Source organism: Sinohyriopsis cumingii, chromosome 3 (assembly GCF_028554795.1).
Source record: "Sinohyriopsis cumingii isolate HCF-2022 chromosome 3, ASM2855479v2, whole genome shotgun sequence".
In the NCBI taxonomy this organism is placed as follows: Eukaryota; Metazoa; Mollusca; class Bivalvia; order Unionida; family Unionidae; genus Sinohyriopsis; species Sinohyriopsis cumingii.
Window position 1 is genome coordinate 129,631,632 of NC_142963.1, and position 288,358 is coordinate 129,919,989.

At 36.3% G+C, this 288,358-nt stretch overlaps 6 protein-coding genes across 9 annotated transcripts; 3 read left to right on the plus strand and 3 right to left on the minus strand.

Moving 5' to 3' along the window:
- Positions 1-11,132: 11,132 nt before the first annotated feature.
- LOC149803835 (telomere length regulation protein TEL2 homolog) lies at positions 11,133-100,248 on the minus strand. 2 transcript variants are annotated; one of them, XM_089953652.1, is made up of 20 exons: positions 99,789-100,248; positions 94,592-94,819; positions 93,858-94,012; positions 85,149-85,296; positions 83,822-83,924; positions 78,778-78,846; positions 76,988-77,129; positions 71,622-71,758; positions 70,768-70,847; positions 48,029-48,145; positions 46,444-46,532; positions 41,394-41,485; positions 39,428-39,544; positions 36,277-36,348; positions 34,448-34,713; positions 32,416-32,515; positions 27,053-27,117; positions 23,410-23,525; positions 20,310-20,392; positions 11,133-15,855 (listed from the first exon to the last, which is right to left on the minus strand). In XM_089953652.1, exons 1-20 carry the CDS (start codon positions 100,169-100,171, stop codon positions 15,826-15,828), a joined length of 2,592 nt encoding a protein of 863 aa, XP_089809778.1. In that variant the 5' UTR covers positions 100,172-100,248; the 3' UTR covers positions 11,133-15,825. The 2 variants fall into 2 exon arrangements, with proteins under 2 accessions (XP_089809778.1, XP_089809779.1); XM_089953653.1 differs by having other exon boundaries at positions 100,073-100,192.
- Positions 100,249-100,372: 124 nt separating this feature from the next.
- On the plus strand, positions 100,373-111,606 carry LOC149803836 (dynein axonemal light chain 4-like). Its single transcript, XM_089953654.1, has 3 exons — positions 100,373-100,549; positions 104,715-104,798; positions 108,521-111,606. The coding sequence occupies exons 1-3, from the start codon at positions 100,466-100,468 to the stop codon at positions 108,683-108,685; spliced, it is 333 nt and encodes a 110-aa protein (XP_089809780.1). The 5' UTR covers positions 100,373-100,465; the 3' UTR covers positions 108,686-111,606.
- Positions 111,607-129,736: 18,130 nt separating this feature from the next.
- On the minus strand, positions 129,737-145,383 carry LOC149803837 (NADH dehydrogenase [ubiquinone] 1 beta subcomplex subunit 10-like). The gene is made up of 4 exons (XM_089953655.1): positions 145,206-145,383; positions 141,019-141,154; positions 133,772-133,911; positions 129,737-130,220 (listed from the first exon to the last, which is right to left on the minus strand). Exons 1-4 carry the CDS (start codon positions 145,300-145,302, stop codon positions 130,102-130,104), a joined length of 492 nt encoding a protein of 163 aa, XP_089809781.1. The 5' UTR covers positions 145,303-145,383; the 3' UTR covers positions 129,737-130,101.
- A 301-nt stretch (positions 145,384-145,684) lies between these two features.
- LOC149803838 (large ribosomal subunit protein uL3-like) lies at positions 145,685-162,252 on the plus strand. Its single transcript, XM_089953656.1, has 8 exons — positions 145,685-145,751; positions 146,095-146,287; positions 151,100-151,268; positions 154,927-155,062; positions 158,034-158,220; positions 159,991-160,349; positions 161,058-161,177; positions 162,161-162,252. Exons 1-8 carry the CDS (start codon positions 145,749-145,751, stop codon positions 162,197-162,199), a joined length of 1,206 nt encoding a protein of 401 aa, XP_089809782.1. The 5' UTR covers positions 145,685-145,748; the 3' UTR covers positions 162,200-162,252.
- Positions 162,253-213,468: 51,216 nt separating this feature from the next.
- Positions 213,469-225,242, plus strand: LOC149803839 (QRFP-like peptide receptor). Its single transcript, XM_089951446.1, has 4 exons — positions 213,469-214,587; positions 217,220-217,659; positions 220,342-220,446; positions 223,802-225,242. Exons 1-4 carry the CDS (start codon positions 214,251-214,253, stop codon positions 224,108-224,110), a joined length of 1,191 nt encoding a protein of 396 aa, XP_089807572.1. The 5' UTR covers positions 213,469-214,250; the 3' UTR covers positions 224,111-225,242.
- Positions 225,243-225,724: 482 nt separating this feature from the next.
- LOC149803840 (MAM and LDL-receptor class A domain-containing protein 1-like) lies at positions 225,725-274,502 on the minus strand. Of its 3 annotated transcripts, none has more exons than XM_089953659.1 (20): positions 274,398-274,502; positions 264,544-264,642; positions 260,859-260,922; positions 259,881-259,924; positions 258,720-258,795; positions 257,435-257,558; positions 256,904-257,079; positions 254,069-254,290; positions 247,932-248,117; positions 245,815-245,967; positions 244,564-244,663; positions 241,713-241,875; positions 240,040-240,202; positions 237,081-237,221; positions 236,180-236,256; positions 232,948-233,127; positions 230,983-231,070; positions 229,314-229,451; positions 226,812-227,074; positions 225,725-225,929 (listed from the first exon to the last, which is right to left on the minus strand). In XM_089953659.1, the coding sequence occupies exons 2-20, from the start codon at positions 264,619-264,621 to the stop codon at positions 225,846-225,848; spliced, it is 2,520 nt and encodes an 839-aa protein (XP_089809785.1). In that variant the 5' UTR covers positions 264,622-264,642; positions 274,398-274,502; the 3' UTR covers positions 225,725-225,845. The 3 variants fall into 3 exon arrangements, with proteins under 3 accessions (XP_089809785.1, XP_089809784.1, XP_089809786.1); XM_089953658.1 differs by lacking the exon at positions 274,398-274,502 and adding an exon at positions 266,949-267,089; XM_089953660.1 differs by lacking the exon at positions 274,398-274,502 and adding an exon at positions 266,953-267,062.
- Positions 274,503-288,358: the final 13,856 nt, after the last annotated feature.

Below are 288,358 nucleotides of genomic sequence, written 5' to 3' on the forward strand. Positions count from 1 at the left end.
AGAGTTTGGTCTGGTTACAGATGCAATATTTTGTGAAAAACACAGACTAATAGATTCCACCATAAAATATAGTAACCAGTCACTAAGAAAAAAATAAACCCTTACAGCTCTTCATAAAGTACATACATTCAAATGTTACAATTGTTTAAAAATTCAGCAAAGTGACAAAGTACATTTATTGATTACAAATTGACTTTTGTAAAGTTAGATAAATTATGAAAATGCCTTCTGTGCCATATTTCCATAAATCATGCATTAAAACTCAATCATGCAGGAATAAGTTACAGCACTGTTGGAACACCGAACTTAAAAATAATTTTTTGGTATAAAAACTGGAATATTGAACCAAAATACTGGAATAAATAGTTATAATTTCAAACACTCTGTAAAATGGGAATAAAATTAACGAATACAACAGATAGTAAATGAATTAATGCAACGTGTGTGTGACTTGGATTTTTAACGTAGCTTTAACAATTTTTATCGTATCGCTACGATGTCTGCAGTGTGGCAGTTTATAGCGATGTTTAGCACAGGGGCATCATGCCGCAGACATGTAGCATGATGTCCCACCCAGTCACATTATCCTGACACCAGGCCGACCAGTCCTAAAACTAACCCCTTAATGCTGAGCGCCATGCGAGGTAGCTGTTAGTAACATTTTTGTAAGTCTTTGGTATGACTCGGCCGGGGATTGAACCCACGACCTCCCGCATCCGAGGCGGACGCTCCAACCACTAGGCCACTGGAGCGGTTAAATTAATACAAAATTACAATTGAAATAACTTACTGTACACCCAGACGCGTGCTGTTAATTGAATGAATGTACATAGAGTAAAATAACATGGTGTGCATAATGAATACTTACATTTTGCATTTCAGCTTAATATCAGCTAACGGGCTTGCATCATTGTTTGGATACGTGCACGAAGAACTAATAAACAAATTATATTTTACTAAATCCAGTCTCTAAAATGGTGTGTCAGACATAATGAAAAGTACAAAATTGAAAATTTCTTTTTGAATGCCAATACTAACATGATTCATTCATTTCAAAGTGTTGCAACTCAAAGTACGGGTAAAATGTGTGCTATTGCAGCAACTTCTGTAATGGAAAATAATGCATAAAAGGTACCTTCTTTGTGCTCCTAGTTTGTGTAATATTAGCTATCCTGTCGTATGGAAAAACAACAACAGCAACAGAGAGGGTGAACAGACCTTTTGCTGAAAAGTCATTTTGAAAACTAAGACCTCATACAAAAAAAAAATAAAAAATATAAGCGTAATAACGCTAAACCAAAGCATGTCATTTTTACCGAGAGTTTCTCTAATTGGGTTAGATTCTTTTGTTACTTTATCTTTGTCGTTTGTGTTTTTCTACATTTGAATGTGTGTTTTTGTTTACCCACCGGACGTTTAACTGAGGTTGCACCCTCTCTGCTGCTATAACTAGATCATTATTATATCAACCAAATATATTTATCAAGACTACACCATATCTTGTTCTGGGATCGTGGAAATTTATTGTTATAAATCCATGAGGAGCAGATTGTGCTTTTGAAAAGAAGTTTTTGAACTTAATCATGTCCATATCCCCACTACACCAAGTCTGATGAATATCAACTAAATGAAGCACAACTAAAATATTACAGTTATCTCTGATCACTTTAGGTATTTGTGCATATCTCTGAGTAACATAAATCAAATCAGTATTTTTATGCCTACCTCGAGAAAATATCCGAGCTGGATTTGTTGGTTTGTTCAGCATTACGTCGTCTTATACTACGAGATTATTAATAAATCCATCAAGGTCGTCTACGGATGGTGCTTCATCAATATCAGTTATAAAGGTAATAATATTATCGCCATCTTCCTTTAACAATTTTGCATTTTCATTAAAATCTTTAAGTACATCGTAACATCTCTGATCATCAACTGACGGAGCTACTAAATATAACTTGTCCCACTTGAGCCATCTCATTATCAAATTAAGCAATAATTGCGTTTTACCGGACACAGATGGGTCTATCATTATCATTCTGATGGAATTCCGTAATGCTGTTTTAATGGCTCTTGTTTTCGAGAAATCAATGACATCAATGTTGTAGAAATATAATAAATGATATTGATCTATATTGATGCAGAGCATCCACCCCCGCAAGTGGATTGACAAAAATAATAATAAAAAAAAATAAAATAAAAAGCGTGCACTTACAGGTAAATGTGTAAGATTTTGTGCAAGTAAATATAAATTTATTTCTACCAGTAATAAAATTACTGGCGGTGGTGATATCGCTACTTCATTCGGAAAATTGTCAGGAACTCCATGGGCTAAATACCCTGGAGAAAAACACCTTCCTGGATATAATTATTGTGGTCCTGGTACCCGACATGATATTCGACTTGACTAGGGAGATCCACCAAGACCTGGTGAATATCCAATAAACGCGATTGATAAAGCATGTCATATTCATGATGTAGCTTATAAATGTAAAGATTTACAACAACGACATATTGCAGATGTGAAGTTGATTCATGCATTAAATTCTATTTTAAAAAATATCTTTCAGAGAATCATTAGCTAATTCGTTGGTAAGATCTGCGATGAAATGTAAATTATTATTCGGAGCCGGTAATTAATCAACCAATTATAAAATAATGGAATCGATTTATTATAGTCCAAGGGGATATTAGAAAGGTAGAGCAGCGATTAGTAAACTCGCTGATGCAGCAAATGTTACAGGTTCTGCTGCTAAAAAATGGTTAGCAAGACAGGCAATATGGAAAATTTAACTACCACCACCTTAAAAAAATCAGCAGGCATGCACATTTTGATGTTACCGCTCCTAATGAAGTTCATCAAGCAGATATTTTATTTTTACCACATGATACTTTTAAAATTGGAAGACGTCAGTTAACATATAAATACGCGTTAACTGTCGTTGACGTGGCGAGTAGGTATAAAGAGGCATAATCAATATCATCTAAAACAGCAACTTAAGTTTCTTCTGGTTTTGAACGAATTTATCAACGAGGACCCTTACGATGGCCACAGCTATTCCAGGTTGATCATGGCAAAGAATTTGTGATGAAAAAACATAACGTCAAAATCAGACGAGGACATACCGCAATTCTTCGTGATCAGGCAATTGTTGAACGATTTCATCGAACACTTGCTGAGCGGTTATTATCAATATGCAAAGGAAATAATTCAGAAGGATACGAGGTCTCGCGAATGGGTTCCAAGATTACCAGGTGTGATAAATGCATTAAATAATGAAATTACTCGAACAACAGCCACGAAACCTGTTAGTGCAATTAAAAAAAAAAAACACATACCAATATAAGGACATGACTTTTCAAAACAACCAGTATTAGGTAATGTTACTGTCAGATATTTATATGAACCCGGTGAACTTGAAGGTGGTAAAAAAGAGCAACTGATCCTATTTGGAGTATTACGACACATACAATATCTAGTGTGGTAAAATCCACGGGTAGATCTGCAATCTACAGATTAGATTCAACTGCTCCTCAACGTGGATTCGTACGCGAGTAATTACAAGTAATTCCTGAAGACACACAATTACCACCGCATTCACTTTTGTAAACTAGCCCCTCGACGCCGATTACATGCAAGACAGGACAGCATTCCATTTTCGCGTGTATGACGAAAATTACTATTATTTCTGTATACAGTAATTTGTCGTGGATTATTATTTGAATACTGCCACAACATTATTGTATTACAGCTCGCACAATGATTATTTTGCTACTGTTTCAATGTCATGATAAATTCAGCATCGAAATCAAAGTCGCGCTTATTTTTTTGTTGTTGTCATACTGTTTATAACTATTTTTTTCTTACTATATCATTGTCAATACAATCGTTTTTACGAGTAGTTCATGTGAAGTCCATGACAATTCTCTGCAGCTGAGATATTCTTCTGACTCGAGACACTGCGAGATAAACTAAATTTGACCATTCGATACGATCATCGACGATCCAATCATTTGTATCAGAGATAGTTAATCCTTGTGATGAATGAATTCTCACTGGGTATCCTGGCAGCCATGGAGATTTGTCCATAATTAACGCGCTCTCAACAACACTGACAGGACTTAAGACAATATCATTTAAGACAAGATTTTGTTTCTCTGATATCAACGTCGATATTCTGCCGTCGCGTATCAACCGGTCGATAACACAATGGTACAGGTAGATTTTGAAAACTTTTCTTTATGTAACATAAATAATTGTTGTTGAAGTGTATCACGAACTATCTTTCTACTTGCAACTATCAAATCATTTTGTCTCCATAAATTCTAAAAATTATTAATAGGAGTTTCTGAAATTATTTCACGCATTATTTCACATTGACTTTTATTCCGTTGTAGTCTGATTAATTTCTTAACTTCTCTTAATTCTGGATAAAGTGCTTTATGATCAATTTGTTGTTGAGGAGATTGTGGTTGTAGTGTAGAAGGTGGTGACAGTGAAGGAGATTGTGGTTGCAGTGTAGAAGGTGGTGACAGTGAAGGAAATTGTGGTTGTAGTGTAGAAGGTAGTGACAGTGAAGGAGATTGTGGTTGAAGAAGTTGAGGAAGTTGTCGACGAGGAGATTGTGGTCGTTCCTCTGTTACAATTTGTTGTGATTGTTTCATTTTTTCTAATTCTCTTTTAAATATTTGAAAATAAAGATCATTATCCTTGAGAGAACTTTGATTAGTAGAGCTGAGATACACATCTTTAACCCAATCATCTTTTGTCAAAGAATCAATATATTTCATTCTCATATATCTACTCCTATTTTCATATTTTAAAGCAATATTATAAACCTCTTCTGGGTTTTTATTTGCGATACTTTTAAAACCTGTTTTCGTAAATTTATCTTGAAGATCAACTACAGGTTTAGGTTGTTTTAAAAATAGTTCTCCAAGAGACAATAATTTTCCTACTTCATTTTTATATGCAACAGAATCAAAATCACCCGCCCTAGCTTGCTTACTTCCCTTGTGTAATCGAAATATCCAACTTACCCAAGTATCCCTTGAAACCGGCTTATCAGCATGTTCAGGTTTTAACATCTATCTCTATTACTAAAACTTGTAACAGCAAATTCAGCTAAATCTCTTGCTGTTTTCAATTTTTTGTAGTATACCAACAACGTCTTCAGTAAATGTATCAGGTAGTTTATCTTTTTTCTTTTCTTTTCTGGTTGTCCACCAACAGCACCCTCACGTTCTTCTTCAAGTGGAGGAGGTCTAGCCTGACCACAAGTTACTTCAGCTAGAAGATCTCGTAAAATCTTTGTTGTTTGTTTAGTTCTTTTTGCTATATTTTCAGTTTGCTCAGCAGTTCTTTCAGAAACCTTCGTAATTGGTTTAAATAACCTTTCCGAATCTTCTGCAAATTCAACTTGCGCTTCCTGACGTTCTTGAAATTTTTTTTTCTAAGGGAATCACGAACAGGCAAAAACTTTTTGATTGCTTCTAATCTTTCTGTAGCTAATCTAGCTGTATAGGATTCCATAGCTGGCGCCATTATTGATATACTAATTATCTAATTATAGCAGCAAAGAGGGTGCGACCTCAATGAAACGGGCAAACAAAAACACAAATACAAATTTAGTAAAACACGAACAACAAAGATAAAGTAACAAAAAAAAAACTAACTCAATTAGAGAAACTCACGGTAAAGTTATAGGCTTTGGTTTAGCGTTATTACGATTATATGTTTCATTTTTTTTCGTATGAGGTCTTAGTTTTCAAAATGACGTTTCAGCAAAGGTATGTTCACCCTCTCTGCTGCTACAACAAACACAGACAACATAAAAACAACAAAAAGCAAGAGGCCCAAGTGGGTCTAACCTCACTTATCCATCTAAAAGCTACCCAATGACACATGCAAGAGTCATTGGCCTAAATATTGGGATTAGAAGGGTGCTTTCCATAAAATTTCTTCCATTTATATTAATTGCATGTGAAAACTGCACGTTATTCAACAAATGTTTAAAGAATTTCTCCCTTTCTAATTCTTCATCCATAAATTTTGGCTGCTAAGTATCTTTTGAACGAAACTGAAAGCCCTTGATACTATGGTGCTTTCTCTTCAATTCGGTCAAATTCTGTTCAGTGGAATTTATCAGCATTCCTTGTTAGTTTTTTCTTCTTCTATTGTTAGTAATGAACACCGCATTCCATGCCGGCTATGCATCATTTGTATAAATTTGAAAAGCGTTTATAATTAAGAATATTTCTTTACAATTTGGCCAGTTTTTCAGAAAAGATTTTACACAATTTTTCAAGTAATATCAGACGTTTTTGATGCTGAATTAGAATTGCTTGTACAAACCTGAAAGTTTCTTGCCAGAATGCTTTCTGATAAATTTGGCAAAATTATTATGGTAGTTTGTTTAGTCTTTTTTATTTTTCGTAATAGTGGCTATATCTGAGAATGGTTTTACATGGCACACATTTGAAAAACCTTCATTATACCAGGCTGATTTCTGTAAAATTGGTAAAATATTTGGAATAAATTTTAGAAGTCATTACAAGTTTATTCTTTGAGTGGTAGTAATGGCAGCTATAATTTATTGCAATTGGCATCATTTTGCAAAAAATATGAAAACCCTTTAATGATGTGGTGATTCCTGTCAAATTAGGTCTTGACTTGTTAAGCACTATTTTGAGATGTTTCTTCAGTGGCTTTTATATGGTACTGTGTGTGTGTGTGTGTGTGTAATGGCAAACATATCTGATAGCAGACTGGCAACTTTTGTACAAATTTGAACGATCTTCATGCAAGACTGCTTTCTGCCAATTTGTGTTGAAATTAATCCAGTGATCTTTCAGAAGAATTGTAAAATATCAAATATTAATAAATAAATAAATCATGCCAGACACCGGGCTATAAGGGTTATACCTTCTGTTATGGAGCTAAAGATAATACTAGTACCTATCAAAACGTTCATCATTACAGTGCAACCATTTTAGTTAGACAAATACAATTCAGAACGAAGTCCATCTTTTCATACTAAGTGCTCCAATGACACATAATACTTGTAGGGAAATTGATAGTAGGAAACAAACTTGGCTGGATATTAGAGGCAGCTGATTGGTGGTGTCTTTAAAGATGAAAATGTCTAAAATTAAAACACCCCCCCACCTCGAAAAACAATTAAAATGACCTTCTTTGGTTCAATGCAGTATAGCACGATAAGCATCTGTCTGATATATGGTTTTACAATGATACAAGGAAAATATTTAGCTACCGTAATCTGGTTCTTATGCCAATTGATCAACACTCAAAGTAAGAATCAAATAATTTGTCCACATTATGTCTGCCAAAACCGCTGCTATTTAAGTGGTCAGTTGTTGTATAGACAGTGAGTGTTTCTCAAGGTTCTATTTATAGTGTAACCATAGGAATATAATTATAATTTAGTCTCTGTTTTATCACTAAAATCTCTATACTAAAATATATGATATTTCTAGATGTGTACATATTATAACAGGGGTTTAAATAAAGTATTTTATGTCCAAATGCACACCAAATCATCTAAAAGTAAAGAAGCTGTTACTGAAATTTTGAATTGTTAAATGTCACGTGGTTTTATGACTGTTAATAAATGAAATAAAAAGTAAAATTGGGTCTGCGTTCCATCTCTAGTCCTTTGTCCACATCATCTGGAAATCACAGAAACTTTAAGGAGTTTAAAGTCCTAGCTTGATCGCTGTATGCCATATCCAGGTGTCCCAATTATCTGTTTGTATGCTATATCCAGGTGTCCCAATTATTTGTTTGGATGCTATATCCAGGTATCCCAAATATGTTTGTATGATATATCCGGGAGTCCCAATTATTTGATGTATGTTACATCCTAGATTCTCCATTATATTTCTATGCTATATACAAGTGTCCCCATTATCTGTTTGTATGCTATATCCAGTGTCTCCATTATCCATTTGTATGCTATATCCAGTGTCTCCATTATCTGTTTGTACACATATATACACACATTTATACAGTCATATTTAACTATAATACTTCTTAATAGTTAAGAAAAAATATATTTCTTTACTTGTGTTAAAATAATTTACCTTGAAATAAATTAATTGCTTGTAATAGTGTTACAATTAGAGCTTATCTCCTGTTCAGCTTCACATTTTTAAGAGGAATTTGAGGAGTTAATCATCTTTTGTAGTAATTTCAACCAAATTACTTTCACTGTATGCAACAGAAGCTCTAACCAGAGAGAACCCTTTTTGAAGGACAAATGTTGCAAGTTTCATTGCTTTCTCATTCTTAAACAACAAATGATAAATTAAGACCAATCTTGAAATGAAATTTATAAACATCCTTCAAAACTGAACTCATTTTGGCGAGATTAAGTTTTCTGCTGATGTACTGATAGAAACAGAGAACAAACATGATTTAAAAAATGCTAATCAAGAGGTGTGGTCTGGTGCAGTGAGGGCAACATTATGTCCAACTGTAAAATGTATAGTGTACTCTGCAGTCTTAATGACCCTAGTCCAGTTTCAGAAAATGCAGTTCCATACCGCATGGAGATGCATAACATCTGTGTCTGACCTCAAAATTAAATGTAATCCATTTTTTGACGTCATTTCGTGGTTATTTGTCCCATTGTAAATAGTATTCAATCTGAAACTCAATTGTGTCTAAATGAATGTAATTGTAACCATTCCTACTTTTTTCCAAGTGAGGCCAAATATCAAATACTGTCTTCATACCTCTACGTTAAGTGTTTGGACTTTTCAAGAGGCTGATTGTCCCCTTCACCTTAATTGTATTTTGATCTGCTGGATGACATTTCTAAATGAGTCCATAACAACATGGACAGATTAACAGAATCACATACATGTACCAGTGCAGCTGCAGAAAATTCCACCCAGGGTCAAAATTTTTGTCTGACACAAGGTTTTGATGTGTCCGACACAGAATATTAATCCCGAGGGTTGAATTGTCCCATGCAACACTTTTGTATAATGAAGGATTTTTTTTCTCACATTCCTGAATGAAAAAAATTAGGGTTCAAGTAAATATGGCATCTTGTGAATCCTGGTGAAAACTTTCAAACTAAAAAAACACGTTAAAAATGTCCTCACCGTACAAATGAAAATTAAAAGTTAAATGACATTCAGACACATCCAAGAACAGCGGTTGAGTCCATTAAGGTAACAGCAATACACGGTGTCTGAATTGTGTACAACATAGTGTGCACAATAATACTGATGAGAACAAGTTTTAAAAACATGAAGCCCACTCTTATCCATAAAATTGTTTAAGGCACAGAATTTATTAATCCTTCATTAATAATGACGAGAATATGAATTTTCCAAAAATAACAATACAACAGTGGTTCATTTGACTCAAGTTTGGAATAGGGAAACTACATAAAACTCAGTCACTTTGATCCCAGTAGATCACGATGAATAAATATAACTAATACAAGTCAACTTGAAACTCTTTTTCAAGTTTTCTTACAAACAATAGGACTTATTCAATTAACAAAAAAATTTCCTATTTAAAATACTTTATTAGCCTGATATAACATGCAGTGTCGCCTTTCAAGGGGCTTCTGAGTTCCCTTGTTCACCAAATCTACTGGTATTTATTCCATTGTTTCTGGAAATAAAAGATCTTTTTAAATTTTGTCCTTTGTTTCATAACAATGTACACACACACACAACAAATCTTCATCAATGTTCTTTCTCCTAAAGCTTGAAAATAAATGCCAGTGTTCATTAGCTTGTCTCAAAATACCTCTAGGCCGACAAATCCAGTAATAACAACAAACAAATCTTTTAAAAAGTATATTTATCATCACATATAATAGCAAACCAGATGTAATATTTGTTGTTACTACACAATTGTTTGTTTAAATGAGCAAAGCACAGTGACAAAGCTTCACAACTCAAAAACACCCCATGTCATAACTCTGATTGTTTATCCTATGATGCAACTGTAGAAAACTAAATTGGTGTACACTCACTGTTCACAGAAACAGCCTGTCACTGCTATAATAAGGTTCAAACTAATCAATTGTTGTTGTTGTTGCTTTGGGCTTAATGCCATTTCGCAGTGCTACAATGACTATACATGGCAGCCAGTATAACTGGTGGAGTAAGAACCCAGGAAAGGCTTTGTAAGAATTACTAACTAATGGCAGCTTTTTAACATACTTACACTGGCTGATTCCCGAGACTAGAACCCATATGGACAGGTGAAATGGCAGTTATCAGTAAAGGCAAATGCTATAGAACACCAGGCCATCCATGGCCTCTCTAGCCATTTAATCTTGTTTTTATTTGATAATTTTATATCCTATATATGAATATGGTGTGTGTGTGTGTGTGTGTGTGACGATGTGTTTCAAATGTTGTCATCATGTTGATTTGTTTTCTGTTTTTAAAAAATAATACTTTGTCATTTGTGATCTCTGTGTATCTTGACAAATCTGTGATCAGTGGTATGCATTGCAGTAAATGATATTGGATTCAAATTCGGCTCAAGCTGAAACAAAATTTAAAAAATTAATGCCATATACAGAAGAATTTTGTTTACATTTATATCATGAATGATAATGTATTATGTATCTTGTTTTCTCTCTATCTCTCTCTCACTCATGATTGCAAAGGCACACATACACATAGATCCACTTACAAATTATGTTACAATATTCAAAGCCACATCTAACAAATGTGTTCATTGTTCATGATACTAACACTGTGTGCATATAATGAATCCTTTTATGTTTTGTAAGTGATTCACATAGATTTCAAAGGAATACTCTGCCTAATTGGTGATTCATTTATATTTCAAAGGAATACTCTGCCTAATTGGTGATTCATTTATATTTCAAATGAATACTCTGCCTAATTGGTGATTCATATAGATTTCAAAGGAATACTAATTGGCCTAATTGGAGATATTTAATAACACATCAAAACATTACATAACACTTTAAAATCTATGTTTTGTATGGTAAGGCAGATTTCCTCGTGGACTACTGTTTTAAATTCAGCTTCAGAAAACATTAAATGAATTGGCATCTTCATTCTTCCTCAAAGACTGTCAATGAAGGTGATAGAAGAAAAAAGATACCTTGACTCAAAACCTTTAATGAAATTGTGGAGAATGTAATGGGTTTCAATATTAATAAAACTGGACAAATGAAAGTTCAAACACAGTAGCCTCAGCTCCAAACAATGTAACCCAATATACATGTTGAAACTATGAATATATGTACCAGCAGTTGAAAGGTCAAACAATATAGCAACAACCAAACATGCTGAAAGGTCAAAGAGTACAGCATCTGCCAAACATGCAGCATCTACCAGACATGCTGAAAGGTCAAATAATAGAGTATCTACAGACATGCTTAGGGTCAACAGTAGAGCATCTGCCAAACATGCAGCATCTACCAGACATGCAAAAGGTCAAATAGTAAAGCATCTACCAGACATGATTAAAGTTCAAAGAAGTACAGCATCTACCAGACATGCCAAAAGGTCAGACATTAGAGCATTTGCCAGACATGCTGAAAGGTCAAACATTAGAGCATCTACCAGACATGCTGAAAGGTCAGACAGTAGAACATCTGCCAAACATGCTGAAAGGTCAAACAATAGAGCAACAACCAAACATGCCAAAAGGTCAAACAGCAGAACATCTGCCAAACATGCTGAAAGGTCAAATAATAGACTATCTACCAGACATGCTTAAGGTCAACAGTAGAGCATCTGCCAAACTTGCCGACAGGTCAAATAATAGTATTAATAATAATAATAATAATAATAATAACAATTACTGATCATTGTTAAGTTTGTCTATATATATTTATATTTTTACAATATTGCAAAAGGAAGCATACACATTTCCTATGCAGCAGATAATGTGTAGATTTTATAGTCCATTTTGAAGATGATCCTTTTTCTATATTCCTCAATACTACAATACAGTCACTGTGAGTTTTCTTTGTTACAAATGGTAGACAGATCAAAAATATTCTTAAATGTGCTTTGTATTTGGTCTCATCATATGGATACTAGCTAGTTTTATTTTTGGATGTGTGTCAAGAAATGCACTACAAGTAGTGTCTGGATGGTTGTGTGCATATGTGTAAAGAAATGCACTATTAGTAGTGTATGGATGGTTGTGTGGAAGGTTGTGCATGTGTTAAGAAATGCACTAAAATAGTGTCTGGATGGTTTTGTCTGCATGTGTGAAGAAATGCACTGCAAACAGTGTCTGGATGGTTGTGTGTGCATGTGTGTGAAGAAATGAACTAAAAGCAGTGTCTACCATACGTTAATAGTTTGAATCATAAAAGAAACTTTAAATCTTCATGTAATACTTTATTTGTAAGCAATAACAAATCTACTTATATTCCAATTAGTTATGGCATCCTTTCTATGATAAAAAGGCAATGTTCAGGCACACTAAAAAACAAAATGCAACCCAATATTGATGTCTCTCAGACCCTGCTTAAGTTTTTCCCAAATCATGCTGGTGCCACTTAAAAAAATTAAATAAAGGACAAAATGTAAGTTAAAATTTAGAAAGAATAACTCAAAAAAAAGAAATCAATGCAAGTAATTGTTTGAAACCTCTTTATATGTTGTTTCTTATGAATTACTAAGAGTACAGTTTAGGTAGGAATAGATGAAGACACAGTAGAAAAAGCAGATCTATTTCCAAATATGAAGTGGAGACTGAAGAGTAAACAATAACATGACAAAATGGCACTGATATGTAGACATTAAAATCTGTGTATTTTTTAGATGTTAGGTACCAGTGGAACCTTGCTTCATTATATTTTCAACACAAATAAATGTCTGTTCATAAGAAATTCATGGTCTACTGAAATTTCTTCATGCAGCAATATTGCACTCATCTCTGATTTGGAGTTTGAAGATGCTAAATGTAGCATTCATTCAGCAATTTCTAACAACAGCCAATTTTCAATTCTTGCATTTGCTATGAAACAGAAATCTGTAAACATAATGAATGTAGTACAAGCTGATCTGTATTTTAAATAACACTTAAGAGTCATGAAATTTGTCATTATTTATTTTTAAATAAAAAGGGCAGAAAATGATCTATTTTCTATACAGTCTTTCAAAGGCCCTTTAAGTCAGAATGCTTTTGTCAAATTTTAGTCAAATTCTGTTGAGAAGTCATTTATAGGTCTTTCAAGTTAAGAAACAGTTGCCATATTTGATGAGAAGTAATTTAAAGTTCTTTCAAGTTTAGAAACAGTTGCCATATTTGATGGCGGATCAACATCATTTTAACAAATTTAAAAGACCATGCCAGGATGCCTTTTGCTAAAATTAGCAAATTCTGTTGAGCAGCTTTTGAGAAGAAAGTGTTTTAATGTATTTTCTGTACAACTGTCATAAACCCCACATAGGAAAATGACCTCACTGTAGGTCTTTCAACTTGACCTAGTCTTTATGTTTGTTTTAATTCGGAAGGCAGTAGATCATTATTTTCACCAAGAAGTTGTGCCTGTGCCTTCAGTGTGCTTTTGTCTGCTGGATGACATTTCCAGGAAAGAAGCTTGATCAGTCAGGTGGTTTACATGCTGGTAAGTAGATTTAAGTATCTGAGGTACCCCCAGTAAAATCAGCCTGGTTCCCTAACTACACTGAGTCTAAAACCCAGATCTGGATTAAATCTGAATAACCCAATATCTATATTTGACTGCAATGATAAGATTTTCACATATTTTACTATTTTGATGGACGGCCATAATTTAAAGGTTGTTTCAGCAAGCTGTATAGTAAAATAGTGCGTTTATACATGTGATTTGGATTTTTAACATAGCTTTAACAATTTTCCAGTCATATCGCTACGATGTCTCCAGTGTGTCAGTTTATAGTGATGTCTAGTACTGAGGAATCATGTAGCATGATGTCCCACCCAGTCACATTATCCTGACACCAGGCCAACCAGTCCTAACACTAACCTCTTAAAGCTGAGTGCCTAGCAAGGCAGCTGCTATGTTAATATAATTTTTATAAGTCTTTGGTATGACTTGGCCAGGTTTCAAACCTGTGACCTTAAACATCCGAGGTGGATGCTCTAACAACTTAGGCCATCAGAATGGTCAATAAAATAAATAGTAAAGTTTGGCAGGTCTGCAAGTAGTTTTTGAGAAGCTGTAAATAACAGGTATGAATGAATGATGCTTGATGAATAAAGGATTATACCATAAGGTCACTTGACCTTATTGCCTGGTGAGCTAATGATGGAAATCCAATTCATTCAAGGTCTCATCAGTATAAAAGTGCATCATAACTTTGGCTGAAATTTAATATTCCATAACTATGCTATGCTATGGAAAGCAAACTTTAGGAGGTATTCACATTCAGGTGCCCTAACTCTTCTAAATCAAACTTGAAATTAACTCATTCAAAGTTTTATCAGTATAAAGCAATATGCCAAATTTGGCTGAAATCCAACAAAGCTGAGCAAAGTTAGGAGGAAGAAAGCGAAGTCAGGTGGATGGGCAATCAAGAAGCTTTGGTAAATGAAGAGTGGAAGTTAAACCCAAGTTCTTATTGAGCTGAAGGCACATGACAAATCTTGTTGAAATCAACCAATTCTGGAAATTACCTTGTAGAAACTAAGGTCAGGAGGAGGAACAATCACGGGGGCCATAGCTTTCCTAAATGAGACAAGCACATACAAGTCTATTAGACAAATTTTATTTCAAATAACATCTGAATACAATGAATGTTTCTTGAGTTCTGCCCGTATAAAAAAAGCATTCTATGTGCATATGAAGTTAATTACCAAGGGCTATAACTCTGTTCAAAATGGCACTGATGAGACATAACCCATGAAAAATACATCTAGCTCTTGAGACAAGGTATAGATGAAATTACATCAGAGTATGCTGAATGGTCACCTGGACCTGCTGAAGTTGATATGTAATACTGATGGAAAAAAGTCAATAACTTCAAAATCTGATGTAAGGTTACACACAACAATTTCCACAAAATTTCACTTTCTGACACATACGCTGTCTGCTTTTAGATAAATCTTTGCAAACAAAACAGTTACTGGGCAACGTTTTATAAAATCTTGTATGATTCAAAATAAAGTTCACTATCAGTGTAGCTGGTGATTTTATTGCATTTCTAAGTTAGACTTATTCTGCACCCATTTAAATTCAGCTTGTGAAACAGAATAAAATACTAAAAGATCTGACAAAATTTGACAAATTTCCTACACAAGGAGATTTTGGTACCTCAATGTTTTTTCTTCAGATGAAATGTTAAGAAAATCTTACCAGCTGAACTGTTTGTAATTTGAAATAAAATATTTGGTACAGTCTTGCTTTCTAAAATTGGGAATTTATTCAAGTCCTGTGGTAATCATACCGAGCTAGATACCTGCAGCATCTAGTATAATACTAAATCAATGCTTAAATAAAACTGATAAACGCCAACAAAAGCATTCATGGTTTCTCCTTCAAATAACATAACTGCATAAATAAGATCTCAGGACTTATGATTCTCTATAAATTTAATGCTGTGTGAAACATGTAACAGACTATTAACCTACCAAATGACTAGATGGATAGGTGGGCAGACAAACTGATGGACAGACAGGAAAAGTGATTACTATAGCGCTTCCACATCTTGCTGTGGGATCCTAATAACCAGACAAGCTTAACTCCAATTGAGATGCTGACTTTAGCACATGGAACAAAGCCTGATTGCTGCCAAAGGTTCAATTTATACACGATCATGCCTTCCACTTGGTTAGAGAGCAATATATACTGTTCATGTAAATTCTGGACCTCTCTCCAGCTCCTGCAATAGAATAAACAAATAATACTTTATTCTGTCATTCAAATGATAATAATTTCTTTTCACTTTTTCAAAACTTTGCAAAAAAAGCTTAAATTGGTATGTATTTAAAACCAAGATGTTTGCAACACAGTGTCTCACCTGCAAAGTACTCTTGTCTCTTAACAATGGATCTGATTTGCTACAACTTTATACAGAATTTTAATATAGAAACAAATGTTTGCTACAACTTTATACAGAATTTTAATATAGAAAAAATGTTTGCTACAACTTTATACACAATTTTAATACAGAAACAAATGTTTGCTACAACTTTAAACAAAATTTTAATATAGAAACAACTGTTGGTAAAGTTTGCACACATTTAATTACAATTCAGTAAAAACTGTAAGTCCTAAATATCATACCCTTCTAATTCATAAACATTAAATAAGGCTATAATATGTTGATAGACACTATTTCACCTTTTCAGTTTGCCATGACATCTGTGAATATTTTATGCATGTGATATATTGTAAATAACAGTAGGAAAACCTCAAAATGTCTCTGAAAAGACACGGATTTGCATACAGATTTGGGGTTTCTCATCCAAAACTAATGCAAACAACAACTGTTTATCTTTCACATCTTATGGGCAATAAAATAGGATCACTGATACCAATGTAGCTTCCAAAATAGCTTAGAAGTATATGTATTATTAGAAAGAGTAATAACATTTTTTTTAAAGAAGAGTAATCATGAGATGCCATATTCCACAGGTTCCCTACTTATGTAAAGACTCTTAAAGTACACCATAGTCCAGCACTCCCAACCCATGTACTACTTCGGAGAGTTCACTATGAGGGCTATTCCATTTATTATACATGGTACACAGGGAAGGCAGTGTTTAAAAAGCTATATGCCAGGCACTCTGGTTATTCACAGGGTTAACAACAAAATTATATAAATTCTAAATTGTATCTACTGGTGACTACTCCAATTTAAAAGTGTCCCAAGTAGGTTTAAAGAGAAAAGCCCTGATGCTGTTCTCTCAATTTTGTTTCCATGGTAACATTAAAAATATTGAATGTGGAAAATTCTAAGTATCAAAAAGATGTGTATGCAACTTGCTTGACATGTGTACCGAGTTTGGTTGAAATATCTTAAACTGTTTGAGAGTTATGCTCTGGAAACAGACTGACTGACAGACACTGATATTGTTATATCCCCCCATTTTTAATACTGGGGTATAAAAAAGATAAAGCTAAAAGATACACCATTGACATTCCCTGCCTTGAAAGAATGTCTCTTAGCAGACAGAATGATTTTTTGAAGATTTAATATATAGGGAGTTCATAAGTATAAAGTATACAGGGAGTTCAAATGTACAAAGCATACAGGGAGTTCCTATGCACAAAGTAGACATGGAGTTCATATGCACCAAGTGCACAGGGAAGCAATAAACATGAGATTTCCTGAAGAACTGAAAGTGTGATTGGTTGATGTCTGATGAACAAAAAGACAAAAATATCAGAATATTAAAACGGAAGAACTGTTAGTAGCAAAAAACCCACCAACATCACTTATCTAATAGGTGTATCAAATTTCAAAGAGATCTCTCAGATGGTCTTGGAGTTTAGCCATGGAAACAAAAGTGTGGATAATGGATAGATGAACAAATGTAACATCAGAAATACTGAAAATGAAGAATTCTGAATAGCCAAAGGTACTTCTAATTTTGGAGTTATTTACCATAAATAAGTGAATGATAATTGGATGAACAAGCAAATGGAAAAAAAAAATTAAAATATTGAAACAGAAGAGTTGTGGAGAGCAAATAGCACATATAAATCAATAGTCCAATAAGTATACTGAATTTTATAGACATATCTACATCAATAGTCCAATAAGTGTACTCAATTTCATTGACACATCTACATCAATAGTCCAATGAGTGTACTGAATTTCATAAACCCATCTACATCAATAGTCCAATAAGCGTACTGAATTTCATAGACACATCTACATCAATAGTCCAATAAGTGTACTGAATTTCATAGACCCATCTACATGAATAGTCCAAAAAGTGTACTGAATTTCACAGACACATCTACATCAATAGTCCAAAAAGTGTACTGAATTTCATAGACACATCTACATCAATAGTCTAATAAGTGTACTGAATTTCATAGACACATCTACATCAAGTCCAATAAGTGTACTGAATTTCATAGACCCATCTACATCAATAGTCTAATAAGTGTACTGAATTTCATAGACCCATCTACATCAATAGTCTAATAAGTGTACTGAATGTCATAGACACATCTACATCAATAGTCTAATAAGTGTACTGAATTTCATAGACACATCTACATCAATAGTCTAATAAGTGTACTGAACGTCATAGACACATCTACATCAATAGTCTAATAGGTGTACTGAATTTCATAGACCCATCTACATCAATAGTCTAATAAGTGTACTGAATGTCATAGACACATCTACATCAATAGTCTAATAAGTGTACTGAATTTCATAGACACATCTACATCAATAGTCTAATAAGTGTACTGAATTTCATAGACACATCTACATCAATAGTCTAATAAGTGTACTGAATTTCATAGACCCATCTACATCAATAGTCTAATAAGTGTACTGAATGTCATAGACCCATCTACATCAATAGTCCAATAAGTGAACTGAATTTCATAGACCCATCTACATCAATAGTCCAATAAGTGTACTGAATTTCATAGACACATCTACATCAATAGTCTAATAAGTGTACTGAATGTCACAGACACATCTACATCAATAGTCTAATAAGTGTACTGAATGTCATAGACACATCTACAATAATAGTCTAATAAGTGTACTGAATTTCATAGACACATCTACAATAATAGTCCAATAAGTGTACTGAATTTCATAGACCCATCTACATCAATAGTCTAATAAGTGTACTCAATTTCATAGACACATCTACATCAATAGTCTAATAAGTGTACTGAATTTCACAGACACATCTACATCAATAGTCTAATAAGTGTACTCAATTTCATAGACACATCTACATCAATAGTCTAATAAGTGTACTCAATTTCACAGACACATCTACATCAATAGTCCAATAAGCGTACTGAATTTCATAGACACATCTACATCAATAGTCCAAAAAGTGTACTGAATTTCACAGTCACATCTACATTAATAGTCCAATAAGTGTACTGAATTTCACAGACACATCTACATCAATAATCCAGTAAGTGTACTCAATTTCATAGGCACATTTACATCACAAGTCCAATAAGTGTACTCAACTTCATTGACACATGTACATCAATAATCCAATAAGTGTACTGAATTTCAAAGACACATCTACATCACAAGTCCAATAAGTGTACCAAATTTCACTAATACATCTTAAATAGGTTTGGTTTGGAACTTTGCCATTGAAACTAAAGTGTGAATAATGGATATATGGATAAACAAATGCTTCATGTCTTATTCAAATTCTTACCCTAAGGTGGAACTTTCCTATCCTACACTGATGCATATGAAGGATTCTATTAATTCAACATGACTGCTGTGGTGGCCAAAGTGATTAGAGTGTCCATCTCAGATAGGGAAGGTCATGGGTTTGGCCCCTGGCTGAGTCATATCCAACACTTATAAAAATGGTACTAATAGCTGCCTCACTAGGTGCTCAGTATTAAGAGATAAGTGTTAGGAATTGCTGGCCTGGTGTCAGGATAATGTGACTGGGTGGGACATCATGCTACATGTCTGCAGCATGATGCCCCAGTACTAGACATCACTATAAACCACCACACTGCACACATCATAGCAATATGACTGAAAAATTGTTAAAACTACATCAAAAATCCAAATCACACACACACACACATCAATTCAACATGACCTTAAGTGACACAGATAAATGCGGATGCTAAAAAATGGAGAACTGCCTTCCCTGTTTGATTAAGTTTTCAAGTACCTTTCAATGGAAAAATGCTTTACCTGTCTGAGTTTTCTAGTACCACCCAATGGGGAACTGCCTTACCCGTTTGAGTTTTCTAGTACCATCCAATTGGAAGCTGCCATCCCTGTTTGAGTTGTATAGTACATGTACCACCCAATGGGGAACTGCCTTATCTATAGTTTTCTAGCACCACTTAATGGGGAAATGCCTTATCTATAGTTTTCTAGCACCACTTAATGGGAATTGCCTTATCTATAGTTTTCAAGCACACTTAATGGGGAACTGCCTTATCTATAGTTTTCTAGCACCACTTAATGGGGAACTGCCTTATCTATAGTTTTCTAGCACCACTTAATGGGGAACTGCCTTATCTATAGTTTTCTAGCACCACTTAATGGGGAACTGCTTTATCTACATTTTTCTAGCACCACTTAATGGGGAACTGCCTTATCTATAGTTTTCTAGCACCACTTAATGGGAATTGCCTTACCTGTTTGATTGAGTTTTCTAGTACCACCAATGACTGCATGGCTGATGTCTTACAGTGAGTGTTGGGGTCCTTATCGATTATATCTAAAATAGATTAAATTATGAAACTTTCATGAGAGCATAATGTTAATACCTTGGTAAAAATATTTTTAAAAAATCTGAAGACTATGTAAAAGAACTGCTTTATGATACTGAGATTTCACAACATACCTTGTTTGAAAATACCTAATTGTGGTAACAACCAATACACCAATAAACTACAATCTCTACATGCTTTTAAGATGAGTCCAAATGCAAACCATACAGCACCAGATCTGATTAGTGGATGGCAATGTGGGGGTCTAAGTAGTAATCAGAAACAACGCAGACTCTGATATGTTGGCACATTAAGCAATGGAAGATCAGTGTCTATGTTGCTTGCAGTTGAACAGAACTTATCAGCAAATACATATGGTAGCTTATACAAATTTGATCATTCAGATGTTTTGTTATCAGTCCTATGTAAAACATTACATGTATATTGATTTAAATTTTCTTGTACTTGCACATATCTATGCAAGACACAAATGGGTGGCAATTATTTTTGTGTGGATGTTGGACAATTCTTCAACAAACACAGAAAAGTTAAACAGATTAAAGGAGACTTGAGTTTGCAATATGCCTTAACTTGTGAAAGTAAATTGAAAATCTGTATTTTGTAAAACTTATACATATTAACTGATTATAGAAACTAACAGATCCCCACTTAAATATAAAAGAACCGTTATAAAATTCTGTATACTAGTATTCTTGAATGGGACAGCAGTTGGATATAAATATATCAAATGATAATTTTCAGTCTGACATATATATGAATCACTATTTGAAATGACAGTAGGAATTAATTAAAGGAAAAGATATCTGCACTGACTTCCCTTCCTCTATGCTCCAACCACTAAAATACCTGCCTAGCAATACTGAAATAGTGAAAGGCAAGTGTGTTGTTAAATTACAAACATACAGCAATCAATGTGTATTGCAAAAAAGTCCAGTCACAAGTCCAGAGCTTGATCTAGTCTAATACAACTTGAAATGGTGGAGGGAAAAATAGGATTTTGTGATTTCCCAATGGAGGGTAACAAGTTTACTACTAACTGAAGGGATTTACTTATAATTCATTTACTACTAAGTGATTTACTTATAAGTCATATTTACTACTACTTAAAGGGATTTACTTATAAGTCAATTACTAATACTTGGAGGGATTTACTAATAAGTCATTTACTTATAAATGGATTTACTTATAAGTGATTTACTAATACTTGAAGTGATTTACTTAAAAATCATTTAATACTAAAGGGATTTACTTATAAGTCATTTACTAATACCTGAAGGGATTTACTTATAAGTGATTTACTAATACTTGAAGGGATTTACTTATAAGTCATTTACTACTAAAGGGATTTACTTATAAGTCATTTAATAATACCTGAAGTGATTTACTTACTACTAAGTCATTTACTACTAATTGATGGGATTTATTTATAAGTCATGTACTAGTACTTGAAGGGATTTATTTATAAGTCATGTACTAGTACCTGAAGGGATTTATTTATTGATCATTTACTACTACTTGAAGGGATTTACTTGTAAGTAATTTACTAATACTTGAAGGGATTTAGTTATAAGTCATTTACTAATACTTGAAGGGATTTACTTATAAGTCATTTACTACTATTTAAAGGGATTTACTTGTAAGTCATTTACTAATACTTGAAGGGATTTAAGTCATTTACTACTATTTAAAGGGATTTTCTTGTAAGTCATTTACTAATACCGGAAGGGATTTACTTATAAGTCATTTACTAATACTTGAAGGGATTTACTTATAAGTCATTTAATAATACCTGAAGGGACTTACTTACTACTAAATCATTTACTACTAATTGAAAGGATTTATTTGCCATTTACTTAAAAGTCATTTACTAATACCTGAAGGGACTTACTTATAAGTCATGTACTAATACTTGAAGGGATTTATTTATAAGTCATTTATTACTACTTGAAGGGATTTACTTAAAAGCCATTTACTACTAAGCCATTTACTACTAAGTCATTTACTACTATTTGAAGGGATTTACTTGTAAGTCATTTACTACTATTTAAAGGGATATACTTGTAAGTTGTTTACTACTATTTAAAGGGATATACTTGTAAGTTGTTTACTACTAAGTCATTTACTAACACTTGAAGGGATTTAGTTATAAGTCATTTACTACTATTTAAAGGGATTTAGTTATAAGTTATTTACTACTATCTGAAGGGATTTAGTTATAGGTCATTTACTACTAGTTGAAGGGATTTAGTTATAAGTCATTTGTTACAAGTCATTTACTAATACTTGAAGGGATTTAGTTATAAGTCATTTACTACTATATAAAGGGATTTAGTTATAAGTCATTTACTACTATATAAAGTGATTTAGTTATAAGTCATTTACTACTATTCAAAGGGATTTAGTTATAAGTCATTTACTACTATTTAAAGGGATTTAGTTATAAGTCATTTACTACTACTTGAAGGGATTTACTTGTAAGTCAGTTACTACTATTTAAAGGGATATACTTGTAAGTTGTTTACTACTAAGTCATTTACTAATACTTGAAGGGATTTAGTTATAAGTCATTTACTACTATTTAAAAGGATTTAGTTATAAGTTATTTACTACTATCTGAAGGGATTTAGTTATAGGTCATTTACTACTAGTTGAAGGGATTTAGTTATAAGTCATTTACTACTATATAAAGGGATTTAGTTATAAGTCATTTACTACTATATAAAGTGATTTAGTTATAAGTCATTTACTACTATTCAAAGGGATTTAGTTATAAGTCATTTACTACTACTTGAAGGGATTTACTTGTAAGTCAGTTACTACTATTTAAAGGGATATACTTGTAAGTTGTTTACTACTAAGTCATTTACTAATACTTGAAGGGATTTAGTTATAAGTTATTTACTACTATTCAAAGGGATTCAGTTATAAGTCATTTACTACTAGTTGAAGGGATTTACTTATATGTCTTTTTTTTTTACTTCTCTAGAGGATAAAATAAACAGACCTTCCAGCCATATCTTGGTCTCACCAACCTCCTCTTGTAGGTCTGTGATCAGATAGTGTGCAGGAACTGCCAGAAAAACCATGGCAACAGCAAACAGTAAGGCCTGACGAACACTCCTGTGCCAAATAAGAAAGGCTATAGACATATGAAATGAAAGGCTATAGACAAACGAAAAAGAAAGGTTATACACAGATAAGAAGAGGCTATATAGATATGAGAAAAAAGACTATACATAAAGAATGCTCTATATGCAATACAGCAGTAGCTAAAATACATACTAAACTCAAGTAAATACTAATCCTGACTTAAAACAAATCACACGCAAATACTCAAGTGAAACTGCATTACATGACCAGCAAAGCAAGCAGCACTATGCTTTGCCTCCAGATTATTTTTCAGTGTTCATGTGTATAGATGCATCTATAAAGCATGGCCAGGAACATCAATCATTTAACTCTGCTGACTTCTACCATCCATGAGAAAAAGAGTTCCTACAGCATTGGACACATTTAGATGAAAATTGGTGTAAGATTTGAATATTTCATGGAAAATCCTGTCATTACAAAGACAACTATTTAGCCAATAAAAAACCAACATTCATTGTATTTCAGCCTTCCACTGGCTGGTTTGTTTTAATGGTATTTTGAGCACATTATTCACAAGAAATGGTTGATGAATTAATGTCCCAAGCCCATGCCAAGCCAGCCTACTGAAGTCAGTCTGGATGAACACTGAATCCTTCAACCCTGGATTTTACAAATCCGACACACTCCCAACATAGTTACCACAGCTCCCCTCAACTTTCACTGACACTGTGTGCCTCCATGGTTGACACTATGACTATTTCCATGGGAGCAATAATGATGCATCACTGCATTACACCCACATAGTAACTCTAGTATACATAATCCAGAGTAAGATGGAACAATTGCCGCAGCATATGAACTTTATTTGTTCACATGCAAAACTTTTTAAGTAACATCATTTGAACAAAGGTGACCCTGGCTTTAATACTGATATGATACTGCCTTTGGGTTCTTAATTAGGTAGTGTATTTATATTTAAAAGGTTTTAAAATACACATTTCTTGGAAGTATCAAAATGGAAATTAATTTATGAACATTCACTACAGTAAAACCTGTCATGAGCGACCTCTGCTATGAGCAACCAACTGTCATTTCCGACCACAATCGTAATGCACGGATCGATTTTACTATATAAATGCTCTGTTATGAACGACCACCTGCTGAACACGACCAGCGACCGCGATTTCTTGGCAAAATATGCATTTTGACACTGCTATGAACGACTGCATCGCCAAAAAAACAAAACAGACTGACACCACTGACCTTAACTTAATCCTTTGTAAACACTAGAGCTCGGGATAAATGTAGTATGCAAACAAAGTGCACATTAAATAACACTATAGTTGAACAACCATATATCAAGATAAACACCTCTAACCATCATTTAATCCTTTGTAACAAAGACTGCATAAATAGTAAAGATTGCTCTAATAAAGTATTTAAAAAGAATTTGTCTTGCTACAGTACCAGTTTTGTGAAATTTACAACTCCAGCGTACGGTGTCATTTGTAAACTGCAGTAAACCAGACTAAAGTACATGTCACTAACCGCCATTGTAGTGCCAAAGTCATGTGAATAGCCAGTAAGAGTAACATCAATGGGAGTAATGATGGATATACACAGTCAATTTAGAGGTTTGTATTTTTTCTTTATCTTTATGAAAACTCACAAAACGCCAGTAGTCCTTATGTCCCAGTGAGAAATTGTTTGAAAGGGCTTCAGTGTAGGTTTGAGTACATCGTTTGTCTTTCCAGTTAATCCATAATGCCTGGAGGGTGAATGAGCTCACTGTCTTTAATACTAGTAAGTGAGAATCATTTCCGGATATTTTTAAAATTATTTTTTATTTCTTTTGTTAGTGTTTCACCAAGCCACCATCTGTTTACCTGGGTGCAGATGGTCGCAACCTTTGTTTATCGAGCTATAACGCTGTTGATTTAAACTTCGTCTCAGAATAAATGTATTGTTTCTTGAGTTAATTATGTCTTTTGGTTTCATTCATTGGTACATAATATATATTTATTCCACATTTCCCCAAAACCTGATCAAAACCGATAGTCTTTATAACGTCAACACTAATAACAATGGCAGAACCTCTGCTGAAAAAAAGAAAAATTTTAACACTGGAAGAAAGGATTAATGTCACTGAAAGAAATGAAAAAGGGGAGACTGCTCGCAAAATAGCAGTCAGCTTAAGCGTCGGTAAAACGCAAGTTCAAAATGTAATCAAAGACAAGAGTCCATTAGAAACGAATGGCAGAAAGGTGCACAAGCACAGAGGAAATATGCCACAGGACAACGGACAGTTTACGGAGACCAAACAGCTGAGTAAAATATGTCAACAAAGAAGTATAATGGATTTCTTAAAAAACAAGTGAATAAGTGTATAGAATAAGATATATTCATCATATCTAACTGTTCATTTAATGTACATATTAATGTGATGTTGAAATATAAATTTTATTCTCGTTGTTTGATAGATGTATATCTTTATTATATAAAGATATTTTGAGAGGAATGCATGCAATATTTAACAAGATTTATGAATAAAGGATATGATACATGTACAGTGAGTATGGGTATTATTTATTTTTCAACAATGCTAACTATTGACCTGGAAAACCAGTCCATCTTCACACACCTCTTATGAGAGACCACCTGTCTTGAGAGACCACTTTTAGTTGGCAGAAGGGGCAGTCTCTCAGGTTTTACTGTATTACAGAAAATTCTCTGAAAATGTTTTTTTGACAAAAAGGTAAGTTTCCACATTCCAACACTTTTAATGACATATATTATTTCTGAGCAGGAATTTAACTCATTCAAAGGTCCATACAGTTTTTTTTAATTGTTCAATTTCAAAACAAATGTTGAAAAAATTAATTAATGAACAAAGATGAAAAATAGGATAAATCCTAGCTTAAGATCCTTATGGTTGAAGTGTGACTTTCATCAATCCAAAATAACATGACATAAAATAAAAATTACTAAGAAAATTGTTCATCCTGACAATTTTCAACCAGCTGGATTTTTGAGAGTATTCAAGAATTTGTTTCTCTTTGCTTTATTGTTGTTTAGTCAGACAAACAAAGACATGAACCTTATCTTCTTCAAGTTCTGCAGTGCATAAAATCATAAAGGTGTCAGTCTTGCCAAGTCTTTCAATAAGCCCAAACTTATCCTAGTTTCCATATGAATCAACTTGGTGTACAGGACTCCCTTTGGATGAAGTACCAGGCTATCAAAAGTCAAGACACAAAACTTATCCTAGTTTCCATATGAATCAACTTGGTGTACAGGACTCCCCTTGGATGAAGTACCTGGCTATCAAAAGTCAAGACCCCCAAAACTAATGTCAATACCAATATACACATTAGATCATGGCTGAACTTGTACCCATGACCTTGAAAGTCTGCATCAGTGGTACAAATCCCTTTAGAAGTTAGATAGTCTAACAACACAATATTCATATGTTTCACTATCTCCTTATCATTGATGATTTACATTGTCAATCATTATAATAATAATAATACAGACTTTTGGACTGGAAATACACTTACGAGTCTTTGTGAAAGCGCAAGACCCAGATAAACTCAAGCAAGGCAGATCCCATGTGACGCACATTCTGAAACAGAAAAAGATGTTTTGCCTTTTGATCATCATTGCTGAAATCTGACTCCAACAGTAATTGATATGTGAATCATGTCCCCTGATATGCATTATAGCTATACACTGTTTTTTTTGAAATTACATGTAACCTGATGGGGTGGTGGGGTGGTGAGACAATTATGTTCTGATTGTAACAACAGAGGAGTGACTATATGTTACGATATGATGATATCATACTGACTGCAATCCTTTTGATATTTCATTTAAAATTCTTAACAAGGATAGTAAAGTGTAAGAGTACTGTGTACAGCCTACATCATGTTAGGGTTGGCAGGTCTGGGATAGGAAAAGACAAGAGTACTGTGTACAGCCTACATCATGTTAGGGTTGGCAGGTCTGGGATAGGAAAGGGCAAGAGTACTGTGTACAGCCTACATCATGATAGGGTTGGCAGGTCTGGCATAGGAAAGGGTAAGACTACTGTGTAAAGATAGCATCCTGTTAGGGTTGGCAGGTCTGGGATAGGAAAGGGCAAGAGTACTATGTACAGCCTACATCATGTTAGGGTTGGCAGGTCTGGGATAGGAAAGGGCAAGTGTACTGTGTACAACCTACATCATGTTAGCGTTGGCAGGTCTGGGATAGGAAAGGGCAAGAGTGCTGTGTACAGCCTGCATCATGTTTGATATTCATCTGTGTAGGCCCTGGTTATTTATGATTGACTTAGGACATTATTGATCAAGATGTCTCAATAACCTCAACCTTTGGTCCAGGTAGGCAGGCTTGAAATAAATTAATGTGCAGAAACCATTATTTTCTTATTAGACTTACCATGACCATAACCATTACACCCCATAATCTATAAGCGTTCTTTTACCTTTAGTGGAAGCCATCCACAAAGTTTCATCAACAAACTTAATCAAGAACAAGTTACAAACTTAATCTAGAACAAATGTTATTTTGCAAAACCCAATTTTTCCTTGAGTCACAATGAATTCTGACCACTGACCTTTTGCCCCCAATGTCAATACACATCTTCCATATCATTCGCAGGGAAAGGTGGGAGTAAGTATTTTCAGAGCAACAGAATTTACTAAAAGATTTCCTTTTTTCCCCATCAAATACAATACATGATCACATTAAAATCATAGGTAAGAAGAGGAGGAAATGTGTGTTTGATTTGGATATTTAACAGCTTTAACAATTTTCACATCACATCGCTACAAAGTCTGCAGTGTGGCAGTTTATAGTGATGTCTAGCACTGGGGCATCATGCTGTAGACATGTGGCATCATGTCCCATCCAGTCACATTATCCTGACCAGGCTGACCAGTCCTAACACTAAGCGCTTAATGCTAAGTGCCAAGAGAGGCAGCTGCTAGTTCCATTTTTATACCCACAACCTCCTGCATCCAAGGTGGACACTCTAACCATTAGGCCACCGGAATGGTCAGAGGAAATACATCCAATCCCTTTCCATATCACTCTGTCACAGCATGATGACAGTTCTAAAGAAGAATTAATTTCCTAACCCGAATGCAGCATTACCAAAGATTATTCTTAAACTTATCCATAGGTGATTCCTGTGGGATCCCATGCCTGGTTGCTGCTTTATATGCAAACATTTCCTGGGCAAATAAGGTGATAGTTGCAAGGTCATGTGTGGGCTGAGGTTGTGCTCTCATGAACAGAGCTTAGTAACTGTCTGTTCAGCTACCAGTGCGATTCAACTCTTCTTTACAAGGCTATGTCATGTTAATAGATGCTAGAGAAAGCAGACTAAGCCAAATGACTTCAATCTGTCTTGAACTGAAACATTATGTTTGAAGGCCATGCACATGGAAATCAATTATATTTCATGGCCAAAATCTTGTCAGGTCATACCTGATAATGTGGGAGTTCAGGGTATGTTGATCTAATAACCCCCTTTAGCCAAGTGGACAGTGCTTGTGGGGTTATGTCTTGCTTTCCTGCCTCAAATGGTAGGAGGAGCCTTTGATGGCAGGTGTGGAAATTCTGCATGCACTGCAGATATCATCTAAGAGTGCATACAAAGTGCTGCAGTTTCACTCTCCTGATGGGACAATTTAGGAGAAAGGGCAAATATTTGTTTACTGCCTATCCACAATCACCTGTTCTTAGAAATGAAACCAGGTTGTTATGAATGAATTTTCAGAAAGAACTGCACATAGTTTGGATCCACAGAAAGTGCATGCAGCTCACACACAATGAATACTGACGCTAACACTGTCTGAAAGCAAGTCATGTTTGAAAACTGCTTCACTGAAGTAAGACACATGCCTGAACTTAAAAAAGTTGAGTCATGTCAAGATACTGAGGAAAGGAGGTTCCTGCTGCTACACTCTCTGTTTTTCCACTAACACAGGAAGTGCTTAATTCCAGTCAAGATTATAATATGGTGATCTAAACAACCCAAAATAAGGCATCTTTGTGATGTAAGGGCGATCTGCTGAGGGCACATGTAAAGGTGGCTAAGGTATATGAGATATACAACTGCAATGATCAAGCCAAGTAGCTGAAGAAACCTGAGGTTGTGGTCAAATGGAAGAGTACACTACTCAAAACACAGGTAGTTCCATAATGCTGTGTATCAGACAGGACAAGACTGATTGCATATTCATCAAGTTGAACAGACAGAAGGACAGACCTTGCCAACTCCATCTTGAATTTTGGAGCAGCAATAAACTGTTTGCATCTGCTCAAGTTTATGACAGGCTTAATCTTCCTGATGGCTTTTGAAATCAGAAAAAGTCTTGAATAAATACCTAGATATTTTACTTCTGTCACTGCTCACTTTACAAGCAAATGCTTATGTTGCAATGTCCACCTTTACTGGATCACTAGGTATCTCCATCATTAAGGGGGATGATGAAAGTGGAGGGGGCTCAAAAAATGAGATCCAGAGTCCTTCTGAAATGATTTGAATCACCCAATCATTTGTTAGAAAGGGGATGACTCAAGTCTGGCAGAAAAGAATGCATCTGGCACTCACTGGAAAGTTGCCAGCAGACAGGAATGAAATTCTGCGAAAGTTAGGGACACATGGCGTCCTATAACTCATCTAGCCATGAAAATGTTATTGCTGTTGCTGAGAATTACCCATGCAGTCTTTCTATCAGTGATCATCCTTTCTCTGGTACAACCCCTGACAGGTACATGCAGAGAAAGAACTTGCTAGACAACTCCTGTGCTGCCATCTTTCTCACCTCCCGAATTCATCCCTAGAAGATAAGAGGAAAACTGAAGGAGATGAAGTGCTGGTTTGCTGCATTAGGATTAAAGAGCAAAATATGGAATACTGATTCATAAGTGTGGTCACTTCTGTTCTTCTGAGCTAGGTTAAAGATTGCAAGAGATGCCAGGTCAAGTAGGTAGGAAGACAACATGAAATGTTCCAGACCAACTAAGATACAACATTAAACACTTGTGTGTCCACTTTATAACATAGTATGGCACCATGTTGATGGCAGTAATGTCTTTGTCTAGGCCAGATACATACGAATGACAGACATTGATATGTATTTTGTATCAGTGTTCTGAGTTGCAGGCAACTGACTGAATGGAAACAAGGCCATTCTATTACTGGGTTTGTTTAATCTGCAAGATACCCAGTAATTGTTGCAATATTTGTTGATTGTGGTTGATGTTTGTAATCTTCATTAATGTCCAGTAAAGCCTTGACATTATACAAAGTATTGACTGCTGGGCTTTCTGATGGAGGCAAAATTCTGTAGATTTCTTTAATCACCATCATAAAACTTAACTCCTTTCCATGGCTGGATTTGGAATGTTCAGGTAAGGCTGTGTCATCTGCCTCACTGACTGGGAGTTGTCCTCCTCCTGTATGCTCCGAGTGCATAGGTATAGCATTCTGTACACCAGTGATGGCATTGTGTTGTCACCTTGCATAAAAAGGACTCTGCATGTCAGGTACACTAGTAGTGCTAAGAAATGTTTATCTGGGTCAGTCAGTTTTGCCAGGCTGGATGGCAGGACAGAAGGCCCCAAATGTGATGCCAGTACACAGTGGACTGGTTTCATAGATATGGTTGGTCCAACTGATCAGACAGTTGTCTTGTCAGCCAGGATTGTCTACTGGGCTCATGCTGCAACTGCTGTAGGAACTGTCGAGTGATGCTGCTTCACCAGTCTGAGATGACAGATTCATGCCCACCAAAACTGTACACGATTGACCAGATGGCTGAACCAGTTGGTTAGCAGCCAGGATGACATACCTTGAATGATCTATAACCAGGGGCCCCTGCCAGCTGGCAAAGCTGAAAGGTAATACAACACTGCCAACTTCAACTGGACTTCCATGCATGGGCAGGGATGGGGATTTGTGCACAGTGGGCTGCCAAATGGGATTTAAAATGGCCCTAGTTTCCTCCAATTCACCCATCAACAACCACAAAGACTGAGCTTTTTGCTGCATGTGTAGCATATGAGTTTCCAATATAGGAAAACCCAATGTCCATATGACTTTCCATTCATGGGGAGTAGCAATAACAAGATTTTCAAGATGGCCACTGAGGTCCTAGCACCACCATTGTCATTTAGAACTAATTGGACCATGTGATGGTGGCCATTTTTCTGAAAGACAGGATGAGCAAGAATGTAAGGGCTTTTTCCACAGCAAGCAATTTCTCCTAACCTTTCACAGACTAACTGTTTTTATTTGACGAAATGTGACAATGGCATACAATATTAATGTAAAAAATTCAGAACATATATTAGACTTATCATATTTACTCTCTTATAAGCTCTGTCCAACTGCAAACTAAACAGACCCTGATCTGCCATCACATAATGCACCATCAGATCAGGGTCTATGTTTTTTGTTCTACTGATTACTCCTAAAATGTTCATAGACCTAAATCTACTGGTGAATTATGTGACTGCAGTTATGGGTCTATGCAACTTGCAGATGGAGCCAACTTATGAGTATATATGGTAAGTGCTGCTTATTTTGCCACTAGCCTTTGAAATCAAATGTGAAATTAGATGCCTTTTGAGATTGTGTACAAAGATATTAATGTATTTATTTATTAAACAAATGTAAACGCTTTTTCTGTAAAAGACTTTAAAATATGATGGACAGTAAAGTGTGATTTTTCTCACTTCTATTTCAATTTGATCTGAGACATGATTATTTGTCTCACATCTATTTTAATCTGATCTCATATGTGAAACATTTTATGGATTATTAGCTATTATCCCAAAGTGAGGTTCACCAATCAATTTGAATGGATATACTAATAGGGTGACATAACTTGACTGTATAACAACTTACAGGAATGTTAGTGGCAGCATACATCACCATGCCCAGAGTGTACACCAGTCGTCCTAACAGCAATACATCCTCTCCAAGCAGGTCAAGTGTATTTTCCTTCCTGTAAATACATTTTTTTGTTTAACTGTTAACATCAATAAAATGTTTCATTGATCTAACTTGCATGTATCAAGCTACTGCTCTGCTATACAATACTGACCGGTTGATTGATTTATTGATGTTTTACATCATAAGTCTTAGGACACATAAATTATATTCAAAAGTAATTTGTTATGACCTATAAATGTTGGGACAGAACATTATGGTAATTTTTTATATAGCATAAGTCTTGGGACATTTTTGATATCTTTGTTTTACTAATAAATTGATTGACATATTTTACTGATTGTAATGACACCTAAAAAAATTACTTTGTAGTTGTTAAGGAACTATCATCATGTATTGTTACATGGAAATGTTATAAGTTAATATAATTTGTTTGAAAAGTCAATAAATTTATTTAATTTTCCTCTTTTCTTATTATTTCTACCTAATTTAGATCTGTATATAATTTGACCAGATGATGACAAGAATTGAGCATTCGCAGATTGCTGTAACAGTAAACTCTCCGTTTGACTCTAGTTAATTATTCTTAGTTTATGATTTAGTGCATTACAGTTCTGTAACAATGCACCTGTAATTACATTATTATTTTACCTTGAAAGCGTAAATACTTAATTCATTAAAATGTGATCCCAGTATGACAATAACGAACAAAAATAGGGTTTTGTTCAGCACTTGCATTTAGTGGGCTTATTTACATAATGGCATCACTGCATATGCCTTGAAGATCTGAACTTGCATTGAATGAAGTACATCTTTTGGATTTGAATCATATGCACCACTGCATTGAACTCAAATAATTTCTCCAAAATATAATAAAGAAGTTTTAGAAATAATGCTTAGAAAAAAATTGTAATACCATAAAAACTAAGCTGTAGTTTGCTCTGATGAAAGCAGCCTTTAAACCTGTTAAGACTGTTCAGTAACCATATTAATATTACGGACTCAAAAGACAATTACACATCAATGTACTGGTAGATCCACCTGACAAATTTCATCTTAACCCAAGCCAGTTTCAGGGTTTAACAATTAACAGGTCTTGATTGCTGTTGCAAAACAAAAGACAAAATCTACCAATTACAAATGTAGGAGACAACCAGCTTTCCAAATTCCAATATGTGGAAAATTATGATTTTGTTTCCAAAACACAAAACTAAAAAAGACTGATGCTGATCTCAGTTATTTAGAATTTTAGCCCTTATGATGATCATTCTTTCATGTACATGTAACATTTACTGGTTATGTGAATCATACGATTAAATGTGTGTACCGTGTCATAATGATTACCTCAATCTGTAAGATTGCTTATACCATCAAAAAACAGTAACTGATGAGCATGTGGATCAAAGTAAATGAAACAGCTATGTATATCTAGACAAAATGTAAACTGGACGAATGTGACTTGGTAAAAACAGAAAATAAAGCAAAATCAGCATCTATTACTTTTGGGAATAGCCAAGGATTAAAGTGATGCTAAGTGTGATTTGCAATTTATAAGTACTGTACAGTTTGTAAAGCATGGTCTCCCAGGTAAACTCAAACCAGCTCATGAATTATGAAGTTTTTATTTACCTTTATCTAATTGCTGTTTGGAGAAATCGAAAAATATGCACATCCAAAATAATGACAAAAACAATGATAGTAGTTTACATGTGGTTATTGAAATAGCTGGTCACTGTTGTGTGACATGTGTTGATCTTATCAATTTGTCTTGCCATTGTTTTTGTACAAGTGCTGGGACACTGAAAATGCTATATTTTTTACATGTCTATAAATCTTTGGACATGGAATAAATTAAGATTTGCAGCCATTATGGTAACTTTAAGGTGAATATGGAATTACCTGTACTATGTTTGCATATAATGTTGAATGATGCCAGTGAGAGAGAGAGAGAGAGAGAGAGAGAAAGAGAGAGTATGAACAAACAAACCTGTCAAAGTTCTTCATCAAAGGATAGAAGAAATAGCCAGCCACTGGTGCAAAGTGATTTGGCACAGGTGTTGGTTCTGGTTTTGTGCGACCTTTTCCAAATCTACGCGTTTTGCTATCTATCCTTTTTTGTACTAACTGCTGCCATGTTTCAGAGCCATCTTGGTCTCCTTTCAGCTCCTGAATCTTACTTTTAGGTGCAACATCAGTAGATACCTTTCGTGGATCTACTGGCTGACTTAACTCCTGAGCTGATGTTGCTAATACCTACAGAAATATAATGTTCACCTATTAGTTACATGCATTCTTGTCTGCAACAAAAGATTTACCTAGTCAATAAAAATCAAGAAACTTTACAGACCCATACCTGCTGCATGCAAATAAAAGCTGCAATCCCTAGATTTATCTATCACAGTCAAGATGATTGCTCAGATAAGTAAATGGGAGGACAGTGGAGATCTACTCTCTGATAAGGTCTCAAATAAATGAATGGGAGGACAGACGAGTTCTACTCTCTGATAAGGTCTAAAATATATGGGAGGACAGTGGAGGTCTACACTCTGATAAGGTCTCAAAAAAGTAAATGGGAGTTCATTGGAGATCCACTCTCTGATAAGGTCTCAAATAAATGAATGGGAGGACAGACGAGTTCTACTCTCTGATAAGGTCTAAAATATACGGAAGGACAGTGGAGGTCTACACTCTGATAAAGTCTCAAAAAAGTAAATGGGAGTTCATTGGAGATCCACTCTGATAAGGTTTAAAATAAGACTCTCTGATAAAGTCTCAAATGAATGAATGGGAGGACAGTGGAGGTCTACACTCTAGTAAGGTCTAAAATAAATGAATGGGAGGACAGTATAGGTCCATTCTCTGATAAGGTCTCAAATAAATGGGAGAACAGTTGAGGTCAACTCTGACAATGTCTCAAATGAATGGGAGGACAGAGGAGGTCTACTTTCTGATAAGGTCTCAAAAAAATGATTGGGAAATTAAAACTGCACCTTACTTTTAAACTGTCTTTATTCTTGTTAGTCTTGGTATTCTGCCTTTCCTACATTTAATCTTTAAATACCACTAAAAGAGGTAACATCCATTCATGACAAGCGAAAGAACCCAGATGTGTAAACAGTCACCAACTCAAAAAGAGACAGATGTCATGACAGGCACTATACCTCTACCAGTGGCGTGACTTATGTCACGACAAACACTTTATAAGTATTAACAGTTAAAAACTATATACTGTGCTGAGTACATTTATTTATGTGTGACTTCAAACTAATTTGCAAGAGTTCTCACTCATCATTTCTTTCCAAGTGCATGCATTTGTAAACATTCTGCATGATTCCCAAATCAGCCCATCCTAGCAGTATCTTTGTGTTAGCCTAAGTGTACCTAAACTTAAACATATGGTATGTAGCATTCTAGAAGCCCCTGGGCTACCTAACTTCAATATGTGATATCCAGATGTAGTATTCTATAAGCCACTGGGCTATATGACTTCAATATACAGTAGTTAGATGTAGCATTCTAGAAGCCCCTGGGCTACCTAAATTCAATATACAGTAGTCAGATGTAGCATTCTCGAAGCCCCAGGACTACCTGACATCAATTTCAGGTAGCCAATGGGCTCTGTGTACAAGAATGATCAGACCACAGTATTTATTTTTAATTCAGATTTTTCAAACATGGCTCCATTTTTATAAAACATGTAAACAAAGAATGGAGTATGTATTGGGCTAAAAAATTCAGGACTCATTACATAGAAAATAATAAGGAAAAGTGCAAATCACCATGTCTGATTCTGTACAGTCCTCTTGTAGTTCTTACCTCTAGCATATCCAATCTCTGTCTGATGTTGTAGTTCCTGTCATAAAACTCACTGGTTAAATAGTCTGCCACCTAGTGTCAAAAGAAACAAAAAATCAAGGATAGATAACTTCTGACTAAATAATATCATTGCACAGAAGGTTAAACAATGCATGGTACCTTCCATACATCATGGAACTACTTTATTTATATCCTTAAAACCAAATCAACCCTATTCCTATCACATCCAGATCTTCATTCGTTTGCTGCTGTTGTTCAGTGATACAAAAATAAATGAAAGTGCAATATTAATGGATTTAATCAGGACTCAATTTGACCAACATTTGTCTATGTGTAGACTTAAGACATTTGGTTCAACAATTTTAAGTCAGATTCAAATTTTCAGCCAATCAGATCACTGGATTTTTGACTTAAATTTAAGTCTAAAGTTTTATTGATAAAATTCAGGCCTGAAGTCCTTGGATGTGATATAAAAATGTTCCTGACCATCAAGAACCCTACTTTTGGAATTTCCTGGATACAAATACATTTAAAGCTCAGTTTGATTGATTGATTGACTGGCTGATTAGCTGGTTGGGTGGCATTTAATAGCACATCAGCACATGAAAGTTATATGATGATGAGGCAATTTAAGCAAAATGTCTTGCCCAGAGACACATGCCACAGTGGTCATCCCAACCTGGTCTTCCCAGTTTTCAAAAACCACACACTCCTGTTCCCAAGTCCAGCTTGCTAACATCTGAGCCACCATGAAAAACTTCAGACATGAGAGAAAACAATTTTGAATACTACATTATCCAATATACATTATCACTTTAAAACAAAGTTTCTTATAACCAAAGACTTTTTTTGGCCTCAACCATTTACATGGATAGTGTCTACAAACATGGAGCAATTTCTGCTATTTGGGAGTTCTTAAAATGAAACTGATGCCTTAGCATACCTATGTATAATCATAAATGAAAAATTAACATGCTCTTCTTGAATAAATAAATGAGCTCACTTCAGACAGGGTACAGTGTTACTAACTGAGACTTAAATATACATTCATAGTCTAACCACATAATGTAAACTTTGGAAGGTAAACTGAAAATTTTAATTCATTACTTTGCAATTCTGACTAGAAACGTTTACAATAGATATGATCCCCCTCCCACATTAAGGGAGATAATTTGCAAAGGGGAAATATTTCTGGCAAGAAATTGATACAGCATATGCATATACATGTATGTACAGATATCAGCATGAACATTCTAAGTTGATTAAAAACTAAAAGAGGAATGTTTCATAGGTCACTACTAAAAATGGTATTATCAACTGGACAGTGAAGTTATCTAAGTAATGAACAGTATAAGTAGATGATGCCATGGAATGCAAAGCCCTATGGTATCAAGGTCAGATGAAAAAATATAACATGAATTTCTAAGGTCACAAGACACAATATTCATTACTAAGTCATTTTTCAAGAAATGTACATGCCAGAATTTACAGTGCATAAGAAAAAGATACATTTCTACTACAAACCTAGTTCTGCAGCTGGTCAATATTCTTGTCACAAATGGAAAAATCCATATGGATTAAAACCAGAACACAAACACAAAATATACTGAAAAATTATTTATATTCATCAATCACTTTAGTCTACATCTGTAACTTTCACTGAATGATCACAATTTGGGATTCTGCAATGATCATAGTCAGGTGCTCAGAGTCTTGTATTACATTATTCTCATATTTTTCTTTTAAAATTTGTAAAGCGGGGCTGATTTATCCTTTTTTCTGATCTGAAGTTTGAAAAGATCCATCTGCTGTAACATTTTCCATCATATAACATTCACAATTCATACTGTAAAGGTGGAACTCTACAGTTTTGTATTTTGCATAGGGTTAGATTTTTAAAGAAAAAAGTTTCCCCCCTTCTTCACTGGTTATACTGGCTATTTAAAAATGACCTTGTTATCTTGGTATTGTTCAAAGAACTTTTCTCTTTATTTGGGTGATAATTGATGTGTGTAAAATGAGTTAAAGAGTATACAGCTTGGCCTTACTTCTGATGTGCACCTTTCAAAAAACTGCTAGCTCCACTTGGTCTGTTTCACTTCTTGGACTTCAGAGGTAAATTGTAAAAACAAGAGAGCTGATAACTTTTTTTTACATTCTATATATTTGGTAATTTTTTCATTGTACTTTCAGAAGCTGGTATTGTCTAGTCATGGCAAAATTCCTTTTTTTAGTTTAATAACTGCTATAGATAGTGTACTTTAGACCAATTCAGGCTGATATTTTGAGCGCAAGGGAGCAGTCATTTTAGTTAGCTGTATGCTAGATCATTTACAGTTTCCACAAGTATAATATCCAAAGAAATTTCAGCCACATTACCGAAAAGTAACATACAGGTATACCAACATTCTCTCCATTGTGTATGTTGCAAATGTAAACAACTACACCCACCACTCTCTCAGAAGTTCATAATATCTGTAGAGCACATCCAATGCATTTAACTTAACATCTTGTGTCTTCTTCTGTAAAAGGAAAGACTGATCCACTATATAAACAGCTTACCAATATAATGAATGTGTGAGGCAAAGTTCATTTTGAAGAAACCCATGTTTTCTTGGAAATGGGTCATATACAGTTGCTATAAATAGCAAATAAGGAATGTACAATTATGCTATTCTGTCGCAGTAGGCATCTTTGTGAAGATAATCTCAAATTTACATGAGTGAAATTAAAGATATGATAATAAAAATGACAAAGCAACTTTTTATTGCTTTTTATTGCTTTATTTTAATTTTATTATTTGATCCATATCATATACAGGTAAGTAAAAAACATAATTTGGTGGAAAAAAGCATAATGGTTGGCATGTATGCAGCCTGCAAAGTTAAAACAGTGTTTGTGTTTTGTGGGTTTAACATCATTTTTCAGCACATGATAGGTTGCACATAGCAGCCACTGACCTACGGGAAGCTACTGAAAAACTTTCTCACATACCCATATCAGCAGAGCCAAGACTAGAATCCAACAGAAAGAAGGAAAGCAATATTATGGAGGACAGAAGAAATGATTAAAAGATTTCCCCAAGTCAAGGTGCAGTATTTCTATAACTTCTACATCGACTCTAGTAAATGTATGTTATTTCTTATCTCACCTGAGTTGGATGCAAAACACACAGTGCCACCATTGCTTTGAATCTTGCTGCAGCAAACCCTGGTAAAGACAAACTGTCAGACAGGTGGAGCAAAATTTTGGTAAACTCAACAGAAATCTGTGAAAAAAAAAAAATGTTTATATTAGGGCTATTACAAAAACAACAATAGGAAGGAAGTTGGTAGGTCCATTAATATAGATGCCTTTTCTTTGAAAATTATTTGGTACTCTCAAATAAAATTTGATGGGTGGTGGAACATAAAAGAGCCAGTATTCACCTGGACCCTTTATTCCTAAAAAAGCCTTAACATGACTCTCTTGTTTAAAATACTCTGTTCACAATTATTTTACTAATGATCCCTTTGCTACTTGTACCTTCTTCTACTTCCTTTTTAATCAAGCCCAACTACAAACTGCATACAACTAGATCTACCATCATATAATGTGCTGCCAGATCTGGGTCAATGCAGATCATTAGAAGTAATCAGCAGAACAAACAACATATGCCTTGGTCAGCAGATCTTGGTCTGTGCAGTTTTCAGACTGACTTGATTTAAAAGAAAGTATATACAGTACTTTTCTCATGTCAATGCATGTTTTGAAAATGATGCGACATTATTTTCAGTTATATTAGTTTTTATGGATTTGCAGAAAATGACTTTCTTTCAATACTTGAATCCATGGATTAGAGAGTAGCTTTTTTTTTATTTTCACAGAATGATGATTGTGTAATGGATCTTTATATTCATTGTTTGTAACTGAAATCTGTGAAAACTGGTCGCTATGAAAATAAACAACATGACAGTGTAACAAGAAATTGGGTTTGCAATTGAAACAATGGGTAATGAATGTACACAAATATTTGATAAGTAAAGGAAAACTTGATGGCTCATGGAAATAATCAACAGATGCCCCTTTCCCTCCATCTAAAACAAAAGACAGAGCTTATATGGTGAAAAGACTGAATGTGTATATTTAAAATATTTTATGTTACAGTGTAAGTGTAAGAATAATGTGTGAAATTGGTGTAAAGTAATTTTATTACATATGTATAGCTGATTTAATAGTGGTAAATTACTCACCATTATTTTAGATAATTTCTCTCTGTAAATAACACAGTCACTAGTAAATTATCTGTCATATGAAAGATGTCTTAGTTACAGAGGTTTTGTCAAGAATTACAAGAAATGCATTGGAAAGAGGGCAAGGTGACTATAGCTTGTGCAACTTCGAATCTGCACCCTTACTATTTCAGTGCTCAAATTTCTTTTATCCTGTCAGCATGTTCAGTCACTGATTACATATATCAGCCTTAATGGAGACATTCCAAACTTGTTCCCATGTATGATTCAAGTACTTTACAGATAATTTAATAGCCACTTTTGCATGAAGTTTCTCTGTAGCTTTGTATATATATCTATTGAGTTTGGATTCTACATTTCTTGTGTGTCACGCAGTAAACAAGCACCAGTTAGTTCTGATTGGTGGTTAATGTTTTACTCTGGACTTGAACAAACAATAACCAACAATCAGAACTGAATATAATATATTTCACTGCATGACACACCACTGGGGGGGGGGGGGTTGTCTTTTTTAAGATTACTGAAAATTGTGTTTTCTTCAAACACAACTGTGTCATGGTGTTTGGGAGTCTAAAATCATAATTTTAGCAAAATCAGATCTCAATTTCACGTAAGACAGTGGCAATCTGACTTAGATCATGGCATGTATGTCAACATCTTGAAAGTACATCTATTCATTTCATCAGCGTGATCAAGTTTTCCTCAGGCAAACTTGTTTTCTTTTTCGACAAGCCTGACGGGCACTTCACTTTGAATACAGGACAGGTCCAAACTAAAATTATAGGTGCCCCGGGTGTCAGGCTATCAGATTGTTTTAGCACTGTAAATAATGGAATTCACTTTTTTGACTAATAATGTATTATTCATCAATCAAGCAATAATTACCTCCTGCAGTCCATCTGGATTGGATCTTATCAGTGTTTCAGCCACAGCCAGACACACCTCTACTCTCTCTGGGTCATCAGATGTGATAAGTCCTGAAAAATATTAGTGATTTTAAATTTTCAGTGAAACCTATCTTTATTAATATAATCTGAAATCCAAATTTTAATGGATATCAATTTCAAATGTTTTTTTGTAAATTATGTTTCTCCAAGAAAACTTTCACAATCACATAAACATTATGAAACAAATCTCTACTATCTCATGAATCCAGGTCTCCTGAAACGGTTAAAGAATGCATCTATATCTCATAATGATGAAGGGAAACAACTCTCACGAAACACTTATGGACACTCATATATCAGATGCTTTCTAGTTCAAGCTTTTAAAAAAAACCAACAAAAAAGATGCTGGATGCTTCTGCAGGGATGGATGAGTGGGCTCAACAGTCCTTTGATCAGGTAAGTATTACTGGCAAAACCAATTTTACTACAATATTTCCTTGTTCCACTGAATACATAACCCAATGACATTAATATTAGATAATAGGCAAAATAGGAGGAAACATAAGAGTATCTAACTTCTACCACAGTCACCCTTCATGGGGTAATATGACTCCATCCTCAAAAGAAGGATGATCTTTCCTCCTAATCTGAAGGCAGCAGAACCAGAAGAGTAAGAAATCAATTATCATGAAAGCACATCATGAAGTGCTGGTTGTGCTTAGCCACCTGCGGCTCAGCAAGATTCATCTCTCTACCTGAGGCCCAACAAGATTCATCTCTCATATCTTTGTGAAGCCATATCATATTGCAAGAAACTGGAGAAAGTCAACTGTGTATGCCTATCACTTGTCCCCACTGTGTCTTTTGTCTGAATGCAAAATGCAATGAAATCACCTGAATTTCATAAACTGAGTTCTTCATGAGGCCTGCCTGAACATGAGAGAGCTCTGTATCACAACTGAATGACCCACTTGAGCCATGAGCCAGTGCTTGAAAGGTTATGTCTTGCTTTCCTGCCTAAAAATAATGGATAGTTGTTGTTGAGTGCTGTGGACTCTTTCGGTGTGCCTTAGAGAGCACGGAGTTCCAGTATACAAGATCGGTCATGCAGCTTCCCCTCTCTTGACAGATCCATTGAGGGCATAAGGCAAATGATTATTTTCTGATTACCTGCAGATGGCAACCTGTTCTTAGAGATGTAGGATGATGAAACCATTCAATCTGAACTGGAGGTAGTTCAGGTACTTGGACAGGACACGCTTTTACATGTACCCTGCATGCTATAAGGAAACAGGTCTTGTAAGAAAGCATTCTCAGCAAGGGCAAAAACAGTATAAAAAAAACAGTAGCTCAAACCAAGGTGAGCTGGTTTATGTTAAAAATCTCGTGAGGATTCATTTGGGGAGCAAGGTCAGTGAGTGGTGTCAGCATAAAATCGAAAAACAGGCTGGACAAACCCTTTCCCATATGTCTGAGCATGTCAGAAATCATGGAGCAATCATTTTTTTTTATAGTGATGGGTGCTAACTTCAACTATTCTAATAGGAAAAGAAAGACGTTAGCTAACCAAGAATTGTATGCCAGAAGGAGTTACAACAATGGCCTGACACCAGTTAACAAAAAAGGTACCTCTTTTCCCTCTTATACATTCAAAATGAAGGGACTATTAGTTGTTGAGATCCTTTCCACAATAAAGTGCTGAACTCTTCACACATGGCAACACTGACAAGAGCCAAGCATGAAGGAGCTTGTCTGGACAGATATGGAAAAATGGTGATCTCAACTGCATGAACAATGTGGAAGTTGCCATAATGTTCCTTGGGATGTCTATTAGAACAACTCTGCAAATCTGGACCCTTGACTTCTGAACTGCATTCTGGAATCAGGACCAATGAAGAGGAGGCATTAACTGACATAATTCCCCGAACCTCACAAAGCATTAATGGCCAGAACATAAAGGCTGACAATTTGTGATTCCACATCACTGCAAAGGGGTTTAACATCAGGCAATCCCACAATGTGCATACTTGATAAAGGACAGATGGATGTAATAAAAATAACCTTTGTCTTTGATGTCCTGTTGATAAGTTCAAGGAATGAGTTTAATGCTAGCTGCCAGTTGCGTATATTCACCATATGGGGCTTCTATGTAGTTATAATCGATACAAATGGGCATTGATGTCTGTGGCAAAATAGTAAACACAGCAATAACTTGCTTTAATTCTATTCTTGTAACCTGTGCTAGCAAAAAGATTGTCACTTGCAATCATGTGAATGTGTTTACAAATGCCTTTTATTTGTGCTATATAATTCAATCTTGGTTATTTTGCACCTAACACTGTGTCAAGCATGAATGGCAGTTGTCTTCAAGATATCAGTTGATTATTTCTCACGCATTTGCAATTTTGTTGGATCCAGTTTTCAATCATACAACATATTCAAACCTTTGAGCACAATCAAACATGATTTGTTTCTCATTGTTCGTGTCGCTGAACAACATGTGGTGTGTTATCGGACATAAGCAATACATGCTACATATAGAGTTCGTTGATATATTTTATTATTTAATGCTCATGATGAAATAAAAAGGAATAAATGATAACAATACAAGGTTAGTTCTTTCTTTTTATTATCAAATGAGCATTCTGTTTATCTGTTTTATTGCAACATGCCATGCAGTGGGGGGGGGGGGCCAAATTTAATACAAATTTATTTGGTTTCTTAAGTCTTGGAATGATGACCAAAGTGAAAAAAGTGTGAACATAAGTTTTGGAACAGGAAAGAAAATAATAATGTTATCAAGTCCTAATATATACGATAAATATGATACATCATATAAACAAACAGGAAACATGGTAGACTTCCATGCTCTGAAGCTGCATATTGAACATTTAATTCATATTTTGCTGAAATGACACAAGAAGCATAAACTAAAGTAGAAACTAGTAATGTGTTGAAATTACTAGGTCGCTAAGAACACTGTTGTAACTAACAGATCAGTGAAGTGTCATGTCAGAAACATATGGCCCTGTTTTATACTTATGATATATGCATAGTTAATAATTAAACCATAATTCTATCAAAACAGTGTTAAATATGATTAAGCTAAGCATAATTATCAAGCAGCACTACAGAATTTCACTATAAAGAGCTCTGTAATGGACAGTGTAAGCAAATCAAGTCAAATGTATGCTAGCTCATAATGACCTTGTGTAAGGTCAACAATAGTGTGGTGGGACGGTGGTCCTGAAAGACAAAGTCCTGACAAGTGACAAATCTCTCAAAATATTGGCAGAAATTGTAAAATAAAGCATACAACCTGCAGTAGATCGATAAATCTACACTATAAATGCAAACGGAACGTTGGATGGGTCCATAGGAACACAAAAAAGGGCTGGATTGTCAGAGGCTATTGCACTGAATATATGTCTCAGCACACAGCAAAGCTAAAAACTGGCGACACCTGGTGGTATCAAAGGGAGGAATGGGTAAGAGCTAATGCCCTTTCCCTTTGTCTATCTAAAAATAGACAGGATAAGATATTTTTTCATCTTTAGTAGGGCTGGATTCATGAAGTAGCAGGTTAATATTTCTAATGTAATGTGATTAGGAAATGTATTTGAAGAAGAAATGACAGTGTGAGAGATTCACTAATTCCCTGTGCATATTTCGCTGCAAAATAGTCTTCACAATTCTTTTTCCATGAAGAAATTCTGCTCATTAGAGTACCAAACACACCACGCATTGATGACTTTATCATCATAAATGGAAGTATTTTCTTTGAATTATAAAACACTGACTGTGGCATTAATATAGCTTTAGACAGATAGAAAATTAAACTGTTTGTAGTTTCTCAAGAAACTGTTATTGTCTGTATTATTGATATACATTTCTTTTGATCTGGTAACATACTTCCAACCAACCTTTATGATTCTTAAGCATACTGTCTTGCTAGTTCCATAGCAGTTTAAGTCAATATCTAGTATTCACAGCCTTATGTTTATCTGAGATGATTTAAAATTAGGGATGAGTAATTATTGGTAGTTATGTAAACAGTTTGTAAAATCTGCAAAATTTGAAGCAGTTATAGAGGGTAGTGTCATTATTAGAAAATGGAAGATATAAGGTACCTGAATATTATAAGCAAAATTCCAAGTGAATCCCACAATTAAACTCAGGGAACATATTAGAGATGCTTTTCACTTTATTCTTCTCCTTTTGTGTGCATGTACTACATACAATTCCCACATTCAATAAATAAGGATTGGAGAGGCAGTATCAGGGGGAACAATTCAAGTAGCGTACATAAAGTAAAGTACCATTTTACAATAACTCTAATCAGTTATTAAATCCCAACCAATATGTTACAAGATGGCTAATTCTATGCTTCATTCCCAAAAGTAACAGAATTAAATCTTTAAAAACAGTTTTTCTATCTCTCTGTTTTGTAAAAATCACTGCAATTTAAAACGTTTCCAAGCGTAAATATCAAAATGGGTTATCCAATACACAGTAATGTACAAATAAGAGATAACTGATTATTTGGTGGTGAGTGGCAAACTATGGTCAATATAGTTATGGCTTACATAACAAAAATTTGAGGGGCCCCGAGTGGCCGAGTGGTCTAAAGCACTCACCGTTACGGATCACTGCCATCTCACCTCTGTCTGTGTGGGTTCGAGTCCAAGGCTCGGCTAGCGTGGGTACGTGGGAAAGCCTGCCAGTAGCTTCTCGTGGGTCGGTGGTTCTTTCCTGGGTATTCCAGTGTTCTTCCTCCACCAGTTATACTGGCCGCCATGTATAGCCTATCTTGTGCTGAAAAATGGCGTTAAACCCTAGAACAACAACAACAACAAAAATTTGTGGCCGTTCTCCTGTACATCTAGGACTGTCATTTCATCTTTCTTAGTTCTAATCCCTTGGTTAAACCTATTTCATGAAACTTTTGCACTTAATCAGAAAATTTTAAACAACTCCAAGCTGTGAAATTAGTCTGTAATGATATCCTGAGGATACATGATTAAAAACAGTAAGTCATCAGTACACACCTTCCATACAGTCTCTTATATACTTTGGCTGCTTCACCTTTGTAACCTTGACATCATCTGACATGTCGTATGGAACCAAATCATCATCGCTGTAAACATACAGTAAAAAATATTGTAAATGTGTTGATATATTAAATCATCTCTGTGTTTCTTCAATATTGCTTATCTAAACAGATCACAAACTGCATTTAGTTATAAGACCTAATCATTTATAGTGTTTACAAATTTTACAATAAAAATCATTTCTTTATTAAAGTGAGTTGAGTACATAAAGGTAATTATTTGTTACATTTTTGTCACAATAAATATTGTAAAAAAAAATCAGCAGTAGTCTGCTAGCTCAAAGCAAGTACATTTCCTGTACTAGTAGTTCTCATAATTTCAGCAGTCCCTTGGCTAGTAAAGATTCATCAGCCGCCAATCAGCATTTGTGGGAAGGACTGTTGAAGATTCAGCAGGACTAGAACATTTTTCAGTCTACTATTTCATCTGGCTACAAAGAAATTAATTTATGTTAAATTCTAGCCTTGTAAAAGATAGTAAATATGTAACCAGTCATTAAATGAATATGTAACACAAATGCATTAAAACATTATTATTAGGCTAGACACAGTCTCAAAGAAGCACAAGGATACAGTCAATCCCTCCATCTATCCATACATGTGTGTGTCATGACCTTTGTCTTGTGTGTCTGAGAAAATGTGATCAATAACCAAGGAATCAAAATATCATGTCTGAGAATATGTGATCAATAATAAATACATGTCAAAGATGGACCCCTTCATCATGTTTGGAGTCTTTTCCTAAAGTCAGGGACTTAGCCACTGAGTCATAACAAAGAAACTTCTTACTCAGAGATTCCCACCCTCAAATTATATACATATACTGGGCAAGAAAATACAAATTTACACATGTTACCAACAATAAATGTGGGAGCCATCCCAAACAATCTGTGAATTTGCCCCATGTATCAAAACCTGGAAATAAATAAGACCCAACCACCCACCCCAAAACAAGATATAAATATACTGGGAATGAAAAGACAACTTTGAAAATACAACTGATGCTGTCGATAGGGTCCATTCTTACCCTCCAGGGACTGAGCTCTGGGATTATAGCTTAGAAACTATTGAGATGTCCACCCTATACCTTTTCAAATAATTACTGGCATAAATAGACAAATGTATAAAATCCACTTACATTTACCATTGGGGCAGCACTTACTTTAGGGACCTACCTAGAAGGATCACAAGTCAGGAGAAGTTTGAACAAACACAGAATTCTAGAGCTTTTAAAGCACACCTGACTGCATTTTTAGAGTGGAAAATATTATAGTGTTAATCAATGTAGAATTTATGGAGACCAACTATGCTAATGATTTACTGAACATTCATTTAATATTACAAGACTGGGATAATAAACTATTAAACTGGGACCCAGCTGCATCTCAGGCATATCCAGTAAAAACAATTTCTTCATGTTTTTGCTTCCATGAATTTAACTTTAGTGCCCTATCGATTTGCTGACAACTTTAATTCTAGAAAAAAACAACAACAAGCATAGTATGATTGCATTTATATTTCACCTGTCTAGGTCTAGATCTGGCTGGACTTGGGAAGTACCCTGCTGTACATGTGATGCTTCTGAATCACCAGACGTCCTGATAAGTGGTTCAGACTCCAGTTTTAGAATGTCAAGGTCACTGAAATTGTGGATAAATAGCATTGCACTACATGGTGTATATGTGTAAAAGAAATATAAAATTCCAAAAATTGATAACTCTGGTCATAAAATGATTATAACAAAAGATTGTTTCTTAATAGAGGTTCATGCTAAGGCAGGTTTCTCTGTATTTTCAATTAATTTTTTATATTTAAATGTTACGAGATGAAGTTTTTGGAATCTTGAACAACAAATTATTACAAGTACGAAAAAAACATGTCACTGTTCTTGCATTTTACCAATGTAGATATTAAATTTGTATGATGCATATACAAGGGTTGGGCAGAACAATAAGTACATAATTCATATGAGAGAGGTTTTTTCACTGGATAACTTGATGTCATGTGATCTGAGATAATCCATCATACTGTACCTTTCTGACATCACTGCATCCTACATGAAATCATAATGTTAAATTTGTGGTGTCATGTTGCTAGATGATATTTCACTAATAAAGGTTAACAAAAATGATCATGCCACAAAGAGCACATTTCTAGTTCCCAAAAACAGACATACTCCTGCACAGCAATGATGCCATGGCAATGTGATTTGCCAACAATAGACAAACTGCAACAAAGCAATGATGCCATGGCAATGTGGCTTACCAACAATAGACAGACTACTGTGAAGCACTGATGAAAGGGTAATGTGACTAATCAACAACAGACAAACTGCTATAAAGCCCTGATGCGTGGGTGATGTGAGTTACCAGCAAGAGAAATGCTGCAACAAAGCACTGATGCCAGGGCAATATGAATTACCAAGGACAGACTGCAACAAAAAATTAATGCTAGGGCAAGGTCAGTTACCAAGAACAAACTGCTACAATGCACTAATGCCAGGGTAATGTAAGTTACCAACAATACACAGACTGCCACTGTGCACTGGCGCCAAGGCAATGTAAGTTACCAACAACAGACAGCAGCAGGGGGGGTGAATCGGACATTTTGTCCAATCGTCATTTGTCTTAATTAATACTTTCTGCACTCAGCGGATCCGGTGTCGTCAGCGCCCGGTAAAAAAAAAAACGACGTCGTCGTCGGGGGGTCGTCCAATTGTTCTATTGGTTTAATTAATACTTTCTGCGCGCCGATCCCAGCGTCGTCAGCGTCCGGTAAAAAAGCGCGACGACCGCGTCGATGTCATTGCCCCCCCTGCTGCTAAGGGGTTATTTACAATGAAAATTAGTTACAATTTAACCGAATATTTGGTCAAGTCCAATACGATATCGTGTCCGAGGATCATGTAAATTTATCGTTACAAATCCATGTGGGGTCGACTGAGCATGACTAAAAAAGTTTCGAAAACCATTAAAGTCCATGTCACCGCCGCACCATGTCTGCCAAATATTTCGTAGCGTGTGTGTATCAACGCCGTTGAATACAGCAAGAATATTACAGTTTTCTCTGATTACTTTTGGAATCTGAGTGTATCGTTGAGTGACATATATCACGTCGGTGTTTTTATGCCTGCCTCTGGAAAATATCCTAGCTGGGTTTTTTTGATTGTCTAACATAACATCATCGTACATGACTAGATTGTTAACGTCGCCATCAATATCATCAATACCTGGTGCATCACTGATATCTGTAATAAACTCAATAACATTTTTTTCAGCGATCGCTGATGCATTCTCGTTAAAATCTTTCAACACCTCGTAGCATCGTTGATCATCCACGCTAGGGGCGATTAAATACAACTTATCCCACTTCATCCATCTCATTATTAAATTAAGTAATAATTGCGTCTTGCCGGATCCAGATGGTCCGATGATAATCATCCGGATCGAGTTTGGTAACGCTGCAACATGCTTAACTGGTTCTCTCGTTTTAGTTGCCGAAAAATCAATTATATTCATATCTCTATACATAAATTATGGATTTATATTGTGTGAAGTGTAGAGTGCGTACTGGCACAAATGATATGACAACCGTTACAACGAGAAATAACAGATCGGCACTTACTGGTAAGTGTGCACGATGCAGTACAAAGAAATTTAGATTTATTTCTATTAGACCCGGGGATGTTTTAAAAAAAAGCGAGGAGGTGATATTGCAGCCAAGTTATCAAAACTCCCCGGAACACCGTGGGCAAAGTATCCAGGAGAAAAGCACCTCCCAGGATATAGCTACTGTGGCCCCGGAACACGATTAGATATCAGACTCGATGATCAAAATCAGCCCAAACCCGGTGAGTATCCAATAAACGCTATCGATAAGGCGTGTCATGCTCATGATGTTGCTTACTACAAAAGTAGCGATCTGCAACAGCGTCATATCGCGGATGTAAAATTAATTCACGCGTTAAATGCTATTCCTGATAAATCATTCAAAGTAAAATTGGCTTCATGGTTGGTAAAATCGGCTATGAAAGGTAAATTAATGATTGGAAGCGGAGCTTCTCGCGCTGGTAATTGAAAACGCTAGCGTTTATAATAACAACATGGAATCCATCTATTATTCTCCGAGAGGATACTGGAGGGGGAAGGCCGCAATTGGTAAACTCGCAAGCGCTGCAAAAGTAACAAAGGCCACTGCGGCTAATTGGTTATCCAAACAGGCTATATGGCAAATCTATCTACCGCCACCTAAACAAATCAACTTCTCGCGCTTTGATGTCAGCGTACCTAATGAAGTTCATCAGGCTGATATACTATTTCTGCCGCATGACAACGGTTACAAATACGCGCTAACCGTAGTTGATGTTGCGAGTCGATACAAACAAGCGGAGCCGTTAAAAACAAAGTCAGCAACTGAAGTAGCCGATGCGTTTGAGCGGATTTACCGAAGGGGTCCTCTGCGCTGGCCAAATCTATTACAAGTTGATCCTGGTAGTGAATTTCGTGGCGCTGTTTTATCAACGCTGAAACATCATAGCGTCGCGATACGACGAGGTCATACTGCGCTACATCGTGATCAGGCAATTGCTGAACGATTCAATCGGACTCTTGCTGAACGGTTATTTGGGTATCAATACGCGAAGGAATTCATCCAAGAAAAAAGATCTCGTGAATGGGTCAAAAGGTTGCCAGGCGTAATTGCAGCGTTAAATAACGAGATTACCCGAGCAATTAACATGAAGCCCAGCGACGCGATTAAAAAAAAGTATATACCCGGAAGATCAAAAATAGATAGCGTTTCCAAGCCGATTCTCGGCGATGTCACTGTTAGATATCTGTATGAACCAGGAGAACTTGAAGGCAGTAAAAAAAGAGCTACTGATCCTATTTGGAGTGTTACCACACATAACATATCAACGATAACACGATCAACTGGTAGACCACCGATCTATAGACTGGATTCAACTGCCCCACAGCGGGGGTTTACACGCGAGCAACTACAAGTGATACCTGACGATACTCAATTGCCCCCGCGTGGTCTTAACTAGCGCCGTTGCGTCTATTGCACTCAAGACAGGTCAACCTCACATTGTTTTTGACATGACCGAGACTGTTATCGATCCTGTCCACGGTAAATTGGCGAGCGTCTTTATCCGAATAACGCCAGCGCATTACACAATTGCAACTCGCGCAGTGATTATTCTGTTGTTGTCGTAACGCAATTATTAATTCGGCATCAATATCCAAAGGCCACTGTTTTTTTTTATCCTGTTGGCGGTAACCCGAGAGTTTTCTATCAATGACGCTTGCATCGATGATGTCGTTGTCGGTGACTTTGTCGGTGACTTCGTCAATAACAATTCTTCGAAGCTGATTTATCCTCCGTACTCGGGACACTGCAAGATAGACTAGATTTGACCATTCGATGCGATTATCAACCATCCAAACAATTGTGTCCGTGATGGTTAATCCCTGCGAGGAATGTATTGTCGTTGCGTATCCTAGCGTCCACGGGAATTTATCAGCACGTAGCGCGTCCTCGACGACGCTGATATCAACGAGCACAATATCATTCAGCACAAGAATTTGTTTTTTTGTCCCTGACGCTGTCGGGCCCGGGATTTCAACTTCAATGTTCTGCCGCCGTGTGTCAGCGGGTCTATAACACAACGGCACTGGACGCGTTGGAAACTTTTCCTTATGCAACGCAAACAACTTCCACTGAAGTGTGTCTCTGACTATCTTTCTACTCGCTACAATCAAATCGTTTGGTCTCCATGTTTCCCAGAATTCATTTAACGGCGTTTCCGGAATCACCTCGCGGATTATTTCACATTGAACTCTATCCGGCTGTAATCTGATTAATTTTTTAACCTCGCGCAGTTGTTCATCAAGTGCTCGGTAATCAGTATCGGTTTCTTCATAATAGTCCACAAAACCCTTTAACCAATCATGTGGACCCTCGCCGACAAATGGTGGTGGTTGGCCATGATCTCCGCACATTATCACCGCTGTATTCGCGCGCAGCAACCACTCAAGAAACATTTGTAAAACATCTAACGAAACAGTACATATCTCATCCCAGATGATAACCTCAGGAATAAATTTTTCCCCCATTCGATCAGGAGTCCACTCACTGCCGCTGTATCGAAAAAAGCTGTGATAAGTAACGGTGTCAACATTTCGTTGTTTTATCTCTAGCGCTAGTCTATGGGTCGGTGTAAGCACGATTATACTTGCCCGCGTTCGAAATAATTCAATTGCCCGAGTCGTCTTTCCTGACCCGCCACAGCCGCTTAAATAAACTGTTTTATATCTACAAATTGGATCAGAACACGGTGGTGCATTAGACCATTCTGATAGATTATCACCGCGTAAGTAATTATTTTCAACGGTGACATTTGCTGACGGGGAATAATCGCGTCGTATTTCATTTTTAATTCTCCATATACCCCAACTCTCGTCCGGACTAGTAAACTCGGCTATGTTTCCCTTATACTTTACGTCTATGTAAAATGAATCAATCGCAACTCTAACCGCGGTGTCGGGAAATCTATTTATCATCGAGAATAAATTGGTAGCGGCGTAACCCAGCATAGACGCCCTCAAATGTGGATATGCCGGGCTGTCTCCATCGCTGTAGGTAACAACTGTACCCAACTTTGTTCCATTGGACAGCAGAGCTGTTTTGCAGTTCACGTATCTATTTTTTGCCACTGCATCCTTGATTACGAAATCATATTCTGCGTCATCTATAATCAGCCGTGAGCAATATCGTTTGTAGTCGCAGTTTTTTCCACCTTGTGTGAACTTACCAATTATTCTTCTACCGAGATCTTTTGCCTCGCGGTTTCGTTGGTTGAATATCTTTTTGGACCATTCGATGATATATTCCTTGTCGGCATCAATGTGTTTTCTGGATTCATCAATTATGCTATCTAGACGCTCTGGTTCTGGTAACCAGACTTCAGTCTGCGCCCGATATGATATTATTGCGTCGCTGACAATCAACGATACAAGCATGCTACAATCAATCATAAACCGTAGCAGCGCTATTGGAAGCCATCTCTTTTCAGCCATGTGTCTACCGATCCAAATATAACAACAGCGATGAAGTCCTGCTGCGAATTCAAATGATACTATGCGAGCGAATCCGGTTAAATCAAAATCAGGCAGTGGTCCATTAATAGCAACACGAGTCATTTCATGTCTGGGGTGTCCAAATCGTTTAAAGTACTTAGCGGCGGATCCATACCCGAGAAAACTCGCTGGATAACAGGCAACCATATCAACGGAAATCATAGCGTCGCGGTTGTATTCAGTGTTCCATAGTCCACCGTGATAGTATTCCAAACAACTGGATTGTACATCCGGTAGAAATTCCTTGCGCGTTGGTCTCCACGCATTTTTCCTTGCTGCAACATGAGCCGCAACCGATGGAATCGTAAAACAATTTGTTAGCAGTTGTTCATCATGCTCTTCAAATTCCATGGCGGTTTTTTTCATCTTGTTGTGAAACGCTTCAGTGCGATATAATTCACTGTTTGGTCTTACAAACTGATCAAAGGTATCCACATCGTTTTCAGCGCTGCGAAGTAACCACACTGATACAGGGTCGTTTTTACACAAGCAGGCAATAGCATCAAATAGTTTCCTCTCCACGAGAAAACCATCCTCTCCCAGGAATTCCCCCGGGATATACTTTACTGTTCTATCCCGTGGAAATATTGTGACCGCGGGCGTCCACGCGTGTTCGTTATGATCAATAATTTTGATTGGGGCTCCCTTTGATTTATACTTTGATTCGTATAATACTTCACCGGTTATTGTTGTAACGGTTATTGGAAATCTCAACGACGTTTCTAATCTTGCTATGTCGCTGATGGTTGCTCCTCGCTCGCGCACTGTCTCCTCCCATTGGTTTATTTTGCTACGTCGTAAATCAGTTAGTTTATTTCCTCGACACGCATTTGTAAAATGCTCTATTACTCATTCTGCTACACAATTTATCCCCGTTGACTGTTTCATCGGCGCTAGTTTTCCGATATCAGGTTTCTTATTTAACGGGTATATTCCATAGACAACTGCTGTTTCAGGATATGCTCGTTCATAGTATGGTCTGTCAATTCCGGTTAACAGCCCCGGCTTGGAGTCGTGGCTAACAATGACTGATTTCTTGTCGCTGAGAACTGGTTCAAATTTATCACGTATGATCCAATTACCTGATTCCACCCGGACAATGAATTTTACTCTGAAGAAATACTTTTTACCGTCAAGTTGTGATATTATCGTTGCTGCGCGGTTGTCGTTCATGGTAGCATCAACAACGCCATCAATTCGAAATGTTGACCAACTATGAGATGCACCATCACGCTTGAATTCATTGATACAATCGCGTATTTTATTCAACAGGGTTCTATCGTTTATTAACGCTTTTGGTGCGTCCTTGAGGACTCTATCGAGATTAAACCTAATATTTTTCCAGGGCTTAATTGCTGCTAATCTCTCGAACTCCTCCATATAATTAAAACAAGTATTTAAATAAAAGAATATAGTATAATGAATCACTGCAAATGGTTGATGATTGGGTCGACAACCCCGTGCAATAAATCATGTAGAGGTGAATTCTGCGGGTATCATTTACAAAGCGTTCGTAATGGTTCAAATGGCCCCCTCCCGTGCTTGGTTTGCCACGTTGGGGTGCGTGGTAAATCACAATTATGTATCAATTGTGGCGGCAAACGATACAGGGAACTAAAACGCTATTATGACAAGCGAATAAAAAACGCCGTCATTGACTCCGTCCTTGACTCCGTCAAGGACAAAATCATCAAAACTCCTCAGGACTACATTGCAAGGTTTATAATTAAACCAAATAATGAATTAGACAAGTAGTATTATTATACAAATGAACCAAGAATTTCAGCCGCATCCTGTGCTCGTTAATTACGAGGCATCTCGCGACGGCATTGTTCGAAACCGCAGACTGAAGAAGCCGGTTGGAACTGTAAATAATCAGGGGTATTTGATGTTTGGTGCCGGGAAAAAAAGCTATTACGTTCATAGAATAATCTATGAAGTGTTTAACGGATTGATCAACGACGGTCTTGTTATTGATCACATTGATGGATGTCCTCAAAATAACAGACTGTGTAATCTGCAAGCCATCTCTCTGAGTCAAAATAATAAAAAAGGCCAAACTGGTAAGTTCTCAAAGCAAGCAAGGGGGGTCAAATCGTTTGATACATCAACGCACGAGGAAAAAATATTTCAGTCGATGAATGAGGCAGGAAAATATTTCGATATTTGTAGAGCCTCAGTACGAAAAGTAGCAGAACAAGTATATCAAACAGCGATCTCAAAAAAGACGGGTCACAGAATTCGATTTTCATATATAACATCAAAGGGAGATAACTCGTTTTGTGATAGCGTCGCATGACAAGAGTTACGTCCCTTGAAGTCCAATTAATGTTACGATTAATTAATCATTTTACGATAAAAACTAATGAAATACACGCTGTTATCTAACAGCTGTATTCTTTTTTTTAATGTTTTGTTCAAATATTTGGTTTCATTTAAATGCTGTGAAACACCATTAATAAGTATTCAAGGATTATTAACACACACCTTGTGACTGACGCGGTTGTATTAGTCACCTTATATATAAGCCTGGGGCTTTCGAAAGCCCATTCGATCAATCAAAACTAACCCACGCACTTGACCCGGGCGTGTGGTTGTCTTTTGTTCACAATCATGCAACCGGGTTAATTTAATTGGGTTGCTTTTGATTGGTCGAATCGGCCGTATAGTTCCGCCCCGCCGTTTTATGTTTGTGCTGTCCCCATCACGTCCCCCCCAAGCATATCTTCTGGGCGGTCTACGATGACGTTTGTCACCCTAGGCCTCCCTCCCGGAGATGTATGTTTCGGGGTTCCCTTGGGCTCAGATGGATGCGAAGGCACCCAAGGGGTTCCAAGATGTGAATGTAACCGATGGGCCTCTCTGACGTCATAGGGCGCCAGCGGGGTTGCCAAACGGGTGTGATGTTCATTTTTTTTATATTAGAAATAAAGATGTTTATAAGAATATGAATATCGAAGACATCAATAACATTTTAACTGAAATTTCAAAATTAAAAAATCAAGGAATTGTATTATCTGATAAGCTTGATAACCAAAAAATATTGTCCGATTATGAAATTATTAACGAGCAATCAAAGAAAGGTCGATATACCTTGCCACGTGAGTATTCTTTTATAAAGCGATTACAATATACGATCAATGAAAACCTGTATGGCAATGACGTAAATGCATTTATTGGATTGTTTACTACCGTTGAAATAATACGAAAAAAACTCGGACGTGTTTATGAACGACGGCGGGAGATTTCTAGTAAGATCAAAAACATTAGAAGGATTATAGACGAAAACTCCGTGGAGCCTGGCATGTAGCGTACGGAAGTGAATTTTTACGTTGTATACATTTTTTTTTTCCCCGATAGGTCGTGGTAACGTGCGTCTGACGCTGCCACAGGGAAATTAGAAATTACGGAGCAATTTGCAATAATGGTAGGCGAATCACTTACTACTCGGCTAGCCAGAGAGCGGCTAGCAGCGCTTAAAAAGTTCATACCGTTACGAGACAGGGTCCGAAAACAACTTCAAACGCGGCAACAACTACAAACTGATTTTGCTGTTGGAAGTGAACAACTCTTTGCTCCGATAACGAGTGCAACTGTGCCCGTCCTCGGTGCGCTTGAAAAGATAGCGGCTCAGACCGAGCAAACAAAAGAGTCTCTGAAAACACTTCCTGCGAAAATAGCGGTTGCTACAACACGGCCGCCACCACTCGCTATAACGGACCCACAAGAACCTTATGTTACAATGGCCGATGAAGAAGAACTAGGCGCCACCGCAAGAGAACCAGAAGAAGAAATACCGGAAGAAATACCGGAAGAAATAGAGAAAGAGGGGAATATACCCCGTAATGTACTTACAAAGTCCGCAATAGATAAAATTAGAGCCTTCGACAGCTACGAAGGATTAGTTAATTTTACTGCCATAAATTTTGATAAGGATTCACGAGAGATGTATATCAATAGCGATTACGAGAAAAATATAAAGTCGTTAAAGGATTGGACAAGAATAGTGTATTTGGCAAGTAAACATAAAAATGTATTACCACCGCGTGATAATAATTATATAATATTCCACGAGAAAGTAAAAAGTAAAAGACCAAAGCACGGAAAAGGATACTCCGTTGGTAAAGACGTTACTTGTCCTGGTAATGTTCTCAGTGATATATCACGGCTGGAAGTACTAATCGGAGGAAAACGAGCCGGAAATAACTCTCCGGAAATAATCAATGAGGCCGCTGATATTTGCAGGCGGTTATTTGCCGGTGGTATCATGGACATTAATGTATATCGAACGCTCATAGACGAACTCGTGGACGGTTTTGATGACCACGGTCATTACAGCGATTGACCAATCACTAATTGGAAAACACTGGTGTTTTTATAATAAAGATGATTATACACTACAACCATGATAAACCAGTCAGCGTCTACGTGGTAAACTCACGATTGCCTGTATACCGCGCGTGGTACGGAGACGGTCTCGGTAGCACCATTGCGGGGTTATTTACAAGAATGGCTCCAAAAGTGGCGCCGTTAGCCAAACAATTAGGAATGAAGGCTATTGATGTTATTCGTGATAGGGGTATTAGTGCTATTGGAGATGTTGCCGGAAGGGCGTTTTCTGCCGCACGAGATAAACTAGCATCGTTGGTGAGAAAAAGAAAACAGAAACCACCGGTGATGCCATCAACGACAGTGATGCCTGCAAATGTCAGTAAAGTAATAAATAACGCCGTGGAAGAAAAACTAGAGTCGTTGGCGGCAAAGCCATCCACCGATGCAACAACCAACGCGCTCATGAACGCGATAGCGGCAAGTGGCCTTAAACAAAATTTAAAGAATTTACGACGAAAACGACGTTGATGAATTGCAATTGAAAACATCAACATGATAAATAATAAAATGTTTGCGCGAACCGCTGATCCCGCGTTTGATATGGACGCCCCAGTGCGCAGGGATGATTCTGTCCGTGATTATCAATTTTATTCCTATCAACCACCACAAGCCGACCTACGATCGCGAATTGAACTTCAAGTCCAAGATACCAGTAAATACTTTTTGCCGTGTGAAGCGTTTATCGAAATTGAGGGAGAACTCGTGACAAATGCTGCCGATAATGCACCATACGCAAATGACCCTCGTGTTCGAGTTGGCTTCGTCAACAACGGTATCATGGCGTTATTTGAGAGTGCCAGATATCTTATTGACGGGCGAGAAATTGAATCAATAGAACGCGAGGTTGATGTTGCAACGACGATAATTGGGCTAGCAAGATACTCAGATGATTATACAAGATCGGCGGGCCCATCTATGATGTTCGCAAAGGATACCACTAATAACGCTGATCATATTCAGTACATTAACGTGCTGACACCACAAGATACTTCAGTTGCTAATCAAGCTGAAGCAGCCAACCCAGACCGCAGGGCAAGACCAGGTGACAATTTTACTATTATAAAAAGTACTAACGATAATTTTAATCTAGGGTTTGCAACACGAGTAGCAACATTACAAGGACAACAACGACAGTTTTCATACGCGATTCCACTCCATCATATATTTGGATTTTGTAGAAATGTCAGAAAAGTTATCTATGGGGCTAAGCATACAATCGCTCTAACGCGAAGGGGCGATGATAACAATGCAATATGGCGTGCTGCTGGCGTCACTAACGGTAAAGTCGTTTTAACTAAAATAGCATTGTGGATGCCGGTGTTGACTCCATCAGTTACCACGGAAGCACGATTGTTATCATTTATGGAACAGGGGGGAAAATCGTTGTTGAGTTGGCTAGCGGTAACAACTGATGCTAAAGAGGATAATGTCGCTGATACATTTACATGGCACCTGGCATCAAAACAAGGCGTTTCAGCCCCGCGTCATATATTTATAGCGCTACAGAATAGGGAACGATTGGGTAATCAAGAACGCAGCCATATGATATTTGATCGATTAGGAGTCAGGGAGGTTTCGCTGAGAATAAACGGACAACAGGAACCATCCGAGGATATACAGCTTAATTACGACAACAACCATGTCGCACGTGTGTACCATCGATTGCTGTCATATATGGGTCGTGATCAAAACGTCGACACCGGTTTGCAAATATCACAACTTGATTTTAAAAACCTGTATCCGATTTATTACTTTTCGCTGGAACATCTTGATTTAACGAGACAGTCCGTCGTTGATATACACTTCCGAGCTCGTATAGCCCCGGGTGGTGTTGATTATAGAGCGGTTGCTGTCATTCTCAGCGATAAATCAATGCTGTTGGAAGGTGTTGGTGGACGAATGAGAATCGTTGATGCACCAGTGGAAAACATGTAATTGAAAACATAAACGCGTTTACAATAAAAATGTCGTATAGTGTTGTCGGTGTAGAGTTGACCGATGGTCAAGTCAAGAAATTACGATCAAAGTCCGCTAAACAATGTGGAACCACAATAACGCTGAAGCCGTCACAGATGGCAGGTGGTAATCATAAGATATCGTTAACGGCGCGTCAAATAAAACATTTCAATGATGCAATGAAGAATAAAAAGGGTGTTCAAATAGATTTTTCGGCCGCAGCGATTAAAAACATGGAAAAGACCGGTGGGATATTTCCGTTGTTAGCTGCGATTCCAGCGTTGATTGCCGCGGCGGCCCCAGCAGTGGTGAAGGCGGCGGCGTTAGGAGCCGTTGGTACCGCGGCGGGAATGGCATTGAAGAAGGCAACCGGGAAAGGCTATAAAAAAAAGAAACGAGGACGACCCGTAGCCGGAAAGGGTCTAAGACTACCGGGAACCCCGTATTCATGGTACTCGGGGAAGGGTCTAAGACTACCGGGAACCGTTTATTAACGCAAGAGTCAATGACTCCTATGTCTAATTTTGATTTAATAGATGCCGCAAACGCGTTAGCGATAAAAAAACTTCAGAGGTGTTTTTATGAGGGATCAATTACCAACGAAACCAAGGAATATTGAAACCGGTATAATTAACCTCGATAAATCCTCCGGAGCGGGAACTCATTGGGTTGCATACGCAATTGATCCGCGTGCGATCGTCTATTTTGATTCATACGGGTTAGCCCCGCCAAACGAGTTCATGTGGTATATCCGGGCGTGTTCAGCCCCGGTTTTTTATTCCACGCTGCCAACACAGCAATTAAGTGACCCACCGATATGCGGCCGTGGGGTATTGAACGTACTCGCGGCGATTTCATCATCGCGGAAACCACCTCATGTGGTTGTAAACGAATACACTAGTGGGGTCGTAGAGGCCCGGCGGGTTAATTAAAAACACTGTTTTTTTTACAATAATAATGATTGATATCTGGGGACGACCGGTTTCGGCGCTGAAAGAATCCACGGAAACGCTCGCCACCGATGACATAAAAAAACTAATCGAGGATGAAATCGCTGATACGTTAAATCTAACCAGTGTTGACCCGGGCGAAATAGTTGTATTTCAAGATCGTCAGGGTAAATTAAAATCCAGTAATGTGTCGCTGGATGACGTTTTAACACGACAGCGTAATGCCGCCGAGAACACTATCGCGCTATATACCGGCGACGGATGACTTAAATCAGGTGAATCCATCTTGACGATAAATGGAATAATAAATACACTGGGCGACAATTATATATCCATGTCGAATTCGTTAAAAAATTTCTATGATAAATTTAACGCGCAAGCAAATCAGTTCGAGGGGATACAAAAGTCTGTCACCGGTATACAACTCACTACTGCTAGTTTTTTTGGGACCCCGACGGTGACCGAACCGAATCTTGTAGGGATAAAAAATAGTATTTTGGAGTTTACAACGCTGTCGGGCCAATTTACCTCGTTACGAAAAAATGTTAACAGGGTTGATGACGCCGTTGATAAATTCTTTGGTAGAAAAAATGTCAAACCGGATGAAATTACAATAACTATAAATGATATCACTGCGTATGGACAGGAAATAAAAACAATCAAAACTGATGTTGCAACGAACAAAAGGAGTGTAGACGTGCATGAACGGGAAATAGAAATAATCGGCGCTAATGTTGCAACGATCATAAATAATGTAGACGCGCATGGACGAAGAATAGAAACAATCAAAACTGATGTTGCAACGATCATAAATAATGTAGACGCGCATACACAGGACATAGAAATAATCAAAACTGATATTGAAGCGAACAAAAAAAATGTAGACGCGTATTGGCGGGGAATAAGAATAATCAAAACTGATGTTGCAGCGAACAAAAAAGGTATAGACGTGCATACATATGAAATAGGAACAATCAAACTTGATGTTGCAGCGAACAAAAAAAGTATGACCGAGAATACACAGGAAATAGAAACAATCAAAACTAATGTTTCAGCGATTAAGGGGAATATAGACGCGCACACAGGAAATAGGAACAATCAGAGCTGATGTTACAGATATCAAAGACAGACTACCGGAAATGACAAAAATAAAAATCCCTCATGAGAACACCATCAACACAGTATACACGATTCGGCATGGATCATTTATCTGGACTCCTACACAGAATATAGTAAATATTACCGCAACTGTTAAGGGCATTTATCGATTGACACTGGTTTCAATGATGCAGTTTAATATATTATCGTCGAGTTCATTCGGGTTTAACAATACAATATCAACAATTATAGACAAGGACGCAACTGAACCGTTTACAATTAGAGCCGTTGATAGAAATTTAACCAGGGCAAACATTACATGGTATGTGGAATTTGTAGCGGATCTAAGTAATTAAAAACACTATCTCTTTTAAAATAAAAATGACCACCAAGGTAATTGAATCAGAGGTATCACCGACGTCACATCAATATCGATTCAATACCGTAAAAGAATTCTCCGCGAATTTGAAAACGCTTTCCGAACAATACCGTGTAAAAATAAAAAAATACCGTCGAAAAATAACCGCCATCGACGCGGTCGTGTACTCGGTGTCAGGTATAGTAGCCGGTACCGGTGTTATTTTATCCACGGTGACCATGATGGCCCCGATCGCTGTTCCAATCGCTATCTCCGCGGCGACAACAATTGCTGGAGTCGCCAACGCAATCACTAGAAAGATATCATCGTGTTCTCAGAAAAAACTCAACGAGTATACAGTAAAACATCAAATAGTATCCGACGCGTACTCGAAATTATCCGGGTTGATCTCGTTGGCGATAGATAATTCGTTTATATCCGATGTTGAATTCTCCACGATGGTCCAGTTGTATGACTCCGCGATGTCAAAAATCGAGGATTTTCAACTGGAAGCTGGAAACCACGTCGCTGAAACCACTTCAATGGGCTCAAAACATTCTCCTGAAAACAAGCAGGTTGTTAATATTCGGTGTTAAAATTAAACACTAGAAACAGCGAATAATAATAATGTCGCTGAACCCCGAAGGGTTTCAATTACTTCAACGGATCGCGGAGAACACCACTCCGGTACAAACAAGTATGATATCAATAACATCAACGAAACCCGAACTCAGTGTAAACTTCCCTTCTCCGATTCCAGTGAAGGAAATAGCGCTGGCAAAATTGCGAGTATATCACAGTTGGCCTAATATCCGAGCGGAAGCATTTAACGGACAACAACCTAATAACTCGCTGGTTTTTGCATGGACAAATAAACCCGATGGGACCCCAGACTGGAAGGAGGTTACAATACCAACTGGGTCATACCAAGTAGAACAAATCAATAAAGAATTTCAACGCAGGATAAAATCGATCACAGGAAAAGAATCAAAAATCGCTATTACGGTTCATGAACCGACGTTATCGTCGACGATTGAAATAAGCACACCGGGGTATATGGTTGATATTTATAACAGTTCAATAAGAACCATACTAGGTTGGCCCGAGAATCCACCTCATGAAATCCCCGCGGACTTGCACACGAATGCGCAATCGTATCATGAAATTAATACCAGTTATCAAGATGATTTGTCTATTATGAAAAACACGTTATTACCCAGCAGGTTTATATTTCAAGACAGGAATACCATGCAATGGTATTTTCCGTATAAGGAAACTCCTGAATCGTCCGCAGTGGTCACAGTTAATTTAAATGATATCGCTAGTGCTTTTATCGAGATTAATCATGATTACCAATTTCAACTAAAACAACTACGGAAAACAAAAGCACGAAAACACGTTGAGGTGTTAAATCAACTCATATCAGACATGGAATATATTAATGAGCGAATCGTTAAAACAATATCCGCTAACAGCGATGATAATAAACAAAAATTCCTAACCGAGTATAATATCACAGAAGCCGATTTACCTGATTTTAAGTTTCCAGGATACAACGCGCCAGAACTAAGAAAGTCTCTTAATGATTTTCTCGGTCCATCAACTATCCTCAAACACGATAACGGAGATGGTGGTAGGCATATTCCTCCATACAACGTAAATATCGCATCGGTGATAGCAATCAATCTAGTGTGCGATGTTATCGAAGGGAGTTACCAGGTAGATACCAAGCAATCAAATCAAGCTCAACAGGGGTATATCCTTTATTCATTTTCACCAACAGCCCCTCCCGGATTCTTAATCGTTGAGAGCCCGATTAATCCGGTCTATATGCGATGCCATAATCGGTTTTTAACGAGAATTAATTTTAGACTTACCGATCAGTCAAATAACCTAATTGATCTACAAGAGGAGGAGTTAGTGATCACTCTGTTTGTAAGATCATTGTAAATAACTTCTTAGCAGCAAGGGGGGCAATGACATCGACGCGGTCGTCGCGCTTTTTTACCGGACGCTGACGACGCTGGGATCGGCGCGCAGAAAGTATTAATTAAACCAAATGACGATTGGACGACCCCCGACGACGACGTCGTTTTTTTTTTACCGGGCGCTGACGACACCGGATCCGCTGAGTGCAGAAAGTATTAATTAAGACAAATGACGATTGGACAAAATGTCCGATTCGCCCCCCCTGCTGCTCAGACAGACTGCTAAAAATGCAGATGCCAGGGCAATGTAAGTTACCAACAGTAAAGAGACTGCTACAAAGCACTAATGCCAGGGTAATGTGAGTTACCAACAATACTGATTGCCACTGTCCACTGATGTCAGGGCAATGTAAGTTACCAACAGTAAAGAGACTGCTACAAAGCACTGATGCCAGAGCAATATGAGTTACCAAGAATAGACAGACTGCTAAAAAAGCTCTGATGCCAGGGCAATGTAACTTGTCAATAACAGACAGCTGCTACAAAGCACTGGTGGCAAGGCAATGTGAGTTACCAATGACAGACATTTTACTACACAGCATTGATGCCAGGGCAATGTGAGTTTAGAACTTTAGAAAGAAACAAACATGCAAGGGGATCTCACTAACCATAAAACATATCAAGCATACAATATATTCAGACCAGAGTGATTTTGAAGTACAAAATATTGGCCCCTGTTACATGGCTTAATGGATGACACAATAATTTATTATATAAAACAAGAAGTATGATAATTAATACACAATACTGTTCATAAAATCTGTTTCAGGCTCCATCTCTATAAGAACTGACTGGCTATGGTGGATCATTATGGAACAGGTTTAAAAATTAAACCTTATTTATAGAGCTTTATAACCCCTAAAATAATAAAGGTACATTTAGCAATTTTAAACTGAGTGAATAGTTCATGGTAAAGCAGTATGTATTAGAAGTAAATGGAAAAGATGACTATGTTTCATGTATTTTTTATAGTGTTTTGACACCCAGTAACCATGGCAACAGACAAGTGTACACAAAACTGATGTCAGAAATAAATGTTAACCATCTCATACATGCAGCATACCTCAAATAAAGACATTTGGAGAAGGGGCAGAAACTGGTCCTTGTTCAATATAGTCCTTATTTGCCACAGTAGAGATCTACAGTTTTATATTTTGACTTTCATAAACTATAACACAAAATATTTACATGATGAAAATGCCACCAATACTGATGTGTTTGCCCCCTCCCCCAAGGTAACTGCTGCCATTGTCTAGAAAGATGTGAGTGCTGTTATTGTCCAAGTTATTGTCCAAATTAAAGTGACTGCTACCATTGTCCAAAAAGTAACTGCTGCCTTTGCCCTAAAAGAAGTGACTGCTACCATTGTTTAATATGAAGAGACTGTACCATTGTCCAAATTGAAGTGACTGCCACCATTGTCCAAACTGTAGAGACTGCTACCCTTGTCCAAACAGATGTGACTGCTGCCACTGTCCAAAATGAAGTGACTGTTGCCATTGTTCAAAATAAGTGATTGCTGCCATTGTTCAAAATAAGTGATTGCTGCCATTGTTCAAAATAAGTGACTGTTGCCATTGTTCAAACAGAAGTGACTGATATTCCCTAATATAAGTGACTGCTGATTAATTAGTGATATTCATTTTTCTCATTCATATATGTCAAAGTCTGCCCATGATGTGGGATATACCGATCATACTTGTGTACTCACTGGCACTATAAATGACATCATTATGCTTATGACATCATGATTACCTGCAATTTGTCTAGTGGCTGAAAAGACAGGTTTTGATAACCCATAATCATTGTTTACCAGACTTCTTCATGGTAATGTAAACTTTTTGTGCCTTTTCTAATGTTGTACAAATTTTAACAAATTCTCTGTATTTCTAAGGCTATCTCCATGCTGACAATAAGCCATTCTTTTTATTCCAACACAATGTCCTGGTGAGAAATGAGAGAGAAATAGTCCATTACATGCTTTAGTGCGTAATAGGGAAATCCCACTCTCCAAATCAGTGGTTTCAATTATATGCATCAAAACTAACAATCTTTAGCATATTAAGTGACATACCTGTCAAGTTTCTCTATTCCATGATCCTCTGGTTTAATTTTAACTTTTGAAACTAACAATTATTAGCATATTAAGCAAATGTACCAATCTAGTTTCTCTATTCCATGATCTTCTGGTTTAATTTTAATCTTTGAAACTAACAATTATTAGCATATTAAGCAAATGTACCAATCTAGATTCTCTATTCCATGATCCTCTGGTTTAATTTTAACCTTTGAAACTAACAATTATTAGTGTGTTAAGCAAATGTATCAATCTAGTTTCTCTATTCCATGATCCTCAGGTTTAATTTTAATCTTTGAAACTAACAATTATTAGCATATTAAGCAAATGTACCAATCTAGATTCTCTATTCCATGATCCTCTGGTTTAATTTTAATCTTTGAAACTAACAATTATTAGCATATTAACCCTTTACCTCATGCAAGCATCTTTGGACGCCCCTACTCCATTCGCATGGAAGCGCCTTTTGACGCCTCTACAAGATTTGCATGGAAGTGCCTTTTGAAGCCTGCAGTAAACATCTGCCATTTTGAGCTAGTTTTCGTAGCACCACCTTTGGGGAAAACCCCCCTATTAGATACTACATTCATTTCTGCGAATGACAATTACGTCAGATCATGTGGTCACTATTCATGCACTGGTCGATATCTGCTATTTAAAGTAACTGGGTCATAATCTCCACTCTCCAAAATGGCAGCCGCGGATTTCAATCAGTATGTACGAAGTTTTCACGATTAGAATAACAACCACGAAAGATTCAATAAATTAGGTAAATTCTCTGATATTGATGTAGGCAGCAATTAGTTTTTATAAATTATCAAATTCAGATGACTTAGTGATGTAGACGCACATGAAAACCTTGTAAATTTCGAGTATGGGAAATGGCAGCTACGGTTGGTCACGCAGCCTCACTGACATGACGGTGAACAAGTTCTCTCTCGATTTTGAAGCACATAAAAAAATCTTCCATGAAAAATAATTACACAGCTATAACAATCGGACTTTACTCTTAAATTTTTCCACATAATATATGTGTACCAAAAATGTAAAATGGTTAAAATTGCTGTTAAACGTAACATACACTACATTGCTTAACAGTTCACAGGCAGGATTTCATTCAGTACTTACGAAGTTTTCACGATTAGAATCACAACCATGAAAGATTCAATAACTTAGGTAAAGGCTCTGATATTTATGTAGGCAGCAATTAGTTTTTATTGATTATTAAATTCAGATGACTTAGTGATGTAGACGCAGACGAAAAACATGTAAATTTCGAGTATGGGAAATGGCAGCTACGGTTGGTCACGTGGCCTCACTGACATGATGGTGAACGAGTTCTCTCTCGATTTTAAAGCACATAAAATATTCTTCCATGAAAAATAATTACACAGCTATAACAATCGGACTTTACTCTGAAAATTTTCCACATATAATAGATGTGAACCAAATACATAAAATGGTTAAAACTGCCGTTAAACATAACATACACTACATTGCTTAACAGTTCACAGGCAGGCTATGCATATGCGGTCGGCTAGGTAACATGTGTTCTATTTATAGCATGCTGCACTTTGTCACTATGCTCTATGAGGTAATGGGTTAAGCAAATGTACCAATCTAGATTCTCTATTCCACGACCCTCTGGTTTAATTTTAATCTTTGAAACTAACAATTATTAGCATATTAAGCAAATGCACCAATCTAGATTCTCTATTCCATGATCCTCTGGTTTAATTTTAACCTTTGAAACTAACAATTATTAGTGTGTTAAGCAAATGTACCAATCTAGTTTCTCTATTCCATGATCCTCTGGTTTAATTTTAATCTTTGAAACTAACAATTATTAGCATATTAAGCAAATGTACCAATCTAGATTCTCTATTCCATGATCCTCTGGTTTAATTTTAATCTTTGAAACTAACAATTATTAGCATATTAACCCTTTACCTCATGCAAGCATCTTTGGATGCCCCTACTCCATTCGCATGGAAGCGCCTTTTGACGCCTCTACAAGATTTGCATGGAAGTGCCTTTTGAAGCCTGCAGTAAACATCTGCCATTTTGAGCTAGTTTTCGTAGCACCACCTTTGGGGAAAACCCCCCTATTAGATACTACATTCATTTCTGCGAATGACAATTACGTCAGATCATGTGGTCACTATTCATGCACTGGTCGATATCTGCTATTTAAAGTAACTGGGTCATAATCTCCACTCTCCAAAATGGCAGCCGCGGATTTCAATCAGTATGTACGAAGTTTTCACGATTAGAATAACAACCATGAAAGATTCAATAAATTAGGTAAATTCTCTGATATTGATGTAGGCAGCAATTAGTTTTTATTGATTATCAAATTCAGATGACTTAGTGATGTAGATGCACATGAAAACCTTTTAAATTTCGAGTATGGGAAATGGCAGCTACGGTTGGTCACGCAGCCTCACTGACATGACGGTGAACAAGTTCTCTCTCGATTTTGAAGCCCACAAAAAAATCTTCAGCGAAAAATAATTACACAGCTATAATAATCGGACTTTACTCTTAAATTTTTCCACATAATATTATGTACCAAAAATGTAAAATGGTTAAAACTGCTGTTAAACGTAACATACACTACATTGCTTAACAGTTCACAGGCAGGATTTCATTCAGTACTTACGAAGTTTTCACGATTAGAATCACAACCACGAAAGATTCAATAACTTAGGTAAAGGCTCTGATATTTATGTAGGCAGCAATTAGTTTTTATTGATTATCAAATTCAGATGACTTAGTGATGTAGACGCAGGCGAAAAACATGTAAATTTCGAGTATGGGAAATGGCAGCTACGGTTGGTCACACGGCCTCACTGACATGACGGTGAACGAGTTCTCTCTCGATTTTAAAGCACATAAAATATTCTTCCATGAAAAATAATTACACAGCTGTAACAATCGGACTTTACTCTGAAAATTTTCCACATATAATAGATGTGTACCAAATACGTAAAATGGTTAAAACTGCCGTTAAATGTAACATACACTACATTGCTTAACAGTTCACAGGCAGGCTATGCATATGCAGTCGGCTAGGTAACATGTGTTCTATTTATAGCATGCTGCACTTTGTCACTATGCTCTATGAGGTAATGGGTTAAGCAAATGTACCAATCTAGATTCTCTATTCCACGATCCTCTGGTTTAATTTTAATCTTTGAAACTAACAATTATTAGCATATTAAGCAAATGCACCAATCTAGATTTTCTATTCCATGATCCTATGGTTTAATTTTAACCTTTGAAACTAACAATTATTAGCATGTTAAGCAAATGTACCAATCTAGTTTCTTTATTCCATGATCCTCTGGTTTAATTTTAACCTTTGAAACTAACAATTATTAGGATATTAAGCAGATGTACCAATCTAGATTCTCTATTCAATGATCCTATGGTTTAATTTTAACCTTTGAAACTAACAATTATTTGTGCGTTAAGCAAATGTACCAATCTAGTTTCTCTACTCCTTGATCCTCTGGTTTAATTTTAACCTTTGAAACTAACAATTATTTGTGTGTTAAGCAAATGTACCAATCTAGTTTCTCTACTCCTTGATCCTCTGGTTTAATTTTAACCTTTGAAACTAACAATTATTTGTGTGTTAAGCAAATGTACCAATCTAGTTTCTCTACTCCTTGATCCTCTGGTTTAATTTTAACCTTTGAAACTAACAATTATTTGTGTGTTAAGCAAATGTACCAATCTAGTTTCCCTACTCCTTGATCCTCTGGTTTAATTTTAACCTTTGAAACTAACAATTATTTGCATATTAAGCAAATGTACCAATTAGTTTCTCTATTCCTTGATCCTCTGGTTTAATTTTAACCTTTGAAACTAACAATTATTAGCGTATTAAGCAAATGTACCAACCAGTTTCTCTATTCCTTGATCCTCAGGTTTAATTTTAACCTTTAAAACTAACAATTATTAGCCTATTAAACAGTGTACCAATTAAGTTTCTGTATTCATGATCCTCTGGTTTCATTTTGACCCTCAAAAACATTGAGCACTGTACCAGTCTAGTTTCTGTATTCCATGATCCTCTAGTTTAATTTTAACCCTCAAAACTAACAATTATAAGTGTATTTAGCAATGTACCAATCTAGTTTCTGTATTCCATGATCCCCTAGTTTAATTGTAACATTCAAAACTAACAATTATTAGTGTATTAAAGCAACATACTAGTCTAGTTTCCATATTCCATGAACCTCTAGTTTAATTTTGACCCTTTCAGCAAACAGTCATTAGTGTATTAGGTGACATACCTGTCTAGTTCCTGTATTCCATGTTCTTCTGGTTTCTTGAGCAACTTCTCTAACATTGCTGTTTCCTCATCTTTCTCATACTAGAAATAATAATATCTGTTTACTATGCATTCTATCAAAATTATAATAATGCTAATTTGGTCCAACAATAATGGACATTATGGAATTATAGCAAAGTATGACTTAAGGGAATGGACTCTATCATGACTTTAATAATGCTATTTTAGCCCAACAATAATGGACATTATGGAATTATAGCAAAGTATGACTTAAGGGAATGGACTCTATCATGATTATAATAATGCTAATTTGGTCCAACAATAATGGATGTTATTGAATTATAGCAAAGTATGACTTAAGGGAATTGACTCTATCATGATTATAATAATGCTATTTTGGTCCAACAATAATGGACGTTATAGAATTATAGCAAAGTATGACTTAAGGGAATGGACTCGAGCATAATTATAATAATGCTAATTTGGTCAAACAATAATGGACGTTATAGAATTATAGCAAAGTATGACTTAAGGGAATGGACCCTATCATGATTATAACAATGCTATTTTGGCCCACCAATAATGGATGTTATATAGTAAAGGAGCCCTTTTGGGAATAATTTAATTTTTGATACACTATTTCACAAAGATATTTACATATTTATTAGTATGTTATATAAATGGATTTAACGTCAATTGAATTCTAACAAATTACTTACATTTATTGTGTCTTATTATGAATCTAATGAAACATCCATTTTTTCTCTGATATCACAAGGTCAGAAAATGATTAACATTTTGAAGAAACTGAGATAATTTTAAATGTCAGAAAAATTTGCTACGTAAGTGGCATACCTCGAACTTTAAAACAGGTCCATCTGGATCTAAGTGAGCAGTAAAGTTTTCGGCAACAATCATCCCCAGGCGCCTCATTTTATGATCTGTGTTGTCGATGTGACTCTGAACACCTTGCATAAGCTGATGTAGCAATTCTAGTTAAAAAAAGAACCCATATTTGTTTTATTTTAAGTTTATTAAGCCCCAACTTTCCACCAGCACCAAAACTTTCAAAGATTTCTTCAATATGAACAAATCTTGATACTGTAATTATCAATGAATTATGAGTTTGTGCTCTGGTGGCCTAGTGGTTAGACCGTCTGCCTTGGAAGCAGGAGGTTGTGGGTTCAAACACCTGCCAAGTCATACCAAAGATTTACGAAAATGGTACTAACAGCTGCCTCGCTAGGCACTCAGCATTAAGAGGTTAGTGTTAGGACTGGTCAGCCTGGTGTCAGGATAATGTTGCTGGGTGGGACATCATGCTACATGTCTGCGGCATGATGCCCCAGTGCTAGACATCACTATAAACTGCCACACTGCAGACATCATAGCAAAATAACTGAAAAATTGTTAAAGCTACATTTCTTAATAAAGAAACATGGATAAGATCGAATCACAGAAAGGAAAGATAATGTTAGTGGTTGAATACTACAGATATCGCAAAGACAAAGAAAATGCTGATGAAAGTACATCATGGAGATGCTGCATGAAAGATGGTTGCCGTGGAAGGATGAAAGTGTTAAACGACAATGTTCTGTTATCACTGGGACACAATCACGCTCCAGATCCAGCTAGAAACGAAGCAGCGAAGGTTGTGTCTGCTATACGTAGATGAGCAGTGGAAGGGGTGGAAAAACCGAGGCAGATTATACAACAAACTAGAGTAGGAGTTTCTATGGAAAGTTGCACCTCATTTACCATCATATACCGCATTGCAATGTACAATAGAAAGACAAAGGAAACGCAAACAGCTGCCATAACCTAATCCACAGAATGTTTTAATATTATATTATTTGTATAAACCTGTGCTATTGTGTCTGGCGCTATTTTGTTGGGTAATTTGGCATTCTTTTGTCGGCAATTAAAAGCGCTCTTTTGTCAGTGCTCTTATGTCGGAGCTCTATTGTCGGCACTCTTTTGTCGGGGTGCCCTCTTTTAATGTATAATAAGCATGTTTATAGACCTAGAGTGGAGTTTAAACAGTTTCCATACGTAAAAAATATTTACTCCTGTAAAATAGCCTTTTCCTCCACAGCAAGTGCAGTCTAAGAATTCATTAATATTTTTTGGGTACCAGTTTGTCGGGTCTTTTTGATGAGTACACTAGACCACAAATTTAAAGTCACATTGAAATATGAACTATGAACTAATCCTAAATTTAAAATTACAATGGTACATATAGCGTTGATAAATATATACACCACTCCCTTGATAACTAGCACCCCGATAACTAGTTAACCCACTTTTAATGCAGGGTCAGGCATGGACCCCATATATTTGTACTAAAAATACAACAAAAATCACAATCAAAATTGGTAAATGAAACACTGACGTGTTGTTTGTTTTATCATCAAAAATGGTTGATAGGACCTGGAAATTTTAATCAAAATTATGAAATTATCAACTTCTAATAAGAGGTCATATATTTTGTTACATGTTCTTTCCAAATGACCTTCTCATTACACCATAAATTGATCAACGAAAATGTCATGCCTGCTGGAGGCAGTACTTTAATAACTAAATATCAATTAAATTTTAAAAAATTATGAAGCAAAATTTGTTTTAGTTCCATCTTTTAGTTTGGTTTAAGTGAAATAATCATAAATGCAATGTGCCCTCTTGTAATCAAATGTAAAATGCATCAATTGATCATAACAGCTATGTTCATGAGCATTTTGTTGAGAACTTAATTAAGTGCCAACTGTGATATCTGACTTGAAAAAGTATTTGTTGCATAGCTGCACTGAATTAAAATGAAACCTCCTTTGTATTATCACGTTAATTCTATCTTTAGTTTCAAATAAAGGAAGTTGAATAAAAGAAAAGTCAAACAACATGCAAAACCGACAAGTGTAAGATCTAGAGACCCAAGTCATATATCATTTGAACTCATTCCAACAGACCAATCGAACACAGTTATAAATATTACTGAGAAAGTAAGATAATTAAACCACCTTAAATTAACCTCTACATTCATAAATGTGATCAAAGATAGCAAGGCAACCAAGCAAAATGAATAGTTCGCCAAATAAAGAGCTTTGTTTCACAAATAGGATCATTGTGGAGAAGTGAGTTTCAGAGAATTCCTGAATTGGCATTTTGAGATATCCTCAAGGATGAGCAGAAGTATCACTATTATATCTGCAATGAAATCATGGCATCACTGTTAACATTGCTTGATGTAATGGTGAGCAATGTTAGCAGATTGTCCCAGATATGCGGCAGATTGTAATGCCCCTGACCCAATTCAATGTCAGTTTGTGCGCATGGATGTAGATTGATTCTTTAACCCCCACTCACACCAGGCCACTGGTAGCCTAGTGGTTAGAGCTTCTGCCTCAGATGTGGGAGGTCATGGGTTTGATCCCCAGCAGAGTCATACCAAAGACTTACAAAAATGATACTAATAGCTACCTCGCTTGGCGCTCAGCATTACGAGGTTAGTGTCAGGACTGGTCGGCCTGGTATCAGGATAATGTGACTGGGTAGGACATCATGTTACATGTCTGCGACATGATGCCCCAGTGCTAAACATCACTATAAACTGCCACACTGCAGATATCATAGTGATACGACTGAAAAATTGTTAAAGCTATGTTAAAAATCAAAATCACACACACACACACACACACTCACAATAGGCTTGTTCTTGAACTAAGATTTTTAATGTGAGTGATATTAACAGTCAGTAGAGATTAAATCTGTCTGCTGATAAGTCCATAGTGTGAGAACGAAAGCTTCTGGTTAGCTTTCTCAATATTGTTTGTGTATGTGATTGAACAGTTAAAATACTGTCAAATATGGACAGTGTTATGTATTGTTAGATGTTCTTCCATGCTGAATACATGTATTACTGTGAAAGGATTTACTTACTGTGAAAGCATTTACTATCTCCATTTAAACATCAGTTCTTTAAAAAAAAATGTTCAAACTGCATTTTTTTATTCTGATTATCAAAACAACTATTTACTATTCCACTGAACAAACAGAACACAAAAGCACTTTGTTTTTACTAAACACATTTTGTAGATATAATGAACTGCTAATTAAGTATCTTCAGATTAGTTCCACTTTCTCAAAGTGCAATTTAATCATGTCTAATTGAAGTGATAATTTTTTATGTCTGGAAAAAATCTACTTTGCTTTAATTGGCCTACTGGTAATAGCATGTTTCCAGGTTTTAGACACTTAATATATGGTCCATTGTCCTCCTGTCCTTCTACATAAGCAATCACCTGGTCAGTGACAGATTCATCTAGAGACAGCAGCTTATATGTGCAAGCTGGCCCAACAGTAGAATGATACAATTTTCCTTCAAATTAGACAGTAAGCAGCTAACCCAAACAGTGAAATGATACAATTTTCTTTTAATTAGACAGCAGCCTCTGCCTATGATATACTTTGAAAACATTAAAGATTGTTATTGTCTTGTCTTCACAATGACTAAGGGGCAAAGAGTCAGAGATTTCACATGGTATCAGAATCAATTCATATTGCCTTGTCTTCACAATGACTAAGGGGCAAAGAGTCACAATGATTTCACATGGTATCAGAATCAATTCATATTGCCTTGTCTTCACAATGACTAGGGGGTAAAGAGCCACAGAGAGTTCACATGGTATCAGAATCAATTCATATTGCCCAATCTTCACAATAACTAAGGGGCAAAGAGTCACAAAGATTTCACATGGTATCGGAATCAATTCATATTGCCTTGTCTTCACAATGACTAGGGGGTAAAGAGTCACAGAGAGTTCACATGGTATCAGAATCAATTCATATTGCCTTCTCTTCACAATGACTAGGGGGCAAAGAGTCGCCAAGTGTTCACAAGGTATCAAAATAAACTCCTATCGCCTTGACTTCATAATGACTAAGGGGCAAAGGGTCACAGCAAGGTCACATGGTATCAGAATCAGTTCATATTGCCTTGTCTTCACAATGACTAAGGGGCAAAGAGTCACAATGATTTCACATGGTATCAGAATCAATTCATATTGCCTTGTGTTCACAATGACTAGGTGATAAAGAGTCACAGAGAGTTCACATGGTATCAGAATCAATTCATATTGCCTTGTCTTCACATTGACTAAGGGACAAAGAGTCAAAGAGATTTCACACGGCATTAGAATCAATTCATATTGCCTTGTCTTCACAATGACTAAGGGACAAAGAGTCACAGTGAGTTCACATGGTATCAGAATCAATTCATATTGCCTTCTCTTCACAATGACTAGGGGGCAAAGAGTCACCGAGTGTTCACAAGGTATCAGAATAAACTCCTATCGCCTTGACTTCATAATGACTAAGGGGCAAAGGGTCACAGCAAGGTCACATGGTATCAGAATCAACTCATATTGCCTTGTCTTCACAATGACTAAGTGGCAAAGAGTCACACAGTGAGTTCACATGGTATCAGAATCAATTCATATTGCCTTGTCTTCACAATGACTAGGGGGCAAAGAGTTACAGAGGGTTCACATGGTATCAGAATTAATTAAAGAAACTGAAGACTTCTTAGGATTAGGCACATTTGCAACGGTACAAACTTTTATTTCAAGCTTCATGCTCTTTGACCATACTGTCAGCGACATAATGACAGTTGAGAAATAAAACTCAATTTTGACAGGATTGTTTTATATGGAAAAGACAGAAGCTTTTTTTCAGAAATGCTTTATTTTGCTGACATTGTCTTTGCTGCAGTGCAACAGTTTTTAAGAATGCTTAAAAACCTAATAACAATTTTATCTACAGCACTGGAATTAAACTCATGTGCTTGCACATGTATGCAAATAAATGTTGGCAAACTCTTTAAATTCAGATCTCCACATTTGTTCTAAGTGTCAGCAATGATCAACTGAAATAATCAACCTAATTACTGCAGTAGGGGATTAAACATGCTTGAACCTAATAATTTTGCAGAGATATATACCTCATTACTCAATATGTATATTTTTCAAATGACAATTCCATGCCATATTAAGTTTCCCAAGAATATGTATTTTGAAACAAAACCATGAAATGTGATGCACATGAATTTAAAGTATATAATTTTAGAACTTTGGGGGGGGGGAGAGCAGACTGTATAAATATCTGCATGATTTAATGAAAGCAGGAGAACCATACCTATCCAGAGACCACAGTTACTGTGAATTAGTTACCTTGCCTGTTTTCCTCCTTCTGCTGCTCTGTGATAAAAGCAATGCTAATGATCAGAGCCTGTGTGATATAGAAGTGTTGTTCTCTAGACATGTGTCTCAGCGAGCTTTTGTCTCCCCATACTTGCACCAACTCATACAGGAGCTAAAAAAATTAGGTAACATCAAGGGAAAAACAGGTACACAAGAATAAATAGTTGGGATAACGAATATTAATCTTCATAAAATTAAAAAAGTTAAGAAAACTTCTAGTAGTAGTGTCACTGAATTGTAAAGTTTTGTTATTATTACCTGGTAAAGTACTTCTTTTAGGACATAAAGATATGGCCACTCATTCATAAAGGACTAACTAGACAACATAAGTTGGGGGTTTGTTTTGTTTGCTTCTAAACCCCAGGTCAATATGACCTTCCATTCAAGAGAAGGGAAGATGGGATTTTTAAGATGGATGTTGTGGTGACAATACTGGATGCCAGAAAAACACCATTCCATTTAGGACGAACTAGACATCATAAGAGGGCTTTTAGTGAAAAACCTCATCTTGATATGACCATCCATTCTGGACCAACTATACATCATTAGAGGACCTTTAGTGAAAAACCTCATCTTGATATGACCATCCATTCTGGACCAACTAGACATCATAAGAGGGCTTTTAGTGAGAAACTCATCTTGATATGACCATCCATTCTGGACCAACTACACATCATAAGAGGGCTTTTAGTGTAAAACTCCATCCTGATATGACCATCCATTCTGGACCAACTAGACATCATAAGAGGGCTTTTAGTGAAAAACCTCATTATGATATGACCATCCATTCTGGACCAACTAGACATCATTAGAGGGCTTTTAGTGAAAACCTTATTATGATATGACCATCCATTCTGGACCAACTAGACATCATAAGAGGGCTTTTAGTGTAAAACCTCATCTTGATATGACCATCCATTCTGGACCAACTAGACATCAAAAGAGGGCTTTTAGTGTAAAAACTCATCTTGATATGACCATCCATTCTGGACCAACTAGACATCATAAGAGGGCTTTTAGTGAGAAACTCATCTTGATATGACCATCCATTCTGGACCAACTAGACATCATAAGAGGGCTTTTAGTGAAAAACTCATCTTGATATGACCATCCATTCTGGACCAACTAGACATCATAAGAGGGCTTTTAGTGTAAAACTCCATCTTGATATGACCATCCATTCTGGACCAACTAGACATCATAAGAGGACTTTTAGTGTAAAACCTCATCTTGATATGACCATCCATTCTGGACCAACTAGACATCATAAGAGGGCTTTTAGTGAGAAACTCATTTTGATACGACCATCCATTCTGGACCAACTAGACATCATAAGAGGGCTTTTGGTGAAAACCTTATTATGATATGACCATCCATTCTGGACCAACTAGACATCATTACAAGGCTTTTAGTGAAAACCTCATTATGATATGACCATCCATTCTGGAAGAGTAGTAATAACACAATTTTCAAGATAAATGCCTGAGCATCACCATTTAAGAGGAATTGTAATAACAAATGTGTGCAAACAGACAGATGACAGACAACAGGCTATCCCATTAGCTTTTCTAGTCTACAAAAAGGAGAGCTATACAACAAAAAATGTCGCTATTATCTTTATCAATGTTCTACCTCAAGGATAACAATTTATAACCAAAGACAGCTTTAAAATAACCTCCCTATTACATTTATCAATGTTTTATCTTACAGATAAAAATTTATAACCAAAGATAGCTAAAAATATTTCATAATATACTAACCTTGATGAATAGATGCTGTCGAATTTGAGAAGAGCCCAAGTAACCAATTATATTCTGCAGAACAAGCACCTGAAATTTTTTACAAAGATTCAAAATTATACTCAACCAAATAAATATATTCTCATAGGGACCATTTTTTAAAATCAATTCAAGAGCCAAAGGGTTCACTTGTGATAAAATTAAAAACCCATTTTGGACCTCCCAAAAATGAACAACAAAACAATAGAAATCTGGTTCATATTTTATTTTCCATTCTTTAATATGAAATAATGCTTTCTGTAAAATGGGAAAATGCTGCTCTTGATATTCTAAGGAAATGTCAGTGGCATTACATGAACATCACTACCCTAAATATATTCTTGTAACAAAAAAGTTTCATTAATATTCAGATAATATTCCCTACTGCCTTGTATTCTGGCATGCCATATATTCTCTGATAATTAAGGTACAAAAATAAAGCCCAGAAGAAGGGTGGTCATTTTATGTACAAACCAAGGTCTAAACTTGAAAATTTTAAAGTTTTTTTTGTTGACTACCATAGTGGCTGTAAATCTTGGGACATGAAAAAATAATTATTATTTTCCGCATCCCAAGTTTTAAATGCATGTAAAAAGTATGACATTTTTGGTTTCCAATGCTTGTAGACACAAAAATTGTCAAGATCAACACTGGTCACACAGCAGTTACCAGCTCTTTTAGTAACATGACAATACTCTGTTATAAATTTTACAATGATTGTTTTTGTTATCATTTTGCTTGTGCATGTTTTCTTATTTCTTCAACATGAAATTAAATAAAGGTAAATATAGACTTCATAATTCAAGGGGATGGTTTGAGTTTACCCGGAGACCAGGCTGTACTATAATGTACAGTACTTACACAGTGCAAATCGTGCTTAGTGTCACTTATATCCTTGTTTATTCCCCAAAATATTAGATGCAAATTTCGCTTTATTTATTGTTTCAGCCAAATCACATTATTCCAGGTCACATTTCAGCTAGATGAGCTGTTTCATTTACAGTGATCCATGCACTCATGAGTTACTCTTTTTCAATGGTATAAACGATGCTACAAATTGCTGTAATCTTTATTAAAAGGTACACACGTTTAATTCTACAAGGCACATAACCAGCACATAGTCACAAAACTGATACATATTCATGAAAGCAAGATAATAATAAAGGTTAAAATTCTAAATACAGATCAACTAAGATCACCATCTATCTATTTTGTGTTTGTGTTTCTGCTGAACAAAATATTAATTGTCCATACACTGAAAGCTGTTTTTTTGTGTTATGTATATCTATATTTTTTGTAACTCCAGGTACTACATCATTTTATATAATTTTTGTAATTTTTATTCATGGTTGTAAGTTGTACAGATTATCTTAAGTTAGATTTTGACCTGGGTATCTTTTAGGAATATTAAGAATGTAAAATCACATAGGGTTTAATTCTAATTGCCTGATGGGGTTTGGATGGTTCTAAAAGAATTAAGTAATTTCCCATTGGTTGGGCAAGGTCACATGAATAGGCAATTTAAAAAACTAAAATGAGTAATAAGATCTGTCATGTAGAGTATGTTGTGAAATATAGTTCCAACAGAAGGTGTATATAGGGGAAATGGAGCAATCAGAGTCATTCCTATTATGGAGTCATTCTTATTTCCTGTATTCCTGTTGTAAGTCTGCAGACATATTTTATGTTGTACTTAGATATTATATGAGTGGAAAAACATTTGTTTGGACTGTTCAGTGGAAATATAAAGTCCTCATTATTTGGACTAAACGATTATTCTGGAACTATTGTGAATTACTCAAAGGAGTTCTGGATGCCGCTGTTTTGATGTCATGATTCTTGGGAGACCATACATTTATGGTTTTGAAATTTATATGGAACTTTTCATTCTTTTGAAGACATCTCTGGTGGTCTAGTGGTTAGAACATCCGCCTAGGATGCAGGAGGTTGCAGGTTCGAAACCCAGCAAAGTCATACTAAAGACTTATAAAAATGGTACTAACAGCTGCCTCACTAGGCACTCAGTATTTAAGAGGTCAGAATTAGGACTAGTCAGCCTGGTGTCACGATAATGTTCCTGGGTGGGACATCATGCTACATGTCTGCAGCAAAAGTCTCAGTGCTAGATATCACTATAAACTGCCATATTGCAGACATCATAGTAATATGACTGAAATTTTTTTAAAGCTATGTTAAAAATCTAATCACACACATGCTCATTGTTTTGAACTTTCACAGAACTTTATCAGGATTATTTTAGATTCACTTCATAATACTGTAAGTTCCTCACACATTTTCATTCATAACTTTGATAATTAAAATATTTGTTAAGTTTTTCAAAACTTGTTGGTTTTGCTTCTTTCTGTTACTTGGTTTGTGACCATAGAGTCGTAACATTTGGCATCTCCTTTGTTTATAACTGTCAGATTTGTCTTTTGTTTTCTGACAGCAATCCTGGCAAGTTAATCGTTAAAACTACGAAACTGGTTTGGGTTAAGAGGATTTTGTCTGGTGGCTAAACCAGTTCTTTGCAGTGTAATAACCTTTTACTCCATACCATTGGCATGATTGCTATAGCTGTGTAAATGGCGTTTAATGTCACTCACGGCAAAGCAAACTACTCAGTTTTCAAGGTATAACAATAATTTTTGAAGCATTATTTCTGAAACTTCTTTACTGAATTTGTGAGATATTATTTAAGTTTAGTGTAGCGGTGCCTATGATTAGAATCCAAGGGATGTACTTCATTCAGTGCAAGTTCAAACCTACAATGTACATGTAGTGGTGCCATAATGTAAATATGCCCACTAACCTAAATTCTAAGTGTTGAACTAAACACTTCATTCAGTGCAAGTTCAAACCTACAATGTACATATGGTGGTGCCATAATGTAAATATGCCCACTAACCAAAATTCTAAGTGTTGAACCAAACACTACTGTTGTTCACTGGTGTTAGACCGGGATCACATTTTAACAAGTTAGGTATTTACAATTTCATGGCAAATAAAAACATAATTACTGGTGCATTAATACAAAATTCTAATGCAATAATGCATAAACAAACAGCAATTAACTAAAGTCAAAAGGGAGAAGTAATTTTTACAGCAACCCGCGATTGCTAAATTTTTGTCATCTTCATCTTGTATCATAGATTTAAAAAGACCATCATCATGCATTATAGTTTTAACACTCAAGGCAACATATTAATATAGTTGTAATTTATCTACCCTCTAATTATTTGTACATAGTGCAAATGGGAAGATTAATGTTAATTTTGAATACTATCATTATTAAACAATTCTATTCTCCCATCATTTGTGGATATTAAATTCATTTTGGAATCTTAAACGATTAAATTATCTCTAGACCAGGACATTTTGGATTATATCCTTGTGATATAGCAAGACAGCTAACACATCAACACATCCCAGGCTATTGGTACATCAGCACATTCATTATCCGAATTCATTGTGATCACCACTGGAATTAAGTTATCTAGTCAAAGAGTGTCAGACCATCACCATTATAATACTAGAGTATCAGACCATCACCATGATAATACCAGAGTATCAGACCATCACCATGATAATACAAGAGTATCAGACCATCACCATGATAATACCTGAGTATCAGACCATCACCATGATAATACTTGAGTATCAGACCATCACCATGATAATACTTGAGTATCAGACCATCACCATGATAATACCAGAGTATCAGACCATCACCATGATAATACCAGAGTATCAGACCATCACCATGATAATAACTGAGTATCAGACCATCACCATGATAATACTTGAGTATCAGACCATCACCATGATAATACTTGAGTATCAGACCATCACCATGATAATACTTGAGTATCAGACCATCACCATGATAATACCAGAGTATCAGACCATCACCATGATGATACCAGAGTATCATACCATCACCATGATAATACCAGAGTATCAGACCATCACCATGATAATACTTGAGTATCGGACCATCACCATGATGATACCAGAGTATCAGACCATCATCATGATAATACTTGATCACCATGATAATACTTGAGTATTGGACCATCACCATGATAATACTTGAGTATCAGACCATCACCATGATAATACTAGAGTATCAGACTATCACCATTGTAATACCAGAGCATCAGACCATCACCATGATGATACCAGAGTATCAGACCATCACCATTATAATACTAGAGCATCGGACCATCACCATGATAATACTTGAGTATCAGACCATCACCATGATAATACCAGAGTATCAGACTATCACCATGATAATACTTGAGTATCGGACCATCACCATGATGATACCAGAGTATCAGACCATCATCATGATAATACTTGAATATCGGACCATCACTATGATAATACTTGAGTATTGGACCATCACCATGATAATACTTGAGTATTGGACCATCACCATGATAATACTTGAGTATCAGACCATCATCATGATAATACTTGAGTATCAGACCATCACCATGATAATAATTGAGCATCGGACCATCACCATTGTAATACCAGAGCATCAGACCATCAACATGATAATACTAGAGCATCAGACCATCACCATGATAATACTAGAGTATCAGACCATCACCATGATAATACCAGAGTGTCAGACCATCACCATGATAATAATACTAGAGTATCAGACCATCACCAATATAATACATGAAACAGTAATTATATCTCTGTGGTACCAAAAGTCTATCATCTTTTCATTATTATGCAATACAAGGCAGGAATGTCTTGCCACAGAACATTTAAAGAATACAAACCAGCACATTTTAAACTGCAGAAATTTACTACTTTTTTAAATGGTACACTATCAATAAACAAGTAGAATCATATTTTATGGTCACTTAACACAGGAGGTTTTATAAAAGAGGAGGTCTTTGGCAGATTTGACTTTTCATACAAGGCACATTTTATCACTAGGTCAAAGACTATAATACAATAAAGTAGCTTTCTGACATAAATAAAAATGTTAAGTAATACTTACATCCTTGTAATATCGGTGAAATACCAGCTTGGTACATAATAAATATTGCACTTTTTGTTTCTTTGTAACACTATCTCCTAGAAAGTGTGACACAACACCATACCTGTTAAAAGATAATAGACAAGATCTCATTCTAAATTTATGGGTGAGATATCTCATTCTAAAATTATGTGTGAGATACCTTAATACTGTGCACATATTCCATAAAACATTTTCAAACAAAAAACGTTATTCTTCTTAAAGTATACCAAAAAATAACTGTTCATGGGCAAATTTAACTGGAGTATCTATCAGAAGTACCCGATTGTGACAAAAGTAGTATTTTCTTTATCTATGTATTCTTTCGTTATCTCAAGTTAATGCTCTCTGCATACCTTAATCTGGAGTGTACTACATTCCCTCTCATAATTCAAAAACTATTAGACAGAAATTACAACTCTTTCTTTATTACTCCTACACTAGTACTTCAGCAACCAATCTGGGGAAAGATATTTTAATTTCTTCCATAAGGTTCCTAGCATACAAATGTTTTTTTTTTCTGTGATGAAAGATGCGATTTGACTGAAGGGAATAAAATTTACAATCTACCATAGAAAAAATTATATATCAACAGCCATAGATAATAATAGGAACAGTTTAGGAGTAAAAATGTGGTAAATACTGATCTTATCATGTATAATGTACATCATAACATTAAACAACTAAAACCTCTACAGCTGGTTAAGTAAGTACCATTTATTGTGGTGAGACCAACTTGATGTGAGGGTGTATTCAGTTATGCATCATACTAAATTCATATTTACAGGCACTTGTAACAACTTATTATTTGGTATTATAGCTAGCTAGCTAGCTATTGTATTTACAAGTGTCTATGGAGATGTTTATTCTTCCATTCTGTCACCTCTTCTCAACCTAAATCACAAAAATCAAAGGAAATTATTTCTTTTCCAACATGCTTAGTTATTTAACTGTCTTACAATAATGACATCACAAATGTTCACTGCCTTATAATAATGACATCACCAATGATCAATGTCTTAAAATAATGACATCACAAATGATGATTTCTTTACAATAATGACAATAACAGCAAATTACAAATGTTGTCAGTCTTTATGTCATTATATTTTTTCAATGAAGAATTAATGTGTATTACCAACCAAACTTTTATCCATAAAAAAGTAAATGTATACAATATTTTGTCATTGAAAATAACTTCATGACATCAATGAAAACAATTTAACATCATACTGTTTTTCTTCTATGGAAACAATGAAAGTCTGTGGTCAAATTTGTTCAGCCTTGTTTGAGATGTGATTGTCATTACCATGGTAGCATTGTGATGAGTGGCGTGATGACACTCTCTATGCATCTGTCAGAGATTCCCAGTATAAATGTCTCACACACAAGGCTCATTGCAGAGTCCTCTCTAACTTCCTCTGACAGCGGTCTAGCAAGATGACCCCACAATGCAGCTGAAAAAAATAAATGCAGTGCTCATTTAACAAACTTGTTATGAGACCTTGATCATATGAGCCTATCCTTGGACCTCATCCATTATCAAACTGGCTGTGAGATTTTGATCATATAAGCCTATCCTTGGACCTTACCCATTATCAAACTGGCTGTGAGATTTTGATAATATAAGCCTATCCTTGGACCTTACCCATTATCAAACTGGCTGTGAGATCTTGATCATATGAGCCTATCCTTGGACCTTACCCATTATCAAACTGGCTGTGAGATTTTGATAATATAAGCCTATCCTTGGACCTTACCCATTATCAAACTGGCTGTGAGATCTTGATCATATGAGCCTATCCTCGGACCTTACCCATTATCAAACCTGCTGTGAGATTTTGATAATATAAGCCTATCCTTGGACCTTACCCATTATGAAACTGGCTGTGAGATCTTGATCATATGAGCCTATCCTTGGACCTTACCCATTATCAAACTTGCTGTGAGATTTTGATAATATAAGCCTATCCTTGGACCTCACCCATTATTAAACTTGCTGTGAGATTTTGATAATATAAGCCTATCCTTGGACCTTACCCATTATCAAACTGGCTGTGAGATTTTGATAATACAGGCCTATCCTTGGACCTTACCCATTATCAAACTGGCTGTGAGATTTTGATAATACAGGCCTATCCTTGGACCTCACCCATTATTAAACTTGCTGTGAGATTTTGATAATATAAGCCTATCCTTGGACCTCACCCATTATTAAACTTGCTGTGAGATTTTGATAATATAAGCCTATCCTTGGACCTTACCCATTATCAAACTGGCTGTGAGATTTTGATAATACAGGCCTATCCTTGGACCTTACCCATTATCAAACTGGCTGTGAGATTTTGATAATATAGGCCTATCCTTGGACCTTACCCATTATCAAACTTGCTGTGAGATTTTGATAATATAAGCCTATCCTTGGACCTCACCCATTATCAAACTGGCTGAGAGATTTTGATCATATAAGCCTATCCTTGAACCTAATTCATTATCATAACAGTCACAGATTTTGATTATATAAATATTTCAAATCTGAACAAGTTGGACCAGAAATGCACCCCATTTTGATTGTAGTGAGGCTAATTTTTTCATTCAAAAGACAGAAGAAAGACAGCCAATTGTGAAATTGAGGCAATCAATGAAACCATGCTGTTGGCATTACACAAGTCCCTGAAAACTCACCACTTCCCTTCTTGTATCTTCAAAAAGGAGGGCCTTTTAGCTCACAAGATTCTCTCCATGACCAAAGGCTTAAGTTCCTTTCTTCACAAAGACTTGTCGCATCTAACTGGGGCTATCAAAATTACTTTGCAATTGTGACCTCCCACTTTTTAAATTATTTTCTGTACTGAGGGGAGAAGGGAGGCAGGCATAACCCACAAGAGTTCCAGTTTGTGTGTACTAGGTAACTTGTATCTTAAACATGCATTAATAAAACAGCGCTAATCAAATTTAATTTAATACCCAATTATGTTAAAGAACCCATGTGTAAACAGCTGCCATCCTGACAAAAGACTGATGTTGTGACAAGCAGTATGACACCTCTATCAGTGTCACAACTTCTGTTGCAATAAGAACTTTAATGGTTAAAAGTTACATAAAAATTGTACACTGTGCAGCTTTCAGTTTTATATTCATGACTTTAAACTAATTTGCAGTATTTCTTTTGCATCACTGCTCTCTAAGTGTGCAAATTAGAACAAATTTTGCGTGATTCTCTCACCCTGGTAGCAGCTATGGAATTAACCTGGACATTCAGCCTGCCAAGGATATATCTGATCTGGCCCATTATATTTACCTGTGTGCACCAATGCAGAAAATCCCAAACCAGAATGTTCAGATCAATCCCCACCCCCAACATCTGAAGAGGCAGGCGACCATGGTAAAGGTAGGAAACAGATGGACTCCCTAACTATACAACCTGGTGTCAATGCAGATTGTTAAGTTCCAGTTTTTCCACTGGAATTTCTGCAGTGAGCCATTGTCTTTTGTACCAATAATGCCGGAAAGACAACTTCATACAAGATCATGATTTGTTTCAAGTCAAACTGAAATAGAGTGCCATTGGACTAAATGGGCCATCTGCAAAGGGGGCATAAAAATGTGGCAGAGGAAAATGGATCAACTGCCACATTCCTCAGACTGACGAGTTGCTAAAATTCTTAAAGAAATTTCGACCATGAGCACAATACATCCTGTGGACAACTGACAGAAGCAAACAATTCCATGCATAGATGGAAAAAGTGCTGAGCATGCCCAGACAGACAAAATGCTGAGACAGAATCCAGTCTGTCATGTCTTAATTGACCATAAACTCTAACTGGCTCAAAAGGGAAAGAAGGCTGTTCTCTAGATATGCTGCTCCAATATTGACAAGGTCAACTGGAAGAGAGTGACAATACAGTTGATGATCCTGGTGAATGCCCATTGGCTGATACCAAATGGGATAGCGTGAAGTTGGTAAATAGTTTCTTTGAAAGCAAGCAAAAGGATTTTGAGTTACGATGTATGCATAGGGGACATGAAAATATGTGTTAGTTAATTCTAAACTGACTGCTGCAACTTCATCCCTTTGTAAGAAAAGTCTGGCTGCTCTTGCAGTCTCCATTTTGAACTTTAATGCAGCTATGTACTTGTTAAATCGACTATGCATTTGTGAGCTAGCGGAGGTCTATGACTGCTCTGAGATTCCAGTTGCCTTTGGATACTAGTAACAGCCTGGAGCAAAGCCCGAGATTTCAGCTTGAGAACTATCACCACTACCCAATAATGATTAGACCTTCTTCTATGAATTACCCACCTTCTCTAGATTAGAAGGGGAAAGCAAAAGGGGAGAGGGTTGGATAAACAAAATCCAAACCCGTCCAAAACAACTTGGATAGCCCATTCGTTTTTGGGAAGCAGGTCAATCAACACAATTCAAAAATGAAAGAGTATGGTGACAACCAAACAGTTGTCTGATGGCAGTAAGAACAGCAAGTCAGTGACGGCTGTTAGGAGGTTTGGAGGAGAAACCTTGTTTCTTTCCCCATTATTAAACTGCCTCCAGAATTGAGGGTTTTGATGCTTTCAGAAAAGAAAGCTGGACTGTGGTTAAAAATGTGTTGCCTTTAAATGGTACAGAGCCTATTATCCTGTCTCATGAGTTCCAGATTAGCCATGTGTGGAGCATGTTAATAACATTGGTAATCTGGACCATGTGTGGTGCATGTTAATAACATTGGTAATCTGGACCATGTGTGGTGCATGTTAATAACATTGGTAATCTGGACCATGTGTGGTGTATGTTAATAACATTGGTAATCTGGACCATGTGTGGTGCATGTTAATAACAATGGTAATCTGGACCATGTGTGGTGCATGTTAATAACATTGGTAATCTGGACCATGTGTGGTGCATGTTAATAACATTGGTAATCTGGACCATAGATTATATGCATGATTGCTTCCTGCTTTATTGGTCAGCAAAAATTCTGCTAGCAAAGTCAAACCTGGCATAGAGGAAGTAGCATACACCTTTCAGACTAACCTGGAGATGCCATTCATGACATTTGGACTGGTCCTACTGACTGCCACAATATTGTTTTCCAAGAATGGCAGCCCAGTGCATAACAGTAATGAATGTGTGTGGTACCAGCATGACAAGAACAATGCTGATACTTGACTTTCTGAGAAGAAAGCCCTGAAATTTCCTGGGTCCAGTATTTTGTCAGTCAGGTTGTCAAAGATTTCTTGTCCTATGCTGACTGTGGAAGAAGACAGAAAGATAGAAGTGTATTGTCATCTTGCAAATCCACTGAAGCCTTGACCTTATAAGTCTGGCTTGCAGCTGATGGGGCTGGGAACCCAGAATCTACTCTGCAGATTTACTCCATGACTGTTTCAAAACTTTATTCCGCCTCTTCTGTGGGACTGATGCATTACAAGTCATCAAGGATATCCCCACACTCACCATGGGGTTGTCCCCCTTAGGTATTATGTGTCCATCAGAGTAAAACATCCAGGGCAGCTCAGATTGAGCACTGCCATCATCCCTGTGTGTGGTTTGGTATATTCCCAACAGCAGTTCCATCAGCGGTCAGACAAGTGCCTCCATTTGTCTTGCTGGTATGAATTGCCAGTATGTGTGCTGACTGGTCAGCTCAACTATGAATCTGATGGATGTCAACCGGATGTTGGCTGAATGGTCAGCTGGATAGCCAGCTTTGTAGCCATCTCGTTGGCATGTCCAACAAAATCAACAGACTGGCTAACTGGATCACCACATAACTCCATCTACATGCAAGGCAGGTCCCATGTGTGTCCTCAGTTGTCTTAAACCTACTGCGTTTGATGCACTCTGTCATCGTCATCTATGATTTCTGAAAGACAAGACAAAAAATTGGAGCAAAAAAACAATCCAAAAGCATTTACCTATGCATATATCAAAACACATTACTTAATAGGTGAAGAAATGCCAGCAGTTTGTGAAAAAACAACCAACAACATGCACCAATGATACTGCATTGGAGTATAAGGTCAGAAGATAAAGACAAATTCCATGAGTGCTAAAAATGTACATAAATATAAAATTATTTTGCAAAATATTGATTGCAACATGTAGAAAAAACATTACACTTAATACTTTAATGATTTTATTGATGGATGGTCAATAATACTCAAGATATAACTTGGAATATGATGTACATTGTATCCAGAGAAAGCTAACCTAGTGGTAGTAAGGGGATTTAATATGAAGGTATATGAGGGTTTATTAGAGTAACTTCCCTTTAGCAACATGGTTTATAGACAGGAAGATGACACCCTTTTCAGCTTTCTGTGATTGCTGGATTTGAGAGTGAGGAGAGCTTCTGTCCTAATGTAAATGTAATCTGGGAAAGTATTCAAAGCAGCAACATAACTGCCTAAAATAATTAGGCACAAAAAATGTTTCCAGTTGGCCAACTGTCCGTTTTTTGTTGCCAACCCCAGCACACAAAATCGATTTGTGCATCTAATTGAGCTGGTTTAGCCCAGCACTTGGTACATTATATAGACTAGTCATGATAATATATATATTGTTTAAAAAATTAAAAACTACCTACCTACCATAATTTTATAACCAGTGCAATAGAAAAAAATGGATATTTCTTTCTTTGGCCTTAAATGTATGGCCCCTTTGTAATAACAGCCAATATTTGGACAGAATTCATACTGCAGGTCAAGTATGGCGATGAACTGAAATACTACGTGCTTTTAGCTCTGAAATGAATATCACAAGATGAAGTTTGAAAAATAATGTGTGAATTCTTCATCTATCAAACATGCAAAAACTCCCAGATGGGAGGGTTTTACTTTCAAGATGAGGAATGTCTCCTGTCCCTCCCATCATTCACTGAAATCTCCTGTTTGCAGTTTTTTTTATACTAACAAATTTTTTTGTTTTCCAGTTGATGGGAAATGTTGCTGCCAGTGTAGTATATTTATAGTAATCCTGCCTGTTACCATGTGACTGTAAGCCAGCTTGTGCATAGCAAGTCCATTCAGTTGCTGATTTCAAGCAGCATAAAACAATGAATCCTTTGATTCTGTTGGCATGATTGGTTGACTTCAGTGGGTTTTTTTTAAAAGTTTGTCAACATGGACTGTACTATGTGTCATCTGATGTAATTTGGAAAGGATTAGAGATTATCTGATTATGGTTGGATTACTAAAGAGCTCAAGCAGCCAAAAAAAAACACAGGGTCAGTTCATCTTTGGTGCTAAGTTTGTAAAGATGACTACAAGTGCATTATCTACCAACACTGAACAACCAAAAGCTACCTAACTGAAATATCACAAAATTTGATGATGGATGTTAATGGGAACTTCAGTGGTTGGACACAAGTTCAAAGGACATGAACACACATTGTGCATTTCCTATAAAGATGATTTTAATGTCTGCTAGTATGACATTACACACCATACAGCATATTAAAACAGTAAACACTACAACAAATATGCCATCACTGAAATCCACATCTGTGGATCCTGCATCAAATGTAAATAAATATATAGTGCCAACTCTTCCAAGACACTGTTTGCTAATTTTTTGCCAAACATAATCTCCCATTTATGGTAATTATTTTTCAGATCTATCAAGATAATGTTCCCTGACTTGAAAATTGCACAAAAGTCCTCACACAAATGGACAAAAACTACACACATAGTGACCCAAGCTTTGGATCCTTAGTGGGATAAGAAATTCAAAGACATGTGCCACAAAGAAAAAGTCACCATTCTCATTTGATAATCTCCCTCTTTTGAGTCAAAATGTCCAACAAAACTCCCAATTTATCCTAAGCTGACTTCTCAGTTCTGTCACATTTATCATAAAAGTATAGTTTTAAAAAAGAAATGAAACTGAAGCATACTTCTGTGTTGTGAGAAAACTTTAAAGAATTGTTTAAATAATGTAAATGCGGATTCTGCTTCTACAGTACTGACATGTAAAAACAATGATTCCTTCCTCTATCCATGAAACAAAGTACTGACATGTAAAAACGATTCCTTCCTCTATCCATGAAACAAAGTACTGACAGGTAAAAATGATGATTCCTTCCTCTATCTATGAAACAAAGTACTGACAGGTAAAAATGATGATTCCTTCCTCTATCCATGAAACAAAGTACTGACAGGTAAAAATGATGATTCCTTCTTCTATCCATGAAACAAAGTACTGACAGGTAAAAATGATGATTCCTTCTTCTATCCAAGAAACAAAGTACTGACAGGTAAAAATGACAATTCCTTCCTCTATCCATGAAACAAAGCACTGACATGTAAAAATGATGATTCCTTCTTCTATCCAAGAAACAAAGTACTGACAGGTAAAAATGACAATTCCTTCCTCTATCCATGAAATCAAGTACTGACATGTAGACACAATAGGGTTCCTTCCCCCATCTCCAAAATTAAGTACTGATGTGTAAAAACAAGGGGATTCCTTCCTCCAAGCACAAAATTAAGTAATGGTGTGTAATAACATGAGGACCCCTTCCTCCAAGCATGAATTTGAGTTATGATGTGTAAAAACAAGAGGACTCCTTTCTTCAAGCACTAAATTAAGTACTGATGTGTAAAAACAAGGGTATTCCTTCTTCCATCCGTAAAATTAAGTACAGACATGTTAATTTTTTGTAAAGAAGAAATGGACAGATGAAAGTTGGTGATTATTATAACCAAGACTCTCACAAAAAAATGCACACTGATCATTTTTTAATAATGATGGATTCTTTTGATTCCAGCTATATAAAAATGTCAATTTTTCAACAAATCACAAGTGACTGTCATTAAGAAAATGCATACTAATCACTTTCTTAGTATTGATGGATTGCACTGATACCTAGCTAAGTAAAAATATCAAATTTTAAACAATTCACAAGTGACCATTCTTAAGCTGTGCAAAGCAAATTCTACACATGGCAAGTTGTAAGAAATTTCAAAACAAGAAATGTAAAATGACTAAAGTATGAACATTTGTATTACAAAAAAGGGCTTCTGGGTTAAATAACTCTAATCAACATAAAGTTAGTGATCAATATAAGTCTTATCTTTTTGTCCAATTCCTTTATATTCTTTAGACAGTTTAATAGTGACATCATGAAAAGGAAACATTATTCATAATGTAGAAATTATTTAGTAAGAGGACATGGAGGTCATGCAACATTATTATTATGTCTTTTCTCCTCGCGTCATTTTTTCTACATCAGTGTTGCACCTAGAAATCCCAGGGCAGGGGACACAATTTCCTCCATTCTCCAAATCTGGGTGGTGATGGCACACAACATTTTAATGGGATAATGGAAAAGAGTAGCTAGTGTTTAATGCACTAGTGGTGCCAACAAAATTACTGTTTATCTGCTTCAACAGTTTTGCTGCTTTTACTTTGTTATCTGCACTTTGCTATCATCTTTACCTTGGACACTTACATTATTGTAATAAACATTTAATCAAATATTCAAGTACATATTAACATATGTGAATATCTGATTCATCTTAAATGAGTTGCATTATGGGAATTTTCCATTCCAGATGTGTGCTCTCATTCAGCTTTAGTATACACTCATTATATACCAGCATTTATTATAATAATTCCCATTTTTTTCCAAAGTTATTTTTCTTTCCAAATGAATAATTCTCTGATTCAATGACAAATTGTGTATTTGCGTAAATTAAGTCCCTTTTGTCCTTAATTCAACATTGAAATAAATTAAATCTCTGCCACTGAAAATCTGGAATGGAAAATCCCATAGTGCAGCTCATTTAAGATGTTTTTTTTACTTTGTATTCTAGGAAAATAAAATTATTTGTTGAGTTTTGCAAAGCTTAATGCTTCTCACTCTTTTCTATGACTTATTTTAAAACCATAGAATCATAATACCAGGCCCTAAATAATCAGACTTCAAAATACTGAATTTAGGGTGAGCTGTTTTAATAATCTTAAAGTTAATTTAATGTTGTCAATGAGTATGATTTATGTCACACTGTACCTTACCTGCATAACCTGACAGGCAGAGTTTTCCAAACAAACGACTTAAAAATTCCAGACTGCAGTCTCTGGACTGTTGAACATATGTCCTTGCCTCCCTCAGTGCCAGATAGATGTCTGATGCAACCAGACTGACATAATTCTTTGGAATGAAAATATCACTGAAAAAAGAGTGTTTTCACAAAATAATTCCTTGTATGGAGATGTGTAGTGTGCTAAGGAAACTTCTGTGATGAATAGAGCAAAATTAGGAATGCAGAAATTGTGGATTTGTAAATAAACTCTATTTTTCCAAGGGGTCATGACAGAAAGATCTGAAAACTAATTCTTATGCTTTATAGTTTGGCATGTCTGCTTTATTTGCTGTACTGACAAAATTTATCTCTCAAGCCAGGCTAATCCAACCCAGAATACCAAACTGGTAAGACACTGCTCTTTACATTTCTCTGGCTCTCAGGACTGACATGTTCCTGTGACATGTACAATAGCTTACATGGTTTAGTTAGCCTACTGTAATGAAAGAAATGGTGTTATATCTGTCTATAGTACAATGAAATTAATTTTTTTTTTAAAAATGGGACCAGTGGCATATTCTGATTCTGCTAGAGCTAAACAAAACAACATATAGATGACATACACACTGAGACAAGTCAAATACTCTAAATGAATTATTCTAAATTTTGCTTCAACCAAGTTTGATCTTTAACAATTTCACTGTATATACCATGTACTCAATTTACCTGGTCTGGTTCTTGAGCTTGTTTGCCATGACATGAGGCAGAGATGAAATTTTGCTTGCCAGTTCATCCCATAATGCTGACTGCTCGTGTTTTCCCAGTGTTTTATCTATATAATGTATATCTGGCTCTAAACAGAGACCACATTCCTGAACAATGATGCTATACAGCCTGTGCCTCTGTAGTAATTCTTCCAGTAGTGACGTACACTTGTTTAGATTAAAACCATATCTGAAGAAAACAATTTGACACTGATCAAATAAATAAATAAATAAATAAAGCACTATTAAATTACCAATGCAAAAATGAAATGTGCTAATGGGTCACAGATGCCCTCACAGGTGTGCAAACTGACCTAAATGCAAAACCAAAATTAAAAGTCAGACTAATGTATCTACCAAAGGACATACTGATGACACTGTGTGGCTGAAAAGCATACAACTACAAATTTACATTTGTAATATTCTGAAAAAATGAACTGCACTAAATAAAACAAAATTCATGAAGCTATTAATATTTTATAGCTCAAGCTAATATTTTCCACTTATCTTTCACAATTTTGTTATGTTGATCAGACAGAAATATATGCATCCACAAAAGTACCTAATATAGATTAGAACTTCGAAGGTTGCAAATTGTTATTTAAATTTAATTTGTAGTTGGTAGTTTTTTCACAATGATTATATATGTAATTGTATTTTGGACTTGACCTTGTCCAAAATCAAGATCACTGTCTACCTGAGAAGTAACTTTTATTTTGGTGAACAAAAATGTGCATAGCTAACATTTCTGTAAGAGTGTGGGTTGAATATTAGGATCATTATCAATAGAAGAAAACGTTTATTTGGGTCTAGTTCTAGAACACTGATATTCCCCATAAAAATCCTAGCCTACCTGATGTTTACCACATCCTTATTATAATGTTAGTAACAGATTTTATCTTGCAAACCAGCCTGGAATGTTCTAGAATGGAAAATGGCCCTGAGAGGTTGAAATATTGCAAGAAGCCTCTATCTTTAATCTTAACAGACAATATTATTTTACACACAATTAAAATTTCTGGGCATTTATTTTATCATCATTATAACTCCTTTTCGACAGAAGAAGGAGAAGTGAGAGCTGAACAGGGGGAAGTGGGAGCGAAGCAGGACACATATAGATATGCGTGTGTGTGTGTGTGTGTGTGTATATATGTGTGTTGGTTTCATTCTCTTATTTGAATTATGCTCTCTATTTCCCAATATGCACTTTTGCATTTAACATTGATTCTAAGAAATAATTTATTTTCAAGTAGAAAATTTTCTGAGTTCTCTTTATATTATAAACACATTTTGTACATGTTTAAAATTCATATTCATATGGATTGTATTTTGGCAATTTGACTTAAAAAGAAATCAATAGAAGCTACACATTGTAATGAAATTTAACTGAGTAACTAGATTGCAAGTTAGTACAAATGCTTAATCAATTACCCTTAATCAAGAATTTTTCTTTTTACTTTCTAAAAGTTAACTATAAAATGGCAGTTGAAAAGATTTATCAACTTGTTTGAAGCAACCCTTGTACCATGTACATGACACGTCTTTCAGATCATACTGCACTGCCAAATTTCTTTGGTGCTGATCAAACTTTACCATAACTATTCATAGACAACACACTGAAGAATTAAAGTCAGTACATGTATATGAATGAACAAAACCCTTTTTTTGAACCGAACTGACACAGCCAACATGCAAGTGCATCTGCTTTTAGAAAGAGGGGTTTTCTTAATGTAACCACTCAGTTTATAGCTTCATTGCAACAATCCATTGATGATAGGATTGCAAATATAAGGTTTTATTATTTGTCTACAAACTTGGTGTGATGTTTGGCATTGGTTAAATAGTATTTGCTTTGTATTTTTTTTCTTCTTCATATTTTCACAAAAATGAGTGAACTCAGAATACAACCTTGACCTTACAGGGTCTCGAATTTCACAACATTAGCATTGTCCCATATGTTTCTGACCTACATAATAGCATTTAAAGCTACTTCTTCAATAATGTAATATTTAGACTCTGCTTTCTATGAATTATATATTTTCCTGACTACAGTTGCCCAATGGTTTACAAAAATAGACAATCTAAGAAATCTCAAAGTGGTACTTCTCAGACAAAGCAATGTCTGCCATTATTTCCCTATGGTAAGTTCAATTACGGTTTTAAAACTGAATTTTATGAATAAAATAATTTACATGTAACTGTTAAAATATTTATATTAACAATTCTAATCTTAAAACACAAACTGCTATTTGCATACGTTTAAGTTTCAAAACACAGTTTGTATGTGTTTATCATCAAAGAATAACTTGCAGAAATCAGGCAGTAATAGTTGCTAACTTACTCATGAAAGGGTTAATCGTCAATCAAAACACATGCCTGTGAATGTGTAAGAGTTTTTTTGTCTGTGCGATTGATATAAACACCAAATGTTTGATGGCTTCAAGTGTACATTTTACAATGAGTTATAACACTGGAACCAACCTGGCCAAGGTAAGGGAGCATTTAAAAAAGGATGGTCATTCAATGTTCCTCTACAATATCAAAGTGTGAAGTCTTTTTCACTTTCCTAACAGAAGAAGGCAAAGTTTACATATTTTAGGCAACTTAGTCACCCACTTCACATGGTAGTGTGACCCATGATTTATCACGGTGAAATTCTTTTTACTACTAATTCTCTTTATTCTAATCAGGGTGATAAAAGACAATCATTAGTTGACTCACAGGAACAATATCATGAGATCTCCTTTTTCTTTCAGAGGGAAACCTGAAGTACCAACATGTTATTTTGTGAAGAAAAAAATGGTGTCCTAGCAAATTCCATTTATAGAAAGAGCAAAGGAAATTTTGGCATTTGTGACTCCAGATGGACTTTAAAAATACATGATAACATCTGGTACAGAAAAAATTGAGATGCTTACATTGAAGACACTATAAGCTACAATGACACCTGGAAAGACCACATGGAAACCATCTGAAGTTCTTTGATCAACTTAACCAAATCAATTTAATTAAAAGTGATTTGTACATTTTTAGTTTATCTTTGGACACAGGCAAATAAAACTTATATAAGTTAAGGTAAAGGGTATTTCATATTTTCCTATGCCTATTTGTATGAAGCAACTGATGCAATTTTTGGGTATGGCTGGACATTATCAGAAATTTTGCTGTAATTTTTCCATAAATGCTGAACCCTAACCAATTTGTTTAGTAAGAGAAAAAAGTTTTATTCAGAAAAACGTCAGGAGGCTTTTGATAAGTTTAAGCCATACTCAAAGAGTTCTTTCAGTTCCAGATTTTAATAAATCACTTACAATGTCAGTTGATGCAAGTGATGTTGGGGTTGGTGATGCAGGAAGACAACAATTGCATGGATCATCCTAAGTACTATTATTTTTTTTTTAAATATGAAAAAGCACCAGATAAGTTATTCCACGACCGAGAAGGAATGTCTGGCTTTAACATGGACTTGCAACACTATAAGGTATATGTTAGTTCAGCTCAGTGATCATGACTCCCTTACTTTCATTAATAAAATGAAAACAAAAATAAAAGGTTGTTACGATGGACTCCCAATTTGGCAGGATAGTATTAAGCACCACTACGGGAACCAGACTGATCAAGAAAACAAAAAGCAGTGACACATTACACCGATTTTTCGCATACACATGATGGTTGTTGAAACAAGTTGAAACCATCTCTTACATGTTGGACATTTTGAAAATAAATGTTATTTAAACAGAATAATGAACTTCATTATAAAAAGCGCTATATTAAAAATTATTATCGATGTGATTTGTAAATGAGGATTCAGTCATTAAACAGCCCAGTTCCCCAATGCCCCTCCCCCAGTTTTCTCAATGTCAAAGCTAATTTCAATTTTTACAGGTCCCTAGCACCCTCGCTTATAGTGTGGTCTATGTTTGTGGACCCCCTTGTGCATGACTTATCAAGGGAGAGGTGTACTGATATATCATCATATGTTGCTGATAAAGAAGTTAGTATTGAGCACAAACTAAATATGACTTTCAAAATGTTCAAAGAAATGTTTGTATAACAATAAACTTAGCATGAATTAACAGAAACCTAAATTAATGCTATCTCCTGCTTATCTGATCAGATTGATGGGCAGTGAAATGAACAGAACTATGCTTAAATGTAAATGGAACAAAAATTTAAATTGTTAAAAGTGCCAAAATGTTTGGTAAACCGTACTGATAATACTTACCCTAATTTACCTGCTCAGAAACACTCTTTATAAAATGAAATAGGAATTATGAAGGTTTTATGTCAGATCATTTGATACAGTTAATAAAATGTCATATACTGCTGTACAGTGGGGAGAACCACATAATTCTTCTTAACTGCAGAGACTATAAGCTTACAGTATAAAAGCACCCAAGATGACTTCCAATATGAAAGATCAAACCTTTTTGACACTCTTAGATGGATGTCAATTATGGATTTTAAAACATTCTTTTATTTAAAAGTGTTTTCTTTACTAGAACTTAATAAAAAGAAGAATTTTGATAGCAGTTTGCATGCATATGTGTCTTTTACATTTTGCACAAAATGTCTTTAAAATCTATGATAAATTGGGATGAAAGGTCAGAATATGTTAAATAATTCCTTTTAAAATAATAATGATAATAAATAATTCAAATAATTATGCTAAATAATTTTGAATTAAAAGATGTCAAAGATGTATTTTAAAAGGGAAATATTAAAATTCCATTTCACATAAAACTGATCCATTTCATGTCATTTCATAAAAGAATTCTGCTGCACATGTAAGACTTACCTAATGTTAACCTTGATGATTTTTACTTATTAGATGTAAGTTTTTCTTTAATTCCTGGGCCATAATGTAAACCAGCTACAAGATAATGACAAATAAAGATTTATTATTATTCTTAATATTACTAACACAAAATAAAAATTAAACATTCTGCACAGTACAAAGATACTTACTTTGCAGATGATAGAAACCAAAATGTGTTGCAGTGTAACAAATCTCCAGTGTCATTCTGTATACAGTACTAGGGTATATATATCACATATTTTACTGAATATAACCAACAAGCAGCATGAAGTCAATTAATAATAATAATAATAACGATAATAATAATAATAATAATAATAACGATAATAATATTAATTACCCTAGGTCTGAAACAATTTGACATAAACTTTGGAATGCGACCGTCACATTTCCATTTATAAAGTAGCCATCAATATATAATAGAACATCATCCCTAGACATTTCTCTTAGTTGGTCTACTGACAGTCTTTTGAGAAGAAAATCTGCAAATCTCGCATAGTGAAATTTCATAAATATTGCTTTTGCATCAGCATTTTGTGACAGGACATGTGCAACAGAATCAAGTTTTGTTGTTGATGATGATAATGGTGATGACGATAAAAAACCATGTATTCCTTTTAACACCTCAGTCACGTCTACAGCTGATTTACTATTAAGAATTGCGTATTCAGCATTCTTCACATAAAGTTTCACTTCAGTCTCAAGTTGATTTTTTACTGCCATTACGGATTAGTGACAGTTGAGCATTGCACCAATGTTTATTATGGGGGCTGACATATTGAAATTATAACGAGGCTTACTCTGTCTGGTTCCCTTTCCTCTTGTAAAAACTAAGCTTTCAACGGTCCAATATTGAAGAACCAATTATTTTGTATTGTCCACAGCAAAAAATCCGAACTATTCCAAATATGCGCATGCGTACTTACTGCTTAGAAACGAAGCTGTTGCTGCCTGAAGTTTCTGTTAAGAGTATTTAGTGTTTGCGTATCTTAACGTGGTAGAGATATATATTTGAATATGGCAGAGCCTGCAGAGGAAAAAAAAGAGGGAGCTAGTTCCGCCGGAGAATCCAAAAGAGTTCACACTTATCCACTAATACGAGTAAGTCTATAAGAATGATCCGGAAATAATGAACTGATCTATAGTAACAGGTTTCCGAGGATCGCCTATTTCCGAGAGAAATCTTAAGTGCATTAATTAATTACAGATTGTATAACATTAGTGTGTTGTGTGTAGACACTATAGCCAAGCACTTTTAAATGCTTGATAAGTGTTCTGTTTGGTTTCATTATGTGATGCAAGCACAACCAAACGAGAAACGGTTCTCTCACGGTGTTATTATTTTACTCAACTTCTTTTTGCAAATCATATGTTGGTATGATGTTCAGACTGAAAAATAAATAAAATAAAACAAGTTCAAGTGCACCATTAATTCTACTTGTTTTGCTGCTTAGTTCCTATATTTGGTTGTCATGAACTTTATTTTCTTTGTCACGTTACTTACTGATCTCGATTGGAAAGCAGGTAACTTCAGTTCATTGGTTCTTAACTTAATTTGTATTTATTATTATTCACATTGATCAACATAAACTCCATCCTAGCAACATTCGATGATAGCAAAACAAATTTTAAAATATATATATATATTAAATGCCTGTTTGATGATTACATTATTCACTACCTCCTGCCCCCACTCCTGGGCATTTTATCCCCCCAGCTTGCATTTATAAAAACGAAAAGCATCAAAGATATAAAACACTGCACACAGCATTGTACTTTCATTAATAAATTTTTCAGTACTAACCTGAGTGTTGCCAGAAGGTTCCTTATAATATCAACTTGTTTATGTTTTAAACCAAACAGGAGTTTTCAGTATCAGCAATAATCCTGCTAACTATCCTTTTTCAGTTACAGGAAAAGTAAATTTTTCAGTAAAGGCCAGAGTTCCTAGAACCACACATACATACACGATAAAACTCTATCATCTGCATGTAAGTTTTGCAATGTCTAGTTTTAATATTTCTCAAAAGTAACAAGAAGCTAAAAGAGGACAAAAATTTAATTTGTATATACGTGTATTCAAGGGACTGTAACCCCCACAAAGTTACAGAAATTTATGGAAGTATTTGAAGATTATCGAAGATGATGAACTACAGGTGCATGACTCCTATTCTCTGAAAAATAGAACCCACACAAATGTGGATGTCATGTTAGTAAAGAAACTACCATTTTGTTTGAATGCAAACAACATAACCATTGTAATAACCCCCTGAAGACAGTTGGGTTAGAAATGATAAAGTAATGAATAAAGTGTTTAAGTTCTATGTATTTTTGATATTATATCTTGATAGCCCCTGCGTTAAGTAACTTCCCTATTCACGAACCATCTGGTTTCAGTGAATTCTGTATGTTCAGTTCACGTGTTCATACATCTGCATGGGGTAGGAAAGGTCAAAGAATATTATGACTATTGGTAGAAGGAATGTACCTGACTGATCAGTGCACATTATAGAGGCTCACACATGTGTGCGTGCATGCATATCTATTCCTTACTGTAGTGTACACAATAGCCAAGAGATGTTTGCTTAGTTAACAAACCTGTTCACTTCATCAGCAGGCATACACAACCAAGTGCCAATCAGTGCAGTGGTCAACATTGTTTTAATTTCTTAGCATGTTAATCAAGTCACTTGTCAAACACACCCACACAAGAGATGGGCATTTTAAAAAATATAAAACATGATGAATGACTATATTTGTGTAAATCATTTTTGTTTTAATTACTTTTGTTTTTTCTTTATTTTATCTTACTTTATACATTTATCAACTAATTTAAGTCTAGGTAAAATAGAAGTTTTATTGGGATAATATTAATATGTTAAATAAAAGATCTTCTGCAGTTGGACTGCAGATCTTGCACTGGAAAGGCAGATCTCCTGTATTTGCACTTTGGACTTATTTCTTGTCTGGCTGGAGAAATGCAAGATTACTATCAACAGCCTGTTAGCACTTAACCTCAAACTTATGACCCAATGGTTAGAAGTTGAATGCTCTAACAACTGAGTTATCCCATTCCACAAAAAACTATCTGATCTGGGGTAATTTTGAAAGATATTTTAAGAAACTTGTGCATCTATTATTACCTTGATCAGGATTATCCACTGGAAAAATCCAAGGCATGGTGCACTTGAAATTATCAGAAGAGACAGATTAAGCAGATGGGAGTCTTTTCCATTCAGTTCATTCTGTCTTAAGCAGGGATTTCTATATTTTGTAAAAGTCAGCTTGACAGTGACAAGTTGACTGGAAAATTGAACTTGCCCTTTGGAACTTGAGCTTGTCCCAAAAATTGTCAGGTAGAAACTGGTTGTGATAATGGTAGATTTTTTTTTGAGAGAGAGAGAGGGAGAGAGAGAGTTTTTAAACAACCAGTAACAGCTGCATTAATTTAATTTTAATCGTGTTTTCATACATAATATTATTCTTTATCTTTCCAATTAAAGTTCAAATGATCATGCATATTTAATTGTGCATCCAGGAGGAAAAGAAGGTAAAAATAAGTCCATCTCTGAAATGGTCACAAACTTGTCAATAATTTCACTCTATCATGTTCTTCTGGGGTTTGTTATGTCGACTCACATGTCTGCTTCCACTTCCAGTTATTATCTAGTCACCTTGAAATCAACGATATGCATCAAAATATTTTACAAGCCTACTTTTGAGATTGAGAGCAATTAATTTTATCCATTTAACTGTTTGCCAAGCAGTATTTACTTATCATTCTCCTTTTATTTACCACAATAAACAACATATCATAAATGCTGCATGTGGGTGTTACATTTTCAGTTCATTGATCATGCTTCGAATGAAATCCTGGTGGTTAATTGTCAGTGACCAATGCCTTTTATTTCCAAATGCACCTGTTTATGAAATCTCACAAGCTATATTATTAACAATTAATGCCTTATTCACCTAAAGATGGCAATATGCATCAAAACAATCTTTATACTCAGCCAGCTAAACTGCTAGAGGCTAGGTTAGGGACCTGAACATCTGCTAATCCAAATAGCAATATATATTCCTTATTTGTCAGAACTGGCTTAAATTGGTAATGGAACACTTACAGACCCCAATGGACTTGCTCATCTGCAACTTACTTGGAAACTTGAGCTTGTCCTAGCTGATTTTGACCTGAGTCAGGCAAAATGATTTGTAAATCCCTGCTCAAATTTTTTATGTCTAAAGCAGCTTTAGGGATCAATTAGAGATAGTTTATTTAACAATGAAAATTCAGACATTTTTGCATATAGTCAAAGAAAACAATGGTATCAATCTTAAAAATAATATTGAACTGGCAGTGTTGAGGCATAAGTGGTAAGCACCCATCTGATTTGTAAAGCATAGTGGTGTCACCATTGGTATAGGAAAAGTTCTTTCCTTCATTAAGAAAAGCTGGTAGCAAATTGAACTTCCAGATTGTGTACACATAACCATTACTATTTTGTTACAAATATTTCTATTTCTTTTCCTTATAACATGCTCCTAATTTTACAACATTGAGTTCACATATTTGTGCATGAATTTCAGTCTTGGGTCAGTCAAAATCACAGAGTTTGCTGACAAAGTTTTACCATTCAAATTTGATCTCCCTGATATGTATGTAATATTGGAAATTTAGGTCCACCCCACAGTTTTTTATTGGAACTATAGGTCCCACTGCACAGATTTGTATTTTGTATATTACTAAATTTCGAAAGAAAGTAAGATTCAACATTTGACCTTTGGCATCATGTGTTATTGAAAGAAGATACCAAAAAAAGCTAATGTTGGTGTGAATACTTTTTATTTTTAAAATTATTCAGTATTTACCAGCTACTGCGGGCATCTATCTTAGTATGAATACCATATAGTTTGAATGTGAAACAGAGTGCTCACAGTTAATACCCATTTTTAGAAAGAAATATGTGTACCAAATTTTATAGATGAAATTAAGAAGTTTAGTCAATCAGTTTTATCAAGTGTCACCTGTAAAAAAGCAAATTAAGGTCTTTAAATCTCTGACTAAGATTGCTAAACTACAGCTAGGAGTTAATTAATAAGCAGGGTGCAAGGCAGTTACATTTTCTCGAGGTAACTCTTGTATATTTGGTTGCCAATTAAAACTTATGATACATTTGAATGACACATTTATTTTGTGTCGCTGTTTTGGAAACGTATTTTCACTGAAGCATATTTATTTATGTATATTTTTGTTTTCTTTCTCCAGCACTCAGATATGAATGATGAAATGAAGACAGAGACTATGGAATTGTGTGTGACAGCATGTGAAAAATTTTCAACAAATAATGAGGTATGCAATTGCAGTATGATCTTAGAGATGCACCATATAATAATTCTTTTTTAACTTAATCTTGAGATATTTTATGTTAACCTGCTAAAAACTATGAAAATAAGACTAATTTTTAAAATTTATTTTAGTGGCTAATGAATCTGATGATGCACGCTTCTGGTGTCTAACTAATTGTTATTGTTTTAGCAAAGTTATCAAAAATTTTGGATATGATTTTGAACAGACTTGAAATATAAGCTCATCATTGTGTAACATCACCCTCTTACTATTGCTCGATTACTATTGCATAAAATTTACAGAATTCTAGATCACAGCAATCCCTAACCTACAAGATTATTTAAACATTACAAAATCAGATATAAATATGAGATTATTGTTAACTTACAATAATCAGTATCGTTGTAACAGATAAAGGATATTATTTCATATAACCCTATGAAATCCTACACATATGGAAATTTGGATTGCATGCAATCTGTCAGTTCTATCAATGAACTAGTAACTGTAAAATTAAAGAGATAAATTACATAACAACTCTAGCACCAACAGATTTCCATGAAATTGAATAAGTGATACGAAATATGGATCCTAGTCAAACACATTTGCATAAAACAAACAATCAAAATAGAAAATGACAAGAAAAATTTAAATTGCATACCTTAATGCTGTTATCTTTCAGAAATTGTGCATCCTAGCACTAAAACCTGTCTTTTTTTTACAAGACAGCCACTTGCTCACCTTTTCTTGTTTAACGAGGAAAGCCCTATTCTTTTTAGGCTTCCTTGGAGCCATACTTTCCCTCTCTCAGGAATTTTTAGACTAAAGAATTTCGACCAAGGTCATCACTTTAAATTCACATTACTTCCAAAATGTATGCCTTAATTTACTCTGACCAATCGTATCATAGATGCTGTCCTTTCAAGTTTAACACTGACATGGGGGTGGGGAAGAAGAAAGGTCGAAGTGACCTTTCACAAAGACTTTTCTGGCTTAAATGTGATAAAATTTTAATGCTCAATGCATTCAACTTTAAGGTTCAATACTTATTCAAAATTTGACACTTTACACATTGGGATGTTAGACGAGTATGATCATGAGCAAGAGCCATGAATGTGAATGAGGTGATCTTGCATCAGATTTGCTGTTCTGGTTACCACTCTAGAGGGTGTCTTTGTGATACAGTTTGCACAAACTTGGAAATTATATTTGTTCATTTGTTTGATTTTTATCAGATTGACAATAAACAGTTCATTTTTGATATTGTCACCAGTAGGATGTGGTTATAGTTGTTTACATGCTACATGTATATATACTTAAATTGGCCTAGATTTTAGTCAACTGGAGAAAGCTATCATCATGCCCAAGCTACCTAGAGGGATAAGGATATTCATAAGGGAATGAAAACAAGTGAACAAATTAACTAACATATTTTGTAGATACCCTATCTTCATTTAACTTGCTGGCCATATATCTGTGGTTTCAAAAGATTGGAAATTTAATTTGCATTTATGCTGCCATTGGTAGTGATAGTAAGCATACATTTTTTCTTGTGAAAAGGAAACTTTCACAGCAAAAGAAATGTGCTCTGGTCACTTTTGAAAATGCAACATATTCCATTGGTTTTATTTTAGTTTGTTGCTGACTTCCTTTGATAAAAGGTTCTTTGTTTTTTATCGAAGACTGTAGTCGGCTTTCTTTGATGAAAGGTGCATGTGTTATTGAAAACTCAGCATGATCCCTGAATAAACTTACTACATGTTATTTTTTGCAATTTTAAGAAAAAAAACGTTTTTTTTGTACAAGAAAAGACATGTATATGAAATTTCAGGAGCCATGCTACCATCATCTTATATTAAAATTCATACATGATCTCTTCCTTAAAATGAAAATAAACTATTTACACATTATTTATTGCACCTTTAAGAAAGATAATTTGTTAAATTTTTCGGAGGCACACCACTGTTTCGTATCAGAATTTGTGTTATAACAGAGTGTGCTATAGCAGGGTGACACTGTATTTATGAAGTGATCTGATTTGCTGAGTTTGTTACCACTTTGAAAGCCATATTTTTTTCTGATTTTTATCAAACATGAAATAGGACCTTGTCTCATTAAGATATGGGGTGAGTTAAGTAATGAGATTGATCGACACTTTGTAATAAGATGATATTGTATTTGATTTGCTGAGCGTCTTACCACTCTAGAGGCCATATGTCCAGTCTGATTTTGATCAGACTTGGAATATATGACTATCCTGTATCATTGAGATCTTGGACAATTTTAGTAATGTTCCAGATACAGATGTTAATGAGTTGATCTTGGATCTGATTGGCTGAACATGTTACCATTCTGGGAATCATGTTTTTGATCTGATTCTGAGCAAACTTTAAATATGAGCTTAGACCATGAAGACCTTAGATGAGGTCAAAATTAAGGATATCAGTGAGGTTATCTTGCTTCTGATTTGCTGAGTTTGTTACCACTCAGGTGATCATATTTCCGAACTAAGTTTATCACACTTGAAATATGTGCTTATATTATAAGATCAATGACAATTTGGTAGTTGGATAGATGCATGCAATAATAATGAGGTATTTTTGCAACTGATCATGTTATCACTCTGTAATCCATATTTCTGATCTATTTTGATCAAACATGAAATCAGAGATCATATATATGAGCATATATGGTAAAAAGTTAAATAAATATACTGAGGTCATGCTTTTGCTTTTAAATGCACAATAGTTTTGTGATTTACTCTAATAGCTCTCTATCGATGGCCATGTTGATTATAGGTACAGCATTAGTCATTCCAATTTCCAAAGGGTCACTGTTCATTTCATAACCAAATTGCAAATCCCTACACTATAATCTCTGTGTGAATGAGTTCTTTGTTCTAATGATATGTCACTTCTGCATACTTATTTACTATGGGCAGTTAATACCGTCATCAACGTTTGAAAGGTTCATACATCATATAAATGAATTCTTCATAACCAGTGCAATTTTAATTTATAGTAACAATAAATATGGGGTTTCCTGGTATGGCATATTTAAACAAATTTAGGGAAATGCTTTATATATTTTTTATTTCTAATAAACTTTCAAGGTCAAAGATATCAAAATAGCTGACAGTAAAATGTGCAAGTTGAGTTTTTCTCCACTCACAAAGTAATGCATGTAGCCAGGGCTGGCGCCAGACCCAGCCAGACTATCTGGCGTCCTAGGCAAGGTTAGATTCTGGCCCCCCCCCCCCCCCCGAAAATATCAATTTCAAAATTTATAAACAATAATTTTTTTTTTCAAATGTGCCCTCTGAAATCAGCGCCCTAGGCAGCTGCCTAGTTTGCCTATATGGTAGTGCCAGCCCTGCATGTAGCAAAAACACAGACTTTCAACAAAGTATAGCCGAAACATTTAAATCCTATCCCTGACTTTGCTGCTATATTAAGCGTTCTCAGTAGGCATTGGAAATGGTGACAAGCAGGCAGAATTTGCATCTGTCAATGACCAATTAATTTTATTTGATCTCAAGTATCACCTGTTTTTTAAAATGATCTCCAGTGCATTTACAACTTGAATGATAAGTTTCTTGGTATTATGTTGACTTAGGCACTTGCTTATATGCTGATGTCAGCATAATTAAATAAATCTGGTTCAAAAAATTGATATTTATGCTGCATAAGGAATTTACTTAGCTTACATTTATTTTGTCTTTTCAGACTGCTGCAAGAATGATCAAGGAGACAATGGACAAAAAATTTGGAGCATCCTGGCATGCAGTTGTTGGGGAGGGTTTTGGATTTGAAATCACACATGAAGTCAAGAATTTACTATACATGTTCTTTGGAGGAAATGTAGCAATCTGTGTTTGGAAATGCTCATAGAAGTACAATATAGTTTATGTAGAATAAGCAAACCATACAAACACACTGTAGCACCTTGCTTGAGCTATCGGGGGGAAAATTTTATAAAATGGGTGAATTTGTTAAATTTAGGGGGAAAATGGCAATAGAATGTCCCATGGGCTCTGTCAAGGTGTAACACTTCCAACAAAACAACACTGATGGATACGATATTTTTGGAAAATCTCATCAGACTCAATATATATATATATATATAATCAGAAAGAGTGAACTGATCCTAACATTGATTTATTTTGTGGAAACTGATGAAGAATTATTTTATGATGCAGGCATTTATATTTTAGCTGAGTGTTCTGTTGTATAATATGAAGCATTATGATGAAAGATACAAGGGCAAAATAGACCAGAAAAAAATCAGTATTACACAGTGGTGGTTGTACATTTTGTTTTTCTTCTACAGAGTTAATGCTTGTATTAAAATTATGTCTGATATAAACACACTGAATATTTAAAAAGTTTCATTTAGATGTTGAAATGAAGTTTTATTTTTGTTATTCAGTTTATTACTCTACTGGGCATAGACCAAAGGTGGATATGGCTTGTTGTCCATCATTCTCCATCCATCCATCCATTAGCACATGTTTTTGTTGCTATTTCTCATAAACTACTTGGAGGATTGCCATGAAACTTTACATACACATTTATCTCATAGTTTAGTTGTTCCTAAATCAAAATGGTGCTGTTCAGACATCCAATATTGCCACTGCAGCTACCATCTTGAACATCATGATATCCCTTCTGAATGCATGATGATGTCAACATGGGTTTTTTCACTGAAAGACATTTTAAGATGTCTAGTCAGCCCTAAATGAAAATGCTGTTGATCTGACATCTTATATGACCACCATGGCAGCCATCTTGAAAATCCTGTTGCTATTCCTCATGAATGGAAAGTCATTGGCATGGGATTTTTCTGATGTCTAGTTAGTCCTAAATGAAAATGGTAATGCTCTGACATCCAGTATGGTTGCCACAGGGGCCAGCTTGAAAGTCTTGTTATTGCTACTTCCCATGAATGGGGGTGTCATATCAACATGGAGTTTTCAGTACAAGATTTCATATGATGTCTTGTTGGTCCTAAATGAAAATGGTGCCAGTGTGAATGGCCAGTATGCTACTGTTCTTGAACAAAAAGTCATGTCAGCATTTGGGGTTTTCATAGTAGGCTTTTTACAATGTCTCGTTTGTCCACTATGAAATTGGTACTGCTTGGACATCTAATATAGCTGCTGTTATTCATACTCCTCTTGGATTGAAAGTCATCTTGCCACTGGGTTTTTATGAGAACATGGATTATGTCTGGTTAGTCCTAGAGGAAAATGGTTTCAATCTGAAATCAAATATGGCCACCAAGGCAGCCAATTAAAATCTTGGTTTTGTTACTCCGCATAAATGGAAAAATTCATATTTACTTGGAATTTTCACCAGAAAACAAATTATTATGTATGGTTGGTCCAGAAATGATTATGGTGCTGATCTGACCTCAAATATGGCCACCATGGCAATCATAATAAAAATCTTTTTATTACTACCTCTCCTAAATAAGAAGTCAAATCAGCATTGGGTTTTCACCATAAGACTAGTGTCTGGTCGGCCCTTAATGAAAATGATGCCCATATGACACTGAGTATTGCCACCATGGTGGCAAACTTGAAAATCTTGTTTAAGCCATTCCAGAATTGATGGTCATATTTACAGAGTTTTCATCAAACAATTTCTTATCAGATCTTGTTGGTCATAAATGTAAATGGTGCCAGTCTTGTTTCAAATATGGCAGCCATGATGGCTATCTTGAAAATCTTCTTGTCACTATTCATCTTGAATGGATTGGTACTTTCACCCAAAGTCTTCTAATGATGTCTGTTTTGTCCTAATGAAAATGATGTTGATCTCACATTAAATATGGTTTCAGCACTCAGCAGATAAAAGAAAAAATATGGTCTTGAATTCCAGGAAACTGTTTTCAGACAATAGCTCATCAGTCTCTTTGAGGGACTCATGTTATCTGTTCTCACCTGGTAGGAATATACAAAACAAAACATTTTGAAACTTCAAGTTCCATATACTTTATATCATTTTTATATTAGCATGACAAAATATCTCATTATTTTTGTGTGCATGATATGTTTATTATGCTGTTATTTTATTTTAGTTTTGTTCTTCACAATTAATTGACTTTTAGTAATATGGATCAACAATTAATATTAAAGTAGATGTTAATATAACTGAAAAGGCATTGTACATTGACAGAAAAGTTGTGAAAATTTTTATGTGAATCATTGGTGAAAAGTGCATGTATTACAGATATTTAGGAATTTTCATTTCAGGCAATTAATTTAGAAAGTTGTTGATATTTAGTCAAGTTGGATTCCTCTAACAGACAAGGCAAAGACACAACTTTTTAATATTTTGCATTGAAACAAAACCCATGAGTGAATCTTCAAAAACGATTTTTTGGACATCAGACTCTTGATAGAGACAGCTAACACCATTCCATCTTTTATCATTCATTGTAGGTTGCATGCTAGTATAACTATCATCCTTAGACTATCAAATACTTGTAGTTATAATCCTATTGAATGCAACAATAGGACCAATAAAATTGCACTTGCATAAGATTCCATACTCTTAGGAATTCCAGATTTGACGTGTTTGTCTTTTGTCTTTTATTTGTTGGGGAATAATTATATGCTGTATATGCAAAAGGTCTGCATCACTACTGTTAATTATAAATGGATTAGTAATATGTCATCAGAGTTGTACATTCCATGTTAAATTTGGCTGGATCAATATGCGAAAAGCTCTATGGTCACATTTTACTCATATTTCAAACAGTTTTTATCAAATTTGTAAATAAAATTCAATTTTTGACTTAGCATTAATTCTGTTTTGTTATTTGTTTAGCCCACATTAGTAAGAAGAAAAACATAAGTCACTTTTCTGATGGTGGCAACAGTGTCATTGTTGTCACAACTGTTTATAACATTTTGGTTAAAGTTGTTTTCCCCCCTTGCATATATTTACCAAACCTCTTGATATATTCTCATCATACAAGGCCTGAATCATTCTGTATGTGTGGCAATTCATTCTGTGACATGATCACTTGTCCCATTTTCCTTGGAATCAAGGTTGTAGTCATAGAAAATTTGCATTATGGTTTTGGTTTTGTATTTCATTAAATTTGGATATGCATTGTACTTAGCATAATCATTATGATACTAAGACAATTTATTCAATGACATTCTCACCCCTCACTCCTATAACCTCAGTGTGAGGACCAGAGTCAAAGAAATTTGTTACAAGGTTTTGGTTACTGTTTTCTTCATTTGCTGATATTTCCTAAACCCCTTGATGGATTTTCATCATGATTGGGAAGAGTCATGATGATGGGAAGTCAAATTATCCTGTATATGCACACTTTCCCCTTAACTTTGAGGTCAAGGTTACAGTCATAGAAAACTCGTATTAAGGTTTTCGTTGAAGTTTTTTCATTTGATTATATTTTGGAAACACCTTGATAATATTTTCTTTGTACTCGGGATGAATAATTATAAAGGTAAGACAATTCATTTTATGATATGTTTTACTCAACCTTTTGACCATGGGCTAATGGTCACACATTTTAATAGAATGCTTTGATTGTGGACATGACATACAAGCACTGGCATTCTGGTTAAAAACTTTATTAGACACACAATGTTTTGAAGAATAATAATAATAATAATAATAATAATAATAATAATAATGTTTTTATTTAAAGAGGGTAACTTGGTTAGTTAAATAAAGCTAATCTCCCTGAGACCCTCAAACATAAAAATGTACAAAGTATTATCAGTCATTAATGAGTTTTCTCTCTTTTGAAAAGAAGTATTTACAAGCACATCTACAAATGCATACTAAAATACTTTATGAATAGAGTAGGAGTTAAATTCATAAATAAGTTTTTTTCCTCATATATCCAACAACTTTAAGCAAGATCTTCATGTATTTATAACAGCTTAATCACTTTGTTTAGATAAGGCATATAGTTAAATTTATATCAGTGTTATACTTTGCCATAAAACATTCTTACGCACAAAAGTAGAGAGAGGTTATTCACTGAGTTTATGTATATAAAACATTTTATGCATAGTTTGAAAAATAACCACAAAACTAGCAAATGCTAAATTTTGAAAGTAGTATTATGATAAATTCCAGAACCCAATCTTGAACATAGTTTTCTTCATAGTTTGTTAATATGTATGTAGGTTTGATGATTTGCACAGTATTAAAATTATACCAGTTTACAATGGTATTTTTCCTGTGGTACATACCACGGTACTTTGTCACTGTACTGGTACAAAGGTTCTGTCAGTAAGGAATGTATGGAAATTGGGGGGGGGGGGGATATTGTCAATACTTTAATGATATAAAAAGTGTATTTTCATTATTCATGTCAAAATACATGTAGTTCCAAAAATTGTATGGTCACAAAATAATGGTAAATCTTACAAATATAATTATGATTATGATCCTTTAATAACATGTTTGACACATGTCATATATGCCAATGCAGTGGCCAAATGAAATGCTGTGAAACATATTCCGGCCAAATCTAATGTTCAGTAAAGTCAGTACAATGTCTCTCACAGTATCAGCTTTAGTGTCAGTTTTGCTTTCCCACTTTACAACTTTTAGATTGCACCTTATACAGCAATTAAAATACACACAGCAAATTTTATTTACTACAAGTTAAGGCCATTTTATGGGGGGGGTGTGCTGTGGTTTTCTTTTGAGCTGAAATATTGTTTTTTTCTTTTTTTATGTTGAGATAATTAATATTTTTTCCCAATATTATGGATATCATATAGAGGATATTTGCTTGAAATGAGTGAATACCGGATATATTTCATCTAGTGGATGAAAAACTCAATATTTTCACGAATGGCAAAGCCACGAATGAAAATACTAGAGTTTTTCACCCACAATATGAAATGTATCCGTTATTCACTCGTTTCAAGCAAATATTCTTTTTATTTTATGCTCACATACATTGGCTACCTAAAGTTTGCGACACAGTGAATTAGCCGATTTCTTACGGTAATGTCAGCTGTTTACCGTACATGTTCTGCTGTGCTATGTGTATCTGTGCACAAAATTAGTTCACATTGATAAAAATTAACTGATATTTCCAGAATAACAAACTACAAGTTTCAAGATAACAGACAGTGATTATTAATAAGAAAACAACCACTACATAAGGAAAAAGTAGTTCACTGACTGAAAATCAAAGGGAGGTAAGTATGTTCTGACCAAAAAAGTAGTTCTTGTTGTGAAAAAATAGTTATTTTTTCACTACAGTGAAATATCAATATTATTTTAATTAAAAAATCAAGTAATTCACTGCTGAGCATAAAATAAATGGTGTTATTTTGCTACATATCAGAACAAAATATTTTTTTTCAGCTACTGACCAACAGAAATTAAAGAAAAAAGTGTCAGGCACCTGTCCCAGAATACATAATTGTTGGTCCCTAATATAATTGTGGTATACCATAGTAGATCACAGAAAGTTACAAAATACCATAGTATACCACTGCATAACAAAATTTCGTGGTCTCAGCTCTATTTGTTATACTTTATGTACATTTCATTGGATTTTAACTGAATTTAGTGTGCAGCTTAACAATGATAAGATCTCAAATGAGGTTCAGTGTCAGCATTCCACATCATCAGCTGATAGTTGGATTTTTCTTTTGCAGAACTACACTCTTATTAATATTATTTGATTTCAGGCAAATTTAGAATACTGATGACATTTCACATCACCATGAGACAGTTACTGGATACAGCCTTGATATTTTCTGCAGAATTTGGAGCCACTTGAAACTATATCAGATTCTCTCAAAACTTAATTATATTTTCCTGATCCTTATGGTACAGAATGACTTACAAACCATCAGTTGCACAGTCTTGTAATGTCCCAGGTCTTCCAAAATGATCACTTTATTGATGATGAAAGTGTAGAGAATACAGATGGCTTGGAGAAAAAAGATAATCAAAGGGACTAATATAGCTTGTGAGAGATACCAATAACTGCATTCCTTGTTTTGATCATAAGCAAACACCAATGTCACTCTAAATATATATAAACACGCTTTTAATCATAAAGGATTTAATATTTCACTTTTATCCCTTAACAGAGAATAGATTAAAAATTTCATACAGTATCTAGAGAAATTATTTCTTTGAAGGAGTATTTTCTGCTGAACTGATCTTGTTTTGCAATATGTGCTGCAATGAAACTGTTGAGACACTATTATGGTAGGTAACCTGTCTTTATTCCTCTCAAAATTAGAATTTGAGTTAGGTTCCTTTACATATTTTGACTGTCCTTTGAAGGTCAAAGGGGCAGAATAGGTTAGGGAAAGTGCTTTATAATATGAAATGCAAATTATTTTCGGTGACAGATGGTAGACACTTATGCCATTTATTCTGAGGGTTTTATGTTACTAAATTTAAGTATTATTTTACTTCATAACTTTTATTTGGCACTATATAGCCAGGATTGTGCTGATAAACCATGTTCACTGGCCGCATAATGCACCAGCAGATCTGGGTATGTGCAGTTTGTAGGGAGTAATCATTAGAATAAACAATGAAGATCCTGATCTGCAGTTGCATTATGCCTTGACAGATCAGAATCTTTGTTTGCAGTTTGACTCATCATCGCCATAGATCGTATCAAACTGATCAAATTGTCTGATTACTGGTATAACATAATATCATCATATCAAACCTCAACAAGAACCAGTCTTGCAGATCCAGTACAAAAATGTTATGTGACTAATAGAAATATGTGTACATAAATGAGTTGATGTGTACATACGTAAGGAAGATAAAAGTTTGCATTATATCAAAATATCACAAGAAAATGTAGGCAAAAAATTAATTGCCCTTGAACAGAATATTAATGAAAGAGTGAGTAAAATCTTAGACTTTAGACACATTGATGATAACAGAAATGCAGAATTTGTATGTACAGTATATAAATTTTATGCAGACCAGGGATTAAGTACCACATAATATTATTCAAGACATACAAACAGTAACGTAAATATCATATTTATGAATGAAAACCTTATCTGATATCAATGCCATCTGTAATTTTGTACAGCCAATCAAGTTGAGGATTAACAATAAGAAAGACTTTAGAAAAGAGCATGGAAAAATCTATGGAAAACAATAATATCTTATATGTAGTTTCAACTGGGACTGTTACAGAGAGTATTGAATAATGACATCCAACTGAATGATTAAGAAAATAAAAAGTGGATGAATGGTTTGGGCACAAAAATTACTGACTTGATCAGCATAACTGTTAATGCTAATATACTTTCAGAGTTGCAGAAAATTAATGATTTAATAGAGATAACCAAAGAGATAAAAGACATACAAATACATGAATGCTAATGAAAGCACCAGTCAGTGTAGATTTATGAAAACAACTGTGATTTATTTTATTTTTTACATTTGGTTAGGGTTCAAATGATATAAAAATGTACCATTCACCAAATGTTCTTGCAAATTAACACTGAGGTTAAACAATCTTAATAGAAACAAACCAATATATTGACTGAGAACTAATACAAATAATGTCAGGGTTCAAAGTACTAATGACTAATGGATATAGCCATGTTTCTATTTACTTTTGGATTTAACTATATAATAATAATAATAATAATGAGGACTTTGTATAGCGCCTAATCTTTAGAAGCTCTAAGCGCTTTACAACATTAGATAACACCAATAAGATATAATAAAAAAACAATGATATGATTACAAAAACAAACACCATGAAATTAGAAAACATTAAAAAACATGCTGAGAATATTTAAGCAAGGAAACATTATTAGGTCTTTAAGTTTGCTCTTGCAGTCGAAATAAATGAGTTTTGGGAGCACTCTTGAATGTGATCACTGTGTCTTTTTGTCTAAGTTCAGTGGTCAGTTCATTCCACATTGCTGGGCCCTGGTATGCAAAAGAATGCTGTCCATATGACTTTGTTTTCATAGTGGGAATAATGAGTATATGATTGTCAGAAGAGGAGCATAAGTATCTTGCTGGTGTGTACACATGGGTGAGGTCGGATAGGTATGTTGGACTAGAGTCCAACAGTGAAATGTAGCACAGAGAACAACTTTTGTATTTGATTCTGGATCAAATGGATAGCCAGTGTAGGGTACAAAGCTGCAGGGAGGTGTGCTCTGATCATGGTACTCTAAGTATGATCCGAGCAGCTGTGTTTTTAACTTTTTGAAGTTTCTGGAGCAGATATTGAGATGAACCAGACAGAACTGAGTTACAATAGTCCAGTCTTGAAAGTACTAATGAACACACAAGTGTTTTAGTGGCATCAACTGAAAGATATTTGCGAATTGAGCTGATGCGTCTCAGCTCAAGATATGCAGCCTTGCATATATTCATGACATGTTGGTGCAATGTGAGAGTACTGTCCAGAGTAAACTCTAGGTTTCATACTGATTGTGTGAATTTAATGTTGGTGTTGCTGATATTTATTGTTTGAGGTAAAGGATGTGAATGAGAAAGTCTTTGTGTTGTGATCAGAATGGCCTCAGTTTTATCATCATTCATCTGCAGCTTGTTACATGTCATCCATTATTTCACATCAGAAATGCACCTCTCCATACCTTGGATGGTAGCATCAACTTCAGTCGGGTGGCTAGATTTGTATATTTGGGTGTCATCAGCTTACAATTGGTGAGACACTGGATGATGATCTATGACACCTGAGAGCGAATGAGTGTACAGAATGAAGAGAACAGGTCCAAGAACAGACCCCTGTGGAACACCACAACATAGATCAACTGGGCTGGAGTGTATTCCATTTGCAGATACAATTTGTGTCCTGTTGACCAAGTAGGACTTGAACCAGAGTAAGGCTGTATCATGAATGCCAAATAAATGCTGGAGACAGTGAAGTAATATATTATGGTCTATTGTGTCAAATGCTGCAGACAAATCAAGGAGGTTGAGGACTGTAATCTTTCCACTATCCAATGCAGAGAGAATGTCATTAACTACTTTTAGAAGAGTAATTTCAGTACTGTGGCAAGGGCGATATGCAGATTGTACATTGCCAAAAAGACTGTTTGAATTTAGATGAGATACAAGCTGGGATAGAACAACCTTTTCTAAGATTTTTTATATGAATGGGAGATTAGAAACTGGGTGGTAGTTCTTTAAATCGTTATGGTCTAGTGTTGGTTTCTTCAGCAGAGGCTTTACAATGGCAGTTTTGAAAAATGATGGGAATTCCCTGGATGAGAGAGAGGTATTAATACTATCAGTTAGTGAAGGCAATACTGGATCATAGCACTCAAGCAGCAGTGATGTTGGAATATACTTGCTGAATACATGTCACACACTATAGGTAATTCACAGCAACATCAGTCAAATAAAATAGCATAAGACGAAAAACAGTTATCCACTTTTTTATATTTTTTTAAATTGAATTCGAATAAGTTTTAAAATAATATTTTTATTTTGGAGAGTTAACTACTTTTTAAAGCAAAAAAAAAAACATGCCAGCATCAGAATTTATGAACTCAGAAATAGAAGAAATGGTGCTTGCCAAATCATCCACTTTATTGTGATCTTTACAGCACAATACAAGAAATGGTGCCTGCTTACAATACAAGAAATGGTGCCTGCTTACGATACAAGAAATGGTGCCTGCAAAAGTATATACTAAATTGCTATGTTTACAGTACATAAATGACCACAGCAAGTTATGATTGGAGGATTTTATTGGTTTTGTGGGGTTGAATGCCATTGTTCAGCACAGAATAGATTTGATAGGCTGTACATGTTGGTCCATATATCTGGTAGTGGAGGGACCCGTGAGGATCCCAGAAAAAACAACTGCCCCTCAGTTAACCCAAGGGCAAGTTTTCTACTGTACCCATATTGGCCAATCAGACTCAAACTCACAGAGATTTGAGAAGTGTAAGTGATCTGTAACGACAAGCGCCTTAAGACCACTCGGTTATAACTGGAGGACCAATATATCATGGTCTAGTATTTACAATAAGCAATGAGCCGTTTAAGATTTTGATCCAAAAAGAATTGATACGAGCAAATTAGACACGGTATTAGAAAGAACAGTACCGGAAAATAAACTACAGAATTCAGTAAAATCCATTGAGGACATTGCACTACATAATGAGAGGCTGAGAGAACAGGATTTGTTGTAGCAGTATTTCAACAACCATCATACTTAAACAAGAGACCCTCAAAGGAACTCAAGATACAGTGTCCAAAAGAATTACCATACATTTATGATGAGACCATTCCTTCTACTTAACTGCTGATTGTTGAAACCATCTGTTATATTCGTGAGTCATAATATTTTCAAACTAGTCACTGTTAAGGCCATATTTGGCTGAAAGATGGGCACAATTATCATTTAAGACAAACAGGACACTATGAGAAGACTTTGGTGAAAACCCCTTGCAAACATGGACATCCATCCAGCAGAATCAGTGACAACAAGATTTTCAACATATGTTTACTGTGGCAGACATATTGCATGTATGTGGGGCAATATTTTCATTTGGATATAAGAAGTGCTTTGATAAAAACCCAATGTCAATATGGCTATCAATTCTGAAAGAGTAGCGATAATATTTTCAAGATGGCCTCCATTGTATCATAATTGAATGTCAGATGGGCATCACTTTCATTTTGGGTTAAATAGATACCAGAGAAAGTTTTCTGGAGAAAACCCCTTGTCAATGTCTTTCCATTTTGGAGGAATAGCGATATAACATTTTCAAGATAGGTGCCATAATGACCACTTTTAAGGTCAGAACATTGCCATTTTCATTTAGAACCAGTTATATATCATAATTAGTCCTCTTGAAAAAACACATTGATTTTTTCTTTCCATTTAGAAAGAAGTTCTATGATTGCTGCCATGCTGGCCTTAATGGACACATTTTTTTATATTTAGAACCAATGACACACCAATAAAAGTTTTCTGGTGAAAACGGATGTCGATATGACTTTCCAACTAAAAAGAGTAACTATAACAAGATTTTCAAGATGGCTGCTGTGGCAATCATATTTGATAGAACTTCAGCCAAAGTTTCATTGCAGACCACCCAGACATTATAGGGGACGCTCACCAGTTATTATGTACTTTTGAGAGTGACGTATGTAAGATGAAGTTGTTTGCATTTAAAACATGCACAATAGAGAGAATGTTGGCATGTCTCTATGCTACATTAATGTAATGTGGATGATATTTCTTTGGATATTGTACTTTCAGAAATTGTTCACAATCTAAACATACTGCTAACTAAATTGACTGCTCCCTTGTGCTACAAAATCAGCCTGAATTAGTCTAAAGTACACTATCCATAGCAGCTATTAAAATAGGGAAATTGAATTTTGCCAGACTAGACAATACCAGCTCTGAAATGCAATGAATGAATTACCAAATACATGTATATAAAATGTAAAAAAGTTATCATCTCTTTTTTATACAATTTACCTCTGAAGTTCAGGAAGTGAAAATGACCAAGTGGAGCTAGCACCTTTTTGAAAGGGGCATATCAGGAGTAAGGCCAAGCTGTATACTCTATAACCCATATTACACCCATCAATCATACACCAAAATAAAGGGAATTAAAGGTTCTTTGAATCATACCTAAGTTATGCAAGGTCTTTTTTTAATAGCCAGTATAACCAGTGAGGAAAGCTGGGGAAATTCTTTTTTTTTAAAATTCTAACCCTCTGCAAAATACTAAACTGTAGAGCGCCACCATATGAAGTTTTTCAGTGAAAACCTCATACTGATATCACTTTTCCTTCAGTAGGAGCAGCATTAAAAAGATGGCTGCTGCAGTGGCCATATCGGCCATCAAACTGGCACCATTTTCATTTTTAGCCAACTAAAGATAATTATGATCTTGATATCATTGTCAATTAAGGTAGAGTTGCGATAAAAAGATTTTTTAAATGGCCACTGTAGCAACCATATTGGATGTTCAGATAGCAGCATTTTCATTTAGGACCAACTAAGCATCATAAGATGCCTTCTTGTGAAAACCAGTACATGCCGATATTAATTTCCTTTTAGGAAGAGCAGCAATAACAAAAGTTTCCAAATAACAATGTGATGGACATATTGGACATCAGATCCGTGTAACTGTCATTTCTGACCAACAAGACTACATAAGAACTCTTTTAGTAAAATCCCAAAATTTTAAAGAAGGCCACTGAGGCAGCCATATTGTCCAAGTGGTGCTATTTTCATTCAGGACCCAGTAGGTCTTTGGATGCATGTGTGTATAAAGTTTTATGGCAAACCACAAAATAGTTAGGAAGAGTAGAGATCATGAATTTGTGTTAATGGATAGACGGACTAAAGACTATGGACAATAGGCCATCACATAATTGAATTCTTTTGCCTATGGCCAGTAGAGTTAAAAAATATAGTTATACTGAACGATTTATAACAGTCTTCTGACGTCACATGCCTACAACGTTTTCATGAGATACAAACATTCATGTTTACCTGTTTCTCTTAGAACAAACAGGACTGAACAAGGTATAATAAATGATAAAATGAGAAAGTTTCTCAGAGGCAGATAATGTAGAAACTACTATTACTGAAGTTGTGCAAACTGTGTTGTATAGATTGAAGCTAAGAATATCACATGACTTCCAGATGCTAACAGGTCTGTGTGCCCAGTATCCCTGTACTCTTCCTTGGGTGTTCAGATTCGATGTTAAGCTTGCAAAGACTCAGAATTGATAGAAGACAGAAACCAATAATACAAAAAGGAAAACCTTTGCCTCTAGTATGATGCAATGATAAAGAGTTGACTGCGGATGATGATGCTCACAATGTTGGATTTACCAACTGCTGAAAGAAATTCAAACAAGGATGCAGTTTATAAATGATGGATCCTTTACATTGGACACACTGTTGTAAGTAATTGTAAATGGGAGTGAATGTACACCTGAGACTGTATTGATATAGAACTTTGTTCCATTTGATGGTTAATGCTAATGAGTGCAACACACTGTTATCAAAGAAGCCAAATTTTATGTGCACCATGTGGAAGTCTTAGCCAAAATGGGAAATGACATCAGTTAAACTTTGAGCAGAACAACAACCAAGTATCCTCTATGATGACTGGAAGTGAAAACCTTCATCAATGTCTCTGGACACTGATCCAAGATCAAAGATAATGTTTTCCAAGTACAGCTACTGAAATATTTTCTCAATGGCATCTATGCGGCCCTTAATAGCACCATCGATCAGAATCTTTTTGAGTTCCAATACTTGAACGTGTCCTATAGAAGTCACCTGAGATGGTCAGGCATGTACCAGACCCACTGAACGAACTTTGCCCAGAAAAATTGTTTGAGATTTTACTTGACACTGTCTGAAACAAGAGGACAATCAGAACCAAAAATAGCCACGGCAATAATGCAAGAGGATATGCTTTGTGGGGGTTTGATTTCACTCCAGACCAAGGCAGAGAAAAGGAACATTTCACCCAATGAAATCAGGCCAACTTTGTGTGGAACTTCCATTAGATATGGCAAATACATTGAATATACTCTTGTATGAAGAATTTGACATTGCTCTGCAAGTCAAGAGTTTGAGATTAGTGATTCACAACTACTAGACGGAAAAAAGAAAAGAAAAGATGGAATACCAACTTATGGGGATAGATGAAGTTTTCTATATACAACAACAACAGCTACAAACCAAAACTGAAGAGGAATTCAAAATAGAGAAATGATGTCAAGATGGATAGATCAAGAACACTTAGACTCATGTTTTTCTTGTCACTTTGCTGAAAACAAAATTGTAGCTGTCCTTTGAAGATTATTATGGATGTCAAATCAATCATCCTAGTCTGAAGCAACACAACATGATCTGCACAGTTTGGGAATTTTTGTACTACTTTTTAGTCAGTGGCAAATCTTTTAAACATTTTTTTCCCATATACTTTTCAGTCTCAGCAAAGGTCTGAATAATTTACAAAATTTAAGCACCACTTTTCATCTAAGCCATTTTAAATATTGTTGAGACTGTTTCAGTCAACTCAACGGTTTGCATAACATTTCCTAAGTTGAGTACTACTTTTAATCTAGTCTATTTTAATCAGTGTTTTTGTCCAGTCTCTTTTAAAGTGCGGGACAGTTTAGAAAACTTCGTAATACTTTTAGTCATGTCTATTTTAGTGTTATTATGAGTTGATTCCCTTGACTACAGCTATTTACAAGATTTGTACAATATATGCATGTTTACTGACACCACCAATATGTTACAGGCAATGCTTTATATACAATTCTTCGACATATACATATAGACACTAAACAGCTGGTAACTACACGTGTTCATGGAACAATGCTGTTATTGGATAATACATGAGTGTTGGTTACTACACACAGTGTATGAATGATACAGTGTGGGATTTTGGTCACTATACATGGCATGTAGATGGTATAGTGTGGGGTGATGGAAATCACTGCACACATGGGTTGGATAGTATATTTGGGGGTAATGGTCACTAAACACTGCATGTTTATGGTATAATCTACGGTGTTGGATAGTAAATGACTGGGTGCTGGTCACTATACAAGGCATGTTGGATAGCATATGGAGCATTGGTCACTAAATACAGCATATTGATCATAGAATGTGAGGTGTTGGATAGTACATGCTTGGTGTTGGTCACTCCACATTGTGTTAGAAAGTACATGTAGGGCATTGGCTACTAAACATGGCGTGTTGATGGTAAATGTGGTTGGACAGTAGATGACCGAGTGTTGGTCACTACACATGGTGTGTAGAATAGTGTATGTATATAAACTTGAGTAAATAGTATGTAAACTTTCAATCCTAAGTCCCTATAAATGTTTCACCCTTTATTTCTATATACTTTCAACCCTTTGTCCCTATAAGCTTTTGACCCCATAAAAGTTTGACCCTTTGTCACTCACAACTTATTGGGTCACATGTTAAATTACCACATACACCTGAATCACCATTCTGTACTACTTATGTACCAGACAACCAATACTTTGATTCTAGATTCTGTGAATTTTAATTGTTTTAATTATGTAAGCGATCATGCAGAAAAGTACTCAAAGATTTGGGGGCATCTTTTATAGCAAGGAAGAAAATGTCAGGAAATGGATACTGAGGAGAAAGATGCTATTCTGGATGAATTGAAAAAAAAGAAACTATATACCTCAAAACAGAGAAGACTACTTTTAAACAGAACAAAAACAAAATTGTAATGAAAACTCGAGTTTCCATTTCAGTATCACACAACTGTCATCTCCATAAAGTATGATGCCACCCGTTTAATACATATCAAGGAGTAGGGATTTGAAGTTCATGTATGTGTGTGATGGGGTGGGGGTGAAGTGGAAAAAGACAAAGTAGTGTGTACAGTACACACATGATAATGTGAACTATTTATTATGTGCTGTGAGTAAAACATTTACTGTAGCCAATAACAAACAACCTATAGTATTTGCACACCCTCCATTTCATTTGTTCCCCAAAAGTGATTTTAAAAATGAAACACATCAGCAACATAAAAATGCATAAAACTTAGTTATATCATTCGTCAATTTATAATTTCTAATGACTGCTGCCAGAGTGGGTGGGTCCCTAACAGTGGCACTGACAGCAATGGATCAAGCATCAAGGATCCTAGGTCTTTTGGCAGTCTCAGAACCTAAACATGACAGGTATGTGGTGTGTGCATCTCAAGCTTATCTATGCTCTGTGACATACTAATCACTAAAAGTGAAAAATTTTACAAAAAATGTACTTACTGAAACATGGATTATTAAGAGGCTAGCAATTAACAGAAGCACTGCCTGCTAAGCAAGGCAAAAAACCCTTCGAATTTTGCAAAAGGAACTAAAAAAATAAATCCCCTAATAAAGCAAGGTCTGGTGAGAAAACCACTCAATGCAAAATGGAACAAGAATGGCTGAATACTTTTCTTCTCTGACACAGCTTATGGGACATGTCTTTGCAAAAAAATGCCAATGGAATGTTCTTCTAACCTGTGCTTTTCATCATGCTCAAACAGTAAGATTTATAAACAAACACGTGGCTTCTATCAAACCTGCTTCAAATGCCATACGACAAATGCACGACAACAATGATTTGGCAGCTGAGGACATGATCACTACTCATGCTTTTAAAATTATAAAACTACTGTGGGGGGTGGATGAGCAAAAGAGTACTTGCGAACAGGGGTGGGTGGATAAAAAAGTACACCATGTAAAATGGTGGGGTTTCAAGAACAGCTGGGGGGGGGGGCGGTTTGCATACTAAATAGACACCATAATGTGATTACACTGCCTTCATACATGCTACATTGTTCATTTAAATGCAGTATATCTCATTATTATGACCCAAGTAAATTCATCCTTGATAATTTTCCCTGCAATTTAATATGTAATATTTGTACATCTACAATTGTAATTCTTTTTTTATCATTATTGATTTGTCTTTCTTGACATTGTTGTCTAACTTGGATTAATATAATCGTGATCTTAACCCACACTGGTCTCATTCGTGTTCCAGTTAATTCACCCTTGAAAATGCCAGGGTATTTCATTCATCTGGTTAACCAAGCACATTTTCCTTTGGATCATCATAGGTGTCATAAAATTTTATGTTCCGATTTAAACTGCTGCAAAAGTCATCTTAACATGCATGCATAATGAATGTGCATCAGTCATACATAGTCGTATTCTATCACTTGTTTTTCATTTTGTTGTAATATATAATTCATACATTTGGACATGTCTAACACAGAAAAATCACCACAGAATGGTTTGGTTAATTTTCTTTAACTTTTTTTGCCCCAATGGGCAGGCACCAAAACAGTGCCCATAATTATTCTCCTGATGAAGTATATGTATTCAGCTTTTTAAAAATTGTTTATATTTCAACTGTTTATTTTCCTTAAATTCTCCACCTGTTTACCAAATTCACTATTTGTTAATATTATAAATTATTATCAGCTATCGTTTCAAACTTGTATTCAGTTCATTTCAACCAAGGTTGCTTTTGAAACATGATAACACTAGTTATTTTTTGTCTTCTTCAGTTTTAGTCCTAAATCAATGCAAAGTTTCAAGTTTCTTCAGTGAATGACATAGATTTCTTTCCTTGATAAAGATGTTTTGGAATTGCCAAGTTTATTTTTTATTTGCAACCTGTGTCAGATTTGTCTTTTTTCACCCATTAACAGATGATTTTCCGATATAAAGTTAGTTATTGGCAAATATTGGATCATTCCCCATTCATGAAAATTTGTGGTATCTAAATACATGTACAATTTTGGTTTTGTCTCATCAAATTATCCATTATTTTTCTTTTTCTTTCATCATCTGCCTTGAATTCATTATTCCAATTTTAATCGTCAGAAATATATCACTATCTGTAAAAAGTCCAAATCAAACACTTGATACCTTTAAAAAAGCTTCCTTCATGAGCTAATTCTGATTGGCTATAATAGTGAATGGGGTCTAACTGACAGTTTGCCAGACATACATTCCTAAATTCTTCAAAATGCCACACAATGTAGGATATAAGGTTCCACATAAATAGCCGAATGTTTGAATAGTGGAGATTGATGTTGCATAATCTACTAAGTGACAATGGTAAATTTTATCTCTTCATCTCGATAACAGGACAAATTATAAATGCAGTGGGATATATGCTGAGCATCAGAAATTTGAACTCCATTTGTGATATGCAGGTCCTCTGTCTTTACCAGATAAGTGGACATGGTCTCTCACTTATGCTTTTACAAAAGTGTGGAGGCAGGTATCAATGCTGATGCTGGGTGTAGTAAAAAATAGCTCCCTTGTACTTTATGGAAGTGGGCTGTAAATGTAACAGACAGATGGATGGACAATGCCAAAGATCCTTATGTCAACCCAGTCATAATGAAGTCTCTTTGTTATAACGTAAAACAATTAATAAAGGATATTTGCTTGATGCAAGTATAAAATGGATAGATTTCATAGAGTGAAAAACTTTGTATCTTCATAATTGGCAAATCCATGAGTGAAAATACATTTTTTTTAACCACGAGATGAAATGTATTGAATATTCACAAAGAACAATCTTTTATGTTCCAACATACTGGCTAGCAAATGTACATAACAGATTAAAGTAGCATATCTTACATTAATATCAGCTATTTACCATTATGTTTTGTATGTTTTGTGTAGTAATCCAAGGTAGCAAAGCAATGCATTGAAAATATGAAGGAATAAAAAGGTCTACATTGGGAATCAAACCTGGTTAATGTCAAAATATGTTGAAAAAAATCTCCGCAACCAAAATTCAACCCACATAAAAGAGTGACATCCCTTGCATAGGACAAAATGGAGATGAAGTGATAATGTGCTGATTATGCATCAGATACACACATCTCACTCAAGCACACTACTTAAAGGCTGAATCATAACCAGGGAATGTATAGTGGACCACAGTGTCAATCTCCAGTCCAAGACAAAAGTACAGACTCTACTAACGTTGGTACGTGAGAAAGCCTGCCAGTAGCTTCTCGTGGGTCGGTGGTTCTTCCCTGGATTTTCCAGGGTTCTTCCTCCACCAATTATACTGGCCGCCATGTATAGCCTATCTTGTGCTGAAAAATGGCGTTAAACCCTACAACAACAACAACAACAACAAAAGTATATTGATGTGTTAATTGCTTGAAGAATGCACCACACAAGAAAATCTTAATAAAATATGGTTTACACAAAATAAGATCATGTTTTAAGGATATTATATGTATTACCATAATCTTTTGTTTTAAGTACATTTTGCAGAATTTAACACTTTTTCATGTTCAATAGTTTTACTTCATGTTTACATTTATCTGCAAAGATTTATCATAATGGGGTTTTTGTGCAATCCATTTTTATATATTTTTTTTTGGGTGTCCCGAATGGCCGAGATGTCTAAAGCACTCTCCATTACAGATCACTGCCATCTCACCTCTGTCTGTGTGGGTTTGAGTCTCGGATTCAGCCAATGTGGATATGTGAGAAAGCTTGCAAAGTAGCTTCTCATGAGTCAATGGTTCTTTCCGGGTTTTTCCTCCACCATTAATACTGGCCACCACGTATTGCATATCGTGTGCTGAAAAATGGCGTTAAACCCCACAACAACATCTTTTGAACATCTACCTTTTAGTTGGCATCATACAGCCACTACTGTGTTGTAGTGCTGTAAAATACTATTACAAATAAATCTACATGACAGATCAACATGCTACCACTACACCAAGCAATTCACAACTAAAGGTGTAAACAGGTACCCAGGTACCTGCCCGTTCACAATTACCCAGGTAATATAATTAGCTATAAGGTACCAGATTAGTTCATATTTAAAAAAAAAACAAACATCAAAATAACAAGTTTCCAAGTTCAGATCAAAGATTATATATGCGATGTCAGGAGTGAGCAAGACACAGAATAACGAGTACAGTTTGAGACTCACGATATTTATCAATCGCAGACCTCCATCTACTGATGTTACATTTTTTTTGTATGTGACCATTTGGCTATGTGAGCCAGTTTCCTTATTTTCTATTTACAGTAACTGTACATGACAGATTTCCAGGAAAACAGATGGGTTTCTTGAATTTTAAACCACGTCACAGATTCATAATAAGTTGATACACATTTACGTAGCACACCAGTATATATAGAAACAACATGGCATCAAATATTAAGTGAACGGGCTATATTGATGTGACTCGTGGATGTTATAGGACTAAAAGATATTTGAGGAGAGGGATTTTGTTAAACTGAAGAACATGCTGCATCAGGAAAAGTATAGACCAATAGCGCTTTACAAATTTTGAAAGAGGAATTCGACAGTGGTGTAATACAGTATTCAGAATTTGTGGACTTTACAACCTTTCAGCAAATGTTAAACATGTGATGTTGATTAGTTAAAGTGAATGTTGTGTATAAATATCAATATATTTTGTCTCTGTATTCTCATACTAATACACATAGATTTAACCAATTTATGATCAGAATTTTACTAAATGCAGATCCAGGCAAATAGTAAAATTAAATGTACATTTTTCATACCATTTTCTGTAATTATGGCATGTAATATATAGATTACTCTTTTTATGCTCAATTGTGCTCTTTTGCCACTCAGTAATAATTACACCTATATCTCTAGGGGGTGTTGGCATGGGTAACAGATCATGAAGATTAATGAGTACCTGGTGGACTTTTTCTAAAATGTGGACATCTTTAGTCACAACATGGAAGATGACATTCTTTGGTCATAATACTATGACTAATGATACAAAAGTAGTTCTGGCATTAACAATAAAATTGACGATTCACTCTAATGATCAAAGTTATTTCTCTGGGATAACCAACTAACTTAAGGAGTAGCATAAAATGCTAACTATTTATTAGTGTGCGATCTTTGTTTTGAAAAAGATTGAATTCATACTTAATTTTTCTTTATTCAACATCCTGTATGTGTGTGTGATTTGGACTTTTAATATAGCTTTAACAATTTTAGTTACATTGCTAAGATGTCTGCAGTGTGGCAGCTTATAGTGACGTCTAACACTGAGGCATCATGCCACAGACATATAACATCGTGACCCACATAGTCACATTATCCTGACACCAGGATGACCAGTCCTAGCACTAACCTCTTAATATGGAATGCCAAGTGAGGCAGCTGCAAGTACCATTTTTATAAGTCATTGGTGTGACTCTGCCAGGGTTTGATCCCCTGACCTCTCACATCTGAGGGAGAAGCTCTAACCACTCGGGCCACTGGAGTGGCTATTTAACATCCTAAAATGAAAATTACATTAGCTTGTAAAGCACTTTCCTTTCTCTAAATGTTGATCTCACAGAAAAGAAAAAGTGAAAAAGTCATGAAAAACAGCATGTTTCTCAGCATTTATTTAAATATCAATAAACACAATACACTGTTATTCCACACTCAATATTCTCAACAATTACTCAAGTAACTTTTGTCTCTAAAGAGTACAGAGTTACAATCAGATCAGTGTTTGTATGTGTCTGCTGTTAAATATTTTGAAAAATATGCATACTATATTGTCTAGAATTGTTCAGATACCATCAAATTCCACTATTGATCTCCAATTTTTATAACATAGAACATTTTCCTTAATAAAACAGATCACATTTATGTGCCTACAAAATTAATAATTAACATGTTATCTATAAACCCAGAATTGAATTAACAGAAAGCACAAAATAATTTTACAAGATATTACATTAAAAAATGTTCAAGATTCTAGGTTCTCAGTCTTATTCTGATTCTTCCCATGTCTTCTCTCCCAGATTAATCGATGTTTCATTTTCATGTAAGCAGAGACCACATCTGTGTTAGTACCAAGGTCTCCATCTGTAACAAAGAGTGACATGTTTAGATCTATATCACGACTGACAAAGCATTATTGGTTTTCCATACCATGCAGATTTTATTCACATGATTCTGGTGTCTATATCATTTCAAGTCAACATTTTAACAATTCATAATACATAACAGAAGCACAATACTTAGACACCAATTACATACTATAAATAATTAAGTCATGTTGTTTTAAACATAAATACATGTGTAAACACGTTTACCTTCACTAGGTGGTATAAGAGACATAAGGAGAAACTCGTAATTTAGGTACAAATTTTACAACGAAGTGGCAAACCTAACTGCCTTGCCATAAATCTTTTGGCTGTCACCAAAGTTAAGATGTTAATCGTATGTTCTGGAAAGGCATAACTAGACTGAAATAAAGGGATGGTATTTGAGAAAGATACTGTGTTATGAAATTTTATGTCTCAATTTTACTTACAGTAATTTGCTAGATAAGAATATTTGTTGGGGAAAATTACAAACTCTTATTAATTGTTTGACACATGTAATTTGTAGTTAGCAGCCTTTAATTTTTTCTGATGCCTTAATACATGCACTTTAATTTGCAACATTTCGCACATTGTAACAAAATATTTTTTATTTATGGAAGGAACAAATTATAAAATAATCCAGCATATAAAATCACTTACATGTCAGATCCAGTAGCAAACTGCACAGACCCACATTTGCCTTCACATAATGTGCCAGCAGATCAGGGCTGATGCAGTTTGGTCAGAGTAATCAGTACAACAAATAACCAGTGCATTTCGCAGTAACAGATCAAGGTTGATGTTATATGCAATAAACTCCAAATTAGAAAAATCAAGACAAAGGGAAATAACTCTTCTAGTAATGTACATGCGCATACTGAAAATACTATGTTGATCTGTGATAATAATGCTCATGTGACCTAATGAAAGTTACTCAAATGATAATTTGTAAGCACAGTGTAGATTTTTTAATATGGTAGCTCTTTTATAGATTTCATTTATATCCAACATTCAAGCAAGATTTGTTGTGTAAATATCTTTCAGAGATCTGTTCCATTTATTTAACAATCTGTATGACATCATACCCGCAACTAAAAATATTCTTTTCCTACAAACACAACCTGATTAAAATCAGTTTCTAATCCTACATCAATCTACCAGTATTTTTCAAGTAGCCAATCAAATCTTTGCTAAATTTCTAACTGTAAACTGATTTCACTGCATCTCATGTAAGGCATCTGAAGGCTACTGATTGAAAAACAGAAATGGTTTACAAAATGTGTTTTGATAGGCTAGAAAATTTCTGAACACTAATTGTATTGGAAGCCAAAGTACCTGACGTCCAAAGTGGACTGTTTCAGATTCTAAAACTCAAATGAATACAACATTATCCTCAGACTTCAATCCAACTGATATGAACACAGGTTGACAAAGTGCTATTTACAAAGGTCACTCTACCAGATGAAGTGGGTGACTAAATTGCCTAAAAATGTAAACTTCACCTTCTTCTGTTAGGAAAGTGAAAACTACTTTGCCCTGTGATATTTTAGAGGAACATAGAATGACCGTCCTTTTTTAGATGCTCCCTCGCCTTGTCCAAGTTAGTTCCAGGTTTGTTTTAGCTCAAGGTGAAATGTAGGCTTCAAGCCATCCAACAGTAGGTGTTGATATCAATTATGCTGACAAACAAACTCTTCCACATTCACAAGCAATGTGTTTTGATAGCTGATTGACCATTAACCCTTTCTTGAGTAAGTTAGCAACTATCACTGCCCAATTTATACAGGTTATCCTTTGACGACAGAACATACAAACTTGTGTTTCAAAACTTAAACTTATGTAAATAGCAATTTGTGTTTTAAGAATAGAATTGGTAACATATTTTAACTGCTGCGTGTACATTATTTTCTTCATAAAAATAACTCTGGAACCATAAGTGACACCATCTTGGAAAATAATGGCAGACTTTGCAGAGTCTAGGAAGTACTGCTTTATGAGATTGTCTTTGTCTTTTTTTGTTAACCATTGGGCAAATATATTCAGCAAAATATACAGCTCGTAACAAGCAGAGACTATATATTCCATTATTGAAGATTTAGCATTAAATACTATTATATAGGTCAGAAACTTACAGGACAATGTGTTGTGGAATTCGAGACACTGTAAGGTCAAGGTTGTATTTTGAGTTACTCATGTTTGAGAAAAAAACAAAGAACAAAATAACAAAACAAAGCAAATACTAATGTTACACCAAGTATGTAGACCAATAATAAAACCTTATTTGCTATCCTATCAATAGACTGTTATAATAAAGCTATAACGTGGGTAGTTACATTAACTCATTCGGCCCCAGAGGTTTTTGTCGTTTTTGCCTGAAATGTGCGTAGGAGAGGCATTTGGGGGCCTATTTCTGAATACATCGTAATACAGCGGTTTTCAACAGATTATCCATGAGAATAATGCCTAGTTGTATTAGAAACATCATTTTCCATTGGTTATTTTGCTTGCACATGAGCAGAAGGGTAAAAGTTGAGTTCTTTTTTTTTTGCTTAATGTACCCATCATTTTCGTATGGAGACCGCAATTTATTCCAAATGCCCACCTTATCCTAGTTTTTGCAAAGGTTCACCTGTCTGTGTGCAGTTAAGACTGGTATGCCTTAGATCTGCAGCCAAAAGGTCTAAAATCCGGACCTAAAATTGCATTCCGATCTCAAGGGAATTTTGGGTGAGAAAAAAAAAAAACGGGTCCAAAAAATGAGGTTTTTCTCTCTGTATTTTGTAATGCAACTAGAACTTCCAGATTATTTGATATCATTTTAGAGCTATATCTGCTTTTTTTGAATACCACCCACGTTGGTGTATCTTAAATGGCCTTGATGCTGCAGAGCTTTGAAGTAGGGTACAGCCTCATCACGCCTACAGATGGGATCGGGGCCGAATCGGTTAAGGAAACCCTTCTCTTTAAAATTAGATGCACTTGTTGGCTGTGTCAGTTCTGTTGAAAAAATTTATATACTGACTTTAATGCTTTAGTGTGTTGTCTATGAACTGTTATGGTAAAGTTTTATCTGCAACAAAGTAATTAGGACAAACAGTATGATCTGTGCATTTGCTCTCATGTGCATCGCACAAGGGTTGTTTCAAACAGGTTTAGACATCTTTTCAACTGCCACTTTATAGTGAAATTTCAAAAAGTTAAAAAAAAATTCTTGATTAAGGGTAGTTCATTAAGCATTTGTAATAACTTGCAATTATAATAGTCTAATCTAGTTACTCAGTTAAAATTCATTAGAATGCAGAGCTTCATTTGACCTCTTTTTAAGTAATATTTCCAAAATACACTGCATCTGAATATGATAATTTGTAAATGTGCACTAAATTTGTTTATAATATAGATATATAATATTGTGTGTCTTGATTTGCTCCCATTTCTCCTTGTTCAGCTGTCACTTCTCCCTGTTCTGTCAAACGGAGAAGTCACTTCTCCCTCAAATTCAAGTCTAGCTTGACCCCTGAGATCATGATTTTGTATGACATGAATCCTTACATCTAATAAACCAGTTGTTGGCATTTTCCTCATAATCTTCACGAACTTTCTTGCACTTCCACTTATGGTCAGCACCCTCATAGTACATGCATTCAGTCATCCGTTTTCGAAGGATCTTCAAGATCTGATTGTCAACCATCCTACAATTAAATGAAAAATATTATTTTAACTTTTAGAAAAACTCCATTTCTATAAATGCTGACTTTATTTTAGCTAAAATTTAAAAACTGAAGTTTCATTTATCTGCAAAGTTTTACCAAAATGTTTCTTTTTAATAAAACAAAAAGAGACCCGTAAAGGGACTAACTCTCTAATGGCCAAAAGAATTTCCAGAAAGTGAAGATAAGACCTGTTTTCTTCTTAACTACTGAGTGTTGAAACAGTCTCTGATATAGTCACGGCCATATTGCATGTGAGATAATCATCACATTCATTTCGGACAAACCAGACACCATTGGCAGACTTTTGGTGAAAAACCGATGTGGATATGAACATCCATTCAGGAGAATTAGACACAAGATTTTCGGTATGTTCATTGTGGATGCTATATCTGAGGTTAGATTGGTGCTACATGCATTTTCATTCTGGACCAACTAGGTATAATAATTTTTCTGGTGAGAAACCCATGATGAAATGTCTTTCCTTTTAGGAGTAGCAATAACAATATTTTCAAGATAGCTGACCTGGTGACCACACTGGATGTCATATGGGATCCATTTTTATTTAGAACTGGACATTATAACAAGTCTTTCAGTGAAAAACCAATGTTCATATAACTTTCCACATAGAAACAGAAACAAAGATTTTTAAGACAGCCACTCTTGTGGTCATATTAGATATGAGATCTGCGTAAACTAGAAACCTTAAGTCTTCCAGTGAAAAACACAATGCTGATATGGCCTTTCACTGAGAAGGGGCAGCAAAAACAAGTTTTTCAAGACGGTTGATGTTGTGGTCATACACAATGGGACCATTTTAGGACCAATTGGACATCAGAGATAGTCCTTTAATGAAAACCCCATGTTGATGTGATATGACTAGCAATACAAAGATTTTCCTGATGGCTGCTGTGTTGGCCAAATTGAATGTCCACGAGGAACCATTTTCATTTAGGACAAACCAGACATCATAATTAGTCTTTTGGTGAAAACCCCATGACATTATAACTTTCTGTTCATCAGAAGTTGCAAGAACAAGATTTTTGAAGACAGACACTGTGGCAAGCACAGGAGACAAGTGATCAGCACCTATTTTATTCAGGATCAAATAGACATCAAAACAAGTCATCTTGTGAAAACCCCATGCTGATTTGATGATCTATTCTGGCAGAATAGTGAAAAGATTTTCAAAAAGTCTGTTGTGGTAGCTATATTGGTTATCTGAGCATCTACATTTTTGTTTAGGAACAACTAACCCTGGGATGAACATATATGTGAAGTTTCATGGCAATCTTCCAAGTAGTTTAGTCAGAGTAACAATTACAAAATAGTGCTAATGTAAGGATGTAAGACAAAGGATGACAGATCATATGTATACCGTGTTTTATTTTAACCCATTTTTAACTTCTACAATAAGCCTTCCATCACATATGTACATTGTTCAAAACTGCGACTATGCCTGCATATGGGTCAAGCACCTAATTGGAAGATGAAGATAAAGGACAACAGACAATAGGCCATTCCAAAAGTACTTCTAACCTATAATAACTGGTAGAATTAAAACTGAAAGTACAAAAATTATTATAATTTCTTTGAAGGATAGGTAAACAATAAGTAGTTATACAAAATTGCTGATGACTTGGAATATACATATTTCCTGGTAAAAGGTAATTTTGTGCCACAACAGTATTCAGACTCCCCAGCCAATTTACTGGCACACCTGAACTTTCTTCTCTAATCCTGAAATCCTGATATTACATTTTTGTTTGTGTAAAGGTTGGCTACTGTGAAAGAATCCCATCCTAATGAATGCAATATTCATCCATATGGTTAAAAACAAGAATACCATAATTGAAATATTTAACTAATCTTGTTAAAACCATAGTTCTTCAACTCTTGGTGACATGGAACTACTGTAACCTTTTGATCCCAAAATCAACAGATTCCTTTCACATCTCAAATGCAAGCCATCCACAAAATGTAGTCATGGTTTGTGACATGGAGCTTCACTCGTGTTACTGAAACCACTTTATACTCAAGGTCCATATTAACTTGACTTTGAACCACCTCCATCAATAAGTATCTTCCCTGCCTAAAATGCAAGCCATCTACAAAGTTAACTCAAGGACAAGGGGCATCTCTGTGCCACTGTAACCAAGACCTTTAATGTTTTGACCCCAAAACAAATAGGTGTCTCAAATGCTAACCATCAACAAAGTCTGGTAAGAATAAACGAAAAAGAACTCATATTGTCACAGAAACCACTTCTGACTCCAAAAGCAATAAATGTTAATTCAAATCCAAGTCCTTTACAAAGACTGGTAAAGGTATCGGTTACACAAGTTAATTCTGTGGAAGCAATATTTCTTCCTAGAGTTTCTGTGACCTTGGTCTAGGATATTTCAAGCCCAAAATCAATAGGTTTTCTCCTTGCCCCCAATGAAAGCTACTTAAAAAGATATGTAATGCTAGGCACTGGAGACATGAATAGAGATGGATAGACATCATAACATAATATTCTCAGCTTTATAGTAGGTGTATAAAAACAATCAGGTTTTGAAGAAATTCACAAGAAAAATCTGTCTTAATTTTCATGTAGAGTAAATCAAGGTACCAAATTAACTCAATATAACCCCTCTCATTTTAACTTATTAACCCCTGGCGATGAGTTTATGTGGCAGGAGGTAGTAGCCTACTGCCGAGCTCTGTAGCGTCAAGGTCATGTATGATACACTAAAGTGGGTGGTATTATAGAAAGGTAGACAGATGTAGCTATACAATGATACCAAATAATCTGGAAGTTCTAGTTGCACTACAAAATACAGAGGGAAAAACCTCAATTTGTGGACCTAATTTTTTTCCACCCAAAATTTGCCTTTGGTTGGAATCTGTTGTTGTGTCCGGATTTTAGACTTTTTGGTCTCAGATCTAAGACAGACTGGTATGAACTGCAAAGAGACAGATGAACCTTTGCAAAACATAGGATAAGATGGGCATTTGGAATAAAGAGTGGTCTCAACACGAAAATAATGGGTCCATTAAGCAAAAAACAAAAAAAAAACACTCCAACTTTTACCATTATGCTCTAGTGAGAGCCAAATAGCTAATGAAAAATGATGTTTCTAACACAACTAGGCATTAGGTTATTGGAAAAATCACCTGGAATTTGACTTATTAGGATTTATTCAGAAATAGCTTTCAAAATGTGTTTCCTACTCGAATTTCAGGTGAAAATGACAAAAACCTCCAGGGGTTAATGTGTTAAGAGGAGTAGTATTTAACAAACTTGTGCTAACAGAGAGATGTCAGATGGACAGCAAACCATTCCATTAGCTCAATGAGCAGTAGTGTTCAAATTGTCTTCGGGCAACATTGGGTCTCTCATCTCAACTCTTGCCAAGTTACTGTTATTTTGTATTAATAATCTCACACTTCAGTCAATACATACAAAAGTACAGTGTGACCCCGCTATACCATGGTGGTTGGAGTCCATAGAACCTTACCATGTTATAGGCCAAACCATGTTACAACCAACCAAGTCAGTTAGCTGAAGTAAATGTAGCAGAAAATTTACTTGGGGGAAGGAAGAAGGGGATTAATAAAAGTGGGCACACAAAAATATGTGCTTCTGATTAAATGAAGATAAAATAGTCTGAAACATGCTTGTATATAGACACCTTATACTTGTGCAGTAAATCCACACGAGGTAGTCAATGTACAGAGAGGTACACAGATGACTTTGGGTTTTCAGTAGTTTTGCGTACATTTAGTTTCCAAGTGTCAATATTCATCTAGGCATTAAATAATTTCAACACTTGCTCTCAGCCATATTTAAAACTTAACAGTAGATTACATTTCCCTCTGAAGGAGAGTTATTCCTTGAAGAAAACCATGACTATCTTTTTCAAAATGAAAGATAACTTCCTTGAACCAGTACAGTGGTTCCCCTCATGAAGACCCCCTCCCCCCAACCAGCAGCCACCCACTCTTTGCAGCCAGAATCCCTTGGCACCAATGAGTGTGTGTTCAAAAGTACCCCTCAAGAAAGGCCACCCCTCTAACGTGACCAGCGGCCAACATATTAGTGCACAAATGTAGAATTTACCACTCACAAGCAGCCTCTTTTTATAATTAATATGTGGTTGTTGTTGTTGTAGGGTTTAATGCCATTTTTCAGCACATGATAGGCCATACATGGCGGCCAGTATTAATGGTGGAGGAAGAACCTGGGAAAACCCCGGAAAGAACCACCAACCCACGAGAAGATACTGGCAATCTTTCTCACATACCCACATTGGCTGAATCCGAGACTCAAACCCACGCAGACAGAGGTGAGATGGCAGTGATCCGTAATGGACAGCACTTTAGACCACTCGGGGCCCCAATTAATATGTGTCCAGAACCAATATTTAAATACAGTAAGGTAAGTAATTTGATTATCTTTCCTGATGTCTGTTTCTGGATGTCAGGTTTTTGTTACTGAATGAAGTGTTGGCTAATGTACATGTACTACTAAGGTTATTATCATTAACGCTAACGTTTGCAGGAAATGGGGTCAGTAATATTTTAATAGAGCTTTGGCCTTCACACAGTGGAGTATTAGTTAGTTTTTTTTAATTGCCGATTACAACCAGACATAATTGTCGAGATCAAAACATAGATAGAAAGATAGAAATGGGGTCAGCAATGTTTTGATAGAGCTTTGGTCTCCACACAGTGATTTTTTTAACTGATGATTACGACCGGATGTAACTGTCAAGATCATAACATGGTCAGATAGAAATGGGGTCAGCATTGTTTTGATAGAGCGTTGGGCTTCACGCAGCTGATTTTTTTTTTAAATTGACGATTATGACCGACGTAATTGTCAAGATCAAAACATGGTCAGATAGGCTAAAAAATAAGATTTTGTGAATTAACACATATACACACACACATAGAAACAATTAACATTGAACAAAACAGGTACCAGACAAAGACCGAAAAATCATGTGACAGTATATGTTTCACTACCTTTATAACAAGGATTTTCGTTTATGAAAGTTTTGTCTGCAAAATTAAATTGCAGTAATGTACAATTAGCAACACAGGATTAAATCATTACAAAATTGTAAAGTGTCATCACATAAACAAAGAAATAATACTTCAGAAGGAAATGTAAAATTTATTCAACTTGATGTCAATGGGGAGAGCTCACTTGCTGAAAGAGTTTATGTTGGCAAGATTCAAATAAACAAGGTGGTTAAAGATAAGAAGAATATTCTGTAGCAGTGTGATAATGGAGTAAATGGAAAGAGAATTATTCTAAATATGAAACAACATATGTACAGTTGAACCCACTTATCTCGACCTCGGTTAACTCGCCAACCCTATTAAGTCGATGTTTTTGAAGTGGAACCGCCAAATTCTCTCTTTGTCTTAGCATTTTCTCATCGGTTATGTCGATTCTTTTATGTCGCCGAACCCTAATATCTCGAGCACAAAAGAAGGCCAAATTTGCCACGTAACGTCGGTTATCTCGATCCCCATGACCAATCGCTTTGTTTGTATCAACAACCCCATCTTAGCAGTGCATTGTTACATCATAATCTGCTTATGCTGACATCTGGGCCGAGTACTGTATGCTGTGACAGTCAATCATGCTACCGTACTATACCTACAACTGGCCGACTTCTGAAGACGCGAATAGAACAGATAAAAGTTACGGTTACAGAGACTTAAACTCCGCAAGAAGAAATAGCAAACAACAAATAAACAAGTTTTGCATAATTAAAAATAATTATTTATTTCTCAAAATACAGGAGTGAAAGAATCCCTATATTGGGTGTTAACTTATGCTACAGTAATATATACGGTCCAATATTGCCAGGTGTTGACTCGTGTAAGTTTCTTTCGTGGGAATGGAGATCCTATTTTTCAAGAACACGGTCTTTTGATAGTAACCGCGTGTACGATACTTTTCAGAGCTGTGTCAGAGTGAAATGACTCACGAATTTAATTTTGACACTGGTTAGCTTTTGGTAAAAACGAACTACACCCCGCACGTTTTTTGTGATTTTGTGAGCGATCTTTGTGTTTGCAATGTTGGAGAATATAATAAAAGTTTGTATCGAGAATCGACGGTGGTTTGTATTGTATACTGGTAAATCTCTGCTGTTAATTGGTGCACATATGCCTTTTGTTGTTAGCAAACATGTATGTACATTTTTATAGCATGCCGATCGCTTCATCAAACAAATCGCAGCAACGCTGTTGTGTAAAAAAACCTCCAAAAACACGTGCATGTACATTCTCATTTATTAACGCACATCATGTACATAAAGAAATTTCAAGCACATGTTAATATATTGCCGCCATATTGGTTTTCGTTTATCTCGATCATCGGTTAACTCGACGCTTTTTAGCAAACCCCTTGGCCGGCGACATAACCGGGTTCAACTGCACCAAGATTTAAATAATGTTTTAGAAAGGTTTTATAATGTGCATGCCAAAAAATAATCCAACTCATATTCCACGCCTAAGAATAAGAACTATTAATTTATGCTACTTTGAAATAACTCTGTTTTTAAGACAAGAAAAACTTTTTATTAATTAATGCTACCTTTAAATGAAGATATTAAATGCTTTAGGTTATATGTATCTTTCCTGCTATATACACATATACATACTCATCTCACAAATATAGTCCCCTTCTGGCAAGGCCACCCGTTTTATAAGGCCACTTTCCCGGTGCAGAAAGGGGTGGCCATATAAGAGGGGGACCACTGTATACAGAAATGTACATTGTGTGTACAGTAAATAACCTTTAAGTAAAGTACATCAAGAATACTGACATTTATAGGAATAAAACATTTATAACTGAAATGGTCAAAAATTTTAAATGTTTTTTTAAAGTCACATTTCAAACTGAGGGTTCTTGTCAAATATCTTTATAAGCCGAATTTAAAGTGAACAATCTTCATTGCATAGCCAATAAAAATCAACCAAAAATAGTACAACCATCCTCCTCTTCTTCATAGAAGCTAGGTAACAAAATAGAATATTGATTATCCAACAGAAAGAAACTTGTGTGTCACATTAAATGCTTACTTATCTCTCTTCCATTGTTGGTGTGCTTCAAAACGACATATAGGATCATTAACATAACACTGATCTATTGTTGGGACTCTTCGAAATCGTCTGTGGTAATAGTAATATTTCTTCTGATTTGGCTCAATCAGCTTCTCTGCAATACAGATATAATCATCCATTACACCTTATGAGTAAAGTTTAATTATCATTTAGCAATATAGTGGTTTACATAGCTCTTAACTGCTGAGTGACTAATCAATCCATCAAAACAAAAGCAATAAAAATCTTAAATTATTGATCCTATTATCCCTGGGTTTGGGTTTTTCTTTACAAGGCCTGGGTATGTATGCCAAGCCCATACTCAGAGCATTGCTGTATAAGAACTAATTTGATGCCAAGCTCAAAAGGGGCAAGCATCTTGCAGAATCAAAACGTTAATGGAGGTCAAAAGTTGCCAGCATGTGTCACAGAGTAAACTGTCTTCATAATGATTCACTCCACGTATGAAAAGACATCCCTTGGGCTTTTCCTGCCATACAAACTCAGTTTTCATCCTTGTATTCGGAAATCACTGGCTGAATCATTAAAATCTGACTGAGACCTCCAGAGAGATGTCAGGGACACTAAGGTGTTATTGCCTATTATTGTTATGCTTTATTTAAATTAAATTTGAACATTCTTTCCTTTTTCTAAGGTTATGTGTTATTATTAAAATATACTGTCAACATTTTTAAATAGAAATATGTTAAATTTGTAATAAAGTATCAAGGCATTTTCAGTGGTCTAATACAAGAAAACTTGTGCTATATGCAGGATTAGTAGCATATTTCTTTAAAACATTTCAAGGTTTTTTCAAGGTTCAAAATCATGTTTTTCAAGGTGCATTATTACATTAATTTTAAAGGATTCATAAATAAAGCTATGTAAACACAAGTTACTACTTACTATTACTTCAAATGAGGAACATTTCTTACAATTAAAAAAATATAAATCATGAAGTCAAGAGTATTATCATTATTGTCATTCCCACTAATACAAAACATCCTACATCTAGGCATTAGAATAATGTAGTCAGTGAACATTGCTCATTTGACTCTAATAACACTATGCTATTTACAAAGTCCAAAATATTTTAGAGTGAATTTTTCAGTTTGTGTAGCTTGTCATCAAGCTGTGTTTCAAGAGCTCCAAGTTCAATGATTTTGTCCTTAACACTTTTCCTCAAACTATATGATGTCTTGATAATTAAAATTTTCCAATGGGTCTCTGCTTTCAATGCATAGTTATCAGCAGCAGCTGCCATTGTCTCAATGTTTTTTTCAGTGCCTGCCTTTCTTCCCTAAATCTGCTAGTTCCTCATCTAGTGCTTTCTTTCTTGTTGTTGTTGTTCTTGGGTTTAACACCATTTTTCAGCACAAGATAGGCTACACATGGCGGCCAGTACAACTGGTTGAGGAAGAACCCTGGAAAACCCAGGGAAAAACCACCAACCCACGAGAAGCTACTGGCAGGCTTTCCCACGTACCCACGTTAGCCGAGCTTTGGAACCGAACCCACGCAGACAGAGGTGAGATGGCAGTGATCCGGAACGGTGAACACTTTAGACCAATCGGCCACTCAGCTCCCCCTATCTTTTTTTCCCTCTTCTCTCTTGCTCAGGGTTTTTCCTCTGCTCATCCAAGTATAAGCTGTACCTACTGTAAGCACTGCCTACATTTATAAGCATTTTTGGAATTATATCAATTTGGCGAATTCCACCAGCATTTCTTACAATGTCAATACTCAGTCTCCTTGCAACCAGTCCTTTCCTTCATATTTACATCTTCACACTCTTTATTTATAGAAAAACTCCTTTCAATGGTAGCCTGTCATAGGAAGACTTTACAGGACCCCAATTCAATAATTCCTCCTATGAAAATGAGATCTGAATAACAATATACTTTTAAAAGTAAAATCATGCTGTAAACCCATCTGAAACCCACCTAGGAATATTAAATTCATGGGAAAAATCAAAATTAATGTGGGCTCCTGTGCTGAGGCCTTAATATTTCTCTCAGCTTAGCTGTATTCTATATTTTTATATTTATCTTGCTCATTGCAATTATTATGTCTTATTTGCATTCAATCCAAAACTAAATCCAGATCGAACAGATTTCATAAATAAGACTACATACTCTATCTTAAAACTTAAAGCTCCGTGTTCGCAGACATACCTCTTTCATCAAACAATTTTATGCTTAACGCTTCTTCTTGTTTTACTGTATTAGCCACAACTGCACAATTTATAAGAGCTAGGTTGTTTTTTCCCCAGCTGCATGTGACAGTAGAGCACTCTCTCACTGCATGCAAATCAATCTCCATCTGGCATAATTTGCATTTTGCAACTGTCTGCGAAAGACCACATAATCCAAACTTTATATTTTTCCCTGGCTAGCCACTGAAGTTGGAATTGACAGCCAGCCATTTTGAAGCTACAAATGGTTCAAATTTAAACCGCGGCTACAACCGGAAGTTCAACACATATGACTGTGCAGTAGCTACTTGTGGACATTTCTGTTCCAGGACAAACTTAGTGATACAGTGGTGGTTTTTTCTTTCTCTTTTTTATATTTAAATCTGCAAAATTAAACTATTTATTAATTCCTTTATGTTTCAATAAAATCAAGGCTATTCAAGGAACCCAGATTTTTTTCTTCGATTTTCAAGGTGTTTTCAAGGCCTTGAAGGTAAAATTAATTTTTCAAAGCTTTTCAAGGTTTTCAAGGTCCCTAATGGACCCTGTATATAGTATTTCATGTTAAATTGTGGGGAGGGGGCCTGGAAAATTGGCATAAAAAGACTTCAGAGGTACCCGAAACAAGGAAAACATGAAATTATTCTTGAAGCTGATTGTTCTCAAAATATTTCTATGTAACCATATGAACAAAATATGTTAAATTCAAGAGCTTGCATACAGTAACCAAAGACCAACATCAAAAACTGTTGACAGTGCACATGCTTGAATGGTACCTGTGAATTTATTTGAAAAGATATAATAAAGATGAGTTCATTTTTAAATTGTGCACACACAAATTATGCATAAAATGTTAAATGAAGAGTGATATGTTAAGTTCAACATGTATATGACTCAAGAAGAATATGAGTATTTCTTGCAAAAATGGGGGGGGGGGGGCAATTGATATACTGCCACAGAATGATTTAAGAACATGGAAGATAGAAAAAGCGCATATGCAAGGCTGCATATCTTGAGCTGAGATGCATCAGCTCAATTCACAAATATCTTTCAGTTGATGCCATTAAAACACTTGTGTGTTCATTAGTACATTGAAGACTGGACTATTGTAACTCAATTCTGTCTGGTTCATCTCAATATCTGCTCCAGAAACTTCAAAAAGTTCAAAACACAGCTGCTCAGATCATACTTTGAATACCACGATCAGAGCACGCCTCCCCACTGCTCTGTACCCTACACTGGCTATCCATTCGATCCAGAATCAAACACAAAATTTGTTCTCTGTGCTACGTTTCTCTGTCGGACTCTAGTCCAACATACCTATCCGACCTCACCCATGTGTACACACCAGCAAGATACGTACGCTCCTCTTCTGACTATCGTATACTCATTATTCCCTCTATGAAAACAATGTCATATGAACAGCGTTCTTTTGCATACCAGGGCCCAGCAACGTGGAATGAATTGCCCACTGAACTCAGACACAAAGACACACTGATCATATTCAAGAGGGCTCTTAAAAACTCACATATTTCGACTACAAGAACAAACTTAAAGACCTAATAATGTTTCCTACCTTAAATATTCTCAGCATGTTTTTTAATGTTTTCTAATTTTATGGTGTTTGTTTTTGTAACCATATCATTATACGTTTTTATCTTATAGGTGTTGTCTATGTTGTAAATATGTTATTAATATTATATGTAACAAATGTCAATTTCTGCTGAGGTAACACCAGGTCATGATTTAAAAAAACAAAAAAACCAGACCAGTATTAATAATGGTGGACGGTGCATGTATGTGAACGCTTTCTATGGATTTAAATGAAAATATATTAATTTTTACTTCTACACACTCCTTGTTTAATTCCGATAAAGTCACCCCCTATTGATATACTGTAGTATGGGGCCTGCCTATAGAGTCTAGGCTTTGAACCCTTTTATTAACCTTGTACATTATGCTAAATAAATACCTCTCAAGAACGTTACGGGAGTGTCCACTATTGCATATACTGCTTTGGCGACTTTGCTACCAAAAGATTTCGGTTTTTCATCGTTGTCGTGTGTCATTTTGGTTCTCTTGATATTTTATTCTTCTATGTAGAAAATTGGGCACCTTGAGGTCACACTGCCGCACGTTACACATAGCGACTTTACCAACATTACATAAAATAATGTGAAATTCATTGAATCAGCATTACACTTTTTAAAGTTTTATATTTTAGATAGCTAGCACTATTTTTTTTTATATTATAAAATATAACTGCTGCGTCGTAAAATGTCCTTGACCTACCTCATTCCATAATGACACGGTATCTCTTATATGGCCCTATATAACTCTTGATATATAATTCGAAAATAAATAAATGTATTTATTCATTTTATTAAATTTGTTCGCTCTTATATAACCAAAAGAAATTATTTTAGTTGTTAAATAATAAATATCGGACATGTGAGATTGAGGTACATGTGCTGTTGCCGTACCTCGTTCTTTCTTTTTCCGCTTAGCCATCGGCATGGTAGGAATGATTTCCCACGAATATGTTTCTATCACTTTAATCGAGCGACACACATAGGGTATATTCTATAATTAAAGAGCGAGAGAGAAACCGCCACACCTCATTTGACAAAAATGACTGCAATTTTCCTAACTCGGGGGTAATTTATTGAAGAAAAATGTGGTTTGAAAGTTTGCGTCCATTATCTTTTTTTGTTCGGGGACGAGACTACTGACATGGTATTGTAAATCCTGCATCCGAGAAATGACCATGTGCAACATGTTTTTGTTTATTATAAATGTCTCTCTTCCGTGGAGTAGTTTATTCATAAGTTATATTTTATTAAGATGTTCTTTACTTTCAGTCCCATCGAAAGTTTTCTGCACCACGTCACGGCTCCAAGGGCTTCTTGCCCAAGAAGCGTAGCAGGACCCACAGGGGAAGAGTAAAGGCATTCCCCAAAGATGACAAGACTAAACCGGTTCATCTTACTGCATTCCTTGGCTTCAAAGCTGGAATGACCCATATTGTTCGTGAAGTTGACAGACCGGGTTCAAGTATGTTTGGAATTTTTGTTTTAAACTGTCTTTAATTGCTTGCGCCGTACATGTTCAAATATTTAATTTACTGCGTTTTTGTAGTCCAAAAATGCCAGACGTCTACCTTAATATTTATGTTGATGGAACTTGCGTCTTTCAATATTGATAGTTAGTTATTCCATGTTCTGGCGGGTATCAGAGCCCTTATTTTCAGGAATGTTTTCCACACATAGCTAGGCACAGTATCAGTGCTATGTGTTGCTGCGCAAATAACGGCCTTGCATAGTGTATTCCCATGTCTGTTGACATTGGAACAAGCAACGCTTCAGGAATATCTCGCACACTTGGCAGCCCACTCTTCCACAAATTGATCTGTAATTTATATACTTGCTGTGCTGTTTTTATCCTTTTGGAATTGAAATCTGACACAAGCAAATGGACATGTTTTCATGTTCGTTGACATGCAATTGAATTTGTTGAAATGCAACGGTAGTCGAGGTATGCCGAAGTGCGTTCTTCTTGGGAGATATGTTTCTTAAAGAAAATATTGCTTACAGTTCCAGTAGGCATAATATAGTTTTATTCGTTTCGTTAAAGAATAATATTTCAACTTACCGCTATTTTGGCATTCCCAGCTTCCATCGCTTTCCAGCCAACTGAAATGTAGGCCAACGAAACTTGAAAACGGGTCATTTGCTTGTGTGAGAATTATAATTTTGGGGGAAAGCATAAGTAAAGTATGACCAATACATAAAAACTTTTAATTTGTATAAAAGTGCCGATGTGGGCTGCCAAGTGTGTGACATGTATCTGAAAATTTTACTTCGATGTCACTAGACGTAAGATAAACAACTTTACAACGCTTTCATTTGGACAGCAAGACCTTGACGCCTATAGCATAAATGTCATGGACGTGGTCTTGCATTGCATTACTTACTCTGACTCCCTTTTCCTAATAAATTCAAATCCCCCACAAGCAAATGAATGTTCAGTTTCAAGTTCTACTGGCCTACACACAAGTTAGCTGGAATGCGATGGAAGCTGGGAATACCGAAATTGGTTAAAAGGTTGACAAGAATATTGAATGAAACAAAGCTGTCTAAACACTCTTCAATATTGATCTATCTTTATTCATTTCATTAAAGAAGTATACTTCCACTTGACCAGATTTTGACATTCTCCACTTTCCAGCCAACTGAAATGTAGGCCAACAAAATTTGAAAAGGGGTCCATTTGCTTGTGTGAGAATTATTTATTAGGGGAAAAAGTCGGAATATGTATAATTCTGACTGATTATGAGTACTATTTGGCCTGAAATGAAAATGTTCATCCAACCTCCCTAAGTTCTTGTTCTGGTTGCATGGTCATACCAATGCATTACTGCATTAAAATGGGATCCATGTGTTGTGGGTATTTGGCTGAAAGGTCATGTTGGGTGTAATTTCAGGAATTTGGAAGATCTCTGTAAAGTGCATTTAATATAATGTTTTATACATCAGACTCCAGGTATTGGTGAATGTAAAATGGTAGTTCAATTAAGGTCTTAAATTGTGACTTTCCACTGCAGAGTTTTATTAAAGACAAGTATTGTTTATAGCTAAGTTTGGTACAGCATCATTGATGCCACTCCTGACTATTGTTGCTTCTGGTCTTAGACTGTTGTCCAAAATGAGGCTTATTTTTCAGGACCTCATTTGTAAATAGAAAATGCAGTTCTGTATACTATAAAATCGAAGGACTTGTTCTGTCCTTGCCTTTTACTTTTGATTTTTAAAAAAAAACAGCTTTTCTGTACAATTTTTTAAACAAAGATTAATTTACTGGTTCATTAATGCAAGATGAAACCATGAAACACACGTGCAGCCAGCCCGCTTTCTGTCAGTTGCATTTGAGCATAGTAGCAGCAGAAAGTTTATTTTTGCCAGTTCATTACTAACAATCGTGTTTACTATTTTTCGTATGTAAACACGTTTATGATTTTAAATTGCCATGTAAAGAAAAGAGATGCAAGGACAAAATAACATAAAAGGAGGAATCACAGATAATGATTTATCATAGTATTCTGCTATTTAAAATTAAATGCTTAAAAAGGATTAGTGTCCAGATAGGATTTTGGGTTTGGGAAGCATAGCCCGCACAAACTTTTGGCCTGGTTAATTGATCCTCCTCCTTCCATTAGTATAGGTTTCTTGCCACTATGCCTAATCAAGTAAAAGGATTGCCTTGGATCTTGACATGCATTCATTTATCGGTCCTATTGGTCGTAAATGAAAACTGCCAATCTGATGTCCACTAGGGTTACCAACATGACGGTCTTAAAAAAATGCATATTGCATTTCTTCTGAATTAAAAGTAATATTGATAAAGGGTTTTCATCAGAAGACGAGTTACATAGAATGAAATGGTTTCTTCAGCTATCTTGAAAATGTCACCACTGCTGAAGTTATTGGTGTTGTCAAAATGTGGTTTCACTGAATGCCATGCGCTAGACCAAGATGTGCACCTTTATGGCCAAATTTGAAATTCTTGATCTTGACATCATTGAAGAGTATGAAAGGTTCTTTCAGCTCTAAATAGTTCAAAGAAAGAAATTATCTTGGCAATTCTTTTAAGCTCTCCCCTCCTCTTCTTCCCCCCTCCCTTTAAAAAAAAGAAAAATGTTGAGAAAGGGTGTAAAGCCCCAAACTAAATGTGATGTATAATTCTTTGTTTTACTGAGACTTGCTGAAAAATGCTTTCTTTGGCAGTTGGTTTGCAAGGCTGAATTGATCAGCATTTTCTTCTTGGCCTTCCAGACCCTGAAGGCTTTTCTGGCCTCAAACTATGAACAGTACCACACATGTATTTTGAAAAGCTTTTCCGTAGATTCCAAATTTGGACACATTTTAACTTTATAATTGAAAAGAAATGTAGGTGAAATGTACTGATTTTTAATTTTAACTGTTTTGTGCACCTTGGTGTTTTTCACAAGTTCAGACCTTTGCGATCAATTTTCTTTTAGGGTTGTGTGTATATTATACACAGTAATTATAACTGGCATTTAAGAGGAAGGTGCAGTTTTCACTTCCCAAAATAATTGGCAGTGAGAAATCCTGTATTACAATCCTGTATATGTTATGGTTATGATTTATGCTTGGCTGCCTCTGTCTCTCCATCTCTCTCCCTCTCCTCCCCCCCCCCCTTTTTTTTCTTCTTCAAATTTGATATGGAGCTTCCAATGTTATCAGTGGAATTCATCTCTAAATGAAATGTGCAGATGTGCATCCTTGTAAAAATGTTCAAGTACATCATGGTCTCTTGGCAAGTGTAACGAGAACTTTAACATCAATCAGTGTTAAGTGTTAAATCCCATTTAAGTGTTGACTTACAAAATAATGAATGGAGATGACACTATTTTGGGAAATTTCTACAAGGTACTCTTCAATCCTAAGGATCGGGTACCCGATTAAAGGGAAATTGTTAAACGTGATTCTGACCTGCTTTTTTGAAGGTTCACATATGCCAATCCTCAAGAGAGGTATAAGCATAGTTTGTTATGAATGCAAGTGGCAGAAAGTATAATCTGAGCATAAAAAGAGCAGTCTATGTATATATTACATGCCATAATTACAAAATACTGAATTATGTACCTATTTATTTAACGTGCATTTTCATTTCTGCTACTTACCTGGGTCAACAGTTAAATAATTGTCACAAATTAGCTAAATCCATGTGGATTTGTTATTAATGCAAGAGTGGTCACAAAAGAAGTGGATAAATTATTCATGGATAACACTTACTTAAACTACTCAACATGTCATCAGTAACTTTTGCGATTAATTGTAAAGTCCACAAATGATGACTGTTATATCCTCGACTTTCCATGGTTCGTCTCCTACGGATGGTCTGGTGCAACATGTTTTCACATTTAATAAAATCTTTCCTGTAACATTTTTCAGTCATGTAACATCCAACAATCACATCGGTACAGCCAGTTTTTTTATGTCTGGCACCATTTATTTTCAATTTAGACTGTTCCACTATGTCTGTAGTATCAAAATAGAATGAATCTGTGACAAATGGTTTCACATTCAAGAATCCTATTTTCTTGGCACTGTTTCATGTAAAATTGATGCAAAAAATTACCATATTTACACATTCAATTTTTATTTTTTTCAGTGTTATTAAATAACAAAGATTTCCCTTCTATTTGAATATTTCATTGAAAAATTCCTTTTGTATATATATATGTTGCTTTTTTTTTTATAACCTGGTACAGGTAGTGCATGTTACAGTTTCCAAATCTTTTGTGTTGCCTTTGCCATGACAAAAACATAAATGTCTTTGGTTTCCCAATATTAAAAAAATTGCAATAAACAAACATGAACGGCCCTGACTTTAACAGCTAATATTCTCCAGGGCCACAAACTTGAGACAAATATGTCATTAGTTAAACCAGATATTTATATTGTGCTTTCTTTTATTTCAATTTTAGTATATGTTTTTAAATTTTATTTAGTTGAATATTGCTTAATTACTGTTGCTGTCGATGAAAGGTATTAACCAGCTAATGTCATTGGGATCTCAAGACAAGTGTTTAAGTCATGGACAGGCACAAGGTTGTGAAGGTCTAGCTGTAAATACCAGTTTTGATTCTTATATAGATTGAGCAGGGGAGGTAATTTCCAGGGTACAACAAATGTCACACATAAAAGTGAACCAAAACTTTCCACAAGCAACGAAAGCAAAATTGCAAGAGAGTTCGTTTTGCCTCAGTATAAAAGGTAAGATGCCACATTGTGCAGAAATTTTGTAAAAATTCTTTCTTTTTTTTTCATTCCTCCTGAACAGAGGTCAACAAGAAGGAAATTGTTGAAGCAGTCACGATCATTGAAACACCTCCTATGGTGGTGGTTGGTTTGGTTGGATACATCGAGACTCCCAAAGGACTGAGAACATTCAAGACCATGTGGGCAGAACATCTGAGTGAGGAGTGTAGGAGACGCTTCTACAAAAACTGGTAACTATTGGTAGAACATTTGTACAAGTAGATTTCATAATTGCACAGCATCAAGGGGCAGAATTTCAATCATCTTGAATGAGAACTTGGTCTTAATGACACATTTACCAAAAATGGAGAGATAAGATTTATTTTAAAAAATTAATTTCAAAAACTTCTTAATGACACTCTAATGTAGAGATAGTTTTACCCTGTACTAATACTTCCACTTTTGCTTTTTCAGCCAAACCCTCCTCTCAGTAGCAATAAAGCTGCCGATGAGGGTATTGAAACTCCTTAAATTAATGGCTCCTCTCAGCAAGTCGTTGGCCTGTTTAGTTACTACTTGAAATTTTGGGAAAAAAATGTTTGACCGATTCATTTATGCAAGCGATTCTTGCACCTATGGTTTTTCTCAAATCCAAAAAGCCGATTGTTACCCATTTTGTTCATAACCAAAGGATTATATTGAATGAGGTAGTTTTGTGCCCACATGCAGATATTATTTCATTTCAAATGGAAATTCTGTGTTCACAGGCTGATTGCCAATATGCTTTCAAAACGCTAAACTAAAATAAGGCGTTAAAAACCTTTCCATGTGCATTGATGGACCTAGCCATAGATTGTTTAATAATTTAAAATTTTCCCTGATGCTGTATATTGTGCAGGCTGGGGATTTTTTCACATCAACCGTCTTAACCCTTTCATCACTAATTAACTTTGGGATCATCGAGTCCTCAACACTAAGTAACTTTGGAGTTGTAAAGCAAAATGACTTGTAGATTTTGAAATAACATAATTTTGCCAATGTTAAAGATATCTGGCTGTATTAGATATCAAAATCGATGTTAAAAATCAAATTTTATGACTAATTGACTAAAATGTGCATTAACTATTACAACTGTTAAAATGCAGTAGTAAACAGGTAAAATACAAATAATTATCTACTTACCTCTTAGAAAACTTGGAAAGTTCCCAAAACTTGTTCAATTGACCCTAGATGTACTCGTGAATAATTCCAGTAGCAACACCAGTCTTTCTTTCAGGTATTTGACAGGTAGTAGCTTGTCAAATTTTAGTTAAAGTTAATTGGGAGTAAAACAATAAATTTCACAAAGCTGTTTTTCTTTTTATCTTCAACTAAGATAAAACTAATAACACCATCACAATAATTGAATTTATAGAAGAATCTATCATTTATAATGTCTGTTCATTTGTCACCTGCAGACTACACATGCAAGTCTTCACTGCCAGTAATACACCTTTGTATGAATGCCCACAAAACAGGTGCTCCTGGGATTAACACACAGTGGAATTTTGCATTTGTAACACATCAGTGTAGTTTTGGAGCGCTTGATGGGATTATGTCGTAGACACACCTGGATGACTGGCCTTGTAGTTTTTGTGCTTCTTGTTGCAGACTTCAGTCTGTCAGCACTCCCACTTGGCTCAGGCCAGTGTGCTTTCTCATCCAGTCTTTCTTCATCAATGTTCAGTTGTCTTGGTCTTTTGAAGGCTCTTTTTGCTTGACTAGTATTTCCAATCAGCTTATGGGCTACATCCATGCGAAATGACAACAGGTCTCTTGCCCTTTTTCTGGGTATATTATGATCCGCAACTGTACCGTCCAAGACAAAGGCATTGTACAATGAACACACTCAATTTTATCTCTATCCGACGATACCATCGCATGGTTTTCTTTTCTTTATTCAATCTTGTGTTCTGGTCTAACCTGTCCACACCTTCCATGTATTTGGCATAATATGTCACTATGTGTACACGGAAGCCGAGTCCTTGTTCCATCTTTATTCTGCCGCTCGGTGGTTTGATCTGCTACTGGTCGGTGACATGATGAAAGATAGTAGACAATACTGCCTTTCCAGTAGGATGCTAGCAATGGCCCATACATGAGCCAGTCTGATGATCCTCTACACATTCTTCTAGCAGCAGTATTTGATTGTACCAGGGCTGTAGGATAATCTTTACGATTTGTTCTTATTGTTCCACACAGGTATGTTTTCCGTTTGTACAGGTAATCAGCCAGTTGAGGGCTTGTATAGAAATTGTCGGTGTATATGTCATAGCCCTTTTTCACTTGGTTTGGTAAGAACAATTACCACCTTAGATGACAGACCAAGGTCTCCATTCACAACATCTGCATTTTTTCCAACATAAACGTAAAAATTATAGTAATATGACGTCAATACATCTGCCAGAACCCATATCTTTATTCCAAACTTAACCGGCTTATCTTTCATGTATTGTTTCAGGCTCAGTCTCCCTTTAAAAGGTACCATTGCTTCGTCGGCTGTAACTTGTTTGTGAGGGACATATTCAGACTGGAATGCATGTCTTAAATGGTCTGACAAATATCTCGCCATGTGTAATTTGTCTTTTGCAACACACGTCACTGAAGTGCAGGTAGAGTCTGATCTGAAAAAATGGATCTCTGGACATAACTTGGCCAATTTTGGATCCCAGAAGCCAGTGCCTATCACTTTCTGACCAATACATTTCATCCCTGGCAAATTTCATGGTGTCCATAATAATTAAAATTCCATAAAATGCCTTGATTTCATCCAAGGTGAGATCTGTCCACACACCTGTATCGCCTCTGGCACGTTTGATCGTCGCATTTATATTCGTCAGACGGATAATGTTTCCAAAAACTTCATCTGAATAGAATATTTGAAAACATTCCAAAGCTTTCCTGGAGTCATCTAACACTCAGATGGGTCCAACTCTCTCAGAAAACTGTAACAAATCATTTTGGTTTTCCAACTTCGACCAAACAAAAGCACGTGGAGTGTACACTTCCTCCTTTTCAAAACCTTAAAAGTCCTCTTCATCGTTATCACTGTCACCTACAAGTGCATTCCACTGCCTCTCCAGACACCTTCTCTCATTTTTATCCAACTTGACTAGGTCGAAATCCTCTGATACTTCTAAATCCGATGCTTCACTCTCATCTGATCTTTTTTCGAATTTTTGATACAAATTTCACCATTCGGTAGAGTCGTTAAAATTGCCTACTTTGTTCGATATTTCTAGTTGTATACAAGCTAAACTCACGAGATAATCCAAATATAATATCTACATTACAAGTAGGAAGTTATTAGAGTTATCCCAAAATTTATATAGTCTGGTACTACAACGTTTGAGAAGAACACTGCCCCAGACTGGTAAAGCTGTCCATAGTGTTTGGGGACTTACTTGAAAGGGTTAAAAAAAAATGTAATGTGAATGTGATGGATTTGACTTTGCTGTAAATAAAGTTGACAAAATGCGATGAAGATTAAAAAGCAAAATGACTTCACAAAGAATTGTTTATTGCATGAAAAATCACCAGTCGTGCATTGTTTTTTTTTTTCTTTTTTTTTTTCTTATTATTATGGGCAACAAATCGCACTTGTTCTGTTTAATCCTTTCGGTAATGCAGATTTGAATGAGAACAAGTATACATCACATTTCTCGATTTAAATTTTACTTTGGTTCTGTTGCAAAAAGTGCTTCCTAATGGAATTCAATATAGTAGGCAGAGTTCTAAATCTGGAGTTGTTAAATGCTTGGCTTGCATTTGGATACTTTAGAAGTAGAGCTGATGAGCCAGGCTAGTGTATTCCGGCCTCCGCTCATGACATTGGTCATGATGAGACTGGAATTTTTATTCTCCCGAAAGGTATCGTTCCAAGAAAAAGGCATTTACCAAGGCCTCCAAGAAATGGACTGACGAGGCTGGCAAGCGAGAGATTGAGAGAGACTTCAACAAGATGAAGAAGTACTGCAAGGTCATCAGAGTCATCTGCCACACTCAGGTACATCTTTCAGCTCTTAATCATGGAAGGATCCAAATAGATTTTTTCTGGGTTCTTAATTCTGTAAGAAACATTTTCGCCATGTAAGAATCCAAACTTTAATGTGTCTAAGGCAGCAAATGCAAAATGGTTTTATAATGGTTCTTCACTATCAACAAGTTGTATTACGCATGGTGGCTCAAATTCCAAATTTTAAATATGTATTTGCAATGACCCCACACCCCAACCTAATGTCCAGATATGAACAATGTTGTGGGAATATTCAGAGGAAACGGACTGCTATTCATATTGAGCCTAATTTGTAGTACAAATTGTTGCATCTCTGAGCTGAAATGAGAAATTGTCATCCTTCATTATATATTAAAACGATATCCACTGTATCAATACAGGTTTGGGGACTGGTTTAACGAATTACAAGAAGAAAAGTTGATTTTACAGAAAATTCAGTTCTTGTTTATACAACATTATATAATTTTGAAGGTCTCTTGTCAAAATGTAAATTAACCCTTTTCAAAATGTTTTTTAAATGATGGATTTTTAACCAGATCGTCTTAAGGAGATTACGTTGTTTGAAAAATTTTGTTTGGGATTTTATTGGCACAGATAAATTCAGGGTTACACTCTTTTCATTCCAAGACAAGATTTTAATTATTTTTTAAAAATTTTTTTAATGTACCGTAATAGGAAATGTTACTTTCTATGAGATGCATATGCACGCATATATTCTTTAGAATTAAAGGTTTGAAAAGAAACTAAAACTGTGTGTCAAGTATGTTGTTCACACTTAGCAACATAATGCAGCAAAATAATCAAATTTGTTGTGTGATACATATTGAGGTTTTGTACATGATCATCTTTTTTTAACTTCATTGATTTTGGATAGCCATGAAAGAGAAACATCTTCAGATTTAGAAAATATACGTTTTATATTCTAAGATGTTCTTTAATTGCATTCAGTAATGGTCATATGTGAACCTTGAGAAAAGTAATTTCATCCTGGAAATTTATCTTTAGAAAAACTGGGAACCATGTAATATATGTACAGACATCGATCTTGAGTGAAGGAAAAGTGCTTGCATATGAGATAAATGCAGGAAGAAGAAATTAGGTATTGAATTGGGTGAAATATGCAGGTACGCTGTAAAGCTGTACTGATTAATCGATCATACTCGTTGGGCCGATTATTGGAACAGTTGATATCGGCAGAGATAAATCGTGCCGATGTAAACAAATTTCCAAAATATAAATTTAATCATAACATTCGTCTTGACATGGCTTTAATTTTAAATCAGAATTAAATAGTGGAAATTAAGGAATAAACATTTGGGGGTTAATTGAAAGACAGTATATTCTTAAAAGTAAATACTTTTTAACACGCCGTTTACTACCGCTGATTGTCTGCTCACAACAAATTATCAATACCATGCATGCACTCATACCAATCACTGCAGCCAATGAGGCCTCGTATGGTTGTTGAACTTCCAGCATGCACATTACAGGGATGGTCCTGGCTTTTAAAAAGTTGTCACCCAAAAAAAATCGCCAATCTCAATATTTTGTTGCCAGAATAAGTAGTGAATATATTTCCAAGGCTATTAATATAATAGGCAATGAAAATTGAAAAAGATGGAATAGTTATTACTTTATTGACAGAAGCAATACATATTACAAAATAAATCATCACATGACTGTTTTGCACTACTTCCATGGTCTTTGCATTGCGCATCACCGTTAGTGCATGTCTTAACTGTTGTCACCCGAAATAAATGCATTATCAAATGTAAAATATCCACTTTCCTACAGTCTGTCTTTTTTTAATAGAAACATGAGGCAAATCTATATTATGTACATCATTTTCCAAATTTATGTTTTGTAAGGAACTTTACATAATGATATTTTGATACTAAAATCCTACGATTGTACTTTGCAGTGTAAGATAAGTGATGTATAATGTGAACGTTGATTTCACACATTCAGGAATTAAATGCCCTGGGGGCCCCCCCCCCCCCCCCCATTTTTTTTTTTTCCTTTTTTCTTTTTAAATATATGTTTATTATATTTAAATTTACATTGTATGGCTAGCTTCACAAATGTCCTTCTCCGTCAACCATGAGTTCATAAATATATTTTTGCCACACTTGACATGCTTTGGATGTTAGTGGATTGCTTCCTAAATCCCATGAATGATCACTGAAGGCAAGTTATGATCTCTGTTTCCACCAGTGAAACAGGAGTCAACTTGACCTGGCATTATTGTACCGTATATAAAAGCATTGATTACCATCATTAAAAGAAGGACTGAACAAACATCACTGTGCCCAAAAAAAACTAATTCGGAATAAATGTTATTTAATAAAGCGTTTTATTTGCATATTTGAGTTAACAATAAGAAATAAAGTGGGATATAAAATGTGGGAAATAGTTATCATATGTATGGTAGCTTGAGACCACATATGACCTGTTGACATAAATCCGCACCCATATTAGGCATTGTTGTAAAAAAAAAAAAATAGGCCATGGTTTCTTGAAATAATTGATCTTGTAATCAGTATCTGCATAATCGGCAAAAAGTGACATCGGTACAAGTTTAGTATGCTGCATAGTGCCCTCCCACTGAGGTAGTATTGTTGTGATGATGTCCATCTGACTGGTACTGGTCTTGTGCATGCCTCCTGAAGCTGAAACCTGGCCAAGTGAATGTCCAGTTGCTGGAGCACATTGTCAGGTGTATAGACTTTCACTGTTTTTTGATGTGAAATATTAGAAGTTGATACAACAGACTGATTTTTGGAGTTGTTTTCTAAACATACTTCACATTCCATTTGTATCTTGTAGTTTACATTTATTTGTAGGGTTTCATTTTGCATTTTTAGAACTAGTTGGTACCACATTAATAACTGGCTGCTTATTTGTAGTCATTCCTGGGTAACTGTAACCAAATGACTTAATCAGAACTCGTTTCTCCCTTCAGACCAAGCTTTTGAAGAAGCGTCAGAAAAAGGCCAACATCATGGAGATCCAGCTGAATGGAGGAACTATCTCCCAGAAAATTGACTGGGCCAGAGAACATCTGGAAAAGCCCATTCCAGTCAAGAATGTATTCGCACAGGACGAGAACATTGACATCATTGGTGTAACCAAGGGTCATGGAGTCAAGGGTATATATATACAACTAAGTGTTGCTAATAGTGTTCGGGTAATTTCTGTCAGTAATTAGTTATTTAAACAAGAACTTGAATGTTTGGGGGGTTGGAGATTGGTCTAAAGGAAATTGGATATTTTGTTCCAATAAACTGTTTTTTTTGAGGGGGGTAAGCTTAAAAGGTGCTGTGTGTGTGTGTTTATATATATATATATATATATATATATATATATATATATATATATATATATATATATATTCATGACAGGAATAGGTGCTGTGACCGTGATGAAGAAGCATGGAATATAGCCCCTGCCAGGGCTACTGAAACCACATGTAGAAATTCCATGTGCTGCCTTCCTTCTGATGTTCAGTATCCTTGTTTTACAAACTCCTGTTTAGATGTAGACAAATTTTTCTTTTTATATTCTATAAATCCAAGCCAGTGACTCCACTTAATTTTAGCCTGGAGGGATCTGACCATAAATGTTTGTAGGTTCCAAGGACAATGGGCATATTTAGAGATCCTGCATTTGCATTTTCAAAGGTTTTGCATATCCAAGTACTGGTTGTGAAACTAAATTTTATTGGTACATTGGGCTTAAAGCAAACAAGTTTTACAATGCTTGGTTTAAAAAAAAACTTGCCACTGGAAAATTCCAGATAGTAAACTTTCAGCATGATTCATCTTCAGACGAAATTATTAGAGATGAGCAAGTTTTACTGGAAATCCATATAAGTAAAATTTTTGCAAAAATAATGTCGAATATATGTGTCGGCTGTAATCCTGGCTGGATAGTACAGGTAGGATGCCAAATTCCCTGCACTTGCCCACTCAGTTCATTGTTATATTTTATATAGAAACAGAGAATCATAGACAGATTTTTTTTTAAAGCTGATTTCTTGTATTTGATCATAGATGAAACAGTTCTTTATGCAGAGTTGAGTAGAGGTTTCCGACTTGATTGTCGACAGGCACGAGACAGTGAAAACCTTTAAAAATTTAGGTACTGAATTGAAATTTGATTTTTTGCAAATAGTTATGGCCATGGGTTTCGGATTGGGAAGGGTGCCCTTGTTGCACCTGTGATTTTTCAATCCAGGTATGAAGTTGCAGTGTGTAGATGGTTGAGCCACTAAAAGTGCTTAATTGAAGAAAAAGAAAAAAGATGAAATGCAAGGTCTCGTCAGTGATGTTTGTATTTGCAGGTGTGATCAAGTTATATTTTTTAGGTTTGTGCTTATAATCAAGTTCAGACCTCGAGTCATTTTCATACTTGGGATTACATTTCTGTCATGTATATAAAACTGGATGCTTACGTGTATAAGACATTTTCAGTTGGCTATATTGGCCACATTTGCAGAAGGGTCTGATATAGATACAAGGCCAAAACAGTTCTACAATGAGAAGCAAGTGTTGGTTATAAAACTAATAATTTTTAGTCAGAAAAAATAAATTCTGTATTTTTCACAGGTGTAGAAAGTCTACATTGTTTGACATTATACAACTCTTTTCTCTGGTAATACAACCACTTTCATGCAGCCTATATGGTTACTGCTTCATGACATGTGGGTCCACAGGTTGAGGATTAATCAGATATTGCTTTTTGGTGAATTTTCTTGGCTGATAGAGGGTGTGTGCGGCTTCTGGACATGAAATTGTGTATAATAGGACTTAGGTATTGTTGGAAATTGGCTAGAACACGCGTCTGTTGTCAACCCTGGAAGACCTCCAGGAAAGACAATTTGAGGAAGTATGTCCTGAAAAGTTAAGTTATTCTTTCAGGTGTAACTTCTCGTTGGGGCACTAAAAAGCTTCCCAGGAAGACCCACAAGGGTCTGCGCAAGGTAGCTTGTATTGGAGCTTGGCACCCCAGTCGTGTCCAGTATACTGTTGCCCGAGCAGGTCAAAAGGGATACCATCACCGGACAGAGATCAACAAGAAGATATACCGCATGGGCGAGGGCATCCACACCAAGGATGGCAAGGTTGTTAAGAATAATGCCTCCACTGACTATGATCCTACAGAGAAGTCCATCACTCCTCTGGGAGGCTTCCCACACTATGGAGAGGTCAACAATGACTTTATTATGCTCAAAGGATGCTGTATTGGACCCAAGAAGAGAGTCCTTACTCTCAGAAAGGTAATGAGACTGCTTTTGTGTTGGCCTTTCTTTTTCAGGGTTATTTATGAAGAGTGCCAACAAGCCTCCCACAACCATTTCTAGCATGTCGTGTTCAGTTGCTGAACAGGCACAGAGGGAAAATAGCTGTTTATGGATTTCCAACTGGCTAATTGTGCTGTACTGGCCTCCAGTAGATTTGGATTGTTTTGAAGTTTTTTTGTTTTTTTTTAAATATACCTCAGTGTGTAGTTCGAAGTAACAGTTGGGCATCTTTAACATAAGTGACCAATAGAACAGATCAAGACACCTGTGCATGTGCTCTCCTATACCAGTTGTAACCACCATGTGTAATCTAGATAATCCTGTTTTGATTGAGTCGTAATATATAGATTCTGTCATGCTCATTGTAAGTCATGGTCAAAATATATGGTGTGATGACCATGAAGCCTTGAAAACTGCTTAACAATATTACCTGGAAACCGTTGTTTTTATAACATCTGCCATCATAAGCATGACAAAAAAGTTTGTAAATAGCATCCAGATGTCTCAAATTTTGACCACCTTGTACTTTAGTATTAGCTGGATGTTGGCTAGGAAGGCCTTCATGGTCGTCCAGTCTTGACCTTTTTTATAACGATAATCACTGAAAAACATTTCCTTTTCCTCAACTTGTCCAGATAGTTCATTAAGGTATTAAAGTTGAATATTGCTTGCTTGCATTTTCAGTCCCTGTTGGCAACCTTTAGAAAGAAGGCTATGGAGAAGATTAGTCTGAAATTCATTGACACTTCCAGCAAGTTTGGTCATGGACGCTTCCAGACCATTGAAGAAAAGAAAAATTTCATGGTAAGTTATTGTTTCATCTTGATTTTTTAAGTTGTTTATTTAGCTCCAGTGGTCATTGACCAGAAAACTTAAAAGTCATCTGATGTTCATCCATCTGTCATTACCATGGATTTTTTTTATTGCTACAACCTCTTAGGTGATTGGAGGATTGCCTTGAAACTTTAAACCTTCATCCCAAGGTCTGGTTGTTCCTACATGAAAATCAAGCTGCTCTTCCCTTCAGTATGACCATAACATCTGCCATCTTGAATATTATTCCTCCTCGCCCTGATTGAATGGTCAGGTCAACATGGATGTTTCTCATGAATGCTTCTTGGGACTATTTGGCACTGAACAAGAATGATCTGATGTCCAGTTTGGCATCTTCATCAGTCCTTTTGAAAATCTTCTTGCTATTCCTCACAGAAAGTTGACACGTTTTTCACCAGAAGACTTATTTTCATGCCCAGTTGGTCTTGAATGAAAATGGTTTCAGGTTTGGTCTCCAATATGGCCACCGTGGTGTTTTTATTAGAAGACATTTTTTATATCTGGTTGATCCTTGATGCAAACTGATCCTCTGTATGGCCACATTGGTGGTTATCTTGAAAATGTCTTGTCAGTCATGATCATTAGATTTGTGATGATGCCTAATTGTCCTGAATGAAAAATCTTGACAATCGGATGTCCAGTAACTAATTTTAAAGTGACCTAAGTGGAAAGAAAGAGTTGGTCTCATTGAGATACTTGATATTATTTTTCAGCCAGAAGTCGACCAAAATTCTAATGTTGCAGGTAGTACCATCAAGCTGGATATCTCCCTTGGCAAAGTGATGTTTAAAAATTTTGTGAAGCTTTGACCAGGACCAGAATCTGGAAGCAAAGACTACCTTCTCTATTTACAGTGTTGCAACTGTAATGCTTATTGTTGCTCTCAGCCAACTAAACTTGTAGTAGATAACGATACATCAGTGCTTAATATGCTTTTTTCTTTACCTTTTCAGGGTCCATTGAAGAAGGATATGGTCAAGGGAGAGGCGTAAAGGTCAACTTGCAATGTAATGACCCGTTATCCCTAATAAAGAAGCAGAGAAAATGTCTTGTTCCTTCATTCTTGAAAACAAAAATACAACATATGCTTTTTGAAAAAGTTCTCAATTCAGTATTTAAAAAAACGAGTAGTAAAATCTGTCATCAAAAAAGCGAAAACAGGTTTTGTAGAATTCAGGAAATAAAATTGTATCTTTGATAATGTTGAATAGTTCTGTTGGATCTCCAAAAGTATGGTGCATTCCAAGTTAATTTTAATCTTGAATGTCCCTATGTCCCAATATTCATGATGTATGGCAACGATATAATCTGGGAGGTCTTTGAATGAATTCACAATAATCTCCATATCTGCCAAGTGTCCCATATTTTGGACCTGAATACATTATTTTTTTATTTTTTTGCACTCTGTTCCTTTCTGACAGAAATGTATCTCATAATATGATTGGTTCATTTGAAATCGAGGTTACCTGCCTGTCATCTGCCATATTAGATTTTGCAAACAGTTTCCGTATCAGTGTATCTCATATTCGTAATGTTCAAACTTTCAGTACCATTGAATAGGAAAGCAGAATATTCATAATTTTCTCCTAGAAAGACAAGAAAACAGAACTGGAATTACAATTGTGCCTTCTTGTTTAGATTTATGAAAACGTCTAGTAAAGGAGATAACGTTTTACAGATTGAGTAATGTGATTTCGCTTTTGGACACGCACGTGTCCATGAAATACAAGTGCACGAAAAAGCTACTACTCGGTCTAGCTGCTTCATCATCCCCAGATCCGCATAAGCTTGCGATATGTTAAAAAAAAAAGAGATAACCTTGATGTAATTCAGTTTATTACATTTCTTGTAGAAATTAACCTTCATCTTAATGTTGCTGGCATATTATTTTGCACACATCTGCCAGACAGTAAAATCACAAAGGATTGCTCGTGTAAAAAAAAAGAAGAAAAAAAAAGTTCAGTAAGAAAATCGCACAGAATTCATATCATCAATGATCGAAGGTACATTGGAATATAATGATTGCGGGGCCATAGCTGACCTTGAAAAATGAATTTGACCCTCGAGGCCTTGAAACTTCAAAATACTGTCTGGGTACCTTAAAAAGCCTGGATTTTCTTGAAACTGAAAGGAATTGTTTGTTTTTCAGATTTAAAATTTAAAGGAACATTTTTTTTAAAAGCCAGAACAAAACGATCTCTCGCTAAGTTTGTGCTTGGAAGGAAATTTGTGCATTTTGAACTTAAATTGTACACAGCCCAGGTGTAGCCATGGTTTATATTTGTACACTTTGAAAGGTCTGGCTGCCAATTTCATCTTCGGCGGCTAAATGAAGAAAAATAGCAAGTTTGGGGTTAAGAGACCTTTGCAAATTATGCCAGAAGGATTTTATTTGCGGTCAGATGGAGAGTGTTTTTCAGTCAAATGCAGCTGGGGGGTGGGGGAGAACACCCGTTACAGCTAATATGGAAAAACATGAAGCCTTCAGCATGAAATCGTTTTTGACTAAAGAGGTATCTGTGAAAAAAGAGATTTTAAGTTTTAAAATAGAAACTCTGTAAAGCCTTGATTTTGAAATTTGTTCCATCTGGTTCTATTTTTGGATCGAGTGGAAATAGGACAGAAAATAATTGCAATAAACACAATAAATCCAGACCTGCCAACCCTTACAATTTTGCTGAAAGTCTTGCAAAAATTATCCTCAAAATACAGACTTTGGCATAAAACCAATAACTATGAAACAATGATCATTGCCAAAAAATCCGTGTTTAATTTTGATCTAGGTTTCATATTAGAAGTAATAAAATTGGCCAGGGAACCAGACTAACTTTACAGCAGCAAATTAGATGCTATAATCTGCACCTATTTGTTCATGCAAAGCATCTGCGTGATAAGCTGTTGATCATATATTTATTTTTTTAATGGCATCAAGTAAGCGATGCATCTTTAAGACAAGGGAAAATAAATCTTGAAAAGTGTTAATAATAACACAAAAAATAAAAAGGAATATTCATGTTCTTGTGAATAAAAGCTGGAAGGGACACAATTATGTTTATTGGGCATCATGTGCCAATTTGAATGACTTTTGCGGAAAATATTATTGCCATCGTCATGTGAAATGCAGATATGATTTGTCTGTTTTAAGGCAAACTTTAATTTGATTTTTCTTGATATAGTCTGTTTTTTAATCTTATATCAGTTTTTGTTTTTAAAAAAACGGTCTTTGGTCCCATTCTGCAGTGACCCTTGTAACATATTCGTTCCATATATTACCCCACGACACTCGTTAAAAGTATTCTGATTGGTCAAAAGTTTAAATTTATTCAGTGAATCCTTGTGTAATGGAAACTTGTGACAATGGAAAGATGCCTGCTTGCAGCAAAACAAAAATGGTGTCACAAGTTGTTGAGAGAGACCATGACATGAGAAGTTTAGATAAATTTGTAAAAAGTACCGGAATGGCTGGAGTGAATAGTCGACGGAAATTTAGTTGGTCAGTTTATAAGAAAACTGAACACTAGATGACTGGCATTTTGCGACCTCTGGAAGATTTTGGAACGGTATATACAAAAGAAGCTGCATACGGAAAAATTGAAGCTCAGAAGGCTTCTGGAAAAAGTGCAGTTAATTCCTACAAAAAGAAAGATTTCTTGCATGAGAGAACAGCTCTCTCAGAATTATGAGCACTGCATTGAAAGTAAAAAAGGCTCTCATTGAGAAGGAAAAGAAACGATTGCACATTGAGCCAAAAAAGTCTGTCAGAAAGGAAGGCTAAACAAAGCTTTTTTTCATATAATTGGAAAACAGTTGTAGAATCAAAATAAAATTGGTTGCAAACTGCCCATGATCTTCCTAATTTGTCTATGTCTGGGTTTATTCATATTAAAACGTATAATTTGTAGCCGATTGTTAAATTTGCACCAAGATTCAACCATTCCTGAAGAATCCCTTGGACTAGAAATTTTTAAATGTGGCTACATTCCCCCGATTTGATCTATACATATTTATTATTTAAAGACTGAAAAAAAAATATTTGTAATATATTTTCAATGATTTGACATTCTGTGTACTTAGTCTTGTGCTGATTCATGCTCCCAGTGAATGTGTTGACAACTTTTGTCATGACATTTTAATAATTTTATTAAGTCTAAAGTCTTTGCTGTTGTCATTGGATAGGTTGACAAAAGCGTTTAATACAGTGTTTAAAGCCTAACAAGTTCAACATTTTTTTTTTTTGTGCTCGAAAAGCAAGGAAACTGCAGTTCTGAAAGAAATTGAAGCTAAAATGTCACCTTGGCAGAGGATGAAAGCTTAAGGGGTTTCTCTTTATGAACAGATGGCAGGAATGACTACGGCAACAGTACACTATTTCCTATAGTTACAAGAACATCTGATCTTGATTCTCAGAGAGTGCATTCTGATATTCTGTTGGTGCCTGTCTGTGAAGGTTCTGCAACAGGGGCGAAAATATTTTCGCAGACGGAACTGCAAATGCATAATATTCGATGGGAGAACAGTTTGGCACTGGGGTCTGATAATGTAAAGATTGGGAGAGAAAATGGAGTTATGGAAACCCTTTTTCCCCTTCAAATAAATATAATACACCACCTAAAAAAAACTTTTTTTCTTCTTTTCTGGCATTGAACAATATTCCCACTCGTTATGTTGTATATCATATCGTAACTCGCCAGACAAGGCTAATATGGTCCATTTGCAACCTGATACTGATTTTTAACAATTCCATTAACATAAAATTGATGTCTCTAGAGGCTACTCGCATTCCTAAATGGAACCATGATATAACTAGACCTCTTAGATACACTGTTGCATGCCACTGGACTGTAAATTACTAGCTAAATTTTTACTATCTAGGTTAAGAAAATTTGCAACTTAATTACACAAATAATGGATTTCACCTCTTAACTACATTACTTGTTAACTAGTGATTTATCAACAAAGACATGGTAAAATAAATTCTTAGCATACATGATAGATATAATTTAAGAAGAATAAATTAATCCTCAGAATAATCCATGACATTCATACAATACTTGATTACAAACCACTGAATTCACACGCGTATCGATGAAATGTGACATTTTTACAATACAGGAATCATAATGTTCAAAACAATGCACAATTAACCTAAACAAGAGAAAAACTAAAGCATGAATTTAAAACATTGAACAAATAATTAAAAACTTTATAAACATTGTATTCAATTGAGACAATTCCGTTATGCCTTTCTGAGACTAGCTCTTTGTATGCAACATAGTCACTCTATGTCCCTTGTATTTCCTGGCACTCCTCGTCCCTTCGACAATTAAACGTGAAATGCCTGTTTTTTTCCTGGAATCCCTGTCTTGTCTTTTGGCAGAAAAACGTGGACTGCCAAATTTAGAAAATATTGAATTTCATCTGGAAAACGCACCCCTCCTTTAATTTGGTCAATTGGGATTACCTATCTCTAATCACCAATATTTTAACACTCCCATCGAAGTCGAATAATTTCCCTCTAGTGCGCCTTTATTAAGAACTATTTTGGAAAATATCATTTTATGACGGCTATTTCATATGGTTGAAGATTCCCAATAGTAGTCTCCGGCTTGTTTCGACTTTGTCAATTTCCGCTATTTGACCTTATGACTCGTTTTCCGCTGTTTGACCTTATGTTAACAGTGCTCTCGAGGACGATAGAATGTGCTGCAGCAAAACATCTACGGAAATTTTGCACTATTACAATATCCTTAAAACTAATCTGAGATTATTTGTCAGTTTGATGAAAATTGATTGGTGACGCTTAGGCCAATAAATAATTTTTTCTGAAACGAGCCACAGATTTATGTCAGTTTTGTTATTTGCAGACAATTCATACATTTTGTTTGCAGCAAGTTATCAACACTAATCATTTCATACAGTCCACTTTGGTTGTTTCTATGACAATAGCATCCAACTTCCGGGGCTTGTGAGATCACAGAACCGGACATCCTCCAACACTGGCCTATGATGTTGCCAAATCGGGTCGGGTGCTAGCAAATGATAGGCATGAATGAAAGAAGCTGTAGATGAAAAATAGCTCCATGGTTAGTTTGAATGCTTTGGTGTAACATACATCGGCATGCATTTGATGTATGATCTGTAATGCGGCGGTTGTGGGATGAAGTCTTTTGAAAATTTGTTTAAAGTTGATAGATCTTTGACGGTAAATATGAGAAGATCACATTCTGAGGACCAGTTCACTTAATTATCAACGTTGCACCATAACAGAGAAGATGGAAGCAAACTTGGGAATGAAGAAAGGTGCTAAATTAACCTTACTGACGTAAAATGAGATTTATTTATAGTCTGCGTGATTTAAAACAACAAATCGAGACAAGCTCTGATCTTTTTACGTTCATGATTTTTTTTAAAAAAACGATGAAAGACTGAACATAATTTGCAAGATATATAAACACTACAATACATATACACAATAATCCAATACATGGCACTTAAAACAAGTGAACAAAGCATTTTATAAAGGTAGCGATTTAAAGTAAATTTATTAGTTAAGCAGCTAAAAAAAAACAGGTTATGAAGGTTAAAAATAAACACTTGGTTACTTGAAATTATAGGCTTAAATTAAACTTTAAATTAAAATAAAACTCATAACTATAGAACTTTACGCATGCAGGACGCAGATTGTGCTAAAAACAAAAAATGAAACAACAGCAGGGTACTTGATGGTGACATGAACAGTTAAACGAAAGGTTAATAGAGCTAGACGTTTTCATCACTGCATGAGAGTTTAAATTGGAGAGGGTATTTATTTGCAGATATTACAATTAGAGTCTTTCCCATTCAGGGATAAAACTAATGATTAAATGTATTAAAATTTGATTGGTCTCTAACTTGATTAGTTTGATCGTTCCATAGAACGGTATCTGCAATTCTGTTGGCTCATTCCATAGACATTTTTAGGTTTTGATTCTTGGGACATCTAAGATATATGACTATCTAAAATTGTGTTAAAACCATTTCATATCATCCAAACATTTGAGGGTATACTTGTTCATAATTTTAATCTTCTGGAGTCATGGGCCCAAGTCCGCGCATCTTCAGGGTTGTAATTTTTCTTTAATGGAAGAGTTTATGATAACATGGTGTTATCGTCCTGCACAACACTGAGTGAGCAAACATTTGTGTATGTGTAAGTTTAGTAGTGTTCAAGTTACTGCAGAAATGCCAGGCTAAGAGACAGAAGTTGAAATTGGAAGGGATAAACGTATGCATGATTGTCATTTTGTCAAGTCTAGTTAACTTCGGAACAGATGTTTCAAGACAGTTGACTTGAACATTTCATACAAAGATTTTAGCCAATGTCATTTCCAGTTTAAAATTTTTTTTCACAGTTTATTACATCACTTATTTTCTTAAGTACATTATTCATACCACATGTTATTTTACTCACAGCTAGTGCTTTAAACTTTCAAGGTTAGCTTGCATTTTGATTGCTTCGATTTATTTCCACCATTTCAGCAGGAATGTGTGACCAAAAACCAACAGTGTTTTAAAAATACATATAACATCTTGTTAATTTTAATACCGGGCAGTACTAAAGACGTACTAAGGAAGTATGCATCTATTAGAAAGCAGGAATACCCATTGGTCAAAGTCTTGGCAAATTCTGTTCAATTTATGCTGATTGGTAGTGCAATGGTTATCACTGTAATGGGGAAATTTCACCTTGAGAGAAATGAATTCCCATGATTTTGAAATTAAAAGAATTATAATTTTTAATTATTTTATTTTTACTAGACAGTTGATGCATGATAGACTGGAGTGCCTCAATAAATAAACACTGCAAAGATCGACAAGTACTAAAATTGTTACAAATAGACTGCAAATCAATGCTTATTGCAAGCATGTTCAGTTTTCATTTATTCAACCTTTCCAAAGCTTTAATAAAATGTTTCTTAATTGGTTGCATTTTTAAATTATTCTGCCAAGAACACACTTGGAGTTGGATTCTGCTTTTATGGATTACTCAAAAATCTCATCTATGTCGGTGTGAGTTCGAATCTGTGCTCAACCAACTGTGGGATATGTGAGAAAGCTTGCCATTAGTTTCCCTTGGGTTGGTTCTTCTTCCAACAAAATATACTGCACGCCATGAACAGCATATCATGAGCTGAAAAATGACGTTAAACCCTTCCTCCCCCCAAAAAACCCCCATATTAATCCAATCTTTCTGCATATTAAAATCATTTTTAATTAATAAGGGGCATAGAACTGAGATGTATTAGTTGGATACTGGTCTTTGAATGACTTGTTCATGATCAAGCTACATGAAGTTAATAATATAGTGAAATGACACGATTTATCATTTAGGTTTTAATGTCATTTAATACATAACAGTAATTTGAAATAATCCGGAAAAACTTGCGAACAAGAAAGACATTTGTCCATGCAATCAAGAGGTAGCATTTAAGCATCACCCATCAAAGAATTTGGTCAGTGAATTTAGATATTTGGGGGAAGCAAGAACAAAAATGAAATATTTTTTTGTCTGCCATAAGTAGCGAAGGGGGATATTATAGGGTCTATGGGACTTATCATTAAAAATACCCTTGGGACAATATAGGGTCTATGTAAATTTAACATGGAGAAAAATCGTGGGACAATATAGGGTCTATGGGAATTAACATGGCCAAAAACCCTGGGACAATATAGGGTCTATGGGAATTAACATGGAGAAAAACCCCTGGGACAATAAAGTCTATGTAAATTTAACATGGCCAAAAACCCCTGGGACAATATAGGGTCTATGTAAAATTGAAACAGGGAGGGTCTCTATCTCTAAAAAATAAAATAAAAAAAGGGGTAGGCAATGGAAAGGCTATCTCTTTTTGAGAAATATGGCTGGCCCTGAAAAGGGCCTTTGGGTTTATGTTAATATTAATATTAACATAGATGGCATCTGTTACATCTTCTTCTTCTTAAACTCCTTCTAACTGCCGGTCCATACACAAGTACCCTCTTGAGACATCCTTGTCTTTCTATATAAACTCTCCTCATCCATAGACTTTTATCTGTCCTATCAACAACAGTCCACTTGGACCGGACATACATGAGCATGTCTGTCCTGAACATCATTGTTGACACAAGGGTTGAAGATTGAACGTCGGTCCACATCTTGAGGCTACTAGAAACAGGTGAATCAATGCACTGAACTGCGCTTATTTATAGGTACAGGTAGGATTGAAACAGATTGAGTTCATTCACCAATCCGAACACGCGTTACAAAATTCAGCCAGCCGCATCCAATCCGAAGAGAGCAGTCTGTGACGTCGCGTAGTCAATATAGATCTGCTAGCGCTTGTGTGCAGTCAATCTATGCGACAGTGATTCAACATGACGGAAACTCAGAAAGCGATCCAATAAGGTGCACCAGCAGCGGAGACCGCCCAAGGGAACCCGGACTTACTTTCAGAAGAGGTGAATTGGGATTTTGTGGAATTTCTCTCCTCGCAAGAATTTGTTCCGGAACCTTCGTTACCTTCTTCATTACCGCAAGTGGAGAATTTTAGACAGAGACAGAAAGAAGAATTGGAGAAATTTATACAACGACAAAAGGAAGCGGAACAGGCTTTTCTCCTACAGCAACAGCAACAAGAAGAGGTAACAAAAAAACAACAGCAACAACAGCAAGAAGAAGTAGCAGCAAAGAAACAAGAGGGTGAAAATCAAACGGTCACGGTACTGTTGGACATTTTAGCGGAGTTAAGAAGTCTGAAACAAATGTATCAGACTTCTTTATCACGACCGAAGAGAATACGACCTTCCCGAGCTAAACACGTCAACCCTGTGACTAAGCCTACCGTACCACCCTTAGTGATTTCAACCCAATCATTATCATCATCATCAACATTACGCAGTCCAGAAGTAGGCCTTGGCCGTGGCAAAGGCATAAGGCAGTTAAAGTTGATTGCTTAAACTCACCCCTTCACCATGAAGAAAAAAGGCCCTTTTCAGGGCCACCCACATTTCTCGAAAAGAAATACAATTTCAATTTGCCAATAACTCAAAAAAATAAACCCCACCCATTTTACCCTTATAGTACGTGTCTGTGTACGAGTGCGTGAGTGTAGCTTCTTATTTTAAAATCAAAACTCAAAGACACTTGCCTTATATCATTAATTTATTCTTTTATCCATTTTTTACAATCCAATTCACAATTCACAACACAACACTTTAATAAAAAGTTCATTGACTTCTTCTTTCTCCTTGTTTAGTCTCTCTGTTTTTTAAATTTCTTCACCGTCTTTTCCTCATTTTCTTCCCTTCTTCTTTTCTTCTCCTGTTTCTTTGCCTCTTGTAAATAGAATTGTCTTCTTTCTTCCTCTTCTTCCTCTGAAGAATCCCTCTCTTCTTCTGAAGAATCCTTCTTTTCTTCTGACTCATCTTGTTTTTTTTTTTGGGCAATCTGGAGACCAATGTCCTTTTTCTTTACAATAATAACAGGTATCTTGACTTTTGTCTTTTTTAGTCCCTGTTTTTGTTCTTTTTTGACGGTCTGGACACTCTGAAGACCAATGCCCTTTCTTCTGACAGATATAGCAAGTATCTTGACTTTTATCTCGAAAGGAAGGAGAGTAGTCCGTAGGCTGGTCTGAAGAGAATTTTCTAATGACCCCTCGCAAAGCTCTGACGAAACGTTCCATCTGGTTAGTCTCTTCCATCGTTGTGCTCGGCTTGAGAGTGAAATGAATAGTGAAAGGATAAGACACACCCTTTTATATACGCTGGTTTGCTATGACTATAAAGTAGCTCATGGTGTTTGAACTTGAGTCATTTGACTTTTTGCTTTCAAGATGAAACGATCTAATTCATTCGAGAAGAAAGAAGAAGAAGAAGAAGAAAGTAAGAGGCAGAAACGTGATCTATCGCCTCGTACCAGGGCTGAAATCTTGGCACAAATTCATGCCAGTGATTTTGAAGAGGACATGAGTGAACCAGAATCAGAAACCTCTAAACCAAGTTCACCACCCTTAGTCAACCCTGAAAAATACTATTCCATTCGAGAGACGGAAAAGCGTTCCTCTAGAAAATTTAGAACCACGGCTTACAAATACACGGTGAAGTTTAAAGATTTCAAGTCCGAAGTACCGTTAGAGAAAGCAGAAGGGTTCATCACCGGAGTGTGGGATTCTCTGCCTACTGCACTCAAGCAACAATGTCAACCCAAAGAAGACGATCGCTTGAGACTTTCCATACAACACGACGGTTTGAAATCCCCTGTTTGGATCGAGTTTAGCACCCCTGCAGAATTGACCGCTTCCAAAGTCATGGACAAGATTCAACACGTCCAACAATCTAATGACCAGTTTGACATCACCGATGGAAAAGCCACATTGGACATGACCCACGTCTCTCCTCCTCAAGGGACCGGACGCAAAAAGATGTTATTGGTGAACGACCTTCGCAGCATTAAGCGTAGCCTTGTCCAAATTCACAATCCTCATGACCAGATGTGTTTAGCCCGTTCCATCGTGGTGGGACGAACCTATGCCAACAAGAACGACACGGCAGAATGGAAAAGAGACTGGGAGAACATTCGACAATCGGACCGAGCCAAACAACGAAGTGAAGCAGAACTCCTGTTACGACAAGCTGGCATGTCCAAAGACACACCCTGTGGCATTCCTGAGATGCAAAAATTGCAAGATGCCCTAGCTCCACGATACACCTTGAAAGCGCACCCTCAAGAAGTGCGCGGACCTCTGTTGTTTCGAGGCCAAGACTTTAAGGACGGAAAATACATTCATGTCTATTATCACGATGAACATTTCGATACCATTACCAGTATCACCGGATTCCTGGGATACGGTTATTACTGTGAGAAATGTGACCATGGTTATAATAATCGAGAGCAACACAAGCATTGTGGATCGAAATGCTCAGGATGTTTGGCCTCTTCACCCTGTCTGAACGAAGAACCAGTGCCTTGTTCGACTTGTCTGCGCACGTTTGTCAGCCCTACCTGTTACCAACAACATCTGAAAACGCAAGGTTCACAGAAGAAATGTGCTTGTCAACTACTGAGATTGTGCCCTACGTGTGAACAAGTCATACGTACCAATAATACCAAGGCACATGTATGTTCAGGAAAGAAAAAATGTCACATTTGTCACCACATCGTGGACTTGGAACACCAATGTTACGTGCAAAAATACCAACCCCCACCAGAGAAAGAGGACGGTCACAAGAAGAAAGGCAATTTCATCTTTTTCGATTTCGAATGCATGCAAGAGACTGGCATTCACATTCCTAATTTCTGCGTGGCTCATCGAGCGTGCGAGAAGTGCATTCAAGAACCTATCTTCAGTCATTGCCCTCACTGCAGCAAGATTCCCGGAGGGCGTGAAAAAATCTTTCGAGGACCGAACACGTTAGCCGATTTTGCCCAATGGGTCTTAGACCCCGTCGACAAGACGTGGAGCCAAGAGGACATCGAACGTTACCGAGATTGTCATCGCCATGCCACAGTGATGGCTCACAATTTCTCCGGATACGATGGACAGTTTCTTTTGAGGCACTATACGGAACAAGGCACTGAACGTCCTAAAGTGACTTTGAACGGAGCCAAAATCATTTTCATGCAAGTGGGACAAGTACAGTTTAAAGATTCGATGAGTTACTTGGCCATGCCTTTGAGTCGAATGCCTAAAACGTTTGGAATGACAGAAATGGCTAAAGGGTACTTTCCACACTTTTTCAATACGGAAGCCAATCAACATGCCGTTCTACCCCATTTACCTGAGGCTCACTATTACGACCCCGACAACATGCGTACCGAACAACGAGAAGCTTTCTACGCTTGGTACCAGGCTCATGCTTCGGACCCTTTCGACTTTCAGGAAGAAATGCTAAAGTATTGTCGTTCCGACGTGGACATTTTACGACGTTGCTGTGGAAAATTTCGAGAACTGTTCATGGAACACGGAGGGGTCGATCCTTTGAAAGAAGCTTGCACCATTGCCAAAGCGTGTTCCTTAGTGTATCGACAACGATTCATGCCTGAAAACACCGTGGCTGTCATCAGTCCTCAAACGACCCACTATGTCAAGCGTCAATACTCGGTCAAAGCCCTACGTTGGTTACATTACTTGTGCGACAAGGAAGACAAGTGGATTCAGCATGCCCGCAACGGAGGGGGCGAAAAGACCATCGGAACGTATTCGGTCGATGGCTGGGACTTATAAAACCCCAAGATCGTGTACGAGTTTAACGGTTGCTTATTTCACGGATGTCCCGTCTGTTACCCTGACCGTGGCACTAAAAATCAGTTTTTGCAACGAACCATGGAAGACTTGTACCAGGACACTTGTCAGCGGCGCCTAAAGTTAGAACAGCAAGGATACCAAGTGGTGGAAATGTGGGAACACGAGTACGATCACCGTTTGAAAACCGATCCCGAGTTTAAACGCCTCGTGGAAAGTTACCAGTTCATGGACCCGCTGAACCCGAGGGATAGTTTGTACGGAGGAAGGACCAATGCCACCTGTTTGCTGTACCAAGCCGACGAAGAGAAAGGAGAAGAAATCAAATACTTGGACGTGTGTTCGCTGTATCCCTACGTGTGCAAATATTGCTTTCCTGTAGGGCATCCGCAATTGCTGACGGAACACATCGACCTGAAAAACATTCGACAATACGAAGGCTTGATCAAGTGTAAAGTTTTGCCTCCCACGAACCTATACCATCCCGTCTTACCTCACCATTGTCAAGGCAAACTGATGTTTCCCTTGTGCCGTACTTGTGCCGAAACGTGCAACCAAGACCAACCTTGCCATCACAGCCAGGAAGAATGGTCCTTGACGGGAACCTGGGTCAGCGTAGAATTGTTCAAAGCTCTGGACATGGGATACCAACTGTTAGAAGTGTACGAAATTTGCCACTTTCCCAAGACACAACAATACCACAAGGGTGACCCCACGCAGAAAGGCATTTTCGCCGACTACGTGGATGCCTTTTTGAAACTGAAGCAAGAAGCCAGCGGCTATCCTTCCTGGTGTCACACTCCCGAAGACCAAATACAATTCAAAGAGAAATACTACGAACAAGAAGGTATCTCTTTAGACCACATCGAGAAAAACGAAGGCAGGCGATCGTTTGCCAAAGTGATGTTAAATTGCTTGTGGGGCAAAATGGCACAACGACCGTGTTTACCCAAGACGGAATTTTTGACAGAACCTTCCCGCTACTTCCAGATGATTCACGACAAAACCAAATACATGAAACACGTGGACGTCGTTGGAGAGAATTTGATCTTGGTCAATTACGAAGAAGATCTGGACTTTGTACAAGACGACCCTTTTGGAAATGTCATCATTGCGGCTTACGTGACAGCCCATGCTCGCTTAAAATTGTACGAAGCTTTAGAACTGTTAGAAGAACGCGTCCTGTACTTTGACACGGACAGTTGCATTTATATCCATCACCCGATTCAACATCACCCTAACATCGAAGGAGACCGTTTAGGAGCCTGGACAGACGAGCATCCCGACGACAAGATTCTAAGTTTCGTCAGTGGCGGTCCCAAAAATTACGGCTACCAATACCGGGACAAACAAGGAGAAGTGCACACGACGTGCAAAGTGAAAGGACTGACTCTGAATTATCGTACCAGTCGAGTGGTCAACTTTGGGGTATTGAAAGAAGCCTTGCAATCGGGAGAGGATGGAAACTTTAAAGTGACCACCTATCAACCGAACAAGATTGTACGTTTACCCACTCACCACATCGTCAGTCGACCCTTGGAAAAAGTCTATCAAATTGTATACCAGAAGCGAGTGCGACTTCCCAATCACTTCACCTTACCGTACGGTCACGTCGGTATTGGTCTGTATATAAAAAGGAACACTAGGCAAGATCGATAGTTCATTGTGACTACCAAGATCGAGCGAACAAGATGAATACTTTGAAAGAGACATCGTTCCAGTTTGGGGATTGTAAAAAAGTTGTATCTTCCTCTAGTGTGACTAATATTGGATGGATAAGACCCATGCATTGCGACGGAAAATGTCCGGAAGGAAACTGCGATTGTCCATGTGGTTACCATTGTAATTGCGTAACGGAGTTTGCAGACGAGTGCGATTGTGAGCCTTGCGATGGGTACGATGCTGTACGTTGTGACCTGAGCGATGCCGTAAAGCATCATGGGAACTTTGTTCTCACTACCCCTGTCATGGAAAGTGAGGCTGTGCGTGTCAAACCTGAGGGATGCGAAAGCGATGCCGCTCGTCCTCTTAGACATTTTACGGGGTTTAAAGGGGAATGTTCACCTTCACGTCTACCACCTTACGGATGTCATCCAGCCCTGAGCAAACTCCTATTCCTGTCACCCAATCCTCATCGAAACGAACCTGTGAAAAACGAATATTCGTTCCCTGTGCGTTTGTCGGAATACTGCGACTTTGAAAATCGTCTTCAATCGTTCAAAGGAAAATGGCCTAAGTATCTGGGAGGACCGACCCCCGAAGAATTAGCCAGAGCCGGATTTTTCTACTTGGGCGAAGGAGATAAAGTCAAGTGCTTCAGTTGCGGTGTGTCACTTCACCACTGGGAACCGCAAGATTCGGCCTACGTAGAACATGCTCGATGGTCACCGAATTGTCATTACTTACCCTTAGTGGGACCGAGACATTGAAGTAACTTACCATGTCGTTGATGAAGAAGAAACCAGATTGGCTAGGAGTCAAATGTTGGACATCACCGAGACCAGTATTTAAACTTCATTTCAAAAACGATATTGAATCATTACCTAAAGAACTGCAAGAGAAGATTTACAAGGAAGTTTGGCAGGGGTTTGCCAGAGTGAAATCTCAATGGGTCACTGTAGAACTTTTGTGTCGAGAAATTCATAAGAGGAAAGTGAAAAAAGTCAACCAGTGTGTTAGATTTCTTTAGGTCAAGGGTGCATTCCTCCTATTGTATCGCTTTAGACCGTTTACATCAAAAGAGTTCAGTGACATTCTTGGACGTTACCCTGAATGGCAGTGGTCAGAAATTACTCACTGTGTGGATTACTTTTGTGAATTGTACGGACTGACCTATTCATGAATACTTTACAAGAGAACATTCGTGCTTTGCCTGTGGAGTTGAGAGAAAGGATTTACCGAGAGCTGGTGAAAATACAAGTCAAACGTAAAGAACAATTGCATCCGATACGTCACCAGATCTTTAACCACTGGTACCTGAATGGTATAAGAGAACTGATTCGTCAGAAATTCTTTCAATGGTCAGACATTGTTCAAAACTTTGAGGTCGCTAATGATCGACATGTTCATGATTATGGTTACTTCGAGATTCACCTAGTGCAACGCATTGAGGAAGACAAGTTAAAGGATTACAAACATTTGTTACGTGGAATCTACTTAGAGGAAGATGAAACACCTAAACGAACTCTGACGTTTCGGTTACAGTATGCAAGATTTAGATTCGCTACTGGAGAACGAAGATCTCTGGCTAGAAAGTACGTGTATTGCATCCGAAAAAAAGAGAATATAAAAACAGGCTGCCATGCCACGGTTTATGTCACATGTCATCCAACAGATTCCGTGGAAGGAACTCAATGACCATATTCAAACCGTGGATCATTACCATCAATTATTACAAGAACTGTATCCATTCAATTTGGGACGACAAGTGGTGTGTGTCTTAGTGACTTGTTTTCTGGGATTTCGTTTACCAGCCGATTCTTTGTGGACTCTTTACGATCAGTACTTACCACCTCCATGGCCTTAAATGGTCACGAAAAACTTCTTTTGCTCAAAGCCTTGCGGTTTCATCTGGATACTTCTCGACCTCAACAGGAAAAAAAGATTCGTCAACTTTTAGCTACCCAAGACGTGTATGACGATGTGTGTGTAGCTTGTGACTTACATCCCCAATGGACAGATGTCCGTGCCTGGAAAGAATGGGGTTTTGAGGCTTGGACCCAAGAAGTGGCCCAGTATGCACGAGAGTTGTTCAAGGAAAAAAGTTACTTTTCAACCCGTGTTAGTGACGGTGCCAGAAGAACCCGTCACCCAGGACAGGACTGTCGTGGACAGGCCTGAAAGACCCTTTCGGGAGGACACTTGTGTGACCTTACCCCCTACTATAGAACTGGTTAGAACATTACCCAAAACATGTTGTTGTACAGACACTTGTGTTTATTCCACGTTCATAATTATCATGTGCTTTTTATCCTTGTACTTAAGCCTTTGGCTTTTATGTATTTTTGTCTTTCGTATTCATGTTTGAAAAAAACATTCAATAAACGTGTTCTGAAAAAGTATATAAACTCTTGTCTTGTTTGTTTTTCGTGTCACAAGTGACATTTCTCACACCATGGCTACCTCTGCTGTCTCTGCTCCCTCTTCCTCTACTGTCAAAGTCATCGACGAACACTTAGATCGTGCCAGTTGGGAGGCTTTGTATCTTCGCCATCCCTTTAACATGCTCATTGCTGGACCTAGCGGTTCAGGCAAAACCGAATTCGTCAAACGTTTGATCGAACATAAACATCATTTGATCGATCGGCCCCCTCAACGGATCGTGTGGTGTTACAAAGAGTGGCAATCGGCGTACAGCCTCTTGCGAGAAAGTCAAGGCGATTCCATCGTGTTTGTGGAAGGCATTCCTAAAGAAGACGACGGCATCGTCTCTGACTCCCGTGAAACCCATTTGGTCATTTTTGACGACATGTTAGGAGAAGACGAAGAAGAAATTAAACTGTGGTTCACGCGCAAAGGGCATCACCGTAATGCCAGTGTCGTTTACATCACCCAAAATTTGTTTCAACAAAGTAAAGCCCATCGCACCATCAGTCTCAATTTACATTACGTGGTCTTGTTTAAAAGCCCTCGAGATAAATCGCAAGTGCAAGTCTTAGCCAAACAGTTAGGAACACCTTGGCTGACTCAGGCCTACGACGATGCCACTAAAACGCCACACGCCTATTTACTCGTCGATTTGAAACCTACCACTCCCGAGGATTTGCGATTTCGTACCCACTTGTTTCACCACTGGTGCCAAGACGGAGGGCCTGTCCTGTACACGTCTCCGTCCTCGACTTCATTTCACTCCCCATAAAAAAATCTATAAAAACCTCAGACCCTTTTTCGTCTGTCTCACACAGTGTGAACATGACGTCCCTTCAGTCGCATCTTCCCGTCAAATTGATTCGTGCCTTGTATGGCATCAGTCGAGAAAAAGATCCACAAACACGAGCTCGTGTCTTAGAAGCTAGTCTCAAAGAAGTCTTACGATGGTTTACGGTGACGGCACGTCAATTACTCCAAGGAATCATTCAGATTCCTCATCAAACCAAACGCTTTTTCGATCGAAACAAAGTCGCTTTGGTCCAACTGGCCGATCCCCGCATCGACACTCAAACCAAAAAACAAATCATTTTGAAACCTGGAGGGAGCGGTACTGTAGGAGGGGTCATCATTCGCTCACTCTTAAGATGGGATCCTGATGCCCCCAAAGTTATCCCCAAGACAAAAGTTCAACGAAGCCCCAAGAAGAAAAAGAAAAAGACCAGGTCCCCAAGGAGAACTTCTCCAGTGGCAGGACCCTCCTCTTACCAGACACCACCCCGAAAAAAGTAAAGAAGCCCCCAGAAAAAGAAACAGAGAAAAAGTCCTCAGAAAAAGAAAAGTCCACAGAAGAAAACTAGTCGCAAGAGAGGCACTTCGGCCAGGACGCAACCTTACACTCGCAAACCACGATCTGCCACGGCAGTGACTGCGTCTCCGGCAGCCTCACGTTTATCCACTTCTCCGTTGATGTCACCAGGAACTGAAGAGTACTTGGAGACGTTGATCACACCAAGAACATCTCCGTTGATGACCCCCAAAAGAACTTCCCCAGTGGCAGGACCCTCCAATTTAGTGGCAGTGGCTGCTGCTCACAAATTACCTTCTCCCAAAATCAAAGTCCATGAAAGATCGGGCATGTTACAAAGTTTACTGGATTTGTCCAAGCAAGAACTGGCTCGATTTAGTCCGTTACGTACCCCTGCACGACGTGTCATGCCTGTCCTCAAACTAATACGCCGTAAAGACAATCAGTGACGACGCGTTCCAGTATAAAAAAGGCCTGTGACCGAGTAGGGTCTCAGTGTTTTTTTGGTGCTCCTAAAGACTCAAAGATGTCACCCTCCAAAAAACCCCAAGGAAAGAAAAGGAAAGGACTGCCACCACGTTTAGCCAAACATGGGGACCTGTTATCTGTCCTGTCCAAAGCTTCTCCACCACTACGAAAAAAACTCATTCAAACGGCCTCCAAAGAGGTCATCGATACCGTGTGCGAATGTTGTTTGAACGTTTTGAAAGGCACGATCCCTTTGTCCAAACACCAGAAACAATGCTTAGGCAAACATCGTCACGTTCTTCGCCAAATGGTTCGAAAGAAAATTCCCATTCGTCAAAAAAAGAAGATGTTAGTGCAACGTGGAGGCATTTTGCCTCTCTTGTTAGGCCCCATACTGAAAGGAGTCTTTGGAACCATGTTGGGAGGACTGGTGGGAGCAAGATAAAAAGGCCTTCGAAAGTCCCAAGATCTCAGAATCGACCCCTGACAACCCCATGGAAGGACGAAAACTAGCTTTAGTGCCTTACAAACGATGGATGGAATACCATCGGTGGCAAGAACAACGCACCCCGCATTTGCCTCCCAATCCCCATTTGAGCGAGATGTCCCAGTTACAACACGAATTGCAGTCCTTGATGGATCGCCAAGATTTGTCCGAAACAGAAAAATCGCAAAAGTACGGTCAACTCTTGCAACAACTGCAACTCTTTCACCAGAAAGCTTTAGACGAAACAGCTCTACCCACTCTGAAAGATTTTAAGACCTTGATGAAAAGTCCAGCTCCATCATCACTACCACCACCACCACTACTACCATCCCCAGGGGTCACCAGAGATGCTACCCCACAAAGACCTGAGGAAGAAGAGATGCGAGAAGTGTTTCAAACACCGTCAGCAGCTCCCATTTCGAGTAAGATTGCAGCATCCTTGTTGACCCCGTCCCCCACACCTCAACGAGAAGAAATGAAAGCTTGGGTTAAAAAGATGATGTCCACGCCTCCTTCGACAGAAGTGAAAAAGAAAGCAGGGAAACCAGAAGTGAAAAAAGAAAAGAAGACCAAAGCCATTCCATTACCACCTCCACCTCCACCACTACGTTCGACTTCTACTCCCGTAGCCCATCGGACACGTAAATCCGTTTCCAAACCACCCTTTCGTCCCACCCAAAGTAGCATCACCGAAGAGTGGGTGACTTATTAACACACCAAAAAAAAAAAAAAATGGAAAAAGTCTTAGCCAGCATTTACTACGATCCCTCCCATCCTGCAGGTTACGCAGGAGTTCAAAAATTGTATCGTGCTGCCAAAACTCGACTGAAAAGTCTCCGTTTACCTCAAGTGCAACGATGGTTACAAGAACAAGCTACCTACACTTTACACAAACCCATTCGACGCAAGTTTGCCAGAAGTCGCACCCGAGTGGAAGGCATCGCTCATCAATGGCAAGCCGATTTAGCCGATGTCTCTCATTTGGCCAGCTACAATCGTGGCTACAAATATTTGTTTTGTGTCATCGACGTCTTTTCCAAATTTGCCTGGGTCGTGCCCTTGACTTCCAAATCGAGCAGCGAGTTAGTGCGAGCCCTGCAACGGGTGTTGAAACAAAGCGGTCGTCACCCTCTTCGATGGCAAACGGACAAAGGCACCGAATTTCTGAACCAAGCTTTCCAAAAAGAATTAAAGAAACGTGACATTCATTTTTTTACCACCGAGAATACCGAAACCAAAGCCAGCATCGTGGAACGTTTTCAACGCACTTTGAAAAAACGCATGTGGAAATATTTTACGCATCACCACACTCTGAAGTACATCGACATCTTACCGCACCTGGTGCAAGCGTACAACCAATCTTACCATCGAAGCATCGGACGTGCCCCGCAAGACGTGACTCCCGACAACGAAGTGTTGGTGTTCGAGCGCCTGTTTGGTACGTCCCCGACGAGGGCTGTCCCCAAGAAAACTAGAGAGTTGGCCGTAGGAGATTGGGTGCGCATTGGCAAAACCAAACGCACTTTCGACAAAGGTTACTTACCTAACTGGACGACCGAATTGTTTCGCGTCACTGGACGAGTGCATGGCCGTCATCCTACCGTCTATAAATTGGAAGACATTAACGGAGAAGTGCTCAAAGGAACGTTTTATTTGCCCGAGTTACAACGTGTCACCAAAAAAGAAGACGACGTGTACGACATCGAAAGCATTCTCGAACGCAGAACCCGTAAAGTGGGCAAACGACGTGTCAAAGAAGTCAAAGTACGTTGGAAAGGATATCCACCCAGTTTCGATTCTTGGATCGACGCTTCGCAAGTCATCGACTATAAAAAGAAGAAGTGACCATCATGCCATTTCACACAGCAGACGCAGCTACGTCGACCACTCCTTCTTCACCCAGTTCTTCTGTGCAAGATTTACAAAAACAACCCTTGTGGGTGTGGTGTGGAGAACGTGTGCCTAAAACGCAAATCGTCTTTTTCTGCCAAATCTTCGTGGTGTATTGTGTCATCGGGGCAGCCATTGCCAATTTGAGTTTGCAACAAGGAGACAAACAATTGTGGACCATTTTATTGAGCAGTTGCATCGGTTACCTGCTTCCCAATCCTTCCCTGAAATTCTCCTCGAACGGAAACCACGGGAACCTTGTGTCCAGTGCCAGTGCCAGTCACCAGTCCAACCACAACCAGAACCCCATTTTTAGTGGAGACACGCCTCTGACGTCCAGTAATAACCCCTCGGACAGCCACAGAACTCTGGAATTATGAGTCACCAAAACCAATTTTACTTAACCTTACCCAGTGACAGTTCCATGGAGGTGTTTCCCCACAACACGTTGTGCTGTTACACGGCCAAATTACCTCAGGCCATCCCCTTAGATCACGAAGCCCATTGGGAAGTGGCTTTGGTAGAAATGATTCACCCAACACAAATCAAAAACATCACTGAAACTCAAAACACTTTTGACGTCGAAATTCTGGACCCAACAGTGCAGCAAACCATGACGGCCACTTCTGAACATAAATCACTTCCCAAGACCCCAATACCCCGCAGCAGTGACACTTCTCCTCCTCTTTACGTGTATCACTTTAAAATTAACTCAGGCCATTATTTTAGTGGTCAACATCTGGTGGAGGCCATCGCTGACAAATTCTATGCAGCCTTTGACAAAGTTCTGACCGGACTAAAAAAACGTGTCACCATGGAGTACCACAAACTGTCTCACCGTCTACTCATCAAATTTGAAAGTGAGGAAAAAAGTATACGTGTTAAATTTTGCCCTGGATTGTATGACATTCTGGGTGGAGACCTCAATTTGGTCACGGATAAGCATACCAAAACGATTAAAATGGCAGAGATTGACAACGACGGGCATTTTGCGAGGTATTTTCGTTTCCCGGTAGAACTGAACCAGGGACTGAATTTGATCTTTGTGTACTCCGATGTGGTGGAGTACAACGTGGTGGGACACACCTCCGTACCGTTACTGCGTGTCATTCCTTTCAAAGTAAATTCTGCCATGGCCACTGAGGAGGAAGGTGGAAACACTTACCACGTTCACCGCGAATTTGTCCATCCTCATTATTTGCCCGTCAGCAAGTCGTATTTGGACACGGTCAACATTGCTATAAAAGGAGATCTGGGACAAAATATTCCATTCACCAAAGGAAAAGTCACGGTGAAACTCCATTTTCGAAAACGGTTCTCTCACGACTCGTAAGTAAGTCATGTATCCAGTGTACCGAGGGGTTGCTCGACAGCGAGGACACGGCTTAGGAGATATGTTAAAATCGGCCTTTCGTTCGGTGGCCCCAGTGTTGAAACCGATGGTGACACGCGGATTGCACGCCTTGAAAGATGCGGCACTGACGCAAGGCAAAGAATTTCTCCAAAATTTCATCATCTACAAACAAAACCCTAAAGAAGCCTTCATGAGGGCAGGCAAAAATGTCTTGCTGCAAACGGGCAAAGACATTTTAGGCCAACGAGAAACACCTATAAATGCCCTGCACGCTACCGAGTCAGGCATTCAGCAAGGACAAGGCAGAAAGAGACGACGAAGAAAACATCCTTTCACCAGACTTCAAGCGAGAAAGATCAAGAAAAGAAGAAGAACCGTTCGAGACTTAGACGTTTTCGATTATTGAGAAAGAACAGAACAAAAAATGATGCACCGAGAGTCTTGCGCCTGTTCCAAGACGGAACTGGATCTGTTTGCCATGCCCCCCACGATGATGTCCATGCAAGAATCCCAATAGGTGGAATTTCATCCCGTCTCCTCATTGGCCGATTCCGCTCCCATCGAGTTTGAAATCAAAGGACAGCCCGAAGATTACATCGATCTGAATAGCAGTTCCTTGTACTTGAAAGTCAAAGTTCTAGATAAGGATAATGGTACAGTAGGAGACGATGAGAATATAGCTCCTGTCAACAATTTCATGCATTCCTTGTTCAGCTCAGTGGACTTATACTTGAATAACAAACTGGTCAGTAGCAGCATGGATACATACCCTTACCGTGCCTACCTGGAAAATCTCTTGACTTACGGAATAGATGCCAAGGATACTCATCTCAATGCCTGTGTGGTATGGGAATCTGATGAAGCGGGCAAGTTTAAGATAGGTGACGCAGGTACCAATGATGGCTTTGGGGAAAGAAAAAACAGAATCAAAGATGGAAAGAGTTTAGAACTGATGGATCGTTTACATTTGGACATGTGGTTGCAAGAGAAATATTTGCTGAACGGGGTCAATGTCCGCCTGAGATTGAATCGCAGCAGTACCGCTTTCCATTTGTTGGCCGATAAAACTGCTGGCAATCCTAAAAGCAAAATCGAGGAGGCCAAACTCTACGTACGACGGGTGGAAGTGTTACCTAAAGTGGGAAACGACATCAGTCAAACGTTGAGCAGAACGACCGCCAAGTATCCCATACGACGTGTGGAAGTGAAAACGTTCACCATTCCCGCTAACCATCATTCCATGATCGAAGATCATCTGTTCCAAGGACAGTTACCCAAGCGTTTAATCCTTGGTATGGTCGAGAATTCAGCCTTCAACGGAGCCTTCGATGAAAATCCTTTCCACTTTCAACACTTCAACGTGAAGAAAATCGAAGTGAGTCGCGATGGCAAGACCTTGTGTACCCGACCTTTCGAACCTGACTTTACCAAGAAGAATTACTTGAGATCGTACTTTTCCCTGTACGAAGCTACCGGCCAGTTAGGAACCAACACCAGTCATGGCATTACGTACGAGGATTACGCAGGAGGCTATGCTTTGTGGGCTTTCCATTTCACTCCAGACCAAGGCAGCGACGAGGGACATTTCCACCCTATAAAATCCGGCCAGATTCGTGTGGAACTTCAGTTTGCAGAACCACTGGACGAGACAGTGAACGTCATCCTGTATGCAGAATTCGATAATACCATAGAAATCAACAGTTTGAGAGAAGTCATTCTAGACTATTAGAAGTCATGGAAGACTGTTCTCCCTCTTTACCTAGTAGAGAAACTTTGGAGATGGAATGTGAGGAGACCGTGGAAAAAGAAGAAGAAGTGATCATGATGAAGTCAAGATGGCCAGAACAAGAAGCCCATTTAGTCTCCTGTTTTGCCAAACACTTGGTCGACAAAATGACGGAATTGATCAAGAAAAATTGCTATGGATGTCAAAACGATCATCCCAGTCAAATTCAACACGATAAATGCCTAATGTTAAGTCAAGAAGAAAAATTGGACGAGTATCTGGACGAAGCTTGGAGTCTCATCTCGAACAAAGACGTGTTGCACCAGTGGTATAAAGACTTGCGTGAACATTCTTGTCCACCATTAACCACTCAAGAGATCCATCGCATCGAAGCTCTCCTGAATCAGAGTGAGGAAACAGAACGAATAACCGTTTATTCGTCAGACATTTTCAAGCAAAAAGTCAGGATCGAATTGACGACTTATTATTACCTGTGAAGAAGAAGAAAACATGGATACCTGGGAAGTTTATTACCTTTTGAACCACAGTTCGTATACGGCTTCTTGGAATCCTGTCGTCTGTGCTAAAGATGAACTCCCTCATCGCAAACCTAAAGACCATCAAGCTTACGTGATCAACACGGACGACAGTCATCTCCCAGGAACCCACTGGGTAGCCGTTTACTTTCCTCAAGAAGGATGTGTGGAATATTTCGATTCGTACGGATTGCCCCCTTTGGAAGACGATATCATCGACTTTATGAGAAGAAATGCTCAAACCACCCGATTCAATAACGTGAAATTACAAGGCACAGATTCCTTGGTGTGTGGACAGTACTGTGTGTATTTTCTGCATCATCGCAGCCTGGGCTATTCCTTAGAACATTTAGTGACTCATTTTGATCCTCGTTCTTCTGCTAGAAACGATGTGAAAGTAGATCGATGGTTTTGTGACCATTATGCTTATCTTTTGTCTCAAGCTAGGAAACGTAGTGTCCATCAATGGCCTAATGATTTCCAACAATGGAAATCACAATTTCATTCACAACGTTGTCAACCCTGTTCAAAGTAGATTGTATTTAAAAAGATTGTTTGATGTTATAGTGTTGGATTATTGTTAAAAATGTTAGAGTTGTTGTTTAATGTTAAGTGATTTTTGAATAAAAAATGTTGTGTTTTGAAAAAAATGCCTTTGTGGTTTGTTTAGCTAGAAGAATGTTGGATTGATGCTCTTTGACTTCTTACTATCCCTCTCATGACACTCATTGAACGTTGCGGCTCGAAAACCGTGTGGGGGATGTTTTCCTTCACGTCCGCGCTTTGACTTTAAGAACCGGGTTGTTTCCAGTCTAACCATCCATTGTCGACTCATCCTCCTAAGAAGATGTGTTCCAAACTAGCCAAGCTCAACGAAGCCTACGTGAATTTGCATAGGGTCAGACACAGTCTGATACCAAAGCCAGAAGAAATAGAGAATGTGAGAATGTTAAAAATCACTGAAGACCTGATAGAAGAGCTCTTCAGAGAAGAAATGAACAGGGAAAAAGAAGAATGGACAGAGAAGTACAGACTTCAGAGACAGCAGCAGCAACAGCAGCAACAACAACAACAGCAGCAGCAGCACCAACCTGAAGCTGACAGAGGCTTTGTCGATTGTCGTATCGACACCAAAGAGTTCTTCTTCTCTTTCCGAAGAAGCAGACCTATCGCCAGAAAGTCTATCCTCAGAGGACATCGCATTCTTAGAAACTAAAAAAAGAATGCCATAGCAAACAAAAAAACAGCCCTTTTCAGGGCTACCCAATACTCTAGAAAAGAAATAACGATCCATTTGCCAATGTGTGTAGGTAGAGTAGTGTGAAAATAAACACTAACTCTTGCTTTAAAAAAAATGTGAGGGTATGTGTTTGTGAGTTTGTGTGTTTGTGTTTGTAAGCGCTCACGTAAGTTGGTAAGGATAGTAGATTAAAAATGATATCTTTTCTTAGTGTTTGAGGTGTATATTTGGGGTTAGATTGGATTGATTTGCGTATGTGGATAGTCTATTGAAGTGATTTATAAAAAATTTTAAAATAGTAATGGGTAGCATAAAAAGTGAGTGAGTGTTTCTTTTAGGTCCGCGCGTTGTTTTTTTTTGGTCATGATCTAGGTAAGATGAATTTTATGTTATTAGGGGGATGTTTTCCTTCACGTCCGCGCTTTCAGTATAAATTGAAACTCGTTCGGCAGTCCAGCTACCCTTGTTGATTGATCAACACCAAAAAATGAACACGAGACTTGAGAATCTGTTGGAGCTTCATGTGCATCTGAAATATGCCAGGCGCATATTAAATGAACTGGCTGCGGAAGCCATTGTCGAGGAGGGAAGGATAAGAGAGGAGGAAAGAAGAAACAAAGAAGAGGAGGAGAGAAGATATAAAGAAGAAGAAGAAGAAAGAAGATATAAAGAGGAAAGAAGAAACAAAGAAGAGGAGGAGGAAAAGGAGAGAAGAAATTTCAAAATCCCAGAGAGCGAAAATTGGGATTCTGAAGCGACATATCCTGCCTCTGCTCTCTCCCCCCAAAAGGTAAAAAGTAACTGGGGGATAAGATGTGTATGTGACGCCAGGCCTGGAAGGTGCCACCATTAACCAGGTGTCCATGAAGTTCCAAACAAAACAGCCCTTTTCAGGGCTACCCAATACTCTAGAAAAGAAATAACGATCGATTTGCCAATGAATGTAGGTAGAGTAGTGTGAATATAAACACTAACTCTTTATTAATAGTGGAAGTGTATGTGTTTGTGTGTTTGTGTTTGTAAATGATGAAGTAAGTTTGTGTGAATAGTAGATTATGGGTTTATTTATTGATTCTTAGAGTATGTAGAGAGTAAAGTTGTGGTTATATTATATGAAATGAGAAAGTAAGGGGATGTTTTCCTTCACGTACGCGCGATGTTCGGTCATGATCTAGGTAAGATCAATTATATGTTTTAGGGGGATGTTTTCCATCACGTCCGCGCTTTCACTATAAGAACCCACCATGTTCGTCGTTGGAACCATTCTACAAAGAAGATGGCTTCGAACCACCTCGATAAATTCCAATCATTGCAAGACGTCCTTGACAATTTGGGAATGATAGAACAAATGCTCGTACGACTCAATGAAGACCATTATTCTTATAGTCCGCATAGAGTAAAAATGGAAATTAACAATTTAAGAAAAGCAAAGGATATGATAAGTGGTGTAATGAAGGAAATAAAGGAGGAGAAGGAGGATGAAGAGGAAAAGATAAGAATAAGAACATGGAACGAAAAAATTGAAAAAGAAGAAGAAAATGAAAAGAGGAAGAAAGAAGAGGAGGAGAAGAAAAAAAAGAAAGAGAAGAAGAGTGTAGGAGATAAAATAAGAACTTGGTGGAGGAAAAGAAGAAATTAGAAGAAGAAGAAAACCCAAAGGCCCTTTTCAGGGCCAGCCATATTTCTCGAAAAGAGATAGCCTTTCCATTGCCTACCCCTTTTTTTTATTTCGTTTTTTTATTTTTTTTTAAAAAAAAAAATAGAGACCCTCCCTGTTTCAATTTTACATAGACCCTATATTGTCCCAGGGGTTTCTGGCCATGTTAAATTTACATAGACCCTATATTGTCCCAGGGGTTTTTCTCCATGTTAATTCCCATAGACCCTATATTGTCCCAGGGTTTTTGGCCATGTTAAATTTACATAGACCCTATATTGTCCCAGGGGTTTTTCTCCATGTTAATTCCCATAGACCCTATATTGTCCCAGGGTTTTTGGCCATGTTAATTCCCATAGACCCTATATTGTCCCACGATTTTTCTCCATGTTAAATTTACATAGACCCTATATTGTCCCAAGGGTATTTTTAATGATAAGTCCCATAGACCCTATAATATCCCCCTTCACTACTGCCATATCACGTACTAAACGGTCCACATTAAAAAGACAAACCCGTTATATGGTTTTAGTTAAATGAGTTGTTCTTATGTCACTTGTTTAGGCTCGAATAAACAGTAACACGAAAAAAAGTGAAAACAACAAGCTTTGAAAAAATACAATCATTTATTTCCCTGTAAAAATGAACAAAATATGAACTTACGGTTTATAGAATCAAATCCAAGAATAAAATTTTAGTAGTCCAAATAACAAAATGTTCTACTGATGTGAAATCAGTGAAGTTCGAATCCCGACGAAGAATCCAAGATGGAAGACGATAACGTATGCTGCAATCTGTAGTGTTAAAGTATACAGTTCCTTGTAGAAACAAGACTTATCACTTCGGTTTCTGATAGCTGAATAAATTTTTATTATATAAAAAAAATGTCATCGTTTCACAATATTACATTTGCACACGTATTTTCCAGAAAAATAAAAAATCTTTTTGAATCCAAGTAATTTGAAATAACTCCCAAACAGCACAACATACAACTAACAGTTTTGCAGCCCAGCTTCTACTGTGATTAATTCTCCAAAATATGGGTTCAATGGTCTTCCTAAAACGGAAAGAAGTGGTCACGTGATCATATTCTGGAAGGTTATCGAAGTACTTATTTCAGATCACGTTTACCCAGTGTGGCCCTGACGAAAACCAATCTAAGAAATAACAAAGAAAAGTTGTTTACATCTTAAAGACAAAAAGTCCCATCATGACCTTGGAAACAACCAATCATTTTAAAACAAAATAGAACTTGTTTATGAAGATTGCTACAAATTCTGAAACAAGGTCAGCATTTAGATCAACACCTGGTGTTTATAAACTAATAGTCAAGGTCAAACCATTTTCTGAAAAAAGTATCATCTCTAGTGAATACATTTACATTACAATATCATGTAAAAATAAATAAAAAATTAAAACTGACAAACAATTAAATTGAAATAAATATATTTTAAATCAGATATAATTAAATCAAATATATATAACAGTTGTCCATACATTATTTGACTGCTTTTTAACACGTTAATGTTGGTGTTTAGTTGCAATGGTTTATGAAATGTGAACTTTTATAGGCTAGAAATTGAAATCTAATTGTAATGGGAGCCAAAGTAGCGGACCCCCAATGCGACTGTTTCGGATTCTAAAGAGACAGATGAATGCAATATTAGACTCTGACTTTAATCAAACTGCTACGAACACAGGTTGACAAAGTTTACTATTATGATTTTGTATGACTTTAATCCTTACATCTAATAAACCAGTTGTTTTCATTTTCCTCATAATCTTCACGAACTTTCTTGCACTTCTTCTTATGGTCAGCACCTTCATAGTACATGCATTCAGTCATCCGTTTTTGAAGGATCTTCAAGATCTGGTTGTCAACCATCCTACAATTAAATGTAAAACATACTTTTAACTTTAGAAAAAACATTTTTATAAATGCTGTAAGGGAAAAATACAAGAATTATTCTGTAGCATATTATCTGTAACTGCATTAATTTGTTTCTGGTGATTGGAAATTTACAGTTTAATCAATGCATATTAGTAGTTAAGTGGGATACCCTACGTACAATGGGAATTAGCATTACAGGGACCCCTGGGACACTCTACGTACAATGGAAATTTAACATGGCGAAAAATCGTGGGACACTCTACGTACAAGGGGAATTTAACATGGCGAAAAATCGTGGGTCACTCTACGTACAAGGGGAATTTAACATGGGGGAATAGAGTTTGGGTTTGTTTAGGGACAAGGGAAATTGAACATGGGATTTTTTTTTTTTTAAATTTTTTTTTAAATTTAAATTTAAATTTAGGCAATTGAAAGGCTATCTCTTTTCGAGAAATATGGCTGGCCCTGAAAAGGGCCTTTGGGTTTTCTTCTGCTTCTAGTTTCTTCTTTTTCTCCACCAAGTTCTTATTTTATCTCCAACACTCTTTCTCTTCTTTTCTTTCTTTTTTTTCTCCTGCTCTTCTTTCTTCTTCTCTTCCTCCTCTTCTTTCTTCCTCTTCTCATTTTCTTCTTCTTTTTCAATCTTTTCGTTCCATTTGCTTATTCTTATTCTTTCCTCTTCATCCTCCTTCTCCTCCTTTATCTCTTTCATGACACCACTAATCTTGTCCTTTACCTTTTTTAAGTTATTAATTTCCATCTTTACACGATGGGGACTATAGGAATAATGGTCTTCAACCAGTCTTATCAACATCTGCTCCATCATTCCTAAGTTGTCTAAAACGTCTTGTAATGTTTGTATTTTGTCCATTTGGTTAGAAGCCATCTTCTTTTTTTATTCTTTGCAGAATAGTTTGAACGACGAATACTGTGGGTTCTTATACTTAAAGCGCGTACGTGAAGGAAAACATCCCCCTTAAACGTAAAATTGATCTTACCTAGATCATGACCAAACAACGCGCGGACGTGAAGGAAAACATCCCCTACTTTTTCATTTCATATAATAAAACCCAAACTATACTCTCCACATACGCTAAGAAACAATAAACAAATCCATAATCTACTATCCACACAATCGTACGTGAGTGGGTACAAACACAAACACACAAACACAAACACACAAACACATACGCTAAGAAACAATAAACAAAATCCATAATCTACTATCCTCACAATCGTACGTGAGCGCTTACAAAACCCAAACTATACTCTCCACATACGCTAAGAAACAATAAACAAATCCATAATCTACTATCCACACAATCGTACGTGAGCGGGTACAAACACAAACACACAAACACAAACACACAAACACATACGCTAAGAAACAATAAACAAATCCATAATCTACTATCCACACAATCGTACGTGAGCTGTTACAAAACCCAAACTATACTCTCCACATACGCTAAGAAACAATAAACAAAATCCATAATCTACTATCCACACAATCGTACGTGAGCGGTTACAAAACCCAAACCATACTCTCCACATACGCTAAGAAACAATAAAGAAACCCATAATCTACTATTCACACAAACATACCTTAGCTCTTACAAGCACCAACACACAAACACATACCCTCACACTATCTTAGAAAAGAGTTAGTGTTTATATTCACACTACTCTACCTACACATTGGCAAATCGATCGTTATTTCTTTTCTAGAGTATTGGGTAGCCCTGAAAAGGGCTGTTTTTTTGGAATTTCATGGACACCTGGTTAATGGTGGCACCTTCCAGGCGTGGCGCCACATACACATCTTATCCCCCAGTTACGTTTTACTTTTTGGGGGGAGAGAGCAGAGGCAGGATATGTCGCTTCAGAATCCCAATTTTCGCTCTCTGGGATTCTGAAATTTATTCTTCTTCTCTTCTTTTCCTTCTCCTCCTCCTCTTCTTTGTTTCTTCTCTCCTCCTCTTTGTATCTTCTTTCCTCTTCTTCTTCTTCTTTATATCTTCTCTCCTCCTCTTCTTTTTTTCTTCTTTCCTCCTCCTCTCTTATCCTTCCCTCCTCCACAATGGCTTCCGCGGCCAGTTCATTCAACAGGCGCCTGGCATATTCCAGATGCACATGAAGTTCCAACAGTTTAGACAGTCTCGTGTTCATTTTTGGTGTTGATCAATCAACAAGGGTAGCTAGACTGCCCAGCGAGTTTCAATTTATAGTGAAAGCGCGGACGTGAAGGAAAACATCCCCCTAAAAAACAAAATTGATGTTACCTACATCATGACCAAAAACAACAACGCGCGGACCTAAAAGAAACACTCACTCACTTTTTTATGCTACCCATCACTATTTTAAAATTTTTTATAAATCACTTCATTAGACTATCCACATACGCAAAGCAATCCAATCTAACTCCAAATATACACCTCAAACACCAAAAAAAACCCATGATTTTAATCTACTATTCATACCAACTTACTTAAGCACTTACTAACACACAAACACATACCCTCACATTTTTTACAAAAGAGTTAGTGTTTATTTTCACACTACTCTACCTACACACATTGGCAAATCGATCGTTATTTCTTTTCTAGAGTATTGGGGTAGCCCTGAAAAGGGCTGCTTTTTTTTTGTTTGCTATGGCATTCTTTTTTTAGTTTCTAAGAATGCGATGTCCTCTGAGGATAGACTTTCTGGCGATAGGTCTGCTTCTTCGGAACTCTTTGGTATCGATACGGCAATCGACAAAGCCTCTGTCAGGTCCAGGTTGCTGCTGCTGCTGCTCTTGTTGTTGTTGTTGTTGCTGCTGTCTCTGAAGTCTGTACTTCTCTGTCCATTCTTCTTTTTCCCTGTTCATTTCTTCTCTGAAGAGCTCTTCTATCAGGTCTTCAGTGATTTTTAACATTCTCACATTCTCTATTTCTTCTGGCTTCGGTATCAGACTGTGTCTGACCCTATGCAAATTCACCTAGGCTTCGTTGAGTTTAGCTAGTTTGGAGCACATCTTCTTAGGAGGATGAGTCGACAATGGATGGTTAGACTGGAAACAACCCGGTTCTTAAAGTCAAAGCGCGGACGTGAAGGAAAACATCCCCCACACGGTTTTTGAGTCGCAACGTTTAGTGAGTGTCATGAGAGGGATAGTAACAAATGAAAGAGCATCAATCCAACATTCTTATAGCTAAACAAAAGACAAAGGCATTTTTTTCAAAACACAACATTTTTTATTCAAAAATCACTTAACACTAAACAACAGCTCTAACATTTTTAACAATAATCCAACAATATAACATCAAACAATTTTTTTCAAAACACAACATTTTTTATTCAAAAATCACTTAACACTAAACAACAACAACTCTAACATTTTTTAACAATAATCCAACACTAAAAGTTTCTCCACTAGGTAAAGAGGGATAACAGTCTTCCATGGTTTCTAGTAATCTAGGATGACTTCTCTCAAACTGTTGATTTCTATGGTATTATCGAATTCTGCATACAGGATGACGTTCACCGTTTCATCAGGGTCTCGGTCTTTAAACTGAATTTCCACACGAATCTGGCCGGATTTTATAGGGTGTAAATGTCCCTCGTCGCTGCCTTGGTCTGGAGTGAAATCGAAAGCCCACAAAGCGTAGCCTCCTGCATAATCCTCGTACGTAATACCGTGACTGGTATTGGTTCCTAACTGTCCGGTGGCTTCGTACAGGGACAAGTACGATCTCAAGTAATTCTTCTTGGTAAAGTCAGGTTCGAAAGGTCGGGTAAACAAGGTCTTGCCATCGCGACTGACTTCGATTTTGGACACGCCAAAGTGTTGAAAGTAGAAAGGATTTTTTTCGGCAGCTCCGTTGAAGGCTGTATTCTCGACGATACCAACGATCAAACATTTGGGTAACTGTCCTTGGAACAGATGATCTTCGATCATGGATCGCTGTCCTTTGGGAATGGTGAAGGTTTTCACTTCCACGCGTCGTATGGGATACTTGGCAGTCGTTCTGCTCAACGTCTGACTGATGTCGTTTCCCACTTTAGGTAACACTTCCACACGGCGTACGTAGAGTCTGGCTTCTAGGATTTTGGTTTTGTAACCGTCACTATCAGCCATCAAATAGAAAGCGGCACTGCTACGATTCAGTCTCAGGCGGACATCCACCCCGTTCAGCAAATACTTTTCTTGCAGCCACATGTCCAAATGCAAACGATCCATCAGTTCTAAACTTGTGTCGGCTCCCGTGATTCTCTTTCTTCGTTCTACAAATCCATCATTGTTGTCTTTCTTTTCATCAGTTTCCAATATTTCAAACTTGGTAGGTTCGTCAGCTTCCCATACCACACAGGCATTGAGATGAGTGTTCTTGGCATCTATTCCGTACGTCAAGAGATTTTCCAGGTAGGCACGATAAGGGTAAGTATCCATGCTGCTACTGACCAGTTTGTTATTCAAGTACAAGTCCACTCCACTGAACAAGGAATGCATGAAATTGTTGACGGGAGCTACTGCTTCATCGTCTATAGCACCTCCAGTCTTATCTAGAATTTTGACTTTCAGGTACAAGTAACTGCTATTCAGATCGATGTAATCTTCGGGCTGTCCTTTGATTTCAAACTCGATGGGAGCGGAATCGGTCAGTGAGGAGACGGGGTGAAATTCCACCCACTGGTATTCTTGCATCGTCATCATCGTGGGGGGCATGGCAAACAGATCCAGTTCCGTCTTGGAACAAGCGCAAGATTCTCGGTGCATCATTTTTTGTCTCTTTTTTCTCAATAATCGAAAACGTCTAAGTCTCGAACGGTTCTTCTTTTCTTGGCCTTTCTCGCTTGAAGTCTGGTGAAAGGATGTTTTCTTCGTCGTCTCTTTCTGCCTTGTCCTTGCTGAATGCCTGACTCGGTAGCGTGCAGGGCATTTATAGGTGTTTCTCGTTGGCCTAAAATGTCTTTGCCCGTTTGCAGCAAGACATTTTTGCCTGCCCTCATCAAGGCTTCTTTAGGGTTTTGTTTGTAGATGATGACATTTTGGAGAAATTCTTTGCCTTGCGTCAGTGCCGCATCTTTCAAGGCGTGCAATCCGCGTGTCACCATCGGTTTCAACACTGGGGCCACCGAACGAAAGGCCGATTTTAACATATCTCCTAAGCCGTGTCCTCGCTGTCGAGCAACCCCTCGGTACACTGGATACATGACTTACTTACGAGTCGTGAGAGAACCGTTTTCGAAAATGGAGTTTCACCGTGACTTTTCCTTTGGTGAATGGAATATTTTGTCCCAGATCTCCTTTTATAGCAATGTTGACCGTGTCCAAATACGACTTGCTGACAGGCAAATAGTGAGGATGGACAAATTCGCGGTGGACGTGGTAAGTGTTTCCACCTTCCTCGTCAGCGCCCGTGGCAGAATCTACTTTGAAAGGAATGACACGCAGTAACGGTACGGAGGTGTGTCCCACCACGTTATACTCCACCACATCGGAGTACACAAACATCAAATTCAGTCCTTGGTTCAGTTCTACCGGGGCACGAAATAACTTGCTAAAAGACTCGTTGTCGTAAACGATGGGTAATTCGTTTTTCTTGATCATGGTCTTTCTCATGTCCATGTCTCCGCCCAACATGTCAAACAATTCAGGACAAAATAAAATGGACATGATTTTACTCCGTTCAAATTTCATCAAGAAGCGACGAGCTGTTTTGTGGTACTCCATGGTGACACTTTTGTTGACATGCTCCAAAGCTTTCAGAAACACGACATTAAACCTGGAGGTTATGGTGCTGACCAAATGTTGACCACTAAAATAATGGCCTGGGGGAATGAACAAGTGATAGGTGGTGTACTTTTGATTTTGTGTACGGGTTTTCTTGTCATATTTGACATTGCTATCCATCCACTGTTGCATTTGCTCGTCATGAACTTCCACATCAAAAAAATTTTGATTGGGAAGGACATTGAGGACTTGGGTCGGGTGAATCATTTCTACTAAAGCCACTTCCCAATGGGCTTCGTGATCTAACTGGATGGCTTGAGGTAATTTGGCCGTGTAACAGCACAACGTGTTCTTGGGAAACACCTCCATGGAACTGTCACTGGGTAAGGTTAAGTAAAATTGGTTTTGGTGACTCATAATTCCAGAGTTCTGTGGCTGTCCGAGGGGATATTACTGGACGTCAGAGGCGTGTCTCCGTCTAAAATGGGGTTCTGGTTGTGGTTGAAGTGGTGACTGGCACTGGCACTGGACACAAGGTTCCCGGGGTTCCCGTTCGAGGTGAATTTCAGGGAGGGATTAGGAAGCAGGTAACCGATGCAACTGCTCAATAAAATGGTCCATAATTGTTTGTCTCCTTGTTGCAAACTCAAATTGGCGATGGCTGCCCCGATGACACAATACACCACGAAGATTTGGCAGAAAAAGACGATTTGCGTTTTAGGCACACGTTCTCCACACCACACCCACAAGGGTTGTTTTTGTAAATCTTGCACAGAAGAACTAGGTGAAGGAGGAGTGGTCGACGTAGCTGCGTCTACTGTGTGAAAGGGCATGATGGTCACTTCTTTTTATAGTCGATGACTTGCGAAGCGTCGATCCAAGAATCAAAACTGGGTGGATATCCTTTCCAACGTACTTTGACTTCTTTGACACGTCGTTTGCCCACTTTACGGGTTCTGCGTTCGAGAATGCTTTCGATGTCGTACACGTCGTCTTCTTTTTTGGTCACACGTTGTAACTCGGGCAAATAAAACGTTCCTTTGAGCACTTCTCCGTTCATGTCTTCCAATTTATAGACGGTAGGATGACGGCCATGCACTCGTCCAGTGACGCGAAACAATTCGGTCGTCCAGTTAGGTAAGTAACCTTTGTCGAAAGTGCGTTTGGTTTTGCCAATGCGCACCCAATCTCCTACGGCCAACATTCCACTTTTCTCGGGGACAGCCCTCGTCGGGGACGTACCAAACAGACGCTCAAACACCAACACTTCGTTGTCGGGAGTCACGTCTTGCGGGGCACGTCCGATGCTTCGATGGTAAGATTGGTTGTACGCTTGCACCAGGTGCGGTAAGATGTCGATGTACTTCAGAGTGTGGTGATGCGTAAAATATTTCCACATGCGTTCTTTCAAAGTACGTTGAAAACGTTCCACGATGCTGGCTTTGGTTTCGGGATTCTCGGTGGTAAAAAAATGAATGTCACGTTTCTTTAATTCTTTTTGGAAAGCTTGGTTCAGAAATTCGGTGCCTTTGTCCGTTTGCCATCGAAGAGGGTGACGACCGCTTTGTTTCAACACCCGTTGCAGGGCTCGCACTAACTCGCTGGTCGATTTGGAAGTCAAGGGCACGACCCAGGCAAATTTGGAAAAGACGTCGATGACACAAAACAAATATTTGTAGCCACGATTGTAGCTGGCCAAATGAGAGACATCGGCTAAATCGGCTTGCCATTGATGATCGATGCCTTCCACTCGGGTGCGACTTCTGGCAAACTTGCGTCGAATGGGTTTGTGTAAAGTGTAGGTAGCTTGTTCTTGTAACCATCGTTGCACTTGAGGTAAACGGAGACTTTTCAGTCGCGTTTTGGCAGCACGATACAATTTTTGAACTCCTGCGTAACCTGCAGGATGGGAGGGATCGTAGTAAATGCTGGCTAAGACTTTTTCCATTTTTTTTTTTGTGTTGGTTGGTGTGTTAATAAGACACCCACTCTTGGAGGAGGCTACTCTTTTTCTCTTGGGGTATTTTCTTGGATTGCAATGCTTTGCGTGTGCGGCCAGCAATCGGTGTCGAAGAGGAGAAGGATGTCTGAGCGGGGGATATCGGTTCTTGTTTCACTTCTGTCTTCACTTCTGTCTTCACTTTCTTTTTCTCTTGTGAGGAAGAAGGGGTGGCCATCATCTTTTTAATCCATCCAATTCTGGAGGTAGGTGGTGTTGTTAACTTGCATACTTTTTCTGGTGGAGTTTGAAACCCTTCCTCTTCTCCTTTTTCTGTCTTGGTCACGGGTACTGGTGGTACTGGTACTGGTACTGGTACTGGTGATGGTGCTGGACTTTTCATCAAGGTCTTAAAATCTTTCAGAGTGGGTAGAGCTGTTTCGTCTAAAGCTTTCTGGTGAAAGAGTTGTAGTCGTTGCAAGAGTTGACCGTACTTTTGCGATTTTTCTGTTTCGGACAAATCTTGGCGATCCATCAAGGACTGCAATTCGTGTTGTAACTGGGACATCTCGCTCAAATGGAGATTGGGAGGTAAATGCGGGGTGTGTTGTTCTTGCCACCGATGGTATTCCATCCATCGTTTGTAAGGTACTAAAGCTAGTTTTCGTCCTTCCATGGGGTTGTCAGGGGTCGATTCTGAGATCTTGGAACTTCCGAGGCCTTTTTATCTTGCTCCCACCAGTCCTCCCAACATGGTTCCCAAGACTCCTTTCAGTTTGGGGCCTAACAAGAGAGGTAAAATACCTCCACGTTGCACTAACATCTTCTTTTTTTGACGAATGGGAATTTTCTTTTGAACCATTTGGCGAAGAACGTGACGATGTTTGCATAAGCATTGTTTCTGTTGTTTGGACAAAGGGATCGTGCCTTTCAAAACGTTCAAACAACATTCGCACACGGTATCGATGACCTCTTTGGAGGCTGTTTGAATGAGTTTTTTTCGTAGGGGTGGAGAAGCTTTGGACAGGACAGATAACATGTCCCCATGTTTGGCTAAACGTGGTGGCAGTCCTTTCCTTTTCTTTCCTTGGGGTTTTCTGGAGGGTGACATCTTTGAGTCTTCAGGAGCACCAAAAAACACTGATACCCGACTTGGTCACAGGCCTTTTTTATACTGGAACGGGTCGCCACTGATTGTCTTTACGTCGTATTAGTTTGAGGACAGGCATGACACGTCGTGCAGGGGTACGTAACGAACTAAATCGAGCCAGTTCTTGCTTGGACAAATCCAGCAAACTTTGTAACATGCCCGATCTTTCTTGAACTTTGATTTTGGGAGAAGGTACTTTGTGAGCAGCAGCCACTGCCACTAAATTGGAAGGTCCTGCCACTGGGGAAGTTCTTTTGGGGGTCATCAACGGAGAAGTTCTTGGTGTGATCAACGTCTCCAAGTACTCTTCAGTTCTGGGTGTCATTAACGGAGAAGTGGACAAACGTGAAGCTGCCGGAGACGCAGTCACCGCCGTGGCAGGTCGTGGTTTGCGAGTGTAAGGTTGCGTCCTGGCCGAAGTGCCTCTCTTGCGACTAGTTTTCTGTGGACTTTTCTTTTTCTGGGGGCTTCTTTTCTTTTTCCGGGGTGGTGGTGGTGTCTGGTCAGAGGAGGGTCCTGCCACTGGAGGAGTTCTCCTTGGGGACCTGGTCTTTTTCTTCTTGGGGCTTCGTTGGACTTTTGTCTTGGGGATAACTTTGGGGGCATTAGGATCCCATCTTAAGAGTGAGCAAATGATGACCCCTCCTAGAGTACCGCTCCCTCCAGGTTTCAAAATAATTTGTTTTTTGGTTTGAGTGTCGATGCGGGGATCGGCCAGTTGGACCAAAGCGACTTTGTTTCGATCGAAAAAGCGTTTGGTTTGATGAGGAATCTGAATTATTCCTTGGAGTAATTGACGTGCCGTCACCGTGAACCATCGTAAGACTTCTTTGAAACTAGCTTCTAAGACACGAGCTCGTGTTTGTGGATCTTTTTCTCGACTGATGCCATACAAGGCACGAATCAATTTGACGGGAAGATGCGACTGAAGGGACGTCATGTTCGCACTGAGGGTGAGACAGACGAAAAAGGGTCTGAGGTTTTTATAGATTTTTTATGGGGAGTGAAATGAAGTCGAGGACGGAGACGTGTACAGGACAGGCCCTCCGTCTTGGCACCAGTGGTGAAACAAGTGGGTACGAAATCGCAAATTCTCGGGAGTCGTAGGTTTCAAATCGACGAGTAAATAGGCGTGTGGAGTTTGAGTGGCATCGTCGTACGCCTGAGTCAACCAAGGCGTTCCTAACTGTTTGGCTAAGACTTGCACTTGCGATTTATCTCGAGGGCTTTTAAACAAGACCACGTAATGCGCATTGAGACTGATGGTGCGATGGGCTTTACTTTGTTGAAACAAATTTTGGGTGATGTAAACGACACTGGCATTACGGTGATGCCCTTTGCGCGTGAACCACAATTTAATTTCTTCTTCGTCTTCTCCTAACATGTCGTCGAAAATGACCAAATGGGTTAGACGGGAGTCAGAGACGATGCCATCGTCTTCTTTAGGAATGCCTTCCACAAACACGATGGAATCGCCTTGACTTTCTCGCAAGAGGCTGTACGCCGATTGCCACTCTTTGTAACACCACACGATTCGTTGAGGGGGTCGATCGATCAAATGATGTTTATGTTCGATCAAACGTTTGACGAATTCGGTTTTGCCTGAACCGCTAGGTCCAGCAATGAGCATGTTAAAGGGATGGCGAAGATACATAGCCTCCCAACTGGCACCATCTAAGTGTTCGTCGATGACTTTGACAGTAGAGAAGGAGGGAGCAGAGACAGCAGAGGTAGCCATGGTGTGAGAAATGTCACTTGTGACACGAAAAACAAACAAGACAAGAGTTTATATACTTTTTCAGAACACGTTTATTGAATGTTTTTTTCAAACATGAATAAGAAAGACAAAAAATACATAAAAGCCAAAGGCTTAAGTACAAGAATAAAAGGCACATGATAACCATGAACGTGGAATAAACACAAGTGTCTGTACAACATGTTTTGGGTAAAGTTCTAACCAGTTCTATAGTAGGGGTAAGGTCACACAAGTGTCCTCCCGAAAGGGTCTTTCAGGCCTGTCCACGACAGTCCTGTCCTGGGTGACGGGTTCTTCTGGCACCGTCACTAACACAGGTTGAAAAGTAACTTTTTTCCTTGAATAACTCTCGTGCATACTGGGCCACCTCTTGTGTCCAAGCCTCAAAACCCTGGTCTCGGTGATGTCCAACATTTGACTCCTAACCAATCTGGTTTCTTCGTCAACGACATGGTAAGTTACTTCAATGAACAATGAACTATCGATCTTGCCTAGGGTTCCTTTTCATATACAGACCAATACCGACGTGACCGTACGGTAAGGTGAAGTGATTGGGAAGTCGCACTCGCTTCTGGTATACAATTTGATAGACTTTTTCCAAGGGTCGACTGACGATGTGGTGAGTGGGTAAACGTACAATCTTGTTCGGTTGATAGGTGGTCACTTTAAAGTTTCCATCCTCTCCCGATTGCAAGGCTTCTTTCAATACCCCAAAGTTGACCACTCGACTGGTACGATGATTCAGAGTCAGTCCTTTCACTTTGCACGTCGTGTGCACTTCTCCTTGTCTGTCCCGGTATTGGTAGCCGTAATTTTTGGGACCGCCACTGACGAAACTTAGAATCTTGTCGTCGGGATGCTCGTCTGTCCAGGCTCCTAAACGGTCTCCTTCGATGTTAGGGTGATGTTGAATCGGGTGATGGATATAAATGCAACTGTCCGTGTCAAAGTACAGGACGCGTTCTTCTAACAGTTCTAAAGCTTCGTACAATTTTAAGCGAGCATGGGCTGTCACGTAAGCCGCAATGATGACATTTCCAAAAGGGTCGTCTTGTACAAAGTCCAGATCTTCTTCGTAATTGACCAAGATCAAATCCTCTCGAACGAAGTCCACGTGTTTCATGTATTTGGTTTTGTCGTGAATCATCTGGAAGTAGCGGGAAGGTTCTGTCAAATATTCCGTCTTGGGTAAACACGGTCGTTGTGCCATTTTACCCCACAAGCAATTTAACATCACTTTGGCAAACGATCGCCTGCCTTCGTTTTTTTCGATGTGGTCTAAAGAGATGCCTTCTTGTTCGTAGTATTTCTCTTTGAATTGTATTTGGTCTTCGGGAGTGTGACACCAGGAAGGATAGCCGCTGGCTTCTTGCTTCAGTTTCAAAAAGGCATCCACGTAGTCGGCGAAAATGCCTTTCTGAGTAGGGTCACCCTTGTGGTACTGTTGTGTCTTGGGAAAGTGGCAAATTTCGTACACTTCTAACAGTTGGTATCCCATGTCCAGAGCTTTGAACAATTCCACGCTGACCCAGGTTCCCGTCAAGGCACGTTCTTCCTGGCTGTGATGGCAAGGTTGGTCCTGGTTGCACGTTTCGGCACAAGTACGGCACAAGGGAAACATCAGTTTGCCTTGACAATGGTGAGGTAAGACGGGATGGTATAGGTTCGTGGGAGGCAAAACTTTACACTTGATCAAGCCTTCATATTGTCGAATGTTTTTCAGGTCGATGTGTTCCGTCAGCAATTGCGGATGCCCTACAGGAAAGCAATATTTGCACACGTAGGGATACAGCGAACACACGTCCAAGTATTTGATTTCTTCTCCTTTCTCTTCGTCGGCTTGGTACAGCAAACAGGTGGCATTGGTCCTTCCTCCGTACAAACTATCCCTCGGGTTCAGCGGGTCCATGAACTGGTAACTTTCCACGAGGCGTTTAAACTCGGGATCGGTTTTCATACGGTGATCGTATTCGTGTTCCCACATTTCCACCACTTGGTATCCTTGCTGTTCTAGCTTTAGGCGCCGCTGACAAGTGTCCTGGTACAGGTCTTCCATGGTCCGTTGTAAAAACTGATTTTTAGTGTCACGGTCAGGGTAGCAGACGGGACATCCGTGAAATAAGCAACCGTTAAACTCGTACACGATCTTGGGGTTTTCTAAGTCCCAGCCATCGACCGAATACGTTCCGATGGTCTTTTCGCCTCCTCCGTTGCGGGCATGCTGAATCCATTTGTCTTCCTTGTCGCACAAGTAATGTAACCAACGTAGGGCTTTGACCGAGTATTGACGCTTGACATAGTGGGTCGTTTGAGGACTGATGACAGCCACGGTGTTTTCAGGCATGAATCGTTGGCGGTACACTAAGGAACACGCTTTGGCAATGGTGCAAGCTTCTTTCAAAGGATCGACCCCTCCGTGTTCCATGAACAGTTCTCGAAATTTTCCACAGCAACGTCGTAAAATGTCCACGTCGGAACGACAATACTTTAACATTTCTTCCTGAAAGTCGAAAGGGTCCGAGGCGTGAGCTTGGTACCAAGCGTAGAAAGCTTCTCGTTGTTCGGTACGCATGTTGTCGGGGTCGTAATAGTGAGCCTCAGGCAAATGGGGTAGAACAGCATGTTGATTGGCTTCCGTATTGAAAAAGTGTGGAAAGTACCCTTTAGCCATTTCTGTCATTCCAAACGTTTTAGGCATTCGGCTCAAAGGCATAGCCAAGTAACTCATCGAATCTTTAAACTGTACTTGTCCCACTTGCATGAAAATGATTTTGGCTCCGTTCAAAATCACTTTAGGACGTTCGGTGCCATGTTCCGTATAGTGCCTCAAAAGAAACTGTCCATCGTATCCGGAGAAATTGTGAGCCATCACTGTGGCATGACGATGACAATCTCCGTAACGTTCGATGTCCTCTTGGCTCCACGTCTTGTCGATGGGGTCTAAGACCCATTGGGCAAAATCGGCTAACGTGTTTGGTCCACGAAAGATTTTTTCACGCCCTCCGGGAATCTTGCTACAGTGAGGGCAATGACTGAAGATAGGTTCTTGAATGCACTTCTCGCACGCTCGATGAGCCACGCAGAAATTAGGAATGTGAATGCCGGTCTCTTGCATGCATTCGAAATCGAAAAAGATGAAATTGCCTTTCTTTTTGTGACCGTCCTCTTTCTCTGGTGGGGGATGGTATTTTTGCACGTAGCATTCGTGTTCCAAGTCCACGATGTGGTGACAAATGTGACATTTTTTCTTTCCTCGACATACGTGTGCCTTGGCATTGTTGGTAAGTATGCCTTGTCCACAGGTAGGGCACAATCTCAAGAGTTGACAAGCACATTTCTGCTGTGAACCTTGCGTCTTCAGATGTTGCTGGTAACAGGCAGGGCTGACAAACGTACGCAGACAAGTTGAACAAGGCACTGGTTCTTCGCTCAGACAGGGTGGAGAGGCCAAACATCCTGGGCATTTCAATCCACAATGCTTGTGTTGCTCTCGATTGTTATAACCATAATCACATTTCTCACAATAATAACCGTATCCCAGGAATCCAGTGATACTGGTAATTGGTATCGAAATGGTCATCGTGATGATAGACATGAATGTATTTTCCGTCCTTAAAATCTTGGCCTCGAAACAACAGAGGCCCGCGCATTTCTTGAGGGTGCACTTTCAAGGTGTAGCGTGGAGCTAGGGCATCTTGCAATTTTTGCATGTCAGGAATGCCACAGGGTGTGTCTTTGAACAGTCCGGCTTGTTGTAACAGGAGTTCTGCTTCGTTTCGTTGTTTGGCTCGATAGGAACGTTGAATAGTGTTCCAGGTTCTTTTCCATTCTACCGTGTCGTTCTTGTTGGCATAGGTTCGTCCCACCACGATGGCTCGAGCTAAACACATCTGGTCTTGAGGGTTGTTAATTCGGACGAGACTTGTTTTGGTGTTGCGAAGGTCGTCCACCAATAACATCTTTTTGCGTCCTGTCCCTTGAGGAAGAGAGACGTGAGCCATTTTCAGTGTGGCTTTACCATCGGTGATGTCAAACTGGTCATTAGATTGTTGTACGTGTTGAATCTTGTCCATGACTTTGGAAGGGGTCAGTTCTGCGGGTCTGCTAAACTCGATCCAAACAGGGGATTTCAAACCGTCGTGATCTATGGATAGTGTCAAGCGATCGTCTTCTTTGGGTTGACATTGTCGCTTGAGTGCAGTGAGCAAAGAATCCCACATCTCGGTGATAAACCCTTCTGCTTTCTCTAAGGGTACGTCGGCCTTGAAATCTTTAAACTTCACCGTGTAGGTGTAAGCCGTGGTTCTAAATTTTCTAGAGGAACGCTTTTCCGTCTCTCGAATGGAATAGTATTTTTCAGGGTTGACTAAGGGTGACGAACTTGGTTTAGAGGGTTCGGATTCTGGTTCACTCATGTCCTCTTCAAAATCACTGGCATGAATTTGTGCCAAGATTTCATCCCTGGTACGAGGCGATAGATCACGTTTCTGCCTCTTACTTTCTTCTTCTTCTTCTTTCTTCTCGAATGAATAGGATCGTTTCATCTTGAGTGCAAAACGTCAAATGACTCAAGTTCAAACACCATAGACTAATTTATAGTCATGGCAAACCAGCGTATATAAAAAGGGTGTGTCTTGTCCTTTCACTATTCATTTCACTCTCAAACCGAGGAGAACGATGGAAGAGACTACCCAGATGGAACGTTTCATCAGAGCTTTGCGAGGGGTCATTAGAAAATTCAATTCAGACCAGCCGACGGACTACTCTCCTTCCTTTCGAGATAAGAGTCAGGATACTTGCTATATCTGTCAGAAGAAAGGGCATTGGTCTTCAGAGTGTCCAGACCGTCAAAAAAGAAAAAAAAATAGGGGCTAAAAAAGACAAAAGTCAAGATACCTGTTATTATTGTAAAGAAAAAGGACATTGGTCTCCAGATTGCCCAAAAAAGAAACAAGAGGAGTCAGAAGAAAAGAAGGATTCTTCAGAAGAAGAGAGGGATTCTTCGGAAGAAGAGAGGGATTCTTCGAAAGAAGAGAGAGATTCTTCAGAGGAAGAAGAGGAAGAAAGAAGACAATTCTATTTAAAAGAAGCAAAGAAACAGGAGAAGAAAAGAAGAAGGGAAGAAAATGAGGAAAAAACGGTGAAGAAATTCAAAAAACAGAGAGACTAAACAAGGAGAAAGAAGAAGTCAATGAACTTTTAATTAAAGTGTTCTGTGGTGAATTGTGAATTGGATTGTAAAAAAATGGATAAAAGAATACATGAATGATATAAGGTAAGTGTCTTTGAGTTTTGATTTTAAAATAAGAAGTTACACTCACGCACTCTTACACAGACACGTACTATAAGGGTAAAATGGGTGGGGTTTATTTTTGAGTTATTGGCAAATTGAAATTGTATTTCTTTTCGAGAAATGTGGGTGGCCCTGAAAAGGGCCTTTTTATTTTGGTGTAGGGGTGAGTTTAACCAATCAACTTTAACTGCCTTAAGCCTTTGCCACGGCCAAGGCCTACTTCTGATGACTGGGTTGAAATCACTAAGGGTGGTACGACAGGCTTAGTCACAGGGTTGGCGTGTTTAGCTCGGGAAGGTCGTATTCTCTTCGGTCGTGATAAAGAAGTCTGATACATTTGTTTCAGACTTCTTAACTCCGCTAAAATGTCCAACAGTACCGTAGCCGTTTGATTTTCACCCTCTTGTTTCTTTGCTGCTACTTCTTCTTGCTGTTGTTGCTGTTGTTTTTTTCTTACCTCTTCTTGTTGCTGTTGCTGTTGCTGTAGGAGAAAAGCTTGTTCCGCTTCCTTTTGTCGTTGCATAAATTTCTCCAATTCTTCTTTCTGTCTCTGTCTAAAATTCTCAACTTGCGGTAATGAAGAAGGTAACGAAGGTTCCGGAACAAATTCTTGCGAGGTAAGAAAATCCACAAAATCCCAATTCACCTCTTCTGAAAGTAAGTCCGGGTTCCCTTGGGCAGTCTCCCCTGCTGGTGCACCCCAATGGATCGTTTTCTGAGTTTCCGTCATGTTGAATCACTGTCGCATAGATTGACTGCACACAAGCGCTAGCGAATCTATATAGACCAACTGACGTCACAGACTACTCTCTTCGGATTGGATGCGGGCTGATTGAATTTTGTAACGCGTGTTTGGATTGGTGAATGAACTCAATCCGTTTCAATCCTACCTCTACCTATAAATAAGCGCAGTTCAGTGCATTGATTCACTTGTTCTCGTCGCTTCAAGATGTGGACCGATGTGCAATCTTCTACGCTTGTGTCTTCCATGATGTTCCGGACGGACATACCCATGTATGTCCGATCCAAGTGGACCGTTGTCCACAGGACAAACACCAGCCTGTGGATAGGTAGGATCTACGTTGAAAGACAAGGATGCCTGAAAAGAGTGCTGATTTACGGACCAACAGTGAGACGTAGCCTAAGGACAAGAAGAAGACCAATGCGGTACCCTTTATGTTAATGAATACATTAACATAAACCCAAAGGCCCTTTTCAGGGCCAGCCATATTTCTCGAAAAGAGATAGCCTTTCAATTGCCTAATTTAAATTTAAATTTTAAAAAAAAATTAAAAAAAAAAAAAAAAATCCCATGTTCAATTTCCCTTGTCCCTAAACAAACCCAAACTCTATTCCCCCATGTTAAATTCCCCTTGTACGTAGAGTGACCCACGATTTTTCGCTATGTTAAATTCCCCTTGTACGTAGAGTGTCCCACGATTTTTCGCCATGTTAAATTTCCATTGTACGTAGAGTGTCCCAGGGGTCCCTGTAATGCTAATTCCCATTGTACGTAGGGTATCCCACTTAACTACTCATATTGTACAGAACTTTAGTTTTATGAACTTTGTTTTTCAATCTCTTGACCCTTGTAACCAAGATTTTTTAACCCAAAACTGAATAGGTATCTTTCTTGTCTCAGTTGCGAGCCATCCACAAATCTTGTCCGAGTAAGTGAGAAAGAACTCATGATAGTGTGCAGAAAACACATTTGACCCTAAAAGCAATAGGTCTTTGTAAATTCAAATGTAAGTCATTTTACAAAGACTGGTAAAGGTATTTGTTACACAGGTCAAGTTAATTATGTTTAAGTAATTTTTTTTTCCCTATAGACCCTGTGACATTAATTCAGGATATTTCAAGCCCAAAATCAATAGGTTTTTACCTTGGCCAATTGAAAGCTACTTACAGTGATTTATAATGGTAGATTTGGGGGACATCAAGCAGGAAAAAGAGATAGATGGATAGACATTATAATTTAATATCCCAGCCTTATGGCATTTGTAAAACAAACCCATCAGGTTTTGAAACCATTCACAAGGAAAATCCTTTGTCTTAATTTTCGTGTAGACAAAGCATTGTACCAATTCAACTCAATTAAATCCTTCTCATTGTAATGGTTCTTTTGTACCAATTTAACTCAGTATAACCACTCTCATTTTAATGGTTGTTTTGAAAATATTGGATGGATTGTAACGTTCGAGCAATAGAAAATACAATGTCTAGAAAGTTCCCACTTTGTGTTACGATCTTTCATGGCGCTCCTTTTGCGCCACTTAACTCCATGAAAGTGAAATTACTGCAACAATAATGATTATTGAATAGCTTTATCGTATTACCAACTCTTCAATGACCTCAAGAATAATAATTATATCATAACTTATCGTAATTACCACTACTTAAGCAATACTAATTATTGAATAATTTATCGCATTACCAGCTCTTAATGACTGAAAAATTAATAATTACTGAATAACTGCTTACCGCGTTACATCTCTATATTGCCTGTTACCCAACAAAACTCCGAGATCTGAGAGGATGTTTTAAGGTATTTTAAATTTATTGTAACTAGCTTATTTCCATTTCTGATGTTTCTGTTGGTTCAGTGATACTGTTTTGAGAAAACTTAAACTGATTCCTATTAGAAGAGTTTGTGAATATTTACTATTTTGATTGGTCTGATGAAGAAAAAAAAATCAACTTTTTCAGGAGAAATGGAGCTTTTTCCAAAAATAGTCTACTACAAAGTTGGACAAATTCAACCCCATACTAAAATTAAAATTGAAGTTTATACTCAGATGGAATATTAAGAAAACTGTAATCTCAAAAAAAATATGAGATTGTTGAAATAAACCTCCTCACTTTAGTGTTTTGGCTTTGAGCTTAACGTTGTATAATTAAATTTTTTTAAAATAAAATGAAACATGATTGCCTTTATAATATACTTGCATAATATCTAATATTTATTCAGAATTAGGACTTTAAAAAGTAAATGTTTCTGCTGATATTTTGCCATACGTATTTTCATAACAATAACTTTAAAAAAGACTTGCAAGTTAACCTTTTTATCATTAAGAATTGACGTCGCAGTGAGAAAGTAGCGTATGAGCCCCTAATTGAACAGGGCCGTTCCCTTAAGATTTGGAATTAGCGAATGACAATACAATTAGTAGATGCAAATTAAACCACTGTAAATAATTAGTGGAGGTAGAAGTTGTTATATTATTAAGAATTACTACATAGCTATCATACCGTTCAGTATACTGGTTTACGTTTGTGTGGTATTTCTTTACAAGTTTTCATCTGTGTAATTCTGAGACAATATATAAAAGATGCGTAATTACAGTCAGTATTGATATAAAACATCACCATTGATACCAATCAAGTATATGGACGTTGTTGAGTTCGTAGAAGGGGACATTCTACAGTCACCTTGCACATAATTTATAAATTCTATGAATTTTTGATCATGGTGTGTGTGTGTGTGTGTGTGTGTGTGTGTGTGTGTGTCTGTTCAGAATTATTTGAAGTTGTATGTGAACGCTTACTATTATACCATCCAATGAAATAGTCAATAATATGATCTAAGTTTGACGTCTAATTGACATCGGTTTTTATTTACGTACAAGCAAATTTCTCCGACATTTTACTTCAGAATAATGGAACTATGCGTGTGGATTTGTCTTGATGAGTACAACACTCTTCTACCAAAATGACATCACTATTACAGTATGTATGTTCCTTGATATTTCTGGTCCCTTCTTTCAACAGCAGAAATTCTGACTTTTTATCTGAACGACTTATATGATTTCAAATCTAGCAAAATTTGATAAATAAAACACAACCAGAAACGCTTTAAAGCAAGAGTCAATTCTAAATGCGAAATTTTATTATCTAAGTAAGATATAAAATATTAAATAATACATGGTTAGAATCGAAAAGAAAAACTTCATTTATTAGCTGGAATATCGGTTTTCATAATATTTTCACAAACGATTGCGAGCTGATTCAGAAATATACAATGCAGAGGTAATTTTTAATTTCGTCCTTTCCTATAGACGTATTTCAAACTTTAACAATGAATTCCGTAACTGAAAATAAAAAAGCGGTGAAGACTTCTTCATTTTGAACAATAATTACATCTTGCTCTTCTCCACAAACTCTTAGGTTTAAGCTTTCAGTTTTTACAGACAATTATAGACTTAGTGAAATATTATAGTCGCTTCAACTTAAAATTCGAGGGCAATAGTAATTCACCGACTTATTTTGTCGGGAATGGACCAATGAAAACATGTAGCTCTATATGGATTAATCCAGACATAGCAAATGAATGAAATATAATATTTCATATAAATCGATCAGGTTCGCAGTGAAAGTTAGTGCTTTAGTCAGGTAGCCTGAAGAATGTGTTCAAACATTTGCTTAGTCACGACAATGCTTTGCAAAATAAACATGATGATATGAAGGTTCTAAATCAGAGCACGGCAAGTGTTGATTCTGTTTTCAAGATAACTACCCAGCTGTGGCTTTCACATAAACCGCCTCTTCTGAAATTTGATGGCCGTAAAGGTTTCCAGAATAGACTCAGCTCTGTCAGTATCTTATATGATGCTGCAATATCTGAAACATTCAAATTGTTATGACCCTTTTTTTATTTTCTTTATCCCCTTAATAAAAGCCCGGCAAAGTATTCACGTAAGCTACGTGTCAATTTAAACGGAAAAAAAACTAGCCTTCAAAATATAATGTGGAATTTCTTTAAAAAATAGACTTTTATTGCCAAATATGTACAGAAACACCAACAGTGATGATACGGAAGAGTTTTTATCACATAAAAAAGACGCATAATTTTTTTTTAAAAAATTTCTTACAGAGCAGATATTATAAATAATGTCAAAATAACCTCTTCGCTGTAATTTTCAAACAATACAAATAATATTATTTCTTTAAAAGAGGCACGACTTTTGCTTTGTTGTTTGTTTGTATTTTACACTAAAGTTTTAACAATCGTATACTGTCTCTGCTGTAAGGTTACAAGAAGAAAATAGTGACAAATCCTCTTTCATGTGTCGAAGCTCTCCAAAATTTCTTGGAAGTTGTCAAGATTATTGTAGATGTATTTTCTTTATTCTCCACAAACACTGAAGTCTCTTATGTTCTTTATAAAGAAAATATGAGTAGTTCTTATACTCAGTTAATTTAATAACATACAATTGATTGCACAACTTTGCTGTACTGATCTTTCAATAATATACTACAGCCGTACCGAATTACCCTTACAGAGATGTTGGTAAACGTTCATTGCTGGCAGTAATGATGTAATAGAGGCTATGAAATGATCACGACATGGAATATTTAAGGATCTAGCAAATACTGGAACCAAGATTTTATTTTCGGTACTTGAGTCCAGGCCTAATTAAAGTCTAATAATCGACCCTCATTGGTTCAGCAGGACTTTTAACACACCATTGGCTATATAATTAACAGGAAATGTGAGCTTAGAGCCTTTACCAAAAAGACAATAAGACAGCCGACCCACACTGGCCTGGGCTGATATCGAAACTTCAACCATTATATTTGAGCCTAACGCTCCACCGACAGAGATACAGTGGCTCCCGGTCCAGAACTGATTTTACAAGGAATATGGTGACGTAAATATAGCTACACAAATGGACCATTAAAATTACGGAGAAAATAATAATTCGTAATGCCCCCACCCCGTTTATTTTTTACCGTCCATTTGGAAGTCTTAATTGGTCTGTATCTTTGTACAATTATATACAGTAAGATCATACATTCTTATGTATTATAACCATTGCTTATTACATGAATAGGAATGCAGAGCATGTGCATGGGAAAATGTCTTTTTGGGCCTAAATACGCCATTATTGACCCCATGTAAAAGTGATTGTTCACTGTGAAATAAGTGTTTGGCTCATTTGACATAGAGCTTATTGGCAGGTATTATTTACATTCGGCCGTTCCTAAGATATACTGCGGCATTGTTTACATCAAGTGTTTGGGTACTAGTCTTGATTTATATATCATAATAAATGTTTTATAAAATATAATTCATGGCAATTTAGAGATTTTCATTATTGCTTGATACCATGTGTCATTAATTATTTTTCAGACAGCTGGTCAAACGATATTATAGCGAACTGGAACAGTTAGAGATTTATGTTATGACATTAAATGTTTTGTACAATGACATTTAGTCTTATGTCAGGACGTATTTGTACCCAACAGATATTCTATTATGTACTGTTAACCGCTAGTTTGCGGGTGATATGACTGAATTTATAACCAGTTCCACCGAGATTTATGCTCTCTAGAACTTGGCGACATGACCATGCCTGCAATCCCATAAATCTCCCTTCTCGAGGACTCGACGACCAATCTTATCGGCAGAAATAGTTTTTAGCGACGCTTCTGTCAGTTAGCAGACTTTCGCTTTGAGGAAACTTCTGTCTGGCATTATTTTCGTATGTCAACGATTATTTAGGCCATAATGGTGTTTGAAGGGGAGTTGGTGCTTTGCGAAGGAAGGTATAAGGTACTTATGGCAGTTTGAAGTGTGGACAAACACGATTCAAAATGTACTGCACTCTCGCTATGGTGTTGAATTTCTCAAGGAAGTGGACAGTTTCAGTCTTTTTTATGTGCTGACTTCTTCAAAGAAACAGTCAGTTTAGTACCGAGAACCGACGCCATAAAATAGTACTGGCAGATGAATAATTTATCGAAAAGAGATTAATATGAAGTGAACATTTTCATTCGGTTTGTTAGAGATGGATAGTGTGTATTTCACTGAAACGTGCAGAAATTTTCGATCGAACGTATTTAAGTAGCATGTTTCTGTCTCTTGGATAATGTTTCTCTCTAAACAAGTGATTGTATGAAATTTTCATGAAAATTTTATATGGAAAATATACATATATATGCAATATATAGACATAACGAAAATCTGACAAACTTCACGATGACTATACTGAAAGTCTAGATAAAGCTACGAGTTTATTTACAGCTTTAGTTTATCCACTTTAAAGGAAATATTTAACAGGAATACGGACATGTACATAATTAAAGCACAACTTCATGAATAGTCTTGATAAAGATATGGTATGCTATTAACTTTATATAGCTCGACTGCTGCCAAAAAAGCTACGGCAGATTGAAGTACAGCATGAAAAGCTAGAAAAGTAGTTTCCAAAGAGAAAAAAACAACAAAAAAAAAAGTTGTAAAATAGTGTAACGTGACTGTGGGATCGCCAGCAAAACAGATGGGCACAACTGCGTGCCATGTCGAAGTGAAGTACTTCGATTTTAGTAAAATAGATTATCGAGGAACTCTAAAAGAACTGCCCACATGGGAAATTGCTGTCAAAATTTCCGTGGTAGTCCTACTAGAGCTTTTTGCCTTGCTTGGCAATATTCTTGTAATTGCTCTAGTCTTGTACTGCAAGAAGTTGAGGACTACTACTAATTACTACATAGTGAATCTGGCCGTATCGGATCTATTGGTGGCATGCTTTCCTATATGGATGCATTTGGTGGACAGCCTAACGGATGGATGGGTCCTCGGTGCCTTTCTCTGCAAAGTCAACCCCTTCATACAAAGTAAGGTTTATTATCTAGTTATCATAATTTTTTTCTTGAGACCTTGCTATTAATTATTCAGATGTAATCACATACGCACACGCACAAACACGCACGCACACACACACACACACACACACACACATATATATATATATATATATATATATATATATATATATATATATATATATATATATATATATATATATATATATATATATATATATATATATATATATATATGCTTATCTCATTCCTTAAATGTTGGGTAGCCACAATTCCAGTCGCGGAACAGAATTGTAGTTGTGTTACCACCTACATTCATATCTAAATTTATGTATTTCTCTACGGTTTCCTAAAGTTCATTCTAATTTGGTGGAAACTGTTATTCTGAATTTGTTTGTAAATGTGTTAACAAAAATGTAGCTTGGAGTATCGCGCTGTCGACTAACAATAACAGATACGTAAATTTGAATAATTTTCATATATTTGAAAATTTTGCTTCAGTCAAATATTATTTCCAATCAATGATCTGTTTATTTTCTGCCTTTATAAGCAGTTCCAAACGCATTTAAACGCAATTTATCTAAGTATGAGAAACATGCATTTTGCATTGTCTGTCTTTTTTACAGTATGAAAAAACTTGCTACGTTTTATCCACTGGCAATAAGCAATATGTCTGCAAATTCAGGGGCGCGTTCAATTGTTGATGGTTAATATTGGATAAACTATTTTAAAATTTTGTTCTCTTCATAGGACAAGGCTTGTATCACGTTGATAATTCATTTACATTTTAAAAAAGAACAAGAGAAAACTATCACTGATTATTTATCAACATCTATTTATATATCTAGTTTTAGTATCTATCTGTCTCTCTATACGTCTGTCTGTGAATCTAAAATGTAAGTGTTTTACAGGCCAACATCATCTCAAAGATTGAAAAGTAATAAAGCATATTCCGATAAACAGCAGAATTATTTATATGCATCTGTACACTATAACTAGGCTTATCATTTAATTCATTCATTTCATTGTAGATCTCGAATCCCATAGAAGATATCATTTACTAGCTGTTTTTGTTACTTGTACAAATTCAGTAATGAATACACTTAAATAAGAGTAATGAAAAAACTCCCCAGTTTTGTTGTAGGCGATGAATACATAATTAAAACGTCTTTTATCACTAATTCCCCACGTTTAGTAAGCTTTATTTTAGGAATATTTGGCAGCTTTAAAGCATGGAATTGAAGGTGAAACTAAGAATAAGAACAGAGTAAATTATATATTTCGCCTTTCGACAGCAGGGATCATAAGATTAACGATAACTTTGACTATGTTAGTTCGATGATACCCGAGATCTCTCTTTGTATGCATAACCGGAATATAATGTACATGATACCAACCTGTTTTATTTATGATGTATGTTTGTAATCACCTAGCTATGTGAAATTTGTTTACCAACCATAAGGTACATAAGTAGCAAGATATTTATTGCAGTTTAATGAGATAACTATAATAAAAATGAAATGACAGCATGATAAATATACAGTAATAGAAATGAAATGATGACATTATAAATATAATAGAAATGAAATGATGACATGATAAATAGAACAAAAATTAATTAACGACATGATGAATATTCATAAGGTGAAAAGTATGTGTATTAATTTACAGAATGACCACGCTTAGAAAAATTAAAATAATTAAATTTTCATAAAACAATAAAACAAATTCTCATTTAGACAACATCTTGATGTCGATTATGTCAATTAAATTCCCAGTTGGTCATATGTTATGTCAGTTTAATTCTGGGTGGTACGTTTATTTAAAAATTCGAAAATAAATTTAATGTCATAGTTGTACTTATTTGATGTAAACTTTCCGTATATTATAAACCTAAACCTCTGCCCAAGTGAATTTCGGATCATGGCTGCTTATTCATCCAGTAGAAGAACGATTAAGATACATTGGTTTTATGTACTTTGTATAATTTCACCTAAGCTAACATTAATATAAGTATGATATAAATCATAAACATTCTTTTACGTTTTTCTGTTCATTTCTTGCATTTGTCACCGAATTGTTCCTCTCATACATATGTTAAATGATTGATATGGCTTTACATTAAAATATAAGCAAAGAGGTATATCAATCATGAATTCTGAATTACGTGCAAAATTATAATAGAAATGATCTTATGAATCAGCTCTCTGTATTTGTACTCCGATCATGCCATATATTTTTTATATAAAGTATAGAGCTTTCTGGATACTTAAACAATGTTCTTGATCACGTGTTTCAGAATTATTATAATATAATGCGAGCTTTACATATGTGATCCATAAATCCGAGTTAGGAAAAATACCATGTATCAATGCATTCTTGGTCAAAAAATAAGTTGCATTCACACGTAAATCAAGCATATCTTTAAACTTGTTTGTGCTATCATGTGTCTTCTCCACTGAAGAAATAAGACTGCAAGTATTTCTAAGCAAAGATGTAGATATAATATTAAACAAATAAATATATGGCGCCGACGATTCCGTGTACCTTTTTGAATGGTACAGTAACTGACACTAAATAATAAAGGTAACGTAAAATATTTTTAACTGAAACGAATTTTCACTCTTTGACGTTTTTCTTTCAGTCATAATTCTGTTATCTAATGTCTTCACCCTAATTGTGATAGCTGGGGATCGCTTCTTTGCCATCATGTTTCCCTTGAAGTCTCGAGTGACTCAGCGCAAAGTCAGTGTAGTTTTAATTCTCGTCTGGCTGTGCGCTACCGTCATAGGGATGCCCGTCCTTTTCTTCTTCACATATGACGAACGAGTCTGGAAGGACTACCACGAGAGATACTGCACCGAGGTTTGGCCAATGGTGCGAGCGTCTGAAACGACGTGTGACATGGGTGTGATGTCCAAGAGAGCCTACTGGACTTTTGTGTGTGTTGTCTTGAACTGGATACCAATGATAGTGATGACGATGACCTACACAATAATCCTGATCAAATTGCGGGGACACAAAGTGGTGCCCAGTAACAGCACAATGTCAAAATCGGCCATCCAACAACGATCGAAACGCAAGGTATTTTGTCGAAATAATTAAACTATACAATAATATGTCCCACATATTGCTACAGAATAGGAAACTTGTAATCTTGTTCGTTCCTCTGTAACAAGCAGTCTTTTCCAATTTTCTTGCATCAAACCAACCTGACTCCCCCCCCCAACCATTTGTATCAACAAAAGCTACAATTTCGCTGTCATGGTAGTTTCGCACGCTTATGTTCAAGAGACGATAAAACTAATTTTCACAGGAGAAATGAACTCCTTTACCTTTAAGGTCATTTAGAACTTTATTTTATCTCTCTTGATCATACAAATGTTCTTTTCTATAAATGATGATATTTACATGTTCGTCCTAAAGACTCTGCAAGGAGGTAATCGGAAAGTTGTTGAAGTCAACAACCAAATATAGGATTTCATGGCGCAACGTTTCACTTGTTTAAACATCAGAATTAGATAATACTGAATTACTAAATACCCAGTTACAAACGATAATATTACATCTCTTTGTGATCACTTCTGCTTACCAAATTCGAAACGAGGTCACATAAAGACTACTGACCACGTCATTAAAATTTAAGTCTTCTGAGTCTGAACATTTTAATTAATTGAAAAGAAAACGCGCACGGAACAAAGATCTGGCGACGGTTTCGCCAAAAAGATTCAAATTTTCTCTTATACTGAGATTCTGTAATCTCTTGCTCATATTACATTTTTGTCAGAGGCAAATATTGCAGGAGGGATACAAAGTTTTAAAATTGACTACCCATGAGTCTTGGAATAATTTTTAAACAGTAGTTGAGGAACAACAATAAAGTTCTGCTGAATATAAATCAAAACCTCGTTCAAAGGAATTAGAGACATTATAATGATATTTCAGTCCCTGATGCATGCTATATATTTAGAGGAAAATTATTTGTTACTAAATTAAGTAATTAGTTCAATATTTAAACATCAAAATCTAAGGTGACACTTTTGAAATCTTGAATGTCATGAATCAGATAATCTAGCGATCTATTTCGACACAAGCAGATTCTCTTGTTTGTCAGGGATTATTTCAGATACGTTTATGCATCTGATACAATTTAAGAGACTGTAGCCGGCATTTAAATAAATATCGATCGAAGATTTTAAAAATGCACCTGTTATCCTTAACGTAAAGAAAAAAATCTATTATAACGGATCACCTATATGAAACATCAGAAAGTCTTGTCAAGTACGGTGACAGATGACAATTACACTTCAAGTGCCGTAAAACACTTTTTTTTTCTATGTTTAAACTAAAGACATTGAAGCAGAGTTATAATGATTGCCCTTCGATATAATGATACCAACGGGTAGAAGAATGTGTCAGAAAAAATTCAAACATTTGAATAAATAAAACAAGATAAATGGCCTGTAGCTCATTTGATTTATTATGGATACTGTGGTCGTACCATAACATTTACTCTGAGAAACACTTATCAAGTATCCCTCGTCTCATTTTGGATCTATATTGGCACAGAAGGTATTAATTAGTCACTGTGGTTTTCAAACTTTCTCAGAGACTAAAAGAGTGTGACAAAAACAAAGAGCAAGTTAAAGAAAATTAATTTTCTGTTACTAGGTAAATCTTTGGATAACTTCGTGAAACGAATAAAAGCTTTGTTGCTAATTATGGATTTATTTACGTTCATATCATTTTTGACATCTCATATGAGAATCGTTTTTGAAGAGAAAAAGACGATGTACGTTCTGAACATCGCTTTTTTTTAATTTACTAGTAATGGTTATTTGAATGTGATATTTCTGCAAATCAAACGGCAAAATTTGTCGGTTTTGATTCTGAACTGTGATATACCGTGCGGTATTGTGCCGTTAGTGCCGTATTGTGCCGTTAGTGCCTAAGAGACACTTGAACTGTGTTCATTTCCTAGCCTCAAATATTATTTTGCCATTTTCCGTCATTTAACAGATCTGGCCTTGAATTCTTAAACATTCGCGAATGTTGCTGAGATATTATTTGAAACTTTGAAATCAAATTTATCTACAGTTTGTGAAGACAGCTGCATGAAATATTTCGCTTTGGTTACTTTCCTTCTGTATATTATTTCTGCACATTTTAAAAATCGGTGCTCGTGTGCAAATATATACAAATGATTTCTAAGTAGTATAAGTCAAAATCGCATCAAGTAACGCTGAAAATTAGAAGCTTTTTGTTCATAACACCAAAATGGAACTACAAATGTATTCAAGCCCACTTCTTGTGTGCATTGATAATGTTTGTAAACAACGCTTACAATACGATTTTTTTATTTATTTCTTGATATCCGTTATTATTTTGATAACTGCAGTTATAATAAATGAACTTCATATTGCACCGATTCATGAAGCTTCAAAACTCGTTACATACTATGCATGAACGGCATTTCATGCAATGTGCAATCGCTTTTCAAGCTTCATGACTAACTGGATCTTGTAAAATATGATTTTCAATTCTTAAATATTTTTCACGACTTAGTTTAAAGTCAAACATTTTCTAGTTACTTTAATATCTTTACCAATTACTTGTCTTCATCGCTCCTTTTTCTCTCTATAAAAGATAATCTCTTTTTTCGGAGAGAAGAGAAAGGAATGTACTGTAAATGAACAATAGTTTTACCTTAGCCATTATTAAGAAATTTGCTGATATTTTCTTTTTTGTTTTCTTTTGTTTCTCTAGGTCATCAAGATGCTTTTTTCGGTATTGGTTATATTCATAGTATGCGCTTTGCCATTTCAAATCACAAAGCTCTACAACCTTTACAGACAGGATCAGACAGAAAAGGTTAGTCGCACCATTCTATGCAGAATTATAACGCTTGGTAAAAAAAACAGTGTTGATTTTTACATTTTTGGAATCTGTCCTCTCAGGTAATAGGATGACATGTTACCAATGCAAATAAAGCACTTCTTTGCAACTCTTGCCTGTGACCTTGTGCTGACTGGTCCTTTTTGGCATGTTGTCGGTATCTGCGGAAGTCAATAGACACGATGATATCGATGATGCCACCTGGGATGAAAATTAAAGTACTCATATCTCTTGCAAAATGGTATTGATCCCTCGAGCTCTGTCTAAAGATTGTTGCAAAACAATATACACCTATACTTTCGACAGCCTGTTAATGCTCGGGCACCATCCCTATTCTCTGCATTAAAAAACAAAAAAAGTAAATGACCTTCAATGTAACAACTGTAACATTCCATACTTTTAGGTTACATAACAATACAAATATTCACAAAAACTTCCAGTAAGCTTTGAAAACTCTTTGAAAATCATTTTTAAAGGTCAGTTTTAAAGACTGGAACAAAACATGTATATCATTGCTTCTTTTTTAAAATAAAAAAATGAAGAATTTTTCAGACGATAAATGGGAGCTTGTTGCACCCAAATGATTTGTGAAAAATGGCATCACTTTGCCAAGGAGTTTCCATGTATTTTGTTGTCTGCACACGTTTTGAATCAAATGTTGAATACTTGTATCTGACCGAAATAACCGAATGCCCACATTATAAAGACCAATGCTATATTGTTGAGAACAGAACATCGGAAAACTTCTTAGCTATATGTTTATGAAATAGATGATCCGTTTCTGATCAGCTAGCACTACCATAAAACTAGCCCATTTCAGGCCCACGCTACCACAAAACTAGCCCATTTCAGGCCCACGCTACCATAAAACTAGCCCCTTTCAAATCCACTCTACCATAAAACTAGCCCATTTCAGGCCCACGCTACCATAAAACTCGCCCATTTCAAACCGCAAACAACCTATAATGAACAAAAAAGGAAATATTTCATATACAACAAATATGCCCAAGATATTACTCTGATGAAAAGAAAAGTGGATACTATAAAATTCGATTTCCATACAAAATCACTTTGAAACTTTCCAACATAATGATGTACCAACAGAGTTAGGAGAAATTTGACAGCCGCTCATGCACATTTTAAACCATTTAGTTGCAGCACTATTGTTGACCTTTTCTTCGTACAACATAAAATCATGCATGCATGAGACGAATGTAAATAACGTCGGAGAGACATGCAGATGCAAGTATGGATATCTCTACAATCCAAATAATATTAATGTCCAATCACATGAAACTGCCGAGTGTCACCTCGTATCAGGAGTAGTGCGGAGCAAGCTCTTGTGCTTGCATTTTTGACCTGCACATGTGTCCAGTTAAGAAAATGCCAATATTTTCTAAAAATCGTTTATCGTTTTCTATTTCGGGCTTCTTTAGGTACTATTCTAGTTGTTTTGAGACACCATTGAAAGCGGTGGAGACACATATCAGATTTGTATGTCTTTCACCGATTTTGGTTGCCATAAATTTTGATCACTATCCAGGTTCCTGAAGCAGAGAGTTGATGACAAAACATCGTCTGTATGCGGTAGAAATAACTTTAATCAGGACAAAGTACACCAACTTTGCCTGTCTCTGAAACAGAGAAACTAATTCTAATTTATAGAGTGTGCTTATTACTACTTTCTGAAAGTGTTGCTATTAAATTTTAAAATACAAAAACGTTACATGCTTAAATGTTTATAATATACCCCTGAAGTTTAGGAAACGAAAATAGAAATGCAGAGCTAGCAAATTTCTATGAGATGCACATTAAAAGTTAGATCTAGTTGTGTACACTAAAATCTAAATTAATCCTGTCGTTCAAATATCAAAGTAAAGAAAAGTGTAGGGTCTTAAAATCCCAAATAGGATAAACGCGTATCTCTTTTTATATCAAGGATTGCCAGTAAGGAAAATCAGGAAGATACCTTTTCTTTACATTTTAAACCCAGTGCAAAATGTGAAATTCAGGAGTCAGATCTTGATTATTTACTCCATCGAGTATTTTAGCAGCTAGCGAAATTTCAGGGGAAAAAATTGTCAGGGCGAGAAAATAAAACTCAGTTTTCTTTACGTAAATTCGTTTCTTAACATATATATTTACAAATCATCAAAGAAATTGATTATTCTCTCAATGCAGAAACAATCCCTTGGCACATGGGGATGAATGCAGTATTGTTATTGTTATCGTGTATTCCTCCGCTTCAAATTTTGAGAAGCGCTCAGTTGGTATGTGGAATCTGCTATAGTCAATACACAGCATGAAGTGTGTTTGTTCCTAGGCTTTGTCTATTTCATATTAGCGACATCTTGTGATTACGCGTATGTCAAAATACAGACTTTACATTGTACGTGTGTTTAAAACTTTCATCAACCTGCAAATAAATAAAAAATGAACTAACTTTTGGAAAGGAAAGTCGAAGATCTACGATCAGTTAGACGAAACTTTTTTTTGTGCGAACAACTTGAACATTGCTGAGGGTTTCGTCGGGCCACCTAATGATTGCTGAAGGTCTCGGGGGACAACTCGATGATCTGTTTTAATGTTGATTGGACTGTAGCTAAATTTTATAAACCTTTCTGCGCACCACCTCAATGGAGGTTGCATATCACAGTTTGAGAAACTGAATTAGACTAATTTCGATCTTTACTATTTCTCAAAGAAATCGACCCCAATGTAGAGAGGTCATATTGCTCGCATTGGTTTATAGAAACGTCTCAAATGTTGAGATTGGCATAAATTATCCACAAAAAAGAACACAACAAAATAAAAAGGGAGGGATGGGGTAGGTGCCTGAGTGGGTGCGAAATCAAACTCTGAAATAGAAACAGTTGAAGATAGAAAGTGATAACTGTACATATTAATTTTTACTATATATTACCGAACATTTAGGAAAAAGTAATTGTTGTGGGTTGTTTGTATTAGCATAGTGACACTGGTGAATTAGTAGAACTGAGACATTCTTGGTCTCGTGGTAAAATGCTCTGTCTGAAGATCTAAGATGATCGTGTTAATCTCGAACGTCGCGGAACGTGGGAAAAATATATATTGTAAGAAACTGAAATACCTAAAGAATATCAAATAACACTGATGAAATAGCAATATCTATGACGCATCACTGACGTTGACTTTTTTTAATTATGCAGCTCGAAAATTTTCGCTAGTGATTAACTGTTCATATTAACTTTTATGTCGTGTTCTTCAGTTTTAAAAGGAAGTTATGCTGTCTCCAACTTAAAGTCGTTGACGTATATTTTCCTTAATTATCAACCAACTTCCTTTTTTCCAGCTACCCAACTGGTTTGAGCCACTGGACTTTGCTGCAGTTCTTCTCTTGTACGCAAATAGTGCCGTCAATCCTATAATCTATGGTGGGCTAAATGACAACTTCCGGTCTGGGCTCAAGGATATGTTCAATTTCGTCATTCTGCGCAAGCCACGCTCAAACTCGGAATATGGCAGTGATCAGCATTCCAGATCTCTGTACGGAAGGGGACCACTGTCTACCATAAGAAGAAATAATATAAAGCTGTACGAAACCGGAAAGGACGATACAGCTCAAAATAAACCGGAACCAAATATTGGATTCTCAAGTTAAAGGAGATAGAAGAGAGCATTAAGCATTTACTTTCCTGTGTTTGAGTCAAACATTAAACTTCACAAGGTTTCGAAGAAACAATTCATTAACAAAGTGATGTTTCTTTAACTGTTTTTCTTCTTAATAAGCTTGAGTGGAGAATTGTCAGGGTTATTTTTCCATCAAATGTGGGATTTTTTTTTTGTAACATGATAAAGTCAGAAGTTTTACATTTGTCGTATTTTTATTTACTTTTGTCTAATGTAACTTTAATTTTTGAATATTTTGAATATATATATATAGTCATTAGTCACTAATTTTAATTATCATTTCCACATTTAAGAGCATTTCTTTACTTTAATCTAAAACCTTGCAGGTCTATTGAATTAACAATCTGCACGTTTAATAATTCGTTTTACATTTATCACATCTCCATTTGTCTGAAGACTATTGTTGACATTCATTATGAAAGTTACCTTTTTAAGGAGCATGGATGTTGTCGCGATTATTATTATTATTATTATTATTAGCAGTAATAGAAGTAATAGTAGTATCTACGCTTCATGGGGAGATATTGTGGTATCTCAGTCGGTTTGTTAGTACATATCCCCTTAAACGAATGGGGGTAGGGAGAGGAGGTGGACAGGGAAGGGAATTTATGAAACTTTGTAATCACGCTAACCTTGGGGTGTTCATGTGCATCCTTGTCTCCTACCCTTGGGATTCCTGTGATGGGGTAAAAGGTCGGATGCATAAACCTTTCAATTACAACTTTTTTCACATGTAATAGCAGGACGACGCATCATATATGTGACGGATTTTATAATATGACTCCTGCGTCACTGTATACGTTGGGGGTTGGGGTACATTGGTGGTGGAGGGGAGACATGGAGAAGGGATTAGAATATGCAATAAAAAGCGTGGGGATAGACAATGGTGAGCCACTGCAATTGCTCTCGTTGTTGTTGTTATTATTATTATTATTATTATTATTGGTGGAGTAGTGAACTGTTTCAACAATTTTTAAACATTTCTTTGTATATTTATATTCTGTAAAAATTTAATTGCCCATTATTCCTTAACACATCAAATTAACATGCTTTGAGTGATGTTGTCTTACTTTCGCGGTGCTTGTGTTTTTCCAAAATAATAGTTAAACCTGTTTGTCTCAGTTTATACTTTTTCAGATAAGACACCTGTTTATAAAGGATTTTATATATATATATATATATATATATATATATATATATATATATATATATATATATATATATATATATATATATATATATATATATATATATATATTCTTTTTCTTAATTTCAATTATATGTTAAACAATTATCTATACTCCTGATCATATAGGACACAGGGTGTCGTACGTGGATTTATCTGCTGTCACTCTCCTGGCATCTTGTGCCTTCCTTTGTATTGCTTGCATCATTTGAGTGATGAGATTTATATGTTATGAATTATGAGATTCGTGTGTTATAGATATTAATCATAAAGCTTTAAATATATGTAGAATGGTTTACGTACCATTACCCGCGTTGAGTTAATGGAAATACCTACCATTAAATATTTTAATATGACTGGAATACAAGTTTACGAAGAATATTGCTAAATACGTACATGTGCAAGCAAAGGCTGTCTATACTTTATTCCATATCGCTGATGTTGCAATAATATAGAAGTGAAATATGAATTAGCTATGTAACGACACCATTAATTTAAAATATCAAATGAGAAACTGAGATCAACATTGACCCAGCACAATTCGTATGTCATCTAGGGCAATATCCCCGTCATATGATGCTCCAACCATGGCTTCAAACACAATCTGAAAACAGAAAATTACATTTCAAGTTATAGTATTTCTTCTATGACGTCGTAAACTAAAAATGTCAGAAATATATTGGATTATTTATTATTAATTCGGCATATTTTCCAGAATAGTTTAGTTTCGATGTAGGCGTGTCTTTCGGTATAATTATTAATAGATGATAAAAGAAATGAGTCCCTTGTGTCTGAAACGATTAATGCATAGATTAAAATTTGAAGGAAAAACAAAATTAAAATCCATTCTACATCAACGCAGTATTTGTGGGAAAAGGGGTAAAACCCATATTTTGTTGATATATAATTTTGCAATTAGATTTTGACATTCTATTATAATTTTTATGTCGGCGTTTTTATATGGTGCATTCATCACCTCAAGAGCTAAAGTTGATAGAAATAATTTATTTTCATTTCAGGGTATATTATGTATTACTTAAACATTTACAGCCCATCAGATATGGCCTTTGCATCAAAATTTAACGGAATTCTTGTCCTTGTTTATAGTGTGGCTGGTTCACATCTAAAATCAGAGACTGTAGGGAAAAAATTATATCAGAGTACCTGTGATACCATTAATTAAGTAGTCATTATAGCATTTCTGAGCAAAACTTGATTATCTACCATTCAAAATAACTGAATGTCACTGTTAATCAGGTCGTATCCTTTCCTCTTCGTTTCTCTGGTGAAGCACAGCAAATTGGAATCAACTGTAAGTGCGACACATATGACGTATACTATATTTGTTGTTTTATTATGATTTATGTCGTTTGTACTCAGATACATTCGACCGAAGAAACTAATTTGACTTAGCCAAACTAATTCAAAACTACATATGTTGCAGATAATGAAATTATTTACTTTTAGTAATGTCAAATTTTAGTACCTGTGTCACTCCGGCTGATCCAGTTATCAATAGTTCTTGAAATATCCATTCACTTCCATGCTCTCCGTGAGCACTCCAGACTACCGTGTCATTTCCAGTTTCATCTCTGAGTGTGACGTTGAGTGTGCCCACGTTGGGCCCAAACATATGATACCAAAACGCCACACAATATTCGCTGGTTCCACCATTCATGACAGGAGTGACTAGATCTGCTGATTCGCCCTGGTGCCTTGGAAATGATGTTTCGATGTAAGCATAAAAACCTGTGACAATAAATATAGATTGTATTCATATAATGGACTCAGATTTGGAAATACGAGCGTTTGACATAGCGCAAGTTACGAGTGTACCTCATGCAATTTTTTACAATTAAAATTCAACATGCCTGTTTACATCATAGTAGTTGAAGTGATAGGCTTGCCAGGCCATGATAAAGAAAAGAAACTAAACATGCAATACATAGGGGCGGTTATTCATAAACTTTATTACTGTCACTTTAATCATCTTTCTTAATGACAAGAAGTAAAATAAACAATGTGTTTGCCTAAACTGGAGTTCAAAAATTAAACGTCTTAAGTATAGAAGGATAGATTTTTAAAACTTACTTAAGTTTCACAAAATTATATATATATATATATATATATATATATATATATATATATATATATATATATATATATATATATATATATATATATATATATGTGTGTGTGTGTGTGTGTGTGTGTATATAAATAAGACAAAATCATTTCATTGGTGTAAAATGGTCATGTCTGGTTATCCTAAAACTTCTGAGCTTTAGTTTGAGACGGGGCTACCACTATCAACCAATCAGAAACGACTTTTTCAAAAGTAACATCATTTGTTATTGATTGAAAGAAAATCTCGAGCTCAAAATCAAACTCAAGAGCTTTGTAACCTCCGGGCCTGGTCCTATATTTATGCATATAAACATGTTTACCTATAATAAGTGTTGCGTAATCGTGCAAGCCGTGGACGATCGATTAGGGAAAATGAATATATCCGTGTATTTAGAATACATATTTTCATGGAAAAGAATAACATCAAATTCAACAAAAATCGTTGTTTGAGTATACATTTCAGACTTGTATTGGCATCAGGTTCTGAGCAATATAGATATTGCCTACCACTCGAACCCAAGGACATCAGTGTTATTTATGATGTTGGATATATTGATCGCAGATATGGCGAGACGTGTACGACCGATGTCCTCATTCTACATCGGACTCAGTAGGTTAGATTAAGTACATGTTTCGATCCTAACACTGGCGTACTAGTATTTATGACAAATTTGGACCGCCATCATTCGGTACCTCACCCGTGTCAACGTTAGGAACACCTCTAAAACCTGGAGATATAAAAATGCATTTTGTTTGAACGTGGCCTTTGTAGACGTGGAAACTCTAGACTTTTCTGTAACGAAATCACGGTGCATGAAATGATGCGTACTGTAAAGAATGTAAAACACGTTTGAAAATGGAGAAATCCAATCTCAATCACATACCCGGCCGTGTAGTTTGTGAGACCCAATGCGCTACGATGGCGACCGGGCACGACTGGTATAATTACTTTAGTATGGATTTTTTTTTTGGCACTTTGACCACGGGACCCATATGGTGTGGGGCCTAAGGCAACCGCCTTATTTGCCTTGCTCTAGAGCCGGTCCTGCTCAAAAGTAGGTTTGCAAGGAAATCTTGCGTTGCTGCAGGAGGAAACGCCCTAACGCTAAATTACCAATTTTCATTTAAAAAACTGTAGCAAACAACACAACAAAAAAATATTTAGCCATCAAATTCATAATGATAGTAATTAGTACTATTTATTAATACCATGGAAATAGACAATATTAAAATATATCTGCTCTAATATTGTTAAAATTTCACACACCTGTATCATCAATGACGTCAAATATTTTCAAGGTCCACTATATTCCGGCATTGTACATTTTATACCACAAAAGTTACAGTATTTTGCTTTATTAACACCGTTATACTAAGAAAGAATTAGAGCACTGGAATTAATAGCGTGATCATGATAATACTGGCTTAATGTTTCTTCCGGAATAATTAGTAATAAAGTTTATATACCAAACATAAGAATCTCTGACTTTGATAAATTCAAAGATGGAAGCCGCCGAGAAAGTTTTTCATTTCTGTTATCAAGAGCAGAAGTAACAATTTTACAATCGCAACAAGGTCACATGCCTTGTTCCATCTCCCGCTTCCAACTTCTCTTCCACCACCCGTCACCTTGCCTCTTCGCCTTTCCCTCCCTGTTACTTTGCACGAAGACCCAGTTCCTTCACCACCAGATGTGAATCTCTCATTGGTCGGAATAAGCGGAATAAATACACAATTATTGTGAACAAACTTAAACCTAGTTTGCAATTGATGATATATATTGGCTTTCCAACTGTGACAATACTACATGTACGAAATAAAGAAGTCATTTAAAGATATATTAATTTTTATCTCATGTTACCGTTGCCAGAAGTGTGGTCCCTCGAAGGCCCGGTATTATGGGTCAGTGTAGTCCCTTTATTTCGTGACCAGTCGAAATCGTCAGTACTATTCGGATTCATAAAACTACAGAAATCAGTTTCAAAGTCGCACTCCAGAACTGCATGGAATCAGAAACATGACATCATTTGATTTCAAATGAAATCACATACTAATATGTACCTATATTTATCTACCTATTGGTTGGTCGTTGTTCATTGGGTAAGTCAGTCAATCGAACTATTTATCGGTATGTATTTGAATATGTACATACATTCATGTAGATCTGAGTTACAGGAAGAGAAACAATAAAGGTCCGAACGTTAAGAGAAAGTTAAAACAAAACGTTAATTCTACCTGCACACATATAGACAGACATGCAGACACACACACACACACACACACACACACATCAAAATAGCGTAGAAAAGCAGAGTATGGCTAATGGCTATCTATCAAGTAAGTCAAAGCACTAAATTCGAGGGGAAAAAATGACCTGAACGTTTCGGTCGAAAACTAAGAGCCTCAGAACCAATAAGCCAAGACGACAAATATCTTATTTGGGCTAGCTAAATGGACTGTCAAATAGCAGCTTCTTTGTAATTTTCCCCGTCGAACTTTTCTGATGCTATGTTTTGGATTTAGGTCTATAGTAGGCTGTAAAGAAACCATATAGGCCATGTACCTAGCTAAGGTCCTTTTAACAAAGAGCATGCAAGTGACAAGGCATTAACATTACTTTTCTTTAGGTGGTAATAAGAATGGCAATAAATATTCTTATATTTTTGCATCTTGAATTTCCTCAAAATGTATTTTCTTAGTTAGTTCTGTAAATCCGAATTGCATGACCCACGTCATGGGTTCCAACACTTTATACACACCGCAAAACTGTACCGTAATTTCGACTACATTTCCAACAGAAATTACACTCTCCTTACTGCACTCAAAACGAAATGAATGCGATAGACCACAGCGTCTTTGATAATTTAAATTAAAATAATTGATACTTTTAATTGTGATTCCAAACAATCAATGACAGAACAGACACAGAGATGCAGTTGTTACAAGGCGTGTCCCTCCACTGCTAAAATTACATGTACATCGTACGGGAATTGACTTAGCTAATAAATCTAGTCCATCACAGCGGAAAAGTAGAATTGAGTTGGATAAACAGAAAAACTAAATCCATCCATTCCTGACCAGCTGGAAAAGATGTTTCAATTCGTATTCATTCACAACATGACTCTAACTTTCATTTTTAAGTAGAACCAAATGATTTTTTTTAAACTAATGTCGAGCACACAATGAAGTTCAAAGGTCGCCGGGCGGTGCTATGTGGCATTAATATTGTCATTGTGTGTTGATGAATATACCGTTGTGCATTTACTTTGGAACACAGCTTCTTGCAGTATTCTCTTTTATTATTAAGCTTAGGTGGGAAAACAAAATGAGAATACAATAAAACGGTTACTGTATTTGTTTGGATAATATAATGCTGCACTCCCTAGATCGTGCAGTATTACTCAGAAAAAAACTCGTTTATATTTTCTCACACAAGTGCAGTAACATATATGTGTGTGTGTGTGTGTGTGTGTGTGTGTGTGTGTGTGTGTTCTGCAGATATTCAACGCTTTACTAAATGAAGTACAAACCTATAACACATGGTCCTGAGATCAAATTTACGTCATCGATTGCGGCATCACTTCGAAATCCGGGTCCTCTTGTTGCTTGAAACACTATCTAGACAGAAGAAGTAATCCTGGATAGTAAAATCGATTAATGCGGTACGTTTGCATCATATGCGCTAGCCATACTTCACATAGAGACAACTAATAGACCCATTCATTTATCAATATGCGAGTCGAAAGAGTTGCTGTTCGTGTTATTAATCACTAATAATCAAAACGATGCTGTCATTCCTGGGTGAATAAATAGTTATATTGACTTGGAAGTGGAGATAGGTGTTGGAAACTCTAATATCATGACATGAAGTACATGTACTTAATAGTTCTGATACAAAACATGAGCATTCAGAATATGTAGATCAATAATAATAATAATAATAATAATAATAATAATAAACCCATTCTCCATTATCTTTAACTAATAAAGTAAACAATGCACACAATGAGCCAAACAAATTAAAAGTAAATTGTATACTAAAGGTTTGTTAAGAATTGTATTTATTTTACCTTCTGTTGCACTAAAACGGTTTTAATAAATTCTGTTTAAATTTTCATAATATTGTTAAATCTTGTTTAGTGGTATATACAGTCGCAACAACCATGGTTAGAGCTAAGAAATACAATTTAATAAACTGTAACTACAAACAGGAAAGCAATTACCATTCATGCAGATTCAGAAGGCAGCAACATCCCACCAACTTGCATACACACATACACCCTTCTGGCGAATATTAAATTTAAAATAATTCCTATAGAAATCAAATAGATGTCAAATATTTCAGTAAATATTTGCAAAAAAATTCTAAATGTCTAAATTCTGATTGTACACTTGAAAATTTTAATAGTCTCATTGGATTAGTACCTTTGTACAGTTTTGTTTTGTTGTCTCTCATGAAATCTACTAGTCTCTAACTATAGGACTAATGTTAGTTTCAAATCCTAAAAATATCTACATAAAGCCCTTTTAAGAATCCTAGATATGAGCCTGACGACTATATAAAGACCCACACTATTAATTTAAAATAGCATTATTCTATTATTTGAATATCATAACTTTTCATGCAACCTCTTTTGTACAAACACAAGTAACATCTCTGTTCCTTTAAACTTTGATGTCAATAACTGACCCTTTAGCGAAACATGCGTATACACGTTCTTTTTTTTAAAATAATTTGTCCTTTCATCGCTGAGGAGCGGAACTTTTTTGTTTTCTCTGCTAAATAGTGATAAATCAGTTGGAAATCATTTTCTGCTCATTTTTTAAATCTCTAGTCTTTTCGGCGTTTTCGGAAAGGCACAACAGATCGTAAAAATGTTCGTGTCAACATCACACTTACAATCCTTTTTGATTTGATAAGCGTCCTTTTCTCCTGCAAATTGGAGTGAAGGTACTCGTTAAACTATTGCACAGCCTGTTCAGAGATTAACCTTGTTTAGAATTCAGTTTTGTTATTTACATGTCGTAAATGTCGTAAAAAGTTCGCTAACTTATTTTTGCACTCATCTTGAAAACGCTAAGTAAAACACAAGAAAGGGACATTCTTGCAAGCAAAGACATTTCGTGAGATGCCAAAGCGCCGTCTGGGGAGCAGTTTGATGCCTGAAACATTAGATTGCCAAATGTTCAAAATGTTTCATTGTAATACCCATTTGTACATATAGTCAGGTAAGTACGCAGAAGTGTTAGTACCGTTTACTAGCAAACTGCAAACAGCAAAGATCTTGATCTCCAGTAGCATAATGCGCAAGCAAATCAACTTACGGGTTCTTTGCTTTATTGATTACTCCTAACAAACTACACAGACCCAGATCTGACGGGCATTATGCGCCGTCAGATTTGGGTCTGTACAATTTGCGGATGGACTTGTCTAGTAAGCAGTTATACGGTAATCACTATATAACCCAATTTTTTTTAGAAAATTAGATACAAACCTGAAAGGTGTCAAAAAAATCAATCTCCAGTAGTCTGAACTGCCAATTCTGTCCCTGGTTACCGGAGATATTCCAAAGTTGCCGCGAGATCTCGTTATTATCGACCAAGAACACTGCGAAGGTCCCAATATCTTCACCATACATGTGGTAGTAGAATGAGAGGCACATGGTTCCCATGCCCTGCGTTGTAAAGTGTTGGTAACATTGTTGTTATTGGTTCTACTATTGGTGATCATGAATGAGCTGGCTATGATATTACTCAAGTCACATACCGTATGTACTCGCTTATAAGCCCAGTCAAACTGCAAACGACAAAGATTATGATCTGCAGTAGCATAATCAGGGTCTATGTTGTTTGTTCTACTGATTACTCCGATCACACTGCACATACCCAGATGCTCCGGCAGATCTAGGTCTTTGTAGTTTGCAGTTGGATTCGTCTTCTAAGAGAATATCATAAACAAGCAAAGCCTGCAATCTCTATATCAACACTGGAAAGATAATTTCATTCGTTAACAGGGTAAAATGGTAAATATGTTATCTTTTGTTCACTAATTTGGTGTTAGCATATTTTCTCTTTGTATTGGAGGGTTGTGCCTGTTTTTCTTAAAACGGTAGGCAGTTTAGTGCCACTTTGAGGTTTCCGATACCATTGACTTTATTATCTAAGTATGTATCTCTTTTCGCTACAGTTTAGCAGGTGAGTTTGTTTCGTCAATCTCCATGCATGAAAAAGTATTAGGAATTCAACATTTCGACATTTTCATATTCTAAGATATAAATAGAAAATATTTTAAACAGAAGCTGTGAAATTGGACACGTGTTTATCCACATCTAAATGTAGAAGCATATACAGAAAGGAAAACAAAATTCGTCATTTAAAATAGCGGGTCTTCCAAGATTTATTAGATCAAACTGATGGTAGGAAGGATGATCAATCACTTAAACTTTCAAGAACATTATTATAACTAGAGTTACTTCCCATCTTAAGCTCATTTAGGGATGGAGTAATTCGAGAACGATAAATTGTTGAAAATATTCCTCTATTACTACATCTCTCGTCTAGGATTACAACACACACACAGACACACACAGACACACACACACACACACACACACACACACACACACACACACAGAGAGTTCTATTGGAAAAAAGGATTTCGGAACATTATATATTCTACTGAATGCTGTAAACCAATATTCACGGCGCCCCTGACGATTTGACCAGATTCGCAACAGTAAGATTAAACTTTACAATACGCCTCAACTTTTAGTATTTATTAGCAATTAATGAGCAAACCTGGAGTAATTATTCAACTTGAAAAGTGGAAAGGAATGCTTGCAATTAAAATCTTTACGATTATCTTGTTTTTTGAATATATAACTCAGAGATATTCATAAGTTTGACTTTGATGACGTAGCAAAAGTGATCAAAATTTGGGTTGAGTACCTAAGATGCTATATACAAGAAAGACAAATCTGTTTCTGACAAAAAATGCAGTTGTAGAAAGCCAGTATTGGACATGGAGAAGCTACCGTATATACTTGCTTATGCGTCGGATCCAACTGCAAACTGCATTGATACCGATCTGCCGTCGCATAATGCAGTAGAATAAACAACAAAGACCATGATCTGCTATCACATAATGCGCAGGCAGATCAGAGTATATGTTGTTTGCATTTACAAATCGTGTTTCTCTGCTGGTTTTGGTTGTGTGAAAAATCTTTTGATGTGCATCGAGACCAACAAATCTTGTCATACAGTATCATTATATCAAGATTTTATTCATAGATTTGTATACCCCTAGTAAAATATTTTACTAAAGTCAATAATATCAAATACTTGTAACCAAAATTCTTATCAATCAACTGTGCAAGCTATCCAAGCAAACAAGGACGGGATGGATAAACGTTTGGCAGGTAGGTAAGATTGGTGCTAGGACTCTCCAAGCAAACATCGAAGGGATGGATACACTTTCGCCACGTAGGTAAGATTGGAGCTGGATTCGACAAGTAAACATCGAAGGGATGGATACACTTTTGCCACGTAGGTAAGATTGGAGCTGGATGGGACAAGCAAACATCGAAGGGATGGATACACTTTTGCCACGTAGGTACGATTGGAGCTGGATTCGACAAGTAAACATCGAAGGGATGGATACACTTTTGCCACGTAGGTAAGACTGGAGCTGGATTGGACAAGCAAACATCAAAGGGATGGATACACTTTCGCCACGTAGGTAAGACTGGAGCTGGATTCGACAAGTAAACATCGAAGGGATGGATACACTTTTGCCACGTAGGTAAGATTGGAGCTGGATTGGACAAGCAAACATCGAATGGATGGATACACTTTTGCCACGTAGGTAAGATTGGAGCTGGATTGAACAAGCAAACATCGAAGGGATGGATACATTTTTGCCAGGTTGGTACACGTGGTGTTGGGAAGAAGTTGGACATGTTGAGTACGTGAATAGAAGGGGGTATTGGACCCTGACTGAATGTAAAACATGTTTTTAAAGGAGGTTAACGGTTCCAGAAGTTTTATCCCTTTTCCAACAAATTCATGTCCATTAGATTAGCTTGTGAGGTAAGTATGTATGCATTATATCGAATATGAAAATAAAATCAGAACTTTGCCTGAACTTGTATCTCTAGGAGTGTTAATTTTGTGAAAGAAAATCGAATAATTGAGAAACAAGCTGCAAATAAATCCGAATACTTGAGTAACAAACTGCACATATATATTTAAGTTTAGACGTTTGTATTACCAAAGTTTTGGAGATGACCTAGTTATATAATAATCATTTTGTTTTTAAAGTATCAAAGTGATGTGGCCAAAGCGGTTTTCTTACACAGTTCACTGCGAATTCTTATTTTTTCTTATTTAAAAAAAATAAAAACATAAAGAAAACAAACAACAACATTGTACAGTTGGATCCAATACACCTGATAAGAATACAAGACTGCCCAGCTGGAATAACAGCGAGGTCCGAAGCCCTATGTTTTGAATAAAGGTTTAATTACGGGCATTAACGTGAAACGAGATATATCTTAGAATGTGCTTGGTAAGGACTGCATAAAAGACAATCACTTTCGAAGCAACGGAGGAAGTTGCACGCGACACCAAAACCCAACAAGAGATATATATATATATATATATATATATATATATATATATATATATATATATATATATATATATATATATATATATATATATACCTGCCTCTATAATAGGAGATAGAAGTCGTGCCGTGTCACCTGTCAACTTTACACCCGAAGCCTCTGTGTAAATGTAGCCACCTTTTTAAAGAGAGTAAAAACACGTTTTTACTACATCGATTGCCATAGAAGACCTTGTCCCGTTTACTCCTTCTGATGGAACTATATTTTCGTAATAAAATATGTTTCTCTTTTCATTTGTATATTGAATCTTATTCAAATTTCGGTACTTTATCTGGATTGTAAGCAAACGTAGTTTTAACATGAATGTTTGTTATTTAATTTAACTCCGTATTATCTATATCAGTTATAATAAACTTTTTTCTGTGAACGTATAATTTTGTCAAATGTTTCTCCATAGAAAATTATTGTAAATGTAAACATCAATTAATTAATTGACTAAGCTTTGTGCATTGTTTATATCCTTGATGTCTTCTATTTTTAAAATCGGTAGGGGGATACAAACAGACGGGATGCTGAGAGAATACTATAGTATGTGTGTAACCTCTGCTTGGGAGTGGGGTAAGTTGGCTCACTTTAAATTTGTTATTCGGGTGAAAGACGAAAAATGATCGATTCACGTTTAGTATTTAGCTGAACCAAAGTCACTAAATCACTGGAGAGACTACTTTTGGACCGAACCATGTTTCTGCCAAAAACCCAAAGCGCACCCCCAAAGTTCTTCCAGTGTTAGTGCCAAACTTTGCGTGTCCATTATATGCGAAGGGCTAGGTTTGCAGTTTTAGTGAACATTTTCTGATTTTGTTTTATTTGCTATTTTTGCCGTTTTATGTGATTTTACTTTTGAATAATTAAATGTTTTAATTTATTTTTCATTATTTTGACCGGGAGCCATCTTTATTGATTTTGTTTTCTTCAGAAAATATATGCGGATTGACATTTACCATAACTACAATTTTTCCTATCACATTCCGGTCCTGTATAAAGTGTTGGAGTTGGTCCTTTGTTTTCCGTCCAATCAAAATCATCCATTTGGTCTTGTGTCCATCCACACAGTCCGCCATCAAAACTACAGCTTACGTTCACTGAAAAAGTTTCGCACTTGTGAGCAAGAGCATTTACAGTTGTCTCTTTTCTGTACACGACGCAAGCAAGCAGTATGGCTAAAAATAGTAAAGTAGCCATGAAAGAAAATTTACTCCTTGGCTGAAGAGCGTCCCTGCCTTGTAAAACATGTGCAAGTCAAATATCAGCAAATAATTCATGAAAAGTATATGGTATGTGAGGGAAAGAGCAAGTAATAAAAATACTTTGCAGCAAGAGAGGAGAGAAATAGAGCAATATACAAGGACTATTTCATGAAGCTTAGCGTCCCTGTTTTAAGACCTCTTAATCCTGTCATTTTAATCCTGAGAATCAGGTCCTTTTTTTTGAATTATGGTGCTGTAGTCACGAAGATGTCCAAGCACGAAAATTAAACGCAGAGTAAAAACTAATAAACTTCAAATCGTACTAGAGTTCCACAAATAGTATTGCTCTTTGGCATTTATGTACTGGTACCAACCATATATAGTGTTTAAATATGTCGTGATTTCAACTTCATGGAGTGAACTTACGTAAGATATAGTTTTTTTTTTTTTCTGAGCATGCGTTCATCCTTTTAAAGTCAAACAATTTAGTGAATACGGAGCCTGGCGTCACTACAGAAAGCCTTTGTCTTCTTGGAATGAGAATGAACCCTCTAAGGTCAAGGTGATCGCAATAAATTTTCAACTGGAATTCTCACATTAACGGAAGCAATTCTTAAGCATGGAAAGCTATGCTAGAATCTTGTTTCTCCTAATATGCCAGCAAATAGCTCTTCCGTCCATTCAAACAAAGCAAGTGAGCTAATGAAGCAAGCATTTGAGAGAAAGAGAAATACAGACAGAGAGATATGAATAAAAACAAATTTAAATAAGACATAGGCGTTTGTACATTTTTGTAAATGTTTCATTCACACAAAATTAAATTGTTGTTTGATAATATACATGTATTGATCATCTGAGTGACACAGATTATTGTTTACACTGCCTTGCGTTAGCTATATAACATTTAGCACATTGTAGAGATGCAGCATACAGAATATTATCGCAAAAATCAGTAAATAGTGACAATGATACCACTCTTTACAAAGTTCTTTGAATTAAAAGTAGAATCTCGTCATACAGTTGGTCACTTGCTATCATTACGTAAAGTTTAAGTGACATATGAGACAAAATGTCCACAGGTTGAAAATCATAAATGTTACAGATAATCATTGGCAAATGCTATGAATTTGTAAAAGATAATTCTGTAAAAACCGTACTATTTTTAACAAACCTAATTTAATTCACATCAATTTGTCATTTACCTGCTTCTCATATTCAAAATAAAGCTAATGAGTCTAAAAACAAGGTGACAAATTCACTGCCAGAAATATGTTCTTAACAGAAAGACAAAAATTAGAGAAGCAAAAGAAAATTAACCATTTGAAGTATAAAAAAAAAAGTTTTAAAGGATCAGATGCCTCGGCATAACATTAACCTGAAAGCAATAAGTCTTCCTGATGAGCATAAAGTGGTGACGACATGCTAAAAGTTTTAACTCCATTTCTAACTGAAGTCATTCCAAGTTCTTTTCATGGATTTAGGTGGAATTTGAAACTTTAAGCTGATGTGATTGACTAGCACCGGTGTCATGGGAGTTTCCAATAAGTAGATAATGAAAATTCAACACGCTGAAAAGACTAAGATCCTTTTTCTGCACAAAGACATATAGTCATGCGTATGTTCAGTGATGTATGTTCATAACAGTGTTAAAGTAATGTTATGAGTGAACCTGCTATATGCATATACCAAGGCGGTTGGAAGATCATAACCATGTATATCAGAAATAGTGAACCGACATTTTAAGGAAGTACAAAAAGTTTTCTGTATAAAAACGAAATCAAGACATTACAGTATAAATGTATAGAAAACAAACTTCTGGAGTGGCGATTATTTTGTTATATTAATCAGGATTTTTTTTATTAAAAAATCTTACACACATGTACAAATACTTTGAAGTTCATCGAGCATTTTGTTAATAAACTATGTGAACATTCGATGGCTGAATTAAAAACCTCCAGAATTTTTTAAAATGTTAAAATACCTGTAATAAAAATTAATTTTCATGAAATACTCAAATTAATTAATCTTTCCGAGGCGAAGATATAGCAGATTTCCTGGTAACAGCGAGTTAGCTCCGCCAAGCACATACATTTAGCCACGTTATCCTTGTTCTTATTTTTTTTTAAATCATATGACCCAGCAAGCAAAGCCACTCGATAAATAATATTACAAGCAAATACACAAAAAAAATGTTTGCTTATCAATGACCATACAAGGATGCAGGAAGCCATACTGTTGTATCCACTTTCTTGATCTAAACTAAACACAAAAATGAGACAACTAAAAATGAGGCTTGAACATGTCAATAAAGTCTGTGCAGGCAACGGTGTTCTGCAACAATGCCATCTAGCGAGCAGTACATAAACTAATGATCTGAAGCCAAACAGTGTATATGAAGTTACTCATGAAGACCTTCAGTCTCATTTCACAAACCAGGGTGGAATTTGAAAGACTGTTGCTGTTTCTCAAATTCGGAATAAAAATTATTAACTACCGCAAATAAAATAAAAAGCCATGATTCTGATTTCAAATTAGAACTATCACACACGTCATTTGACTAATTCACACCTGTACATAATACTCTTGCATTAGCACCAATTTCGTGGATACTTTTAGTTTCCTAAGACTATCGACAGTTTATGACCCTTGGCAAACAAGGTACGAAAATATCACCATCACGATTGAAGCTTGTAAAAAGTAAATGAATCCGAACCAAATTTGTAATTAATTGTTCCGTCTTCGGGTTTGGTTACGATTGTCTGCAGAGACCCTTGTGAACTGTAAAGGTCCATCAGATCCTGGCATCGTCCAATAAGGACATCATCGATTGCAATGTCGCCGTATGGTGAGTCAGCCCGAGTTGCTTTGAAAAGTATCTGAAAAAAATAGTGCGACGCATCATGTGACGAGGAACACTTAAAAAAATATCTAAAATGACAATCAATTTTCGAGCATATCAAGGGTAACTTATTGAAGGCTAAAATTTGCCATGTGACCAAACTAGATTCTGGAAGTTTTTGTAAATTTCAGTTCAAATATGCTCGAGGATTTAATGTATGCTATTTATTAGATCGAATAAACAGCAAGCATGGTAATGGAAAACTAGGCATAAAACATAAATCCCATCGAAATGAAATTTACTAGTATAATTGTTATTAAAAGAAAGAAATTAAAACAATGTCCTTTGGCATCATGTCAACTCAAAGTCAGGAAATTTAAAGCAAATGAAAGTTCCCAAGATGCGGTAGATTTTGAAGATGCCGCCAATCTTAATTTGAAGCTTTTCACGAAGTTTGGAATCAAGTGTTAAACTTAATTTTGGTCAGCATGAGAAAGACTTAGTACAAGATATCAAGACATTTCAAATGGTTTTTTTTTTGTTCTGTTTTTAATGAAAGTGGACTTTGGGCATACGTTTGTTTGCATTATTGTTTTCATATATATATATATATATATATATATATATATATATATATATATATATATATATATATATATATATATATATATATATATATATATATATATAGTGTATTTATTTATTTATTTTTTGTTTCTAGCGTTTGCTTTAATTTATTAATATTTTATGCTGGAGCAGATTTAGAAAACTTGTGACTTTTTTCTTGTTTTCAATGGAAAGGCATATTGAAGAAAAAGAAAGAAGCCTTAATTTTCGACGGAATTGTGTATCCTTTTAATGTTTCTGAGTGTATCTTTAACAAATTCTGCATCTTATTTTTCGATGAACTTATCCAGCCCATCATCAGAACGCAATTCGTAAGCCTTTTCGGTCTGAACGAAAGCTTTGAGTGCATTACCAAAAAGAAAATATTAAAACCAATTATGGTCATGTTGTCAGAAACATGTTTCTGCACTGGCAAAAGAAAATACGACTGGTCGGTGACGGGGACAATAATCTGGATTTTCAATGAATATATAAATTTTGGCCATATACATCCGCCTAAACATACGTGAATATTCCCAGAAATTACAGAAGGACTGAAAAACGTGCAATTACATGAGAACATCTGAGATATTTGTAACCTGATATTTGCCTTTGTTTTCTGGCGACAACCTGTAAATACAGGCAGCAGTGATCACTTTTTGCTGTTAAATTACAGTCTTTAAGAAATAAGTTTTAGTAAACATGCTTTATGGGGAGAAATGTTACGTGACTATTGCTACAGCCTTGTTCAGCCGTACAAACAACAAACATACCGAGTGCGACAAGTCTGATATGACGAATTCTAATACCAACATGAAAGAAACTCCCGACATGTTTCAACTGTATCTTTAAATACACGTGATTTAGCAAGGATTAACATAACAATATGTAAGAACAAGAGGGAAACATTTAGTGGGAAGAGAAACTGGTAATATGATTACCTGGAAGTTAAAGCTGTATGGGATTTTTAGGGTAATGAAAGCGATATTCCATTCTGCAGTTTGATTCCCAGAGATAGACCATATAGAAGTTTCTGGATATGATCCTTGTTTCATGAACACCTCCAGGGATCCAACCTTCCTTCCGTACATGAAGTAATAGAACCTTAAATAATAATAATAATAATAATAATAATAATAATAATAATGTGATGATACTAACAATTGTGACTGTAACGACAATGCGATAATGATGACACCAGTGAAGATGAAGAAGATGATAATAACGACGGCAGTGGTAGCAAGCAGGAGGAGGACATACCACCAGGTGGAGCGAGAGAAGTGCAGTATTCAGATCTACTTTAGAAGGAGACCGATGACGGGTTTTCTTCTGAATATTATCAAAATTAATAATAATCCATTTTTCCTAAACATGTCACCTTGTTTGATCAACCTAAGCTCAGATGTCTTTTTGCTGGACCTGACAGGTGCTCTATATCTGTCTTAGTCCGACAAATCGAACCCAACCCCCCAATCTGTGTTGATACTGATGGATGATTTGTTGGTGTAATACCACCTGTTCATTAAAATGTGCAATTTTGTTGCATGCAAATCTTTCCGGAACACTGCCGCATTATAGTTTAGAAAGCGATATCAACCACGAAATTCAGAATGGTCACAGACTATAGGCTTTGCTATTCCACGTGGTTTACAATTCCCCAAACATAAGATTTGATCCAGAAATTTTCTGTACACATCGCCTAAAGGACCCTTCAACCGACGATTGATCAAGCGACGCGAGAAACACCGGCAGGTGTCTAAAATGTACACCTATATGTTGCGGACATAATTGTCTGCAAAAGATTCATAGATTTTATGAATGTACCAACAAATAGCCCATTAGTATCAACATAGATTTGGGGGTCTGATTTATCGGACTATGTATAATGCTGATCAAACTGCCAACAGCAAAGACCCAGATTATCTAAAGTCACATAATGTTGATCAAGGGTGTACATTGTTTGTTTGAAACCATAAATAGTACTAACAGACTATACCCTGCTTTCTTTATGCGTTATGTGACGGCAGATGTGGATCTATGTTGTTATCGGCGGGAAGTATTTTGTGTTTAAGCTAAATATAGGACCACGCCTAGAACAGCAATTTCCATATAGTTCTTAACCGGTTGTCTATACAGCGAAATTTCATGAAATCTTCACTGAGATAGCAAAGTGATCTTCCCGAATTTTGTATGTTTCAACTAAAACTAGTTTGGACTCCAAGCAAGCTGGCTCAAGATCAGGCATACACAATAATCAAGTGCACCTAAGTCATTGAAACCTGTGGTATAACTGGTCAGTAGGCCATGGGAATCTCAGATATACAACGTTTGACCAACAGCTGTTGGATGACGAGTGAAGCTTGAAAATACAGAAAATGGATTCCAAAATCTTATTCGGAACGGTTATGACGCTATGTTCGCGGACAATAAATATTCAGAAGGATTTAAAACATCATCGAAACTTTTACATTGAAATAGGATTTGTTCCACCACCACCACCACCAATGCACCCAGAGAGCAAAACAAGACCATGAAATAGAACGCGGCCACTTCGTCTACAAATTATGAGTGTGAAATATTAACACCCTGAAAACAATTTGCTTCACAACATGACTGTTTCACTGATTCGCCTCCGCTTGGGCGATTAGTTTCTGTACTTTCCGGTTCAAAACAAGATCCATTTTGGGTGATTAGATACAGTGTTTTGCCCCTTTGATAACAAGGTCCATTTGGATAACGGACTAAATGTCCGTTGATAATAATATTAGTTTCGGTAATTAGATATTCTATTTTGCTCGCGTATAACAATATCAGTTTTGGCAATTAGATACCATATCTGGTATAACGGTACCAACTGTGCAAGTCCAGTCGGGCGGAGCATAAGGTGTAGGAAGATTGCATTCAGGAATAAAGAACAACACTAGCTATGATTGGTGCATTATGTAAGCGTTGTACTTTCTGTTAGGCTTAAAAAATGTTAAACTTCTTGGCAACATGTGAGATTATGTTAATTCTGATCTAGATCATATTTTGTATTTTTTATGATTTTTTTAAAAATGTGGTACACATGGCTGAAACTGTGTCTGTTGTGACTAGATAACTCTTACCCCTGTCTAGTTCCAGCAGAGTTATCTCTCTTAAATGCAATGGATTACCTGGTTTTGTCCTTGTCAAATTGACAATCTAGCATTGTTCTCTATGACAGTGTGTTACATGCATGCTGAGGTAGGATAAAAAGTATATTTATTTCACAAAACATTAGCATTGAGGTATATGGAAAAACAATTGGTACCGTGATACCATCTAGTCCGTTCATAACAAGATCATTTTCTGTAATTAGATACTGTATTTTGCCCGTTTATAACTAGATCCGTTTCGGCGGTCGGATACTGTATTTATTCGTTCATAACAAGATCCGTTTCGTCATTTAGATACCGAATATTGTCCGTTCATAAAAAGATCAGTTTCAGCAATATAATAGCGTATTTAGTCAGTTCAATACAGATCCATTTCGGCAATTAGATAATGTATTTCGCCCGTTTATAACAAGCACCGGTTTGGTAATAGCTTGAAACCAGATCTGCCATCGCATCGTGCATACAATTAAAGATAGAATTCACTATTCAGACTATGAACTGCCGGTGTTCTGTTTGGCAGCAGATCTGAGCCTCTAATGTCCACAGTTGGGTGAGCATTAAACACGATTGAATACTGTTTGAAACAGGCACACGATGATTTTAAAGTCCTTAAGATCCTTTATTTTCTTAACAAAATACGATTTTGAATACTTACGACATGCATAAACCAGAGCTGACAGGGAAGGCAGGTGACGTTAACAAGGCAAAGTTCCCTGTGCGCGCTGGATCCGAAGACTCCATGTACAGGTAATAACCTGGAATTTAAATGCAAAGTCAGTCAGGAGAGAGAGAGAGAGAGAGAGAGAGTTGTCGCTGAAACCTTGCATTGAAATGTGAGAGATCACCTACTTTACTATCAATATTTTCACTAAAATACTGCATGTATTTTCTTGAAAATTAAATAAAGTAGCGCTGAATGCAGTATACAGATATTAAACGTCTGTATGTCCACGAAACTTAGGAAAACTTCATTCTTACAAATTAAAGTACACCATTTAGCAAACGAGAAAAGAAGTTACTGTCAGCACTTAATTCAGCAAATAAAAACGTTCTGGTGGATTATACGTTGACATACGGAGGATTACGTTCTGTTGATGACGTGCATATTGATTGGAGTTGATGGTGGGGCCTGTTATTTTCTTCTTCAGTACTACAGTTATTGCGTTGGATCTGTTCGGCCCCCGCCCCGAAAATTTGCAGGTTGTTAATGACTCTGTAAACGTCAAACTTTAACTCTTTTCGTTTGAGAATAAGGCTCAAACTCAGATTTCAGATTGAACTGATTTCTTTACTGATCTTCTCGTGATATGAGGCAATCATCACTACTTTGAATTTGAATAGGAATTTAATACGATCTTCACTCATTAGAATAACTTACCGTAAATTTATTATTGTTCCGTGGGGTACGATATTTTGTGGATTTCGTGGTTGATACAAACCACGAATTAAGGAGTTAATGTATATGTCTAAACAATATGACCCCTTTCTCTAGTCAAAGAATTTAAGTACAGATAAATATTTAGTTTTTCGCAAAACCCTTAAAACTGTTACCCACGAAAATAAATTAATGCACGGGTTATACTGAATTATTATTGTGGGATACCCTAATGGTATATAAAAGAATTTTAATTAAATTCTATGAATGTTATGACAAACTTTTGAAAATAATGAAATCGAACCATTTGAACTTCTGTATGCGATAATGTGACAACTACCTAGGTGTTCGGGCATCAGACCCGAATGCTGCAAGAAGGTTCGTAGAATATGCGATTTCGTAACGACTTGTACTAAATCAGGGATATTAATGGTGATCTCTGATGAGTATTATTTAAAAAATAGTTAGCAATTAGTCGGTTGTGTTTAGGCTACATGGAACTGAGATTTGGGCGAGACTAATTAGTCCTACCTGGTGCCCCTTGCCTAGTGTGGTCAACATACGGTCCGGTGTCGTCAGTGGGGGTCTCTTTGGACCACCAGGTCCATTTTATTTGGTTCTTGTCAGCGATCTGCTGAGTCCACGAACAGAGATCCATGGAGTCAAAGTTACAGTAATGCATCACTATAAGAAAAGGTCATATAATAACAATAAATCGAAAATTGTCTAGAAAGCAATATGTTTATATCTCAGGGATACCGGCAAATACGATGGTCATAGGTACAGCTCGACTAAAGTTAATGGGTGGTTTAGTCAATCATTCGAATATATATGTTGATTAAGTACACCGCCCGTTATAGGAAAAATAGGTAGGGAAATTGACTATGTCTTACGTGTGTGTGTGTGTGTGTGTGTGTGTAAAGCGGGGAAAATTCATTAGCGTGTAGGAGATTGTTACACTGTAGTTGATTGAGCATTTTTGCGTGCGTGTATTTTAAAAAAAAAAAAGAGATCTTGTAGTAGTCACGGTATTCTCAGTTTCGAGGTCAATACTACGGATTATACCTCGAAGATATGCCGATAGCTGCTATTAGATCGTATGAATAGTCTGCGTGGCTTTTTGCGTAGTAATTTCCGGCAAACAAAATGTATGGTTTGTCTGTAAATTGCTGTCCAATGCATATTTTTCTTACAGAAACAGCTGAAGTGGTCTGAATGGCAGTCAAGGATGAAAAAGGAGCGTTGCGGATTGCCGCCTATGGCTTGCGCGGAAGACATTGCATATGCACATGGTGTTCAGGGATAATTCGTAGATTAGAGATGTGAAAGGAAGAAATCTTGTCTAGGAAACACTTTCCGTGTACATCACCTTCCATTCAAGTGGTACACTGCTGTTGATTAATTCCATTAACCTATAGGTTGGTTCTGCTATTTACACAATCGGCTTGGTGAAAGGGACAAGATTGTTCATCTAGCAACTGACCGGCGTGATCCTGCGATTTGATTTAACTTAAAATGCTCAAAAGACGCAGAAGTTATAGAAGATTTAAAATTATTAGGAACTATGGTAAGACGAATATAATTTGTCTCGTTCTCAAAGTTATTTACAGAGACTCTGATACTGTATGCATTAACTTTCCTGATTTTTCTACTGTCAATGATGGCCAGTGCATGCAGTATCACAGGTGACATATAAAAAATATTAAAAGCAAAAAGGAATTTTCTGGTATATCTACGCATTTACAAAACGGAAAAGGACGCACATCTAGCAGTCAAATAAAACTAATATCTGCTAAATCAATGTTTCCAACTCTTTAAATCTGCTCTGTTCAAGCAACAGTGTGCTACACTTTTAGAACTAGAAATCTGCTCCGGTCAAGCAATTGCAAGTTAAACTCTAAATTAGAAATCTGCGCTGGTCAAACAATTACACTTATAAACTAGAAATCTGCTCTGGTCCACCAGTGTTTCAACAAGAAATCTGCAGCAGAACAGCATTATCCCCACCAGCTGTCCCCCACGCTTTTCTCAGTTAACATCATCTCCTTGTCGTATATATACCCTCAACCCTCAAGCTTCCCAATCAGAAAATATATCTAGATTTGGTTTGCACATTTGGGAATCACCCCAACCATATAGAATAGTCTGAAATCTCTTTTAGTAACAGTATAGGATAAGTTGCGTGGGATTAATTTGTGCGCATGTTCAGAGGAACATAATGACACATTTCCCAGCTCTTCTTTCGAAAGTGTGGAGCTAATCAAGACTATATTAATACTGCAGTGCTAGCATTCCAATAGACTGGTTCTCTATCTTAATTTGGCATCAGATAGGCCACGGACCAGGCTAGTATTCCATGGCTCGTATCCCTTAAATTTGCGTGTTTTTGTGAGAGGTGCAGAGTTGGGATAGGGGGGATGAGTGGTCTCTATGTTTGTCGGTACATGTGATTTGACATTGTTTACCAGTACATGTGATTTGACAGTGTTTACTGTAAAACCAGTACATTTGTCACAGAATATGTACTAGTACAAGTTTTATATTGTGTCTTGATTCGTGAGTGCAAATTAGGCTGACACAAGCAATCACCAATTACGTACTTAATACCATATGGAGTAAACCAAGTTCCTGATAAAAGTTTCACTTACCCACAGGACGGTACAAACATTTAGGCTCGGCACCCGACCAAACACCATTCTTCATACAGATCCGATCCGGATTACCAATTAGCATGTAGCCGGACTTGCAGGAAAACTTGATGCTGGAACCCACAGATAAATTGGTTCCATCTGCAAATCCGTTTAGTATATTTGGATACGGGCATGTAGTGTCATCTAGAAAAGAAAACATATTTTTGTCATAAAATTAACACCTCGTCTTTACCCTCTGTAGTTTTTGTTTGAATCTACCATTCTGTTTTCCTACTTCTTTCTTTTCTTTTTCCCGTGGTTTGATTTGCAAAATATTGTATGAACATTGCGTGCCTTCATATTTCGAGATACATGGTTTATTTAAATACAGTAAAACGTCGATTATCAGGTCCATAGGGATATTGATTTAGTCCAGATAACTGGTTGTCTGAATAATCGGATTTTGGCCAAGGAATAGAACTGTGAATAAATGGGTCAGATAATAAAACACTTGACTGTATATGCATCAGTAATCAAGTAACACTTGACTGTATATGCAACAGTAATCAAGTAACACTTGACTGTATATGCAACAGTAATCAAGTAACACTTGACTGTATATGCAACAGTAAACAAGTAACACTTGATTGTATATGCAGCAGTAATCAAGTAACACTTGACTGTATATGCATCAGTAATCAAGTAACACTTGATTGTATATGCAACAGTAATCAAGTAACACTTAAATGTATATGCAACAGTAATCAAGTAACGCTTGACTGTATATGCAACAGTAATCAAGTAACACTTGACTGTATATGCAACAGTAAACAAGTAACACTTGACTGTATATGCAACAGTAAACAAGTAACACTAGACTGTATATGCAACAGTAATCAAATAAATAATAATTTTTGTAATCATTTGACATTTTAAAGAGCAGTAAATATGTACAACAAGAATAATAGTATTACGATACTTTAATTAAATGCTAACATTTAAAGATGAGGTGGACAATTTTCCAAGACCAGCTTCAACGTTGAAAGCAATCATGATGATGGAGTTCCGTAAATTTTCTCTGTGGTTAAATCAGGCCCCAGTGTCACTGAACATCTAATAACATTTACTTCAAATCTAAGTTAATTTTTTTATTCCCTTCTTAGTGTGCTTGGTTTAGAGCAATGAAGGGTGGGTGAGAGTTGGTGATGGTGGGAAGTACTGAACTTTAAGCAGACATTAAGTATTAAATTACATTCAAAATATCCTGCATTCTCCTGAATTAAGCCCGGTGTTTTTATCTGGTGAAAATTTCAGGATTGACTACAATTTGAAGAATTGATTAGCTCGTATATATAGAATAAAAGAAATCCCTGGTGAGCAATTTTAAAATTAAGGACTTAGTTCTCAACAATTAAATATTATCTACCTCTCAAAACAAATGCAATATAGTCCGAAATCCGGAATACTATAAGTAAGATTATACAAAATCTCATTTAGAGGAATCTTGTATAGTTGTGAATGCATTTTCTTCTGTCACTTCATTTGCTTTTTCATTTTGCTTTAAATTTTCGCATTCTTGGTGTACTTGTACGGAGTAAATCAAAACAAACCGGAAATACTGAAAACGAAGATTCACGCTCCCGAAGGCTAATGCTTAATTAGAATACGTCGCAACGGAAATCACGTTTTGATCTGTGATCATGTAAACCAGAGTTCATCGTCTCTGCGATCAGTACAAGAAGAGTTTGACAGGTTCTTACTACTGTTTGCGATGCATACGTTAAGATCCCATCAGGTATGACTGTAAAGGAACCAGACTAAAAGGGGCGGGTTCAGACGCGTTACGTGATCACGTGCCACCTTATACCGTTGTCATCCTGGTAATTTATCTGTGAATGCATAATATAAAACACTGCTAGCAATTTTTTCTCCTGCATTTGACAAAATTTTGCTATTCTACACCAAGAAACCCAAATCCACCGTAAATAGAATATAAATTAAGTACTGCGAAGTTATTGAACAGTACGGTTTTCTCCAGGTGGCCTTTTACCACCAGAATTTCGTCATATCTGTCTCAGTCCGGGCTTGCTATGTATGGCCGATAAAACAGCCGCACACCTGTAATGTTACTGGCTGTTGTTTTCCTTATTAATCTCACCTAGTCATTCAAATATGCAAACATTTGCTGACATTAATTGGCTCACATCGGTGTACATTTTATAAACTTACCGGTATTTTCTCGCGGCTGTTGAGTTACCATTAGTTGAAGGGTTCTTTTGGCGATATGTACATAATACTTCCGGATCAAATCCTATTTTGACGACTTGTAAATCCACCCTATGTCCTGTGGCAATACTGAAATTCGCGCTAGATATGGATGCTACAAAATAATAGTAAGTGTCTCAGCTGTACGCGGCTGTATTCCGGAAAGAATTGCACATTTTAATGAACAGGTGACATCATACCCACAAATTATCTACACATAGATTACCCTAAAGAGGGCCACTGATAGCATCATACCAACAAATTATCTATACATAGATTACCCTAAAGAGGGCCACTGGGGACATCATACCAACAAATTATCTATACATAGAATGCCCTAAAGAGAGCCACTGATGACATCATACCAACATATTATCTATACATAGAATGCCCTAAAGAGAGCCACTGAGGACATGATACCCACACATTATCTATACATAGATTACCTTAAAGAGGGCCACTGGGGACATCATACCAATATATTATCTATACATAGAATGCCCTAAAGAGGGCCACTGGGGACATCATGCCAACATATTATCTATACATAGATTACCTTAAAGAGGGCCACTGGGGACATCATGCCAACATATTATCTATACATAGAATGCCCTAAAGAGGGCCACTGAGGACATCATACCCACACATTATCTATACATAGATTACCTTAAAGAGGGCCACTGGGGACATCATACCCACACATTATCTATACATAGAATGCCCTAAAGAGGGCCACTGGTGCAAAATGTTTGAGAGCCATTGCATTACAACATTGTGTTTTACGAAGAGGATGTAATAAGCAGCGAGCAGCATGATGGTGGTTTTTCAACTGGCGCAGACAATAGCATTACCACAAAAGCTCGTTTCGCGAGCTGGATCAATGCATTGGCTAATTTGGCTTCTATGTGCTCGTTATAAATTCGTTGCTATAAAGTACTTTTTAGAGCTAGAACCACCAACAATCTTCACGGTATTTATGAGCATGCTGCGTGTGGTGTGACAGGTTGTTATGCCGCAACTGTGGTAGGTGTGTAATGGTTGTGGTGGGGTGCTCCCATTATTCTATTTAAATTATCACAGAAGTCCCACCCAGGCTCGATTTTGGTTGGCAGCTAAATTAGTGAAAGATAGATGTAAAGCTCCGAGCCCACAGTCAGCAATGCCGGCTGTTAAATGAATGAATATACAAAAAAGTGAAATTCTACTAATAACAATTTAATGACAATTCAATAGTAAAATGATTACAATTTCCCAAGCACTCTCCTTCCGCTCGGCCCTGTAATAGCCTATTGTATCATTTGATTAGTAGTGTGAGATAACTTTCCACCTGTCATTGTATTCTACTCATATGTGTATACTTCTCTCCTATTTCTCCAAATTCCTTCTCCTCTCGACTTCTCTATAATCCTCCTACTTCTCCATTTTCTCCTCCTCGACTCATTTCCTTCTCCTCCTAGACTCTCTCCACCGACTAGACTTGTCGACTCCGACTGCTCTGCTAGTCTCACTTCCGACTCGGGACTCAACTGAACCGGAAGTTCTGTCCTCAAAAAAGCTTCTTGTGAAAACACAAGGACGGTATAATATTTTCCTTAGCCCTCGCATCTCACATTACACAGAGTCTAGCATCAAATAACGGCTATTAAATTTCTTCGGTCACGCATTCATTCACTTCGAAATACTCCATCGTTCTTGTATGGTAAAACAACGTCGTAATAAAAGAATTGTATCAATTACTTCTCATACATATCACAATATCACAGCAATCAGACGCATTTCTTTACATTACAACTCATACAAAGTACACAAATATTCAAATATCCATGCTCTGATGTATCCGTACATCCATATTAACTAATCTTACATACTTAAACCATTTTCCAAATTCACAGTTCAAGCATGTGTAAAATCTAACATATCACATGAATACATGCACTAGTTTACTACGAAGTAACATAATAGCGAATTAAAAATGAATTCTGAGCACAAGCTAACAATCTACATAATTCTCTACATAATACTCAAACTCATTTCTCAAATACGCATATAAATTATACACTTCAAAGGTAATTCTACATACTAACGATCCTAGTAATTAAGTATACATATTAAATTACAATCACAATGTCTTAATATTCTACAAAAATCGAGCAAATAACTTACGGACCTTTACAAAGCTTGTCCTTTTCTTAGAATCTCCTAAATTTTACAACCAAATAACGAGTAACCCTATATTGCTCAGCAATCTTCCTAGGTGAGTCTAAATTTTCGCTTGCTAGTTAGAAGTTATAATTCGGATCGAAAGTGTTATCACACCCTTTTTCTCAATTCCGATTGGGTGTCGTTTTGACCCGATCCAATCAAACTTAGCGGACAATGTCCTTATTGTTGTCTGTGCTCGTGGGGACGGATTTAGAACACACCCCGTCCCTCACAGATTTCTCTGATCTTCGAGCTAACCTGTGACACATAGGTGGGAAGTCGCGCGATCCAACGCCTGTGCTGATTCAAGATGTCGGATCTTGTCTCTGGTCACGGTAACTTTGCGTAAGAGATTAACTCTAGCCTGCGGAAATGTTTAGACATCAAACCTTGGCTTGTAATAATACCTTAGTTTATACACGACTTACGAACTGGGGCTGAGCAAACGTGACACTGCGATATGCATCATAATGACACATTTCCCAGCTCTTCTTTCGAAAGCGTGGAGCTAATCAAGACTATATTAACACTGCAGTGCTAGCATTCCAATAGACTGGTTCTCTATCTTAATTTGGCATGAGATAGGCCACGGACCAGACTAGTATTCCATGGATCGTATGCCTTAAATTTACGCGTTTTTGTGAGAGGTGCAGAGTTGGGTTAGGGGGGATGAGTGGTCTCTTTGTTTGTCGGTACATGTGATTTGACATTGTTTACCAGTACATGCGATTTGACAGCGTTTACTGTAAAACCAGTACATTTGTCACAGAATATGTACTAGTACAACTTTTGTATAGTGTCTTGATTCGTGAGTGCAAATTAGGCTGACACAAGCAATCACCAATTACGTACTTAATACCATATGGAGTAAACCAAGTTCCTGATAAAGGATTCACTTACCCACAGGACGGTACAAACATTAGGGCTCGGCAATGTACAGTATTAATATGTATATATGTATGTATGTCAACTTTCCATTTATACCATTGTAAATGTTATTAAATATGATTGAAAATACTACAACTAGTAATAATAATAAATTATTATTATTATTATTATTATTATTATTATTATTATTATTATTGTGTAGCATATTTTCACATCTGAATACAGTTTGTGGTCTTTTTACAATTTATTTATCATTCACTCTATCACACATTTCTGACATGACGTCTCTCTCTCTCTCTCTCTCTCTCTTAAATTTCTGCCGTAACGGCACAGCTCTCACCCAAGCATTAATCAGTTCCCAGAGACACATGCCTCGCTAAACGGTTTCCACGCGTTACTCTTGCCATGTGGTGATGCTGCTTTACACGCATGCGTGGGTAATTCAAATCTGAGGTCAACAGTCGATGAATACACAGTTGTTCTGTTCTGACGGGGATTTATACTAAAAAGTGAGTGTTCTAAAGGATTTAACGCAGTGGATCATTAGAAGAGGGATTATACTTACCGACTGGATACAAAGGTTGTTCTAAATAAATTTATTAATTTATAGCGCGCGGGCCGATCATCCGCCGATACACCTGCGGACGTTTCAGCACAATTATTGCATAACACCGTTGGTCTTCGCCGCCAGTCAAACAAAAAACAAAAAAACAAAAAAGGTGGAGAACAACTTGTTGGTCTACCAGCGCACTATACACGGGGGCATCTTGTCTACCTTGGGTATACAATACGGTACTCACTGCATTGATACAGCCGTCGAATCCTCACTTTATCGTTGTCACTTAAATACTCTCGTTGACCGAGGGACAGTTTGTCCACCCGAATATTCTTCGGTGTGATGGTGTCTAGCGTGGCAGGATCCTTGGAAAATGTATTGGCTTTGTAGTGCATAATGGAAAGGTAGTCGTATGGAGAATCCAACGTTTGGGACTTGTTTGTAAGGTCAAAATCTTGCATGTGATCTGCAAAACAAAAACAACAAATTGAACAACATGTAATCTTTATTTTTCATACTATTTGTATGTGTCATTTACAAATCAATTGCCGATAAACATAACTCTACTCATTAAAGTATGGTCAAACATTTAATACAGGCACATAGTGGCTTTAAGGCCAATTGGCTATGGTTGACTTCAGGTCCGAATCTAGGTCATCTGGCCAATGCTTATCTTTTCAAATAGTTATCAAAGTTTTTAAAGCTTTTATATATATATATATATATATATATATATATATATATATATATATATATATATATATATATATATATATATATACAGAGAGAGAGAGAGAGAGAGAGTAGAAATCTTCGATTTCGCGTAGTTGTTTAAGACACATGTAAATCATAAAGCCAGATTAGTTTTAATTTTTGTCCATTGTGTACATGTTTAGATAATTTAAAAATAACAAAAATAACATTACTATCTTTACCCGTGAACAACACTCAGATATCTGCACATTTCTTGACCTTGATCTGCCATCATAATGTGCTAGTACATCATGGTTTCCTAATACTTGTGATGTCAAGCAAACAACACAAAACCTGGCATCGTATTAATGAAACTTTGTGACCACGAAACTCGAGCTCCAGTTAGAAAATCGTGTCTACGTCCGTGAAATTTTGCATGCTAGTATGGAAATCAAAGACATGAAAAATCCGTATGAGTAATAAATCTGTAAGTGTAATAAATCTGTAAGTGTAATAAATTTGTGTGTGTAATAAATCTGTAAGTGTAATAAATCTGTAAGTGTAATAAATCGGAATTTATTTTAGTTAAAGTTGAGTTTCTTGCTCAGAAAATGTCGAGAATACCACACCTTTAGCGTGCTTTTGTGACATCTCATGGGAACGAGACGAGAGGATACTGGGTCTGATTTACTAGATCACCTTGATAGTGTAGATCTGGGTTTATATTGTTTATTATTGGATATTTGTTATATGAGAGAATATACAGAACATTGTTAACCATATACGTGACTAAATAATGAATAGGTTGGTGAACAGCGAGTCGGATAGCTCAGTTTACATTTATGAGAGAAAAGACATCAGGGTGGTTTTAATTTGCAAGGGACATGCATAAAAAATGTATACTTAGCAACTATCTTCAAAATCTCCGAGGCTCGTAATTAATCAATTCATCCTGCTTCTTGATGCTATTTGCACATATCTAAACGAGTATGCTATTTTTAAATTATGTTTCCCGCAATTGCAAACTAATGAGCTAATGCTGTGGTGTCACATAAATGGTCACTCGACAGATTAAAGGACCAACAAAGAGATATCATCAGGATGGATATCCTAGACCCTATATTTCACCCCCCCCCCCGTCTTGTCCACACTGTGGGTTCCGATATGTGCTGAAGAACAGGTCCTATTAGAGACGACTAATGACAGCAACCAGTTTGCTGTGGCACGTGTCTAGCAATGATGGTGTAATATTTCTGACTTTTTAAAAGAATGTGGTTAATATAGACAATTTTTGACATTGTAATTTAAGGATTTGTCTTGCTTGTTGCTGTAATCTTTGCTTTTTATGCCTTTTATAATAAATAGGGTTTTTTGCAACAACTTTATATTTCATCTTTAGTCTCAGTGTGCTTTCTACTTTCGGTTGGAGCAGTTTGTCTTCCTTAGAATTTGACAAGGCTTTCGCCTTTACCATCTTTGCACCTTAGCAACTGGTCTGCACGAATTACCAGAACTGTGATGATGTGCCGTTAAATTCTATACAGATGTACATTTTTCTGATACCGTCACCCTTGATGTGTTGATGTGCCTTGACAAAACTGTAATTCATCCTCCTTGTCAACTGACTTGGTTTATTTTGTCATATTGCGTGGGGAAAGAAAAAAAAAAAACATTTTATGGGGATTTTATCATTTGCTGGAATAATTACGTAACTATAAGTATAACGATAACACGCAGTTTTCTAAGTTTAGATATTAATGGCAGGTTACAAAGTTTAAAAAGATCTTTTCTCGTCTTTCTAAATATAGTTGAACTTCATAAAATTTTGTGATACGTATTTCACGTGTAAGAACAACTTTTTTTCTGGAAGTTGAAGTTTTCAAGTATGAATCAAACACTAGTGAAGTTATATGCAAATGTTCACGGTGTAGTTAAATGTAAGTACACACTGTGTAGGAATATGTAAACGTACATGGTCTAGTCAAATGTAAACATATACTGTGTATTTATATCTAAGCTACTAACACAAGTGGCATCTTAATATTCCTGAAAGATATACGCCATCTTGTTTTCGAAACTTTCGGATTCTGCAATCATCTTCTTCTAAGGAGCTTCGGAATCTCAGTCTTCAACGTGCCGGACTCGCAACCAGAAGGATTGGTTAGCTGCCGTGCAAGGTACTTTACCTCAATAACTTCAACACGATAACACATTTTTGAACTGATATGCCGTTAAACACAAAAATAAACAAAGAAACAGACAAACAGTGTTCTTCTGTTTGTTCTGCTTCTTCATCATCTTCTGCTTCGCTCATTTGCGAACCAGGATAAAACAAGACCGAATCGTTATTCTTGCTAGTCTTGTTAAACAAGGCTTTAAATATTACCTGGAATTATATTGTTCCAAAGAATGTTAATATAGTTGTCTCTGTCTGGTCTGTTATGCTCGTGCCAGAATCCTAGAGCATGCATCAACTCGTGCATTATGATTCCCTTCTTATTGCATCCGTCGCCAACAGAAACTGTCTGGTTCCCTCCTCTTCTGCCAACCGCACTCCAACATCTGCAATGTAACAAGATTGATTTCTTAAAAAGAATTTTAATGCGGGGGAAAAAGACTAAATGTTCAGGACATCTTTTAGAGTGGGGCTCTGGAATATTTTTTAAAAATCGAACAGTTTGACAACTTCTTCTAGATGACAGTGGCACAATAGAACTGGAGACTTTTAAGGTTTGCCTAGCTTCTTATAAACTAGCGAATAAGTCTAGAGGGTACCGTAATCAGTTTAAAAAAATAAAGATTAAGAAATCGTTAGCGCAATAAACAACAAATGACGATGTATTGCGGCTACTCTGTCTCAACTCGCAGATCACACTGGACAATCAAAATAGAAAGAAAGAAAAAACGAAATGATTACCCATCCAGTTTTGTTAAATAGAGAAAATCCTCTTCGGTTGTTCTGGGCGTAAACTTGACACAAAAATTAGAACCCGACATAATCTCTTGCATGGCCAGTTGTATCTCGGTTACATCGTGGCTATCTGTGGAAAATTTATTAGAACATTAGATTTTACAAATACCTTTTCAAGTGTTTTGTATTTACGTGAGAGAAAAATTTACGTGACAACTATTATATTAGACGGATGATACGACGCAAAAACTAGACTTAGTTTAGAGTCAACGAAAAAAAAAACGAACAACAAAGTCAGTTTTGTCAATACTAAGTTTACGTGAGAAAGGAAATCTTAAGAAACATTATGTAAAAATAACCCCTCCATCCCAACCCTCCCTTCACAATAAAGGTGGTTACAGCATTTGGAACACAACAAAACAGAAACAAAACAAAAGAATTAATAAATATGGATCATGTATAAAGGAAATGGACGTGACATGGTTATTTTGATTTTTACTATTTTACCATATAGTATGATATAACTATACTCAACATGATTTGATAAAATACATACATACATACATACATACATACATACATACATACATACATACGTGCATGCATACATACATGCATGCATGCATACATACAAAACAAATTTTATACGGTGACAAAATTATGGGTAAAAAACATGATGGATGGAAAATAGAGACGGATGATATCCTCTATCACAATTCAAACCGTATGTGCCTGATATAAGTCTGACATAGGCCTTAGTTACTATAGCGCAAGTTTGATCCAACAAGTCCTAATAAACAAGTCCGATCCAACTGCAAACAGACCGCAAATCTCACCAAATGCAGTTTGTTTGGAATAATCATTAGCATACATAACGTAGACCCTGATCAGTTTCTATGTTGTTTACAGTTGAAACGACTCATAAGCTAGTACACACGGTAACAAACGAGAAATTTTAATTACCGTCAGTGTGTTTGTGTTTATCTTTTGTTTGTTGGGTAGTTTGCTTGTTTTGTCCAACAAACCTGACAGCCTTGTCCTCATTCGCTGGTCTTGATTTAATTTATATCTGCCACGTTAAAACGGGTATGTGAGAAAGCTTGCCTGTAGCTTCTATTGGGTCGGTGGTTCTTTCTGGGGTTTTCCCGGGTTCTTCCTCCCCCATTAATACTGGCCGCCATGTATAGCATATCGTGCGCTGAAAAATGGCGTTAAATCCCTACAACAACAACAACCACGTAAACACGTGAGGAACAAATTAGGTTCAAATAATGGATGTGTGAAGTCTTACCAAAGGATGGGTCAATACCAAATGGAATGGTTCTCGTGAACCAAGTCTGTTCAAAGACACGAACTGCGTTCCGCCGCTGTTGAGAGAAAAGACAGATATTAACATATACACATATATAAAGAAAAGAAAAAAATCCTCTGGATACAAATATATGTGTCTAAATAACATAATATGAAAACTGTCATTGTTAAGCATGTTCTATCTAACGCCACTATATTCACCCTACAACCTTTCTATTAATGGCAGGAACTGATGTGTGTATACAGCATGTAACTGTCTATTAGAATATAGATGTTTTATAAACAGATATGTTAGTAAGATACGAAAATAAAAGCATTTGTTTTTAGAAAAAGATTACTAATCACAATAATCGCATTAAGGGTGGATTGGGAGATGCATGCAGATATTAAAGGACACCTGAAATTCCAAAGAGACATCTCTGTAACACCAGCTTCAGACATGATATTGTAACGTAGTGAGGAGGTACCACACAAGTGTTTTAGTTAGAAATGACAGTGCCATGGGATGCTAGAATGGAGGAGAGCCATGTAGGACATTGGCTAAGTATCAAACACTAATCCATGAGTGCTACCAGAATGGATGGAAGGCTTGGAAATAGGATGTCGGGGCTTCGCATCACAGAACTTCTGGCGTGCCACGGGAGTCATCGGGATTACAGGAGCTAGCACAGGGAAGTTAATTTCCAAGTTTGGCAGAAAGCCCGAGGAAGCCTCAAATTGTGGGGGTGTTTTTGGCGGAAGAGACAGTAGCGATGGAAATGTTAATTGGTTCCGGGCTGAGTCTAGTCAACTCAGTCGGAGCACTGTAGGAGAAATGTGTGGGTCAGCGCAGAAATGCTCTAGGAAAGGGGATCACCACCTTATGATGGAACCGATTGCAATGCAAAACTTTTGGGCAGTCAATATTCGCTGTTTTGTGTAGAAATCCTAGCCCTCTACTAACTTTGTTCAACAGAATGCTGTCGTAGGACGTATTTATAACGTATCTTTGGTTACGCAAACAATTGTACCCTATATTTTTGATTGCGCAAAAATTAAACATACCTCATTCCAAAATAATACCACCTCCACCCCCACCACACACATACCCAAGGTAAATATTTACCGCATCCAGATATTTCAACACATAAGTTCAACTTACTCTGTCAACGTAGATATCCCCTTCCTGAAGAACGCGTCTGACTCCTGCCAATGCAAAAGGTAAATATTAAAAGATGACTTTAGACAAAATGATAAATCATCAGCGCAAAATGGCACAAGTGTCGTGCTCAGGGCTCAGTTTCCAATCACCAGAGCTCAGATACCCACGCCCTCTATTTAAGATAGTACTTCATATAAAATCCAAGTTCTGTTTCCCTTTTTATTAGCAAAAACTTACAAACATATGAACCAGCTATAAATTTGTGTATATCCTGAAAATTTCATTAGAATTTTTTTTTAATAACAAAATTATAATGGCAGTATACATGGTGACATAAAACCCGACTGTCCGACAACCTTTATGTTTGCGTTGATTACATAATGTCTTATACCTATGCCAGCTATTATAATGGACACCTGTCTGTACGTATCGAGATATGTTATAATTACAATGGATACATGTCAATACGGATCGGGATATGTTAGAATTGTAATGGACACCTGTCTATACGTGTCGTGATATGCTAGCATTACAATTGACTCGTGTCTATACGAAATGGCGTATGTTAGAATTGTAATGGATACCTGTCTATACGTCTCGGGATATACTACAATTATTAATAGACACCGGTCTATGCGTATCGGGATATGTTAGAATTATAGTGTATGACGGTATATGCGCATCGGGATATGGTAGTATTAAAATGGACACATGACTATACGTACTGCATCTGTACAGTCAAAACTAATTACTGTCCTTGGCAAGCTATCGCATCTTTACAAACAAAACCAGTTACTGTATGTGGACAAGAAAACTTCCCAGCCATTAAATACGAACCGACTGCTTTTTTGCGTACTTATATTCAGCTATTTAACTTAATTTTATGGTATCCTCTTGTTCTAGGTTAAACTGGTACAAAAGTGATTAAAAAAAGCAGCAATGTCAAATTATCGTGGGAGCATCAGAATGAATGTTAACCTGTATTTTCTATTGGGTCTCTCAACGGTTTTGGGGTCACGGGAGGTATTCCACGCCTTTCCCTCTGCAATATAGAAAATGTTATCTTTTATTAACACACCTTACACATGGTGAATCAAACTACACATGTTTACTGTTGTGCACCGTGTACGCTTGAATTGAGAGTAAACAAACCCATTAGTATATTTTGAGATGCCTGCTAAACAAAGATGAACATGTTTTTAACTAACAAAATATTTCCATAACTCGACAAAACCCTAAAATATTCAAAGTCTCCAGTATTTTCAAAATGTTCCCTGTAAAAAAAATCAGATAAATAAACTCGTCACTATAGGGTAATTTTAATTTCATGTGAAGGTCTTGTTTATACGTAAGCTAGTTTTTGCTTCATCTTTTAATCATCTAATTCGTCATCGTGGGCATGCGTAGTGCCAGAATGAAAACTGGTCGAGTAAAATATGATTGGGCATAATCTATAATTTAGATTATTCAATACTGATTCTGTTTAAAAAGTGTAACAGATTCTGCAGGCAATAATCATAGCCTCCTGTTTAAATGTTGTAACATATTCTGTAAAGTACTAATCATAGTGTCCTCTTTAAAAGGTATAACATATTCTGTAAAGTACTAATCATAGTGTCCTCTTTAAAAGGTGTAACATATTCTGTAAAGTACTAACCATAGTGTCCTCTTTAAAAGGTGTAACATATTCTGTAAAGTACTAACCATAGTGTCCTCTTTAAAAGGTGTAACATATTATGTAAAGTAATAATCATAGTGTCCTCTTTAAAAGGTGTAACATATTCAGTAAAGTAATAATCATAGTGTCCTGTTTAAAAGGTGTAACATATTCTGTAAAGTACTAATCATATCGTCCTGTTTAGAAGGTGTAACATATTCTGTAAAGTACTAATCATATCGTCCTGTTCAGAAGGTGCAACATAATATGTAAAGTACTAAACATATCGTCCTGTTTAAAAGGTGTAACATATTATGTAAAGTACTAATCATATCGTCCTGTTTAGAAGGAGTAACATATTATGTAAAGTACTAATCATATCGTCCTGTTTAGAAGGTGTAACATATTATGTAAAGTACTAATCATATCGTCCTGTTTAGAAGGTGTAACATATTATGTAAAGTACTAATCATATCGTCCTGTTTAGAAGGTGTAACATATTATGTAAAGTACTAATCATATCGTCCTGTTTAGAAGGTGTAACATATTATGTAAAGTACTAATCATATCGTCCTGTTTAAAAGGTGTAACATATTATGTAAAGTACTAATCATATCGTCCTGTTTAAAAGGTGTAAGATATTATGTAAAGTACTAATCATATCGTCCTGTTTAGAACGTGTAAGATATTATGTAAAGTACTAATCATATCGTCCTGTTTAGAAGGAGTAACATATTATGTAAAGTACTAATCATATCGTCCTGTTTAGAAGGAGTAACATATCCTGTAAAGTACTAATCATATCGTCCTGTTTAGAACGTGTAACATATTCTGTAAAGTACTAATCATATCGTCCTGTTTAGAACGTGTAACATATTATGTAAAGTACTAATCATATCGTCCTGTTTAGAAGGAGTAACATATTATGTAAAGTACTAATCATATCGTCCTGTTTAGAAGGAGTAACATATTATGTAAAGTACTAATCATATCGTCCTGTTTAGAAGGAGTAACATATTATGTAAAGTACTAATCATATCGTCCTGTTTAGAAGGAGTAACATATTATGTAAAGTACTAATCATATCGTCCTGTTTAGAAAGTGTAACATATTATGTAAAGTACTAATCATATCGTCCTGTTGAGAAGGAGTAACATATTATGTAAAGTACTAATCATATCGTCCTGTTTAGAAGGTGTAACATATTATGTAAAGTACTAATCATATCGTCCTGTTTAGAAGGAGTAACATATTATGTAAAGTACTAATCATATCGTCCTGTTTAAAAGGTGTAACATATTCAGTAAAGTACTAATCATAGTGTCATCTTTAAAAGGTGTAACATATTATGTAAAGTAATAATCACAGTGTCCTGTTTAAAAGGTGTAACATATTTTGTAAGGCAATAATCACAGTGTACTGTTTAAAAGGTGTAACGTATTCTGTAAGGCAATAATCATGTTGTCATGTCCATATGTGTTACATATGAAATACACGTAACTATGTTTACGGTAGAGAATGTAACATGTTGCCTTCCAGTTCGAATCGTCTATAGAACCAGTAGTTCCTAACCGCCGGGTTGCGACCCAAGTCAGGGTCGCGAGGACGTTCTGAGGTCTCGGAGGGTCAACGGAATTTTATTTTGTGTGTAGTGGTGGGTTGTTACATTTTTCATAATGTGGAAACGGCGTCGTGAGGCTTAGAAAAAATATGCTTAGGGTTGCGGTCAAATAAAGGTTGAGAACCACTGGTAGCCATACTAGAGGTAATTTTCCATTCGAAGTGCTGCTTTCACGTTTTTATAGGATGCATTTAACGACTTGACTTCATTCTATTTGTTCGTGCCATGCATTGAAGAATTCCATTAGCTTTTGTCGCAAAATGTCACAGTGTAAACAATGCATTGATTTAGAACAGTGACATTGCTGCATAGGTCCACAGCAGGTAAATGCCTCGTTAGCTCTAATTGGAATCCTTTGCTCGCATTTTACGAAATCATACATTGTTTCCACTTTGGTTGGAATTTGCATTAAAAGCCGACTAAAGTGTTCATTACATGGCAAGAGCCATTGAAGTTAAGTATCCTTACTGGATTTATCCCAAATCTGAAAGCAACAATAAGTAAACGGAAATCATCAGTCGATATGGTTCTACCGTGTCATCAGATTTCATCTGTCTTAAATTATTATCTCTTAATCATATTAAACAACCTATTTAGATTATATGTTGGAAAACATCTGGAGTGCAATGTGCTAGAATGCATTTTACGATTTATATTTGTCGAAAACAACAATTGCACAGTAGGTGGATTCTAATCATCATTATCATCATCAACGTCCAGGCACCTAAAAATGTAGGCTACAACTACAATTGTTCCATTCAGTACAACTGACACCTGCTGAGTATTATGCATATAGTCACACCTGATCGTAGCTTGGTTTCCTGGCCCTAGCACAATCGTCAGTGCAGCAGTAAGGTAGGCAGTAGTTTCTAAAATAACCTAACCGATGCTGAATCAAGATTAGCAAATAATTTGGAACAATCTGGATTCCGATTACAACCAATTATTTATCTTTGAAAAACAAATTGTTGCTAACTTTGTAGTAACTGCGTTCTAAAATCCAATCCTTCCCCATCAAACAAATTTAGATGCTTTGTTTGTTGTTGGGTACCAACTTTCAGTTCCTTCTTCCTGCCTCTAAATTCTCAATTTCGTCAAATAATGTTATAAGGTTAAACTCGCAAATTCTGGAGCATAAGTGTAAGCACACAAATTACTGTACATTTACCTTGTGACACCAATAAAGCATTATGGACCCTGCTGTTACTGTGTTATTGACTCTCTCTCTCTCTCTCTCTCTCTCTCTCTCTGTGTTTTTGTTTTATTTATTATTATTTTTTATTATTTATTTTGGGGGGCGGGGCGGGGGCGGGGGGGGTGTTTTTGTCAACGTTTGACATTCCATAAAATGTAATTAATTATACATCTTCTAAACTAGTTTTCACCTGCTCTTGGACTGGAAGGGCACTGGTTGAAGGCCAGCAGGTCACAGTCGCCACCCATAGAAATAGGGAGATATACATATTTGGAGATTCCTCTTGTATCTGAAATACAAATGTAGATGGTAGAATATGGTATAGCTCTTATGAACCATCGTATTGTTCTAATGGAACATGGTATAGATCTTACGGAATATGGTATAGATCTTATGGAATATGGTATATATCGTATGGAATATCGTATAGTTCTAATGGAACATGGTATAGATCTTATGTAATATGGTACATATCGTATGGAATATGATATAGAACTAATGGAATATAGTATAGATCTTATGGAATATGGTATATATCGTATGGAATATGGCATCGAACTAATGGAATATGGTATAGATCGTACGGAATATGGTATAGAACTAATGGAATATGGTATAGATCTTATGGAATATGGTATATATCGTATGGAATATGGCATCGAACTAATGGAATATGGTATAGATCGTACGGAATATGGCATCGAACTAATGGAATATGGTATAGATCTTATGGAATATGGTATAGATTTTATGTAATATGGTATAGATTTTATAGAATATGGTATAGATCTTACAGAATATGCTATTTGTCATGTTAATTCATTACTTTTACATACGAGCTACGCTGTTGTTGTAAATAAAACGCATGTTCAATGATCAGTTTTTTCTTCTTCTTAAAACTTAACTTTCCTGGTTTCATAAAACCTATTAAAACATTAATGTATATTCATATCTATTTCAAGAAGCCACCCTTGAGAAAACAAAAACAAAAAGTGTCTCCTAATGCAAATGGTTGCCTATCAGACTTTTAGTTCTAAAACAAATTTGGGGCAAGATGTCTAAACCCGATGACCTTTTAAAATAGGTGATAGCTATACTAAGTGCAATTTTAAATACATGTCATAATTTTGTTTTGTAGAATTGTAAAGAATTAATTCTCTCTCTCTCTCTCTCTCTCTCTCTCTCTCTCTCTCTCTCTCAAATGAATCCAGAATGAATTTGTATGGGCGTTGTATGGGCGTTGCATGGGCGTTGCGAAATAGCAGCTTTAAAAATCAGTTTCAATCAATCATACAAAACAGTATATCGTGTCAGCTACACGGGTTAAAGTGAGCATCACCGTATCTGTCATTTTTCTATGAAATTCTTCTAATGAGATACGACAAGTAATCTGTGAGGCCAGCAGCCCGCTAAAGCCACAGGTCGCATAGATGAATCAAAATACTTAAATTACCAACCCACCAAGACTACATACGAATACTCTGCGGTTTTTTGTTTTGTTTTGTTTTTGTTTCTTTTTTGTTTTAAATTAAGACAATTTACAATGACAAGAGATACAATATTTAAATTTTTAAGGGGTGGAGACAGAATAGGGACAAAATTTCTGCTTGACCTCAATTATCCGACTTTTAGCTTCATCCCAGCAAAGATCATGTCCCTAACACATTTCTGATACAGCAAATATCGTGTATACTGCAATCTGATGTAATGAAATATGGGATACTATGTTGCTTATATAACCTTTTCCCTCAATCATCACTCAGTTAAATATAGTGATATAATTAGTTTACTATTCATACAAATGCAGTCTTAATTAATTAACGATTGTCCGAACCACAGATTAGTTGAGGCGCACTCATATCTGATTTCATTTAATCGAGGTTTTGCTGTGTTAAGTGTGTTGCTATGCCGTAAATACTGATCTTCCTGTAAGAAAATTTCATATATACGATTATGGGCAATTTAACAAAAATCAATTTAATTTGTATGACATTCAGAACAGTACCAACGAAGAGAAAATTAATAGACGGTTAAACAATCCGTACCATTAATCACTAAAAGCATTCGCCACAAAGGCAAAACTATTACTCGGAAAGGTTGCGGTCTTAGTGGCTATAGTACAATCTCTAACACTAGTGGGAGCAATGCAAGAAGTAGCATAATAATAATAATGATAATAATACAAGAAGTAAGCGTAGCAGGAATTGTTATTGTAGTAGACAATAGTAACAGTGGTATTAAACTTAATAGTAATACTAGTGGTATTAGAAGCAATAGTAGTGATAATAGAAGCAATAAAAGTGGTAGTAGTATTATAAGTAATAACAGTAGTAGCAGTTTGAGGAGGAAAACAATATCAATAGTTTGATTATTTTAAATACTAATTTACACAGAAAAAAGTAAAGGAAAAATAATTCACCTTTGTACTACAGCAAGTGCGTACACGTTACATAAACAATTTGGATTTGATTCTTTACAGAAATATGGGGATGTTGCAATAATTAGTCACTTTAAAAACCACTACCGTGAGATCATCCTCGATTCAACAGAATCATAATTATACTAAAATATCTCAAAATCAATATAATTACCCACCTACGTTTCTCAACGTTCCTAAAATATTCCAATGTGGTAATGTGAGACAGATAAGATCAATTAATTTAAACCATTTTTCTCAAGCTGGAATCGATATAATATTGTTACCCAAGACTTCCACAGGTACTAGTATCTGGGACAATTGACATATGGCCCATTCCTGGAATCCTCAGATAAGACAGTATTAAAATCACGTTTATACCATTCCCATTTGTCGCAGGTTACCGAATTCTAGTATATATAGGACAAAGTAACAGTTATTCCTCTGAACACCAACATTAAATTTGGTATCCCGTGGACATACAGACAGTCGGATTTTGACCTCGTGTACAAAGACAGTCAGCAAGCCTCTTTACGCGTCCGTTTTATTTTCTGTCATGCACTCCGTTTCACTGTGACCTACTTAATAAATAGACAATACTATTGGATGAAATGTAAATTCAGAATTTAGGTTTTGCTGGCCTATTTCACTGTTTTTATTCAATCTGTTCACGTGTTATTTAGTTCTTTACTTTAGGTCCTTGAGGAAATTAGTGACATACGTTATGAGTGGTATGTGTGATATTAATGTAATTAAATAAGTACATAAAAACTCGTAGTCATATAACCACATTTGGAAGATTCTGTCTTGCTCACTAAAGATGAGACTGATTTACAAAGTATGTTTTAAACATTGTATAGTTGGTCGAATTGAACTCAATTAATAAAACACACACACACACACAGACGTATATGTATGTATGTATGTATGTATGTATGTATGTATGTATGTATGTATGTACGTACGTACGTACGTGTGTGTGTGTGTGCGCGCGCGCGTGCGTAAGTGTAACCGTTTAATCTGTGAGAATATGATTTATCTGGAAGTCATGCAGCTGCCTTTATTGATGATAATTAAATAACTAACTTCAATTACCTAACCTAGCTGTATTCATTATTTTTAATTCTCTAAGATTCACAATTACGTCCGTTTCCTGTGTCCGAGGATGTATGAAATTATACAATATTTGCTTATCCCTCGAGCTTCTACAACAATTTTTTTTTTATAAGAAAATCACAAATGCGTAACAATACCAATAAAAGAAAACCTACTTCTTTGTTTAAAAAGTGAGGGGTAATTTTATAGTTTTCAAATTACCATGTAGTGTTTGTGTTGAAATTTTTATTTCGGAAATAATACTCCACTTTTCCAGAAAGTATTTTACCTCGTCATATAGCAACAGAGACATTCAATACGTGTTTTTAAATAAATGAGCTTGTTGCATATTGTAAGAACTATTCTTTTGTTTTAAAATAATGCAGTTTCCTAAAGATATATTTTGTTTCAATATCATTCTCATGAAGGATGTATTGTTTGAAAGCAACTGTAGCATTACATAACCGTTGACCTCTTAGTGTGATCATAACCGAAAATATCATTTCTAGGCTGGTTAATCGGTCAGCGGTCTAGAACTAGAGTTTTTCTGTGCTATCCGTAATTTCGTTCTGTGTTCATACAAACCGTGTTTCACTGTATATGACCTAAACGATAATAATGTATACTGAACTATTGTAAAGCACCTAAATTTGGCGGTTTCCCCGATGTTGGACTATTTCGCAAATATGAATGTTTGCGGATCTTGGTTTTAACGCACCTTTAGCACATTATTGGATGTATCATGCCGAAGAAATGGGTCGTATGTCTTTTCCAATGACATGCGGAGGCAGTTGACTCGGGCTTGGCCGGTGGGTATCTAACTTGCGACCCAAGATTACAAGCCCGAAGCTTTACCAACTGAGCTACCTTGGCTCACTCAATGGCCATTTGGGACTCATCCCGTATGTAAAAGTTAAACAGAGTAAAATCCGCATTTCGAAAGGACTCATACAGCTAAAATTTGCTTACATGTGTTCATTCTCAACGTGAAATTTCATTCTTTTATATAACGAGATCCGAATTTAATTATCTAACTTTTCATATTCCCTGGATTAAGTTATATACAAAATTTACTGTATACACACGCATAATTTAGACCCGAGACTCTCTCATAGGACATATTTTTGCCTATAAAGTTCAGTTAGTCTTTCAAAGATGCACCTCAACCAAAGGTATTGTACTGCAGTGTACTCAGAGACGTTGCACATCGCTCTACGAACCTTTCGCGTCACTCATGCACCTTACTGCCATATGGTGAGATTCAATGACGTAACGTGCCTGGTAATAATTGACTGATATGATACAGATGGTCATAACAAGAACATTTCACTTTGAAATTAAAGTACATGAAAATATATCCTCATCTTGTCCCATCAATGGTGCTTGTTCGACAGTGGCTTCTGACCTTCTCTGGATGCCTGGCTTTGTAACACTTTTAATCTCAACCAGGCGATTAATAAAGTTGTGAAATAGAGAAAAACATACATTATTGTTGTGTAATTTATGTTTATCGCATTCTCTAAATGCTGATGTACTTGTATAGCTAGACGACGTAAGCACATACACGTGCACTAGGCGACATCTGACCCTCAACAGATAAAGGGTTACTGGTTTTGATACGAACAGGGAGGCTAGGGAGACATAAAACAAGAGGTGCCAGACAGGTATCAAATTTGGTACTATTTAATCTCCAAAAAGTCTGTCATCTCCAATTGTGGTTCAAGAAAGTTGGATGTTGTCTTCTAGCATGATTTGTGTGTGTGTATATGTGTTTAGTCGGTCTTATTTCAGTAAATCTAAGCATTCACTTCGGGATATGTCATATTAGAGACTATTTTTATCTTAAAGAACGACCAAGGTGTAGATATAAAGATGTAAATGACTATAATCCTCACACCATTCAACATTTAAACAAATAAAACAACAACAACAACAACTACAATATGGAGTTTGGTTACAATAACAGTGTATTTCATTTCATTCAGTGCACAATTTCCTAGTGATATATAAAAAAATTTAGACCGCGAAGGCGGATGACTCTTGTATTCGTGAAATAACCCGTCAATTAATGACGCGATACGAAACCACAAAGCCAACACAAATCTAGCAGAATTATCAATAATTCCTGGAGCAATATTATATCTGTGATGGCATTATTAGGAGTGTATTTTCCCACTTGCAGCTACATCAAAAATGTTTCAAACAAATATTGAGATTTTTTCTTCAACAAAAATTTAACACGTGTGTGTGTGTGTGTGTGTGTGTGTGTAGAGAGAGAGACAGACAGACAGAGACAAAGACAGTATTTTTGTCTCTTTGAAATGGTTAAATGGCAAAGCAGTTTACAGCAAATGATCTATCGTAATGTTCACATCTACACAGCCCAAAAATTCAATTAAATAAAAGTAAATGAAACTGTACAATTTAACGTTGTGAAGTTCGTATTTTTTACTGAGGTGTAATCTATGTGCTTACTCAACGGGCAGACTTTCCAAATACTGACTATACCTAACTGCGTGGATTAATGCACGACCACATGAAAAGCAAATATAATTCATTGCAACTGTGTCGCAAATGAAGTGCTGGATACCGTGTATATCCCAGAATGAGTAAGGCATAGCCGACTGAACAAAAAAGACCCTATTTGGATCCGAATCAGATCCCCATATTTCCACGAGGACAATTTCTTACTCTGAACTTTTTCAAAACAAAAATCACTGCCATTATATCAATTTTATTACTTGGGAAAAAAAAACTGAGGCGAAAGAAAAAATAATTAAATACCGGCTGGAAAGAAAATCTCCGCCCACCATTTCCCTCATTAAAAAATGGTTGATTACTAACTTCCTTCGTCCCTGCATAAACTTATCGTTACATAAAACCAGCAATGAGTTAAAAATTCCATCACAAATATGCATGTTGCTTCTAGGTTAATATTCTAAATATACTTAGGATAGAAAGAAGAAAGAAAGCATAAATGGACAACTGAAATATTAAAAAATATGAAAGCAATTTACAGTTGACCTTCAGGAACCTTCAAGCTTGGGATTTAGCTGTGGTTCTTTAAGTTGATTAACAATGAATCAAAGATGGCATATCAATACTATCTGATTGAAAATGTCAAATTGGATTTTTCAAAGGTAAAAGGTATCATTTACAATCTGGATTCTATAAAATGTCTAATTTAAAACCCAAGCTAAGGGATTATTTATCACAATTTTTTTCTAACATAACTGAATAGGCCTGTTGTAGAGCAAAGTAGGCTTGATTTTGAATAGACTATTATACAAACATCAAAAACAATTAATAGTTAAAAGTTTTATGTTCAAAACTGTGTTAAATTCTTAATCGAGTAAAAATATTCAGCAGTAAAATCAGTGGGAAATACTATCTCCAGCTACAAATTTAAAGAATGAGAGAAAATAAAACAAAAAAGGATAAAATGCAACGGATTTTATGCTTACTGTATCTTTCGATTTGAAAATAATCTCGAGTCGAATACAAGTACATCTATTTTATTGTATAGTGCAACCCCCGTCTAAGTGAAGAGCACATCTACTACAGATGCATTATCGAAACAAACTGTGATATTATTGTAACGTCGATATATCTACTCTATTCTAGTCTACTGGCGTGATCTTTGTCTAGTAGAATAAATATGAATTCTTCCTTTACACATTTATGTTTGACCATATATAAATATTGAGAAAGAATTTACTTAGCCTGATAAAAATAAAAATATATTCCTATATTATTTTGACAAAAATGTAGATAAAAACCGCTAAAATACATAATTTATTGAATATATAGATACATTCATATCTGACACATTTACTATTCCTCGTTATCATAAGTTACTTGTAGAAAGACGATATTGTTGCGTCACATGCTTGTTTTATCATATCTCATAATCAGCTTTACGGTAGAGCAGAGATCGCCCATATCATTATGTATACCCTTCAGGTAATGAAGGCAATACAGATGATTTCTACAGTTCCTTTTCCTAAATTTATCTTTTGTATAGCTTTTGATGTTACCAATATTTTCTAACATTATGTGTGCCAATGAGAAAAACATGTAGTCCATTATAATAGCTTGCACTTTCGCTTAAATGTGTGCATTTTCGGATGTGGACCTTGCCCCTGTAACAAATTATCGCCCAAAACAACGGATCGGATCATACCAACATATACGAATTTTCCCGTGCACTGCAGGGTTTCATTCTACTCGTAGATTTGCAGCAGGATCGCAATTTTGCGCATTGTTTTGAGGAATGAGGAAAAAAATGACACCAGACAAAAAGTTTGCCTTATTTCTGAATGCCAACACATGTTTAATCCCGTTGTTATAAACATTTTCAACGGATTATTCTGGGGAAAGTATTTAGTATTGTACAAATCAAACCAAAATTGTCTAAAGCAACTCCATCTCGCTCTTATTGGAGAGGTACCTGTCTCTAAAATTGTTAAGTTTCGGATTGAACCCGAAATTTATATAGTGGTCATTGCAACCGTTGCAGAGATGGATTTTTACACCACTGAAGCGTTTATCTGGAAAAGCTTCTGTTTCGTTAAATAGCAATACAGTCATCAGTTATGTCTCACTGATGATAAAATAATCTTAGCACGTTATCAATCAAGTCCTTGGTCTATGAATACAATGAAATCTGATGCACCTACCCAAAGATTAACCCACTTCAAAATCGAAATTTAGACCAACTGGAAAAGTCAATATGTGTTCACGATGTAAATTGACATACATCTTAAACAAAGTCTCCTGCAAAGTTCTTACAATTTTAATTTGCAAGTTCAACTGACGTAAAATCGCCTCCATCGTGTAAGTTATCAAGCTTTAGATCCTAATAAGCACGCCTTAACTAAAAATGAGTAAGACGATGAAGAAATACTATGCAGATTGATTTCAGCAACTTCTGCTTCCAAATATATACAATGATAATCGAGATTGTATAAGCACGCGTGCTTTCTTCTGTACTTTGGTCGTAATGGTGCATTTCTGTGATGAAGTCGTATATCAGCACTTCTGAATTCCTGGATTCTAATTTCTGGACCGACAATGTTCGTTCATTTCATTTTTTTTATTTTTTATTTTTTATTTTTTTACCTCAGATACTCCAGTTTTCCGAGTCTCGAAGCTATGCAACCATCTATTAAAATATTTCGAATGGACTCAGACCACAGTTACGCCCCGCTTGACGTTTACCAAAATCAGGAGATATTCCGAAGAGATAGTGCCATGTTTGCTTGTTCTGTATGCCACTGACTTACGTGGTAAGTTACTTTTTGTAATAATAGTGAAATTGTAGACTTAAAGCTTTCTGAATTGTATACAAAGTTGAATTTGCTCGTTTTTTAATAAAAACTATGAAGTAAACTGTGCCTGTTTTCTGGGTCACGAAGAAGCTCTGTGGTTATCTCTTCTACGTCAGTTTGTTTACATTAGTGATGCATAAGAGCGAGGAGGTCAGCCTATATTTAAACTTTTCAGGATTTATTGAATTAATGTGGGTTAATGCCTAGCAAAAAGCAATAGAAATCTATCAGTTATGGTAAAAGCGGCATACTGTTGAATACTTAAACATAAAATAATATGTATAAAAAATATGGTCTGAGGCCAAATATATTCTGCAACATGTGATCCCACTAATGAACGACTCCTACAGGATCAAGGATGTAGAATAGGACCGATGCTCTCTCTTGCATGTCCTAATAAGCGATTATTGGAAGCACAAGCCGCAGTGGCTCAGTGGTTTTCGTGCCGGACTTGCGACGGAAAGGGTGCGGTTTCGAATCCGACTATTTGATCAGCCCAGACGGCCACCGTGCCGTGCCGTTTGGCAATACCCTTTACTCCACTAAATAATCTCACTGTGTTGTTCCCTAAAACACCAAACCCAACCCAGTGATGAAGATAATGAATAAATAATTATAACACATCTGAAACGCTCTTACTGACCGTGAAACATGTCTGTCAGTATCGTCAATTACTGACTGTCTTTAATTGGAATCACATTGAGACTCCGCGGCTATCATTGAACGAAGAATTGAACAAAATGTAATTTTCGACAAATTTTGCACATAAGTTCCCACAGTATTTCATATGGTGAGGATATGAGTACAGCCGCTTGACTACACAATATGTCACAAAGTGGTAATATGAGTATATCCGTTTGACCACACAATATATGTCGTATGGTTTAGATATGAGTAGGCCTATATCCGTTTGACCAAAAACAGTTTAACATTAAAAAAATCATCGTCATTGTCATAAAATCGTCCAATTCAAAATGTTATCCCCGATTTACGAGATTTTAGTGAGTAAACAAACCTTTTCGTAGTATTCTGCTACTTTTACTAAATTAAAGGTATTTTTTTTTCTTCAGTTTTATCTATATTTTCTTTCTTTTCCTTCCTATCCTATCTTACAATCGTACTTGATAAAGACTTTGTTTAAATATCTCTTGTCCAAAAAAATAATACCCCTTTATGTTATTGAAATTAAAATAGTCTACTTACCAAAGTCTTGGATGATATGGAAAACAACTAAATTCCAATTTGCTGATGGCCTTATATATATGACGAATGCCTACTACGTAATGTAATTCATGAATTGCATCTTCAATAATCCGTTCCTAATTTAAATAATTACTGATACAGCCATCAGGCATGTGTGGATAGTAGGCGGTAACCATAATCGGGGCGCCGCATCCGATTTGCTAAATATGGGGAACAAATTAATTTTTTTAACGTGATTTGGGCTGTAGATTGAGTTTACTCACAGCGACGGTGTTTGTTATTAGTCAGTGTATCAATCAAATCGGATCTAGCCGCGAACCAACAGAAAGACGTGTCTTCATGTTCATTCTTACATCCTTTACGGGACACGTCAGTATTTTGGACCCGCCCTTACGCCTCTCAGGTGGCCGAAAGACCATATCTGCCTATTTGTATGTGCGAACGAAGTATACCATTAATAGACAGATGACCAACATAGAGACAGACATACAGAGAGAGAGAGAGAGAGAGAGAGATGATGTATCATGCATTTTGTCTGCCAGTCCCTACGCTTCTTAGGTGGACTATGACAATATCTGCCTATCTGTAATTCGGATGAAAATGTAGTTGATGGACGAGTCGACTGATGGATGCCCGGATGCGAGAGAGAGAGAGAGAGAGAGAGAGAGAGAGAGAGAGAGAGAGAGAGAGAATTTTGTTTCATAAATATTTACATGAGCGAACGGAAATTTCTTACAATCACTTTTTCTGAATTGTCCATGTATAATTGATTAAAGTCAACGCTGTCAACAGTCCTTAGTCCTTAGTCAATGATCCAAATTTATCAAGCATGCATGACATCAGAGAACCACTATCATTCTTGTATTATTACTATAAATCTATTGTTTTTGAGTGCTATTTTTTCCGGGGATCGCGAAAGTGTCGCATCAGCGAGATTCAATGAATGCAAATGTTTAAGACATTAAATAAACGAGCTGATATTATTTGATATGTGGATACGGCAGTATCTGGTAGCCGAGAATAAACAGCTTTACTGTGTTGTGTGCAGGCCATAAATACACACTGTGGCAAAATAAAGGCTTGATGATATTGCATACATAAATATTCAACGTGACAAAAATAGGCATTCGAACATTAAAGTTTTATAGCAATTATCCGAAAAGAAAGGTGTTATTTTTTCTATGTAGAAACACGATGTTTCTTGGCTAAAAATCTATTTCTTCAGACATAAATGTGCTCAGAATGTATTGAACTAAAATACCGATCAGTCAGTTTTTTTTTGAAGATCTATTTCACTGTTCGGTGATTCTTTTCTTTTCTGTCTTCTTCGTCTTAAAATGTCATGAACATGGTTTATTCCTATGGCAATAATCCAGTGCTACAAACGATGCATGCAATTATTAGTTCTTCTTCATTAAAGATCGTATTGTCTAGAGCCAATAATTGATAAGAATTATCTGATTATATTTCTGCACTAAAACTCCTTGCTCAAGGTAACTTGATCGGTACTCGCCCACTTCTAACTTTCTGGAAATTACTAACGACAATTTTAGGTCGAATTTATAAGCTAAAAATAAAAATGTAATGATTCTGCCGTCAATAAAGAATGTCGTGTTCCAGTCTTATACATTATTAGCTTTGAATGTCGAACTTCTAAGGTACAAGCAGACCAAGAAATTGAATTTTATTATTCAGAAAATTTGTCGTCCAATTTTCATTCGCGGACTATGCAAAACGCAACTTTAAAAAACTTTTTTTTTTGGTCTCACATCAAATAATTCCCTCTCTAAATATCTCTATTGCCGGGACTCGAAACATACCTGAAAAAAACAATTGCCATTTTGCCAAGACCGATATTCAAAGACGTCTTCTGTTTTTCTTTTTTTTAAAGTCATCTTCATTTTCATTCACTGATAAGCAAATCAGATGATAGCTAGTCCCAATGGTATCAACAAAGACCCGATTAAATTTGCCTTCGACTGCAGCCAGGTTTCTATCTTCTACCTTTTACTACAGTTTCAGAGAGCTGACATGGATCACTGGTTAAAACAGTGGTTCTCGACCTTTTTTGCGACCTTTCAAAATAGTTTTTCTTTTTCCACACGACCCAGTTTCTACATATTGATAAGTTTTGCCACTACACCAACCGACCCACCCCTAAGAAATCCTGGGGACCCTCCAGAAACGTCCTCGTGATCCTGATATGAGTCATGACCTGGCGGTTGGGAACCGCTGGGTTAAGGCGTTGGACTCTGAAACTAGTTTGATTCGCACCAATGTATCAGCGATGATCGACTACCGGTGGGTGTCATTGGGCAAGGTACTTTACTGTACTTGCCTTGAAAGTGTTGATGTGCTATAAACCCCCCAAGCAAACCATTTAAAAGTTTCTGTTTGCTGCAGAAATGATAAATAATCATTATTTACATTTTAATAGTATATTTTTAGAACCTCAAAAGCATTTCCCGATGTGTCGGAATGACGTCCATTTTAGTCGATATCAACAGGTTAATATGCGAAACGATGATCTTGTCTACAAATGTATCTCTATACAAGTACAAGAATTATCTAAATTCATTTAATTTTGTGTGGATAAAGTTTCTAATGAATTTTACGAATACGTCAATTACAACTTCAAAATTAAACACAGGTTTGCATTTTTCCTCCAGATTTTGGCAATGATAACGTTCCAAAACATCGGCAATAAGAGTATAAAATTATTTTTCTCCAATAAGGCAAAGTATTTTCCTGTACTTATAATTTCACTCATTAATTAGTATTATTGCATAATTAGGGTATAGTCTAAGCACTTTACTTGAAACACATGGCGGCAATCGCACCTTTTAAATAATTTATTTAGGATATGTAATATTTTCTAGATAAAAAAATTACTTTAATATTCTGATTCAGTTTGCGAAAAACTCACATATAAAGTTTATTTAGAAAAAGTAAGCATATTTACACTTGTCATGACGCATATGCAGATCACGTGAATCACGCTTATGATATTATTTTGAAAGTAAACAAGTAATTACATACAGCACATTAATATAACCCAAACAATGTGTAGATGAAATTTCGTGTTTATCTGCTCTGATCATTTATTTAAGACCATATTTTAAGCGATTAAAACAAAATTATGCAATGTATTTTTTTCACCTACCGTAAGGGAAACTCACAGCTGGAATGCTCGTATCAAAGTCTTATAAGTATGTAAACACAATGTTCTTTATAAATTAATTTGTGGGTACATGCCTTTGAATAAATATAATGCATTTTAATTAAATTTCGAATTACCCTAAATTAGGTCCTAATTTCCTCGTTCAATTAATCTCGGTGACCAAGAGAAGCATGGTCTCAAACGTAAACAACTTTTTACCGATTCCAGAACTGCGTAGCTAAAATGAAGTGAAAGTTAACAGCACAGGACAGAAACTGCGCACATACTTGAATAATTGATAAATAATGGTCAATGAATGGTTTCATTCTCTACAAGTGGTCTTTCCTGAAACGAACATACCGAAATACCGTTCTCTCTCTCTCTCTCTCTCTCTCTCTCTCTCTTTATTATAATTATGTCATTAATATTCTCATCGTAAAAGCGGGGAAAAAGAAAGATGTCACTCAATATATATGTTTAGGAAAACGAGACAGAGAGAGAGAGAGAGAGCCTGCTATGACTTTGAATTATGATACAATGTTGTATTTTTATTTGACAAGTCTATTGTCATTTAAATTTGACCAGTCTCATCTTTGAATTAGTTGCTCTAACATCATATTTTTTAATTTATAAAGATTTTATTAAAAAAATTAAATTTTGGTTCAGTCTAGGTCACTGTTTCATTAATTTGATTGGTCATTTACACGTACACTGATTTTTAAGAATCATTTTATAATTGATTTGAACAGTCCTTCTGGCATGGGTTGTTTTTATTGTTAATGTTTGCAACGCATCCTTTCGATCAATCCGACAGTTGAATACACTTTATAATAAAGTTTATCATAAAACTCATAAAAAATTTAAACTCTATATTAATTTTTGAGATGATGCATATTTTCATCAACTTCTTTCTAAGTTTTTCATCAAGCAGCCGTTAATATCGATTTTGATTAAACGTTTATCCATCACTTCTCTCCTTTTTTTACTTACTGTTTATCCTGTACATTCCTTCCGTTCATTTTAGTTTTATTCTCTCTTGCTTTCAACTCTAAATGTCTTGCGTGTTCGTTACTTACTGTAATCAAGCTCGATATTAATTATTATAATTAATAATGTTCCAAATTCATTATTCGGGTTGCCGCAAATCCACTGATACCGATGCTTCTTGAAAACTTTGCTAAAAACCTTCTGAGGAAAGTAAACTAATTACGATTGCGGCGAGCGAGATCATCAGTGTAAGAGTTGATAAAAGTAAGAAGTTCATAACTGCTGCATTCGTTTAGTGACTTCTACACCAAACCATTAGTTGTACTAATCAGAATAAAATGAAAATAAAAAATGTAGGTATTGCAGATAACACCCTTCTCTTCCTCAGGATAAATTCTATTGATGTTATAAAGATTTTCGCCTTAATTCTAATCTCGTTATTTGCATTACGACGTGTCCTATTTATTTCAATTACGGTGTACTTTAGTATTCAGAGTTGTTCTGTTGATTGATTTTCATTGATTTGGTTTTTTAACAAGTATTGTTATAGAGATAGGACCCTTTTTACATTACTCTTCCCCAGTTGCTTGCGTTTTTAACAAGTCTTTGGTATTCACTCATCCCCCAAACAATGACTGTCTTCATTTTGTCTATTATTAAATGATTACACTCCACTGGTGAAGTTCTCTCTCTCTCTCTCTCTCTCTCTCTCTCTCTCTCTCTCTCTCTCTCTCTCTCAAATTGGAGCCAAATTAGTATCAACGAAGAAACACTTGAGGATACATTAAAATTCTTTAAACATTTTGTCACATCAAGAAACTAAAAAGAATGTTAAGCGTGAAACTGTATATAATTCTCATCGTTAAAATTTGGACTCTTGCTCGCAATTATTATTATTATTATTATTATTATTATTATTATTATTATTATTATTATTATTATTATTATCATTATTGGTAATAGTAGTAGTAGTTGTAGTATTTTATTATTATATTGTTATTATGATTGCTGTTGTTGTTTTGTTGTTGCTACATGCAGAAATGTATATTGATATATGTGAATCACATTAAAGAGTGTTTCTTAATGCTAATTGATTATGATATGAATTAATTTTAATTTAGTGTATGCAACACAGCCATTTTTTAAATCGAACAGATTTACTTGTTACATACTTCAAAACCAGTATTAAATTGTGAGACGATCCATATAATCACCAGCCTTCTTACAGCGTTTTCTTTCATGCTTACTTATGGAGCTATTTTTTCTGAACTTTATCTTTCACTACTTTCATCTTTCCTTTCCGCATATCTTATTTATTCGTTCTTTCTTTCTACCTTTCTCTGTTTGTTTCTTTCTTTCTGTTTTTGGTGACCTCCAGGTCAGGTGCAACGTCCAAGCGGTCAGCTCGATATATTAGTCATTCGATCGACAGTCTCCTAAATATCTGTGTCAAGGTTATCGTAAAGCAATACATACATATATTTCTATAAACATTCTTTGAAATCTTCAAAGGAAAGTAATTAAGCATTGTATGATTGAAGGCGATTAACCATATCAATGCTTAAATAAAAACATAATAAAAAGCACTTGTTTATGGCGATATGTATGCTAAATCATCAATTGAATCATTCAGAATAGATTGAAAATGTTAATGATAAGTTTAGTTATTGGAAATTGGAATGTTCTCTTATTAAAGAAACAAGAACCAAACTAAAATCCCTCAAATTATCCTATTTATATAAAGATCAACTTGTGTCTTATATATATATATATATATATATATATATATATATATATATATATATATATATATATATATATATATATATATATATATATATATATATATATATATATATATATATATATATATATATATATATATATATATATATATATATATATAGTTAGTTAGTTAGTTAGTTAGTTAGTTAGTTAGTTAGAATAAGATAATTGCTTATTAGAAAAAATATGTCTACATTACGAGGCACTCTATGTGTGTGTGTGTGTGTGTGTGTGTGTGCTTTAACTTTAAGGATTATTTTTAAAAGTTTGTTTAATTGATTTATTTATATAGTGAAATGTGTAATAGCAATATTGTTATTGGGGAGGAGAGATGGGTCATATTTATATCACTTTTCCCTGACTGTCTTCCTTCATTTTTTCTTTATCTTTCTCTTTTTATTGCACCCCACTGAGAAAGAATTCTCTCTCTCTCTCTCTCTCTACCATTGGGAGACACATACATAGACAAGCAGATAGAAAGATAGATAGATAGATAGATAGATAGATAGATAGATAGATAGATAGATAGATAGATAGATAGATAGATTGATAGATAGATAGATAGATAGATAGATGGACGGACGGACGGACGGATGAATGGATGGATGGATGGATGAATGGATAGATGGGTGGTCAGATGATAGATAGATAGATAGATAGATAGATAGATAAGATAGATAGATAGATAGATAGATAGATAGATAGATAGATAGATAGATAGATAGATAGATAGATAGGTAGATAGTGTTAGAAATAATAATCGTCCCACACCTTTCGAAATAACGACCAGTAATCTAGTGCACGATAGGAAAAGTGAGCAAATGTCACACAGACGGAATAAGAACACGTCTCCAAAATATTTCAAATGTTTGTCAAATCAAGCGATAAACAGAAATTTAAGCGTGAATGAAAACCAATGAATTAGTTTTAAATAGAAATAACGGATACGTGTATTTGATAACTGTCCAAATAGGGACTCTTACGGAAAACGATTCATTTCCTGTTGGTAAATGATCTTTATTTCTCGCAGATCTATGTGTCATTAAAGCTCTGTTTAAACCAATGACAACACATGTATGCACATTGGAATGATTCTATGACTGACTACTAACCACTGAAAAGCAGCGTATATGCATAAATATAACGGTAAAATATGATTCGACGAATCGATTCAACGGAAATAGTTGTGGTATGTTCATATTTTTTATATATGATTTTACCTTGTTTTACTATATTCTATTTTAGTTTCACCATATTTAAGTGATACTCGTCCGTGATAACATACATATCATGCTGGTGTGTCATGAAGCAAACAGAAGATTTCTATCGTAATGAATGACTTTCACCCATATGCGCTAAATGTGAAATCTGTTTGTTTTTTTTTAAATCACCAACCATCCTTCATGAGGCAGCCTGAATTTCCTTAGTTGATAATAATCGACTTACATTTAGTCTATTGCTATAACGAACCGATATTAAAAATACGCTTTGTTCAATACTTTACATGTCCAAATACATCGTAAATGTTTGTGTCATGCATCATCAATCACTCGAGTAGATTTCATAGCAAGAAATAAACACGCAAACTATTTTCGGTTTCAGACGAATTTGGACGTTATTTTAAAGAATGGAAATGGCATACATTTCTACCTAATTTTGGCAAGAAGAATGATATCTTACTCAGCGTATTTCCCGTCTAGTTCTCAGACGTTTAATAAATGACCTATTAAAAATTAGTGTCTGCTTAAAATATACGACGTATATTATATACTTATTGACGTATTTAACATATAACTTCTATAATATGTCCAAACTATATCGCCAAATGCTATCTCCATGCCAATACTAGTGCGCCAAGATGATATATGTCTATTTATCGATCTTTCATAAATTACATTTAATACATATGTGAGAAAAAAACAGCAATGAAAAACAAAACAAAATATTTTTCTTGAATTTGAGAGTTCAATGACTGACCGGGTACAAATTTAAATAATGAATATAAGAGTTCGCATTGTACTTTTACAGGGTAGAATATTCTGATTACAGATATATTTTCCATTTGAGCCATTTGACCATCGTCCATACGCATTATTCTTGTTTCACATTGCTCCACAGCAGTGTTGGAATATACCATGGTGTTTCATTTGGTGCTAGTCGTCGTCCTGATACCTGCAATCATCTCTTGTGAAAGTAGGTCATTGTCACCTAACTTTCGAAAGATATTCCAGAGTGAAACTGAAAGTTCATTCATACACAGTGTTCTGTATATCTATGTTATGAGTATTATTTTCATAATAATAGTTTTGTAAGGTTTATATAGTTAATAGCAATTTACATACTGGTTTCCCTCCAACGATTGTAATACTTAAAATTTTAAACTTTACATGTATCAAGTGCATTGATTCATTCAGAACGCTACAAGGTTGAGATGCGCTATAATTCAGGTAAACATCACGTGATCCGATTTCAGGAGACGAGTTCCAGCGGGAGTCTAAAATGACCTAATTCCTGATTAGTCGGTGTTAAAACAGCTGACCCGTTTCCTGATAGAGTGATTTCGAAATGCAAGATGAATCATTTAAGCGTCGTATTGTATTCTCTCTAATGTGTATTGGTAATCTATCAAAAAGAATTATTAGGCATTCTTAGTAGCACCTCCAGTTTTGGAATTTATTATGTTGTATTGAGAGGAATTCATTTATTTTAATCATACTTTGTCATTAAAGAGTTCGAAATATTTCAGATTAATTGGAATAATAGCTGTCACGGAAATACTGTGAATTCATTCAAAGACAGTTGGATTTATTGCTGTATAAGGATTACTGTTGATTCATTTAAAGACATTTCGGGATTATATTACAGTAATTCTTCTGACTGACCATATATTATTACACTACTGACCATCATTATGAATACCTTTGGAACTCATTCGGATTACTCCATATTTTTGGAATTGATAGAACATGTATAACTTTAGGATTTCTTTCACCATACTGAAATAAATTATACTCTCAGTTGTACAAACTTATTGCTTTTCGTCCTTTCTTGTTACCTATTTAAGACCATTCAGTCATAACAACATATATATCCCAATTTTTATTATTATTTACGAGTCAAAATAGTGGAAGAGAATATAGACCCCATCCCAAAATTAAATAAAAACAAGAACAACAAAAAACAATATATTAGTTACACACCTTTGAATGAAGTAAGTACGAATATTTCAAAGAATTTGTTACTGTTGAAGTACTTGCTCAACTTCGGAATAGGGTTTTTAGTTCAAACCAATACATCAGGAGTAAATACATGCGACCACACTCAGGTGCCTTAACCAGATGTTTTATATCTATTCAGCACTCGGATGATTAGATAAATGCCACCAAAGATGTTCTATGATATTTATAAACTTCTCGTCAAAGCTCTTGTAGCTGCCGTATTAATTGAAAGCGTGTCATCCTTTTATTCGCGGCTTGTCAATGCTAACAATGCAAACCGGTCTCATGAGTTCTATGTCGCAGTCGATGTAATTTTCTTGGACACCAACAGTATGGGAACCAGTCTGTCTATATTTATATTAATAATTTCATAATGGAATTATAGTTTTTCAACTTTCACGGTTCTACCATCACCAGCATATTGCTGCAAATTATTAATATTATTGTTATCTTTCCGTTTATATCTGAGCTCAAAAATCGTCCCGGCAGTGTATGAAGTGTGCTCTTTGGCAGTCAAGGCCTTGGTAGGGGAGGTTGAATGACATTCCAAGGAGAAAAAGACCCCTGCTAAGCGGATTTTAGGCAAAATGTCTTAAGAAGGTTGACTGCAATGAAATCTGAGATGTGTAATTATGAGCAAACGAAATTTCTTTTCTGATGACTTAGTTTGGTCTTCTGATTAGAAAGCCTGATATTTTGAAATATGTCACCAATTCAAGTTAAATTTCTTGCTAGTTTTATTACACCTATTTGAGAGATACTCTTTCAAAGAAAGTCAATAATTAATCCGTATTAAGATTCAACCGTGATCGACTTAATGCAAATATAGATAAAGGTATGTAAACAACATTAATTTTCTATGTTTAGTTTTCACACTCGAGACATTTACCTCCGATACTTGATGACAAAGAGATTAATTATTGGTTTCCCATGAGAGATGAACTTTTCCTTACTATAGCAAATTGAGCAGATCGGCTGACTTAAAAACGTCAATGATTTCCATGGGAAAATATTTCGGCCGAAGATGCGGAATTCAATCAGTTTTTACAGAACTGTAGAAAATGCAAATGAAGACATTGACATGTCCTGAAAATGAATTAACTGTGTCCAAGTTTGCATGACGAAACGTCCAAGTTTGCATGGTTTGCACGACGCTGCACACAATATCTAACATATATTCATTTACTACATAAAATCTGAAAAAAAAATAACAATTATACGTAACGATTTTGTTGTTATATGGCATTTTAGACATTGTATGCTGTGGTCTCTTTGTTATGTGGTATTTTAGACACATTATGCAGTAGTTTCGTTGTTATGTGGTATTTTAGACACAGTATACTGTGGTTTTGACATTATATGCCGGTGACTATCGATCTGAGGTCAAAAGCATTGCCAATTTATAGCATGCTCAAGGAGCTTTAAAAAAAAAGTGGCTCGGTAGTTGAAAATGATCCCCCAATCCACCCCCCCCCAAAAAAAACCTAAGCTCTGTCTAAAATTTTCAGCTGCTGATCACAGCATGTTACAAACTTAAACTAGTAAATTTTAGATGTTCTGCACGTAACTTTTTGGTGAGTTTAACATAAAGTTTTACAATAGAAACACATGACATTCAAAGCTCGTTGCAGAAATAACAGTATCATCGGCATGAAAAAGTAAATGTTACCTGACAAAATATTCAACATCATTTGCGCCCAATGCACAGAGAGCTATGCTTGACAATTTGTCTAACCCATCATATATCATGAAATAAAATTGACAGGTCAACTTTGACATTTTTTATAAAAAGAATACAGACGTATTACCAGTTATCTTTACATAGATGTTGGTTATTCATAGTTCTGAAAAAATAAATACTTTTCCATCAACGAATTCTTCAACAGTATAAAACAATAGCCGATGTGGCATGAAATATTTGTAGTTTACGAAACTAGAGTGCAGGTAGGGCAATAAATTGAAAAGGACAAAATATCGTAGTGACTGTATATATATATATATATATATATATATATATATATATATATATATATATATATATATATATATATATATATATATATGATGGAGAGCAATTAGTCATGGAATTTAAATTGCAATATATTAGTCAATAAATTTGAATTGTAATAAACTGTAATAAATTAGTGTCTGAAATTAAATTCTAATAAATTAGTCAATACATTTGAATTATAATAACTAGTCAAAGAATTTAAATTGTAATAAATTAGTCAATGACTTTAAATTTTAACAAATTATTCAATGAATTTGAATTGTAATAAATTAGTAACTTTGATTTGTAATAATTTAGTCAATAATGTTAAATTGTATTAAATTATTCAATGACTTTGAAATGTAATAAATTAGTCAATGAATTAGAATTGTAATAAATCAAGTAATGAATTTTGAATTGTAATGCATTATGTCAGTGACTTTGTATTATAGCAAATTAGTCAATGAATTTGAATTGTAGTAAATTAGTCAGTGAATTTGAATTGTAATAAATTAGCCAATGAATTTGAATTGCAATATATTAGTCAACGCGATGTGCAGATGTAAAGTAGTTAAGACAGAACTAAACACCTTGCATTTATACATTGTTCTGATTTTTGTATACGCCGAAAATAAATATACATGCATGCAGCATTTGTTATGTATATTGTAGGTTCTATATACACAGTCACATCAGAGTGCGTAATACACAGCGCTGTACATGACCTTTAACGAGCCGCAGCAGCTGAGCATTAGACCAGTAATGAAGGGGAACGGGTACGATAACCAAACACACCAGCCTGAATCGGTTGCTCTTATGTCTTCTTGGTCAAGGCACGTAGCAACCATTTTCTTGGCATGATATAACCAATAATGTGTTTAAAGTGCCATTATAAACCACAAAAATGGTGCTTTGTTCCTATCCTCCAAACCTAATTTCTTCCATCCATTTTTCTTCCTTCTAGAAGACAACGCACATAACGACGTGAACTGACCTTCCTTTTTAGATGGAAATTATTAGACTGTTAAAATTCCTTTTGGCTCTGTATACAAGTAGCATACATTTTATTTCAGAAAAATGGCTGCGTTGTCCATAAATTGCATTACCTTTTTGTAAGAAAATCCTTTAAGTAGTATAATACCTTTGTGGCATACACACACACACACACACACACACACACACACACACACACCGAAACAACGAACGAACGAACGAATGAACTAAGGAATGTATGAATGAATGATATAACTTTTCATCGTTTTAAATTAATGCAAGCTAGTTCAATTTGGCATAAACTACGTGCAACGTATGGGTCATTTTATATTTTCAAGTCTAGCGTGCTTATATTTTAGACAGTTTAATTTACAATCATGCTTGCATGACGATATTTAATGGAACAATTATATGTATGTATGTATGTATGTATGTATGTATGTATGTATGTATGTATGTATGTATGTATTCATGCATGCATGCATGCATGTTGTTGTTGTTGTGGGGTTTAACGCCATTTTTCAGCACACGGTAGGCTATGTATGGCGGCCAGTATTAATGGTGGAGGAAGAACCCGGGAAACCTTCGGGAAGAACCACCGACCCACGAGAAGCTACTGGCAAGCTTTCTCACATACCCACATTGGCTGAATCCTAGACTCGAACCCACGCAGACAGAGGTGAGATGGCAGTGATCCGTAACGGAGAACGCTTTAGACCACTCGGCCACTCGGGGCCCCATGTATGTATGTATGCATACGTGTGTGTGTGTGTGTGTGTGTGTGTGTGTGTGTGTGTGTGTGTGTGTGTGTGTGTGTGTGTGTGTGTGTGTGTGTGTGTTACAGCGAAACCGTCATTACGGCGACAGTTCATTGTCACTGGGTAGTCATTATGGCGACAGTAGCATTAGGGTGACCAAATTTGTGTCACCTTAATGTTTGCTCTCGTGCTGTACATTACCTCTATAATTTTTTCACATACAGAATTTCATATAAGTATTATAATATCGCCTTTAACTAATATTTAATGTTTTTTACTTAAGATATACATCTAGTTATTAAATATTGTTATGCAAAAATGTATACGTGTGTTAAAGTTGTGTTTAGCCCCACCGTCACTAAATAACCATTAAGGCGACATTTTAAAAAATGCTTCCACTTTTATCAAAGTCAAGTAACATTTTTAGGATATTTAATGAAATGATTTAAAATAGTAATTAACACTTTGTAATGGCTTTTCTTTAAGATCAAATTCAATGACAACTCATAACACACTCAACTTTTTGAAATGCAGTAGAAGAAACCGCAATATTTGGTGTTCTCTTCAAGTACTGTTTTGTTAACTATAAATATATAAATAAACGAAACGAATTTATTGACTATTAGTTAGATGAAAGACATTAATGAAGCGTATATCACATTTTTATTATATTTTGCATTAACTTATAATACAATTTATTAAAGTTTTAATATATGCAATTTGTGTACGTTTAATTTCAATTATTATTACAACCTTTAAGTTCTTTTCGTAAAATAGTTTTCCATTTAGCTGTTACTTTGACGGTATTAGCCAGGGATCATTGGTCATTGTAAGTATCACTTTATAGTGTATTTCTCAATGATTTAAGTAATGACTTTTGCCCATACTGTGTTTTATTCATGAGACTCTTGACTTGCAAGAATTGCTTTTCAAATTGGGTGTCTTTGTACTGTAATAATGATATATATAGGTCATCCTTTTTACGCCGTTGAAGAGCATTGATGATAGTTACAGTATAGCCTGGAACGCTGTATTATCACGGTACTTAATGTTCTTATCGGTGATATTAA

Excerpts from the sequence above, each read along its gene's own strand:
- LOC149803835 (XM_089953652.1), bottom strand. The coding sequence starts at position 100,171 with ATGGCAGTAAAAAATCAACTTGAGACTGAAGTGAAACTTTATGTGAAG. Across the intron at positions 78,847-83,821 it reads TTCACCGATATTACAAGGAT|GTGCTTGTTCTGCAGAATAT; the intron begins GTAAGTATTACT and ends AAAAAATTTCAG. Across the intron at positions 20,393-23,409 it reads GACCAAGATATGGCTGGAAG|ATATAATCGATAAGGACCCC; the intron begins GTCTGTTTATTT and ends AATCTATTTTAG.
- LOC149803836 (XM_089953654.1), top strand. The coding sequence starts at position 100,466 with ATGGCAGAGCCTGCAGAGGAAAAAAAAGAGGGAGCTAGTTCCGCCGGA. Across the intron at positions 100,550-104,714 it reads ACACTTATCCACTAATACGA|CACTCAGATATGAATGATGA; the intron begins GTAAGTCTATAA and ends TTCTTTCTCCAG. Across the intron at positions 104,799-108,520 it reads AATTTTCAACAAATAATGAG|ACTGCTGCAAGAATGATCAA; the intron begins GTATGCAATTGC and ends TTGTCTTTTCAG.
- LOC149803837 (XM_089953655.1), bottom strand. The coding sequence starts at position 145,302 with ATGACACACGACAACGATGAAAAACCGAAATCTTTTGGTAGCAAAGTC. Across the intron at positions 133,912-141,018 it reads CAACAATGGAAGAGAGATAA|GATGGTTGACAATCAGATCT; the intron begins GTAAGCATTTAA and ends ATTTAATTGTAG. Across the intron at positions 130,221-133,771 it reads CAACAACTGGTTTATTAGAT|ATGGAGACCTTGGTACTAAC; the intron begins GTAAGGATTCAT and ends TCTTTGTTACAG.
- LOC149803838 (XM_089953656.1), top strand. Across the intron at positions 151,269-154,926 it reads AGACGCTTCTACAAAAACTG|GTATCGTTCCAAGAAAAAGG; the intron begins GTAACTATTGGT and ends TTCTCCCGAAAG. Across the intron at positions 161,178-162,160 it reads AAGAAAAGAAAAATTTCATG|GGTCCATTGAAGAAGGATAT; the intron begins GTAAGTTATTGT and ends TTACCTTTTCAG.
- LOC149803839 (XM_089951446.1), top strand. The coding sequence starts at position 214,251 with ATGGGCACAACTGCGTGCCATGTCGAAGTGAAGTACTTCGATTTTAGT. Across the intron at positions 214,588-217,219 it reads AGTCAACCCCTTCATACAAA|TCATAATTCTGTTATCTAAT; the intron begins GTAAGGTTTATT and ends TTTTTCTTTCAG. Across the intron at positions 220,447-223,801 it reads GACAGGATCAGACAGAAAAG|CTACCCAACTGGTTTGAGCC; the intron begins GTTAGTCGCACC and ends CCTTTTTTCCAG.
- LOC149803840 (XM_089953659.1), bottom strand. The coding sequence starts at position 264,621 with ATGTATATCTCCCTATTTCTATGGGTGGCGACTGTGACCTGCTGGCCT. Across the intron at positions 257,080-257,434 it reads TATTTAACAAAACTGGATGG|ATGTTGGAGTGCGGTTGGCA; the intron begins GTAATCATTTCG and ends GTTACATTGCAG. Across the intron at positions 227,075-229,313 it reads GGACCACACTTCTGGCAACG|GTTTTTATGCTTACATCGAA; the intron begins GTAACATGAGAT and ends TTATTGTCACAG.